The sequence below is a fragment of the Eucalyptus grandis genome, chromosome 6 (genome assembly GCF_016545825.1).
Source record: "Eucalyptus grandis isolate ANBG69807.140 chromosome 6, ASM1654582v1, whole genome shotgun sequence".
NCBI lineage: Eukaryota > Viridiplantae > Streptophyta > Magnoliopsida > Myrtales > Myrtaceae > Eucalyptus > Eucalyptus grandis.
The window spans coordinates 26,533,881-26,809,680 of NC_052617.1; the positions used below are offsets into that span (position 1 = coordinate 26,533,881).

The window sequence follows — 275,800 nt, forward strand, 5'->3', positions numbered from 1 at the left end:
CTCATCATTGGCAACATTGATGAAGGAGTTCGCACCAGATCCAAAAGGCATGAAAAGTCTAGTGCTTTATTACTTGTTTATGAGATTGAACCCAAAACTGTAGATGAAGCCTTGGCTGATGAAAGCTGGATTGAAGCTATGCAAGAAGAGCTCAGACAGTTCAGCATCAACGATGTTTGGGAGTTAATTCCTAAACCTAAAGGTAAGTCTATTATTGGAACTAAATAGGTTTTCAGGAACAAGATAGACGAGCAATGAAAAGTGATCAGGAACAAAGCAAGACTTATGGCCAAAGGATATACGCAAGAAGAAGGGATAGACTATGACGAGACCTATGCACTAATAGCGAGGTTAGAAGCAATTAGATTATTACTTGTTTTTGCTTGCTATAAAAATTTCAGGTTATTTCAAATGGACGTGAAAAGTGCATTCCTAAATGTATTTATCCAATAGGAAGTCTATGTGGAACAATCACATGGTTTTGAAGATCTAAGAAAGCCAGACTTAGTTTATAGACTGAAAAAGGCCATATATGGATTAAAGTAGGCACCTCGAGCTTGGTATGAAAGGTTAAGTAAATTTCTAATTCAAAATGGTTTTGTTAAAGAAAAAGTAGATACTATCTTGTTTATCAAAAGAGAAGGTAAAGATTTTCTACTTCTTCAGATTTATGTCGATGATATTATATTTGGTTCACCTAATGAAAATCTGTGCAAGAAGTTCTCCAGATGCATGCAGGATGAATTCGAAATGAGCATGATGGGTGAGTTAACTTTCTTTCTAGGATTACAAGTTAAACAATCCAAGGAAGGGATTTTCATTTACCAAGAAAAGTATGCAAAGGATTTCATCAATAAGTTCAAAATAGAGAATTGCAAAAAGATAGAGACGCCTATGTCAAGTTCTTCAAAGCTGGATAAGGATGAAGAAGGAAAGAGTGTAGATCAAAAGCTATACAGGAGTATTAATGGTTCACTTCTTTACCTTACTGCATCTAGACATGACATTTTGTTTAGTGTTTGTATCTGTGTTAGATTCCAATCAAATTCCAAAGAACCTCACTTCACTGCTACAAAGCACATCATTAAATACGTTGCAACAACTCCAAAGCTAGGTCTATGGTATTCCAAAGAATGAGACTTTACTCTCATTGTATATTCAGACGTAGATTTAGCAAGATGTAAAGTGGACAGAAAGAGTACTTCTGGTACATGTCAACTGCTTGGTAACAAGTTGGTATCATGGTTTTTGAGAAAACAGAGTACCGTAGCTCTTTCAATAGCCGAAGCAGAATATGTGGCTCTTGGAAGTTGCTGCTCTCAAATCTTGTGGATACAGCAACAACTAAACGACTTTGGAATTGAAGAATCATGCACCAAGATCAAATGTGACAACACCAGCGCCATTAATCTCACAAAGAATCCAATTCTTCATTCAAGGGCAAACCATATAGAAATTCGACATCATTTTATTAGAGATCATGTTTAGAATGGAGAAGTTATGATTCAATTCATTGACTCAAAGAATCAATTGGCAGACATATTTATAAAGCCACTGGAGAAAAGCCTTTTTGAGTCTATTCGCACCAGACTAAATATCATATCTTCTATCAGATAAAGTCTGAAAGTGTCCACACTCAGAGGTACAATCTAAAGGTGTTCAGACTCAGAATGACTAAGAGTTACGACTGTAAGTTAATTCTTTCAAAATGCATAAGTTTTTATTTTTAGATTTTTTTGATTTGGTATATTGATATGTCAAATTTAGAATTTATCTTTTCAAGATTTGAATTAATGACAGTTTTTCTTTTGCAAAAAGACAGTTTTTCATTTTTGAAAAAGGCAGTTTTTACTTTTTCCTTTGTGACGCTTCGTACACCCTGATTTACCTGCTATAAATACTATCTATTGTTGTCTTCTCCATTTCCACTCTCGAACCCTAGAATACAAAGCTCCCACTTGCTTTCACTTTCACTCTTGTTTAATCCAAAAGATTTCATCTTTTTTGAGCAAGTACAAGAATTTTTCCCTTAGAGCGACAATGTCTTCAAGAAAGTCTTCGAGAATCCCAAACAGGGGACCGCAATGCATGCTTGAGGGTCCTACTCATTCGATCTGACCGAGGAAGATGACTCTCCTCAACAGCAGCAATCGAGTCAGCAACAACAACATTCTCAATAGCGTCAGTCTCCTCCATCGCCTCAACTAGAAGAAGAAATAGTGGAGGATATTGAACCTGTAAGAACGCTGGCTCCTAAAGTTGCTTTCAAGCTTTTATCCTAAGTTGAAAGAAGGAGGCATTGCTGTGTCCTTGATCGATGAATATCTGAGAGAGAGAGAGGCTACAAGAATGAAACTTTATTCTTGCGCAATATGGAGAAATTGGGCATTGCAGAAAAAGGGTTGGCTGAAAAGACCTTTGCAATTTTTCCTAGTGATCTGCGTTTTGGCACGTTTAATCAACTAGAAGGGAAGGACGACGACGAATGAATGTTTACACATTTTCACCTAGGATGGGAGTGGCTGTCAATGCTGGTGGTGATGGAGCGAGCATTTTTCGCTCTAAGGAGCATAAGAAAGTTTATTCAAAATTGCTGAAAAGAGGGGTGATAAACCCTAGGAGTGTAGACTTTGATTTTCTCGATTCAGTAAAAGTAAATCTACGAGAGAAGTTTGCACTTCTTCAATTGGAGCATTTTTGTTCTGAATCTACAACTGCTTATCCGGAACACACAGCCTACTTTTATTCGAATCTATCCTTTTTGGATGCAAATAGATTCTCTTTCACAGTTAGGAATAAAAAGTTTTTGGTGGATGTAGACACTTTGGTTGACTTAATTGGGGTGAAAAGAACGAGTTTTCAACCAATCGGTGTGTCCATTGCTCACGCTACATTGGAGTTGGTAAAAGACAGATTTGTTGAAGGTAAGATCTCTTACACTAGGATGAATGCCTCCAATATCTTGCTACATAAAATCGTGATCAACTGCATCCGTCCAAAATCAACATCCAAGACTAATGTCTCTCATTCCGAAGCAAAGTTGATGTATGCCATCAATGCTGGCTACGAATTCTCTCTGCCTCACACCATCCTGTTTCACATGTATAGGACAGTGGTGAAAGATAAAGGACAACTCCCTTATTCTGCTCTTATCACGCGCTTTTTCAGACATTTCAAAATTCACATTATTGCACCTTTGTGTTTGAGAAGCATTGCTCCAATGGTGATTGGATTTAAAATAATCACCAAGATGCGTCTGAAAGATCTTAACAAGGTGTTAGAGCGCATGAAGGAGAAGTCTCCCGTCAAGGCGAAACAAGACTTGTAGCGGCCAAAAGAAAAGGCAAGGAACCCATTGATGCTCTAGTAAAAAAGAAGAGAACTCTCATCTTGCAGGATGAAGTAGATGAGGACGAGATGACTCTTTCAGCCTTAAGGAACTTGAACAGGTTCGTCAGCCTTCAAGAGACAAGAGAAGAGATAGAGGAAGAGGAAGAAAGAAGAGAAGAAGGAGAGAAAGAAAGAGAAGAAGAGGAAGAAAATGGTCGAGCCAACTTTGGCTGTTTTCTTGTTGAGCAACTCTGAGAAGACAGGGAATGGAACTTCTGGAGCCCAAGACAAAGAAAAACATCACTCTGAAGCTAAAGTTGAACAGGAAGAAGAATTCACCACTCCACCTGACGGCACACAAACAGGAGGGGCTGTTGAAAAACGAGATATTTCTTCACCTATCTTTACTAGTGATGTGAATCGATCTGCAGCAGATCTAGAGGATGTGTATGCCTCTCATTATCTAGAAGCGGACTTTGAGGCATCCACTCCTAGTCGCGGTGGACAAACTACTGAACATCCATCCATTTTCAAAACTCCTGGAACAGAATCGGCTAGACCCAGTGCTGCACCAAAACAAATAGCAAACTTTTTGAGACTACTGGACATCCATTTGGATTTAAGGAGACAACAATATGGTATGGAGTATGAGATGAAGGATCTCAAGAAAGCTTTCATGGCTACTTCGGTGTCATTGCAAGAACAGCTATTCGCCCTGACGACTCAAGTGCAGACTAATGTGAAGGGTGAAGATTTACAGCCACTGAAGGAGACTCTCGCAAAGCTTGAGAAGACAGTAAATTCTATGGGAGAATTCCAGTTTATTTGCTTGCCAAAATAGCCTTGACTTTGACCCAACTATTTTCAAACAGCTCTTTTTATTCGTTCTCCACTTTTTGCTATTGACAAAAAGGGGGAGAAGTTGATGCAGATTTGACTTTGAATTGCTTTACTTTTGGTTTGATTTATTTTTGGACTTATCTTTTGTTTGGTTGTGGATTGGACTTTTGACTTTGGACTGTTTGACTGTTAAGTAACCTAATTTGATCTTTTGATGCTTGCAATAACTTAGGCCATGATATTGATTATGAAAGGATAGTTATCTTGCAGGACTAACATGTTTTCTGTGGTTGCGAAAATGATATTATCCATGTCCTAATCAACTCATCTTTTATAAGATATCATGTTTTGCTTAAGTGTTGTTTTGCAGGACAAAAAGTTTTCAAATCTGCAAGAAAGTTTTGTCACCATCAAAAGGAGGTGATTGTTGGAGAAAACTTCTTTATTATTTTGAAGTTGACAAAATGTTTCCATCGGTCTAGTCCGAAGACTTCCGGACTCAAGTGTTAAAGTCTCAAGAACTCCATACTCTGTTATCAAAGTCTAAAGACCGCTAGACTCAAGACTTAAAGTCTATTATCATTGACAGTTCCAGACGAAGAAAGAAGACTTATCCAGATGACAGATTATCTTCAAGGATTCGATTCGTATGTTTTTGGAAGACCTTTTTGGCTGGATATATCATCTTCAAGATTGATTATTCTTATTGGAATCTAGTTCGATTTGAAGATCGTTTGAAAGGCGAAGCAAACTTAGAATGTTCTACTTATGGAAATCAAAGATCCTGATTGTATGGGCCAACATAATTGACGACTTGAGATTACCTTAATTGATTCTATCCAATGGGTCGATTGGAAGAATTCCTTTGGAAAGTGACAACGATCGTGAAGGCATGAAAGAGTATTTAAGGCGGACTCTCTAGTTGTTCGAGGTAGTGCGTGAAAGAAGAATTTCAAAGTCTGATTCTCTTAGTTCCTCATTCTTTCAATTCATTGAGTTCAAATTGTATACAAAAGAGAGAAGCTCATAGTGAGATTTTGTGAAGAGACTAGCTGAGACTCTCCATTGAGGAAGTCCAAAATCACAAGCTGTATAATCTCTTTTGATTTATAGTGGAATCCAGCCGGTGGGCTGTCAATGCGGGAGAGTGAACGTAGGCTTGGCTTAAGCCGAACCACTATAAACCTTGTGTTTAAATTCTCTTATCCTAACCTCCTTATCTAACTCGTTACTTTACTTAACTGCTTTATAGAATTGTTCAAAACTGTTTACATTATGAGTTTATTAGTATCATCCAAAGGCGATCTATTTTATTAAGACTTACAAAAAAGAAAATCATTATACACACCTATTCACCCCCCTCTAGGTGTGCGTACTAGCCCTTTCAATGGCTAGCGCCTAACTATCGCTAATATAAAGTATAGCTTTTAACTAAAAGCAAAATAAGTAGAAAAGACAAAGAAACCCTTAAAGATATTTTGCTTCACCTCCAACATGAACTTGGTCCTAATTAATATGGGAATATCTGTCTACAGCCAAATAAGGTGGGAATGTTCATTAAATGCCATTTTTCTTTCCCATGGATATACAAGACCACCCGCATCATTATACTAAATTCTCCAACATTAGGACTAGTCAATTGTGACTTATGGTTAATCTTATCACCAATAATTGCAGTACCACAAAATTTCAAATTAAATGATGGGCGTTGGGACACATTTCTATTGTTGATAAGAGATGCTGATTTTATAGCAAATGGATTAATTTGCAGATAAAAAAGAGGTGATCATGTCAAGCGGAGAATTGCATTCTGCATGATTCCACTTCCTAGCTTGACTTTTGATGCAGCCCAGCCCACATTGAAGACCGACTCTCTCGACCAAGAAGATCGGCCCACATTAAAGTTCAACGAAACCGAGAAGCCATAACGACATCTTGAGTCCATTTCGGAAGCTTGAAAGACACCTTGGGAGCTCACATGACTTTTACTAGCTTATAGTTTCCATGCTCTTTACTATTTCTCCTATTTTCAATGCTCCGTTTTTATTTCTCCTAGTTTTCAACGCTTTGTCTTTATTTCTCCTAGTTTCAACATTCTGTTTTTATTTCTTTGATGATATAAGCCAATCCCTTGTAGAAGACAGATGACTTTTGATAAATGAAAAAACTTTGCTTTGAAGCAAGTATCGTGAACCTTGTAGAGTTCATCTCCTTGAAAACCTAGAAGAGTTTTCACTCCGTCCTTGAAGAGTCGGAGCTTTTGAAATCTGCATCCTTGAAGAGTTGCAGTCATCGATCTAGAAGAATCGGTGTCCCTTTCAACTTCCTTGGAGGCCTAGAAGAGCAACCAACGAAGTTCCTATCTTTTCCTGTTCTGTTCGTTACTTCCAACCCAATTTCGACTATCTTACAGTGCTTATTTCAGAAAACCCAAAACAGAGAAATTGTAGATCCAGAAGTCTTTGTTCATTTGGCTTTGGAATCAGGTCGATCCGATCTGTATCGACAAAGATACGACTGTTCTCCTGAGCTTGCACAGTGCTGAAATTTCTGTTCATCCCGTTTCTTGTGCGCGAGTCACTCTCCCGATCCTATTGTTTGAGAAAGCCTCCCCTAGGCTTGCATCATTTGGTATCAGAGCTTTGGAGGAGAGGACAATGCCTCTAAGACAAGCTAGACGTCGTGGCGGCAGAACCATTCCCCTCAATGAATTGCACACACTCGCTGAGAATATGCAACAACAAATTGATGAATTGACGCAAGAAGTTCAGCGTTTGAGGGCTGAAGCAAATAATTCTCCACCCCGTTCCAGGACTGAAGATTCCCATGGTGACTCTTCCTCTTCGGAGAGTGTTCAATCTATTCACGGTCGGAGGCATGTTCGACATCGTTTACAACATATTCGTGAGCCAGATTGGGAAAAGGAAGTCAAGAAAGATGTTCCAGAATTTACAGGTAATGAGTCTCCTGATGAAATTGTTGATTGGATAACAGTTGTGAATGAGGTGTTTGAGCATCGAAATGTTCCGGAGAATCGTCGCGTTGGGATCATTGCTATGTGATTCCGAGGAAAGGCGATTGCTTGGTGGAGACGTGAAAAACAAACTCGCCAAGCCGTTGGCAAAGCACCAATCACTTTGTGGAGAAAGATGGAGGGTAAGATTCAAAAATATTTTCTTCCCAAAGGATATAAGAGAGAGCTCTACCAACAGTACCAAAATCTAAAACAAGGTACGCGAACGGTGGACCAATACACCAATGAATTCAATGAGTTGGTGATTCGTAACAATATCCAGGACCCAGAGGATGTGCTTGTGAACAAATACTTGAACGGTCTTCAATTTTACATTCAAGACGCCTTGGAAGTCCTCGACATTTGGGACTTAGGAGATGCACACCAACGGGCACTCAAAATGGAGCGCTCTCATTCTCGGAGACAGCAATCTGCTAGTAAGCCTTCTATTCAACCCCATGTTTCAAAGCAACCTGCTACATCCGAAATACGTTGCTATTCTTGTGGGGAGTTGGGTCATCGTGCTAGCAATTGGCGAATCAATAAGAATCGACCAGCTGGTAAAGCCTTTTTGGTGGATGATGATTCTGATGAGAATGCTGAGAATCCACTTGAAGAGGAGTTGAAAAATGATGAAGAAGCTGCGGATGATGAACAAATAGTGCATGCTGACATTGGCGAACTTCTTATGGTGAGGAAAATTTTTCTTGCTCCTCGAGACGACACTGGAGATAGGTGGTTGCGTACCAATATTTTTCATTCTGCTTGTACAATCATGGGAAAGGTGTGTCAATTAATTATTGACTCTGGTTGTTGTGAGAATATAATTTCTGAAGTATCGGCAAACAAGCTGAAGTTGGAATTAAAAACGCACCCTACGCCTTATAAAATGTCATGGTTGAAGAAAGGCGCTGAGATAACTATTTCAAAACGATGCCTTGTTAATTTGTCCATTGGTTCTGTTTATAGTGACAAAATATGGTGTGATGTTCTGCCGATGGATGCTAGTCACATTATTCTTGGTCGACCATGGCAATTCGATAAGAGGAATATGCATGATGGTTATCGAAATACATATTCTTTTGAATTTGGAGGCAAGAAGATTACGTTGGCACCTAGTAGGGTGGGAGATTCTTCTGATGATGATGGCAAGAATTCGAGGACGAATTCTTTTAAAGATGGGGAGGATGATGCAGCCCACATTGAAGACCGACTCTCTCGACCAAGAAGATCGGCCCACATTAAAGCTCAACGAAACCGAGAAGCCATAACGACATCTTGAGTCCATTCCGGAAGCTTGAAAGACACCTTGGGAGCTCACATGACTTTTACTAGCTTATAGTTTCCATGCTCTTTACTATTTCTCCTATTTTCAATGCTCCGTTTTTATTTCTCCTAGTTTTCAACGCTTTGTCTTTATTTCTCCTAGTTTCAACGTTCTGTTTTTATTTCTTTGATGATATAAGCCAATCCCTTGTAGAAGACAGATGACTTTTGATAAATGAAAAACTTTGCTTTGAAGCAAGTATCGTGAACCTTGTAGAGTTCATCTCCTTGAAAACCTAGAAGAGTTTTCACTCCATCCTTGAAGAGTCGGAGCTTTTGAAATCTGCATCCTTGAAGAGTTGCAGTCATCGATCTAGAAGAATCGGTGTCCCTTTCAACTTCCTTGGAGGCCTAGAAGAGCAACCAACGAAGTTCCTATCTTTTCCTGTTCTGTTCGTTACTTCCAACCCAATTTCGACTATCTTACAGTGCTTATTTCAGAAAACCCAAAACAGAGAAATTGTAGATCCAGAAGTCTTTGTTCATTTGGCTTTGGAATCAGGTCGATCCGATCTGTATCGACAAAGATACGACTGTTCTCCTGAGCTTGTGCAGTGCTGAAATTTCTGTTCATCCCGTTTCTTGTGCGCGAGTCACTCTCCCGATCCTATTGTTTGAGAAAGCCTCCCCTAGGCTTGCATCAACTTTACCACCCAACAACACCGCAAAAGATTAGCACAAAAAAAAATGCTATTCTTAAGAAACAATTCTTTAATACCGCAAATGATGATATTTTGAAATTGATAGGCAATCCTCAATTACATCACAAGCCAAGATTGGAAATCCTCAAATACAAATAATGGGAATACATTACAAAAATTGAAAACAAAATTTCAGGAATCTCTTGCATATTATGATCCCTCCCTATTTTATTGTGGCAGATTCCATTAAAAATGAAAAACGTCAAGCTTAGTTTAGTCCCAAATCTGCCCAAAACAATTTTATGTCTTGAAAAATCCCTCAACTTTTGCTTTAGTCTCAAATCTACCGTTCATGAAAAATTACCATTAAGACATGGCAATTCCACGTCGGCACAAAATCTGACATTGCAATTCCTGTCTGTGATTAATTCCTTCGAGTGTAATGACTCGAGTAGCTAATGCACGGAGAAGGGCTGATGGGCGAAGGATGGGGAAGCTCGTTGGCTCTGGCTTCATGTCATCGAGAGCGAATCTCTCTTTCAACGAGAATTGAAGAAGCAAAGGCAAGCCCTAATTTTCCTAATCTTCAGAGCACGAAGTGTCGCACGAATTGAGGAAGAAAAACTAAGCCCTAGCTTCTCTCAATATTTAGAAAAAGGAACAGGGACATTTTGTGGAGTATTTTCCACATCAGATTTCGTAGGTCGCGAGACCCGGGTGGCGTCGCCTGGGTCGCACTTCACAGCGGTCAGTCTCTTCCTATCCAGGCTTGCACTTGGTCGCTCACACGGAGGAGAGGGTGGCGGAAACTAGGAGCGGCCCTTCTGACAACCAATTATTTGTTCTTATATTTCTTTTGTTCTCTTTTTTTTTTTCCTCCCTAAATTGGGTCAATGAAATGAAAATCATTATACATATGTGTACATGCTGAGATGTCTTCTTCTAAATTTATGTTAATTTCCATGATGGTTTGAGTTGATTATTGTTGATTACAATCGTCCAGAATTGGATTAGTGCAATATTAGTATCAAATTTGAGCTTGTTAATGCATTGTTTCTCCTTTGTCAAGCGTATATGACTTGTTTGATGATATGTCCCCGAGATACTATCATGAATTAATTTATGGAATTGCTCAATTTGAAGAAGTTTTGATATAATCAATATATTATTAATCGATTTGTTAATTATTGGACAATATTCTAGATATAATTTTATAGTTGCTGAGTACGCTACTGAACTTTTGTTTCTTCTATATCTCTGTTCACCATGCCTTTGTGCTTAATTTGTTTCTACGACAATCAATGATGGTTGCCAGTGAGCGGCGGAGGGTGAAATTCTAGAATAGCATATGTTGAGGCGTCAATTGAACTCGTCGCTCATAAGATGAATGGTGGCTAAAAGTTGAAGGCAAAAGTTATAATGGTTCATAAGAGATCCTTAGATTCGTGGGATTTCTTAATTGATGCCTTGTGTATGTATAATAATTCCAAACAACTAAAGTCAAAATTTGTAATCCATTCATTAATGAGTGTTAATTCAGTGAAGAAGCTCATGAAACCATTTTTTCTTTATGTGGTTTTCTAAAGGATGGGAATAAGAATAAGAAGCTCATGAATTTTCAAGTGAGCGTTAGCAAATGGTTCTCTTTGCTGTATTTTAAGTGTACCTCCTTGTTTTGAAATCCTTTTACTTGAAAAAAAAAAAAAAACAACGAAAAGAACTTTTTAAGCATAGATTCAAGTGACTCCAGTTTCTATTGTTTCACTTGTAGAAAACACATTGAAGGCCTTGAAATGAAGGAAAAGGAGGAAAGGTGCTTGAGCCAAAGTCAGAGTCGACTGCAGTTGTAATATGAAAGGATGCAGAAGAACCTTTATTTATGTTTTGTGCTATGATAAAGCATTCTCATATCTATGGCACCTTTTAATAGGGGTTTGCTGATATGAAGTTGTGTCTTAGATGATGCAAAGCATCTTGTAGTTAATTTTTTTAGATCTCCAATTTTTTCTTTTCGATTTATTTGTTTCTAATGTTGGCGAAAGACCTATTGAGTTGTAATCCTTATTGATCTTGAATACAAAAGTTTCCGTATTAATTTCTTCTTTTTTGTCATCAACTTTACTAAAATTACATAATAGAATCGCATTATTTTCAATGCATGGAACACAGTCTTTGAATTTTCATAATCGATGCGGAATTTATCTAAATTATTTAAATGTCCTGCCAGTTTCTTCTCTCCTGTAAACTTGAGCAGCCAACTTAGACCGCAAAAACATTTGCAAACATGCAACTCAGCACACTGAATTGTACAATATAAAACCAAATGCAGCATCTCCATCACCTTCCATGACAAGACCTATTTATACAACTAAAACCACAAATAATGATCCAACTCAAAACCTTGAACAAATTCCAGTACCACAGGCACTAAACATTCACTAGCATTTCTTGCTTCCAAAACATTGTACGTAGCCAAACATAGTGGTGGAAAAGAGAGATGTCCCACTATAGGAAACACAACTCAACACAGTGAACATTATCAAAACTACCTAAACAAAAAGCTACATTACCTAATCACCAGACTAGACACAATACACAGTCAGACCCACTTATAAAAAACATAAAAACTAGCACTTTTCTATTTGCATTTTTTATCTCCTAAAAACCCCCCCAACTCCAAGTCCAGCCCCAATTATATCATAAATTTTTTTTTTTGTCTCATAAAAAACTACCAATTTTTAGTTAAGTCTCATAGTTGCCCATGTTAAGCCTTAGTACAAATTGCCCTTAGTGATCTTACGTGGCATTTCCGCATCATTGTTCTAGGCTTTTTTCCCAAATTACAAATCCAAGAAGATGTCTTTTAGAGATAAATTTCCAAGTCAGCCCAAACAACATATTATTGGATTTGAAATTAGGGTAAAAATTTAGAGTAATTAGAATTGGTTTTCTTCGGTCGCTCTTACTCTTGAGAGAGTCTTCCTTCCATCTCGGTGAAGGATCTTCCAATTTGCACTTAGTCTTCAATTTCTCATGCTTTGTAGTCTTCCATCTCTAGTGTTTGGATAGCTTGTGCTCAGCCGCTCGAATAGCTTGTACTTTGGAGTTTTCTGTCTAATTTTGGATGGAAGGTTAACGAGGGTAAATTTGGGACTCAAGTAATAGTTGATATTTTTATGGGACAAAGAAAATGTTTGATGTAGAATTAGAATTGGACCTAAAGTTTGGATTTTATGGGATAGAAAAAAATTATGGTAACATTGGGACTTGACCTCGAATTTGGGCTTTTTATGAAACTGAAAAAAAGATCTACAATCGAGGGAATGTGCATATTAGCAAGTTTTCAAGCGACATGTGCCACAAAATTATCTGCATTTCAATTCTTTTGTCAATTAGAGAAGATGGCATTGAAATTTTTGGAGTGATGGAATTCATAATCTTGTATTTGTTTAATGTATCTATATTCTAGATCAACTCTAAATTACAAAGGCATCAAGTTTTCTTCTAACCAAATCTGTTAGATCTGGGAAGAGCAGGATTAGAATTAAAGCAGAGTGCCATATATTTTTGGGGAGCAATAAGTGTAACAACCTCCTCTCTTGTCCCACATCGCCTAGGGAGGGAGATCTTGGTCAGCTTATAAGCTTGGGTTCCTCTAACCTGTGTAACGCGTTTTAAAGCCGTGAGGGAAGAGACCGTGGCTGGGATGGCGGTGCGTCCGCGCCAGGGCGGGTGACCCAAAGCGGACAATATTACACAGTGGGGCCCGGGATGTTACAAGTGGTATCAGAGCCGACTCCCGACCGCGTGTGGGACCACAGCTCAAATGCTGTTCTGACGCCCGTGGGGCCATAGCGAGGACGCTATTCTGTTAAGAGGACGCTATTCTGTTAAGAGGTGGAGAGTGTAACGCGTTTTAAAGCCGTGAGGGAAGAGACCGTGGCTGGGATGGCGGTGCGTCCGCGCCAGGGCGGGTGACCCAAAGCGGACAATATTACACAGTGGGGCCCGAGATGTTACAAGTGGTATCAGAGCCGACTCCCGACCGCGTGTGGGACCACAGCTCGAATGCTGTTCTGACGCCCGTGGGGCCATAGCGAGGACGCTATTCTGTTAAGAGGTGGAGAGTGTAACAACCTCCTCTCTTGTCCCACATCGCCTAGGGAGGGAGATCTTGGTCAGCTTATAAGCTTGGGTTCCTCTAAGCTGTGTAACGCGTTTTAAAGCCGTGAGGGAAGAGACCGTGGCTGGGATGGCGGTGCGTCCGCGCCAGAGCGGGTGACCCAAAGCGGACAATATTACACAGTGGGGCCCGGGATGTTACAATAATCATCACCACAATTCTAGATCTGGGGAAAAATCCATTGCTGGGATGAGCATGTCCTTCTGAAACAGTTAGCTATCCATTACAAGAGTATTTAGATGGCTGAAATGTGAATCCTCCAAGCACAGTTTTATTTCTAGCAGGCGTGGCGATGCCACTTTGTTTTGAGTGGCGGGAAAGTTCTACGAGCTGAAGTAATTTAACTTGGAAACCTTGCCAAGCTACTGGCCACGTACTTCGCACTTCGGTGTGGTTTCGCAGAATTCCGTTTGGGATTTTATCATTGTCATTGGTATGGGATTGGAAGATAGGTATATTATAAGTAGAACAATCTGGAGGGCGCTTGTCAAAGTGCAACTTCCCGTCCTTTGGATAAATGGGAGACCTTCCCCCATACTTTCCTTTTGGTAAAACCTATCACTTCAGCACCTATGGAAGGCCCATAATTCATGTCATCCCAACACAAAACATGTCCTAACAGCAGAAAATTTGTCAGCTTGTGTAGTCTTGTCTACTGGCAGAGAATTTTTGAAAAGTGAACCGAGTGCGGAACCCAAAAGGTCAGTTAGAATCTTCATGAAGTTGCATCTTCTAGATTAACACGATAATTTTCTGGCTAATATTCATCTTGAAGTGAAGAAGATTGCACCCTAGGTCGAGCAACAACCCTACATGCTTCTTTCAAAGAATTACTGCATCATTGGCAAAAAGATATGTGACCAGTTATCTAGTCCTCAGTCCCAACCACTTCTAACCTGTTTGTTATACTAGACATCCAAGCTTTTGATGATGTTTCCAAAATCTCAGATATCACAGAGAAGCTGGCTGGAATTCTTATTACCAAACGTAAGAGGTTGGATCATTGAATGATCTTGAATTGTATGGCATTGTATGGCACAGTGGCATAAGGCCCTTGAGCCAACCCACTGAACTTACAGAATCTTGAATGTTTTTGACCGAAGGATTTGTGACTACCGGCTTTTGTCAAAGTAAAGTCGTATGAACTTAGTCTGAGATTGCAACATGCCTGTCGTCAATTTAAAATATCCGTGAATGTGATCTTTAAATCACCTTTGGTCAATCTTGTAGACAGAGGTCCTGGTGGTTTAGGTTGCCTTCACTGTGAGCTAATCTTAGGTTCAGTTTCCAATTGAGTTGCTTCTTCTGTTGTGGTCTGAGCTACTCGTGAACTATAGCAGTCCAACATGAAGATTTTTTCATCGACTTGGTTTTTTTATCGGTGCTCTCCAATAAGAATGCTACTCTTTAGGCTCTTTTACTAAAGTGTGAACATGGACATTGCAATGAAGTTGGAAAAATAAGCACATGGAAGCTGCCCCTTGAAGCTTGTTTTTTCGGGTTCAGCTCCAATTTCGCACAATTGCAGCTTAACAATTTTCTTGGAAATCCTCATTCATATCCTATTTTCGTGTAACACGGTGGCCATTCTAGCTCTTTTTTACTTTGCTTTTGTCCATAAAAACTATATAGCCTCCTCTTTGTGCCTGCTAAACTCTTTTTTGGTCCCATCCATCTATATGTGCATGTGCAAATATATCATTGTAATGCCAATATGTGACCCTGGAAACAGAGAGTTGGCGGTTCTAGCTATTGCAAATTGTTTTTCCCTATTGCTCTCGACTCTTTTCTCTTGAAATCTTCTTCGACTTCTTTTTTTTAATCACTTTTCCACGTTGTTGTCATACTCAGGTTCCCCAATAAAGGGCGAGAAGAAATTTTCCTGCTGTCTAGACATTTGTTATGGAATAGGAAACAGTTATTCGTGAAATCCTCATGTTGAACTGCATCAATTTCTATGGCGGATTGTTTTTTATTCCTGGTCAGATGGATGGTTTATGCTTCTACATTTATAGATTCTTCATGTCCCATTCTTGTTGCTGTTTGTCTTGATTGATTTTTCTTTTTGGTAATGACCAATCTACTGAAACTATTTCACCGGCACAGCCCATAATCATTTTAAGTGCTTAGACATGAATGGATTTCTATAGTTTTCTTGATTGATATCTGCTTCCATGAAATTTGTTTACATGCTGCTGCTGCTGCTTTAATTGAGAGTATCTTCTCTCACTGAACATGCTAATATCAGTGGCGCAATGGAGATCCACTATGTGTATACATGGATATGGAGACTGGACGTAGGAGATCAGGCCGAGAAGATATCTTCATCAGTTACCATGCTAAAGACGATGTCCAGTCAACTTATGCTGGATCACTTTTCCAAGGTGGTCAAAATTACCACGGGTCTTCTTATAAGGACAATGTGAGCAATCATCTCGTCAGTCCCTCTCGATTCTCTCCCTGTTAACTTATGATCCCTTAAATGTAATAAGCCTTGGTTTTGCACCCCAGGAGACGCTGGTTTATTGGTCTTCCTCTCGTTGCCTTCCACAAAGGAACGAACTCACAAAGAAGATCCTTGAGTTTCTGCCTCACCACTCGTTTGGCAAGTGCTTAGATAATGTCGGCGGTCTTGACAAGGCACTCTTCCTATCCCGAGCGTGCCAACGATGCCAGTGTCGCTCCAAAAGGGTAGGACCATTTGCACTGCACCATGTCTCATTATAAGTTTATTCTCACAATTGAGAACACTTGGACGGACAATTACGTGACGGAGAAGCTATTTTATGCTCTGGATTCCAGGGCGGTCCCCATTTATTTCGGTGCCCCCAACGTCATGGACTTTGTCCCTCCGGATTCAATCATAGACAGGAACAAGTTTAGCTCCATGGAGGAATCGGCAACTTTCGTCTATGTCCCTCGTGAATGGTCCGGTGGCGTCCGCCGAATACCATGTGTGGAGAAGATGTGGTGTATTAGGTAATTATGGAAACACACGTGCGGCAAGCCTCGACACCTTGCCGTGCCGGTTATGTGAGTTCATTAGCAAAAAAGGTGGCAGGAACGCGAGAGCTCTATGAAGAGTTGATTCTTTTTGAACAACCGTTTTGTTTCCTTATCATCCGATTGATGCGCCGTGTTTTATAAGTTTAGTCCATGGCCAGTAACATATATAGAGAGACGGATGTGAGGAGATGGTAGATTAGACATTGATGTAAGCAGGCCATTAACAAGGTCATATTAATGAATACAAAGCCGTCGTGATCTTCGTGTTTGGACTACTCTCCGATCTTGTGAAGTGAAGCCATTTCGAGTTCCATCTATCCTTTCGGGTTGCTTGGAACTCGAACTCATATGATCGAGGATTGGAGAGGAGAGGTGGAAGAAAAGGCTCAGGATGGATTTAGGAGTCTTCATGCGAGCCGTATGTGATTGAAGTCGTATGGACGGTAACGAGGGGGGTGGGGTTTGTGACGTATGCAGTGAGAGTCGCACAGATGGTAATGAGGGGAGCTCTAGTCGCATGCAGTGAGAGTCGCGCGGATGATAATGAGGGGGGTTCACGTTTATGCGGAGATGCATTGTGTTCTCCTCAAAGGGTTTTACATTCATATCATGTAAACCTACTTTCATGGGTTGATGGTGCAAAATAATTGAGAGGATTCCATTTTTTTTTTTTTTTTTTTTTATCGGGCCCATGTTTTCCTCTGAACAGATATTAACAACTATTTTGAGAACATTTAGTGTATTTTTTATACTCCACTTAAGGTTTTTAAAGTTTACCTAGAAATTGAAAGGTTCAAAGAGGAACGTAGTTTATGTAACACTACCGAAGCTCATTGCTATTTCATTCTTTTTGACTTAGGCCTTATTTGTTTAGGATTAAGTAAAAAGTAAAAAATACTGCTTTTAATATTTCCGTCAGTTTTTAAATATTATCCTTTTTTAAAAGATATGAAACAAATTGTATGTGAATCTAGGTGATGACATATTACTTGTGAAAGTTTGAGACGTTTGGAGATAAAAACATTTAAATCGCAAAATTTAAATTATTCAAAAAGTTAAAAAGGTGAAGGGCCTATTCAGACACGTCTTTATGCGAGATCTTTCTTATAAGTGTTCTCATTTACTGGAATAGGATCTACAATAACAATTAGATGCTTAACGCATGCTACTACAAGTATTATTATCGAACCCTCATTAAAAGTCGTTAAGAAATAGGCAAAATAACTTTTCTAGGATTTCAGGACTTATACTCTGTTCTTTTGAAAAGTTATTACCTTGTCAGTAGACAATTCTCGCATGCGTCTAATTGTTATTAATACAAGATAATAGTACAAATAGTCTCTAAACTTTGGTCAATGAACTTTAATTTGTGCAATGTGGTCTCCGAATTTTGATCCAACATATGATGTCGTCTCTAAATTTTTAATTTGTTTAACATAATTTATGAACTATTGATGTATGTTAAGGGAACTCTTGATAACCATTCTATCTCGAGAATAATTTTTGATCAAAAATGGTTTTTCCTAATTCTATTTCCTAAACAAGTTTCTGAGCATTTGAAGACGTTTGATAACTATATAAATTTTTTAATCCCAAGAGTCAAAATTTCTAGTCTAAACAATTTTCTTTTTAATTTTTTAATAATTTTATTACACTTTTCTCTTTGTCTTTTGTTTTTCCTTTTCTTCTTCTTCTTCTTTTAGCCGGTCACCGGTCACGGCGATGGCCGTCGATCGGGCAAACGAGGTTGCCGGCGTCGGGTAGCCTCACCATGGCTGGGCGAGACCACATCGAGGGTTGACCTCGCCCAACCACCGTGAGGTTGGCCTCGCTCGGCCACAAGCAAAGCCCAACCTCATGGCAGCTGGGTGAGGTCAAGCCTCACCAAGGGCCATCACGGAACCTCACCTGATCAATCACCAACCCTTGCCTTGGCCGGTGACTAATTAAAGGAAGAAAAAGAAGAAGAGAGAGAGAGAGAGAGAGAGAGAGAGAGAGAGAGAGAGAGAGAGAGAGAGAGAGAGAACAATTGGCTTGATTCCAAAATTGTTCTGGAAATAAGAAGTAACTTTTTTTTACTTCTTGATTTTGTTCTAAATCTATTCCCAGGAATAAAATAAAATAAAAACAATTTTTTTGTTCTCAAGAACAAAATATTCACAAATAGAATTATGTTCTTTTTTTTTCGGGGAACAAAAGAATAAAATCATATACTTTTTGGAATGTTAAGGCTACGCATGATAAAATTTCTGGAATAGAAATTGATTTATGGCCAGGAATTGATTTCTCAATTTCTATTCCCCAGACAAGTTTCGAGCGAGAAACTCGTTTGATAACAACTCAAAATTTCTATTTTAAGAAATCCGTTTGATAACAGAATAAAGTTTCTATTTCTAGGAATAAAAATTGGATAGATAACAACATAGGAAATCCTCAAATACAAAATAATAGTTGAAATAATACTAATACATTACAAAAGTTGAAAATACAATTTCATGGAATTTCCGGCATATTATTATCCCTTGCCATTTTATTGGCAATGGTTTTCCTAAGCGTATTTATTTGGTTTCCCTCCTTGGTCAACTGAACATTTGCAAGCTCATCCTACATAGGTTCAGCCAAGTACATTGGATCTCTATATAGGGAAAAGTTATTATCCATCTTGTCTTGATCACGGATGTAATTATGGATGACACAACATGCAATTACGATATGTGCTTACTTTCGAATTACAAATGAGGGGATGTGTCTCAAAATGAAAAAGCAATTCTTAAATGCCCCAAATGATCTTTCAATGACATCCCTTAAAGAAGAATGCCTATAGTTGAACAATTCTCTTGCGGTTGTTGGCCGTCTCGCTCTACCCCTATACTCATTTAAATGATACCGGTCACCTTTAAAAGGAGTTAAAAATCCCGGAGTTGCTGCATAACCAGAATCCATGACATAGTATTTGCCCATAACAATGTATTCATACATTGGTCATAATTTGTAACTACAAATATAATCATAAAGAAAATTACTCATTAAAGGACAAACAAATACCTGGTGGCGGCCGAGGAAATTCCAAGTGAGGGGTCTCCAGTGCTGCTGCAAGCACTCGACAATCGTTGGCAGAGCCTTCCCAACCAGCATATACAAAAGTAAATTTCATATCAAATGAACAAACACACATCACATTCTGAGTGGTGGTGCCTTTCCTACCTGTAAATGGGATTTGCTTCGACACAGGTACAGAAGCATGAATGTGGGTGTCATCAATAGCGCCTATACAGCCCTGTCATTTTATCAAGACTAGTATTATACAAGATTATCAACAAAATAAAATTGATGGTGTAAAGGAATATATGAGAATTCTACCTTGAAGTAACGTTTATGCTTAGGATCCATAAGAATCTCTTGTGAGACAACATCAAAGGAAGGTGGTATGATAACTTCTTTTGCCAATTTGAGAACAAAAATTCTATTTATGAAGGATGGAGAAAAGGAAATAATTTCTGTTTCTATTTCAGAAACAGAGAAGCTACAATTTCTAGCTTCTGATTTCTCCTCCAAATCAATTTCTGGAGTAGAAATCTGTTTCAGAAATAGAGAAATCAAATTGTGTTACCAAACGGATTTCTGTTCCAAACCTGTTCCGGGGAACAGAGAAATAGAGAAATCAAGAAACAGAAATTTTATCATGCGCAGCCTAAGAGACAGCACTTAAATGTAACTTTAGACTACATGAAATTATCAAAAAATTTGGGAATAATATTGAATATTAGACTAAAAGTTCATGAATCATATTAAATAAATTAAAAAATTAGTTGAAGGATGTAATTGTGCATTAGACTAAAAGTTCTAGAATTATTCGTGTCATTTTCCTTTATGAATATCGTGAAATTATTACATATAAGATGACTACTATCACGAGAGATCATCCCAATTTTTATGACAAGAGATGAAACGATCCCGTAGGCATCCACCTGTTCATTTTATTTTACTTTTTAGTCTCTTCTCTTCTTTTTCAAAGCAAGATTTGATTTGCCATATGTCAAACTGCCAATCCGATAGCTCTTCCCTTTCTTAAGTAGAAGATCTTTCAAGACACATTATTCACATTTCATTTGATGGTCAGAGGGAATTGAAACCTGAGTAGTGGTCTTCCTTTGGGTTCACAACCGAGTCTTTCTCAAAGAGCAATTCACACGAGACAAAAGACTTGCAGTGGGCATCTACCTGTTATTTCTTCGCCTCTTCTCTTCTTTTTCAAAAGCAAGATTCAATTTGCCATATGTTAATCCCCCAAATCAATAGCTCTTATCTCTTGCTTTGTAGAGTCCCTCACCTCTCGAAATGAAGACAATTTCCTACCCTTTGATAGCCATGGTTACTAAAACCCTAACCCTAAATTATATCACCACCATCCTTCTTTCTATCTGAATTCTGTCTTTCCTTATCCATGGGTGTTGTCTTCTGTCATTACCAAATCTCATTAGTTCGAGTGATTGTTGTCTTCTTCGGAATTGACGATGGGCCTTGACTTCACGCACTAGCTTCGACTGTATTTGCATATCCAATTCTGCTTGTGATCTTCGTAATTGAAGGTGGGCCTTGACTTCAAGTAGTATCTTCAATGTTTTTCCGTCCCCACTTCTATCGGATTGCACTCGATAAGCTTCAATTCCTCTGTTCTTCACAATTCTGAGTGCATCGACTGTCTTAGCTTCTGCATGTGGGGCGTTGGAGAATCTAGCACATTAGATTAGGGGTGAGCGGTTCCCGGTTCATTACAGGTTCCGGCTGGAACCTGGAACCTACCCTCGGGTACAGGTTTCTCATTTTTTGGAACCTGGAATCTACCCGTCAGAACCAAAAACCTGGAACCTACCCTGTCACAGGTTCCAGGGTCGATTCCAAGTTCCAACAGGTTTTTTTTTTTTTTTCATTTTTAGATTTGAACTATAATGAAGAAGGAAAGAGACAAACCAAAGATTCTATGTCCATAAATTGCCAAAAATAGTTCCTTGGGAGCAAAAGCATCCAAAAAAAAAAAAAAAAAAGAATAATAGAATAATCAATGGGAAAAAGATGGGCATGGTCTTTTGAGAAGGCATGTACATGAACAAATTGATGAACAGACAACTGCAGAAGGAGAAAGGTAAATGGGACAAACCATTTCTGTAGTTTTTGACTATGTGGTGTTTTCTGATTTTCAGGATGACAATAAAACAATTAATCTTCCCCTTTCAGAGGAGGGCATGCCCAGATAAAGCAGCTTGCAAAACCTCGTTGCTTGCAGCATTCGAGATAACCAATCTGATAAAAGACGACAAAACACTAATATAGGGATACAATATAGATTACAGAGCATGCTGAAGCCAGAAGCCAGCAGAATAGCAAGGAAGCAAATTAATTACCAAAGCTTTGAGGTTCATCTCCTCTTTGTGTATAGGCACCCTGAAAATCCCATTCATCAAAGTCATCCTCTTTGAATGCTGAATCTGGTTCCGAATTTGTCCAGGTGGTATTCAGTGCACCCTCACTCAGCTTCTTAATGTCAGCTGCTGGAGTACTTAGCATGGATTCACTGTACAGACTTGATATGAGATCAGTAATGGATGTTCCTAAAGTTAGTTTAGTTCTATCTCTTGTATCAAGTGTAGGTTCTTTGATGAAACTGTCGCCTTGAACTATTGTATCTTCTTTCCCTAAATCTTCATCACCAAAAAGAGACAATGGCAGGGCTTCCTTTTTCCCATTCCCTTGATGTTTCTCATTTCTCTAGAAAGTAAATAATGAAAAGTCAACCAACAGAAGGGCTTTCGTTTGCATTTTGGGTTGCAATGCAAGGAATATGCCAAACCTCCTACATGCTAAATAAGGAACTTATGTGTGACAAAGCAGATATAGATAACTTCAGTATGACAAAGTAGATATGGATAATTCAGCCATACAATTGTCAGGCCTGCCAACTTACTTCAAAGCTTAATTTGCTATATGAAGGCATAAATTGGATAATTAAATGCCTTCGAAATTCTTATCACACATAGATTTGGCATTAAATTATGATAGCTGATTATGAATGGAGAGGAAGTTGACGAGATTGGAGAGATTCAAACAAGGAAGTTTCCCAAAAAGCAACTGGTAGTCCCACAAACTTCAAAAAAGGGAATAAACCCCATGCCTAACATGGTGTCAGAGCATATGAGTTCAGATCTTAACACTCGCTTTACTTATTTCGTCTATCACTCTTTTTGTTCCCGGGTTATATCGCCAAAGCAACTATGTCCATGACTCGTATTTCATGAACGTGATTCAGCTTACAAGGCTAGGGGAGTGCTAAAAAGGTGTCACCAAACAGCAATGATGAGCTCAAAATGAATGAGGAACAACTACAGGCAGCATCTCAAATAACATATCCAAACTTTGACAAACAAAACAAATGAACTGACGATAAGTAGATATGTCGATACATATAAATATGGAGGAGGTCAAACCTGGATCATTTGCTACGGGCCTTCAATTGGCTTCTGCAAAAATAATTTGACAGTCGCTGTCAATAATTGCGATTGGACTTGTGAAGGCTCTTCAGGGAAACTCTCCAGAAAGCTCTCTAGCAGCTCATCAGCATTGTCAATTCTTTCTACATATTCGCCAATAATCCAAATCATTGATGCCTGCCAAGTAAAAAAAGGAGAGGCACAAGGTGGTTAAAGTTTGAGTAGAATGAATCAAGGAAGCTTAAATGTACAGTGTCCATATAACATGGTTGTTACACTAAAAGAGTAATGATACTTTAAAGAGTACCTTGGCCTCTGGCTCATCGAGAGTGTCTAAGCTCTCACATAGGGTAGCAATAATGGACTCATAGCTGTAGAACATAAAAAAGTTGAAAACAGAATTAAGAGATGAATGGAACTGCTTTTCAGTCCACGTACTCAAAAAATTACAAATATCGAGACTAACGTGTTAGGATATCTTCTGAATATGTCTTTAATAACTATAATGGCTTCATGAACCACATAATTGACTTTAATCTTAATCAGCTCCAGCAAAACACTGATGCATCGCTCTGCTGCTCTCTCCAACTTGATTGCACAGCGACCAATAGCACGGACTGCCTTTCTAACAAAATCGACATCTACTTCTGTAGCATACTCCTTGAATTCCAGCATTTAGTTAATAAGACAGCATAAAATTAACCATTTTGAGTAAACAAGCAAATTCAACAGGTTAAATGCTCTTCAGTTTCCATGCCTGGTCAATATTTCTATCCGAAGCAAGCTTTATCATGATTTCTAACTACTCCATCTTCACATAAATTGGGTCACTGTACTTGCAGAAAAACACCTGGCAATGACGAGAGATCAATAAGCATGCCTTTCTTACTCATAGTGCACCCAATATGGGTCACTTAGAGTTGGCAAGACTAAACGGACCAACCTTAATTTCATGGGCGAGAATAGTAGGCCGCCTTTGGACAATGAGGTTGATATTTCTTAAGGCAACATAATGTATCTCTGGTTCTGCAGAGAGTAACGTAACAAGAGGAGGAGCCATCTTTTTGCACAGATTCTCTCTCTATCATATTCAAACTTATCTCGAATTTGGTGAACCCTTTCCCATTTATCAGCATGTCCATTCCTTACAAATCCTTGCTCCTGCATTCAGAAAAATCACGTCTTTTAGATACCTTGTAATATAATGGATGTGGATAGATTATTGACAAATCATTCAGAGACACAGCACTGTAAGTTGCAAGAAAGCAACCATACAAAGTTTATAGAAGTGATCATTAAACAAAAGAACATAGGCATAACTGATGAACTTGTTAGCTTGTTACTTATCATAACAACATTGCCCTTAGTTTCATTCACAATTAGCTTCTTTGCAGCTAATCAGTGCATTATGCTCAACAAAGTTCAAGCGTTGATTAAACAATAGGATGCTTTGTTAATATGTCTGCCTCAAAAATTGATGTCCTTGTCGTTAAACACAGACATCTTGGCTCCTCTCACATAATATATTTCTACTTATAAGCAACTTTAAGGGCACTTATTGCCTTTAAGATGGTTCCTAATATAAACGTTCCTCAACTCAAGATTAAAAAGAAAACAAAAACTTCCAGACAAGTCAGAATCGCATACATGACTCTTATGGAAAGAGAATGAGTAATTATGAAGTCATGGGGTAAAATCATCATGATGAGTAAAGCCAATCCCAGCGTCATAGAGAAATTACATGTTTGTCGCTCAATCACATTTCAACATGTTATGGGCAAAGCAAGTAAATTGTCATTTTCAGCTATCAATTTTTCAAAGACATTTTTCCACTGACCTCTTCTACTTGCTTATTCCTATAAAAGAGGATGCTGAGGTTATAAAGCGAGGCAAACAAAAATTTCAGCCACTGAGGTTGAACCCATTCGCTTGCAATGACATAATCTATCAAGTGCATATTCTCCTTATAAGAAAAAGAAAACGTGTCAATCCCATTGCCACATGTATAATGCCAATATGTTGGACCAAGAAGCATCATGAGTCACAAAGAAAATGGAATGGCAGCATTACATGGGAAAGGCATAACCTGCAAGTTGAGCTTCGTCACAAAAGAGAGAGTGAAAGCAGCCACCAATATTGCTGGTACTGCTTTACTGTATTCTTCATATCTATCCATGTCCTTCCCATATTTGCTACTGCACAAAAAAGCCTCAACTGTCAAAGGCCCCTTTTATGAAAGTATGATGTACTAGACTTGAAAGACAATACTAACAAAACAAAGATGAAGATCATAAATCATCTTCCACAGTTATCTGACCTACTACAAATCCACTATAGCATAAAAGCGAAAGGTGCATCAAACAACTGGCTTTAGTGGACGAGTTCTTGTCAACAAGTAACCCGTCATGACACAATGAAAGAAAAAAACCAGAGAAGATAAAAATGGATCCATGACTCCATAAGTCCTGCAGAGAAAAGTTCAACTTGTGCTGTAAATGCTATCTTCATAGGGTGCGTTTGGGAAGACTTTTGGGAAAAGTCCTTGAGAAAATGTAAAGGCCTTTGAGTTAAAGGTGTTTTTCAAAATGCAAAGTGTGTTTGGTAAATTTATTTGTGAAAGTCTATTGTGAAATATCTTTGTGCAAAATAGTGTTTGGGTAAATTAAATTTAAAAAAGACTTTTATTATTAAAAAAAAAAAAAGAAAAAAAAGGAATGTTGGCCGGCCAAGGCTTCGCCGGTTCCGCCGGCCAAAGGGCTTCACCGGTCACCGTCGGCCAAGGGCGGAGCAATCCGGCGGGTCGCAGCGACCCTCGCCGTGCCATTGCGTGACCCATCGCACCACGGAGGTCATCGGTGACCCATCGATCGCGCGCGAAGGTCGCAACCGGCGTGGTCGCGACCGGATCTGCGACCAAATAGGTCACGCGAAGGTCGCGACCTTAGCGGAGGTTGCTGCGGCATGGCGGCGACGCAGATCTGGTCGCTACCAGATCTGCGTCGCGACCTCCGCGAAGGTCGCGGTCGGCGACCCATCTAGTCGCGGCGCGAAGCTCGCAACCTCCGCGGAGGTTGCACTGGCACGGCCAGCAATGCAGATCTGGTCACTACCAAATCTGCGTCGCGACCTTCGCGAAGGTCGCTGAAGGTCGCGGTCGGCGACCCATCTGTCGCAACGAAGGTCGCTACCCGGCGACCAGATTTGCGACCTCCGCGGAGGTCGCCTGAAAGTCGCGACCTCTGCGGCAACCTCTCGGCGAGGTCACGCGACCCTCGCCGAAGGGTCGCGCAGCCGCGGTGGAGGTCATGGCGTGGTGGGTCGATGTGGCGGGCGCGACGGTCACCGGCGGCTGTGTGCCCTTCGTTGACAACCGCTCACGAAGAAGAAAGAAGAAGAAGATGAACAGTCGGGGTAAAAAGGGAAAAACGAAAAATCAACGAGGACAATTTGGGAAGAAATTTTTTTATTTAAGCTTAGCTCTCAGCATGCCGAAGGCTTGGCATTCCCCAAATGGGGTTTGAAAATTTTTACCAAACATCCACAAATTAGCCAAAGGAGTTTTGGGGGTTCAAAGTGGCTTCCAAATGCCACTCCTAAACGCACCCATAGCCAAAACTCATATATGGTACTACTGATTCTTTAGAAACTTAACAATCTACGATTTTGTGACACCATTAGCTTAGAAGAAACCAAGAAGCTAAGGCTAGAATAATCACCAAGGAATTCAACACCCATGTTTCAAATGATATAAGCAAGATTTACATACCTTTTAAAGAAAACAAAAACATCCAAGAAATGATTGCAAGCATCCTGCATGGCACAGAACTGGGGAGAAGCAGAATCAACATCACTTCCAGCAATTATGTGTTTCCTTTCTGAGTTTATCAATTCAGCAAGCAGCTGACACAAAAATTTCAATGCACTTAAGTAAGACACAAAATAAGTCTCATCGCCTCTCTCCTTAGAGGATATAGAAGTGCCAGAGTCAAGATCTATCCTTGAACATGTAAGGCTAAAAGAATCCTCGGATAGATCATTGGATGATGAATAAATTCTTTTGGACTCGATGTGGAAGTAACTTCTCAATAAACTGAATAAAGATGGTAAAGAGTTGAGTCTGTGCCCATTGCCCAAGAGTATTGACATTGTAGAGCCATCTTCCTCATCTTCGGAAGTTCTCGAACCACCGTCTTTTGGTTTAACCTTGCCATCAAGTATATACAGACCAAGAGCATAAAGCTTCAAAATCAAACTAATAGGCATTGAAACCTGCCATTTAAAATGAATATCCATTAGCAAGGCAGGAAACTTCTGAAAGCAATGGTGAATACAATGAAGCAAGGGCAACTGCTGGACGAGAAAAGCTATGTCAAGTAGATACCTTTTCAGTAGCTATGTCATTTATATATACAGAAAATTTACAACAGAAACCGGCAGTCACATCTCGACATCTATCAGCACAATAAGAAAAAAGTGCCATGATATCTGCTCCAGCGTCACCTTTCTCAATCTGCCAAAAGAGTATCTTGGTTAACAACCCAATCAATAAGTAGAGCTCAGTAAAAGAATATTACAAAATGGCAATGCTATATGAGATGATAGGCTACACTTAACACTCATGTAAGTATACTGCAGCACTTCAACATTTATACACTTTTGTCATGTAAAAGGGGACGTGATCAAACAATCTTAAGTAACCATACAGTATGGTCCATACTTGCCTTCATAATAATACAATCCCAAGGTGATTTCATCCGATAAAAAAGTAATTCTGTAAATAGGACAAGAAATCTAATTCCACACCAGCACCTTCACTTGGCCCGCATAAGACCTACTGCTCCTGAAACATAAAAAAGATATACAACACAGTTATATTTGGTTCATACTATCTCTTGAAAGCTGAAATAAAAGCTATGCTTTATTTTTCAATGCAAGGCATCCTCCTAGTGATAAACTCTATTTACCGGCGATAATCTCCGCATTAAGACCATCCATATCTATAAAAAAAGAAGAAGAAGAAGAAGAAGAAGCAGAAGAAGAAGAAGAAGAAGAAGAAGAAGAGGAGATTAAATAAATTATTCACTTATAGATATATAAAAAGAATTACAATATATAAAGATATAAACAATGTCACTTACCCAACTCAAATTTTTCTGCATTCTCGATGCACTCCTCAACATTAATCGGTACACGAACGGCTCTCAACCAATCTTGAGTGCAAATCAAAGCTTCCACTACTTTGGGAATTAAAGAACTTCGAAAGCCATCAAGCACACGACCCGATGTACTAAAAGTTGACTCAAAAGCAACGGTAGTTACGGGAATTGACAAAATATCTCGAGCCATCAAAGAAATGATCTTATATTTTGAGCCATTAGTCTTCCACCACATCAAAAGGTCAAGATCAAGATCCTTTTTCATTTTTTTCTTGAAGATACTGATTAAGCTCGGACTTGTTGTCAACACACCCTTGTTCATTCGAGTATAAAAACATTTTTTTCCAAGCTTGGGCGTCATACTTCTTTATTCCTTCACTACCACCCGAATCGACATTGGAAGCACTACTACTTGCACCCGAATTATGGCCACCAAAATTTCGATCACTTGAAATAAGAGAATATTGCTCATAAAATTCATATAAACGCCCCAATAGATCCTTCACCTTGTAATGCATCTCTTTAACTTTCAATTCATCATCATAAATTTGTCCATACAAGAAAGTCACATAATTCAACTTGGCTCTTGGATCTAACACAACCGCAATCAACACTATCATATTCACTTTATCCAAGCTTCCATAATATTTATCAAAGTTTTCTTTTATTTTCACACCCATATCTTGAAGCCTAGGATCCGAAGCATTGACCGCATTTTTTTATCTATACAAAAGAGCTATTCCTTCAAAATAATCATTTGAAGTAACATATGAACTCCCAAACATCCGATTGGTGGCATCATAGAATACTTTTAGAAAATCTGAAAGAATAATAGCATTTTTCCAATCATCATCACTAGGAGTTTAATGATTCAACTCACTTGCAAAAGATAAATTGTCATCTTCCATTCTTTGGAAAGCTTTTCTGAACTTTATGGCGGTGTCTAACATGAGATAAGCGGAATTCCATCTAGTGGCAACGTCAAGAACTACCGAACCTTTATAAGTGATCTTTTCACTCTTAATGCAAGACTGAAATGCATTGGCTCTCATGGGAGAACTCTTTACATACCTAACCACATTCCGGATACGTACAATAGAGTCACATACCGTAGTCAAGCCATCTCTCACAATCAAATTCAATATATGAGCTGTGTACCTCATGTGCAAAACACTACCATCCAATATCAACGACTTTTATTTGGAAAATTTATCCCTCAAATAGTTAATTGCAACATCATTCGAGCTAGCGTTATCCACAGTGATTGTGGACACCTTTTTTCAATTCCCCACTCTTGAATGCATTTCTTCACTATTTTCCCAATCTCCCTACCCCTGTGACTATGCATCACCACAAAGTTGATGATTCTTTTATGCAACTTCCAATTTTCATCAATAAAATGTGCAGTGAGACACAAATAATTTAGATTTTGAATGGAACTCTATGTATCAATCGTGAGTGCGATCCTAGAATTAATCTGTCGAAAATAATTCTTCAAAGAAGTTCTTTCATCTAAATACAACTTCATGCAATCTTTTGCCATTGTGAAACGTGATATATGTTTGAAGAGAGGTTGTAACTCACTGACAAATTCACGAAATCCAACACGCTCAACCAAGGAAAAAGGTTGCTCATCAATGATGATGAACTGAGCAAGCATTCACCTACAACGTTCTTGATTAAACGATCATGCCAATAAGATACTACCAATATTAGAATCACCTCCTGACTCGCTAGCCATGTCTACATTACGTGGTGCAAAGAATTTCTGTCTCTTATCTACATTATGGGGAAACCTCCTGCATGTGGTCAAGTGCTTCCTCATCGCAGAAATACTGTTAGCATCACGATACTTAAGCATGGTCTCACAATGAATGCACTTTACTTGATTTGGTTTTACATCCTTATCATTGATTCTTGTATAATGATTCCAGCATTCGGATGTATATTTCTTATCCTGAGGAAGATGAGAACCAGATACCTTACTCGTGGCACTCATGATAGGGGGTGCCTCTTCTTCATTTTCATGGCCAGAAAACTCCAATTCCGTGATCGGAGTCATCTCCTCATGTCCCTCCACCTCCATTGATGTGTTATCTTAATACATTAACTTCGCACTACACAACAATAACAGAATATAATTAATTTAGTTGATAATAATGTTAACACAGTATAATACAGCATACCAATGCTGTATAGAAATATAATACAACACTTTTATACATAAGCTAAGTCTATTATGTTGAAATACAACATACCAATGCTGTATAGAAACATAATATAGTACTTTTATACATAAGCTAAGTCTATTATGTTAAAATACAGCATACCAATGCTGTATAGAAACATAATATAGTACTTTTATACATAAGCTAAGTCTATTATGTTAAAATACAGCATACCGATGCTGTATAGAAACATAATACAGCACGAACCATGGGAAAGTAGACCAATTTCAGTCTGTTCATTTCATCACCTACCTTTAAACCAGAAAGATTGCAAAGCTGTCTCATTAAAATCTACATGTGATGTTGAAATTTGATGGTCAGATAGTGTCGAGAAAGCCCCCGACTGACAGCTCTGGGACTAATGTTGAAATTCGGTTCGGGTGTAAGCACAGGCTTACGAAGGGGCTCAGCAAGGTGAACCCGTGGAAAAGAAGGATCAAGAGAGAACTCGGGCTTCTTCAAGTACGCATCTCCTATAGATCTGGATACCTGACAAAGTTTCACAGAAAATAATAGATGTGAACTCCTATAACAAAGTGATGATCAGCACTTACTTAAGTACATATGCATAATGAGTATACTACAAGCAGAATTCCTTTTGTCAAAAGAAGAAAAAACAATTTGGGCGAGCTGCCACCGCAAGAAAGTTCACCCGTTATGCTTAGGAAGAGAGAGGTGCGGAAAAAACCAAAAGAGATGGTATGTCTATTGAACAAAACTAAACGAACAATCATGCTATTTCATTTATATAAATCTATTACATGCATAAAAGATTAAAAAAAAAGTATTAAGAAAACATATTTTAGAAGCAATGATGTTTCTACCTGATGAACCTTTTGATTGTCTCCATTATAAAAAGTTTAGCCCAAGACTCCATCATTACTAGAAGATAAAGAGGCAGCATGAGAACATCAACGAAAATTCATTTAACCAAGTGAAAGAAAGCCATTATTCATATTTCTAGTGTGTGTGTGTATTTTTTTTTTTTAAACAATATGCAGAACCCAAAACCACTTATTTCTAGCAAGAATGACACTTGATAGGTGAAAATAGTTATCATCATTGAAATACAATACGACAGCCAAGCAACACATATGGTGAGAACGAAGCTATTGAGCAATTTCTGCATCATTAAAGCTTTTCTTAAGCTGTTTTAGGCTGGTTACTCACCCAAAAGTTTGATCTAGTTTCAGACTCGAAACTTTTTTTAGGATTTCACTATTAATATATAACAAGATCAAAGTTGCCTTCATTTGCAAACCTCCGCTCGACCTTTGCCACCAAGTACAGCATAACACATTAAAAAAAGTGAATAAGTAAACTGAGGAGTGCAACCAAACTCTTTGTTTCTCTAGCCAAAGGGAGAAATCCTTAAGAGAAAATGTTCAATGTATAACCAGAAATTCCAAAGAGAAACTTGTCTTGCAGATGAACCTATCTACCTCAATCACCAACACATACTTCATCACATCTTGCCACCAAATATTTAATGCCACCAAGCAACGGTGAACATAAAATGCTACTCTCATGCCAATCACTCTTTTCAAATGAATCACGGTCAAGTTCATCCAATTGCACAATCTTTGTCTTGTACATTAGTTGCTATCCATTCCAAACCACAGCTAACATGCACTGTGAACCAATAATCGCAATCAACCACGACCATTTATGTCAATCTGCCAGACTACCACCACTCTAAAAAAAACATACCACAAGTTCCCCCATTATACTTCTCCATCACCGTACATCACATTAATCACATTTACAAAAGAAATGCCTCCTGGAGAGAATATCCACTATTTCAGTAGAAACATTCCAAGAATGTGTTTCTTTTTTCTGATAAGTAAGAAATACAAAACATCCTACCCTCGACAATACACCTGAAAGATTATCACCACAAGGACAGCAAAAGGACAATAACAGCAAGATTATTGTTGTGAGTTCTAAATTCCAAATCTATCGATCCTTAAAATTTTTGGGTTACCCTCTCATTCCTATAGACCATAGCAATCATCTCCCTGTGCTTTTCAAGTAGTTAGATTGCCCACTGTGATATTCAATTGAATGCTGCTACCTCAATTCAACCATTCAAGCCTTCTGAACAACATTTACGAACAATAGAGACACAATAGAAGAGAGGAAGAAAGGGGGGGACATCGACCAGTGAAACGGGACAAAAAAGAACAAAAGACGCTGCTCAGAAAAAAAAAATTAATTGAAAAAAAGTGCATGAGGGCCCACAATAACATGCATGCAGAATGATCCCATGTCAATCAAGAAGTGGCTCGCCGAGTAGAGGTCATCGGTGGCGTCAAGGGCGAGCGGCGGTGGCGTCAAGCATAGGTTGGCGAGTGATGGTGGCGTTGAGCAAAGGTCGGCGAGCGACGGTGGCGTCGAGGGCAAGCGGCAAGCCAGAGGTCAGCGGCGGTGCCGTCGAGGGCAAGCGACGGTGCCGTCGAGGGCAAGCGGTGAGCCAGAGGTCAACGGCGGTGCCGTCGAGGGCGAGAGGAGGTGGCCTCGAGCAGGGATCAGCGAGCGGTGGCGTCGAGGGCGAGCGACGGTGCCGTCGAGGGCAAACGGCCAGCCAGAGGTCAGCCGTAGTGTCGTCGAGGGCGAGCGGAGGTGGCCTCGACCCTCAAGCAGAGATTAGCGGCGGTGGCGTCGAGGGCGACCAGCGGTGGTGTCGAGGGCGAGCAGCGGTGGCGTCGAGCAGAGGTGGAGAACGGACAGGTGAAGAGAGAACTGTGAGTGAAAGCTAAAAGTGTCGTGTGGAAGAAGTGAGAGTGAATTTTTATTTTGGGGTTTTTTTAGCCCTAACCGGAACCAGGAAGCTGGAACCGATCCCTTTAGAACCGGGAACCACGCTCACCCCTACATTAGATGTATTGCATCGGTTGCCTCTTATCGCTTCTTACTCAATTTTCAGCTAGCCTACCGATAGTTCTTGTTTTGATCTTCTTACCGTGGGATGGAATCGAAAGAGCACAGCGACTCCATGCGACTGGCTGCCCTTTGCTCCAGATTGGGTAGACTTACTGCGAGAAGAAAATCAATGTTTGGGATGATGAACCACCTCCTGAAAAATTGGTAGAATGTAGCTTAACTTTAGTGGGAAGAATTCTGTCTAACCCATCCATAAACTTCCCCACATTACAGAGTACATTAAAAAAGCTTGGCGGACTGAGCAAGTTGACATTTCACAGCGAGAAGTTGGCTTATATGTAGTAAAATTTCATTCTGCTACTAACAAACAGCGTGTACTGGATGGCGGTCCTTGGCTTTTTTCGGGCCACCTCTTTATCCTCAAGCCATGGCAGCCCAATACCCCCTACATTGTTATGATTTTTCAAAATGTGCCTTCTGGGTACAAATCTTCGGATTGCCATTGGAATGGACTACTGACAAAATGATAACAAAGGCTGTGCAAGACATTGGTCGGGTAATAGATGTCCGAGTCGACACTAAAGAGGGAACCACTTCTAGGGCTGGTCGAGCAAGGGTCGAACTATAGCTGCAGGACCCTTTAAGAACAGGAAAGTTGATTCGTATTGATGGGAAACTACTCTGGCTTGATTTCCGCTATGAGAGCCTCTCACATTTTTGTTACTCTTGCGGGAAGTTGGGTCATTATGCAATGTACTGCAAGGCAATCTCCTATGACGCAACAAAATTTGAAGGACGTGATAGTATGGTTTATGGTCAGTGGCTTAAGGCTGAAGTCAAAGAAACTAGTCCTTATTGGCAATCTTTTTATACACCTCACTCTATAACAGATCAGTCTGAAGATACTATACCTGAGACACCTCCATCACAGCTTCTAAATGTGCCTCTCTTGCCTCCGACTAAGGGCGCGCATGACAACCATTCATTGTTCGAAATAGTTTGAAAAAGAAATAGATTTTTCTATTTTTATTTCTAGAAGAGTTTCTAAGCAAAAATAACCGTTTGATAACGACACAAAATTTCTACTCTAAAAATAGAAATTCATTTGATAACGATACAAAATTTCTTCCTTTCGGACGGCGGCGGCGATGACCGACGACCTTTAATATAAAAACTAAAAATAAAAATGATTTAGTAACAAAAAATAAAGAATAAAATAAAATAAAAATATCATTTTATTTAAAAAAAAAAATATCCTTAAAAATAAATTTATTTTATTTATTCTATTTTATTTTATTTTACGAATAAATTTATTTTAAAATGAATAAAAATTAAAAATAAAAATAAATTTATTTGGAAAAACACTCAAGGAAAATAAAAATAAATTTATTAAATTTATTTTTAATAAAAATAATTTAATTTTTAATAAAAATAATTTATTTTTATTTATCATAAATAAATTATTTTTAATAAATTTAATAAATTTATTTTTAATAAACTAAAATTAAAATGATAAATAAAAATAATTTATTTATTTTTAATAAATTTTTAATAAATTTATTTTAATTTTTAAATGAATAAAATGAATATATTTATTTTTATTTTTAATAAAATGAGGAGAGGCAGAGGAGGAGGAGGAGGAGGAGCCAAAGACGTAGAGGAGATGAGGGAGGACTCACCGAAATTAGGGTTTAGTGGGAGAAATTGTTTCTGATTTCTCTTCCGAGGAAATCGAAGTATAAAATTTCTACTTCGATTTCTCTTCCAAATCAATTTACGAAATAGAAATCTATTCCGGAAATAGAAAAGCGAGTAGATTTATCAAACGGGTTTCTATTCCGAAAGCAGTGCGGAGTAGAAAAATTATTTACGGAACAGAAATTTTGGTTATCATGCACCCCCTAACAATGCAGCAGCAACAACAGCTAGATCAGTTTCTCCAATACCTCAACACGCTACAGGATCTGACCAGCAGCATTCTCAGATGGAACTCATGGATGGGACTTCTATTCATACCGCGCTAATTCCTGCATCAGTCAAAATGGAGGGGGCTCAGTCACCTACCTTGGATAATCAGCAACATAGGAAGATGAAGACTTCACGACTGACACCTAAAATGGGTGTCGCTAAAAAACAGAAACGCTACACGCCATATGACACAAAGTGTTTACTTTTGAATGACCTGGATGAAACAAGTTTGATGGAAACACCTATGCTTGACATGGGGGAAGCTCGACCTTGGGCTATGGTGGCTGGCTCTCAATAGCCACCACCCCACAAATGAAAATCATATGTTGGAACTGTCAAGGTTTGGGCAATCCCCTAACAGTTCAAGCGCTAAAGGCCATGACGGCCAAGGAAAAGCCCAGTATAGTTTTCTTAATGGAAACAAAGAATAGTGAAGTGAAGCTTACAAGTATTCAACGCTGTTTACACTTCAATAACGCTCATGTTATCAATCATATTGGTCTGGCGGGAGGTCTGGCAGTCTTTTGGAACAATCAGGTATTCATCGAAGTGCTTCATTCAATGAAGGATTATATTGATATGACTTATAGGGAAGTGCAGGAAAACCGCACTATACGACTAACTTGCATTCATGCTCCATTTGATTTTCAACTTAAACAACTCTTGAGGGCTGAAATGAGAGGGATAAGTTCGACTAATGCACTACCCTGGATCTATGTGGGTGATTTTAACGAAGTACTTTATCCGTGGGAAAAGGTTGGGAAAAGGCCGGCTCATCATTTTCGCATGCTATCCTTTCGGCAGGTTCTGAATGATTGTGCCCTAATGGAGCTAGAAAGCAAAGGATGCCGGTTCACTTGGATGAATAACAGGGAGGGTGATGACATGGTGAAGGAAAGGTTGGACAGGGCAATGTGTACACTTGATTGGCGACTACTATTTCCTAATGCAGAGGTCTTTGCGTTACTTGCTGTGGGCTCCGATCATAGCCCTTTGCTTATCAACAGTTCAGCAACATATCGTAGAAGAGGGAAGACTTTTATTTTTGAATCTTATTGGAATGGAGATGAAGAATGCCGACGAATCATTTCAGAAGCCTGGAATTCAGTGCAAGCACAAGGTTCTAACCTAACTCCAAAGCTGAAAAAAGTCTCTTTTGCATTGACAAAGTGGAGTCGTTCCAAATTTACTAGGGGTGATCTTAAAGTCACAACTTTACAGCAACGTCTTCAGGATATCATAAACCACCAGCATAATAGTTTCAATGGCAATGAAGTAAATCAAATCAAAGAGGACCTAAGGCGGACTTGGCACCAAGAAGAGCAATATTGGGCTATGCGTTCGAGAATTCAATGGTTAAGGTGGGGTGATAAGAATACAAATTTGTTCATGCTGCTACTCTTTAGAGAAGGCAGAAAAACCGCATTATCATGTTGCAGGATGACAATCAGCGATGGATTCGTGATCTAGAGACTTTGAAAGCTATGGCGTCTACTTTCTTTTCTGGTGTATATACAACGGTGGGAAATAGAGATTATGGACCTATACTAGATCAATGCCCACAGGTTGTCACTACAGACATGAATGACAAGCTGCTGGAATTGATTTTGTTAGAGGAGGTTCAACATGCTACCTTTCAATTGGGCACTATTAAGGCTCCTGGCCCTGACGGTTTCAATGGATTATTTTATCAGACTCATTGGGAGGTTATTAAGGATGATCTCCTTCTCCTTGTACAAATTTTTTTTCAGTCAGGAAGGATGCCTACAAATCTGAACTAGACTATCATTGCTTTGATTCCCAAGATGCCTCACCCAGAGAGCCTAGATCAATACAGACTGATTAACCTCTGCAACTTTACTTATAAAGTCATATCTAAGGTACTTGTTAACCGCCTAAAACCTTGGTTACCTAATCTGATTTTCATGGAATAGTCGGCTTTTGTGAATGGACGACAGATTCAAGATAATATACTAATCGTTCAGGAAGTTCTTCATCAGTTTAGGACCCGAAGGAGAACGAGAAAATTTAATGTAATCCTCAAGACTAATATGAAAAAGGCTTATGATAGAGTAGAATGGGATTTCCTTAATGACTATCTCCTAGAAATGGGTTTCCATCCAAGGTGGGTACACTTGATACTCCAATGTATAACCACAACGTCTTATAGTGTTCGATTTAATGGCGAGCTACTTCCTTTTTTCTATCCAACTCGTGGCCTCAGACAAGGTGACCCTCTTTCTCCATACATCTTTATTCTATTAGCGAATGTTTTATCTACTCTGATTATTCAAGCAGTTGACATGGGTCACATAAAGGGCATTAAATTAAATAGATGGTGTCCAACCTTGTCCCATCTATTTTTCACGGACGATGCCATATTTTCCTTGATGCAAACATTCGGGAATGCCAGAATCTGGCTAATATCTTAAATCAGTATTGTATGGCAACGGGACAGGCTTTGAACTGAAACAAATCGGGACTTATTTTCAACAAGAATTGTCCTTTCAGTTTACAGGAAAATCTGTCGTCTGAGTTCAGAGTACCGGTGCTACAATGGTATGGAAAGTATTTGGGAATTCCGTCTGACTGGGGTCGCTCTAAAAAGGAAATGTTCTCTTGGCTTTTGGGGGAGAATACAAGCAAAGTTGGAAGAATGGAAAGAAAAGTTTATCTCTAAGGGCGGTAAGGAAATTCTCATTAAATCTGTCATCCAGGCAATTCCTCACTATGCTATGTCGATTTTCAAACTTCCTTTGTCTCTTTGCAAAACTATAGAACAAAGCATTGCTCGCTTCTGGTGGAAGAATGATCAGAATAGAGCAGGGATACATTGGAAGAAATGGGATATTCTGAAGAGTAAGGACAATGGCGGTCTAGGATTTCATGATCTCATTGAGTTCAACCGAGCCATGCTTGGTAAACAAGCATGGCGATTAATACAACAACCTCAAGCTTTATGGAGTTAGATCTTTAAGGGGCTATACTATCATTCTACAGATTTACAATCGGCGGATAGAGGACATCGACCATCTTGGGGATAGCAGAGTATTCTTGTGGGCAGGGATGCAAATTCACCTCATGTTAGATGGTCAGTGGGGAATGGAAGGAATATCAGCATTAGAGAGGATCGATGGTTACCAAGAGGAATTCTTTGTGGACCTGTGACTAGAGAGGAACCAAAACCGATGGCTGATCCCATTGATCCAATCCACAACAGTTGGAATACATCTCTGCTGAGTAGCTTTCTAGATGACCAGATCATAGCAGAGGTTCTAACCATTCTAGTTAGACCTACCTTTGCCATAGATAAACTAGTCTGGACAGCCACAAAGGATGGCTGACATATGATGAAGAGCAATTATCATGCTCTGGCTTTATCTCCATGGCCAACGTCTGGATTCAACATTAGCAGTGGAGACAGCCTTGACGCAGACACAACTTTATCAGGTTTCCGCCCATACCTCTTCGTCACGACCTACATCACAACGGCACCCATATTAGATCTGGAAACCACCGAACCCAGGCACTTTAAAATGCAACATCGATGCCTCTTTCCAACTAGGAAGCACACATGGATCTATGGCATCTATTTGTAAAGATCAGTATGGTCGACTTACCAATGTTTATACTTTGCATGATTCCCTGCTGCATCAGCTCTCATTACGGAGTTTCAGGCTCTCACCTTTGCGCTCCAACATCTGTTATGACAAGGGCTTCATCAGGCACACATCGCTCTAGAATCGGACTGTAGCATCGTCGTTGCTGCTGTTACAGGGGAGGATTCGCCGCCATGGGAGACTCTTGTTTTGCTTGCAGAGGCGACGGCTTCACTCTCTCTTTTCCTTACCCTGACTGTTCGATTCTGTAAGCGAGAGTCTAATTCTGTGGCTGACTAGGCCGCTAAGGCCCACCTTTCAAATACTTTGGCCCAAGATTGGAACATCTTCCCGCCTTACATTTTGCTAGACCTTGTATATGCCGACGCTTTAGTGTATGGATGTAAGCTTCAGAAGTTCTAATACATTTTCCACTTTCGACCAAAAAAAAAAAAATCAATAGCCCTTCCCTTTCCTGAGCAGTTCCTTTGGTTTCACAACTGACCCTTTCTCAAAAAACAATTCACGCCTATAATGTTGAAAACCGATGGTTTAGGACCCACAAAGTGACATAATCATATGAGAATTAAACCTTCTTGTAAAATTAATGAACATGAAAGCTAATCAGGATCTTGCAATTAAGTCAATGTGAAATCACCAAAGAAATAGATGAGCAACAATAAAGGACCCAAAAGATTTATATAGATTGAATGTCAAATCATCGGAGAAATAACAGTGAACATAAAGGAACCCGTAGATTTACGTGATTCAATTTGAGTTCGGTACCTACATCAATCGCCAGCCCTCACCTTGGCTGGTGACCAATTAGAGGAAGAAAAAGAGGAAGAGAGAGAGAGAGAGAGAGAGAGAGAGAGAAATGATTGGCTTGATCTACAATTGTTCTTGAAAATAAGAAGTAACTTTTTTACTTCCTGATTATGTTCCAAATCTATTCCTGGGAATAAAAAAAAAATACATTTTTTGCTCACGAGTTTCAAAAAATTCACAAACGGAAATATGTTCTTTTTTTTTTTTTTTTTCGGGGAACAAAAGAATAGAATCAGACAATTTTTGGAATGTTAAGAGACATCACCTAAATGTAACTCTAGACTACATGAAATTATCAAAAAGTTTGGAGATAATATTTAATATTAGACTAAAAGTTCATGAATCGTATTAAAAAAATTTAAAAAAAAAATCAGTTGAGGGATGTAATTGCGCATTAGACTAAAAGTTCTAGATTTATTCGTGTCATTTTCCTTTATGAATATCGTGAAATTATTACATATAAGATGGCTACTATCACGAGAGATCATCTCAATTTTTGTGACAAGAGATGAAACGACCCCGTAGGCATCCACTTGTTCATTTTATTTTATTTTTAGTCTCTTCTCATCTTTTTCAAAGCAAGATTCGATTTGCCATATGTCAAACTACCAATCCGATAGCTCTCCCTTTATTAAGCAGAAGATCTTTTAAGACACAATATTCACATTTCATTTGATGGTCAGAGGGAATTGAAACCTGAGTCGTGGTCTTCCTCTGGGTTCACAACTGGGTCTTTCTCAAAGAGCAATTCACACGAGACAGAAGACTTGCAGTGGGCATCCACCTGTTATTTCTTCGTCTCTTCTCTTCTTTTTCAAAAGCAAGATTCAATTTGCCATATGCTAATCCCCCAAATCAATAGCTCTTCCCTTTCCTGAGCAGTTCCTTTGGTTTCACAATTGACCCTTTCTCAAAAAACAATTCACACCTATAATGTTGAAAACCGATGGTTTAGGACCCACAAAGTGACATAATATCATATGAGAACTAAACCTTCTTGTAAAATTAATGAACATGAAAGCTAATCGGGATCTTGCAATTAAGTCAATGTGAAATCACCAAAGAAATAGACGAGCAACAATAAAGGACCTAAAAGATTTACATGGATTGAATGTCAAATCATCGGAGAAATAAACGGTGAACATAAAGGAACCCGTAGATTTACGTGATTCAATTCGAGTTCGGTACCTACATCAATCGCCAGCCCTCACCTTGGCTGGTGACCAATTAGAGGAAGAAAAAGAGGAAGAGAAGAAGAGAGAGAGAGAGAGAGAGAGAGAGAGAGAGAGAGAGAGAAATGATTGGCTTCATTCTACAATTGTTCCTGAAAATAAGAAGTAACATTTTTTTACTTCTTGATTCTGTTCCAAATCTATTCCCGGGAATAAAAGAAAAAAAACAGATTTTTTATTCGCAGGAACAAAAAATTCACAAACGGAATTATGTTCTTTTTTGTTTTTTGTTTGGGGAACAAAAGAATAGAAACAGACACTTTTTGGCATGTTAAGAGACAGCACCTAAATGTAACTCCAGACTACATGAAATTATCAAAAATTTTGGAAATAATATTGAATATTAGACTAAAAGTTCATGAATCGTATTAAACAAATTAAAAAATCAGTTGAGCGACGTAATTGTGCATTAGACTAAAAGTTCTAGATTTATTCGTGTCATTTTCCTTTATGAATATCGTGAAATTATTACATATAAGATGGCTACTATCACGAGAGATCATCCCAATTTTTATGACAAGAGATGAAATGACCCCGTAGGCATCCACCTGTTCATTTTATTTTGTTTTTAGTCTCTTCTCATCTTTTTCAAAGCAAGATTCGATTTGCCATATGTCAAACTGCCAATCCGATAGTTCTCCCTTTCTTAACCAGAAGATCTTTCAAGACACATTATTCACATTTCATTTAATGGTCAGAGGGAATTGAAACCTGAGTAGTGGTCTTCCTTTCGGTTCACAATTGGGTCTTTCTCAAAGAGCAATTCACACGAGACAGAAGACTTGCAGTGGGCATCCACCTGTTATTTCTTCCTCTCTTCTCTTCTTTTTCAAAAGCAAGATTCAATTTGTCATATGTTAATCCCCCAAATCAATAGCTCTTCCCTTTCTTGTGCAGTTCCTTTGGTTTCACAACTGACCCTTTCTCAAATAACAATTCACACCTATAATGTTGAAAACACATGGTTTAGGACCCACAAATTGACATAATATCATATGAGAACTAAACCTTCTTGTAAAATTAATGAACATGAAAGCTAATCAGAATCTTACAATTAAGTCAATGTGAAATCACCAAAGAAATAGACGAGCAACAATAAAGGACCCAAAAGATTTACATAGATTGAATGCCAAATCATCGGAGAAATAAACGGTGAACATAAAGGAACCCGTAGATTTACGTGATTCAATTCGAGTTCGGTACCTACATCAATCGCCAGCCCTCACCTTGGCTGGTGACCAATTAGAGGAAGAAAAAAGGAAGAGAAGAGAGAGAGAGAGAGATGATTGGCTTGATTCTACAATTGTTCCTGAAAATAAGAAGTAACATTTTTCTATTTCTTGATTCTGTTCCAAATCTATTCCAGGAATTAAAAAAAAAAAACAAATTTTTGTTCTCAGGAACAAAAATTCACAAACGGAATTATGTTCTTTTTTTGTTTCGGGGTACAAAAGAAATAGAATCAGACACTTTTTGGAATGTTAAGAGACAGCACCTAAATGTAACTCCAGACTACATGAAATTATCAAAAATTTTGGAAATAATATTGAATATTAGACTAAAAGTTCATGAATCGTATTAAACAAATTAAAAAATCAGTTGAGGGACGTAATTGTGCATTAGACTAAAAGTTCTAGATTTATTCGTGTCATTTTCCTTTATGAATATCGTGAAATTATTACATATAAGATGGCTACTATCACCAGAGATCATCCCAATATCCACCTGTTCATTTTATTTTATTTTTAGTCTCTTCTCATCTTTTTCAAGGCAAGATTCGATTTGCCATATGTCAAACTGCCAATCCGATAGCTCTCCCTTTCTTAAGCAGAAGATCTTTCAAGACACATTTTTCATATTTCATTTGATGGTCAGAGGGAATTTAAACCTAAGTAGTGGTCTTCCTTTGGGTTCACAACTGGGTCTTTCTCAAAGAGCAATTCATACGAGATAGAAGATTTGCAGTGGGCATCCACCTGTTATTTCTTCGTCTCTTCTCTTCTTTTTCAAAAGCAAGATTCAATTTGTCATATGTTAATCCCCCAAATCAATAGCTCTTCCTTTCCTGAGCAGTTCCTTTGGTTTCACAACTGACCCTTTCTCAAAAAACAATTCACACCTATAATGTTGAAAACCGATGGTTTAGGACCCACAAAGTGACATAATATCATATGAGAACTAAACCTTCTTGTAAAATTAATGAACATGAAAGCTAATCGGGATCTTACAATTAAGTCAATGTGAAATCACCAAAGAAATAGACGAGCAACAATAAAGGACCTAAAAGATTTACATGGATTGAATGTCAAATCATCGGAGAAATAAACGGTGAACATAAAAGGTGCGAATGGTAACGTTTCTTGTTCTTTTTTGTTCCTGGGAACAGAAACAAAAAAAAGTGTTTCTGTTCCGGGGAACAATTTTTGAACAAAAGAATGCGTTTGGTAACGTTTGGTCCGGGAATAAAAAATGAACAGAAACACGTTTGGTAAATTTATTCTTTTTTTGTTTCTTTTAATTTTTTAAACATTTTTATTTTATTTTTCATTTTTTCCTTTCTTTTTATTTTTTTTTTTTCGGCCGGTCACCGGCCTCCGCGACCGGCCGACGGGGCAGCCTCGCCTTGGCTGGGCGAGCTCGAGCTCGCCTAGCCATGGCGAGGCTCGGCTCGGCTCGCCCGGATCTGGGCGAGCCGAGCTCGCCCGGACCAAGGCGAGGCGGCGTCGCCGGCGCGGGCGAGGCCGAGCCTCGCCTTGGCTGGCGAGGCTGAGCCTCGACGGCCGGTCGCCGGCCATGGTCGAGGCTGGCGACCGGCGAAAGAGAAAAGAAGAAAAAGAAGAAAAGAAGAAGAAAGAGAGAGAAGAAGCTCGCGGAAATGTTTCTTCATTTTTGTTTCTGGAACAAGAAACAACAAATTGTTGTTTCTTTTTTCTGTTCTTATTTCATTCCAGAAACAAAAAAACAAAAAAACAAAAAAAGAACAGAAATGCAACCAAACGCGTTTCTGTTCCTTTTTTGTTCCCGGGAACACTTTCCGTACAGAAGTGTGCCGGAAACACTTTTTTGGAGTGTTTCCATGCACACCCAAAGGAACCCGTAGATTTACGTGATTCAATTCAAGTTCGGTACCTACATCAATCGCCAGCCCTCACCTTGGCTAGTGACCAATTAGAGGAAGAAAAAGAGGAAGAGAGAGAGAGAGAAATGATTGGCTTGATTCTACAATTGTTCCTGAAAATAAGAAGTAACATTTTTACTTCTTGACTCTGTTCAAATCTATTCCGGGAATAAAAAACGGATTTTTTGTTCGCGGGAAAAAAAATTCACAAACGGAATTATGTTCTTTTTTTTTTTTTTTTTCGGGAACAAAAGTATAGAATCATACACTTTTTGGGATGTTAGGAGATAGCACCTAAATGTAACTCTAGACTAGATGAAATTATCAAAAAATTTGGAAATAATATTGAATATTAGACTAAAAGTTCATGAATTGTATTAAACAAATTAAAAAAATCAGTTGAGGGACGTAATTGTGCATTAGACTAAAAGTTCTAGATTTATTAGTGTCATTTTCCTTTATGAATATCGTGAAATTATTACATATAAGATGGCTACTATCACCAGAGATCATCCCAATTTTTATGACAAGGGATGAAACGACCCCATAGGCATCCATCTATTCATTTTATTTTATTTTTAGTCTCTTCTCATCTTTTTCAAAGCAAGATTTGATTTGCCATATGTCAAACTGCCAATCCGATAGCTCTCCCTTTCTTAAGTAGAAGATCTTTCAAGGCACATTATTCACATTTCATTTGATGGTCAAAGGGAATTGAAACCTGAGTAGTGGTCTTCCTTTGGGTTCACAACTGGGTCTTTCTCAAAGAGCAATTCACACGAGACAGAAGACTTGCAGTGGGCATCCACCTGTTATTTCTTCCTCTCTTCTCTTCTTTTTCAAAAGCAAGATTCAATTTGTCATATGTTAATCCCCCAAATTAATAGCTCTTCCCTTTCTTGAGCAGTTCCTTTGATTTCACAACTGACCCTTTCTCAAAAAACAATTCACACCTATAATGTTGAAAATTAATGGTTTAGGGCCCACATAGTGACATAATATCATATGAGAACTAAACCTTCTTGTAAAATTAATGAACATGAAAGCTAATCAGGATCTTGCAATTAAGTCAATGTGAAATCACCAAAGAAATAGACAAACAACAATAAAGGACCCAAAAGATTTACATAGATTGAATGCCAAATCATCGGAGAAATAAACGGTGAACATAAAGGAACCCGTAGATTTACGTGATTCAATTCGAGTTGGGTACCTACATCAATCGCCAGCCCTCGCCTTGGCTGGTGACCAATTAGAGGAAGAAAAGAGGAAGAGGAGAGAGAGAGAGAGAGAGAGAGAGAGAGAGAGAGAGAGAGAGAGAGAGAGAGATGATTGGCTTTATTCTACAATTGTTCCTGAAACTAAGAAGTAACATTTTTTACTTCTTGATTCTGTTCCAAATCTATTCCCAGGAATTAAAAAAAAAAAAAAAAAACAGATTTTGTTCTCAGGAACAAAAAATTCACAAACGGAATTATGTTCTTTTTTTGTTCCGGGGAACAAAAGAATAGAATCAGACACTTTTTGGAATGTTAAGAGACAGCACCTAAATGTAACTCCATACTACATGAAATTATCAAAAATTTTGGAAATAATATTGAATATTAGACTAAAAGTTCATGAATCGTATTAAACAAATTAAAAAATCAGTTGAGGGACGTAATTGTGCATTAGACTAAAAGTTCTAGATTTATTCGTGTCATTTTCCTTTATGAATATCGTGAAATTATTACATATAAGATGGCTACTATCACCAGAGATCATCCCAATTTTTATGACAAGAGATGAAACGACCCCGTAGGCATCCACATGTTCATTTTATTTTATTTTTAGTCTCTTCTCATCTTTTTCAAAGCAAGATTCGATTTGCCATTAAGTCAAACAGCCAATCCGATAGCTCTCCCTTTCTTAAGCAGAAGATCTTTCAAGACACATTATTCACATTTCATTTGATGGTCATACGGAATTGAAACCTGAGTAGTGGTCTTCCTTTGGGTTCATAACTGGGTCTTTCTCAAAGAGCAATTCACATGAGATAGAATACCTGCAGTGGGCATCCACCTGTTATTTCTACGTCTCTTCTCTTCTTTTTCAAAAGCAAGATTCAATTTGCCATATGTTAATCCCCCAAATCAATAGCTCTTCCCTTTTTTGAGCAGTTCATTTGGTTTCACAACTGACCCTTTCTCAAAAAACAATTCACACCTATAATGTTGAAAACTGATGGTTTAGGACCCACAAAGTGACATAATATCATATGAGAACTAAACCTTCTTGTAAAATTAATGAACATGAAAGCTAATCAGGATCTTGCAATTATGTCAATGTGAAATCACCAAAGAAATAGACGAGCAATAATAAAGGACCCAAAAGATTTACATAGATTGAATGCCAAATCATCGGAGAAATAGACGGTGAACATAAAGGAACCCGTAGATTTACATGATTCAATTCGAGTTCAGTACCTACATCAATCGCCAGCCCTCGCCTTGGCTGGTGACCAATTAGAGGAAGAAAAAGAGGAAGAGAGAGAGAGAGAGAGAGAGAGAGGATTGGCTTGATTCTACAATTGTTCCTGAAAGTAAGAAGTAACATTTTTTTACTTCTTGATTCTGTTCCAAATCTATTCCCGGGAATTAAAAAAAAAAAACAGATTTTTTGTTCTCAGGAACAAAAATTCACAAACGGAATTATGTTCTTTTTTTGTTTCGGGGAACAAAATAATAGAATCAGACACTTTTTGGAATGTTAAGAGACAGCACCTAAATGTAACTCTAGACTACATGAAATTATCAAAAAATTTGGAAATATTATTGAATATTAGACTAAAAGTTCATGAATCGTATTAAACAAATTAAAAAATCAGTTGAGGGACGTAATTGTGCATTAGGCTAAAAGTTCTAGATTTATTCGTGTCATTTTCCTGTATGAATATCGTGAAATTATTACATATAAGATGGCTACTGTCACCAGAGATCATCCCAATTTTATGACAAGAGATGAAACGACCCCGTAGGCATCCACTTGTTCATTTTATTTTATTTTTAGTCTCTTCTCATCTTTTTCAAAGCAAGATTCGATTTGCCATATGTCAAACTACCAATCCGATAGCTCTCCCTTTCTTAAGCAGAAGATCTTTCGAGACACATTATTCACATTTCATTTGATGGTCAGAGGGAATTGAAACCTAAGTAGTGGTCTTCCTTTGGGTTCACAACTGGGTCTTTCTCAAAGAGCAATTCACATGAGATAGAAGACTTGCAGTGGGCATCCACCTGTTATTTCTTCGTCTCTTCTCTTCTTTTTCATAAGCAAGATTCAATTTGCCATATGTTAATCCCCCAAATCAATAGCTCTTCCCTTTCCTGAGCAGTTCATTTGGTTTCACAACTGACCCTTTCTCAAAAAACAATTCACACCTATAATGTTGAAAACTGATGGTTTAGGACCCACAAATTGACATAATATCATATGAGAACTAAACCTTCTTGTAAAATTAATGAACATGAAAGCTAATCAGGATCTTGCAATTAAGTCAATGTGAAATCACCAAAGAAATAGACAAGCAACAATAAAGGACCCAAAAGATTTACATAGATTGAATGTCAAATCATCGGAGAAATAAACGGTGAACATAAAGGAACCCGTAGATTTACGTGATTCAATTCGAGTTCGGTACCTACATCTACAGAGAATTGAAGTTACAGTTGCTCAATACACTCTAGCGTTTGCCATACCTAAATTAAACCCAAGCCCAAATTATTAATAAATAAATAACTCATTTTGGATGTAAAAAACTCAAAACACAAATTACACGCTTTGCTTTCGACCAAAAAGGAGCTCTTTTGAAACAGCCGAAAATCAAGGACCTTGTCCATTCTTGATCTCCTTTCTTCACGACACGACTTTCCAGGAAGTCACCATGCAGGGCAGCCATCAAATCCTCCATTTTGTTGTGAATATAAAATTAGACAATAATGTGTATGCCCCTCCTTTGGTTCAGCCAATCTGCAATACTTTTAAAGTCCAACTCTTGGTCTTGGTCTTGGTAAAACTGCATATTTATCCAACTGGGTCGGATTTCTCTATGTAAAGATGTGTCTTTTGATCCATGGAAACGCATATGCTTTTGAAGGTTTTCGTTCCTTATTTAATTCAATCTGGAAGAGACTTCGCTTGCAACTTGTTAGGACATAGAACTTAGTCACAATGGAAAAGCATATGGCAATTATGTTCCTGTTTTTTTTTATGCCGAACTCCCCCTATGGATAAGTCCAAAATAAAGATTTTTTCTTTTTTGGGTCGAGTGCTACTCGAGTACCATAGCAGTCCAACGTAAAGATTTTCTCATCAACTTGGTTTTTTATTGGTGCTCTTTTGATAAGAATGCTACTGGCTAGTCTCTTTTACTAGAGTGTAACACATGGACATTGCAATGAAGCTTGAAAAATAAGCACATGGAAGCTGTTGACCCTTGAAGCTTGTTTTTGTTCGGTTCAGCTCTTTGCACAATTGGAGCTTACCAATTTTCTTGGAAATCCTCGGTGGTATTATATTTTTTATGTAACGCAGTAACTGTTCTAACTCTTAAAAAGCACCGACACTCTCCATAAGCTTTTTTAAGTCATATCTGACACTCTGACACATGTCCAACATGTGTCTGACATGCTTCGACATCGGGTCAACAAGTATCAGAAAATCCGACATGTTGTCAACTCTCCCGACATGCTCCGACACATGAGTCTAGAATTTCAACGCACTATTCCGACACGCACAGAGTCAATTTCAATTTTTTTTAATAAATGGGGGATCGAAAGATAAATATATAAAAATAATAATAAATAGGGAAAAAGAAAACCTAGTATTCTCTTCTCTTTTAACTCTCACTTCCCGTGACTCACAATTTTTAGTATAAGTCCGTTCTTGGCTCTTTGATTTGTGAATTTGAATCAAATTATCATAAAAATGATCATTTATCACGTAAATATAAAATGTACCTTTAAAATACAATACGTCGCAATTCTCTATTTTTTTAGAAATGACATGTCGGTATATCATGTCGTGTCGTGTCGCGTATCATGTGTCAGTGTTAATACTAATTCTAGCTCATCTTACTTCGCTTTTGTCCATAAAAACTGTAGAGCCTCGTCTTTGTGCCTGCTAAAACTCTTTTTGGGTCCCATCCATCTATATGTGCATGTGCAAAATATGATTGAGATGCCGATATGTAACTTCGGAGACAGAGACCAGGCGGTTCTAGCTATTGCAAATTGTGTTTCACTATTGCCCTCGACTCCTTTCTCATGAAATCTTCGACTTTTTTTCCCCAGTTTGCCATGTTGTTGTTGTATTTAAGTCCCCCGATAAAAGGCGAGAAGATATTGCCCTGCTGTCTAGACATTTGTTATGGAATAGGCAACAGTTATTCGTCAAATCCTTGAGTTTAACTGCATCAATTTCCATGGCGGATTGTTTTTATTCCTGGTCGGATGGATGGTTCATGCTTCTCCACTTACAGATTCTTCATGTCCCTTTCTTGTTGCTCTTTGTCTTGATCGTTTTCGCTTTTTGGTAATAATCAATCTACTTAAATTATTTCACTGGCACAGCCCACAATCAGCTTAAAGTGCTTAGACATGAATTGATTTCTTTAATTTTCCCGATTGATATGTGCTTCCATGAAATTTGTTGTACATGCTGCTGCTGCTGCTATAATTGAGAGCGTCTTTTCTCGCTGAACATGCGAACATCAGAGTCGCAATGGGGATCCACTCCGTGTATACATGGATCTGGAGGCTGGCCGAAGGAGATCAGGCGGAGAAGATATCTTCATCAGTTACTATGCAAAAGATGATGTCCAGTCAACCTATGCTGGATCAATTACCGTGTGTCTTCTTAAATGTATTAAATCTTGTTTTTGCACCCCAGGAGACGCTGGTTTATCAGTCTTCCTCCCGTTGCCTTCTCAAAGGAACGAACTCTCAAAAAAGCTCCTCGATTTGCTGCCTCACCATTCATTTGGCAAGTGCTTAAATAATGTCGGCGGTCTCGCTAAGGCTCTTTCTTTCTATCCCGAGTGTGCCAACGATGTAGGGTCACTCCAAATTGGTGGGACCATTTGCACTGTGTCATGTCTCATTATAAGTTTGTTCTTGCAATCGAACACTTGGACGGAAAGTTACAGCCATTTTATGCTCTGGATTCCGGGGGGTCCCCATCTATTTCGGTGCTTCCAATATCATGGACTTCGTCCCTCCACATTCGATCATAGACGGGAACAAGTTTAGCTCCATGGAGGAATTGGCAACTTTCGTGAAGTCCCTCGCGAATAAGCCGGCGTCGTATGCCGAATACCACGTGTGGAGAAGATGTGGTGTATTAGGAAACACGTGCGGCAAGCCTCGACACCTTGCCGTGCCAGTTATGTGAGTCCATTAGCAAAAAAGATGGCTGGAACGCGAGAGCTTTATGAAGAGTGGATTCTTTTTTAATATTCATTTTGTTTCCTTATCATCTGATTGATGCGCGGTGTTTTTGTAAGTCTAGTCCATGGACATTAGCATATATAAAGAGGAAATGGATATATGAATAGATGGTAGATTAGACATTGATGTAAACAGAACACTGACAAAATCATCATATTAATAAATACAAAGTCGTCATGAACTTAGCGTTTGGACTCCGCTGCAATTTTGTGAAGCGAAGCCAGATTGGACTTCTCTCCGATCGATTATTGCCGTACTTGTTTTATCATTTTCAAGTTCAATCTATTAACATTTTCAAGTTCAATCTATCCTTCCAAGTCGCTTGGAACTCATACGATTGAGGATTGGAGAGGAAAGGTGGAAGAAAAGGCTTGGGATGGATTTAGGAGTCTTCATGATGTGAGTCGTGTGCGATGAGTGGTGAGAGTCACACGGAAAGTGATGAAGGGGTTCGCGTCTATGCGGAGATGCATTGTGTTCTCAAAGGATTGTACAATCATATCATGCACTTGTACTTTCATGGGTTGATGGTGCGGAACAACCGAGAGTATTTAATTTTTTACTTATTTTACTGGGCTCATGTTTTCCACTAAGTAGTGATCTTCCTTTGGGTTCACAACTGACCATTCTCAAAGAGCAATTCACATGACACAGAAGACCTGCGGTAGGCATCCACCCATTCTTTCTTCGTCTCCTCTTCTATTTCTAAAGCAACATTTGGCCATATGTTAAGCCGCCAAATCGATAGCTCTTCCCTTTCTCGAGCAGTTCCTTTAAGTTCACAATTGACTTTTTCTCATAGAGCAATTCACACCTATAATGTTGAAAATTGATGGTTTAGGACCCACCAAGTGACAATATATCATGAGAAGTGAGCTTCTGTTGTAAAATTAACGATGCGGAAGCTAATGAGGATTTTACAACAAAGTCAATGAGAAATTGCTGAATAAATAAATGAGGAACAATGAAGGGATCTACATAATTCAGTCTGAATATCAACACCTACATCTACAGGGAGTGCTGACAACAAAAATCTACTACAATCAAAGAATCGAAGTTATAATTGCTCAAAATGCTGGAGGGTTTCATATACCTAAATTAAACCCAAGCCGAAGGTATCAACAAATAAACAAGTCATTTTGGATGTAAACAACTCAGATGACAAATTACACACTTTGCCCATGACCAAATAGGAGCTCTCTTTGAAACAGCCGAAAATCAAGGACCTCATCCGTTCTTGATTTCATTTCTTCGCAGCACAGCTTTCCAGTTGATATGAATATAAAATTAGACAAGTATGTGCATGTCCCTTTGGTTTGACCAATATGCAGTACTTTCAAAGTCCAACTCTTGACCTTGGTCTTGGTCTTGGTCTCGGTCAAACTTGCATAGTTATCCAATCAGGTGGGGTTTCGCCGTGTAAGGTGCCTTGATCCATGGAAAAGCACTTGCTTTTGAAGGTTTCATTTCTTATTTAGTTCAATTTGGAAGAGACTTCGCTTGCAGCTTGTTAGGACACAGAACCTAATCAAAATGGAAAAGCATATGGCGATTATGTTCTTGTTTTTCTATGCCCAGCTCCCATTATGGACAAGTTCAGCGATGCAAACCAACTTGACGGATCGGCTCTCTTTATTCTACTTCAAAGACGGTGTGGATGAGGATCCGCTCAGAGTCCTAAGCTCATGGAATGACTCTTCTCATCATTGTGAGTGGCAAGGTGTTGTATGTGGTAAATGGGATCCCCGAAGGGTCGTGTCCCTCAATCTAAGGTCCAAAGGCTTGGGCGGTCTTCTATCACCTCATGTCGGAAATCTCTCTTTCCTAAAAAGACTCATTCTAGAGAACAACAGCTTTCATGGCGAAATTCCACAAAATATTGGTCACTTGTTTCGCCTTCGCCGTCTCCGTCTTAGTAACAACTCTTTCAGCGGACAAATACCCACCAATCTTTCTCAATGCTCAAACCTTGAGGGATTGAGTCTCATCAATAACCAACTTGTGGGCAAAATTCCCGATAATCTCGACTCTTTGTCAAAGCTTCAAGTTATAGGTTTGGGTAAAAATAGTCTTACGGGATCTATTCCTCATTCTATTGGAAATCTCTCTCAACTTCGTACTCTTTCCATCGTATTCAATGGGTTGCAAGGAGAGATTCCCCAAACATTATCCAAGCTTCATGGTTTGGAGTTTTTTGAAGTGGATTATAACCAACTCACTGGCGAGATCCCTCTAGCAATGTTCAACATCTCCAGCATTTCCTTTTTCACCACCAGTGTCAATCATTTGAGAGGGAGCATTCCCTCTTATATCGGCAATACTCTTCCTTCTCTCATTTTTCTAAGTCTTAGGAGCAATTTGTTCACTGGTGTTATACCTCCATCCTTATCGAATGCCTCCTACCTTCAGTACGTCTACTTTTATGGTAACACTTTTCATGGACCGGTGCCCGCAAATCTTGGAAGGTTAAAAGCTCTTGAAGCAATAGATCTTTCTTTTAACATGTTGCAAGATGACTTCAGCTTCATTACCTCATTGACTAACTGTTCAAGGCTGGAAGTTATTGAAGTGGACCTCAATTTTCTTGAAGGTCCATTGCCAGATTCAATTGGAAATCTTTCTAACAGCGTTAGATATATTTCCATGTCGTACAACCCAATGTCCGGAACCATTCCTCCAGGTATTGGCAATCTCATCAACTTGTCCTATCTTGAATTAGTAAACAATTCGCTCGGTGGCCACATTCCTTCTTCTATTGGAGCACTCCATAACTTGCACGAGTTGTACTTAGTGAATAACATGCTAATGGGAGAGATCCCATCATCGATTGGCAATTTGACGTTATTGAATCGCCTTCACCTAGAGTTCAATGACTTCTACGGAGAAATACCACAGAGTCTTGGTAACTGCATGCAGCTAATCGAGCTTGAGCTTTCGAACAATAATCTAAGTGGCTCAATCCCAGGGGAGGTTCTTAGTCTTTCTACCATTTCGATTATCTTCAGCTTGGCACATAACCAGTTGAGTGGATCTCTTCCACCTCAAGTTGGGTCCTTGGTCAATCTTGTCGAACTGGATCTATCTTACAATAAGTTGACAGGATCAATTCCTAGCTCCATAAGTAAGTGCTTGCTCTTGGGGCGACTCAGCTTAGCAGTCAATTCATTTCATGGCGAAATTCCTCAAGCATTAAGCACATTACGAGGCTTACAAGAGTTGGATGTTTCCCATAACGACTTCTTTGGTAAAATCCCGAGCTTTCTCGCTCAACTTACAGATCTAAAGTACTTGAATCTATCTTCAAACAAGCTCAAAGGAGAAGTTCCAAAGCAAGGAGTATTTCTCAATGCAAGTGCAATATCCATCTTTGAGAATAGGAATCTTTGTGGAGGTGTTGCAGAATTAAATCTTCCTTCTTGCGAATCATATACCTCTAAACCATTTTGGACCAAAAAAGTTATAGCAGTCACCATAGTGGCAACCATCTTGTCAAGCTTCATTATGTGTCTTTGCTTGTTTATCATTTGGTACAAGACAAAGACGTTGAAAAAGAATACCTCTTCAACTGAATTGTCATTTGAACACCAATTTTCGAGGGTCTCTTATGCGGAGCTCTTTAGAGCCACGGATGGATTCTCTAATAACAATGTGATTGGTAAAGGGAGATATGGTACTGTCTATAAAGGAACTACACAGAAAGGCAGTTGGGTGGCGATTAAGGTGCTAAACTTGGGCCACGGAGGTGCCTTGAAGAGCTTCATCTCAGAATGTCAAACCTTAGGGGCCATAAGACACCGAAATCTCATGAAGATACTGAACGTGTGCTCCAGCGTGGACTATCAAGGCAACGATTTCAAAGCTCTATTATACCAATACATGGCTAATGGGAGCTTAGAGAAATGGATACACCAAGGAAACAAAGAGGACATTGAGCATGAACATGACCATGTAAAGCCAGGACATTTGACACTAATGCAAAGGTTAGACATTGCCATTGACATCGCTTCCGCAATCGAATATCTTCACAAGGATTGTAGCCCAAAGGTTGTACATGGAGATTTGAAGCCGAGCAACATCCTTCTGGACAACGAGATGATGGGGCGAGTTGGAGACTTCGGGCTAGCAAAGATCAACTCCGCTGCGACAACAGAAGCCATGGACATTGACCATTGTAGCAGCTCGGTGGCGGTGAGGGGTTCCATAGGCTATGTCCCTCCAGGTAAGAAAATTTTCTCATTAATCGTCTAAGTTTTATCTGCATTAGCCTTGAGATGAAATTTGGATTTTGATTGCATGTTGCTTAATGTACACTATTTTAGAGTATGGCATGGGGGACATGGTATCGACACAAGGCGATATGTATAGCTATGGCATTCTTTTATTGGAAATGTTCACTGGGAGAAGACCCATAGAAGAGGCTTTCAAGGACCATTTGAATCTCCACACCTTTGTCAAGGTGGCTTTGCCAGACCAAGTGATGGAGGTTGTTGACTCAATCATTTTAAACGGAGAAAACAAGAATGACATTGAGAGGATGAGAGATTGTGTCGTCTCCATCCTAAGGATTGGAGTTGCGTGTTCGGTGGAGTCGCCACGAGATCGGATGGACATGGCTGAAGTACTCAAGGAACTGCATAACATCAAGGCTACGTATGGAGCTAAGTAGAGGCTTTGTAGAAGCAAGCTCAGCACGCAGGCACTTAAACTAGTTTGTCTTAAGATTAATTTAGCTTTGAATAAGAAAATTTTGGATGGTTCTATTGTTCGTCTTGGTTTTAACTCTTTTTCATTGGGGCCAAAGCCAAACTCATATATTAGTTCAATGTATGTACTCTATCTCCATCTCTTTCTTCAACCCCCACCCAAAAAAAAAATGTCACTATTTTCTTTATCTGAATTTTCTGTTTCTAATTTTTCCTTTGGAAAACCATTTATTACATTTTTACCAATTCAATCCCAAATACTTTAATTGTTTAATTGAGTCTTAAACACTTTCAAGTTTTACCAATTCAGTTTATTTGGCTAATTTTGGCCAGAAATCGTTGATGAGGATGCCACATGTCTTACGTGACACAGCCGACGCTGATGTGAATACTTTTTAATAATTATGAATTATAAATGTATCGATTTGAGAATTTTTACTGAATCAAAAAATTAATTTGACATAATTATCATATATATATATATATATAATAATTTGAGGTTGTTTGTGATGTTAACCTTAAATTTAATTATCGCTTTCTCGGCACGCATTATCGTCTAAAATGAGTCAGTTTCTCTTCATCTCTGCGCGTCCGTCCGTCCCTCCCGCCCTCACCGTCGCGCTTCTGCTCAGCCTGTCTATGCCGTGTCGCCTCCACCCGTCACTGTCTAACTCGTGCCTTCGCCTCCGAAGCCGCTGCCATATTCATGCTCAACGTCGGCCGTCGCCCTGGCCACCTTACAACAGCCGAGCCGAGCTAAACGACGCCTCCAGGTACTCCTCATCGCAACAGCCGAGCCGAGCTAAACGACGCCTCCAGGTACTCCTCATCGCATCCTCTCTCTCTCTCTCTCTCTCTCTCTCTGTTTCTCGACTTGGACATTGTCCGGCGGCTTTTCGTCTGCAAGGTGTCAGTCAGCTGTATTTTCTTTCAATTTTTCCTTGTCTGGAACTGTGAGTAGGAGGTTCGCGGGTCATACAGCGCACTCGTGAAAAATTGAAACTTTGTTTCGGCTTATTCGAGTTAGGATACTCGATTGGGAAGGGAAAAGGAATTCGGTTTTTCACCCTGCAGAAGCCAGACCCTCGCGAGTGCCGAATTCTCCTAACAGCGGAAGGGAAAAACCGAGTGAATTGAAGCGAGGACGTTTCCAGCATGAGCAAGGGGGCAAAATGGGAGCGTCGTTATTGAGCAGCAACAGTTCAGGTCTTTCTCTTAGAAGCTTCGTCGGTAGTTGCAATTCTCTTGCTTTAGGAGGCGTTTGGAGTCCTCTTAAGGCGCGAAACCAGACTAAAACAGTTCGGGTCCTTTTCTTTGTGCTTCTTTTAGATATCTTTCTCCAATTACATGTCTAGTTATATGCAATTCAAGTTCTTACTTTGGCCTCCCTATAATATGTGTATTTTCTTTGTTTGATTGGGGTTTTTGTTTCTTTGGTGTGTGAATCTAGGAAAATGCAGTACTTTTGTTTTTACTTATGAAGTTTTGTTTCTACAATCAATAGGAACATCAACTAATCAAGGTCTTTATCATTGTTGTTCTATTGTTTGTTGAGGTATTGGGATAGCGACTGCATTTTTTTTACTATTTAGTCATTGGGAGTTATTATTTGCAGGGGGGTTAACTTTTTATGGTGATGTAGGTAATAAATCTTTAAGTTTAAGAATGCCAATGGTTGGTTTGACAGTCTTTCTTAAATAGATTTAGTATTACAAATTTACAACAATAACGTGAACTTCATAATTTCAAAAGCTGGTTTTGGGAAAAATGGGTATCTGCTAGTTTTACTGGCAATTGCCTCGGCAGTCAGCACTCTTAGCCAGTGAAGTAAGATGCTTTCCTAATCCATGTGAAAAATACCTAGTTATAAAAGAAAAACAAGAAGATGTACTCTTTCAAAAAGTCCACAATAGCCTATTTTCCATGATTACTCGCCACTTTCAGTGGTTTATTACTCTCAGCCTCTGCCATTTTGAGCCAGTTGGGTGCCCTTAAGTGTCACATAATATTAGTGACGTCCACATTTATGAGTTACTCTCATATGTATATGCACACATTCACATTATATATGATTACTAACTTTGCATTCCAATATCTTCGCTGTAACCTGTCATTGGGTGGTGATGCCCCTTTGTCACAACCCTTAATAAACAGGAGCTTTCCCAAACTTTGACAAGGTGCCAAGGTAATTATTTGAGTAGAGACTGATTATGTGTTCCTAGGAAGCCCCCGGCATGATTTCAAACTGTTATAAATGATTTAATGTCTGTCATTTTTAGCAAAATTTTTTGCTCAGAATCATTTATCACGTTCAAGCTGGACTGATTTGAAGAGAAACAATACAATTGTTGTACTTGAATCGATGTAAATGACATTGTGAAAAAAAATGATGGATTTCTTGTGTTAAACCTATTCTTTGAAAAGGATGATGACCATTTCGACCAAAAAAAGATGGTGAACAAACTCACGTTATCTCATCTTTACAGCTTCTAGGGAAAGAGTGTTGTGATATTGATATTGCACTTGATGATATGTTGGGTAGTGTTGACACCTAAATTTTACTATTTTACTTAAAGTTTAATCGCATACAAAACTAGGAATTAGTTGTTAAAAAAAAATCCAAAAAAATTGTCATAAAAAAAAAACAAAACAAAAAAATGCTTAAGGGGTTGAGTTGGGCCTGATCTAGCCTAGGCCCGGCCTAGCTCCCTTTCCCCTCCAGCCCACGCCTGGCTGTCTTCCTCCTTTGCACGTAGACCTGCAAAAGAGAGGAAAAACAGGGAGCTAGGGGGAGACGAAGGAAAAAGGAAAAAAGGAGAGAAAACAGAGAGGAACCGGAGGGAGATCGGCAGAGAGAGGGAAGGGGGAGCTCGAGACCGAGAGAAGCCGAACCACCGCCTCGCCGCGCTTGCGCCTCCGACCCGGCGTCCCTTACTGCACGAGTCGCCGACCGCCGCTGCTCGGCCCTTCGCAACACCAGCAACCCGCGAAGCCGATGCCGTCGCTGCTCGAACAAGCCGAGATCTGGTGGAGGAGGGCGGCGGCGGCGCTGCGTCTGCCGTCCAAGCCGTTGCCCTCGAACGCCGTCCCAAAGAACCTGCCGCCTCGTCCGGTTGCGGCGCCCGCCGCCGCCACCGTCTCGCTCGAACCCGCGAGCCCCGCAGCCTGCTCGCCACCACGCCGGAGCGCTGCCCACCTTCGCCGCGACGACCCCCGCGCTCCGTCGCAGCCCGACACCGGCGGATCCGGGTCGGCAGCCGCGCCTCCGTCTCTCGCTCCACCGTGCCTCCACCGGAACCCGACGCCATCCGAGCCGCCGTTCTCTACACCTCGAGCGACGCCCACACCTTCGCGCCGTTCTTGCCGAAGCGCCGGACGTCCGCCAAAGCACCGCGTAATAACTCGAGCCACCGCCGCGCCTCCGCCCGCGACGACCTACCGCGCTCTGCTCGCGAACCGACAGCACCCGCCGCCGCTGCTCCCGACGCCGAACCAGCCGGAGACGAACCAGATCTGGGAGTTGATTGAACTCCGCTGCACCACCAGGCCGACCGCTGCCGCCGTCCCGCTCTAGTCGCCGTCCGAACCCCCTCGCTGCAGCCGGTGCCGTCGCTCACCCATCGCCGCCCTCAACCCGACGCCGTTCGAGCTGCCTCGCCAGTCACCGCCAAGCGAGCCCCACACCGGCCCTCGCCACGCGCTGCCACTCCTGGCCGCGTCTCCGCCAGTCACCGCCGTGCCGACGCCGCCGCCCGTCGTACCGCCGCTGTTGCCGTCCGAATCACCTTCGCCGCCGCCGCCAACGCCACCTAGAAACCCTAGGGTTTCGGCCAACGTAATCCCGGGTCGATCGTGGATCCCAATCGGGTAGGGTTTCGAATAATGTGGGCTGGTTTTAGGTTTTTGAACTTCGGGCTTATAGGTTTAGTTGGGCTTATGAGTTTTATTTTAAGAAAATTAGATTGGGCTTTTGGGCCTGTCATTTTTAAAAAGAGAGGAGAGGGGAATTCTTGAGCTCGGCCCAAGCTTGGAGCCCACTTGGGCTGTTGGACCGAACTCGGGTCCGGTCTCCGCCGGGACCCAATCCGCGCCGACGGGCCGAACCCGGATCGGCTTGGATCGGCCCGGACCCGGTCCGGTCCCAAAATTATTTTATTATTATTTTTAAAAAGAATCGAAAATCTTAAAAAAAAATTTAAAAAAATTTAAAAATTAATTTTGTTTAAAAATTTTTAAAAAAATTAATTTTTTAAAAAAAAAAAAATCAAAAAATCAAAAATTCTAAAATCCAAAAATGATGTGATTTGGTTAGGAATTGCTATATCTTGCTTTCTTAGTGTAATTAGACATCTATTTGCTTGCATATTGATTATTTCGTATGTTTAATTTACATATTTAATTATGTTTGATTGCATATGTTTAATCTTATTGCGATTAGGATCTTGGTAGTTTTGATTATTACTTTAATGATTGCGCGCCCGCATGATCACCTCACATGTTAGTGGATAAATATAAAATCAATCCAAATTGCCTGCCATAAAAATTCATTTTGTTAAAATGAACAAGATTAGGTACCGAAAGGGCACTAATTAGTCAATTAGTGTAATCAAGTCCCCGACCCTAGAATCTCTGGTTGCGTAGGAAGTGAGACACGCTCCCATGTCTCACTTGGTTTCTAGCCGACCCCAATAGGCTAGTGGCGACTCCTTTTATGCAAAATTTTTTAAGAATATTCCAACGTCACGCGGGGTATGGGCTTGGGAGAGCCCACGCCTAATCATGGGCCTTAGGCCCGTCCTTTAGGCAATACCCCTAAACATATTCCCTCCCCCTGATGGTAGGTTGCGACAACTTGGCGACTCCGTTGGGACTTGATTTTAAATCTTAGAGGACTTAAGCCAAAATTAATCTTGTTCAAAAGTATTTTTGTTTGGCAGCGAGGATTCCAGGTACGCCCCTAACATTGTAGGTGTTAAATGTTCTTACAGAATGGGAGGTATAAGGGGAAGTGTTTGCTCACCTTTGTCTTGCAGGGAAATGTAGGAATGTATGGTTTATTTTTATGTACGGAGTGTTGTTTGCCTATAAATTGTTGTGCATGTATTCTCTGCATTGCACTACACCATGGCACACACAACCTGCCGCCGGACCTGGGCCGCATAGGATCACTTAGGATGGTGTTGAGGTGGATACCACTCCGACTACAATCGCGTAGTACGAGTCGCCCACCTTAACCCCGAAATTTCTTTCTTCACGTCAAAGGTACCCACCCCGGTCTGCAACCGTGCGACATGGGTCGGTTCTTTAACGAAGCCGGAGTCATGGGTAACCCGACCCAACCACGACCTTGTTGGTTCAGTCCGGTGATCCCATGGCTCCATTTTGGGCCGTATAGAGTAGAAATCGAACCACATTCCATGTGCATGTCTATGTAATTTTGAAAAAAAAAAAGGCATGAGACAAAGGTCGGCACCCATTGTAAGTATCATTTCCCTTTTTATTTGCTCATTTTGTATTGCTTTTTCATCTTGAAATTTGCGGAAATCAATCGAATGCCCTCGGTGATGCAAGCTTATGATTGAAAAATTGACAATTACTTTTGACAAGTGAGTAGCTGAATGCAAGTTCTAAACATTTTGATTTGGCCCTGTTGAACACATGGTTCTGTTTAAATTTCTAGTTATGGGCTCAAAATCATTTCGAAAAAAAGAAAGAAAAAAAAAACTTTCAAGTTGTGATTATATTGGGACACAAAAATTGAAATTGCATTTTTATCAAATTTTCTCATTCTCACATTTTGGGACTATAATGCAAATCATTTTGTGTACAAATTCCTCAAAATAGAAATCACTCTAATTTTCTATGAGTAAAATCACAAATCAATTTTTCAAAAATCAATAACACTTTTGCATACGAAACTTTTGGAATAAAAGTGGACATTCGATTGATGGCCGTGGATTGATAATTTTAATGATGTTTTCTCTTATGATAAAATCTTGACGAAATACTAAAATCCCGTAATAAGGATTGTGGGGCATGTATCGTCGCCTCGATTTTATTATAAGAAGCGACGTCATTAAAATATCATTTCTCTTATTCACATATTGACATTGTCATCTTTTTGCAGGTTATGCGCGATGCTCTTTGACATTCTCATGGTGACCATTCAATGACGTGAATTCTAGAGCTAGGACAAGAGTTGTTTTTACTTTCATCTGTAAAAGAGTCTCTTGTATTTTATCACTCTTTATTCTTGTTAAGAAACATGTTTTCCGTTTTAGGTTTTGATTTGCAAATCCAATTTATGCTCTTGTAAATTGTGCGACTCACATTTTTAATGATGGAATTCGAAAATCACCATTTAAAAAAAAATACAAAAAAGAGAGCAAATTTAGAAGTGTTTTAAGTGAACCTATACACTTACCTTCCAAAATGAATCTCAAGAAAAAATTTGTTTAATGCCCTCTCTTCATATAGTCATTTTCTTGGGCTCATCGAACTCGAGGAGCAAGCATGCGTTGAGGTTTCGTTGGCGCCAATTTTCCGTAAAAGCGGAACGAAGTCAAATTCCATTCTGAGAAGTTTTGTTATTCGCAAATGCCTTATGTGCCAAAATAACCTGTTGACCTCGTTCACTTTGCATGATGAGACAAATGAAGGGAGTTGCCAAGTATCCAAAATGGTGAATTCAAAGGAAGAGTAAACTGTATCGATTCCAGTTATTCATTTCTAATACCGTTTTTGACATAATTTTATTTTCATTGTCAAGGAGATATCAAGAGTGCCAAGTTTTGTAACGTTCCCAACAAACGCAATGGAGCACTTTTAAGTATTGTTCATCTTAAACAAAAAGATTCAAATGAAAGAAAGTGGGCAATATTGTCTATTCCTCCATGAGAGATACATTGGGATGTTGATCGCTTGACTCGAAAAGGATGTATCTCGTTCCTAAACTTGATTTCTCTTCAGCATAAAAAATGACATGTCATTTTTCTTTGATACAGACGGGTTCGAACATAACAAAGGATTGTCGAATGAAGAGTGGCATAGCAACGTCTGATTTTAAAAAAATCTATCATCTCCCCACAAACAAAGGTGATATATAAAAAAGTTGCACCTTAACCATAGAAGCAGCGCCTTCCACCAAGGAATCAGGAAAACATCAAACACTTAAGGGCAAATGCAAGGGAAGGGTATTGTTGAGTTACCAAATATCCATGAAGGTGAATCCAAGAGATGTTAGCGCCAAAAGGATGAAAGCGAGTGAAGGGTAATAATGTATCGTTTCCAACATTTCAATCCATAAGGAGCTTTGCACTAACATATTCTTTTACATTCTTTACGGGATCATCGGGTCGCCATGTCTGCGGGTAAGTACCCTTCTTCTCGAGTCTTTTTTTTAAGTAAAAAAAAGGGAGAAAAAAAAAAGAGAATTTCCATTACAAAAGAGAACTTTTGGGCTTTCCTAGAGAAAAAAATGAATAATAATTGAAAAAAAATTACAAACCTTTTGAACATTCTTTCTATCTCAAAATTGTTTTCTTGTCTTGTGGATTATTCATTTTGAATCAAAATTCCCTATGGAGATTGATATACTCGAATGGTCTCGGCAGAGTGAAATGGAAATGTTAACCATGCCAAACAAGGAGTGCTTAGGATGAAGAAAGGCAAGCTCATTTCCAAACACGTCCTTTAAACACTTTTGAGAGTTGAGCATTATTCAAACACTTTTGAGAGTTGAGTGAAAAGAAACATTCTCTTAGGACAAATTATTCATTCGCATTGAGCGCAAAGATCGAAATGATAAAGGCGTTGCCTTCATCAATCCCAAGCATTGCACTGATCTCTTGTTACCCCTTTGGGCTGGAAAAAAAGATGATCCTTCAAAGTACCCCTATCGAGAACGACCCTACATTGGGGCAACATAGGAGGTTACGGTCGTGAACGACCCTACATTGGGGCAACATAGGAGGTTACGGTCGTGTTGTGAAACGAAAGGTTGAGAAAGATTCTATTACTTTCACTTACATCAATCTTCTTGTGGTAGCTTCAGAGGAATTCTCATCGGAGCTTGACTCATCCCAAGGTGAAGAAGAGCATTTCCTTCTCTACCCAAACACTGATACCCATTGCTATAACCAATTTGGGCCTAATTATTCATTTCTAAATCCCGAGCGGTGATCATCTCCCTTCACTGGGGCAAGGCATAAGTATTGACCAAATATAATTGACAATCACAAGAAAATGTGAAAAGCATCTCGAAAGTCATAAGCTACCAAAGTTCAAAGAGCAAAAAGCTCGACAAACTATGGGGCATGAAAAAGCAGTGTGCCTAGTAAAAGTAAGGCCAATGCCTGTCAAGAAAAAGAGCCAAAAGGCCGCATCTTATGTGAAAGAAAAATTATCAAAATCCAAGTGCCTGCGAGAAAAATCATCGCAAATGACAAAAGAAATTAGAGAAAAGAGCAAAGCTCTCATGCAGAAATGATCAGTGAATGAACTCTCGAGATGTGCTGTGTTTCAAGAGCCAAATGATTTCGAAAGGTCAAATGACCCGGTCACGATGCCATGATGATCACTGACTCTTAAAGACCCTCTTGAAAATTTTAAGCCTTTCAAGCCTTTCCCGAGCCAACATTATAACCCTTTTCCGAAGCCTCTTCGATTGGGATGATTTGAGTGAAAATGAGAATACCACAAAGAAGCTACTGCTTGAAGGAGTGGAAATAATTCTATCTTGTCTTATCTTCCAAGTTCTCGACTCGTAAACCCAATGAAGATAGCGACAAATGTTCCTTTATTGGCCTCAAAGTAATCATTCCTTTGTGTAAGCCCTAACCAAGCCTATATTGTGGTCCTTTCAAAAGACCTTTTTGATCGATCAGATTGTGCTCATTGTGAATGTTTCCGAAAGCCTTCGACATAGGCTATGTGAGATACTTTCAGCAATCAGTTACTTCTCACGTGAATGGATGGGATCAAGTAGCCATTTTATCGAGAGTATGTGAGAAGCCCTTTCTGACTAAGAAGCTCCAGCTTGGCATGCTTAATGAGTCTTTTCACGAATAGAAATCATTCTGGTAAGAACTTGACTCATAGCGAATTTGATGATTAACGATGCATCCACGAGCAAGATGACAATTTTGCGCCACACGATGCTGATTGAAATAAAATATTTTTCCAAAGCAGTCAAACTTAGCTTGATTAGCTTGTTCAATTAATGCTGCAATATTTCTAATACGACGTCTCTAATGACATTTGCCCAAGTTGAGTTTCACAGGATTCCTCAGTGAAGCCATGCAGTTTTCAGGGGATTAACGGGTGCTTCCCTAAAAATCAAAGGTTCATGGTCAGCCTTAAACCATGACATCTTCAAAAGGTTCATGGTCAACCTTAAACCATATTATCTACAAAGGTTCATTGGTTTTCCTCAAATCATGCGTTTTCAACCCGGTCAAAACCCATTGTTACATGGTGAGACCTCATTCCTCTCCTTCTTCCTATGACACGGTGAGCTTTGTAGCCCGGAGAGCTTTTGTAGCCCGGAGAGCTTTGTAGCCCGGAGTCTTTCTTCCTATGACACGGTGAGCTTTATAGCCCGGAGAGCTTTTATAGCCCGGAGAGCTTTTGTAGCCCGGAGAGCTTTGTAGCCCGGAGTCTTTCTTCCTATGACACGGTGAGCTTTGTAGCCCGGAGAGCTTTTGTAGCCCGGAGAGCTCAGAGCCCGGAGTTTTTCTTCCTATGACACGGTGAGCTTTGTAGCCCGGAGAGCTTTTGTAGCCCGGAGAGCTTTGTAGCTCGGAGTCTTTCTTCCTATGACACGGTGTGCTTTGTAGCCCGGAGAGCTTTTGTAGCCTAGAGTCTTTCTTCCTCCTATTGACAAGATGCTCTTCCAGAGTTATGAGTTCTTTCCATCGACCTAATACGTGCCTATGCACCTAGGTCTGTCGTCAAAATAATTTAGGTGTCTTTTGTCTTTGAAAGGAACCTCTTCGAGCTCCCATTCAAAGAGGGGCAGTTGTTGACACCTAAATTTTACTATTTTACTTAAAGTTTAATCGCATACAAAACTAGGAATTAGTTGTTAAAAAAAAATCCAAAAAAATTGTCATAAAAAAAAACAAAACAAAAAAATGCTTAAGGGGTTGAGTTGGGCTGATCTAGCCTAGGCCCGGCCTAGCTCCCTTTCCCCTCCAGCCCCACGCCCGGTCTGTCTTCCTCCTTGCACGTAGACCGCAAAAGAGAGGAAAAACAGGGAGCTGGGGGGAGACGAAGGAAAAAGGAAAAAGGAGAGAAAACAGAGAGGAACCGGAGGGAGATCGGCGAGAGAGAGGGAAGGGGAGCTCGAGACCGAGAGAAGCCGAACCACCGCCTCGCCGCGCTTGCGCCTCCGGCCGGCGTCCCTTCGCACGAGTCGCCGACCGCCGCTGCTCGGCCCTTCGCAACACCAGCAACCCGCGAAGCCGATGCCGTCGCTGCTCGAACAAGCCAGATCTGGTGGAGGAGGGCAGCGGCGGCGCTGCCGTCTGCCGTCCAAGCCGCTGCCCTCTGAACGCCGTCCCCCAAAGAACTCCTGCCTCTGTCCAGTTGCGACGCCGCCGCCGCCGCCACCGTCTCTGCTCGAACCCGCGAGCCCTGCAGCTGCTCGCCACCACGCCGGAGCGCTGCCCACCTTCGCCCGCGACGACCCGCCGCGCTCCGTCTGCAGCCCGACACCAGCGGATCCCGGGTCGGCAGCCGCGCCTCCGTCTCGCTCCGCCGTGCCTCCACCTGCGGTAACCCGACGCCATCCGAGCCGCCGTTCTCTACACCTCGAGCGACGCTCACACCTTCGCGCCGTTCTTTGCCGGGCGCCGGACGTCCGCGCACACCGTCGTAACAACTCGAGCCACCGCCGCGCCTCCGCCCGCGACGACCTACCGCGCCCGCTCGCGAACCGACAGCACCCGCCGCCGCTGCTCCGACGCCGAACCGGCGGAGACGAACAGATCCGGGAGTTGATTGAACTCCGCCGCACCACCAGCCGACCCCGCTAGCTGCCGTCCCGCTCTAGTCGCCGTCCGAACCCCCTCGCGCAGCCGGTGCCGTCGCTCACCCATCGCCGCCCTCAACCCGACGCCGTTCGAGCTGCCTCGCCAGTCACCGCCAAGCGAGCCCCACACCGGCCCTCGCCACGCGCTGCCACTCCGGCCGCATCTCCGCTGATCCGCCGTGCCGAGCCGCCGCCGCCCGTCGTACCGCCCGCCGCTGTTGCCGTCCGAATCACCTTCGCCGCCGCCGTTGTTGCCTCGCGATCACCGCCTAAGCGAGCCCCACACCGGCCCTCGCCACGCGCTGCCACTCCCGGCCGCGTCTCCGATCACCGCCACCGCCGTGCCGACGCCGCCGCCCGTCGTACCGCCGCGTTGCCGTCCGAATCACCTTTCGCCGCCGCCAACGCCACCTAGAAACCCTAGGGTTTCGGCCAACAGAACCGGGTCGATCGTGGATCCCAATCGGGTAGGGTTTCGAATAATGTGGGCTGGTTTTAGGTTTTTGAACTTCTGGGCTTATAGGTTTAGTTGGGCTTATGAGTTTTATTTTAAGAAAATTAGATTGGGCTTTTGGGCCTGTCTGTTTTAAAAAGAGAGGAGAGGGGAATTCTTGAGCTCGGCCCAAGCTTGGAGCCCACTTGGGCCTGTTGGACCGAACTCGGGTCCGGTCTCCGACCGGACCCAATCCCCGCGCCGACCGGGCCGAACCCGGATCGCTTGGATCGCCCGGACCCGGTCCGGTCCCAAAATTATTTTATTATTATTTTTAAAAAGAATCGAAAATCTTAAAAAAAAATTTAAAAAAATTTAAAAATTAATTTTGTTTAAAAATTTTAAAAAAAATTAATTTTTTTTAAAAAAAAAATCAAAAAATCAAAAATTCTAAAATCCAAAAATGATGTGATTTGGTTAGGAATTGCTATATCTTGCTTTCTTAGTGTAATTAGACATCTATTTGCTTGCATATTGATTATGTCGTATGTTTAATTTACATATTTAATTATGTTTGATTGCATATGTTTAATCTTATTGCGATTAGGATCTTGGTAGTTTTGATTATTACTTTAATGATTGCGCGCCCGCATGATCACCTCACATGTTAGTGGATAAATATAAAATCAATCCAAATTGCTGCCAAAAATTCATTTTGTTAAAATGAACAAAATTAGGTACGAAAGGGCACTAATTAGTCAATTAGTGTAATCAAGTCCCCGACCCTAGAATCTCTGGTTGCGTAGGAAGTGAGACACGCTCCCATGTCTCACTTGGTTTCTAGCCGACCCCAATAGGCTAGTGGCGACTCCTTTTATGCAAAATTTCTTAAGAATATCCCAACGTCACGCGGGGTATGGGCTTGGGAGAGCCCACGCCTAATCATGGGCCTTAGGCCCGTCCTTTAGGCAATACCCCTAAACCTGTTCCCTCCCCCCGAGGGTAGGTCGCGACAGGTAGTACATTCGTGGATAAGGTTACCCAATATTTGGCGTCAAAAGGGGAAGAGGCATGAGGTTTGGCTGGTATCCCAAGGTACATTGAGCTTTGTACTTGCCTTCTGCTGTCAAATATTGGCTTTCCATTTTTTTTAATTTGTGAATGTATGATTTGACTTGAAGTTTATGTGTCGGTGTTGGTCATATGTTTATTCTGCACCGGAAGTTTATAATGTGAGCGGTGGTTATTTGTTTACTGTGCACTCCATTTCTTACATATTGATTTCTTCCTCACTGAAAAAAAAAAGAAAAAAAAAAAAGAAAGACTTGAAAGGAGTGTTCACTAGAGTATAAAATAAAGAGGAATAGGTCCACAATACCTAGTATAATAACTTCGACCTCGTGATCAAGCAATGCTAGCTAAGTGCGCAGGAAGAGGATTTGAAGAGTGTTTTGAGGGCGTAGGGATTGCTGTTTTGAAGATGCAAGACTCTTGATTCTTCATGATTAACTGTTTCTTTTACTTAACGAAATTTGAAGTGCTAGACAATTCGTGTACAGTGGATTCTATATCTTGAATGTGACTACTTGAAGGTTGTGCCAGACCCTTGTAGCTTTTTGCAAGTTTCACTGGAAACAATCCATTTCTATCTGTGCGGTCACACTACTTTTCACTGACCTCAAAGCACTACCCAAAAACCATTAAGTAAATCAAATAAGTCAAAGAAGGTTTCCAAATGCCTATCTTGTGCATATCTTACGATCCCTATATCCCTCCAGAGAAAGACTGTCATCAGAAGTCCATCACCTCATGATTTGTAATACAGTCTCCCAAGAGATAAAGCCACTCTGAAGGGAATCAATACTTGCAAAATCTTTTTCATATTGACATTAATTGGTCCTTTTACGTTTATTTCTCCAAGGGCTTCAAGATATGATTAAGTGAAGAACCAATGGTTCACTTTAAGTGGAATAAGGAGTGTGTGCAAGATGAAGTATGTACTTTTGAGAATACCCCTTTACTGCTCCATTTTTTGCCCCTTGATTTTTCTTCTGGTCTTATTATCTGGTAGGTCTACTGTTTTCATGAGCTCTGTAGAAGGGTTTTTCTTTTTCGTCTCCTGCAATTCTCTCTTAACTTGTTTTTGTATGTTAGTCATGAAATATGGTTTTGTTGGCATAGTTGTTTGGAACTTCTTATTCATGAATATTTGCCCATATTTTCTGATTGAATTAGGTTGTGGTATATTATTGTTGCAGATGCTGACTCCATTCTGATTGGGTCTTTGAAGACATTTTTTATATTAATTTAGTTTTGCAGTAACCCAGACCAGTCAAAACATCTGGAAACAGCGAGGATGTGCCTCTATGATATATGGATAGATTTTGTGAACCTAAGGGCTGAAAAGTACAGTGAGAATAGTCGCATTTCCACCCAAATGGTATGTAGTAGTACAGCTGTTAATTGATCTGTCATATGTTTTCTTCCCGCCTGTATCTTATTATCTTGTTTAATCAGGGCTTACTAGATGGTGTCATTACCAGTAAATGGCAAAAATAGTTTTTGGCTCTTTTCTGAAATTTCTTTTTTAGGGAAGAAAGACAAGCAAATAAAGTTACTTAGGTGGTATCAATAGGGCAGCCGCTTGCATGCTTCATGGTGGTACTCATACTTGAGGAATGCAAGTGTACAATTGACAATTATGTAGCTCATAATCAACAGTAAAGTGACTTGAATTCTGACATTCACATGTCTATTCTTGAACAGTCTTGGTCCAGGAACTTTCTTCTAAACTATGTTTCTTTCTTTTGCTAATTCACTTGAGAGACTTGTTGAACAAACGCTATTTTCTTATAAGTGTTAAGTATGTCATCATGGATAGAGGGCCTAAGAATCATCATGAAAGCTAAATGCAATGAGCTCAAGGCCTTTTACATTTTGTTTCCATGGCCATTCATTTGTGACATTAGCACAGTGTTTTCTCTTAGATTGTCTATCCTTAGAGGAATTTTTTGCTTATTTACCGCTTTGTCCTTTCTCTCCATGCACTGGTGCTTCCAATGTGATTGCGCTTTTGTTCAACTATTTATGACCTGAAAATCTTGCTATTTCCTGGCTGTTACTTTTGTGAATGGTCATTCAATTTGACTTCTCTCACAGGATTTTGGCACTGCAGAAGAGGATGCTTGCGAAGGGATTTAACTATAAGCGGTATCTCTTCGCTTCATGTAATCGATAAATTGCTCCCAAATCAAAATGTTAATTGCATCAGAATCTGTTTATCTCAAAAAAATTCATTGCTTTGTTTTAGGTGGTATTTTTTATCTACACCTGTTAGTTAAATATATCGTGAATGTATCAAATCATTCCATTGCTCCATAATTGATGCATAATGAATTTTTCTTACTCTATCCAACCTTTTCTCCAGTTACCAATAGTGGACATGGTCTGCTCTTCCGCGAAGTATATGGAGCTCGAAACTTACTGCCTGTCGATCATTTAATGCCAATTAGCTAGATGATAATTACAGAGGAATTGCTGGTCGTTTTGATTTGCTGGTTAACGGCAAGAAGTCATGGAATGTACAGTCTTTCATGTCTTTATTTGGATATCTCTGTTTTTTTTTTTTAGTTAATAAAGTGGTTTAGCACCACATGCCTTTCATTAATTTGTGAAATTTGTATGTTAATGAACTAGGATTCTGAAGACTATAATCCACTCTCTATTTTAGATATGAATGGGCATCCAGATAACAGTTGCTTCTTTATATGTCCAAATTATGAAGTTTGTTTACTTCAATCAGCTTCTGTACTTCAAGCAGCTTGCTACTCTTGTTTGTATCATTCCTCTCTATATTGGTCTAGTCATTTTATAACCTAAATTTTTATCTGACAGCATGTCACGCCTCGAACCACCGAGCGCACGAACATCCCTTTATGGTCGTTTAGTTATGATGTCCCAAGATGTATCGCCTAAGTAGCACCAACAACGACATACGACATGACACGTTGATACGTCATTTCTCAAAAAATAAAGAATTCGACACGTTGAGACACGTTATATATTAAATATGTTTTTATATATACATAATAAATTATCATTTTTATGATTATTTTAATCAAATTAATTTGAATCAAAATCATAAATAAATAAATAATTAAAAAAGCCTAAAATGAATATGCACTAAAAACATTAATCCACCATTTATTAATATCATTTATTGTTTCAATTTGACAAATTCAACTCTATTTTGATAATTCATAAAATTTGGAGAAAAAACAAGCGATCCATATTATGGACTCACATATTAGATATGTTGGAATAGGAGAAAAAAAAAAAAAAAAAAAAAAAACTTAAGGGGTGAATTGCCTATCACGGAAAGTGGGAGTCGAAGAGGAGAAAAATAGGTTTTTCTTCTTTCTTCATTGATTATTTTTATTATTGTGTTTTATTTTTTCAGATATATATATTTTGACATATCATTTATTGAATTTTTAAAATTGACCTCGATATCGTAATCACATATCGGAAATTCATATGTTAGAATTTCGACTCGAGTGTTGAAGAGCGTTGAGAAAGTTGATCAAGTGTCGGATTTTCCGACACATGTTGACCGAGTATCTGAGAGTGTCGGACGACATAAAGGCTCTTGGAGAGTGTCGGCGCTTCATAGTGTATCGCTAACCCATTCTTTTTATCTTTCGATTAAACACAAGTGGAAGCATAATATAAACACTCAGTCAAACATAATAGCAAGAATAGTAAAAATACAATAGCAAATATTTCCAAAAGCACTATTTTATTTATTTACTGTTAACCCAATGTTGGCAACTTCCTACTGACCATCTCAAAAACATGCGGAGGTCAGGGTTAACCTAAATTTCACTAACGTCGAGGTCAACCGTGATATCCAAGTGGAGTCTCAAGGTCAAACTCTGCATCAAGATCGGTCTCCCGATCCTCGACGACACCATCAGGGATGTCAATGTCCATGGGATCCCATATTTGCTCCCCAGGACCCCCGCCACATGGTCCATCAAAACCCTATATTGGGCCAAAGCGTTCTTCACATCTCGGATGAACCACGCCTTCAATCTATGGGCTGTTCAATGGGCCAACTCTTTATCTACCCACACCGTCATAACAAAAAGCTTGTACACCTGGTCGAATCTCAAGATAAGGTGTGAAATCACGATCGTATTATGGTTCATTGGGATCCCAAATTGCACATGACAGTTTTCCATATTACGGGCTTGAAAACAACAAACAATGGAACCACCGCCCGCAGCGGTAGCGCTAGCTTTGGGCTGTCTCCCCTCATGAAGGGGAGAAGTTCGAACCCTAGCGTCGTCGATAGGGATTTTTAAGCGTGACGCCGTGGTGGTGGGTAATACGCTAACGTCACATGGGGTTTACGTCGCGACTGTCGGCTGGCGGCGGTTCCTCCAGTCTCAGAAAAAAAAAAAAAAAAAAAAAAAAAAAAAAAAAAACAACAACAACAACAACAACAACAAACAATGGATGAATAAAAATATCAACGAGTCAACGACCTATGCCACAATTAAAACACTAATTCATATCGAAAGCAGCCTGTACATGCAGCATTATATCCTTATATCGCCTTGGTATACATCTGCATATATTTAATTATCACATGACAAAAGCAATGCATCAAATACAACAAATAATTAGAACACTTCTCGTAAATGTATCCATGCACATCACATTCACGCGTGTTCTAATTATTACGACCATTTTGGTCATGGCCAACACAAGAGTTGGCGATCTTATCTTGGACCGAGCATCATCCCACCCCATCAGGCACGGCATTATCTTAGACCCTCGCTATAGATGGCATTTCTTAAAGAGTATTGATCCAACCTCAACCTTGGCTCGGCATTCGGACCCCCGCCTGGCATTCGATAAAATTGAGCATCATCCCTAAACTCCCATTAGATGACGAGTTCCTATAAGTGATCACACGAGCAAACCACTAACTTATGTCAATTCCATTTCTCATTAATTAGGCCAATGCAAACATGGTCCGTGCTTGTATAACGAATTACCGCAGCTTTCTCTCAAAATTTCGGTAAAATAGTCACACATGGTCACTTACATGTAATTAACCCTTCAAACTTTGCACACTTTTATTTTAAAATCTCATCGCCTCAATTGATACATAAAACATGGCATTTGAACATGACACCTTCTAAATTACTATTTATGTGTCAATAAAACCTTTCTTTAAGATAGCATACAAGGTTAAATTGGGCAATTATTTTCATGACATAACAAGCTTCAAATAACATGAATTATGCATAAATTCATCCACTAATTCAAGCATAAATTGCATATAAATTATATTTATCGCTTATCACGATAACTGATTGATTAAACCGTCATTAATTAAGATTAATTACAATTAGCCTTAATCTAAACCACCATTAAACGTGATTAATACTAAACCGACATTAATTAAGACTAACTACAATTATTATTAATCTAAACCACCCTCAAACACAATTAACAATAGACACAATTAATCAAGACTAATTATAATTAGCCTTAATCTAAATTACCTCTAAACACAATTATCACCCTAATCAAGGATTAGGAAGTTAACTCTTGGTTATCAGAGGCTTGCAAACAACGCACGGACGGATGGCGACGGTGGCTTGAGGCTCACAGCCAGGGAGCTCAGTGACTTGTGGACGGCGATGGTGACAAGTATGGACGGCAAACATGACGCAGACAGGTGATAGCAAGGGCGATGACGGTGGCGGTGAATGGCAATGATGATGGTGGTGAAGAGAAGGAAGAAAAAGGAAAAGAAAATGAGAGAGATGGAGTTGAGGGAAGGGTCAGCTGAAGGAGGGGAGTGAAGGGGTGAAGAGAGAGAGAGAGAGAGAGAGGGGTTTTGGATGAGATTTTCCACCTGAAAAATCTACCTCATCATGGTTTTCTATCTACTCTCCCATAAAACCCTCTCCTCCATGTCTTTTCCTTTTGTCTCATCTTCATCAATGCCAAGACGGGCATTTTGGTCTTTTCACAACTTCTAACAAAAATTCCAATTTTACCTTTGGGACCAATTGTTTGGAATGGGCTTGAATTGGGCTTGGCTTGGCTTGGCTTGGCTTAGTGAGCCTCATTGGGCCCACATGGTCAAACTTGAGATGGCGTGAAGCCCATTGGACCTTCACTTGGCCTGGCTCCTCTTTTCGTCTTAAATTCTCAGCCTACTAATCCTTACTTAAAAATTTAAAGCTTACCAATAAATTGACGGATAAATGAGGTGATGTCCAATAAATTAGTTTTGAAATCCTCGAAAGTTCAATATTCAAAACCGAATTAAATTTCATGGTTAAAATCGATCAAATGCGACTTTAGTACAATCTAAACTATCAAGTGGCTTTTAAGGGTTTTGTGCATTTAACCCGTGGTCGATAATTTTCAATCTACATTTATGACTCTTCGAATCGATGATAACCCTCGGTTATCAAATCATGATAAATCAATTACTCACTCTGAGTACAAGATTAATAGAAAATCAGTTTATTGTCGTTCGCGGCGAGCATCGTAATCGTGCGGAATCACCCACGAACCGACCACATATTCCTGTCGAATCGATTTATATCCATTCATTAATTAACTTATAACAACGAAGTATTGTCCTTTATTGATTCTTAGGTCGAGCGATCTATTCCTGATTGAATTCTCTAGTCATACGGGTTTTAATCCTTTATAGCCTCTCCCAATAAATTAGTTAACTAATAAGTAATCAGTTCAGAATAAATTTAACTATCAGTACGTTGATGAAATAATCATTTCATATATCTCAAGAATGGTCGAATTTCATGATATCACAACCCTTCCCCTCTTACAGAAATTTCGTCCTTAAAATTTGAATTATTACAGAGCTCCTCAAAAAGATGGGGATGCTAATGCCTCATTATCTCTTCGCTTTCCCACGTGGCTCCCTCTGTCCCATGATGTTACCAAATCACTTTGACTGAAGAGACCGTCTTGTTTCACAACACTTGCTCCTCTCGGTCCATTATCCGCACTAGTCTTTCCACGTACGATACTCTGTCATCCACGTCTATCTTCTTGAAATTCAGCACATGGGTCAGATCAGGTTCATACTTCCTTAGATCGATACATGAAAGATATCGTGTACTTGAGCAAGTCTCGGTAGCAATGCGAGATGACAGGCCAGAGTCCCAATTCTTTCCAAGATTTCGAAGGGGCCAACGTACCTTGAACTCAACTTTCCCTTCTTGCAAAATCACAAAATACCTCGCATCAGTGACACTTTAAGGAACACGTGTTCGCCCACTAGAAATGCCAATGGTCAACATCTTTTATCTACATAACTTTTCTAATGACTTTGGGCAAGCCTTTGTCAGATGACTTTGACAGCGTACACTGACTGACCATCCTTCTGTGGATGGTAGGCCATGCTATACTATAGTTTCATTCCTAAGGCAGTCTATAAACTTTTCCAAAATACTATCATAAACTTATGGTCTCGATTTGAGGTGATTGTCACTAGCACTCCATGAAGACGAACTATTTGTCACACGTACAAATCGGCATATCTATCCAATGCAAAGTCATTTCGTACGGCGATAAAGTACCCAGATGGAATCGTTACCTCTTTGACTCCTCGGTAATCCCATCACAAAATCCATCATAATATGTTCCCACTTCCACTCGAGAATCTCGAGAGATTATAGAAGTGCACCAGGCTTACAATGATGTGCTTTCACATGTTAGCATGTCAAGCACTTGGCAATGTGCTTGGCAAAATCTGATTTCATACTGTTCCACCAATAATACTGGTGCAAATTTTGATACATTTTTGTGCTGCTTGGATAAATACCATAGCTGCTACGATGGGCTTCTGACAATATTTCTTCCTTAAGTTCCACATAGTTGGGCATGCACAGTCGTCCACGAAATTTCAATATTCCCTCAATTACTTGAAAATCGACTTTCCTCTTTTCTACATCTTCTTGTAGAATCTTTTGGATTTCAAGATCCATCGATTGCAGTGTCTTAATCTTTTTCAATATTTCTAATTCAATTATGAGAATAGCCATAAGACTTGAAAGATGGCTTCCCTCACACGTGAAATCCAAATCTCAAACTCCTTCAAACAGAATCCATTCTTGAACCGTCATTTGCGCATTCGATGACTTTCAACTCAGCGCATTCGTTACTTTGTTGGCATTACCAGGGTGGTACAGAATATCGCAGTCATAATCCTTGAGAAGTTCCATCCAGCGGCATTACTTCATGTTCAACTCCTTTTGAGAAAACAAATACTTTAGACTTTGATGATCCGTAAAAATCTAAAACCTTTCTCCGCACATGTAATGCCTCCAAATTTTCAAGGCAAGGATGATTGCTGCTAGTTCCAAATCATGCGTCGGATAGTTCAACTGATGAAGTCTTAGCTAATGGGACACTATGCAACTACTTTCTCATGTTACATTAAAACGCACTCCAATCCTTTATACGACACATCGATGTAAATCTCCTAACTTTTAGAACTAGACGGTATCGTCAACATTGGTATGGTAGTCAACTTATGCTTAAGCTATTAAAAATTACGTTTGCACTTATTCGTTCATTCAAACTTTCCATCCTTCTTTAGCAGTCGCGTCAGAAGCATAGCTATTGCAGAAAATTTTCCACAAACCATTTATAATAGCCTACCAATCCAACTTCGAAGCTCAATTACTGTCATCGGTCTCGGCTAGTTCATAACCGTTTCAATCTTGGTCAAGTCCATAGAAATCCCTTCACTAGAAATCACATGACCAAGGAAAGTCACACAAGTCGGCCAAAACTTGTATTTACTAAACTTGGTATAAAGTGTGTTCTCAAAGTGAAGAAGATTGCATGTTAGGTTGAGCAACAACTCCATTTGCTTTTTGTGAAGAATTTTTGCATCATTGGCAAAATGATGTTGAACCAGTTACCTAGTCCTTGGTCCCAACTACTTCTGACTTGTTCGATACACTAGACATTATTGCTTTTGTCCATAAAAACTGTAGAACCTCCTCTCTGTGCCCACTAAACTCTAGTCCCATCCATCTACATGTGCATGTGCAAATATATGATTGAAATGCCAATATGTGACCCTAGAAACAGAGACTTGACGGTTCTAGCTACTACAACTTGTTTTTCCCTTTTGCCCTCAACTCTTTTCTCATGAAATCTTCGACTTTTTTTCTTTTTTTTCACTTTGTCATGTTGTTGTCATATTTAGGTCCCCCAATAAAAGGCGAGAGGAAATTGCCCTGTTGTCTAGACATTTGTTATGAAATAGGAAACAGTTATTCGTGAAATCCTCATGTTTGACTGCACCAATTTCTATGGCGGATTGTTCTTATTCCGGGTCAGATGTGTGGTTCATGCTTTCACACCTATAAATTCTTCATGTCCCATTCGTGTCACTGTCTGTCTTGATCGTTTTTAAATGCTTAGACATGAATGGATTTATTTAATTTTCCTGATTGATATCTGCTTCCATGAAATTTGTTTTCCATGCTGCTGCTTTAATTGAGAGCATCTTCTCTCCCTGAACATGCTATATCAGAGGCGCAATGGGGATCCGCTACGTGTATTTATGGATCTGGAGGCTGGAGGAAGGAGATCAGGCGGAGAAGATATCTTCATCGGTTACCATGCAAAGGACGATGTCCGGTCACCCTATGCTGGATCACTTTTCCACAATGGTCGAAATTACCACGTGTCCTCTTATAAGGACAATGTGAGCGATCATCTCGTCGGTCCCCCTTGAGTCTCATCTTGATTCTCTCCCTATTAACTTATGATCCCTTAAATGTATTAAATCTTGTTTTTGCAACCCAGGAGACGCTGGTTTACTGGTCTTCCTCAAGGAACGAACTCGCAAAAAAGCTCCTTAATTTGCTGCCTCGCCATTCATTTGGCAAGTGCCTAAATAATGTTGACGGTCTCGATAAGGCACACTTTCTTTCTATCCCGAGTGTGCCAACGATGCCAGCGTCGCTCCAAAATGGTGGGACCATTTGCATTGCGCCATGTCTCATTGTAAGTTTATTCTCGCAATCAAGAACACTTGGACGGAAAGTTACGTGACGGAGAAGCTATTTTATTATGCCCTTGAATCGGGGTAATTCATATGAGACAAAAAATCCGTGCTAGGCATCCACCCATTCTTTCTTCTTCTCTCTTCTTTTCCTAAAGCAAGACCCGTCTCTCCTCTTCTTTTCCTAAAGCAAGATTCGATTTGCCATATATTAATTCGCCAAATTGATAGCTCTTCCATTTTCCGAGCAATTCCTTTGGGTTCACAATTGATTCTTTCTCAAAGAGCAATTCACACCTATAACATTGAAAACCAATCATCTAGGACCAACGGAGTGATGACTATCAGATGAAAAGTAAATCTTTGTTGTGAAATTAACGAATGCGGAAGCTAATAAGGATCTTACAATTAATTCAATGCGAAATCACTGAACAAATAGATGGGGAACAATAAAGGGCCCCAAAGATTAATATAATTCAGTCCAAGTGTCAATACCTACATTCATGAGAAGTGCCAACAACAAAAATATACTATAATCAAAAAATCGAAGTTACAAATCACTCAACATGCTTTGGGTGTTTCCCATGCCTAAATCAAACCCAAACCCAAGTTATTAATAAATAAACAACTCATTTTGGATGTAAATAACTCAAAAGCACAAGTTACATGCTTTGACCGCAACCAAATAGAAACTCTCTTTGAAACGGCCAAAAATCAAGGACCTTGTCCGTTCTTGATTTCCTTTCTTTGCAACATGGCTTTCTAGTTGCTGTGAATATAAAATTAGAAAAGTATGTGTATGCCCCTTTCTTTGGTTCGGTCAATCTGTAGTTTTTTAAAGTCTAACTCCTGGTATGGACTAAACTTACATATTATCCAATTGGGGGCGTTTTGCCGTGTAAGAAGGTGTCTTGATCAATGGAAAAGTATATGCTTTTGAAGGTCCACAATACCTAGTTAAATAACTGAGACCTCAGGATCAAGTAATGCTAGCTAAGTGCGAAGGAAGAGGATTAAAAGGGTGTTTTGAAGGCGTAGAGGTTATTATTTTGAAGATACAAGACTCTTGATTCTTCATGATTAACTGTTTCTTTTACTTCACGTAATTTGAAGTGCTAGACATTTTATATACAGTTGATTCTATATCTTAATTGTGATCTATGTGTTAGGGTCGGCACGCATGTAGTTTTTGGGGTGGGTGGGGGCCAATCCCTTGTAGCTTTTGCAAGTTTCACTGGAAACAATCCATTTCTATCCGTGTGGTCACATTGCTTTTCACTGACCTCAAAGCACAACCCAAAAACTATGAAGTAAATCAAATAAGTTAAAGAAGGGTTCCAATTGCCTATCCCGTGCACGAACTCTACGTCCCTCCAAAGAAAGACTGTCATCAGAAGTTCATCACCTCATGATTAGTAAAGCAACCTCCCAAGAGATAAAGCCACTCCAGAGGGAATCGACACTTACAAATTCTTTTCCATATTGAGATTAATTGGCCCTCTTACGTTTATTTCTCCAAGGGCTTCGAAATATGATTAAGTGAAGAACAAATGGCTCACTTTAAGCAGAATAAGGAGTGTGCACAAGATGAAGTATGTACTTTTGAGAATACCTTTTTCTAACAATCTTGTTTAGTCAAGGCTTACTAGACGGTATCAGTAAATAGCAAAAATAGTTTTAAGTTCTTTCAAGAACTTTCATTTTGGGGAAAGAAAAGCAAATTATTTAGGTGATATCAATAGGGCAGCCGCTTGTATGCCCCATGGTGGTACTCATACTTAAGGAATGCAAGTGTACAAATGACAAGTATGTAGCTCACAATCAACAGTAAGTGACTAATGGGAAAGATAACGGGCCCAAAGCCTTCAGGCCAGGCTTATATTGCCAAAACTCGGCCCGCCCGGCCCATTATCGCATGTAATAAATATAACTATAGAAGACCTAGGGTTATTGCTCCGAAGTACTAGACTTTATTATGTAACAAACAAAAGGGGTTAATGCAAGCATGCATTGGCTAATGTCAAATGCAAAGCATACGTTTTCTTTAAGGAGTTGAAGATAGCTAAAAAGAGAGCTATAATTGGTTATCCCAGCAGCCTTTGGTGCAATGGAGCAAGTACCACTTTAGAACAAGCTCAAAATGTAACATGTCATTGGGTGACTAATATGAAAGCTTCAAAGAGCACTACTATTGATGCTGGAGACAAGCCTCTTAGCCTATCATCTGTAAGTTATAATGATGTGTGCAGCTAATGGGAAGGATTCATTAACAAAGAAATGCAAAAGCCAACTACGCTAAGGTGATGTGTCCAAAGATCCAAGAGAGATTGGATCTTCATTATCATACAAGCCTAGGATAGAAGCCGTCTGAAACTAGACTGGAAGGAACATCCAGAGGTGAAAAGACTTCTTACAAAACTAAGTTGCGTCTGGTTTAAAAGCAAAAATTCTCAAGTCAAAAATTGGTTAAGTAGAAGCGGTCTTGTAGGCTCTCGTGTTTCCAAATTACTATAAACCGAAACAAGTAAAAACTGTCGCTTTCATTTATTCCAGACCTGAATGAGGGGGGGGGGGAGGAACTCTCTTTTGCCTCCACCACCACACTATTTCCTATTCATCCATATACCTATCAGCCGTTCATTATGCCAGGATAAATTAGAAAAAACCAGCATAAACCATTTTACTAATAACAACTTCATACGTTACCAATGAACCATGCGTTGGAGTTAATAAGAAACAAATACTTGTCATCTCTTGGACATCCTAAAACAGGAAAGGGAAATAATGGATTCTCTCACTAATTTTGAAGGAGCATTTTCGATTTGACAAAGAAAGGGCACTTGGTGAAGCTAGATCTTCTCTTGTGCTCCTAAATGCGGATAGCAGAGGTGAACCCTGGCGCCAACTAGAGGACAAAGCCAATAGGGCATAATTGAAAGCCCAGAAATCCCAAATGGTGTCACTTGAACAGATCTGGATTCAGCCAGTCCCTACATCAAGAAAAGTTGCAATCACAAATTCCATCAAACATCAAAACTATGAAGTTTTCCTTTGGCCCCAAATATACTATCAAGTTGACATCGGTAGGGGAGAGAATATGAAAATGGGGCTTACTTGCTTATGTCATCAAGATGGTCATCAAAATCGACAACATTTTGCCATTTTCCAGATGTCATGTAATCCAACAGGACCACATTCGCAGTTGGTTCCTTGGTAATTAACCGGTTACTTCCGTCTGATGAGACTAACTTCCAGTTCTTAGACGAATCCCGTGTGTAAAGCTAATATGACAGGAGAAAATTTGATTTTAATATGCTAAGTTAAAGAAACAGAAGAGTTTGTGTTGATGTTATACCCATACTGACCAATCAATTTTCAGCATAAACAAAACCTCATTATATACGCAAGAAATGGGACAAACAGACAATGACCAAAAAGATAAAGAGATGAAAAGATTTGCGTTGGGCACCAGTCCAACAACTCCATTATCTCTTCTGTATGAGAGATTGGAACAATACTTTTCTGTTGGATGACATCAACATTGACACTGCTGAAGAACAAACTAATACAGAGAGCCACAAACAAATTCCATATAGATTGACTAAATGAAAACTACTGATGTTTCTGCACAAAAACAAAAGAAGATTCCCATCTCTAACAATTTCAAACATCCAATGGACTATGCAGTTTTATGTGAAGCATGAAGTGAGTAGCAGGGAGTAATAGGAAAAAGGCAGTGAAATACTGGAAGCCTGAAACTTGGGAAAGAAAGGTGTTATCTTTTGATGTTGGCTTTGAATAAAAGAGGAAGTGTCAAAAGAGCTGCAGTCAGAAACACGGGCAGTTTGGAGACAAGCTCTGAAGAATCCCAACCACACATATGATTAAGTCTGCCGTACAAATATAATGCACTATGAATTGATTCCAATCTCAAAAGAGTCAGAACTACCACCTCAATGATTGTTCCAATCAAGCTAAAAATAATTCAGTCTCTGAATCTTAACGTAGTGACTACACAAGGAATTCAAATTCTTTTATCACAAACAAACGAAACCTTCGAGAGAATAAACTCGAGTTAAACAAACACACCAGAAACCTTCTCTCATACATGCATAGTCCAGTGACGACTAGTCGATGACTGACAAGAAGGCCAGCAAAGATGGAGAGGGAAAGACAAATATTACGTCTTAATGAAGACTTGAAATCTCCACATGAATCTTCTACACAGAGGAAAATACCACCAACCTGCATGACAGGAGACCGATCCTTCCCATTCGACAAAGCCTCAAGCTTCTTATTATCTAACTGCACATATCAACCAAACACATTACAAACACCATGCAACAATACCATCATCAACCAAATGGACAGCGATGGTACCTACCAGAAGTACTGCGGCCTGCGGAAAGTAGCGAAAAATGTGGTCTCCAATATTTCTAGCAATACCACCAAGCTCGGTATCATCGTACCTCTCGTTCGCATGAAAGTACCCCACTATACTCATCCCCTTCGATCCATAATACTCCTCTATCTGGATATGTTCAAGCAATCGAATCAAACAACCACTTAATAATTCAACTCTCACTCGCAAAAAAGCAATTACACCATTAGAGCATTCTATTAAGGAAGAATGACACGTTATCTAATTAATTTCCAATCCCAATGATAAATTCCAAACGAGGAAACGCCGCAGATCCCGATTTAGGTTCACTACTTCCGAATGAATCAAACGCCCACAGAATTTGCGAGAGAACAATCTCGCTGGCGGACAACACAACCCACCATCGTACGATTCCAAGGACCAGTTCGTCATCACCCGATCGTTCCTCACGCAATCAAACCTAGACACGACAGGCCACTTCAAATCCGACCGGGCAGAAGCGAAAATTGCGTCGGGAAGAGGGAGAGAAAGAGCCTGACCAGGAGGAGGGAGATCTCGAGATTGGGGAGGAGGCCGAGGTGGGAGTGGAAGAGCGGGACGGCGTCGAGGACCTCGACGGCGTCGCCGCGATCGGAGAGGCGGCCGAGGAGGATGCCGTTGACGGCGGCGGTCTTGTGCTTCAGGGCATGGAGGACGAGCTTTATGTAGGCGTTCTGCGCGATCTCGTACCGCAATTCGCCGCTTCCCATGGCTCCGATCGGTCTCGCCGGCGAGAGAGAGAAAGAGAAAGCGGGAAGGACGGGGGACGATGGAAGCGACCCAGTGGAGAAGCCGAAGTCACGTCCTAACTAGCAAGCAGCGAGCAAGACAACTCGTTCCTTAATTTTATTTTATTTTTGGAAAATGACACAATGACCCTAAATTGTGACTTAAGACGCATTTGCTAACGTTTTTATTCCGAAAGATAATTTTTGAACAGAAATAATTTTTTCCGAAAACAATTTCTGAGTATAAGAATACATTTGATAAGCGCAAAAAAATTTCTACTATAAAATGAAAATGCATTTGGTAAACTTGTATAATTTTGTTGTTTTTAGTTTTCAATATTTTTTATTATATTTTTCCTTTTTTTTTCCCTTATTTTTTTTCCTTCTTTCTCTTTGTGGCTGGTTGCCCGCCACGGCGACGATCGGCAATCGGCTAGGCGAGCTCGTCGAGCCTCGCCAAGCCATCGTGAGGCTCAACCTCGCGAGATCTGGGGAGGCCGCCTCGCCGATGGCCTCAATGGCCAGGCGAGCCTCACGTCACTTGGGCGAGGTCGAGCCTCGCTAGTGGCCTCACGAGGCTCGCTCGGCTACCAGACGCCACTAGCGAGGCTCGACCTCACCCAAGCGCGCGAGGTCGGCCTCGCCCGGCCTAGTGAGGTCAAGCCTCGCGTCGGTCGACGAGGCTCGGCGTCTCTAGGGATCGGTAATGCTCCGGCGAGGTCATCGGCATCGACCATGGCTAAGGGGTGGACCGGCAAAAGGAAAAATAAGAAAAAAAGAAAGAGAAAAAAATTATTTTTCGGAATTATTCTCGGGAACAAGAAACAATTTTTTTCTACTTTGTTTCTGTTCCAAATCTGTTCCTAGAAAAAAAAAACAAAAATAGATTTTTTGTTCCCAAGAATAAAAGTTTTACTAAACATGTTTATGTTCTTTTTATGTTCTCCCGGAATAAAAGAACGAAAATTTTTGTTATAAGGAACAGAAACAAAAATAAACAAACAGGGCCTAAGCCAATTCAGTTTGGTTCGGGCTATGACCCAAAGTTTCACATTATCTTCTATCAACGTAATTTAGTTTTTAATCAATAAAATATCATTCTTATGTGAATTTGATGGTGTTGTTTATTTATGAATTGCCTATGTGGATGATTAATTTATCAAGCTGTGAGTTGCTTTGCAAAAATATAGATAGGGCTCAGAATAATATCCCCGCAATTAATTTGTGTATTTCTATTTTTTCAATAATGGAATTAGTTGACAAGACATCTTTTGAATTAGTTAATGAGAAAAGTTTGAAAGAAAAACCCTAATTGAGAAGGAGTCGAGAAATCAAGTTAAGTAGGAATTCCCATATATGTTACCAAAGCGCATTATGTTAAGGAAATTACTAAATCCAATGAGAACTGTACATAGAGAGAAAAAGCTAAAGCATTATGACATCGACAAAATTCATTCTAAACGAAGGAATATTATACGTTTAAGGAATTGTGACATCAATGATCAAGGATGTGTTATTTTCGCAAAAAAATAAACAGTTTGAAAAACATCTTTCCAAAATAATTACTTGTATTTTTTTATAAAAATTAATTAATAGAAAATATTTTTATCATCTACGAGAATTGTTTACATATAAATTGCTGTTGATAATGAAAATATTTTTGATTGACTAATCATTTCAAGCTATTTAAATGATTATTTTTAAAAGATATTTTTTAAATAATTCTTTTCGAGAATAAATGGACCTGATATTACTAAACTTAAATGAATAAAAATACAATGGTCCAGTTAAAATGGGTTCTTAAGTTGAATTCATATGGGCCGAAGATGGGTCACAATTCCAAAACCTAAAAAACACAAAACCTCCTCAGCCACCCTTCGTCAGTCGTCACCCACCTCACCCTTCGTCAGTCGTCACCCACCTCCGCTGCTCGCCTCCTCGCTCGCCTCCGAGCCGCCTCCGCCACCTGACTCGGCCACTCAGCCTCCGCCGCTCGCCTCTAAGTCGCCTCCGCCGCCCGCCGCCTCTGAGGCTCGCCTCCGCCACTCCCCCGCCGAAGCTCGACGACCTTTAGCCTCACCCCGTGAAAATCCAGCTGAGAATTCGATTCTCTCGGGCGGCCTCGCGGCGAGTCTTCTTCACCAATAAACCCTAAACCCCTCTGGCCGGCGAACATCAGAAACTCCAAATCCCTCTGCGTTGTCGTTTCTTCTCCTCCTCCTTCTAGCCGCCGCGCCGACTGCCCTGCTCATCAGGTATGTATTCTCGCCGTCCGTCCTCTCCAGTTCCGCACCGTCAATGGCGCTCGTCGTGTTCGTCGAACGGTGTTCAGTAGCTAACGAATATGATGATACCTTAATATAACACTTTTTGTCCTTGAATGAGATGCCAAATTTTTTGCAAGACAAATAACATTCTTGACTTAAATTTTGGCATGGTTCATTGTACAGTTCTACTTAAATCAAAGCTGTTGGTTTCTTAGTACCTGTGATATTTTTTGTCCGGAGTTGACGCTAGACTTGGTTTCATTTAGTTAAAAGTGGAAGAACGATTTTCGGTGAAAGAAAAATAAGGAATTGATCGGGCCTTCTTTCTCGGAATCGCTGATTGAGTTCTGTTCGATTATCTGGTCTGAAAAACGCGATTGCGGATGGCAAACGAACCATTTACGTTGTTTTGGCTGTCTCTTTTGTGCTTTTGCAATGCTCGGTAGTTCGAGGGAGTTGAGTTTGGAGCTTCTACCGAAATTGATGTCGAAAGATGCTTTTCTTTGTTTTTTTTTTGGTCCCCACATTGAGCTCCTGAGTTCGATCTTTGTCATCCCATTTAAGATGTACTTCCGGCATTGTTAGGTGTAAAGCGCTAGTGTTGATGCCTTTTGCAGATCGATGGGTGCCCCGGCTCTTAATAAGAAGAAGAAGGGTGCGAGGGCGGCGAAGCCCCCGCCTAAAAAGAAGCTGAAGAATGATTTGTTTGCTGAGAAGCGGTCGAAGAAAGATGACATCCTTGAAGAATCGGATGATCAGAGCGAAGACATCGAAGAGCACCAGGAATCTGAAGTGGAATCTGAAGTGGAGGAAGACGGAACTGGCGATTCTGGTTCTGAAGTATCCTCTGATGGAGATGATCCGCTGGCCGATGATTTTCCAAGGAAGTGGAGATGAAGGTTAATGTACTCCATGATTATAGTCTTTGGTCTTTCCTTGTGTTTACAGACGGGATGTTTTTCGAGTGTTCCAATTGCGTGCTGCTAAAACCATTTGTCTTGTCCAGATAAAGCTTCCAGTTTGGATGAGGATTCAGATTCTGGTTCAGATTCTGATTCTGATGAGTCGGATATTGAGCAGAAGTCTAGAGCTATCGATGAAGAAAGGGCTAGGATAGAGGAAGAAGCAGGAGCCGAAATGCAGCTTAACATCAAAGAGGAATCTGATGAGTTCAGATTGCCAACTAAGGAGGTACTTCTCTATTCTCTATGCGACTCCTGTGCAAAATTTGTGAGGTGCTATTAGCATTGCCGCTGTGCTGATATATGTTATGTTTTTGATATAGTGGTGACATTTCTTCTGCAGGAATGTGTAATCAACTTATTATTGTTATCTAATTCCTCCTCTATGCAAATTCTTGTAATTTAGGAACTTGAGGAAGAGGCTCTTAGGCCACCCGATCTTCCAAATATGCAGAGGAGGATAAGAGAAAGTCAGTAATGCGCTCATTATATATTTTTCATACTTTTTCTTATGATCAATCTTTTGAAGTCTTGTTCATGAAAATTTTCTGTCAGTTGTTCGAGTGTTGTCAAATCTTAAGGTGCTGAAGCAAGAGGGAACAACGAGGAAGGACTATGTTGAGCAACTTAAAAAGGATCTAGCTTCCTATTATGGTTACAATGACTTCCTTATTGGGGCTTTGATGGAGGTGATCAAACTGCTTTATCAATACAAACAATGGAGTCATGAATGATATTTCTATGTTAATACCATTTCCTCTCCTATCTGGTTTTTTCAGTTTTACATCTCAGTACTCCTTTTCTTTGTATAAAGGAAAAAACTACTTTGTGCTCTAAGTGTTCTGTGCTTTGATTTCTGTTACTCTGCAGATGTTCCCGCCAGTTGAGCTTATGGAACTTATTGAAGCATTTGAGAAACCTCGACCTATATGTCTACGTACAAATACTTTAAAGGTAAAACAAAAGAAGTACATTGCTTGTTTGATGTGGTCAGGATAGTCTTCCTCCTTTTTTGGTCTTCCTGCTGTTAGAAAATGCAATTTCTTTTCTTGAGTGTACTTGCTAGATGATATTTCTCTTCTTATTATCTGCATTCTAATGGAAAATTTGTTAGCATTTCTTGTAGACAAGGAGACGGGATCTGGCTGATGTTTTAATTAACAGAGGAGTAAACTTGGATCCATTAAGCAAGTGGTCGAAGGTAAACCATCACCTAGTCATCAAGATCTTTGTGTGTATGTGTGTACCTCTCATCACATGTCATTATGAATTTTTGACGGTATTTTCTGATGGATTCTCAGGTTGGTTTAGTTGTTTATGATTCACAAGTGCCTATCGGTGCAACTCCTGAATATATGGCAGGATTCTACATGGTAGATCATTTCCTAGTTTTTGCATTTGAGGTTTTCTCTGGCATTATCTTTTGTGATGCAATAAGGACCTTTTAAATTTTGCAGCTGCAAAGTGCAAGTTCGTTTTTGCCTGTGATGGCACTTGCTCCACAAGAAAAAGAACGAGTTGTTGACATGGCGTAAGATATTCTGAAGTACCTGATATAACTATGTCTAAGCTTCTAGCTTTTCACTTTAGTTTCCTCGATGAATTCAATTCTCATTGCACTTTAAGAACCCAAGTCTCGAAAGTTTTGAGAGAATGACTCTGTATTGGAGGCGTAGCTATGTACACTCGTTTGCCTAATTGGTGGAATTTTGAATTGGTGCCACGTGTTGGGTCACTTTAGTGTGTCCGTGCAGGCAAGATGAGGCACAGTAGATTGCTCAACTGATTGCAGTACAATAATATCATTATTTCTTTCTTTTGTCCATGGTTAATAACACTCCTTGCCTTGCAAGTCAATCTTGTTTACATGTGTTAATGTTTGAGTACAATCTTCACATGATGCAGAGCTGCACCTGGAGGTAAAACAACATATATTGCAGCTCTAATGAAAAATAGTGGTAAGTTTTGGCTTCTGTTTTAATTCAAACAATGTGAATAGACGACATGTGCTGGACATGAATGTTTTATGCACTTCACATTGATCACACATATTCTTTGGCAACATACATTTATCTTGTGACGAACTGTCCATTACATGGTGAAGTTCTGATTTGGTGCTTTCTGGCGAGTGCTATTGTAAGAAACTCCACATGGGTGCACCCAAATTCCTATTCGTTGGTTGTTTATGGGATATCAAATCAAAAAGTCAGCTAAATTACTCTGTATTCTTTATTTAAAGATTGATCCAAAAGTAGCAGTCCTGCTGTGTGAACTGCATGGTTATATAGCTTATTACAAATTAATTTTTCGTCTTTTTTGAGGACCTGGGACGTAGGAAAATCTGATTGGATAAGAATTAGATCTGGAGATAAAATCTGATTGGATAAGAATTAGATCTGGAGATACTTCTCCTGGACTATGAAGAGTACCCACATGAAAGTTGTGGATGGATTTGATGTAAGTTTGTAGACATGCTTTGACTGTAAAGATTGGGAAAGAAATTTTGGAAGAAAAGGTTAAAGTCTAGGCATGACACCGAAAGCTTCCTGAGCTTTTCTTAGGTTCATGCTAGAGAAGAATTGTATCTCGCTGTTCAATATCAATCAATTGCTATAATTAGACTTAATATACTAATCAATAAATATTGGAAACTCTTAGATAGGAAACACGATATGCTAATTCAAATAAAGCTGGAAAAAATTATATTCAAAACTGAATAAGAAATACGTCTTTCAACTCTTATAGAAAGATTCGTAATTTAATTAGGAAAATAACCTACTTGTTATTTAAGCAGTTGATTTTCATCTAGCATGTCCTTTGTAATCCTCAAAGGTCGTTGTCACAATCCTCCATCCTCTTGCTTCCAGGTTCACTTTTTGTTCTTTTTCCAATTATTATCCCTGCAATAGAGTCCTTAATGCCTGTTTAGGGTGTGTGACCTCCTTAGCAATATCCATGAACCTCCTTATAAATAGTTATGATTGGATATTTGGTTCTCTAGGAAACAAAGCTGGTATGTCCTCCATTGGCATTGGTGATTAGTTGACTTGATCTTGCATATTTTGGTAAATTTGGAGTATGTATACTTTCACATTCTGTGTTGTCTTGGTGGTAAGAAAATATGGCTTTTTCTGGTGAGTGATGATAGTGGAAGCCTAAATTTTTTCTTTTTTAGGGGATGAAAAAACTATTGGTCCCATAAGCATGCTCTATTTTTGTGAATCTGACAGCATTTATTGGCACCATTTTACTAGGTGTGGTTTTTGCAAATGAGATGAAGGCACCAAGGCTGAAGTCTCTCACTGCTAATTTGCATCGGATGGGTGTGACGAATACAATAGTATCCAATTATGATGGGAAGGAGGTCAGCTCTTCTTACTGGCCTCTTTACAATATATTTTTATGGATGTGGACTTTCAGAGCCTTGAGATTATGAAGCTTTAGAGCCGTGTTTTGGATGAGGACATGTTTCTTTCTTATGTATATAAGGAAAGAATCTGGTTACAAATTACTGTGTATGACTTTTTCCTGCAACTTATTTTAACTAAATAATCTTTTATTAATCCTCAGACCACTCTTTGCTGCTATAGATGTGACTTTTCTGTCAAAGAAAAAAAATTGCTGGTCCCCATTACTATAAAGGTGGACCAGATCTACAATTTGAACGTACATTGCAATGTGATATTGTTGATTTTGCTAATGGATGCACGATTGAGAACCCATAGATTTCTGCTGAATGCATTATATGCAATAGATATCTTTAGCATTGATCATTGATTCGGTATAATTTACGATCAATCAAGTCTCAAATGGCTTCTCATATCATTTTTGTGCGTCTTCTTTTGCAGCTACCTAAAATTATAGGTGTAAATTCAGTTGATAGAGTATTGTTAGATGCACCTTGCAGTGGGACTGGGGTAAGAAATCATACTTAGATTGCACTTCTTCTGTACACTTCATTGGTAATCACGGCTCTGTGAAGCTAATGTGTTATTTAACACTTTGAAGGTTATATCGAAAGATGAATCTGTCAAAACCTCCAAAAGCCTTGAAGATATACAAAAGTGTGCATTTCTGCAGAAGGTATGACTTCTTCTAGGCATATCTAATTAATGTTTGAGTTGATTTACATTTCGATTAGGACCTCCAAATATTTCACGAGTCAAAGTTGATCACAAAGTGCATACATCTGATTGTTTGTAGAACTTAATGAGAGAGCAGTAAAAATACCTGAAAACTTGCAACAAGCATGTCTTCTTTGTCCTAGATCAATATTTCTTGAAACCCCTCTCCCCGCTGCCCCCCAAAAAAAAAAAAAAAAAAAATCAATAGTAAGCTTTATGGTTATGAGTTCCTCACCTACATAAATTATCACTCATTAAGTTTTACATGGTTTTACTGGTTAAAGCTTCTTTCATGTGATTAATCTACTCATGTGCAGCAATTGTTACTTGCGGCAATTGACATGGTGGATGCCAATTCAAAATCTGGAGGTTATATAGTATATTCCACATGCTCTATCATGATTCCGGAGGTATTATTCTTAGATATATTCATGGTATTTTGCCTTCTTTCGGATGTTATATAGCTTCTATTTTGCAGAATGAAGCAGTAATTGACTATGCTTTGAAGAGAAGGGATGTTAAACTTGTACCTTGTGGATTGGACTTCGGGCGTCCTGGGTATGCTTTTGTGCTCTTGGTTTCAACTGATTCACTAAACAGAATCATTCATTATGCTCGCACTTGCAGGTTTATCCGGTTTAGGGAGCATCGATTTCACCCTTCTCTTGAGAAGACAAGGCGTTTCTACCCTCATGTTCATAATATGGACGGATTTTTTGTGGCAAAGGTGTGTGTTTCTACATTTCTTGTGGTTATCTTAGTTGAAACATCATTTGATTAGCTTTACTCAATTGGGATCTTGATAGGATGAGTAGATTGTTTGGTGTTCGGAGTATTTGACTGAAAGTTGGTCCACGTATAAGATGCTCTGTCATTTTGTATAATATCATGAGTTATTTGCATGTACCTCTCCTGTAACTGAACAGTACAATGTGGTTTTGTATTCTTCGTCTCTCTTCATGACAGCTGAAGAAAATGAGCAATTCAAAGACAACTTCAGTACCTACTGAACCATCAGAAACAGTGGAACAAGTTTCAGGGCCTGAGGAAGATAGCAGCGAAAAGGATACAGTTGAGGAACCTCAGAATCAGACAGAAGCTGCTGAAAATAATGTTGTTGTGGAGAATGGTGACGTGAAAAATAAAAAAAGAAAATCGCCATCCGACTCTAAGAAGATTAAAGGGAAATGGCCTTCCAGAGATGAAATGTCTGGAACAAGGTGAAAGCATTTTCTGTTTTTGTATGTTTGTATTCTTTTTATTGCAGAGGAGTTGGCCTTTACATCTACCATCAGCTTGTCTGTCATGTTTTCTCCACTGAACTCTCATAGACAGAGATGACTAGATTTAGTGGTTCACTTGTAGTCAATTTTAATCATGAATTTCTTGCTCATGTCAAGTCATCCGTAGACTCATATTGCTTGCTTTGGTCTCATGCAGAGAGAAGAGAACTAAAAGGAAATTCCCATCCCGAGCGGAAGTATCTAAAATGAGGTAAAAAGTCTCAAGCCTTTTCTCTATTCGAATTTATTCATGTGGAGAAGTCGAATTTTGCATATGCTATGAGCTTGATTGTGAAGTTTATAATAACCCACAGAATACATAGACAGTGATGATTGAATATAACAAAATTTTTTAGGTCCGTTGATCTTGATTGATCGTGTATATTCTTTTGTTTATGCCAAGTCTCCTACTACATAATTATATTGCATGCTTCGGTTTGCTGAAGGGAGGAGAAGAGAGATGCATTGAGGAGAAAGAATGCTGCAAACAAGAAAAGAGGAAAGTAGGAGTACAAGCAGTTGGTAGAGGCAAAGCACTCGTTGAAACCAGCTGATTTGCTGCTTGTAGTGCAGCTGTCCAACTTGGTTTGAGAGCGGAGGAAGCATAGCTGGTGGCTTTTTGCCATTTGATTGAAGAACGTGCTGAATGAAGCTTACTAAAGAATTATAATGTATACTACGGATCACTATGATACGGGTCATATTTTGGATTCCGGCGAAGAGTCAGAGTTGAAATGACTGCTTTTTTGGGCTGTTTAAATCCCCTAAAGTTTTGTTTGCTTTGTAGCGTTCATGTAATTTAAGATCAGCTGTCACACAATTCTATTGATAAAGTTTGGATGACCAGTGCATAATATTGCTCTGAAAATTTTGGGTCTGTGGACAGCTAGTACCTGCTCATGTTCCTCTTTGAAATTGATGAGTAAAGGTTCATGTTTAGATGTCTTGTCATGCTTAGCTTATTTTCAATAAATTGAAAGTTATGAACTTGCTGAACGCAATTAACAGACTAGATAAGAGCTCTTTAGTTTCTTAATAAACGCAATCTATATATTTGTGTTGACCAATACCAGTCGACGGGAATATTATGGAAGATTGAGGTAGATTGATCTCCTATTTTCAAGAATCTAAAAGAAGATGAAGAATCACTCTCGATTGAACCTACTAATTCATCTTTCTTGTGGTTATAGTTCAAGGAGATGCTACATCTTTATTCTCGGAGATAGCACCAACTGATGCCATGCTTATTAAATCACTTATATAATATATGTGAGGATTATACAACCAAACAATTTGATGCCTGTTGAGAATGCGAGATGAATCACATCAAATGTGAGAGGAAGTAACATATAATTTTATATTTTATTATTATCATTTTTTTGGGGGGTTGGTAAAGAGTTTCTCTCCTTTCATTAAGACAAAAATGAAGAACCCACAAAAAGAGTTTCTTTTGTTTCTATTTGAAAGTGAGGTACACAAGAAAGATGGTGCCCTCTCTCTTATTGCAAATTATTGCCTAAACTTGACTTTACACAAATCGAGTCTATAATATCTATTGATCATGTGATTTCATACGTCTCTTAAGTTATCGGTTATAATTTATAATATAATAGGTTCATGGATTCAAGTCAAGAAATGTTTCTTCTCTCTCACAAAGGAAAAGGTAGAATTCATTTTCAAGCCTATTGTCCCTAAAAAATGGCAAGAGCCAAGCAAAATGAGATCATTATCATGCAAAATACAAGTGGCTCATACATATGCATTGGCTTAATATGGCAGTCTATTATAACTCAAGTCATAGTTTTGAGATATGAAGTTGAAAACATGGTTCCAAAAATTAAAAGGAATATTTTAATTGACTTATAACTTATGAATTTAAGTTTTTGAGTGAATATGATTAAGTTCTCTTATTTAAAATCATTTCCATCTGTCCTTAGTACCTTACACAGCCAGAAGAAAAATTTTCCTTTTGGGCTTCCCTTCTAGTTGGCGTTCTGTTCTTGTCTTGCTGGTTCTCTGCCTCAATGTCCATTCTTGGTTAAATTTTAGCATTTGGGATTTTATGGCATTAGCGTTCTTGGCAAAAGGTATGTCTTTATTTGCGATTCTACTTTTTATTTTGTTTTATTTTTGCAGTTGGTTGGACTGCATAAAGTGCCATTTCTTTTCTTATGCTGTATCACGAATTTCGTCGACCTTCTGCGTGTAATGTTGCTTTATCTTTCCTGAAATTTGGAGCTGTGTTTTGTTTGTGATTCTCAGGAACCTGTTTTTTTTTTTTTTTTTTTTTTTCCTTTCCCTGTGTCTCCTCATTGGTGATCCTCTCATATGGTGTGTGCTATTTTGCGATCTTGTTCAATATCCTGTTTTATTATTCCATCGAAGGTGCTAAAATTGGCTTGTGCACTATTGTTAAGATGCATGATCATTTAATATTTTGTGGCTTCTCTTTTGGTTTGGTTACGTGTCATATTGGGACTAGCTTTGTACAACTTATCTTGTTCTTTGATCGCATTTTCGCTGGACTGGACCATCTGGAAGCATATTCAGTGTAAAACAGTCGTTCAAACGTGGCACGACTTTGAGTGGCGGTGGGAGTGTTGATCACCTAAGTCGAGAAGAGTGATCGCCTGCCTCGGAATGAATCTTGGCTGTCAGAGATGGGTTTGTGAGGCTCGATCAATCTACCAAGATTGCCTTTCTGAGCATGGCCTTCAACCCGGGTGCAAGCTCTTTCCTGGAAATGCAGAAAAAAGATGAGCTATAGTCAAAATGCAGGAATGAAAACTACGGAGGTCTTCACCTCTAAAAAACAACAAAGACAAGCAAATCAGTGCTACTTGCTCCCAGAACATGACCTGCAAGTGGGCAACAAGTTGGACTAAAGCATATCCTTTCAGAAAGTGCGGAAGAAAGCTCGTTGTGGAATTTGTCAAAGAAGAATATTGATTTAGACCCCATGTCAGATAATCCATTAAAGGAGCCACCTTTCTCAAGCCTTACAATAAAAGAAGCTTGTTCCGTAGCCGAAATTTAACCCAACTTCAGCGAAATCTGTGATGGTAAAAACTGACTTGTCAAGGCTAGTGGAAGTGCCCGAGCTAGTGCTAAAGCAATAGCTACTGCGAGTGGAAAAACCAGTACATATAGGGAAGTGTCAGCAGCAACGTGAGGGATTACCGCCTTTGTGGCAGCCTAAACGGCAGTGTCAACAAGCCTCACAGAGCAACGGTCTATGGTGGGAAGCAATCCGATCTATCTGGGCGGTATTGGGTCTTAGCCATTCTAGGCTGTTGAAGAGAATGGGTTGTGGAGATACTGGAAGTGTTTATCTTACAGAATTGGCAGGAATCAGGTGTTGCTTCGCCATGAAAGTTCTTGACAAAGCATCTTTGGTGAGTTGCAAGAAGCTACCACGGGAACAAACAGAATGAGAGACACCGCAGTGTCGGGTCGCGGACGCTCGGCTCGGGCCGAAAGGCATTAAGTTTAGTGAGTTTTGGGCTAAATTTTGTTGATTTCAGTCAATGGGCTTTGGGCTTGCATTGGTTTGAGGAATCTGAGCGTGTTTAATATGGAGAGTTTGAGCACTCAGCCATTGTTATTGGTGGGCTTAGTCTGGCCTGTTGAGTTTTGGTTTAATTTGGTTGAGTGGGCTTGAATTTGGTCCTGATTGTGGCCGAATCAGGCTTAGATTTATTTCCAAAATGCATGAAAAATGTTTCAAGAAATCAAACATTACAGTTTAAATGAGATTAGGTATCGGGAGGGTACTAATTGATTAATTAGTATAATCAAATCATCGATCCTAATTTCTTTGGTTACGTATTGATAAGTGTTTTTTCTAATATTTTACTTGGGTTTCTAATGAAACCATCACAAATTGATTAATGATGACTCTTAAATAAAAATTACTTGCAGATTAAAAACTAGAATTATAAATCACAAATTGGTGGGCTTGGAATAAGCCCGGACTAAGACTTAAACTTAGGGCTGTTTGGTTCAAAGATTGCAAATGCTCATTTGGACTCTAAAGTCTTTTGGCCAAACGCTAACGCGTTTGGTTCGTATTTTTGCGCGACTTTGGCAAGATGCAATTGCATCTCCAAATGAGTCTAAAGGCCTTTAGCCAATGGAGCTCTTGGGGTGCATTGGCAAGTTGCATCCTGGGAATGCAAGTAGCTCGATTCTTGTTCATCTTCTCCAACCTCTCCAAGCTGCTGATCGAAGGCCGATAACCATCGGCGAAGGGATGGCGCGCGTCGGTGATCGCCGCCTAAGGGTCGCCCGACCTCGGCGACCGTTGCCTGGGGTCGCCGGACCTCAGGCTACGCCGGATCTCGCGACCCGGGACCGCTTGAGGTCACGCGACCCCCAGCGACAATTGCCGGGTCGGGCGACCCCAAAGCGACGGCCGCCCGAGGTCACGCGACCCGGGCGACAGCCGTCGCTGGTCGCGCGCGACCGTCGCCGGTCGCCTAGGTCGCGCGACCCCGGCGACAGTCGCCGAGGTCGCGCGACCAGCGGCCGTGATCCGCCATCCGCCGCGCCGCAACCCCGGCGACCGTCACCGAGGTCGCGACCCAGCGGCGAGATCCAACCGCCGGATCCGACGGTCCGGCCGCTGGATTCGGCGATCCGGTGGCCGGACTTCAAAAAAAAATACAAATAGTTATTTTGTTTTTTCAATTTAATAAAAGTCTTTTACAAATGCAAATTTTACCAAACGGTATTTTAGCCAAAGTTGTTTCTCAATACAAATTTTACCAAATGATATTTGTATTTCGGAAAACTCCTTTCATCTAAAGGTATTTGCATTTTTGCAAATGCATTCCCTAAAATCCGAACCAAATGGGCCCTTAGTAAGTTAATAGTGCAACGTTGTGAAGGGTAGAGGTCACAACATCCACAATAGCTTGGCGACTTTGCTAGGGATGATTTTTTTGTGGACTTAGGCCTTTTTTTTTCCTTGTTTAAATATTCCCCTAACTTGGTTATCTTGCAAGATCGCAGAGTAGAAATAAATGTCAATTTCGTTATAATAATGTTTAATTGTAAATTGTTATACATGCTTTAATGTTTTAAACACTACACTATGTCACATGCAACCATGCCGCTGAACCTGGACCACCACAAGATATTTTAGGATGGTGTTAAAAAAAATACAACCTTGAACGCAAGATCGTGATGTAGAGATTGCTTTTCTTTTTTTCAAAATTTCTTAAAGTAAAGCCCAAATTAAGGGGACCTAACACAAACACCAGACTGTGACAGTCAAATCACCAATTATCATTACTGAATCTTCTTACTTAGAAGTTAGACGACACGTATCATACGCATGTCTATGTAGTTGCCATCATTTTTTAGTAAAATAAAATCTTTATCACTATTACTATTCAATTTATTCACGTTGACCCATGGCAATTTAGGCAGGTCAGTTGGTCCCAGTTTATATATGATGAGGAGAGTCGATGTCTAGTTCATTCCAACTCTCCAGAAAGAGCTCATGGAATGGTGGGGTTGGTTAGATCAATTTGACCAAGGACATGTCGAAGCAAGGATCGGTCACCTCCTCCTATTGCTTCAAATCAATGTCCACTCTAGTGTCATGCAGGCAATACCACACTTATGGTATCCAGAAACATCCACCTTTATTTTCGGTAAGATTGAACTAACTCCAACTCTAAAGAAGTATACCATCGCCATTGAGATGCCTTTTAAGGATGAACTCGTTAGGCCACTAATTGGTATTGACCCTGTGTTTGAACTCAAATAGTAAGGAGGATTGTCAAAGCGAACTACAATGCCTATCCAATATCTTTTTCAATTGAATGTTTTGAAAATCAACTAACGGGTCAATCATTTTTCCTCATAAAAAAAATGACATATGTCCTTCAATTGCATGAGTGATTGATCAAATTTGTACAAAGCTAGGTTATGTAAGCATGGTTTTGGCAAAAATAATCCCATCCCTTGATTGTTTAAAGCAAATGGGTAGAAAATCATGTGGGCCTCCTCGGAAATTTTCCAAGTGTGGTTCTTTTATCACATAAAAGGATTTGAACACCTCATGTAATTATTCAAAATAAACGATTTTAGCCACCCCTACAAAGATTTGAGGTCTTAGAAAAATAATCCCCTTATAGGGAATCGATAGGGAATATTCTCGTTGGATAAATTTCTAAAATGACCCCACTCTTAAGCATCAATGTTTAGGAAGTTTCATTTGTTTAGAGTGTTTCGTCTATTACCTGGTCCCAATGTCTAGGGACTTTCATTCAATGTTTAGTATTTTGTTTTGTTATTTTTGTTGGAAATTTCTTAAAATATGAGCTTATATTAGTTAATTAATTTTATATTTTAAATAATTGAATTAATAGATATTCTAATATTTGTTAAATCCTTAAGTGACCTTATTGAATTGGGTTTTGACATCTATTAATAACGAGCTTAGTTAAGCAGTAAAATATAGATAATTGTGTTTAACTGAAGCTTGTAATGGGAGGCCCAGTTGATACACTATTAATTAGGGTTTGGTAGCCCTCCCTCTAGCTTATAAAAGGGTAGGTTTTCCTAGATACATCTATTCAATTAAATTCTGGATTTATTCCGAATATATAAATTAAATTATGCTAAAGTTGAAATAAAAGCCCATTTCATCTTCTTCTTTTTTATAAAAGAAATTAAAGAAAAAAAAAAAAAAAGACGATTTCCAATTTATTCTTCGGTAAATGGGTTGCGAAATACTTTTTCTATTTCTAGACTGTCCAATATCTGTTTTACATCTTCCATGCGAAACTATTCCATTTTCATAAGGTCTTCTTGACTCTTATTCAAAAGGTCAAATAATGTATGTATATTGTACCTTTTGAGGCAATTATAGGTCCTGGGAGGCAATTCTAATTGGTCAATAAAAATGGATTTCAATGCTATTTCTTTTTTCGTTTTCCTTAGCTTAGCCAACCTATCATGAAAAGTAAAAAGGGGTAAAGTAACCTTAAAAGCTACTACACTAAAATATGTCATAGAGAGGAAGATCTAGCATTTCAATAAATCTCTAATTATTATGATCTATTTTTTCTTCGAGTAAAGTAATAACTCATTAGGATTTATTTTTCTTCGAGTAAAGTAATAACTCAAACATGTATGTTTTAATTTTGATGTGCTTATTGATTTTGGTGTTTTACAGTCATATATGAATCTGATTGTTCTTGATTAATTAGTTGTTTATGTGAATAATTTTCTATATATGGCATCAGAGCGGGTCATATATGATTGTAGAACCATTTTTTTTTATGAACAAATTCGAAATTTTCCTCTTTGAGCCAAATATTAGCATTATTTTTTTCATGTGGATTTTTTAATCAATTTATCCTGAAACCATAGGATTTTTGTTCTACATGTTGAGATTGTTCCAACCATATATAATTTGCATAATTTCATTGAAAATTGACTGAGAATTTTGAATTTGAAATTCTAGGTTTATATATTGAAAAAACTTCTAAAATTTTAAATTACATGCAATTGATTGATGTTTGTTATAAATTGTTGCATGGGCATTTATGTATATATATATTAGCATCTTTTTGTTGCATTAAGGTAATTTTTTTGGCTTAAACACGAGAAAACCGAATTTCGGCCATGGGGGTGTTAAATCCAAAATTTTAAATCTTGAATATGGTTCATTATTTCGTTTTTTCTTCGTTTAATTGATTATAGTCAATTATATTGATATTAGATGTAAGATCCAAGGAAAAAATTCATCAAAAATCAACTATTATATGTGTTTTTTTATGTTCGGGTCGACCTGGTTTGCAAGTTTCGTGACCCAGCTGGAGGTTGAAGAAGACGACCAGCCGGACCAAGCCAATAAATTGGGCTCACACCCATTAAAAAAAAAAAAAAAAAGTTCTGGGCGTGAGCTAGAACCAAGAATAAAATAAACGTTCTGGACTCACGCCCAAGAACCAAGGAAAAGAAAGGTTCTGGCCTTTCAAAATGGCATAAACCCAATATGGCATAAACCCAATCTCCTTTACCTTTTCTTTTTGGGCTGTTGAGTGCAGCTTGTTCATGGTTATCAGGTGGTGTCAATAGGGCATAAACCCAATCTCCTTTACCTTTTCTTTCGAAGACATTGAAGAAGTTCTACTTTGTTACCGAAAACGGAAAGCCGATGCATTGTGCAAATTATAGAACGAAAAGAGGCGATTTAAGCCTCAAGAGAAATAAGATGGAGTTAATACCAATCATTTTCAATCACCGTTTGCTTCATTGATTAGTAATGTAACACATAACTACTATGAGGTAACTACCTTGAATACAAGGCAGACATTGTTCCGTCCGTGAAGCTCCCTAGTATTATATTTCTCTTAAAAGTTTCCTCAAATTATTTCAAATTAAAAATGGAAATTGAAAAAAAAAATTCTTTTAGATTAATAATTTTTCCCCCTTTTTTCCATCGGCGAATATCCCTATTTATACAAAACGGCCCTCGGAAGCTACAAAATACATTATTGGGATATTCATGAAAAAACAAGAAAGCGATCACATGGATTGAGACATCCCATGTCTTGTAAATGTCCAAACAACACATGAAAAGATGCGGTTTGCTCGAGCGCAATTATCAATTCTTGAGGTGACATTGCTTTTGTATATTTATTTATTTATTTCCACAATTACCGGACATAAAGTATTGAAAAACCTAACTCAAAAAAAGAGCACCGCCAATGCTTTATTGAAAAGTTGAAGAGAGATTACTAAATTATGTTTCAATAAATAAAGAGAAATACATTAAAAGTGTTATAATTTTCGTATGATACTTCTTTTAATGCTAAAATTTTTCGATCAATCACTTCAGTCGATTAACTTTTTTAAGTAAAGGATGTTGCCGGGCCCAAAACTTATAAGAAAGTGGGTCGCTAGCTTTTTTTTTGGGGCTGGCAATGGTCCTTTGCACCTTCCTTTTCTGTCTTTACGCCAACTTTCTTTTCTGTCCAAGCAATCGGAGTTATGGTCCAAATTGCTCGACGTTTCTTTCTTTTCTTTTCTTAATGATCAAGGCTCTTAGTACCATAGAAAAAGCCAGAAATTATGCTCATGGCGATATTAATATCCTAAATCTTTTATCGTGTTGTCAAAAGCTGTGAATGATACCCACTACAATACCGACATCCCATCTTTTTCGTGTCACCAAATTTCCCGAAGTTGCACCAAAGTCTTTGTTGCATCAGTAGAAATTAAGTCCATTGGTCTGGGATAATTGTGTCACAACAAACATAGCCTTGATGTTATTTAAATGTTTATGGGTAGACATTGGCTACTTATGTCACGTTGGTACTAATTTGGCATTTTCACGATAAATAAATAAAAAAATTGAAAATCCGTTATGGTGGTGGGCATAATTTAAGAATTTTTTGAAGAAAATAATTAAAAAAAAGTTCCCTCCAAAGTGGATCCAAGGTGTTAAAAGGCGAGTCGTATTTTAAACTTCTTTTTTTGTCATTTTGTGTTTCTCTTGATCGTGGGTGAAATCACCTCTTTTTTCTTTTTTATCTTTTCCTTTTGCAGGTACACAAAAAAAGCGAGCGCGTTTCACGAGCAGAGTCGGGAGTCAATAAATTTAAAGGAAAATAAGAAAGGGAGAGGGAGGTGTTTCGGGGAAGCTTATGATCTGCGTGGGAGCGACTCCCAGTCTCGAATGAAATTTCGTCGGACGACCCGTTCCGAGTCTTTCTTTTCATCTTCTTCTTCTCAATTCATGGATACAGCTCAAACGAACCTTCACCTTCCCCTTTCGTCACGGAAACGCTCATTCCGCTGAATTATATATATATAATCTCGTGATACTGTCGTCTTGTCTGATTTAGAGATAATTAGTTTTGAAATGGATTGATATGAAAATTGAAACCTAAAATCTAATCTATAATTCACAGTTTCAAAAGATTCGAATCGATAACTTAACTGCTTATACTTTGAAATTGACCCGGAACCAAGATGGCTAAGGGTTTGTTTTGTGAAAATTATGAAATGATATCGTAATTTGTTTGTTTTAAGCCTATGCTAGTAAAATCTCTTTAGGATAGTGGCTAACTGTTGGAGGTCACGGGTTCTATTTTACCTAGTTGCTTTTTACTTTTTTTGTTAAATAAAAAAAAAAGGTGTATAAGATTGGTTCAACCTTGGAACCTCTCTACTAGGTTAGTTCCCAAGCCAAACTAACATAAGACCATCAACCAAACCAGTTAAAAGGCGATTTTAGAATACGGAATTGAGAATCGGACCTATTCTTGTTGGAACGGCCTAAAATTAGTAGAGCAACACCAATTTGATTCAATTTCAAGGTTAAATCGGCCCGACTAATCATCTTTAATTCTGTCGATTTTTCCTTCTTTATTCAATCATCATCACTTGAAATATCAAATTACTGAAAATCAACAACCCCTACCCCAAAATTCTGTTCCACCGGCAATTACGCAAAAGTACGACAGCTCAACGACGAATTAGGCGTCATGGATTTCTCTTTTTATGTTATCCTTCTTCCGGAAATTATTTAGTTTCATTAAATTTAAAATTTAAGTCGGTGATTTTGGGTTGTTGGATTTAGTCAGAATTGAAGGCCTGTATAACCTATACAGAAATTCATAATCGAGATTTGGTCAAACTGGTGTAAACGGTCTGCCCCTTTTGACTGTCCAAAAACATGAAAATAAATGGGGGTTCAATGTTGTCCTCCCATTGGGAAAGTCAAATGTTTACATGCTCCCTATAGGAGATCGTGGATCAGACTTTTATTAAAATACCCAATTACATTTTATTTTTAAATTTTCAAAATTATGTCATTATCCATAATTCCAACATTGCGTCTTCTTTTACCAAGCCATGCCTGCGTAGGCTACTTAAAGAAGATAGTGCATTAGACTTTTATTACAATACCAATTGCATTTTAATTTTTAAATTTTCAAAATTAAATAGTTTTCCATAATTCCAACATTGCGTCTTCTTTTACCAAGCCACGCTAATGTTCTCTCTCTCTATCTATATATATATATATATATATATATGTGTGTGTGTGTGTATCAACGTCAATAATTAATGCATGCCGTCTAGGCGTTTAAGGTATCACTTACCAACGAACCCCACACGAGCCGTCCCATTTTGACGAGCAACCGACCTTTCCTTATCACTCCCACCGCCAACCTTGCATTTATTATTTACTTAAGTATTTCTTTATTCTATTTAACTCTTGAGAATATATATATTTAAAAAAAAAAGATATATACATCTCTCCAAAACTGAAGAGAGAGGGAAAAAAGAGGAGGGGACAAAAAATGAGGAGGAAAAAAAAAAGCAGACTTGCCTTAATCTTGGGCCAATCTTTGTTGACATTTAGCAGATTCTTTTTGTGGGCAGCCAATTTCTGCATTCTAAAATATGAGGAGATGGGGATTAAATAAAAAAAAAAAAAGGGGGGAATAAAAAGTAAGTAATTAGCTTATTAAAATTGTTGGGGATATTATAAAAAATGGTTGTTGAAGGATGGCTATGCTTTTGGTGATTTCAACCGAATTTCCTTGTGATGGAAGGGTGGTATGGTGTGGTGTGATGTATTGAACAGTTGAGCCACACGGCCGATCATTCTTAGCAACTATTGAGTATTGGAATATACAGGAAAAATATAATAAGCTAAAAGAAAGTTAAAGAACAAAACAAAAAGGAGCTGGGCAAAAGAATTTATCATGTTCATTGTGGAGGCATCAAGACTTTTTGCTCTTGGAGTTGATGGATTCCTTTCTTCTCTTTGTTTTTCCTATGCTTTTTTTTTATCTCAATTCTCATTGGCTTTGGACCCGGCAAAAAAAGATACATATATATTTATTTATATATATAAATACTGCTTTCCACCTGAAAATACTCTCTTTTCATCATTTTCTCGAGTGGGTTAAAATTAAAGTCGCAGTGTGATTAACGTCTTTATTCACCTTATTGTGTGGGAATATATCTAGATATCGCTACCACGATTCGTCGAATGATTAGCTTTAAAAAGAAATTTCCCGCGTTTGCATCACTAGATTAAGTGTGGATACGCATCTTATCTTTCATTAATTAAGTATATCCGCTTGTTCTAAAGGTCTGAATAGATGATTGCATAACATTAATCTACTCGCGGAAAAAAGTAAAGAAAATAAAAAGAAGAAATAATTCGGCGATACTCTTTAATTTATCGTGAAAATAACTTGATTACAAAAAACTAAATAATAAATTATTATAAATTATTGCGGTCTCCATCATTTCAAAAATTCGTGACTCATAATAAATTATTACTTTCACATTGACCCAAAGGCCGTTAGCTAGCAAAGTCCAAAATAAAAACATGCTTTGAGATTTTCACATATGGTAGATATAAGTTTCTTATATCCTAAATTAATTTTCCCAGTATTTAATGGAAACAGGTAGGCGGTAGGAAGTCAGAAGGTAATTGGCTAGTCCACATCCTCTGGTCGGGTCTTTGGAAAACAGGTAGGCGCTAGGAAGCTAATACGCATAAAGGTGTGGGAAGTTTAATTGTTTCCATTTTCAGCCATTTCTTCCTCAGCGATGTGAGCCTCCGCCAAAGTTCCAAACTTTCTCTCCATTGCCGAACACCCATCTCCTCCCTCGCTCTCTGCATGTTCGTCTTCTCACTTTGAGAGCCTGGAGACGAACGGGGAGTGAATTCCAAGTGACACCCAAGTTGGATCTGGTTGAGACTTTTTGTCATTCTTTGGTTGTTTTGGGCTGCTGAGTTGGCGATTCTTGTGAAGAGGGGAAGAGGATCGGACATGGGTATGGCTGCTCAAGAAGCAATCAGGCAATTGCAGTCTTTGATGGAAGAAGGTGAGGTTTTTATTCAACCCAGTTCCAGTTCTTTGATCCTGGGGGTTTTGATCAGCTAGTGTCTCAAAGATCTTTTCTTTTCTTTCTTCTTTTTTTGGCAGTGGACGAGCCACTAAGGCGTACATATGAGGTTAGTCCCCGTTGATTTTTCCATCTTCATCTGCTTGATCCGATCGGTATTTGGAACTTTTATGTTCTCTGTTTCCTGCATTGACTTAAAGAGCACTGCAATCCTTTTCAGATGAGTTGGTAGACAAGTTTTCTTTTATAACTCTTTTCTTTAATTTCTCTTCTTCTTTTTTCTTGGAAGAGATTCCTAAATTTGTGACGCTAGTTCGAGGATTCTCTTTTTCCATATCAGTTGAATGGATGTTTTCTTCTGGGTGAAGTCTGATTCAGTAATTTGAAAAGTTATGATCTTGAATGAGAAGGATCGGGGATTTATATGGTTCGTTAAAATACCCTATAGGCATGTTTGATATGTAAATGGTTGTTCGTTCTGAGATCTTTACAAGCCAAAAGAACTTTCGAGTATTGAGGTGCGGAACGGTCATGATCCAAGGTGATCTGTGAGGTTCCACTCTCTGTTTATTCCAGATGATTAAAGTAGGTCGCAAGAATGCTCTTGATGCTAGATTGAAGAGAACTGCATTCCTTCTATTTAGGTGATGATGGCAGTTTTGTTTTAGCCAATAAGAGGACGTACGATAAATTGCTCTTAAATGTGAATGTAGACAACTACATAACAGCAGAAGACCTTGCAAAAGGGCCAAATGTAATATCGCTTTTTAGGTCATGTTCTCTTTCTTGAAGCATGTTGATTTGATTTAGTAGCCTTTCCGAAAGTATGTTTACTTGATATATTGAAACTTGTTCCCTGACATACAGAATATCCACCAAGGGTATCCTAATGAAACTTTGGTGCGGTTTTTGAAAGCAAGAGACTGGAATGTTCCAAAAACCTATGAAATGGTTAGTTTTACTTATTTAAGCTGGATAGTGATTGAGTTTTTATTTCTCCTTAGACTTATGACTTCTGTTAAATACAATTTTCACCACAAAACATATCTGTTGCTAATGATTTTAAAACTTTTCAGTTGGTAGACTGTCTAAAGTGGAGGATTGAAAATGAGATCGACAATATTTTGGCGGTGAGTTATAGAAGCATGACAGATTGTACCTTTATATTGAATGCTACTCCTGTTGCTTGGATCCCTGCTTCTATTGTTCTTTTTTGTTTGATCTTCAGGTCTGAATCCCATTCTTACATTTGGGTGCTTTTATATTTCATGCTTGCCTAGTCTACATATTCACCAATTAGTCACATTTCAAGTTGTAACAGTGCCTCTTGTAAGGGAGAAAACAGCGACCATTGGTCTTGCCATAGCGTAAAAGAACATAGACTAAAGGAAAAAGAAAGAAGTAGTAGTATGCTTTAAGCCTGTTTGATTTTGTCAATCATAAATTGATGCCTTCACTTTTTTCTGGTTGCAGAATCCAATTACTCCTATAGAATTGTATAGAGCAGTGCGAGATTCTCAGCTTCTTGGTTTGTCAGGTTATTCTAAAGAGGTAAGTTCACTGAAATCTAGCATTGGGTCTGATTCTGTTCCTGGATCTGTTGAGGAAAAATAGCTCGAGCTAAAAATAAGTATGTAGGGGCATCTATTCAAGCAGTTCATATTTGGTACCTATGATATATATCAAAAAGAGAGAGGAAAATGTTCCCGTAGAGCCCTACCAAATAGTTCTGGCTGCACTGCTTCTTTTGGATCCTAGTCTGGAGAATTGTTAATCACTTCCATATGAAAATATGTTGAGTAAAAGATTCAATGGATAAAAAAGCTAATCCTCCATATTCGCTGAATGTGCAGGGTCTTCCAGTTATTGCTATTGGTGTTGGGCTCAGTACATATGACAAAGCAAGTGTAAGTACTCCTGATCATCTTGTCTTTTCGGAAAATAGAGAGAAGACAGATTCATTAAGTGAAGGGCTGTCATTTATTTTAGATTTGCATTTTGGGGTAGCATCACTCTCCTGCTCAGTTTCATTCTGAAGGTGCTAGTTTTTAAGTGTCAATTCATCTGGCCAAAAACTTGGGATCTATGTCAATATATCAAAACTTAGTCAGTTGCTCATGGAATTCTGCATATAAAGATCAGATGTATCTTTGCTTGAGTTAACTGTCAATCTTTGTGGCACTTGCCACCACATGAACTTGTCCTCATTAATGACAGATGGGATGCACACCTATTTTCTGCTAAATGACTTAGCCATTGCTGTTATTTGCTTGTATTATTGTCCTTAGTGGCTGAAAATTATCCCATCTTCCGCTGCTGAAACTTATCCCATCTTCTGCTGTTTTAGGTCAATAAGTATGTGCAGTCCCACATCCAAATGAATGAATATAGAGATCGAGTAGTGCTGGTATGATCTCTGCATCTTTTATGTTGTTTCCGTTGTTTTTGCTGGCCAGTGTAGCTTGATTTTCTCTGTCTGTTTTAGCCCCAGGCCACAAAGAAGCATGGGCGATATATTGGCACATGCATTAAGGTTTTGGATATGACTGGCTTGAGGCTTTCAGCACTGAACCAAATCAAGGTAAATACAACAATCCTACCAATGTTTCCATTTGTATTAAATTCCTTGGTAATGCTTTCATTTTTGGCCCTTATAGTCTAACTTCATGGTCTGCAATGTGGTCATGATGTCCTTTTCCCTATCTCCGAGAGCAGACACAAGCCATCTTAGATGCGCAAGAGTTAGCAGATAACGTTGGAGTTGATATAAATATTTGGGCAACCCATAATGCAGCATCATTCTCATTCTTCATCATTCAAGCGGACCTTGATTTAGCCTTTTGCAGCAAGTTTGAGCACAATCTTGACTTTTATTCAAGCTTTTCTAAGAATGTCCTTGATCATTTTTGCTTTTCATTTTATTAATGGCAGCTTCTGAGTAATATATCCTCGGTTGATGACCTGAACTATCCAGAGAAGACGGAAACATACTATATTGTTAACCCACCTCGAATATTTTCAGCTTGTTGGAAGGTTAGGTTTGGTTTGCATCGTGATTGCTTTTATGCTTAGTTTTGGAGAATTTTGTTCCCCTATAAGCAAGAAGTTTACTATGCATTGAAATCTGATTTCCACTCTGAAGATTAAAGTTATTGGCAGGTTGTGAAGCCCCTTTTGCAAGAGAGAACAAGGAGGAAAATTCAAGTGCTGCATGGTAGTCCAAGAGATGAGTTATTGAAGGTTATTCTTCTGCAATGATACAGATAACGAGTGTTTTCTGTTCCGTCACAGTATCTCTTTTATGTTTCAAGTACCATAATCATTAATTTGGTAGTACCCTGCAGTTTCTTTTCTTGTCCATCATTTAGGCACATATGTGTAGAGGCGTAACTAACTACTGGCGCAGGGGAACTGCACTCACCAGGAATTGCTCTAAAAGATTAGTCTAGAACTAGCTTACCCGATGCTACCTCTAGAATTTGTTCCTTGCTGGCCTCCCCTCATACAAGTGGTTCCTCGTCTTGCTTCGTGATGCACGAACAGATTACGGCTGATTCCTATCAACATGATGTGCCTCCTCAATAGAGAGGCATGAAAATGCCATGGAGGCTTTGACTGGATGAATTGCTATAGTGATTCCTGGGAGAATTAAATATATAGTCTGGATATCTGCCATTGTGGTAGTCTCAGTCATGTAAAACTGCATGTGGAATGAGCTGATGGACATGGAGCTGATGGACATGGGTCTTAGGACTTTAGATAATGATCTAGATTAAATGTCGCTCCTACCGAAAAACAACCACAATTCCAAAAGCTACATAAGTCATGTCATGCCGTATCCTGTGTATAGATGAGTTCTACTTCTGAAAAGGAGTATCCTTATGATATGTTGCTTGTTACCAACAAAACCATTATGTTAACCCCCAGCTGAATTAAGTCACGATAATGACATTTATGATTAAAAATATGTTCATCCGTTCTGCACTGCTTTTATTTGGTATAGACTAATCTTCTTGTTTCCCCGTTTCAGATAATGGATTACTCGTCCCTCCCCCACTTTTGTAGAAAAGAAGGCTCTGGATCATCCCGGCATTCTGAGAACGGGGTAGTCGATAACTGTTTCTCCCTCGATCACCCCTTCCATCAACAGCTCTACAACTTCATGAAGGAGCAAGCCCTGCTCATGGAGTCGGTGGCCCCGATAAGGCAGGGTTCCTTCCAAGTTGCAATTCCTGCCCCGGACTCAGAAGACCTGAAGATTGCTCGGACCATAGAATCGACGTTCCACATGTTTGGGAATCAGAATGGCATTGTTCGTTCACTAAGTGGACTAAAAGTAAGTGGTAACTGAAGGCTGACTTATGCTGACTACAACCTCTGCAGAGAAGATGCAACGGTACTAAGAGAAATGCCCCTTTCTATTACAAGAGGGGATTTTCGTATTACGGCATTTAGTTGCATGCAAATGCAATCTGCTTGATGGAGGCTTTGTAGGGGAGAGACCCTGTGCACCACACTTTGATATCGTTAATTAGTAGTAGCCGACCACTTTGATTTAAATTCTAATGATGTAAAAGCTTGCATGCCGTATTAGCTGGTATGTGTCTGGAATCATTTAAGCCTTCCTGAAAGTGCCTTTCCTCCTAAAAAGTGAAGGATAAGAAATCATGTTGCTCGCGACTGGCGAGGCAATATTTGCATTTCCTTGGTCCTGGGTGGCTCATATCACATATGTTATGACAGTGTAAAGTCCTTTTCTGTATTCCCCAGCTGAAGTTATATGCAGTAAGAAGACACTTATTACTTACATGGGAGGGTGAGTTGAACACCTATGCATGCAGTTAATGGAGGAATCCATAAGACCAAAGACGATTAATGTTTTGGCCAAAATGACTAAGGAGGGTTCAAAAATGCCAACCTTCGGCAATGTCGACAGATGAATGGAAACTTTTGGTCGATACTGCCAAAATTGCTGTATGACAACGTGCAAATGAGAGAACTAGCTAATTGGTTTAGATGATAGACCTTATGCGCTCAATCAGGAAAATTTCAAATGAGGATTCAAAATGCTCTCAAATTTTCAAATTAAAGTATGAAGTGAATTTTATCTCAAGTAGCTTCCAAATAAGGACAAGTGGATCTTTCAAATAAAAACTTAAAATGATCATGTTAGTTTCAAAGAATGATCTAACCTTATTGATTAGTTAAAGGCATTTCATTCATTTGTGTTTTCTTATTTTCTCCCTTTTTTTCTTTCTTTTTTACCTTTCTCTATTTTTTTAAAAAAAAAAAAAAAGAAAAACTAAAAAAAAGGACTAAAACTTAACAAACAAAGGAAAAGAAAACACGAACTTAAAAAAAAAAAAATAGAGATCAGTCCTCCCACCAATATATATATTTTCTTTTTTGAGTTTATTTCTCAAAGAAAAAATAAAAAATGATATAAAACAAGAGGAAAAAAAAAACAAAGATCCCCTTAACAAGTCGATGAAGTCAAGTTCTTTCTTAAGACTAACATGTCACTTCATGCCCTATTTAAAAAAAGGATGATACTTCCAATTTTTATTTGAGATAAGATTCACTCCATGCTTTTAATTGAAAATTTGAAGGCACTTGAAATTTTTCCCACCTCAATATGTACACAAGTTGATCTGCAGTCTTTCTGCCACTCTTCAAGCTCTGAATCGTTTCTCCAACCACCTGCACTTACAGCAATGAATATAAAATGCACCATCTACCATTTGAAAACTAGGCTTCAGCTCATTTTTTATGCCCTAAGATCGAGAGGAGATTTAAGGCTTATCCAGAGTAAAGCGCATACAAAGCCATACTTAGAAAAAAAGGACCTGTGCGTAAATAAATCCGAGCCTGTGCAAAATATAACAGGCAGGACCTTTCTCATACCGACCAATTAACACACGATATCAATTATTCAAATTTGCAAGGTTAAATTACAAGCCAAAACCTACCGAGCCAAAACAAGCAAGACCTCTGCACACGAGGGGGATGGGAAAGCGCCTAAAAACATGGAGTAGACTATGTGCATTCGACATTTAGAACAACAGGTTAAAAGGACCATAGATAAATCCAAGGCCACTGGACATGAAGGATCAAGCCCGCCCTTCCTGATCCTGACATGTACAAATAAGCAATCCCACTAAACATTAGAGGGAAAAATCCACCGATGCACTTCATCATGAAACATGGAAGATCAAGTAGACACCCTATCATAATTGTTTATAGCAACTATATGCAACGCCAACGGACACCGCAGCAAAAACAACAGCGAGTGCTGCATATGTATCTTCCCGCTCCCAACTCTCTAACCAAGTTGGCATTGAACAGACTTTACGCACACCAACACCTTTACCACTCTTTGTGCGGGGCAGCTTTTTGTTAGTCTTCCTTCCAGAAGCCAATTTCACAACCTTCTCATCTGTCCTCTCTGATAAAAGAGGTTGTTGACAACAAGATGAGCTCCCATTTCCCTGACAACAAGGCATAACCTCAACAGGAGTTTCAAAAACATCAGTCCTCCTCCCATCCATCCATGTCCCTGTTGGTTCTTTGCCCTTATTCACAGTGATATCACCTTCTAATTGGAACCTTTGCTCGTGTAACTTCTTCTGTGCATCTTCTGACAAACCCATTTGGCCCCTGTAGGTATAAGTTAATCCTTTGTCAACTGTTTGATGATTCAAACATGTTCAAGAAATAGGCATGGATATATATGCTCAAGAGACGCTGCATTGGACCCCAACAATAGAGAAAAGGGTCCTACTGCTGCATATAGCATGTGAAGTTCTGGGAGTTGAAGAACCTAACGACCAATCATATAACAGAGAGGTAAGTGCAAGTTCTGCATCCTAACTTGTGCATAAACTTCCAGTCAGCAAGGATCCATCTTACAAATGTTTTAGAGTATTTCCTTCTCTTACAATCAAATTCCAACTCTGTAAGGATACTTTACGCAAAGCTCTTAGAAAAGAAATCGAGGAAGCAGACTGAAAACAGCACACCTCAAATTCTGGAGAACAAGAAAATCAGGGAAAGACACAAGGGCAGCCTAAAATTAGAAGGAATAGCAGCGTTACCTCCACAGCCAGTCTACAATTTTCCCTTGCTCAATATGTTGCTCCAACAATATGGGCACATCATCTGGAGATACATATCCATACCTATACCACAATTCAGCAAGGAAGGTGGCATGACATAAGTCCAAAAGTCCATGGTCGAATAAAAGAGCACAAGCATCAATCAACCTACCAATGCCCCGAAATGGCTCCACTAAAATTTGGTCCAAATATTATGACATTTCCGGCGTAATCATGGCCCCCAACATGTGAACAGGGGCTAACAGTAACTTTACCATGGAGACCATGCAACTCTATCTCCTCCCTGAACCTACTAACAAGAGCAGGTCCACAGACTCCACAACGACGATCCCGTGATCCATGGGAACACACAAAAACAAAAAAACCATTTAGGGATTCGGGTGCTCCAGGAAGCCATTCGCCATCTTTAACGAGAACTTCTTCAACAAATGTATCAACGTCAAAATGTGTTAATCTCCTACATTCTCAGCAAATGTCAGTTCAGGATGGAAATAAATATAGGTAGGCCAAAGGTAATTCAAAGAGTAGCTGAGAATGGCTCAAACCAGATAACCTAACCGACCTGTATCTAATCATGTCTGGAAATATCAAAACATCCCCATTTGATGTCTCTGTACCATCATGCCCCTCGCAGATAGTTAAGCGGGTCTTTGTTTTGCAGGGAGAAAAGAGAAAGGAGATAAATTGTATCAGCAACAGTAATCGAGGAAGAGTTAGAAAGCAAACAGCAAGTAGGCAATATTGAACAAGCAAACTATGTTAATTAGTGAACACAAACAACTCCATGGTTTGATAAAATATAAACCACCAGTGGTTAGCCTCATTTACTTGTTTGACATACAACTACACCGCAACCACAATTAGGATCAGCCACAACAAGTCTGAGAAAAGTCTACTTGACTTTTCAACTGCATCTCAAACCTCAATGTACAATTACTAAAGGAAGAAACCGAGCATCTACATACAGGGTGTCTTATGAAGCAAGCTTTGTGTTCACACACGTGAGAACCACACAAGAGCCATCCATTGCCCCAAACTTACAACTTTAGATTAGTTAAGCTCTAATATGCGAGTAGAGGGGTATGAAAAGTTTACGATTATAAAAAAAGAGTTATGAAAGTGAAAAAATTAGCAGGACACGGCCACCACTTGTAAGAGTTTCTTCCTCTAATAATAGTACGTCATCAGAAAGAAACCATTTATGGCCATCCTTGTAAATTATATACAAGATAAGCTTAAACCAAAAAGATGGTAATCACCCAGAAAACTTACTTCTATATTGATCACTTCTAGCAAATACTCTGTCAAAAGTGCTCTACATTGTCATATCGAATTATCATTGATTAGGCCTTCATTACATTAAATGACAGCATTAAATTTTGATGATCAAATCTAGACAGCAGTAATGTTGCTATCTTTTGCAACATTTAGTTGAATGCAACAGAAAAGCCTACATTAACAGAACAGCAGACCAAAGATTCCCCTTGTTATACCTTGACTGAGCACCTAAACTATTCAGAACGTTCTGCCCTAAAAAAAAAAAAAAAAAAAAAAAACGAAAAGAAAGAACCTCTTAATCTGCTCAACTTTTAATAAGTTATAACACAGTACCTCACGGATTTGCCAATGCAATAATCAAATAATATCGTTGCTAGTATTCTCAAACTACAAAGTGGTGATTCCAGGAAACTTGAAATGCAAGAGAAAAAGAAAAAAGTAGAGACAGGTCTTCATGTAAACAAATTGCCTTTCTCTATCAGCTGCTTCCTTCTAGGGTCAAGACCATCATCAATATCTGCAACCACACGATTTCCCCTCATCCTCAGGTTAACTCAAAATCTGACCTTGAGCTATCATAAAAGACTCGAGGAATGAAGCAGCTAAATCTCTTTCCTTGAATAGAATGCTTACTCCTGCCATTATTACCCATCATCCAAAACCCAAATCTTCCTTCCTTATTGCTATCAATTCATATTACTAGTTAACTTTAGGGAAGTATTTGATTAGCAGGGTGAATAAAACATAAGAGATTTAAGTGCACAAGCAGGCCTTAATTAAATTCACTTAAACGCCCGGGGATAATCCGAAACCGCTAACTACATTCAAAGAATTGGAGCTAAGTTCATTTGATCATACAAGACAATTAGACTTTCTTCGATTAAAATTTAATAAATAAATAAATAAATAAAGCAAAGAAGAGAAGACAACCGCCACGCCCACTTGATTTCCAAGCCAAAATTGCTAGTCAACTCCACAACACCAATGTCAAACTTCTCCATATCACTTGTCCAACCAATCTAAACATCCAACTCGAGACCAAAAAATCAAACACCGAACCAAATACAGTTCAACCACACGCCCCCTTCGTCTCCGTTAGATTTCAACAAGCACGAACACTTCAAAAAAACGCTCGGTACAATCCGAATCCCGCCTCTCTCTCACCTCGTTCCTCATATCATTCTTCCTGGTCACCACGGCGGCGGAGAGCAACCTCGGCAGGCGATCGAACTCGGCGGCCTCGATCCTGGGGGGCCAGACCTTAGGGTTCTTGTAGCACAGGAAGACGTGGCGCTTGTAGAACTGCACGGTGCCGGCGAGCTGGGCCTGCCGGAACTCGGCGCGGGAGAAGCCGAAGAACTCGGCGTCGCCCCCGCCGTCGCCCCCGCCGCCGCCGCCGAGGAGGAGGTCCTCGTTCTGGAAGCTGCCCGGGGCGCTCCCGGAGGGCTCGGAGTAGAGGGCGAGGGGGTCGGCGACGGTGATCGGAGAAGACGACTGCGAGTGGTTGTTGGCGGCGAACGAGGCGAGCGCGTCCTCTCGGTCTCTGCTACTCGCGCTGGCCATTAGAGAGAGAGAGTCGTGGAAGTGGCTTTGAGAGAGAAAGACGGACGATATCGGGGCGCGACGTTTTTCAGGACTTCGGTCACCGACGGACGGGGAGACTAGACTAGGGGGAGCTATTTGACCCGACCCGACCCGACCCGACCGGCGGAGTGGGTCGTTCCGATTCCATTTGTGGGGCGAAGAAAATGTTGGTGGGTTTCCGTGAGGGGAAAGTGCGGTTTGACGATTGTTATAATCCTCCTTCCGAATATATAACGATATTTGCCCTTTTATGGAATTTTAATAATTAAGGAATTGTTTTGTGTCCACGATATAATTGTCAGGATATATTTTCTTGGATATTTAGTCTAGATTTCAAGAATTTATTGCTTATAAAACCAATAGATATCTTAATACGAATGATATGATTTTCTCATCATAACTCGGGGTTATCGGAACCTTGGTAGGAGGTGAATAAAATTAACATGAAATCAATGTAACCTTAGGGTAATGTAAAATTGTGACAAACCCGGAGTCCTTACTTGATAGAGACGGACGTAAGAGATTTGAAAAATCTTAACCTAGGCGACTAAGATATTACGAATTTAAAAGCAAATTTTAAAGAACCAACGTCACTAGATTTTACATTCACCACCTAATGGTTAGGGGTGGCAACCGTGGGCATCGTCAGCCCGTAGGGGCGATCCCAGCTCAGGGTTTTCCTAGACTTTCATAGGCAAAAAATTCGTCGAAAATTTGGGAATTACTGTTTCTTTGCCAGAATTCTATATATCAAGAAGAATGGGTTCGTCGGAAAAAATAATATATATATATATATGAGTGGCGAATGAGGGGGAATGAGTCGTAAAATGGCGAGCGCCTCTCAGATGAATTTTCATGGTTTTAACCTCTCTTTCTTCCAGTTTATTACTTTATTCTTACTTTTGACCTAACCAAGAGCCACTATTTCATTGTTCATTAAAAGTAAACTTATACGTTAGATGTTTGCATAAGAAAAGAGTTGCTAACCAAATTATTAATATATATGCACAAATTATTATAAATAGATGTAAATATATATGTATATATAATGCAGATTGCCCTTTCATGTATGAGGTTTCTAACCAAAGTTGAAAAGTTGCTAAATGCTTATAAACTGAAAAGTTTCATTTGTTTACGGAAGCCTTCTAACACCACATTAGATAATAATTAGAAGTTGCGCTTATACATATAAATCTTTCACGTGGTATAATTTTTCATTTGGAAAAAGTAAAATTCCAAGTGAAAAAAGTATTTATATATGTATGCGATCTATACTTTTGCACCAAGAAAAAGTCACTTTTAAGTCGGACGTCTCCATATGAAAAAACAGCCATCAATATATGAGTAAAAAAACATTTAAGTAACTTCTCCAATATAAATCACTTCCCATGTCGGAAAAAATGCTACTAAATTCTCTAAATCACAACTTTACTAAGTTGAGTCAATGAAAATGAGCGACTGTGCATTCTGAAAAGACCATATCCTTAATCGGTGCCTAGATGATTCTCCATTTCTTGCATGAATTACTAGGGTTTTCATTCTTTTCCTTCCTCGTTGAGGAAAATTAAAGGTTTGCGTGCACAAATGCGTAGATATCATCATTATAGGCATATTTGTTTGCAGGAAAGCAAAAAATGCTATGCAACAATCGATGTCAATTGAGATCATGCATCCAATTCAGCTCCTGCACGTGCTAGAGGAGACCCCCGTTTGATTATACACTACGGCATGAGTGAGAGGGATTGCCTATGGTACAACCACGAAATCACAACATGACAACCAGCAAAAGCTATCACAAAATAAGCATTGTCAAGACAAATACACATGGAATTCTACCGCAGCAAATATGTACCTGACGAAAGTCAAGAGAGATACCACCCGAGACAAGGAAAAATCTTAGAGCTTTGTGCACGAAAGCACGGAAAGAACCAAGCTTGGACTTGTCACTGGGGTCATCACAAGGGCTTGCTTGAGCCTTGATTCGCCAAAAAGGTCTTTATGAAAAGTGAACTACCACAAGGTTGAAATGACTTTATAGCTTCTCCTTGAAGAGATGGTAGCAACTGACACATCTAATCCCATCTGCAGTTTGAAACAAGCGATTTCCACAAACTCCTACCCACACAAATCACAGTTTTTCATGTTTTCCTTCCAAGCCAAGTTTCTACCAACCACCAAATCACTCCAATATGCAAATCAGAATTCTGCGTTCACCAATCTCCAATGTACAAATGAAGAATAGCCAAATATCCAGTTATCCAAAAGCAAAATCAAACGGGCTTCTCCCCAGGCAAATAAGAAGGAGACCCACCCTCGACCTGGTTCTTTTTCCTTTGAAAGATGCCACTGAGATTAGGCATAAGCACCTTCTTTGAGACGGAAGTCTTCTCCTTCTCTAGTTTTTTTACCTCCATAACTTTCTCAGGAAGGTTCTGCTTTTGAATCCTAAAATGTTGAGGAGATTGCTCATATGACTTCTCCGTCTCGGCTAAAATTCGGGAAGCAGCTTCAGTAGCCTTTTTCTGTTCTCTTTCACGCCACCTCCTGAGCTCCCCCTCCACAGCTCGCTTAGCTGCTTCAGCCATCTCTGCCCTCTTTAAAGCTGCCTCAGTTTCACCCTTCATATCCTCAATCTCTTTATGAGTTGTTTCCAATCTCTTGAGCGACTCATATTCACTTGCCTTTACAGCTTCCACCTGGGCCAAGGCAGCATCAACCTTCATTTGTGCTAATGTATCAGATTCCTCAACTTTTCGGCTTAGAGATTCAAACTCATCTCTGGAGATTGTGATATTGGCACCAGATTCGGAAGTAGAAGCACGAGCAGCAGTTGTTCTTTCGGATAGATTCTTAATCTGATCAAGTGCCCCAGTTTCTGCAGCTTTTGCTGCTTCTGCTTCTTCGATGGCAATTCTCAGATTCATCTCTGCTTCCTTGAGCACATCTTTGGTGGCTTCAGCTTCCTTTTTTAATGCCTCAGCTTCATTTTTCATCTCCTCTGCTTCCTTACGTGCATTTTCTGTTTCCATCGATAGCTGGTGCAGGGTGGCAATCATTTCATCTGAAGCCCCCCTTGCCTTGGATTCTTCAGCGAGGCATGCTTCCAGTTCAGCTTTACTCTTTCGAAGCTTGACATGCAGACTACCAACAAGTGACTCTGTTTCTGCTTCCTTTTGCTTGAGCTCAGCTTGTTCTTTCTTTACATTTTCTATCTCCTGCTTAAGAGACTCCAAAAGACTCCTAAGAGAGGTTTCCTCTTCTGCAACCTTCTTCAGTGACCCTTTAGCATCATCAAGCTCTGATGTGACAGTTTTCACAGACTCTAAATCAGAAGCCTTTGCATTTTCCGTTTGCTCTTTCAGAGACCCAATCTGGTTCACTGTATCAGCCAACTGTTCTTCAAGGTCTTTGGCCAGTTGAGGATCAAATTCCTTTTTCAAAGTAAGCAACTTATTCGCTGACTCTTCCAAGGTAGCTTTGCAAGACTGCCTCTGGATGTCCTTCTCTGCAAAAATCTTGGCTTGCTCTTGCTGTGACTGAAGGGTAGCAAGCCTCACTTGCCCAATTGATTCTTGTATCATTGAAATTTCCTTGGAAAGCTCACCAACTCTCTCCACGTTTGCTTTGGCTGCATATTCAGCTTCTTGCACTTGCTTGGAGGAAGTAATTTTCATCTCCACGACCCCATCACAATCCTGACGAACTTTCCTCAGCTCTTGCTTTGCAGCATCAAGCTCTGTAACGAGGGTGCTGTAATGTTCTCTGGCACTTTCTAAGTCCTGCTTCCAAGCTCCATCAGTCACAGAAGGGCCACCATTATTTGATTCTTCAAATTGATTTGCTTGATTCTTTGCCATCTCTGTTTGTTTGATTGCTAGTGTTTTGGATTCATTCAATGCATTCAGCTTATGGGTAAGATCATCCAATGTTCCCTTAGACTTCTCAAGTTCCTCAAGCACCTGGGATTTTGTAGTTTCAGCATTCTTCAATTGTTCCTTCAACTTGTTGAGCTCCCTCTGGGCCAGGTGAAGTTGGGTCTCCTTGGCCAATACTCTCTAGAGTGAAACACAAATAGCAGTTAACATAATATTACCTAGAAAGGGAGTAAAAACAAGGAAATTGATGATCTACCACTTGATCTAATAGCAAGTGACTTATTGTATCCCAAAAACAGCGATTGGAGAAGAAATGTGAAAAAGATTCAATAAGCCTAAAGAAACAACCAATCACCATGAACAACTGTGCCTAATCTTAAAAATGTGTTCATGGTCTTCTGCTTTCATCTAAATCTAAAGGAAGTAAAGCCAATTAAAAACATTCAGCATGCATCACATTAACATTCTCTCCCCCTACTCAACCAGAAGAATCACTAATGCTACATGTTTTTTTTTTTTTTCTTTTCGGGTGACATAAAATGACCAGGCAATTAAGATCTTTGTCTGCAGTTGCCTACCAACAAGAATATCCAAGTATCGGGGCCATATCTAGAAATCTAGGGGAAGAACCAAACACAAGAAGAAAATTCTCTTCTTACTTGTTTTCATTCAGATGATGCAGGAGTAACGGCTATTGAAGAAATCCCATGTAGTGCCCTATGTTCTTAACAAGTGTCAAACCAAGTAGCAAAGTGCAATAAGAACAGAGGGCTTCACATCTCTCTGACGCTTTATTCTGGTTAAGCAAGCTTGAATTGATGCATAGATAATTTGCAAAGGGAATGTGAATTTGAGCACTACTTCTGGAGAAAGTCAAGGAATGTACAAAGACCAATGGACACCCATACCTAAAATAAAGATTCTGGAGAAAGCTACTGCCTACTTCCATAGTCTGCAGTCGATCTGGATAGAATCTTCATCATACCAGTGGTGAGACAAAAAATGTACAGAGGTGCAAAAAAATGGATATCCCTCTTCTGCTCGAAAGGGGAAAAAAGGGCATCTATCCCAAGACAAGGATTCAGCTAGACAACATTAGACACCTCCGAGAAAAGTTTCCACATGTATCTTAGTAATCTCAAAGGTAAAAACCTATAACTCCAAGATCTTTTTGAGGAAGTCATGACAGTGGGAGCATCAGCTGTGCACGACCTTATGACTACATTCATAGGAACTATTCCAATAACTAGAGCCCATACAACAAGGAAAATATAAAGCAAACCTCAAATTGATGCATGATAACAGTATTGTTCCCTAAAACATTTCCAAGAGCATGGTCATATCAATTTACCTCTGCAGAGAGAGCTTTAGGCTTCTTAATAGCTGGCTTTTCTCCTGAGAAAGCACCTTCACCGAACATAGTCACTGCATCTTTGACAGATTGAAATGGTGCTCTCGTGTCTATCTCCCCGACCTCCACTTTGGGAGAGCCTGTAGTTTTTTGACGATCTTTTGCTACCATTTCACTTCAATATTTCTTGGTTTCTATCTTTGTATCTTTGTAAACCACCTGTTTGGTCCAATCATAAAAGATAAATTAAAGAACCAATTTAGGTTAGGGATGTAGGACTTAAATGACAGGTAAGAAGAAACCCATGCGATGACTGGCCATAAATGACCTGGGCCGAGATATAAAATCAAGCCAAAATTTCCCATCAGGGAGAGGCACACTGATGTTAGTCTACCACTAAATAGCACATTTGAAGGTATGACACAAGATCAAAACTAACACACTAGGTCAAACTCAAAAAGAAGCAAACCATCTCAGACACACGAACCACATAAGGGCAAACAAAGTCAAATTGCAAATGTGATAGTGCAGACAATTTTATTTTACCCCCAAAAGAATCTCCCGTGTGCTCATCACTTTGCGTTCCATCACCACAACGAAACCTTGAATGTATCGCGGGTAGCAGCCAAACAACAGCCCAGGGGCCAAATGAAACAACATTTAGAATCAGCTACAGTGAGCATCAGAACCACTACAGCATAGACCAATAACAAATCATCACTTTCAGCCAATAAACACATGTACTATCTAACGTCACTTCAGAAAGAAACGGCAATGGTGCCAGGAAAGCTGACCCCCCAAAAAAAAAAAAAAAAAAAGGAAAAAGAAGAAGAAGAAGAATACATTTAAGGTTAACCTCGAAAATCAGTTAAGGATGAACAGTTGCAGCTAAATTACTCATCATCCCGTGAGATGTATTCCTAGCTAGTGCATGATGGGACCACAACCACCCTCTATAAACCATTACAGAAGAAAAGTATATGCTCTAACCTCCATTAAAAGAAAAAAAGTTGGAGGTCGTGTATCCCAAATCCCAAGTACAAACGACAGCGATGGACATCTCTCGGCAAGGACTCCTAATTATGCAGAAAAACATTCACCGGGCAAATTCTCGGGAAAAAGGAAAATCGAATAGTCAAAGTGGGAAAAGCGGTCATAGACTATCTATCTACACAGCACCAATCAGTCTCGGGACACCGGCCGGAGCATGTGGCGACCGAGGAGGTACAACCAAAAAAAAATAAAGAAAGAAAGAAAGAAAGAAATTAGTCGCTAACGAGAACTACCTGATGGAGAAGACGCCGTTTGTTCAATCAATGAATCCCAATACACCTGCAGAGATACAGTCAATCATCACAACCGAAAAATCTTCAATCGAGATCATAGCCCAGTCCCTACTTCCAAAGAAAGCAACTACGTAACGACACGATCAGAAATATGAAAAGAAATTGGAAAACCGAAAAAGAGAGAATGACGGCGGCGAAAAGAAAGAAAGCGATGCAGAGGTTCGAAGTTCAAGGCCACTACCTGACAAAACTCAAGCCCCGTCCGTCCCGAACAGAACAGCGAGACTCACGCCATAAACCCTAGAAACGATTCGAAGCCGAGACGAGAAAGCGACGACCCGACGAGGCGCCACCCCCAACGCGTCTCCAACGCGGAGCTCACGAGAAGCGGGGAGCCCGCGATCATTCCCCGGCGCCGCGCTGCCCGCGCCCGATCACGGCCGAGGACGACTCCCGGCGGACGAGAACCGGAGGCGGCGAGGTCGGAGGCCGGAGCTGGTGGAAAAGACAAACACAGGAAGGGAGGAGGAGGAGGAGGAGAAGCTTCCTTCCTTCGCAGCCTTCGCCGGAGAGAGAGAGACCGCCGGAGCTCGGGGGAGGAGACGACGGCGACAGCGACAGCGATGGCGAAGGCGGGAAGAGGCTTTACGGCGAGAACAGTGGAGCTTTGATTGATCGAATGATTGCGGGCTTCTTCCGGACTTTCAGAGGCGGAATTCAGGAGAGAGAGAGAGAGAGAGAGAGAGAGGAGAGAGAAGAGAGTTGGTTTTGAAAAATGAAAAGGCGTAAGAGGCGAAAAGGCTCAGTTCGAGACAAATTTTTTATCAGCGAGTCAGTAGAGAGAGAAAGAAAAGGAAAGGGTTTTAGAGCGGAAAGAAATTGGGGCCGGGATCGGGTGCGGCGACTCAGCCTGCACCTTCCCTTTCCGGTTACTTAATTTGAGGGAAAATTTTAAATATGAGTACAAAAATATCCTTTTTCTTTTTTTAATGAAATGACGTGATAATTTTAAATAAGGATATAATGTTGTCAGTCACCGGCTGGTGCCGGCTAGATGTTTCAGCCGATTAATGATATTTTCGTCAAAATATGATTTTATATTTAAATTATTTTTGCTTTTCATTTTTATTTTAAAATTTTTTTAATCAGGGAGTCAGTAGAGGGAGGGAAGGGTTTTAGGGCGGAAATAAATTGGAGCCGGGATCAGGTGCGGCGACCCCTAGCCTGCACATTTCCTTTGCGGTAATTTAATAGGACGGTAAATTTTGGGGAATGGTTTCATCTCGCGGCGAGGAATCTTCGAGTAGATCCTCTTTCTGAAGTAATTCCTTATCGATTGGCTGCTTCGCCAAAACGAAAAATAAAACATTGATGTTAACGTGCTTTTCTTTCACGGAGACGTAAGATATTAAAAACATTCCTAACAAACAATTATTTATATTACTTGAAATAATTAATCGATAAATAAATTTTCATCATAGATAGCTAATTATATTTTTAAAAAAAATTGTTAACGATAAAAATATTTTTCACTTGTTTGTTTTTATAAGCGATGTCAACAATTGTTTTTAAGTGGAACATTTTATAAGTCATTCATTTACTACAAAATGAATAGAACATAAGAATACTTCTCACCGCCGGTAAAATTGGTAATGGTGGCAAACAACGATCGGCGACAACGGTGTACAACAACCGACAATGGCGTCCGCCAGCAATAAATGATGGAATGACGGCGATCGAGTTTGGTTTTTGATAGCTTTGTGGTGTTAAGAAATGTACAATGACCGACAACAATAAATGATGGGATGAGGGCGATAGAGTTTGGTTTTTGATAGCTTTGTGTTGTTAAGAAATGCGACATTAGGATGATGGTCGTTCCATGTGAAATTCAAAGCCGCGGTTTTAATTTCTCTCTAGATATAAAAATCGTACGTATTAGAATCTCATTTCCCGAAGAATTCGATTCCACATTGAACCGAACAATGCCTAGAACCTCTATTCTTTCCCTCCTAGCGAAGACTGAATGAGATTTTCCAAGTTCCCATTCTTACCTAAGGATGGAATCACTCCCTCTCGACCCTACTTGATCTCTTAATAAAATCAGATAAAGGTTACACAATTTTGGCTAACTATATAAATCATCCGCTAGTTCAAGCCCGCCACATTTCCAACCGGTCGATCCTAAATCCATATCGACACGTCTAGAATTATTTTTACCTTTTAACTTTTGCCCAGCGGAACTTTTGCGGCACTCGCGATTGGAAATCCTTTATTTACAAAATCCATAACACTTTTATTTTCGGTCGGATAAATCCGAAACACTCGAGAACGCCAACGCGTCGACGAGAAAAGGACGTGCCACGTCAGCAGGCGGCACCGGCCAGAGACAGCTCTGGCGGGTCGCTTTAAATGAAAAAGAGGACGTGGCGGGTGTAGAGAGAGAGAGAGAGAGAGAGAGAGAGAGAGATTTGGCAGTGGATGGTGTCCGTCGCTTACGTGCTTTACATCCTCGCATGTCACGCAGACATCCTGCTCCGCCGCCCAATGAGATCCCGACACGCGTCCGGGGTTTGGTTGGCCGTTTCGTCCCGTTCGACGCTCGTCTAATTGGATTCGAACGGATTAGGGAGGAGATCCGATCGCCCCGAAAGTCTCGATTTTTCGTTAGGTAGACAAAAGCAGCCATTACGAACCGCGACGCCGTTGACTTTGACTCTTTTTCCTTGACAAAGTAGATGGATGGATGGATGGATGGACGCTTCTTCATCCGCCTTCGCTCGTCAATCGATTTGATACTGATCTAGATGCATCGATTTTGACACGCGAAGGCATTAATAGTTTCCCTTGGTTAACCTATTAGATCATGCCATATCTTGGTCAGACAATGATCACGTATACTAGATAAAATTTGTTGTTGAAAATAGATTATCGTATGCCATAACGAATGTCAATCTCGAACTTTTAAATTATAGTGAACTTACGATTAGAAATAAGCAAAAGAATCAGAACCTACCTGGACCATCCGAAACCGGATCGGAATCACTCGAAACCGGTGGTTCTTGAAGGAACCGGTCTAATTCCTAATTTCATGGGCTAATCTGTCCACTCACCAACTTGAACTGGATTTATTATATTATAATGATTTATTAATTTTTAATATTAAAAAATAGAAATTACTAATTAACAAACCCAAATTAAATAATTAACCCAAATCAAATAATTTAAAAAATTAAAGTGGGTAATCTAATATTATACTAGTCAAACTAGATGGAGAGGTCCTAATCCTAAAGCTAAAAAGTCCAAAGCGTGCACCTTGACTAAACGGCAAGCAGTTAGTGGGCAAAAGGTAAGCACACGAAAAAGCAAGAGGAGGAGAAGAAGAATAGGTCAGGCGAAAAACCAACAATTTCGATCAAAAATCAAAGTTGTTTCATGTCAAGATTGAAACTTTTAATAAACCCAAGAACCCCTTCGGGCTAGGGTTTGTGGGGAAACCCTCGACGACAGCAAGTCTGTCCGTCCGTCCCTTTCTCTATTCAGCCCTCCGGAAAATCGTTGTCGCCCTTGACAGCAGCAACTTGTGGCTTTTGACTTATAATTAATTTTATCTTCTTTTACTTTCAACATTATGTTTTGATTTATAGTTGTTGTAGCTTTTGGATTCTAGTATATTACTTTATATGAAGAGTACTCATGGCGGGATTTAGAAACTAATGGTATTATTGGTGAGACCAGTTCCATGGATCCACTCGAGAACCGGACCGAACCGGCGGTCCGATTTCTGGGTGGACCCTGGTTCAAATTTTTCAGAGCTGGTCCTTAGCGGGCAATTCCTGATTCTAGATCGATAATTGTCCGCCTGAACCATACACACCCCTACTTACGATAACACTCATAATAGTAATGGTGTATTTAGTAACAATTATGTTCCCTTAAACAATTTTTGCTTGGAGATAAAATTTTATTTTATTTTACTACCTCGACAAGTTTCTAAGCATTTGAAGGTGTTTGGTAATTATTCAAAATTTATATTATTGGAATATAAATACATTAGTTACTACCCTTAAATTCTTTTTTGGCTTAAAAATTCTTTTAATTATTTAATATATTTATTACATTTTTTTCTTTTTCTTTTTTATCATTTTCTTCTTCTTCTTCCTTAAGCCAATCGCTTGAATAAGAAGAAGAAAAAAAGAGAAAAAAAAAATTGAATTGATTATGGAATTGGAATTGTTCCTGAAAATAAATAAACTTTTTTTTTGTACTTTTTGATTATGTTCTAAATTTATTCCCTAGAGCAAATTTATTCTCGAAAACAAAAAAAGCTACCAAACAGATTTATGTTCATTTTTTTTTTTTTTAGTTTCAAGAAACAAAATAATATAATAAGACACTGTTTGGCCACTTTTAAATAAGGTCTAATTATACCGATTGCATACTCTCGCTTTTCTTATAAGAGAAGAAAGAAGAGCTAAGAAGAAAATCGGGATTGCACTAGCAATGTGACCACAAAAATTCACTAATACCACTATCGCGATAGGTGATGAACCGTGAGACCATTATTATGTACCTAGCGTAATTCACCCGTTTGACGGATCTAGCTTGGGAGCCTATTGATGCATAAGTCACAATAAGCTCTGGGTAATTTTAGAATGAAATTAAGCTTGGGAGAGACAACAAATTATTGAAATTCTCCAAATCTCAATTCTATAATCATTTTGGGCTTGGGGGGAGTTCACGTGACGAAGCACGCCGGGGGGGGCCACGCGATCACGTGCCGAATGGTCAGACCAGAAAAGAAACGACGAACCAAACCCCAGAGAGACAAAATAATAACAACAGCAAAAAGCCTGCGAGATCGAAATCCGCGAGCTCGAAGCGCGCCCCCGAGGAGGAAGGAAGGAAGGAAGAAGCTCCCTCGGCCTCCGCATCTTCTCCTCAGTCGCCTCTCGAGCTCCGTGCCCGGTCGCGGTCGCTGCGTCTTCGAGCCCGCTTCGCAGTGATCTCGCTCTGAACGAGTTCTAAGGTAGAACTGTCTCTCTCTCTCTCTCTCTATCTCTCTGTGTTTTGGGCATGTTTCAATCTGTCTGATGCTTCTTTATAGATCGTTCCTCGGTTTTCTTTGGTTCTCCCCGCTCGAAGCTTTTCGACCCATGTCCCCATCTGCGCCAATTACGAATGGGATCTGCGTGGACGGGTTGTATGCCTCCGCGTGTGAGATGGGTTGGACGCGCTCGGTTTCGATCGTGTCGTCTTCGTTTTGTTTTTGGTTCTTTGAATGAGTCGTCGATGTGCTAATGACTTGGGTTTTTTTTTTTTCCTTTTTTAAATTTGAGGGTTTGGGTTGTGTGCGTCATCGCGGATGTATTATGGGTTCCCTTTAGTTGCTTCCTATCTAGAGCTTGGTTGGATTGTTTTTGCCGTTTACTAATTGTCGCGAAGGTAGAATCTGTATAGAATCTTGCCTCTGGGTTTGTCTCTTCTCTCGTCTGGTTTCTGAATTGTGAAAACAACAGAAGACATTAAGATGTTTCGAGTGTTTTTCTGGGAATACATAAGGTCTTTCCAGCTCCATCCGTTTGGATTTCTGTTGTGCAAAATATGTGCCGCTGTAAATCCATGTTTGTGAGTACTACTGTCGCCAAATTTTGTAATTGCCACCCTCAATGGCTGAATTGGGTTTCACTGTAAAATAGTTTCTTCTTTAATTTAGGACTCTCTAGATTCTGTTGCCCCATGTGCTGTTTTCTTGATATGTTCCATATGTAATTGACAGATGGGTTGTCCATCGTTCCGGCATGTCCTTGTCACAATGCTGGCGCTGTTTTTGAGCCTCCAAGCTGTGTCCGGGATTAGATTTGTCATTGACAGGGAGGAGTGCTTCTCTCACAATGTTGAATATGAAGGGGATACAGTGCACATTTCTTTTGTCGTGATCAAGTCTGACTCGTCTTGGCATTATAGTCAAGATGGCGTCGATCTTCTGGTAACCTCCATATAAGTTCCTTGGTTTAGCTAAGTTTTTCATTAGATTAATTGCATGGTCATGTTCTGCAACCTTGATTGGCTGTGATGTTATCTCTCTCTCTATCCACCGTGCACATGTATTGATATGTGTTGCACCTTTGTCTAATGCTTTAGAGTGAATGGCTAATCTGACTGCTAAACTTGAGTGGTTGCATTATAGCAACTGGGCTTGCACTGGATAACATTGCAGGATGTAGATGCTCCAGCACTCTACTGAAATGCATTTTAGATTTGGTTGATAAAATATGCACAGAAACAGACATAATTTTTCCTGCTTATGACGCTCTAATCGATGATGGATATATAATCTTTTGGGTTCAGGCTTAATTAGTTGTGTGGGTGAAGTTTGTTTTGTGCTGATGCCTCTGGTCTTTGGATTTTAAGAGGTGGAAATTGAAAAGAGTGCACATTTGGTGTTTCTTGGCGGGTTGCCTGAGAAAGGGGTCTTGGAGTAGCTTTCAGTCCTTATGCTCGCGCCATATGGGACAAGGGCCCTCCCAATCATTCTTTCTCAAAGACTTCTGTATTGTTGGATGGCTTATTTGTTTGATTTTAACCTGACGTAATCTATTGGCATGAAGAACCAACAATGTGAATTGAGAAGGGTCTTTCGCAGCATTGATTGTTGGAAATCGATTTCCCATGGATGCTACATTTAGACTTTTGAGTAGTTTTTTCTCTTCATGAAGTGTTATATCACGCAGGATAGGATGTAGTATGTTCATATGAACAAAAACTACGTAAAATGATTGAGCTTGAAAGTTGACAATTTCTTCATGGGTTTTCCCTCTCATATTTTTCCTGAGTGGCTTCTTTCTGTGTGCTTCATTCATGTGGAAGTGCCATTGCCAATTGGTTATCTTTCAATTTTCTTGAAATTGCTAGGTGAAGGGACCTTCTGGTGATCAGATCCATGACTTTCGCGACAAGATAAGCGAGAAGTTTGAGTTCATCGCTCATCATAAAGGAGTCCACCGTTTCTGCTTCACTAACAAGTCTCCTTATCATGAAACCGTCGACTTCGACTTACATGTTGGGCATTTCACATACCATGATGAGCATGCAAAAGATGGTAACGCGTGCCTCCTGTTGCCATCACTGATCCTTCTTTTTATTCGCCTGGAGAATGTGAAGATATAACTTTAGTTTCTGTTTGTTTGTGCATGCAGAGCATTTCAACCCTTTAATGGAGCAGATCGGAAAATTAGAAGAAGCTCTTTACAACATTCAATTCGAGCAGCACTGGCTAGAGGCTCAGACTGAACGGCAAGCAATAGGTATATGATGAATTCTGTGTATCTTCTAAAAGATTAATCTTCAATCATGCCCGAGTATATTGGGGAACTTAGTACGCATTACTCAATGCTTTCGTTTGAACATGTCATGCTGTAGAGCTCTGCCCTAGTTGATAAGCAGACTAACAAGAGCTTTGCAATTTTAGCAGTTGATTCTGATTTATGTCGGTCCTTATTATGTCGGTGATGCAGTGAATGATTTGATGAGCCGGCGGGCAATTCATAAGGCCTTTTTCGAGTCAGCAGCACTCATTGGAGCAAGTGTTCTTCAAGTTTACCTGCTCCGTCGTCTATTTGAAAGGAAGCTTGGGATGTCAAGAGTATAGTTCTTGTCGTGTCGGATAAGCAGTTGAATTATTTGCCGGATATTGATGCTTCTCAACATGAGCGGACGCATCTTCCCACTCTTACTGGACATGTACAGATACCGATCTAGTGATAGATTTTTGTTTGCCTTTAGAACTAGCGATAGATTGATTCTCCAGATTAATCTATTACATGTTCAGGAAGTACCATGCGATTTTACGTTCTTGGATGATACAAAGCCAATTCCTTTGCCATTTCTCCCCTGATTTAAGGCCGTTGAGTCGTTGTCTGCACATCGCCTGGCGGGGCATCGACCCAGGAATTTCTTAATTCCCGCAACATCACGACACCATATATAAGGACGCAATCTATATCCAATGAAAATAGATCTTTCACCGGCCATTCCACGCAGCTACATTAGACAATTTGGTAGATCGTTGAGTGGAAAGAAAACCTTCACACGCTCGTCTATTGTCTCTTGCAACGAATTTCCTCTAAAAGAAGCCAACGACGTTGCATGTGTGAGCGTACTAAATTGTCTCGCAATGAGAAGAATGGTGTCCCTGATTTTAGCTTAAGGACCGAATAGGAGGTATCTTCACGACTAAAATTCGGATACAGCACTGGATGTAACTAATAAGCAAATCCCAGGAGAGAAGACAGTGGCAGGAACAAGGAAAGACCAAAAAGAATTTCTTATTTCACAAGCAAAAACCACTTCAACCCGTACAATGAGAAGTAAACAAATGTAACAACGAAATGCTGTAAACCCCAGAACATAAGAGAAGGCAGAGAGAGAGGAGAGGGGAAACAAATAATAACTCATCTCCTAATAATAACCAGCAAAATAGCAGACCGATTACAGCAGCGGACGTGGATGTCTCCATTTAATCGTAATCAATCCCCACAAACCGTGAGATTTACAGAACAAACAACAATCCCAGCAAGACACATCAGCCCCCAACACCTTCGGATCTCCTTGACAAACTGCGGGGCTAGCAAGAGATAGACTCACGTGTTCCTGAGGCTTTTACAGGAAGAGATCCTCGTCAAGATTCTGCAGGTGAGCTCTGGATGCAGCATAACCACTTCTTCTGAAAAATGTCCATATGCAGAACATCAGGGAGTTAGGTTTAGGGTAACCATAAGAAAGCCCAGAGAGATAAAGTCTATATTCGATAACCTATGATGACGCTGAATTTATCTGGGTAAGAACCTAATAGTGCAACACAACACCAAATCAGATCCAACGTATGGACTGTATTCCAGGTCTATCGTTAGTGGTACTCTAGATATGATAGCAATTAGCTCATTCAGCTTCACTGTGGAATGCCGATACCTTCCATCAGTAGATCATAAGAGAACTTTCCAGATAATGGCAAAAATACAATGATCCTTATTATTACCTCGATTTAGGTAAAACCTCTGTACTAATCCACCACCTACTAACCTTTCTAAGAGTATTACAATCTTCTATGTTGATTTGGTGCCACTTTGCCTAGATTTTCCCACTCATATGCAGTCTATCTTATGCACACAACCAACACTTTTTCTCCCAGATAGTGTATCTCAGATCATTCTAGTTTAATCTGACTTAAGAGAGTTCCATGGATGGAACAGTCTACAAAAGTTTCTTTATTGTATGTCTATAAAGTGGGCAAGTGATGCTGGCAGGCTTCTCATGCATTACTTTAGAGAAATATCAAGAAACTCTCACAGTTGGCGGCTTGCCGGGATCAACTGTATGCTTGGTCTGAGCATCAGCCTTTCCTGGAGATTCAGGCTTGCCACCGGTCTTTTTCTCATCTCTAGCCTTGTTGAAGATGACAGTAAATCCCTCAGCAGAAGCGGGGTCATTGACATCCCATTCGCCAAACTTTGGCAGTGGTTGACCCTTTTCCTGTCAAGGAAAATAAAGAAATCTAAATCAAAATTAAAATAGCTGAATCAAGTATACAATTAAGAGTCATATATGAGGTTATCGTGCATGGAACAAGCCATGAATAAGGACTGTGAAACATAAATGTCCACTGAGGTGTTAGCTTATCTAGAAAGAATCGGGATAACATGAACAAATCAAAGAATGCTCAATTGAAAGAGAATAAAACCAACTAAAAATGATTTTCACCCAAGAGAATGAGCACCATAAAGAAAATTCTGTGGTTTAGGTTATCTAAAAAAACTAATTACAACATGGAAAGTGGCATGGGACAACATGATTGCATAAATTGTTGACTAACCACCTATACTACCAATAATAATGCTACAAATACCAAGGGCGAGACTGATACCAACACTGTTGACTGACCACTGTATTTAAAATTTATTGCACACAACACTGTTTGACTGCACATGTAATACAATCGCAAACTTACGATATTCCTAACAGTCTCCACCTCCGCCTGTCACCATATCAATTGATCAGTCGATCATCAAATAACACCGCAAACTTAAAATTTATCGCACACAACACTGTTGACTGACCACATATAATACAGTCACAAACTTACGATATTCCAAACAGTCTCCACCTCCGCCTGTCACCATATCAATTGATCAGTCGACCATCAAATAACACCGCAAACTTAAAATTTATCGCACACAACACTGTTGACTGACCACATATAATACAGTCACAAACTTACGATATTCCAAACAGTCTCCTCCTCCGCCGGCCACCATATCAACTGATCAGTTGACCATCGAATAATACCACAAATTTAAAATTTATCACACGCAGCAGAAGTAACTAGACCAGATTGGATGGCCGGCTCCTAAGAATTTCCCCCCTTATCTCCAATTTCATCTGGACTTGCTTTGTAACAAATCCGACTAAAGTCCAATCCCATCCTAAGCTCTTTATTGATCTTAATATCTACTCGGGCACCACTGGAAATACGTCCAAATCCGGAGAAATCTTGAACACGCTTATTCAAGAGAAGCTCTCCGCAGAAAACCCATTTCTAAGTTCACGAATTCCGTCCCTCCCGCACTTTCTTTTTCGCAAAATTAAAGACTCCCAAGCTCGTTAACTCGCCAAACGGCACTGAAACTGGAATTCTCTAAAGGCAGCGAAAACCCGAAAACCCGAACCCCCGAAAAACCCGACCCGAACTGCAGAGTCACCAATAAGTCAGTCATTTTCACACCACAAGAAGCACAAAAGCCGAACACTCCAAACACTCCAATCGACGCGACTCGCACCGATCGGCGCAGGCGAAATCGCGAAGATCGTCGCGTCGCCGCCGCGGGCCGGGGGGAAGGGATCAAACTCAGCGACAGCGGAAATCGGGAAACGAGAGATTGCGACAATCTCTCCGAGAGAGCCGATGGAGCTTAAGAGAAACCACGCACCATCGGTCATCAACAACAACAACAACAACACCAGCAGCAGCAGCAGCAGAAACTGAAGCAGCGAAAGCTTCGAGGAAAGAGGGGCCCCACCCCCCGATTCCGATGGAAACCGCGAGGGGTCGCGACGATCGATCGGAATTTGCTTCGAGGAGAGAGAGAGAGAGAGAGAGAGAGAGAAGAAAGCGTACCGACATGAATTCCAGGAATTAGCGACCGGAATTTTCCCGAGAAAGTAGAATGACTAGGCACACGTCTGCGAAAATAGAGAGAGAGAGAGAGAGAGAAAGAAGAGAGAGAAGAGAAAGGAGGGGGCCGGAGGCTGGACCTCTCGCCATGTGAAATAGGCGATTTTCTTTCCCCCTTTTTTTTTTTTTGTTTTTTTGGGTGGGTGCGCCTCTCGCCATCCCTCTCGCCATCCCGCTAGGTTAACGGCGTTTCGCTCGACCTAACGGTGACGGAGAGAGGCCTGCCGACGCCGTTGATAAGGATGTTACTTTGGCCCGCAGCGGAGTGATTCCTCGGACTCCGTTTGTTTCACGAAAAACGTGTGGAGAAACATGTTTCTCCATTTGGCGCTTTGTTTGCTCGGAAAATTAAGTCAATGGAAAATGTTTTTTAAAAATATATATTTTAAATTCAAGAAAATAATTTGCTCTTTAAAATATCGTAAATCATATTCTAATACATGACAAGATATTGACATTTAGAACCAAAACTTTAGTGTAGTTCTCGGGTCCCTAATGTCTAAGACCAAGTCTTCGACACCTAGGCCCGAGTCCATTGGGGCCAAGCCCATGATCCCATGATCCCAGTGCCTAGGTCCTTGAACCTAAGTCGAGGTTGGACCTAAAGCCCCCGGCGTTAAAGCCCCGTGCCATGGCACCCAAGTTTGGGTCCACAAAAGTCGATTGCTGAATCCTGATACCCAAGCTTGAAATTCCTAACACCTGACCTTGGGTCCTTGACACTCAAGGTTTGGTCTCCACCACTCAAATCAGGTCCACAAATGTCATGCCAAGATCCTCGACACTTAGGCTTAGGTCCCCATTCCTGAGCTAAGTTTTATTGAGACTAATACCTTGGAAGCTGATGCCTATGTCCAAGTTCACTAAGGCCAAGCCTAGGACCTTGATGCTAGTGCTCAATTCCATTAAGGTTGGGATTGGTGCCTTTGAGCTCGTACTTCGGCCATCAAGGCCAAGCTCACATGCCAAGTGCCCATGCCCCAATCCTCAAGCGCATGGGCCAAGGTCCATCGAGACCGGGCTTGGGAATCTGGTGCACATATCCGGTTCCAAGCTACCCATATACAAATTACTAGTTTCTTAATAGCAAATGTCTATTTAGAAAATCAAATCGAATTTTCATACCAATAATCGAAAATATTTTTTATTTCATTTTCATTTTTAAGCCAAACAACAGAAAATTATTGTTATTTTTTTTGGAAATTGACTTTCTGAATTTTTATTTTTTTCAGACATGTCACATTTTTTGCGAAATAAACTTAGCCTTAATATTTTCGAATTAGAAGGGGCTGTTGCCGATTCAACTCAAGTGGATCATATTTCTTCGTGGTTCCACTTCTTCAAAATATATTTGTGGGCATTTCTTTTGGTCCATGAATTCGATTCTAAACTTGAGTAATTGAATTTGAAATTCGTTCGAAATCTCTTTACTTTTGAGGTGCACTTAGCAACGGCCATCAGACGGTGCCATATCGTTGCCTGTACTCCTCAAACATCGATGAAATTAGGTAAGCTCAAATTCTTGCGATTTTTGTGCAAGTAGCGCTCCGAACCCCGCCATCTTAATTCTTGAGTCTCGGACTAGAATGCGTAGATACCAAAAAAGAAGATTTCATGGAAGCACTTGAGCAGTATCTTCTTCTATGGTGGCTGATTGCTGCGAAATCAGGTAGAGACCTCTCCGGGCTCCCTTCCACATCTCATGCACGGCATCTCCATCTCTTGCACTCTCTAGGGGGGCCAGCGCTTGTTGAGGTGTGGTTCATTCTCCCCATTGACAAGAAAGCATGGGATCCCGCTCCTCAGTGAGTTGGCGGGGGTTAGGGGCCGCCCTAGCAGGCAGCGCTCCCGAGCCACCAAGGGTTCTTATAATTTTGAGCCCATATTTTATTGGTAGTTTGGATTTTGGGTCATGAATAACTACTAAGTATATATAATCTCTTTCTTTTGTAACTAAGGAATATAGCGGAGAAGTGTGATGTGCTAATTATAGTTGAATCTTTTGTTGGATGTAATCCTAGTTCGAAGGTGAATCATAATAAATCTCATGTATCAAATTTTCTTTCTTGCTTTTATACTCTATTTTCTTGTGATTGTGTGCCGAATCCTAACGGCTTATATAACGAACCCACCGGATTATACAATCAATAGATTCAAAAAGTTCTTTGAGGCCATCTTGCACACCAAGATTGGTAAAACGGCACGCGCAGCAGCGTAGATGGAAGAATCGACCATTGCAAAGGCGGCCTCATCCGTGCGACCATGTTCCTAGCAATTGGTGTGTTGAGTTGACGGGGGAAATATCCAAAGTAACGCGAAATACTTTTGTCCAAAAAGCCGAAGTCAGTCAGTCGCCATTCTCACGACTTTAGTAGAAAAAATTATTTAGTTCGTGCGGAAATGAGTGCTTTTTAAAATGACAAAAGTTCAGTGAAGTAACACCAGACCTGGCCGATAACGCAACAAAAGGCATGGTTTGTTTAGCTAGTCCATAAATCCCGAAGTCAACGAGACTCGAAAGTTACCTGTGGATAGCAGCCGCATCAATTTAGCTCTTTTCTCCTGGTACCAACACCTGAGAATGAGATCTTGGTGTTTGTGGTCCTTCGGAACGCTCGTGTAAGTCAGCTGGAACGTTCCTTGCACGAGCTTGACGAACCCCAGTTGTGGGCACTCAAATTGGAGGGTATACCTTGCAATTTAGGCGTTGAGATCAGGCCTCTTCGTACATGAATGGACTTCTGGTGTGGCCCATCGCATTAGAGCCAATGGAGACGAACCAACCCCCCACCCCCAACAAAAAAAAAAGAAGAAAAAAAGAAATTTTAATGAGATGTTTGTCTTGGTGCCTCTTCAAGTGGCTTGTCCCACCATAAGATATTATAGATAATTTCACAACACATATTGTTTAGATGGTCTTTTTGCCGCCATTGGGGAGGTACATGATGTTGAACATTGTTGGTGTGATTGGTGCTGGCCCTTCTATTTGGGAAGAAATTATTTAGATTTGGTTGGGAAGAAATTATGTAGATTCGTTTTGACTTTTGTAATTTTGGAATTGCCTTTTTTTTTTTTTCATTGTCTTCCTTTCTTGTACTTCATCGATAAAATGGCAGTCCCTCTCTCAAAGACGATATGACAAAGAAAACTTTGAGAGAGGATTACTCGAGGACGTAGGCACATTGCTGAACCTCGTTAAATCGTGTCTTCTTGCTTGATTTCTTCATGGTATCAAAGTAGGTACGTACCTGTTTATGCGTTTGATCCATCTGTGTCCTTCTTCTTGGTGTATACACGGTTGTTGTTCAAATCATGACTGATTCGAGTTCGGCCAATCTCAAACCTAGCTCCACCGCCACCGGTCAGCAACTCACCAACATATTGCTGAATGAGAAGAACTTTCTTCCATGGTCTCGTGCTATTACTATGGCCCTTGGGGGCAAATCGAAGCTTGGTCATATCAATGGCCAAATAAAAGCGCCTCCCGAGAGGGATGCGAAATTTGATGAATGGCAAGCCAACGACAATTTGGTTATGTCTTGGATTTTTAACTCTATGGAATCTCAAGTGTATGAGATTTTTGCATATTCCCCAACAGCTCTAATCTTGGGGGAATCGTTCAATAAAATGTATGGACAAGCTCAGAATGCATCTCGAGTATTCGAATTGTAGCAAGAGATTGCTAACTCTAAGCAAGAAACCTCTCAATCCTTCACCAACCATCTTAGAAATATGAAGAGAAAGTGGGATGAACTTCGTCTGTGTAGGCCAGCAACCCAAAATGTGGCTGATTATATTCGACGGGAGGAGCAAGATCGCGTCTTCAAGTTATTGGCTAGCATTGGGCCTGGGTACGAAGGCGTGAGAAGACAAATTCTTATGAGTCCAAAATTGCCTACATTTGATGAAGTCTGTGGCTTGATTCAAGGAGAAGAGACGAGACGTCGAGTGATGAGTGTCTCGTCTAGTCTTGATAAACCAATCTCTGAAAGTTCAACTCATAAGGCTGTGATGAACAACCAACGTGGTGAATCTGTGGCGAAATTGACAAAATGAAAAAATAAAAGGCCTGTTCAATTTCATTGTGACCATTGTAATTGAGATGGTCACTCCAAAGACGGGTGTTGGTTACTCCATCCTCATCTTCGTGCCAACAAAGACAAGGTTCAAGAAGCAAAACTTGTTGTTCTAGGAAACTCTACAGAGTTTCAATCGAAACTTGGCACAACAATTTCAACAACTGCTTCAAATGCAAGGGCAAGGGGTGATTGGTTCAGGATCTTCGAGTCCTTCATTACATTCGGTCAACATGGTTAAGACATCGGGTACCGCTCTTTTAACCCAATCTAGTACTCAATTCGTCATAGATTCGAGAGCTACCGATCACATGTGCAGCTCGATAGATTTACTTTTTAATGTCTCCTCAAGTGCCTCATATCCACCTATTACTGTGGCTAATGGAATGCAAGTTCCAACGCGAGGAGCATGACAACTTAAGTTGTTCTCACAAAAATCTGATGTTTTGGTTGTACCTGATTTGTCTTCTAATTTACTTTTTGTGAGCAAGTGCACAAAAGAATTAAATTGCAACGTTATCTTCTCTCCTTCAAAGGTGTTGTTTCAAGATTGTAGTATCAAGAAGATGATTGGTGAAGGACGGCTACAAAATGGCCTCTATGTCCTTGACTATCATACGAATGCCTTGGTGGCAAGGAAGAATGCGATGGAGGCTTCAATACTTTGACACATGCGCATGGGTCATCCTTCTAACCGTGTGTCGCAAGCTATTGATAAAACTTTATTTCATAATTGCAATACTTGTGACTCTTGTCATTACGCTAAACAACATAGATTACCTTTTCCTCAAGGCTCTAATTCAGCTTCTGAGGTGTTTGATCTAGTACATTCGGATGTTTGGAGTGCTCCAATTGACTCAAGAGATGGTTTTAAGTATTTTGTTTCTTTTATTGATGACAAATCGCGAGCTACTTGGCTAATACCTTCTCAAAGCTAAAAGTGATGTAGTCACTATTTTTCAGGAATTTTGTAGCATGATTTAGAATCAATTCAAAACATGCATAAAGGTCTTACGCACTGATAATGGTACAAAATATTCCAATCAGACCTTCCAATCTTATTTGAGCAGCTTGGGCATTATTAATCAAATGGGGTGGCCGAACAAAAGAATCAACACCTTCTTGAGGTGACTCGAGCTTTATTATTTTATGGAGGCATGCCAAAGACTTATTGGAGCAACGCTGTTTTAACTAGATGTTATCTTATTAATCAACTTCCTAGTCATGTTCTGGGTAACAAGACTCCTATGGAAATTCTTTATGGGCAAAAACTTAATATCTTGCATTTAAGAGTTTTTGGGTGTGTGTGTTATGTGCACTCTCGAAGTGGTGGTAAGTTTGACCCTTGTGCTAAGAAGTGTGTGTTCATGGGCTATTCATCAACAAAAAAAGGATACAAGTGCTTTGATCCAACCACTAGGCGGATGTCTATATAGCGTGATGTTACATTTGATGAATCTACTATGTATTTTAATTCCAAGAGTCCAATTCAGGGGGAGTACAATGAGTTGATAGTTGAAATAATGGTGAATGAGTTGAACAATGGCCCTAGAATTGAAAGTAACCCACGGAATGACCGCGAAAGAATAGATGAGACTGAAGAAATAATCAGCAATGATAGCCCTGAATCAATGCCCGCACCAAGGACAGCTTCGGATCAAACAGCTGCCGAATTGGGTCCCACTACTTCCGAACTTGCTCCTACAACTCTAGCTCTTGTTTGGAGATCTACCCATGTGTCTAGACCCTCAACACGACTTCGGGATTTCACCACTTATCATACGGTACAATATCCCATCCAGAATCACATTGGCTATGAGAAGTTATCTTCTAGTTTTGTTGGTTTTTTTTTTAATCTATTCTTGAGGAGACCATAGAACCTAATAGTTTTGAGGAAGCTAGCAAGCGGCCTATATGGGTTGAAGCCATGAAATATGAGCTACAGGCACTTGAGAGGAATAATACTTAGGATGTAGTTCGCTTGCCTGATGGAAAGCGCATTGTTGGGTGTCGTTGGATTTATAAAGTTAAATATAATAGTGATGGCTTGGTAAAGAGGTACAAAGCCAGGTTGGTTGCTAAGGGATACACCCAGACTTATGGTATTGATTACAAGGAAACTTTTGCTCCTGTTGTAAAAATGAATACTGTTAGGGTTCTTATGTTGGTTGCAGTCAATTGCGGGTGGCCTCTATTTCAAATGGACGTGAAGAATGCATTCCTTCATGGTGATCTCGAAGAGGAAGTTTACATGGATCTTCTGCCTAGGCACCACTTACAAAGAGAAGACAGGATGGTGTGTAGACTCAGGAAGTCTATATATGCACTCAAGCAGTCCCCCCCAAGCTTGGTATGGAAAACTTAGCACCTCTCTTCTTAAGTTTGGATATAATCGAGGAGCAACAGATTCCTCTATGTTTACCAGGCTGATGAAAACGGTCTTGTGGTACTACTTGTATATGTCAACAATATTGTCATCACTGGGAGTAATCAGTCAGGGATTGATGCGCTCAAAACTCAATTGCGCCAGGAGTTCGATATTAAAGATCTTGGACAGCTGAAATATTTCTTGAGTATTGAAGTGGCATATTCTAGCAAAGGCTTGTTCCTTTCATAGTGAAAATATGTTTTGGATCTATTGAAGGAGACTGGCAAGATAAGTGCAAAACCAGCTAGCGTTCCTATGGACTTTCCTTTGCAAGATGTGGGTCGATTTCAGCATCTTGTTAGCAAACTAATCTAGTTAACTATTACTAAACCCGATATTACTTATGCCCTTAGTTTCGTGAGTCAATTCATGCAAAATCCTACACGAGGACATATGTGTTTGGTTGATTATCTGCTGAGGTACTTAAAGGCCACATTAGGGAGAGGTTTATTGATGAAGAACAATGGTCATACATAAATAGTTGGATATACCAATGTAGACTAGGCTAGAAGCCCTCGTGACCAAAAGTCCACGTCTGGATTTTGTATGTTCATAGGAGGTAACGTTGTCACATGGAAAAGCAAGAAACAATCCATGGTTGCCTGGTCAAGTGCTGAAGCAGAGTATCGGGCAATGACATTTGCTACTAGTGAAATCGTTTGGCTATGATTGCTACTTCAAGAATTGGGTTGTAGGCCTTTAGATTCTCCTACAAAATTATTTTGTGACAACCAAGCTGCTACTCACATCGCCTCAAACCCTGTGTTTCATGAAAGGACTAAATACATTGAGGTGGACTGCCATTTCGTACGGGAAAAGGTTCAAGACAAAACCATTGAGACAACTTATATTCGGAGTGGAGAACAATTGGCGGATGTGTTCACCAATGCTCTTCCTTAGGGGCCATTTCAAGAGATAGTGAGCAAGTTGACCTCCGATGATATCTTCGGTCCAACTTGAGGAGGAGTGTTGGCGTGATTGGTGCTGGCCCTTCTATTTGTGAAGAAATTATTTAGATTTGTTTGATTTGGGAAGAAATTATGTAGATTCGTTTTGATTTCTGTAATTTTGGGAATTGCCTTATTTTTTCATTGTCTTCTTTTCCTGTACTTCATCAATAAAATGGCAGTCCCTCTCTCAAAGACAATATGACAAAAAGAAAACTTTGAGAGAGGATTACCGAGGACGTAGGCACATTGCTGAACCTAGGGCCACCCTCGCTTGCATCGTGCAAGGGTGGTCCTCGGTTGGGTTGGGCGAGGGCACCCCTCGCTCGAGTCCAGTGAGAGGTGCCCTCACAAGCCCTCGCTAGCTTCAAGCGAGGGCGGCCCTTGTCGGCGTCAGGTGAGGGCCTCCCTCGCCGCAGCCGCGAGGGCACCCCTCACTAGGCCTTCGCGGTGTCGGGTGAGGGGTGCCCTCGCCGGATCCGGCAGGGCCGTCCTCACCTAACGTAGGCAAGGGCGGCCCCCGTCGGTGTCAAGCAAGGACGACTCTCGCCAGATTGCCTGACACCGACAAGGGCCTGGCAAGGGCAGCCCTCGCCCGACCTAGCCGAGGGCCACCCTTGCCCACCGCCGGTGAGGGCAGCCCTCGCTAGACGCCAACTTCCCTCCACCGACTTTGCCATGGTCGGCAAGAGAGAAGAAGAAGAAGAAGAAAAGAAGGAAAAACAGAAAAAAAAAAAAAAAAAAAAAAGACGAAAATGTCATTGGTGGGGTAAATGTGTCACAATTTGCAAAGTTTGGAGTTTCTAATGTCACAAAAAAAAAAGTTTTTGGTAAATTTATCACTTTGGACAAAGTTTAGGGTTTTTTGTGGTCTTTTCCCTATTATTTCATATATTGTTGATCTATTACTCACATTCATAGAGTATTTTTATGTTTATAAGATTGTCTACACAAATGTAGACGTTTAGATTAATATAAATCTCAGATCAAAAAAAAAAAAGATTAATATAAATCACTTTTATAACCAATTATATAAATTTGTTATATCAACTTTAATTTTAAATCTCTTATTTATATAGATTCCCAGATTTTGAGGGCTGTGCGGTGTGTGCGTGTGCGTGTGTATGTTCAATAAATGATTAGTAAGTGCCCGAATACTGGTGGAACCCTTTTTTTTTTTTTTTTTTATATATGTCCATTCGTTTGTTTTCCAAATTGATTTTGGGTTGGGCTGTGATGTTGTCTCGCACGAAGGCAATTACTTGTGTTCAGGTGGAACCTGAACTTCTGTAATAATCAATTCTTAAAATGATTTGTTTTCTCCGGCATTATCAGGTTTGTATTTCCTTTTCTAATGAGAGGGTTAGCTCCCTCCGCGTTAAAAATTCCATAATCAACGGAAAGCTCTTACACAGAGGGGCAACCGCTAATCCCTTAAAAAGTCTGTGATTATCAACATCAGAAGAAGGCTGCTGATATTTTATACAAAAAACAAGAACATTGAATAAAACGTAAGAGTATGATGGCCCTAATGTTGATAATTTTGACAAAACCAGCAACGATTTTCATACTAGAATTGAGAACTAGGAATTTTTTTTAGACAAAGAAAATTCGAGGCAAAATTGAAATGAGGCCTGATATTGGTTTTTCTAACAAATTAAGCCAATGTATTTGGACTTTTCCGACATTTTAATCGCTTATAAATAGGAAAAAATTAGAGGAGGGATAGATTCCCGCAATGACCCGACGACAATAGGGTGGCCCAATTATTAACATCAATTTCAATTCCTGTCTAAACTTTTTGCTGGATTCTGTCTGCCACGCCTATAACATTGTCACGGGCCAATATCCAACCCCCCATCACCTCTACAAGACACAAGAACACAGCAAACACGGCCTCGGACCATCCTATAATTAAAGCTCTTCGTTCTCATCACCTTTTCCCTTCTTTACAGAGTTTTATGTAGTTTCCTCCTACATGCAGTCAACCCGTTGGACCCGATTGCAATAGCTCTTTCGGGGAAACCCTGACAGAAGATGGATAACGGCTAATCTCCGATCCTCGCCAAGCGGAGATGCACCTCAAGAGATGGGGCATTATACAGGCGAGCAATTAAGCATCATACCGACCCAAGTTTCCCTTTGCCACAAGCTTCAGGCAGGCTTCGAACAGTACGAATATGAAAGAGCATAATCTGCACCTTGGGCGGTTCATTGATTCCATCCGTTCCTATATATATTCATTGCCTTTATCAAAAGGTGGGTCTGTTTATGTACAGAAAGGGGGTGATAATTAAGCAGGGCTGGCTCTATCTGAGAGCTGTAAATGAAATTCATAATGCACAAAAAAGAAAGGCAGCACCCCTGTGCCGGGTTTACTTTGGTTCTCGGGCACAGCAAAACATACTATGTACCAGCCTACTTGCTAAGAGGCTACTTAACTAACTACATTTATGTAAACATCAAGCTTGTCTTCTTTGAACTCGAAACCGAAATTTATCCCGCTTATTTCTCAGCAAGGGTTGTTTGGAAGCCCAGATAAACAGTCATCCGATCACGCACCTTCAGCACTAGGGGTAAAAAGCTCTGCAGAATTTTGAATCGAGGAGAACACCTCCGCCTGCCAATAAATATGAGAGCAATCAATCAACCAACCTATAATTGTCTGAAAGTCATGCAAGTTAATATCAAAAGATTCAAAATATAAATCTAAAATAAGACGCCCAGCACGTCCCAGAGAACAAAACCCACTCTTCAGGGATTTTCAAGTACAGGCACTGTAATTATCAATTGTAATGCCGCTGAGACACAACAACGTTAGCCTAGGTATTACACACCCAAGTAAAGTGACTAAGTGAAGCAAAAGTTACTCAAAGATAACATATATCAATCGCCAACAGTCAGATAAAACGTGAGTTTACTATAATGTATATAAACGAATCTACTACCTGGACATGGAGGAGCTGAAAATGATGCAGCCTGTACCTTCAGATACACAACATATTTAAGCATCAGTAATCAATCCAGCCACAATCCTTGAATGTTCAGATATGTAACATTTGATTCTGCTCAAGTACAATCAACCGCCAATCATTGTTTTAAAAGGTGGGCCCAGATTCATGGGGCTGTATACACCACCATTATACCATGCTATGTGAAAGATCTAAACGCTAGATCCCCGGGTGAATCCAGTTAAGAATGTTACAAGTTCAGAAGAACAATAAATTTTAATCAGGTCAAATGTGAAGAAAATTCCATAATACAAATTGGAACAAGAAGCTACTTTAACCTGCAGTTTGAAAAGGATCTTCCTCATTTTCCATACAAATAAAATAAACGTTCTTCTCTGCTTTTTAATATATTTGTTTGACAGATAATACCACATAAAAAATAGTTCTCCTCACACATACGAAGTCCAATATTCAGTGACATTGGCAATGCTCCTCTCTACTATGTAAGTGGACCAGATGCACAGAATCAAACTGTACCTGAAGACACTTGTAATATCAATGACATCTGGCGTAAAAAAATTGCTCAACCGAACCCAAACCCTTCACTAGCCTCATGAATTGCAAGAAGCAGGCGTTCCTGAAGCTGTTCTTTGGAAATATATTCTGGCAGGTCCAGTTGATTAAAACTGAAAAAAAGAGATGCTCACATAAATAATAATAACATATGCAGCACATAAGTCATGAAAACTCCAGTGACCATATTTAGCATTGCAGTAAGTTTTTCCATCCACTGACCATGTATGAGCTGAAGGTAGCCGGTCAGGAGCTCCATATGCTTTGTGAATCTGGAATCTCTGAGGACCAGATATGCCTTGCAAAGCCTTGAACCCCTCTAACGGAACCTGAAAGACCCAAAGGATACAGTAAATTTTTACAAATAGAACATAATTCATTCAACATAAGTCATTTGCAACTCCAACAGCATGCATTTTAGTTAGATACTCAAATCCTATCTCAGCCATATAAAAAATGAAACAAATCGTCATCGAGAAGTTACTCAATGCACCAAAGAAAATCACCTTAGAGGTTCCAGTGACAAATTGAAGCAATCTTGCCATGTCTTCTTTGTTAAAAGATTTAACAACCTCCCAAAACCACTGAACAACACTAGATGCGGCCGAAAAACCAGTATACTCGGCGTTGGCTCTCAGATCATCCACTGCAAGAGTATTCAATTATAAATTTCACAGGCACTACAAGAAAAACTAATAGCTAATGGAAGAAGAGCCAACTCACAATCAATTTCTGGAAGTCCACTAATCAGTAGCTCAAGCTCTTTATCATTGAAGAGAGCTATGAGATCCCGAGGTATTAACTCATTGAAGCCTTCCATGAATGAATTGATTTGAGGCCTGATAGCATTAGTTAAAATATGGTCAGCAACAAGGTCCACATACTCGTGCTTTGTTTCTTCTGTAACCCTTATATTCCTTCCTCCAGGTTTAAGCTCATAGTCGGTGACCTAGTAGGAAAACCACAAGGATCAAAACAACTGAAGAAGCTAACTGAAACATAAGAAATATGGGACAGACTAAGTCAATGATAGTATTTAAAAAACACAAACCTCATTTTTCTCATAAAGAATGTGTTTCTCCTCATCTGCATCCATACTGAACGTGAGGTCAAGAATGTCGCTCACATCATTCTGCCAGGGAAATAAAAGTCTCGTCATGAATAAGAAATCCACAATATAGTACTCTTCAATATTAAAAGCCCGGGCACTCTAATAAAGCAGATTATTCATCAGCATATCCTACAAACCTCCAGCATCCACTTCAAATTTTTGTAGTAGTCAGGATCCACAGCTTCTATGTCATGATAAGTCACTTTAATTCCAAGAATATGCTTGTAAAAGGACCGGGTAAAATGAACATCCAATAGCTGTCCATCAAACAATGCCTTAGCAACCTGCATCAAACACAAACCAAAGATATTTTCACTGAAAGCAGAAATTAAAGAAGTAGGCTGTTAATGGAAGTTGTCCAACAAAATTTCTTACCACACGTCCAACAAACTTAAAATATGAAAGATGCTCAGTTTGGTAGACGGAATTAGGATTTGGCTGAAAAGTCGTGTTGTTTCCCACAGTTGTGAATAAGAGTGCACCTCTGTCAAATATAACCCTTGATAGCAATTGATACCACTCTCGAGTTAGGCCACCAGCATCAATCCCTTCTTCCCCCTGAAATTGCACATTCAATCGTCCTTTTAGCTCTTGAGTTGGGCGCATGCGCAACTGATTGTAAGAATCCTCCAACACATAGGCCCGTCTAACACTTATGCGCAAAGGGCCTGAGAGATGTTGCTCATGTTGTTGCCTAATTCTGGACCTGAAGTATGCCCTTTTATTGTCAAAATCAACAAGCCTTGGTGCCTTCAACATCATTGAAAGAGAATTCTCCAACAAGCCCGGATTCTGTCTTATAAAAGCATTCAAAAGCCGGCGATGCTTCTCAGCAAACTTAGCAAACGTGACAGTTCCATCAAGCCTTTTGTGAGAGTCTCCATCACCTTCTGCAATCACTGAAGTGGATCTTCCAGGAGATTTTTTAATTTCGTTAGTGGAATTACTAACATGATCCTGTTGCGTGACAGAATTACTGGCTTGCAGCTTCTCACACAGAACAAAGAAAGCCTCTATATAGGGAAGAAGACGTTGAGTCCCTGGAGGAAGCGGAGATCCAGGAGTAGTTCCCTGCACATGCTCCACAATATTCATGTGTGACAGTGAGTTCTGACACAGTTGTGTCTCTGTCATGCTTATACAGTCACTTAGTTCTTGCCACAACGACTCAAGAGCAAGATTTAACTTCCACATCATAGGTTGCTCCTCCTGTTCCACACTGACATCGACACTTGAGTTCCCATCAACACTGGATGAAGTGAGAGCGCTAAGTGCTTGAAGCACACGTAGGATAGCAGCCCCAGCTATGGAACCAGCACTAAAACCCAACATATGCGTAGTCCTCAGGGTAGATAGTTCGCGGACAGCAGAGCCGCTCAACTCATGAGCCAAATTGGAAAGCTCTGAGATAAATAATTTCCTGATGGGAGCAGCAACTAGCGCCAACTTCTTCAGCACCTCACCAGAAAGAACATAAACTTTATCTGAAAGCCTGCAAAATAGTTGAATGGTTGACTTCTTGCTAGAGCAGGGAGAAAGAGCAGAGAATCATAAACATATCTTGGAAGAAATGAAACATAGTCAAACTTAAAACTTCACGTCATTCAGTAGGAATTAGTAGAAAAGCATGGATACTGCAAACTTGGGTGATATCCAAAGATCAAATAAGAATCAAGATCAGTACCCCTCATGTCCCAGCAAACAGCACAAATTGCATAAATCGGAGTGTGGCAGCTGCAGGAAGACATCATATATACTGATGCTTCTCCTTCCATTTGAAGAGGATAAGTTCAGATTTGAATTTTCACACTCTTTATGAAGCTCTGGCTCTAATGAAGGTTTCTCATTTTGGCCTTGCTCCGATTGCTCTGCTGGCTGGGGCTCATTTATTGCTTGTTCAGACCCAGATTGACTTTCTAATTTGAGAGCCGGGTTATCAACAATTTCTTTAAGTAGACCTAATACCTGCGCCATGGATATTTATAAACTTATCTCAGAGCATATTCTGAGATCAATAAATTGAAAATAACTAAGTGATGCTTATAAATCTTAAGAAAAGTAAGGTCCTGTATTCATCACTTACCTGCTCGAAATGAGTAGTGCCCCGTGAAAACATGGACCTGTTCAAGAGCTTCAAGAATAGGACCAAAGGAACATCTCCATCCTGAATTTGAAATCCATCTGATGAAACTCCTCCTTCGACAATTTTCTCTTTACCTTTATGTGACTTTGCATCTGCGTGACTTGGGCTTGAAAGCTCCCGCAAGAGCGAGAAATCAAAGTAAAACAACATACTTGCTACAGCAGGATGATTTCTAGCCAAGAAAGTCAAAATCTCAAGAATCCGACGCAACACCAAAGGAGGAAGACCTGACGGAACATTTTAGAGACTAGGTTAGAAAGAAACAAGGGTAACTAAAGCCACCCGAAAAGAAGAAGACATACCATCCAACAACTGTGAACGGCCATAAACAATATTTGACTGACAGCCATAGAGCCTCTGGGAGTTGATTTTCGCCAATTCACTTTCTGAACCTTCAGCTTCTGGCTTAATAATATTGAGCAAAAGATGAACTAAACTTGACCTTGTAATGCTGTGTGCACACAAGTTAAGCAAGAGTCTCTGGAGCAGGCCCTTGCCAAGAGGCTATCCACATGAGAGGCAACAAAGCCTACGTTAGCCAAAACTCACTCCCAAGAAGCAAAAGAAGATAACACGCAGATATCGAGTTGTCAATTTTGAATATTCAGAGAGTCCAAGATTCTTTCCAAAGTTAGATATTGCAAAAGACTCAAGTCCTCCTACCATCTCTGAAATGCACCTCTTTCCTAGTGCAAAAAATAAAATCTATAGATGCTCAACTGCTGAGCCAGTTAAAACATATGCAAACCAGTCATCTACGTAAATGTACATAGACCCGCAGATGCTAGGGGATTCTTTCAAATATTTTAGTAACTTTAATAGGCCATGAAACAGCATTACCTGAGCTAACCTTAGGAGGCGAATTAATGCTTTTAGTGCATTTGTATCCAGAAGTGGTTCACCCTCATATTCCTTCATCTTCAAGCTATCAGATATGGTAGAAGATGCCCTTCGGCCAATTGTAACTCCAACACCCCTGTCCATTGATGGCCTATCAAAACCCAAACCATTCCTCCGGTTACTCAGTCTGTGGCTGCTTCCAAACAGGCTACGAGCTGAATAATGACTCATTGCTCGATCCCTCAGCATATGGGCTTCAGCCAGTAGTGGGGAAGGCAATGCTGACAACACTGCTTCTGACGAAGTCAAAAGCACCTAGACAAAAACACAAAGACAGCATTATGAGAAAGCATAGTGAAACCTAGGAGGATGGGCAAAAAATCCAAACCTCTTCACGTAAATCAGCCGGAAAAGTAGCAATTATTGAGGCGTTATCCATATCAACTGGCTGGGCCAGCTGTGCACTCCTTTGCGCTCTTTGTTGGGCCAGAACTTCTGCTTGAATATCTGGAGGAAGGGCAGCTAAGAACTCAGGATCAATTTCATCTGCTGATGGTGGCACATAAGTTGGAGGTTCAACAGACTGGGCTTGTTGAGAAGCTAGAACTTCTGCGCGCAATTCTTCAGGTAACGCCTCCAAGAATGTTGGATCAATAACGTTTCCCCCAGGGACATCACCATCTAAAGCAGTTTGATCAGTGTGACTGCCATTTTGAGCAACCACAGCGGCCTGCATTGCTGACGGTCCATTCTCACCAGGTTCAGGGACAGGCACAGATTGCTCGATTTGATTTTCTTCAGCATCCAAACTATTCATGTCAATGTCAGCATTGGGCAGCGCAGAAGAGGCATCAGCATCACTTGCCATATCGATATTAGGATGAACAATGACATGATTATTGGCCTGACCCACCACTGAAGATCCTCCAGTACTATGAGCAGCCATAGCACCTCCATCTGCAAGCACATTTGCACTCACTTGATCAACTGACTCAGTTGATGAGATGATCAACTCCTGTACCGTCTCTCCCTCCTGACCAGTGGCCCCGTTTCTATCCCCAATTTCCATGCTATCTTGTTGACTGGGAGTGTAGTTCAATGAAAGTGGTTGAATAGACATGGGTTCTTCGGCAACCAACTCAGAATTGACCTGCTCTTCCAGAGGAACACTCTCAACAGCCCGAATATTCTCTTGATTTTCAGCTTCATTACAACCTTCTTGCTGTTGATCTTCAACTGGTTGGCCAATGCTATTGTTGACCTCAAGTGCGGGTTGAATGCTACTTGAAGGTGGGGCATCCTGTTGTTCCTTCTCCTGGACCTCTGAATTCTCTAATTGCCTTTCAGCTGGACTGCTGGCAGGAATGCTTTGATGAAAGTGAGATAAGAACTGTTCTTCTATTGCCTGAGCTATTGCAGAAGCTTGAGAACCAATCTGGGGCTGACCATCATCAGTCCAACGTCCATCACCAGGTCCTCTGCGACCCGGTAGTTGTAACGAGTCCAAATTTATTGAGTAATCAGACAAAGGTGGAGGTGCCGAGCCTCCAAGACGGTTACTAAACAGACTACTTGGCAAATGATCATATGGAAGGACAGGCGCATCAAACATGTAAAAGTGAGATGCATCAAAGCTTTCAGATGTCAAAGATTCCAGATCCCTGGAGGAATTTCCTCCGGACCACATAGAGACCATGTCTCCTGCCTGATTTGGTCTTAATAGAAGGGGATGCTGAAAACCAGATGTTTCTGTGGTGGATCGTTCGAACGAAGACCTACCTGTTTGCCGACGCCGTTCAAAACCCAGTGATCTACGGAGACCAAAAAGGTCATCCACATTCACCCCTTCAAAAGGTTCAGCTGCAACATCAATAAGACCGCTTGTAGCTCCAGGTTGACCAAGCACCTGCAAATGATCATCTAACCCATCAAGAGCTTCCCGCCACCTTACTTCAATAACACGGTTTTCATGAAAGTCATCGTCTTCTTCATCAATCATCTCATCATTGTAGTCATCCCCTAGGCCAGCATCATCATGGTCTTCCACATCAGTATCAGCTAGAGACATCATACCAGTACCATCTTCAGCTTCATCCTCGTCCTCACCGTCGTCGTCGTCATCATCGTCCTCACCGTCATCACCCATGTCATCTTCATCACCCATATCATCATCTGCCCTGTTCTCAACACCGAATGTCACCTCAAGGTGGTTTGTGTTATGCGATGAACCACCTTCTTCCATCTCTTCCCGCATGAATTCCATCTCAAGGTTTGCAGCAGGACTAGAAGCCAATGTCTCTTCTGCTTCATCTACCCTATTTTGGCCCATCAACCGCTCGGGATTCACATCACGGCTTGCATCAATTTGGGAAGATCCTCGAAGCTGAGGTTCTTGTGTCTCAGCAGCATCTGCAACTTCCTCTTGATTGAACCTGCTCTGACTTTGCTCTGCTGTTTCCACAGCTGAAGTTGCATTTATATGCTCATTCACCCTATCAATTGACCCCACAAATTTTTTCTTATTTGAACCATCTGGCTTGATTACCGGCTCATTCATATTGGCAGCTCTTGTGAGGCTCTCCAGTGATTTTACTATAAGATTGACAGTTTTAGGAGCATCAGGATGGTCCAGATCGATAACTTGAAGAATTCCTGTCAGACACTGTACCATGCCTCCATCTATCATACTTTTTGCTATGTCAGGCGAGCATCCTGAACCGGGCAAGGTGCCAGGTGATGAATTTTTTGACAATACAGAATATGCTAACTCAACAAATGAGAAAACCTTTTTATCTGGCAATAAAACGGTTCTGGCAGAGTTGCTTTCCAGGTTTGAGAAAGACGACAATGTTTTCACTAATTCACAGATTACGCGCCTTCGCCCTTCTCCAGATCGACCACACAAAACAACCAGAAACCAGGATGCCTTCTCAGACAACTTGTCTCTCCATTCATCAGGTCCTAAAGATTTATTAGCTGATAATGGAAGGAGATGATGTAAAATATGGTGTAATATTCCAGAGCTGTATGGATTACTAGAAACTTGTAGCTGAGCCATCTCAAGATCCCGTTTCAGTATAACCCCCACAGCATGTGCATACATCAAAAGAATATCACTCATTAGTTTAAGGACAAAAGTCACTTTGGCCAATCCAGCAGATCTATCAAATTCCAACTCATTTTTTTTGTTATCGCCAACCTTGCTTTTTCCCTTTACCTTAGTTATAGGTTCATCAACCTCCATGGGTGATGAGCAATTACCACACTCCTCCTGGCCTTTGGTTGAAGGAAATTTCAGTACAATATCAATGAGTTGGTCGATGACCTGGGTGAGGTTGGCAGGAACTTTTTTGTGGACCTTAGAACATTTAGCTGATCCCTCAAGAACCTTACTTTCAGTAGCCCGACCAGTTTCAGTTAAATGTAGACTGTGTTCACTTGATGTTTTTGGCTTTTCCTTTTCCTTTGACAAAACAACAAAGTTCCTACCCCCTGATGACTCTACTTGACAAACAGCAGTTGCAGCTCTCATAAAGATAGCAGGATCTCTGGAGATGACAGGAGCCATAGATGTCAAAAATGTTCTCGGGGATAAACGCCCCGCATGCCTGTTTCCACTCACAGTCTGTCGAATTTCCAATTCCATAGCCGATTGCAGTGTCTGAGGATCTTCAAGCAGATGCCTTATTATGGCAGATGCAACAGTGTCATATCCAGGGAAGAAACAAGCTTTGGGGAGACTGAAAAGTGCTGGCAATGCTCCATTGTCTAGAAACTGCAAAGCCAGTGTGTGAGATTTCGTCAAACGAGCACATAATTGCAGAACGGCTTGCATGATCATGGCAGGGACATGATCCTTTATAAAGTCGCATGCGACTTCCAATAACTTATGACTCTCTTCAATAGTCAAATGACCAGTTGGGTTGCCAAATATCTTCTCCATGGCAGTACCAGATTCTTTGTCACAGACATCAGGAGCTTCTTTATTTTCCGTGATTGGGTTTGTCGTTGGTAATGAAGCCTGATCTGCAGATGAGTCAGGTAGAGATCTCATTGCAACCCCAGTATTCTCCGAAGAAACTTTGGGCCTGGACTGTAGCATGTTATCCAATATAAGTAGCAACGCACTTATGCACTTTTGGAACAACGTCTCATCCCCCCACTCACTTTTAGACTTGAAGTTCATCAGAATATCTATTGCAACAGACACAATACCCTCTTGAGCAGCGATTTCTCGTGCACTTCCATCTTCTAAAAGGAGCAGTGCCATCACACGGGATATGATACAAAGTGCATTTATATCCCTCAACATATGCCCAGAAAGCTTTAACTGCTGGATAAGATATACCACCACCTTTGAACGGTCTTCTCCTTTGTTTCGGTTGCATAGGGTAGAAAACAGATCTGTCAAGGTGAATGCCATAATGTCACCATTTTGAAACAATTTGACTGAAGCAGAAAGAATATCATCAACAGGGGGGGCCTTAGTCTGGCCTCCATCCGTTTCAACATCCATTGACTTGTCAGCAACGTCAATTTTACTGGTTTCAGATGAACTCCCCAGTGACAGAGCAAGTGCTCGTGCCAGTTCATCATCCTCCTGCACAGGATCCTCAGCATGACTGAACAACCACTCCATCGCCATTTCAACACTATTTGTTTCAACCCGTCTTAAGGCTTCCTCCGCTCTTGCCCTTGTAAAACCCATTTCAACAATGGTTGTAATAGTTGCCTCATCAGGCGGAGGAGGCACATATCGCTGGTTCGTGCTCCCAACAGCACCACTTCGGTTCCGTCTCAAATCTCCAGTGCCTGAATACACATGCATAACAAGGGAAACGATAGAAGCGATAAAACCAGGACTGCAATTGGGAAAGAGTTGGTGGTTCCAGATAGGAAGTATGACATCCAGAACTTGAGATTGCAACATCTTCACAAAGACTTCTGGATCCCTTGGTACTGGAAACAGTCCTATAGACAGACCAGTTGTAGCCGGCTGCACGAGTAACTGAGCCTGGGAGGCAGAAGGAGATAACAGAAAAGCAGGGTTAACAAAATACTCCAATTCACGACAGTAGCTTTGAAGCGTATCGAGAAATATTCTGCCTGATTGTTTAGTTTCTTCAACTAGCTTATCATGATCATCCCCTGATGTTCTCATAGAATATGGAAGTGTCCAGAGCAACTGACTCGTAGCTTCGAAAGTGGTAAGTAGCTCTTTGAATGTTTCATGAACATAAAAGCTGTTCACCATTGCTGCATAACATGTTCGGCGTTTACTGTCAAATGTGACAGCCGCCATATCATCCACAACCTTACCAAGGTACCGACATTTCACTGATGGCCCTTCAGAAGTTGAATGCCCAGAAAAATTAAGAGCCTCGTGAAAAACTTTGGCCAATGCAGATCCAAGGGTCTTTGAAGCCGTTCCCAATGCACCTGAGTCACCTCTGCGACGGTTTGATGAGGTGAAACCCTTGACAAGTGCTGTAAAAAAGGAACGTATTGTTGATGCCAATTTGCCCAAAATTTCTATCATGAGGACATCTGGACTCTTTTTTTTCAATTCTAAGGAAGATGTATCTGGTGCATTTGAGTAAGCTTCAGAGTCAATGTTCAGAGCCTCCAAGTGCCTCCCTGTCCTTCCTCCGCGTAAACGTGTGAAACCATGCCTAGTACGTCGGTGTAAACCTTCACTAGAACGCACAATTGAAAGAAATTCCCTCTCTCCGCCCCACAAAGAATGAGAACTGTTCCTCACTGAAACAGGGTTCATGTATCTCACCACCGGTATATTGGCATCGTCATCACTCTCTCTTCCAACCGCACTGGAAGAACCTGCATCAGAACTCTCAGGTTCTTGCTCAAGATTCCTCTTCTCTTCCCCCTTAGAATCACTAATCAAAGATATTTGCCAGATAATTTCCCTATATGCCCTTCCAATACCCTTCAATATATCAGCATCCGAAGTGCCCAGTTCAGAAAATAAAGTTGTAGTCCCTTTCAACAAGAAATTAGAAAGAGACAGAATACCTTCGAGAATAAAAAGATGTCGCAAAACAGTTGCTTGCCTTGTAGATTCAATTGCTGCGAATGGAGTATCTCCAACCGACATTAAGAGATCAATCGCTTCTTTTAGATGCTCCCTGATAAAGGCACATACTGCACGTGCGAGAGAAGCAGAGTGCTGTAATGAAAAGTTTTTGAAAGCAACAGACAAACTATGCCCAAGTGAAGCTGACATCGGCATTAAAGGCAAGGTTAGCAACCTTAAGACAGCTTCAATCCCCTTCTTCTCAACAAACAAACGACATGTTTCAGCATTCTGAAGCACCGTTTCAAGAAGACGAGCCGCATTACTTGCAAAATCTGGTAGAAAAGCCTCAGCATTCAAGCCAGAAGCATCAGGTGATGGCTCTAGGTTATGCTCCAAAACATCCATCTTGGCTGAGTCCTTATCATCTGGAGAAACAAAACTTCCCCCTTCAGCATCAGTTTCCATGGGAACAGCAGAGGATGAGCACGCTGACTCAATAGTGGAGTTGGATGACTCAACCCCTGAACCAATGTTTGAAATTACGTTCAAAATCTCAATGAGCATATCCACACCAGGTCCCCGCAATGAGGAAGCATGGCGCAGTAGTTCGTCCAGCCCACTAGACAAGTTACCAGGTGTATCGCCAGTAAGCCAGCGCAAATATCCTCTAGAGGTAAATATTTTCACAAAGCACCTCAATGCATTTCGATCTTTCACAGCCTGGAGACCGTTATTATTAAGGCACAAGGCATCCAGACACTGAGGTACGCAAGATATTGCCTCTGCAGAGCAGATAGCACCATCCAAGATAGCATCCAAGAAAGCAGAAGGAAGACCAGCTGCCTCTAAAATGGAAAAGCATGTAGGATCCTTATGAATCAAATCACTCATCACAGTTGCTGCAAGTGAGAAAACACCACCACCAAAATCTTTTGCCCTTTGGAAAATTACACACAGGCAATGAGGTAACAACCTCTCGGTGGAGCCATTAATACTAGTAGTATTTCCAGGAGCATAAGTTCCAAGGGATATTGCACGCAACAAAGCTTTCATTAGTAGTCGCCGGTGGTGTGAAACTAATGATTCAGAATACAGAGGCTGTATGTTATCCAAGTCACTGGAAGCGGCGGCCACTACATCTGCACTGGCACTGCACTCAGCCTTTTCACCTTGTTGCTTAGAACCATTTTCTACATAAGACACTTCCATCTCCAACCGTTTGATGGTATCATCCAGACCTCCCAGCTCCCTGAACAATGCAGCAGCTGGATTACTATAATCCATGAAAGCTTCGAGAATATGCACGGCCGTACAGACCAAGTGCAAGTGCTGTGGATCTGTATCATTGAGAAGGGGAAGCAAAGTAGCTATGAATCCCGCTTCCCGCATGGCTGAACACCCAGTTGATGACGAAACCAGAGTGGTGACAAGAGATAGTAGCGCCTCAGCAAATACAACAGACCACTTCGAGGAGCCGCTTGTAACAGATTCAATAGCCTTCTGCACAAGGCTGGAAAGGATACCTCGGTATCCACCTGATGTAACTGTAGTCAGGACCGTTGTCTGACGAGATCGATCCTGACAAAGAGCAACCAATGAAAGTAGACACAGTATGCGGATTTTTTCAGGAACTGCATCTTCATGGCTCAATAATGATAATAATTCATTGATGAATTCAGGTTCTGTATTGAAGAAAGAAGCTAAATCATCAGCATCACTGCTTGCTTTGACTAGAACTATGAAGGCGTATAGGCGAATGCACGTGTACTGCTGCCGAGCAGCTAAAGAGCCAAATGCCCTCGCAAACCGCAGTCTTGTTAGCAATGAAAATCTTAAACCACTTGGTACTTTGTACTCCACAACAAGCTTATTTAAAAGCTCTAGATCAGTTTCTAGACAAGCATTCGCATTAGGCAGATGAATGACCCGTAACCCCTGGATTTGCTGTTGCTCATTTCCCGAATCCGTAGGCAATTCTTCTGCCTCATAAAATTCAAAATGAAGGGTGCAGCCCAACTCATGGGCAATGGTGTCACACCCACTCTCCACAGCACATGCAACGAGTCCAAGGCCCTCTTCCTTTCCACCCCAACCTTGTGCAAGAGCATAAAGCTTGGATTTCAAAGATGCATCTCTGATAGAGCCCTTCCCTATAGTCTTTTTTAGGAAGGCAGCCAAAGTTTGCAAGCAAGCCTCAACAACATCCACATCAGTTGAAGCAAGCAAAGATGAGAGATGCTGCTGCATTCACACACCAGAAGCAAGAGTTTCAATAATAAAAAATATAGCAATGGTCATCTTATCCATTTCACTAGGAAAGTAAAGCTGTTCTCACTACTTAAGGGTAACTACCCATCTCAACTATGGCAACATGGGCTGAAAATGTTAAACTTACAACGGTGCAATCATATGACATGATACCTATATAGATATGTGTGTATATAGGTAGAATTCTGTTTCCCTAAAATTTCTTAAAGCAGTACTCCTTAATCCAAGTATGGTGACAATCAGAAGTATGCTGTGACACAACTAAAAAAAGGCAGGTGATATCCCAATGCTTTCAGTTAGGACCAGCCCGAAAAATTTCAGTGTTGCAAGGACAAATTAAGATTCATAAGGGAAAAAAAAAAGGATACGCACCTCATATGAGCTGTAGAAGTGTTTATTTGTGCAATTTTCCAAGATTATTCGTATGGCACGAAGAATTTGAAGAACTGCAGCCTTTGGGAAAGGAAGATCAGATTCCAAAAAATTATCCTCGAGCTGTAAATCTTTTCTCGACTTAATGTACTTCTCAAAAAATGAATCAAAATGATTGAAAAGATCAACCCAGTGATGAAAATCTCCCTGCATAGCCCAAAGATGATCCTAAAGTGATGAGTACCATTTGTGAAGCAATGTACATTCAATTAAAAGTAATAAACTCACCTTATCAAACTCCCAGACAAAACATTTAAGGGGTTCCTCTATATTCTCGAGCAGAACAGCAGTAACACTGTCAATGAAGGATCGAATCTTTGGAGGCTGCAGCAAAAAATGGAAAATAAAAAGTCCAACCAACTATGAGAATTCTTGATTCGTATACTTTTCTATGGCCATCTAAATGCAATTAAAACAGAGATGAGAGATTATTGGAATAAAAAATGACAAAATTTGCAAGTAAATGACTATTTCCTATCCTGCTCTAACCAATTCCTTCTCACTTCTCATTTGATGGTCAAAATTGTCTTGTGTCTACCAATAAAATTTGAGAAAATATAAACAAAAAGCCTCCATATTGCAAAACCGTGCTCAAATGTCATTGTAAGTTCCATCATAGAAAGTACCATTAACAAGGCACAAGCAAAGGACACTAAGCAGCATCATTCTAAAATGTCTTAAAGAATAGTCCGCACAAGAAAGATCCTAATAACTCATTGTCATAATATTCTCTATGAGGATAAAAGATCTAGTACTGCAATTCCAGATTCAGAGTCGTATCGTGATCGGAATACGCCATTTGCAAACTCTAAGTGTACATCTGAAAGCTCAAAAATAAGCTTTAAAAAATTTCTGGGCTATTAAAACAAGACCAAGTCAACAAAACTAAGCTCCTCATCTGTATTTCAATAATAAAGTTAATCTGAAAAAATTCTTACAAAGGTCATCATCATTCACTCTGTTAACCAGAAGCACTGAACCAGATACCATTTTCTTGTTCGAACTTTGTAAGTGTCTTAATCATTGGTCATTACTCAATCTTGATTGGAAAAGGTTGGACTTTAAGATGCAAAACTTTGCCCCTTTCCCTTTTTGCACTAGGTACCAAATTTACCTCGCTACTAGAGTACTTACTTTGAACTGTTTTAGGTTGGTCTGAGTGAATTAACATCACTCCAAGAACAGAGAAAATATAAAATATACAAGAAGCCAACTGAAATCTCACCATTCTACTGCAAAATTAGTGTCCCTAGTTTCGTCTCCAAGGTCCTTGTTTCAAAGGAGAAGAAGCCCAAAAAAAGAAAAAGAAAAAAGAAAAAACATCTTGTCTGACAATCCAGTCAGCCAAATAACCCAAAATGAATTACTGCCAACCCCTAACCATTGTCACAGACTTTATCCAGCTCCATAGAATTAAATCCTTAACACGCTGCATATATGTAATTTTCCAAAATAACATTGCTGTCTATATGCAGCATCCTGAATTAAGTAAAGACTAAGAACAGTATGCAGTAAAAGGATTACCTTTGAACCCAAAACCCAGTCAGTAGACACCATTGAGTCGAATCGGAGGTAAGAAGGGAAAAAAAATCACGAAGTTCAATATGATCCTTCGAAGGAAGCTAAGTCTTGCTGGTTTCTAATAAGACGCTACCTCGTATGATCCTCAGTTTATGACAAGACATTGCTTCATATCGGCGAGACTAAGTGGGGAAAAGACAAAAAAACCATGCAGTGATCGATGATGATATAAGCCCTGGCAGCAAGACCTCGCTCCGTACGATCCTCAATACACTCAACTCCCCGACAGAACAATCGGACCCAATTGGATTCCTCACCGCGGAGAACCGATTCACGAAACCACACACCACGCAAGCAATCGAGCGCCCAGATAAAAAAATAAAAAAGAGAGAAAGATCGACACTGACCACTTCCACGGCCCTCCGCTTCATCTTCATGTCGTAGCCGCACGCATTGCCTGAGGCCGATAGCGCTTCCGGGGACCGATCAATCCTCGGCGGCGGCGAGAATTGACCGATCGGTGACCCCACGGCGAGCGGAGGCGGGGGCGACGGCGGAGCTGCTGATCACTGCTCCCCCCCGGCGATCGGATGCTCTCCGGGGAACGCCGCCGATCGAGGGCTGGGGGAAAATCCCGAGCGAGCCGGGACGCGCGCGCGAAGGCCCGAGATTGGGGCTCGCTCGCGATGCAGAATTAGGGTTTTACGAACGATCAAAGCGAGAGATTTAGAACGAGAGAGAAGGAAAGAGAAAGAGAGAGAGAGAGAGAGAGAGAGAGAGAGATGAGTGGAGAAGAATTCTATTCTTAACTGGGAAGGAGTTGCGGAGTGCTGCTCTGTATTTATACCGGGAGGAAGGGAAGGGAGGATTTGGGAAAATCAGCACGGAAAAAAAAAAAAAAAAAAAAAAAAAAAAAAAAAAGGTGTAGAGAATATATCATGGAAAATCAGCCAGTGAAATTTTGTGATGAGGAAAGGAATTAATTGATAAAAAATAAAAGAGAAGGTCGGTTTAAGGGAAAATTCACTCTTACCAAATGATTTAGTTTTATATTGCTCGGCTTAGCTAATTTACCATAATCGCGTGATTTGGTTTTGCTAGGCTAATTCGGAATATTAGGTGTGGATCCAGAAAAATTAATTCGGAGAGTGCGATTGTCGCACGCGTCTTTCCAACCTTGACATGATTTCCCCACTTATTTATCAGACGATTGAGATTGAGATGGTGAGTATTTGAGCATCGCTTTAATGGACAGGAGTAATGTATTTTCAATTGTGGGATTTAAAGTACTTATTAGTAAGACTTAATTTTGTCACATATGAAAATTGGCTTGATTTCCTATATATGTAATTACCGATACAGTGTTGAAAGATCTTGTTTTAGCGAGGTCACTAAACTTGAGGTTTCTTTTAGGCTTTATTTATTTTGGAAAAAATGAATGATTAAAAAATCATTTTTAAAATTCCTAAAAATGATTTTTTTTTATATTGCTTGAAATAGTAAGCTTGTTAGAAATATTTTTCTGTCGTTCATTTTTATAAATTATATGAGTAATCAGTTTTTTTAATGAAACTAAACCATAATCGTGAACATAATTACCCATTACATTAAGACGAAGAGAGAACATAAAAAGAGATTTTTTTTTTTTGTTGGGGTGGGGGGGTCAAATCACAAAAAAGAGAAGTTCAAAACTTGCAAGAAAGAATCTGGCTTCCCCAATTATGAAAGTAGATGTAGATGAGCACCTCCTCATATTTATCCATCAACTTTTTTTGACATCCTCACTTGGTATTGATGGAGTATGTAATTGGACTTTTTGCACCATAAATCTTTAGGGTTTCCGATGATTAACAACTATCTATGGAACGTGATTCATTAGTATTTATGGAAAAGAAATCTAATGATTTTCGACAAATAATTGCGTTTTGATTTGAATAGTTAATCTCTTCTGATTTGAAAATCCAAAATATTAGACAAAGATAGAATATCTTCAAAATAGAATTATTGACGTGTGTATAGTGTGTAGTTAAAACTCGAGATATTATCTCCACATTTGTCATGCGGTAGTCTCTATAATTGCCATGTGGTTAAAAATGCAAAACACGTTACATAACTTAAATACATGGCTCATACCAATAGACTTTACTTAATCTAGTTTGTTCTCTTTCAACTACTATTTTTTATTGATTTTACACTTTAGAAAATTAGATAGAGATAGAGTATATCTAGATTTGATCTCCTTCCAAGTTTTAACTTGAAAACATTTGATAAATTAGACGAACCATTTATATGCTCTTAAGCGATGTAACATATTTTAACTATAGTTTCTTTTAATAAAGAAATATCTCTTTAACCAAGATAAGAGTAAGATAAGTACTATTAAGAGTTTTAAAGTAAGATAAGTACTATTAAGAGTTTTACATAAAAAATAAAATTGAATGCTCAATATAAGCTTAAATAGAACTAGAACAAACTATAGACATATGTTGATGATGGAGAAAACTATTGTTCATTCGAACTATGGCTTATTCTATACAAATAAATTGATTTATTGTAAATAAAGAATGATTTGATATTTCACAAATATGGATTTCGACCTTGCAGACTCTAATTTTATTATATAATTCATCTTTTTATTGCAACTTACTTAAAATATAGAGCATTTTCATGTTTTTAGTCCTATATTTTCCTTATGAACTGAAGTTAATTCCTATATATAGACACACGTGTATTCACCACTGTACTATGAAAAAATCATTTTTTAAATTAATTTTAGGCATCCTTTAAATTACGATTTTCTTTTAGAAAACATAGAATTGTAAAAATATGGTTATGGGCATGCCTATACAAAGCAAGAGGTACGTAATGCGTATAAAGTTATAACTCGAAACTAAAAGAATGCACGCTCTTGTATTTGTTATATGACAATTACCTTTGCCTTTGCACTTTGTAACTTGGCAAGGCACGTGGCTTGTATCCAACCAATCAAAATTACTTTAGTGATTTGTAATTTTGAAATGTATATTAGTTATTAGATTTGAATTTAAATTATAAAATGGATGAAAAGAAAGTATTTTCGGATTTATTCTTAAATGTATACGACCAATGGAATAGATAAAGCTAAAGAGAATATCTTGACTAAATTCTGATTACACTTCCCAAACATTCATAGTTTTCAATTTATCTCGTTCATTTTAAATCTGTAAAAACAATAAAGTCAGTTGAAAAGGAGGAATATCTCTTAGGAAAAATTCTCATGTCTAGACGTATAGTTTTGCTATAAATGCCTTGTTTATCATTCAACCTAAAATAAATTAAAAAGATTGAAAGAAGCCCAATTTTATTACTTATATAAACTCCACTTTATTTTCACTAGATATAGCCATTATAATAAACGAATAACAATGTGCAACTTATTTTTAACGTGCATGTTTACATTTTATTTAGCTTTATCACTTCCTTTCAAATGCCCTCATCCGAGAATCTTATAATGGAGCATATATTATTTTGAATATAAGTCAAGATCATACAAATATTCTTTTAGTATAAAGTTAGAATCATATGAGAAATATAAATTATTATGTCGATAACACTACTTTAAATATAATAAATGGAATTAAACGATATATAATTACTGAATAATGCAAATCAATCATATGTAAACGACTCCTAATTTGAAATGTCAATTATTTCATTACTTGATTTAACTTAATTTTTCTTCATTTCCTATTTTCATATTCTCGAAATGAAATTTAAATAATGAAAAATAGCATTTATAAAAAAAAAAAACCCTAATTTAAACAAGAACAAAAAGAAGAAGAAGAAGATGGTCCTGAGTTTTGATTCAATCAGCATAATTATCCGACGAAACTTTCATCCGAAGGAACCTTTTTTGATACCTTTTTTTTTATGCTTTGCCTATAAGAACTCTCCCTTTCTGTACGCTTAACTTTATGAAAATGTTAGGTGACATTTAACATTCGCTTTTCGAAAAGAAAGGGGTAGTTTCGGTAGAAAATGGATTCCTTCTGGGGAAGGCCTGTAGCTGTTTGAAGACGAGTCGTTTTACTTTTTTTTTTTTAACTGTTTTTTTTTTCCAATTTCAAAATTTAAAATTTTGTTCGGCGTCAAACCTAAAAAACCTTTAAAACCATACTAAATATACAGGGCAATCGATAGACTTCTCAAAAAAGGTTTATGACCAATTTCTTAACCTATATTTAATGGGCTGAGTAGTTACATTAATTACTTATATTCAATAATTGGATTCAAAACTTAAAATAATATATAGGTGTTTGAATGGGTTCAAATTTACCTCTACAGCTCTCTATTTTTTTGGGGGCTTTACTCAATTTTATGTTCGCTTTATCCGTGCTCTTACTTTCACTTGGGTATGAGTTTTTCTAAATTATGTTAAATATAGAAGTATTTATGAGTTGATCATGTATGTGTTAGGTCGACTATGAGTTATTAGATTTGTATTGCATTGAAATTTACAAATCCAATCCAAACGTAACCTACACTACTCACTTGACAATTGTGAGTTGAGTAAGTTATGGACAAAAAATCTAGAACTTACTTTATTAGAGTTGTTTCCCTATTTTTGGGATGGGGTCAATTTCCTTTAAAGAATGAGCATAAATCTATCTAATCGGTTGTAGGGTCGACTCAAGGAGTAGACTTCAAAATAATATAACCATTATAAAGCAATTTGTGGTATAGTGATTTGGTTACGACATTGATGGATTTTCTTGACTTTTGGTACACGAAAACGGATTCCATAACTTTTTTGGCGAGGAACTTTCCGGGTTTTGGAATTTTTATGAGCTTTACTACAATTTATTTCTTTTCTAAAAAGTGTCGGGAAAAAAACGAAAATTTTAAAGTAAATAGTGACTTTTTTCCCACGGGCTACGAGCCTGAAGGCCGTAAGCCTTCCTTCACTAATAAACGGGCTCAAAACCGAAACGACTCGACGTTTCGGACTGAACGACGTCTGCTGACGCAACTTCCTTCGTCGCCGTCGCCGTCGCGCGCGTCGTCATCATCATCATCGTCATCATCATCATCTTCCTCCTTCTTCTTCCTCCTGTAAAACCCTAGAGAGCGTCCTCGATCATGCTCCGACGATGAAGCGTCGGTGCCCCGTCGGGGCGCTCTCCCGTGCCCTATCACGAGCCCTGACTACGACGACGGCGACGGCGGGGTCGCAGGCGCCGACGCCCTCGGCTTTCCCCATCAAGAACGTGACGAGGTCCAACTTCGAGCCGGCGCTCGAGTCCCTGCGGGAGCATGTCAGGGCGGCGGATTACGTGGCGATCGACCTCGAGATGACCGGGGTCACCAGCGCCCCGTGGCGGGAGTCCTTCGAGTTCGCCGCTACGACGTCAGGTACCTGAAGGTCAAGGATTCGGCCGAGAAGTTCGCCGTCGTCCAGTTCGGCGTGTGTCCCTTCCGCTGGGATCCTCAGGAGCTCTGTTTCATAGCTCACCCGTGAGTTTCTCTGTTTTCGCATTTTTTGATTGAAGGGCTGATTAGAGTGATTGGATAGTTGAAATTTGTCGCCTCCTTTCGGTAAAATCAGGGCCGGCTTCTGGATTCCTTCTTTTTCTCTGGCTTTGGTTCTTAATTCCCTCGAGTGACTCTGTGGCAATCTCGCAGGCACAATTTCTATATTTTCCCTCGGCAAGAGTTGTCATTTGATGACCCGGCAGCTTATGAATTCCTCTGTCAGCCTGCCTCAGTCGACTTCTTGGCAAAATACCAGTTCGATTTCAACATGTGCACTTGGGAAGGTAATGAGCCTTTATTTTCTTCACAGCGGTTGCTTTGAATGCTTTGGAATACGTTCACCTTGATGTGATCGTAAGTTCATCTGATACAGTAGCTCTGAAGAGCATGTGGACATATTTTGGGTTTTTGGTAACTAGACCTGCACTTGCAGTTGAGTGTGCGGTGCTTCATCGTGGAAGTTTTTGTTTTTTGGTAATTTTTTTTTGAAAGTTTAATGGGTGATTGCCTAGTTGGGTATCTTCAAGGAGTTGTGATTGATGAACCAGAAGGAATTTGTGGCTTTTGGTTCTTGTTTGGGTAGCTATAAATAATTCAAGCAAATCAATTATCTTGAGTCTGACCTCCAATTTATTGTTGAACTTGATAAATAAGGACTTAGGATGTTGTTGTATTTTCATTGATAGATTTTGTCATGTTCTTGCCCAATCTAAAGCATTCACACGATATAGACATGTACAGTCTTAAATCTGGAAATTCACAATGTTAAATAATCGGAATATCTTATTTATCCAGAGAACAAGAAAATGAGCTGCTGAGACATCTGGAAGAGTCATCATGTTCCTGGAATAAGCATAAGGAATTCAGAGATGTACCTCTGATCAGCATAGCAGATGTTCTTTTCAGTGAGAGAATAAAGAACCGAATAAAGGAATGGTATGTTGAATTGTTACATGAGAGAAATTGTGAACGACAGTTCAATGAGAGCTCAAGTGACTCAAAACAGCAACTTCAGACCATCTTCTAGAGAACATGCCCTGCTCTTGCCCTTAGTGGGTTCACGGCTCATCAGCTCAGGTTGATTCAGCTGGTAATTCCATTCTCTGGTAATGTGATTTCCTTTTTCACTTTCTTGTTTGGAGATAGTGATTTTGCTTATGTCTTTTTTTGGTAAAGTGATTTTGCTTATGTTGTATATGTCTATTTGAAAGAAAGAGGTTGAGCTCTTTGCTTATTAGTTTCTCTGATCAGTGTTGTGGCACTCATTTAGAGGCCTTCTTTTCTTTGGGGCTTATGAGCCACCAAATAAGTTAATATAAATTTATCTTAAAATGAAAATAATATTTTAACTTTTTAAGTTTGATGAATTTAGGATAACTTGTCATGCTGATATTATGTGTTTGTAATAATTGGAATGTTTAACATCATATGAAAGTCCAATTTCAAATGTAAAAGTTGAGGGAGTATCCAATATCTGAAAGCAGAAGCCACACCAAAAACAATTGCCATATCGATATTTGGTACCGTTGTGAAAGAGCCCCACCATTCAACTGTCCACTTACATCCTTACTGGCTTGCAAGAAGTGGTTTAGGTCACCTTTGGCTCTTTTGTCTCACTGATGTTCCTGGAAGGAGAAAAGAGATTAGGAAGGATGGAGGGTCTTTTGCAAAAAGTATGCAATGAAGTCATGGTGACTTGGCTTGGCAAAAGACATAGAAAATTATCTCCAAGTGCAAGAATGTGCATGCAAGATTTACACTTTTTTTTTTCAGTTGAGAGGTGGACTGGAGGTATAGTTGTTTAGACTGTCATCTTCCTTAATTACGCTTGATATACTTCATATTGATGAGCTGAGCACTAATTGCTGATAAAGGTTGAAACTTGCAGGTTATGAGAAATCACTTTGAAGATATTGTATATGTTTGTGTGAATGTTCAAAACGCTTGTCCAACCGTTGCTTGTGTATACGGACGGCAACACTGACAAGGACCTTCTAATGGTAAGACAAATGCAAATGGCAAGATTGTGAGGAGAGTATTTTTCTTAAATCTTTAATGAGTAATTTTATTTCACTGAAGTGGGTAAAGAGGCACTTCTTCAATGTTCATATCTGTCAGTTCAATTTCCTTAATTTCTCTGATACCTTTGCATTTTTATTTGGAACAGTCAAGCTGAATTGAAATCTTATCTGATGGCTGGATTGAAATGATCAGTGACAATAAGAGCCAGACCATGAACTTTGAAGCACCTGTTGCTTCGCAATTTGTGCTGGATGTTCTGTAAAGGGCAAAGCAGCATTTTAGACGTGAGTTGCTAATTTTGTGCTTAGAGAGGAGATGAATACATGATAGCATCCCATGTAATTTAGATGTGTTTGGCTCGCTGCAATAACCTACAGATATATTTTTGTAGAAAGAGGTGGAGGATGAGAATCGCAGAGGAGAAGAGTTAAAGATTCATTTGGCTGTTGGATTTCTTCATGTTATAGACCTTTTTATCTTCTGAGCAGAAATTGATTGTTGGTCATAATTGCTTTCTAGGTATGATAATTGCCGAGAGCTTAGCTTTTCGTTGATTAGTTAAATTAAATATCATCTCAAGCTTTTTGTTTTTATAATGCAGATGTTGCCCATATATATAGGAAGTTCTTTGGTGAGCTTCCCTTCTCAGCTGAAGAGTTTGTTGCTTCTGCTAACAAACACCTCCCGTATATTATTGACACCGAAGTTCTTTTGAATTCAAGTGACATACTTAAGTACTGGATGAGGAAGTCCAAAACATCTGTCCTCTTCATTTATCAGATTGTGGCCTCAAATTTCTCTAGGTTCCACGAGTACGGATTTGGCTTCAAAAGCTTGCGTGAAAGTGGAGGTTCAAGTAGATGATTCGAGGTGGAATTCCCTGATCTCTTCATTCATGACTCGCACTTTCTTTTCGCTGTTTATCGTTTGTTTGGTTTTGTTCATTCCCCAACAGATTTCAGTAAATATGATACTTGATGGGGCATCTGATTAGATGAATGTTGTGCATGCTTACGGATAGATACATCTTTATATTGATGTTATAACATTTTAGTCGGACCTTATGTGTCAGTATTGATCCAGAAGAGATAATTCAGAAGCACTTACAATTCAGCTTCAATCCTCCTCAAAGATGGAGAAGAAAAACAAGAAAGAGGGGTGGCGGGAGAGAGTGAAAAAGCACTAATTAATGTGTATTTATACTACAAGTGTGGCAAGTGCTGGGTCATAAATGTCCTCTGGTTTGTGCTTCTCCTACAAGAGCAAGGCCTGGAGATGTTTATAAGAGTTAGACCAATTTTATGAATTTAGTTCTTTCATTTGGCCAGTGTAATCTATATGATCACGGGATTTTTTCTCTATTGCATGTATGCTGATTCACTAAATTCAGTGTATCTAGTGTTTTTCCCCTTCATATCCGGTTTTTTATGCTTTTATTTTTGCACATGTCCATTAGGTGTCAGGTCAAACCACATAGTTATGAGGATGATACAGTAGAGCCTTGTTGGGTGTCATTAGTTTTATGAGGATGATACGATAGAGCATTGTTTCTCTATTGCATAAATGCTGATTTACTAAATTCAGTGTTTCTAGCTTTTACCCCCTTCATATTTGGTTCTTTATGCTTTTATTTTGCACATGTCCATTAGATGTCAGGTGAAATCACAGTCACAAGGATGATACGATAGAGCATTATTGGGTGTCATTAGTTTTTTGTCGAGCTGCGATTAGTTACATTAAGCTGATATCAGAAATGGATGTAGTGGTGATATTCTTCTTATCTCAGATCCACAATTATGCGTATGGTTTTTGACTGCATATGGTTTTTACTGTCAATGCGTGCATTAATTCCCTTTTTTCCCAGCTAATTCTTTCTTAGATTATTCCTTTGATCTAGCGGATTTGTTTAACATAATTCTTTTATTTATAATCACGGGCCTCCAGCTGGAATGCCGGGGCCAAGCATGAGGTATGATGCTTTCATGACTGGTTGTGTCTTTGCACAGGCATGCTCTTATTTTCACCGGTCCTGATTATAGATTTGATATTTGCCTCTCCATGACAGAAATGAAACAAGAAGAAAGAATTTTCTTGTGGAGATGTGCTTTATTTTGATTGTGGTTTGGAGGTTCTATTTATAGGCAAACGAGAGTGAGGGTTGGTGATAAACAAATTAAATCATTGGCTGAGATATTTAAATATGTTCTTCGTCAATTCTTGCATTCACCAAGATTAAAAATCAGACCATTTTTTATTAAATTGATGTTTGTCAAAGCTGTTACAAAACAGTTGCAAAACAATTGATAGTCATCAAATTAATGGCTGTCAAAACCGTTACGGAATGATGACTTTCAAATTTTGTTGAAATACTCAACATTGTCGAGCTCGACCTAAGATCAAACTCCGTGTCGGGGTAAAGATAGATCCAGATTTGGGCCTCGAAATTGATGCCCATGGCAGAGCACGAGCTTTCCAGATTTGGGTTTTGATATCGACGCCACGATAGAGCTCAAAGCTGCTGTGTTTGGCTAAGACCTCGATGGCCATGGAGGGGCTGTCGAGCTCGGCGGTAGTTAGGACGTGATGGATGAACCCCCAACTGTGAGCGAATGGGGGTGGCTCTCCTAAGGGCAGCAACAGGGGTGCGGCGGGACCGCCGATGACTTTGGCAGCATCGGGGAGGAGAGGGCTTAGCGTTTTGCATGGGCTAGGGTTTTGTGAAAGTGGGTATTTATAGTGGGGGGATTGAAGATGGCAGGGGGCAAAATTTAAAGGATCATGGTAAATCTGCAAGTACAACGATATGTTAGATGCAAATTTAAATGGGATGGCAAAATTAGTACTGATTATAGGTTTTCAAAACTGGGGATACCGATTGTTATATGAATGCAAATGTTAGAATGATTTTTGAAAAATAATCACATAATTTAATAACAGTGATGGATTACGTACATTACTTAAAATCCACCAATGATAGCCGTGCTTCGTGAAAATTTCCCTTAACCTGAGATGGAGCATTAATTCATAGATGGAGTGTCAATCCAACCTGAGATGGTTGCGCTAGTATTTTTTTCCCCTTTTTGGTAAAAGGTAATGCTTGTGTTAGTTCACACTAAACAATTGGTGGCAAGGTCGACCTCGCCAGCCCTTAGCAAAGCTCATCCTTGCCGGCCATTAGCAAGGGCAAATCTTGCTCAGCCCTAGTGAAGCAAGACCTCGTCGTTGTTAGGTGAGGTTGGCCTTGCCATGGCTAGGTGAGGCTCGATCTCACTAGTGGCCGGTAGGGATGAAGTTGTTGAGAGGAAGAACGAAAGGGAAACAAAAGACAAAGAAAGATAAGAAAAAATTAAACAATCAAATACATATTAAAATATTATTAAAATTGTCCATGTTAGTGCCATCAACACCACATCGGACGATTAACATTTGTGTTAGCGATTTCAGACCAAAATTGATTAAAGACTAAATGGACACAAATACAAAAAAATTATGACTCAATCGGAAAAAAATGTTTAATACTGAATTAGTATAATTATAATAGGTTTAAGATTCTTTTTTGGTAACTTTTCCATTTTTTTTTTCAATCACGCGTGCTTCCCATCGATTCTCTATGTAGATAAAATGTATTGCATTGTTTTCCTTTTAGAGGCCCTTAGAAAAAGGCTCTCATCAGCCATGTCTTGGCTTGGGTGGGTTTCCTTATCCATAGTGTTGACAAATCTCTTCTCTAAGTTAGAGAATTTTTCCTTTTAATCCAATCAACGGAAAAATCTTCACTATCGACAATAATTTATATTTAAATTTTTCATAGATGATGAAATTATTATTCATTTACTCATTTTTATAAATGATACTTTTTATAAAAATATTTTTCAAATCATTCATTTTTGTGACAAACGGAAAATTGGGTGCATTTGTTTGGGGAGAAGGATTCCGGAAAATCAATTTTTAGGAAAGTGGATAGTTTTCCTTTATTTCATGATATGTGGTCGAAAATGTTATTTGATGTTTATATATCATTTGGAAAGTGATTTCAATCTTATGGCAAAAAAAATTGAATTGTCAAATAATTTTTTGTTTTATTTTTTTAAATTTTTTTCTTCCCTTTGTTGGTCACCAAGCCTTGGTGACGACCAATTACTAGCCATAGGCATAGGCTAGCAAGGTCGAGCCTCACTAGATTGACAAGCTTGCCTATGGTCGATCGTTGGCCTTTGTTGTGGTAAGCGACTAGCTAAAGGAGGAAAAAAAAAATAAAAATATATATAATGTATATATATAATATAATATAGTATAATATAATATAGTATAATTAAGATATTCTAGATGAACAATTTTGGAAAGTGCTTCCACCTCATTGTATTCAGGAATTCACTATTCTAAATTTATGCAGAAATATTTTCGTTGATTGGAAAGTGTTTTTAATTGGCTGGTCATTTTCTATAAACCAAATGAGTGAAGGTTTGGAAAATCAATTCCCCGAAAAGCTTTCCCCCAGACTAAAACACCCTAGATATAAGAAAACAGTTCGTGGTGTTTGATGTTATTGTCTAAGTTTTTTAGAAATAGGTTATAGCATCATCTATACTTTAATTAATAGCATTATATGCACTTGAGCAAGAGCTCTTTATGGAATGTTTTCACACCCTCGAATTTCTATATCAAAAAGAAAATTTGGCATTAGAGAACTATTCGATTGGCCTTCGAATTACAAGACTAGGGTATGGAAATTTTTCTAACTCATGCTCTACTCAATTCAATATTTCTTACTCTTAACACGTTATATACTACATCTAGCTTTTCAGTAACATTGATATTTTTCTAAAATAACACCAGCTGATGCTATATAATGCTGATGCATTACATTGTTGTTTATTTTTGTTTTGCAATAGTTCTAAAAAACTCATTCCATCACATGCCGTGAGATCGATATATTTGCGTCAATCAATCAACTATAAAAAGTAAGTGTTCACACACTATCAAGTGTAAACATTCACATGTTGGAGCCAACTCGACTTGAGCTTTGAATCATGTCTTACTTAGTTTACGAGGTCCATCGAGTAATGTATGCGCCATTGATTCCTACAAATAACCAAAGCTTTCTCATCCATAAGAAATAAATCATTGAAAAATTATATTTTATCTGATATCTATCACAATCATTAAATTTACTTATGAGAATTCATTTCGTCTTGTAAAATAATTTCTAGGTCCATCGATTGCGCATCCTATTTTTATGTAACCATGAGCAATACCACCTTTTAGAATTTACCTAATAACTAAAAAGAAAAGAAAGGAGAAGAAACACCCTTCCATTTTAAAAGTCTTTATAAAATACAATGATAAATGAATTTTGGCCCTTTCCTTCCTTTCATTGGCGACGTCACGCCGGCGCGAAGGTGCACTCGCTCACTCCGCGTACGAACCATTACGAGACCCGACCAGTTTTTGACTTTTCGGAGTCCGCGGCGCGGAAATTTCATCGTCCGTACGCATTTTCTTGTAAATTTTTTGAGCTTGACCCTGTCTGAGGAAAGCAGCTTTTCTCATGGCCCCCTGTCGTGTCCAAATCCAGTCGATTCAGTCATCAACCAGATTCCAGCAGTAGAGGAACTGTACTCTCTCTCTCTCTCTCTCTATCCCTCTGTGGATTTTCGCATCGAAAGTATGAAATCGCACGCCATGTTCTTGTTGAGGGACCGAAAGAAGACTGGAGAGAATGCGATGGTGGGGGTGATCGACACGTCTCTTACACGGATGGTACAGGGAGCGACTGCTTCTGGATGCAGCACAAGACGTGTAGAGGAAAGATAAATCATGCAGACGCATACTTAGAAAAAAGACCGATCAGAAGGTGCATTTCCCATAAAGGAGAGGTTCGTGACGATGGAGTGCAACTGACCGGAGAGGCTACAGGATACCCACGAATGCCTAGGATCCTTCTTATATCTAGGGTTAATTAACGTACTCTTGAACATTCTTGAATATAACTTTGGAATCATTCATACTTGTTTTCTAGAGTGCTCTTCAATAATTTTGTAATTGTGTATTTTCCTTGAGGCCCTCACTATAGCCAATGAGGGCGGTCCTCACTCAGATCCGACAAGGGCATTCCGGCCTTCAACCATGGCCAATGACCTCCCGCTAGCCATCAATGAGGGCCCAAGAGCCTACGGAGGAAAAAAAGAAAAGAAAAACGGTAGCAAAGGAAAAAAAAATTCTAAAATTTTAAAAGAATTGCAAAATTCAAGTCAATGCTATCCATACTACATAGGATGACCGATGTTTATATTAACAATTTTCTGCTAAAATTGATAGGAATAATGATATTGGAAAATCGTCAAAAAAGTTTAGAATTAAATTAATCAAATTGAAAAGTTACTCCAATTTCGGGAAATAGAATCGCTTCAGGGTATCATCTTCTTTTCTTAGTAAACTTTTTGCATGCCTTATGCACTATGGCTATCACAAGCAAGACTCTATAAATATTGATGTCCAGCGTAGGTATCTTATGCAACATGTCTAATTAATACTAAGAAAAGTGGGATGGAATGAAGCTCTATAATAACACAGTTATACTATTAAGCTCCATTCTATCTTGCTCTCTCTTTATTCATATATATGCAAAAATAACAGATACTAACCTCTTCAGCAATGCTCTTGATGCAAGCTTTCGTCATTTTTGTTCTCTCTATCTCTCTTTCTCTATGTGTCTATCTCTTTCTCTTTATGTGGATTAGAAGATATTAGTCCAATGGTTCTAAGGCTAGAAACTTCTCATGACACGCATTGCAAATTTAGCTGGAAGATAGAAATTCTCCTCAGCCAAACATGATAGGAAGATAAAGCACAAGGTCAATAATGCATATGGGACCCACCGAGGTTGGGTTCAGGGTCCGCAATTGGTTTGTCTAAAGACTTTTCGTGCTTCTAGTGTTTAATATTACTCCGGCCGTTTCAAGGCTAGATATGTAAGAAGTCCATGTCGATGCTCACTGCCTACCCACCATTGATAAATCAAAATCCCAACAAATTTAACTTCAACTTCTTCGATCAAGTTGAGCAACTGAAGATAAGAATCCTCATCATCTACACAAAAGCCTAAATCGATATTGCAGATGGGACGTTTTGTTCACAAAAGTATTTTTCGAGTGGGCCTAATGCTGGAGATCACAATTCAAGATGGACATTTTGTTGGTATGTGGTGAATCTAGAGTGGACTGCATGACATATAACACAAGCACGGTGAGGGTCCACCTGTATAAATTCGTATTGCTCAACATATTTCAAGGGGAAGCTAGCTCTGAGTTTAAATGGCATTTCATCCCTAACCACTTATGCACCTGACATCGCCATATGGTCTCCTATTTACATCGCTTTGGGCTTTCTTTTCAGTCTCCTTACTCCTCCATTGTATTTCAAAATTATAGAGTGACCAAGTGCTTTTGGAACTCTAGATATTAACAATGAAATATTAACAAGTCAATTGTAACCACTGGCCCAGTGGCCACTATTCTAACTTGGAAGAGGGAGGTGGGGGTTCGAATCCCCACCTTCTCAAGGGGGTTGGGGTGGGGACGATTTAGGGCGCGCATGATCAAAATTCTACTTCATACTATTAAGCTCCATTCTATCTTGCTCTCTCTTTATTCATATATATGCATATATAACAGATATTAACCTCTTCAGCAATGCTCCAGATGATAGCTTCCACCATTTTTGTTCTCTTTCTCTATGTGTCGGTTTCTTTCTCTTTATGTGGATTAGAATATATTAGTCCAGTGATTCTAAGGCTGGAAACTTCTCATGACATGCATTGCAAATTTACATGGAAGATAGAAATTCTCCTCAACCAAACATGATAGGGAGATAAAGCACAAGTCAATAATGCATAAGGGACCCACCGAAGTTGGGTTCGGGGTCCGCGATTGGTTTGTCTAAAGATTTTTCATGCTTCTAGTGTTTAATATTACTCTGGCCGTTTCAAGGCTAGATATATAAGGAGTCCATGTCGATGCCCACTGACCATTGACAAATCAAAATCCCAACAAATTTAATTTTCAACTTCTTCGATTGAACTGAGCAACTGAAGATAAGAATCCTTATCATCCACACAAAGCCTAAATTGATATTGCAGATGGGACCCACCAATGTTGGGTCCGAGGTCTGGGATTTGTTTGTTTCTTTTTGTGCTTCTAGTGTTTAATATTCTAAGCATGCGTGCAAAGGCAAATGAAAGTGATGGGTTATCATCTTCTTTTCTCAGTAAACTTTTTGCATGCCTTATGCAGTACGGCTATCACAAGCAAGACTCTATATATATTCATGTCCAGCGCAGGTATCTTATCATCCACTTCTGAGTATTCCACTGAGAAACACACTCACACTTCCAATTGTGCAATGGCATTTTCTCTCAAGAGTGGATACATCGTCGCCTTTGTTCTAATTCTTAACACTTGGGCATGGCATGCCGCTTCAGTCCGCACATTGCACGAATCCAACATTGCTGAGCAGCACGAGCAATGGATGGCCCAATATGGTCGGACATATAAGGACCAAGAGGAGAAGGAGAAACGCCGGGCGATCTTCAAGAAAAACTTGCAGTTCATTGAGGACTTCAATGCATCCGGGAATCGGACTTTCAAGTTAGGCATCAATCAATTCTCGGATTTGACCGATGAGGAGTTTGCTCGGAGCCACACGGGATACTTGCCGCCTAAGCACTCGAAGTCCCACAGAAATGCATCAATGAGGCAACAATATTCGGCTGGGGATGTTCCTGAGAGCATCGATTGGGTGGAGAAAGGCGCCGTAAATCCGATCAAGGATCAAGGCCAATGTGGTAAGAATCTAAAAAGTCCTGTATGCATCCAATTGTGATATCGAGTTTGACTTCTCTCACGTCGACAAATTTTACGAACGCAGCATCCTGTTGGGCATTCTCAGCAGTCGCGGCAGTAGAAGGAATCACGCAGATCAAAAGTGGTGAACTGCCGGTACTGTCCGAGCAACAACTAATCGACTGCGATACCGAAAACAACGGATGCGAGGGCGGTCTTCCCGACAATGCTTTCCAGTACATCATCCAAAACCAAGGAATCACCTCTGAGGATGCATACACCTACCGAGAGATGGACGGGACTTGTGACTCAACGAAAGAGGCCCAACACGCGGCGCGGATCACGGATTTTGCAGACGTGCAGCCCGGTGAGGACGAGCTCCTGAAGGCAGTTGCGCAGCAGCCAGTCTCGGTCGGAATCGCCGGAAATGGGCTGGAGTTCCGGAGCTACGGCGGCGGAGTGTTCGATGGGGATTGCGGCGAGACGCTGGACCATGCAGTCGTGGTGGTGGGGTACGGGACGAGTGAGGAAGGGAAGTTTTGGAAGATCCGGAACTCCTGGGGCGAGACTTGGGGTGAAGAAGGTTACATGAGGATTCAAAGAGGCGGCGAAAGTTCTAACGGGTTATGCGGGCTCGCATCGCAAGCTTCTTATCCGAATGCATGAGAATAATCAAAGATATATATACATGCACAAAGTACGGACATCGTGAGATTACGAGTTGCTCCTGATCTCCTAATTATATAGTGTTGAATCAATTTCTCGTTTTACCTACAATTTCTCTGTCTTAGATGCACACCAACCTGTGTATCTCTCTCTGCATCTATGGATTTATCTATTAATAAAAGCGGCTAAACCTCGCGTCACACGTGGCTCGACAATATACGAGGTTTGCCTCCTAATTGACTTTGTTGACCATTTTTGCTTATTTTTCAGTTCTGAGTTGAGGATTACTTTTGAAAAAATCTCATAATGAAAAGATAATCAATTTGGTAATATTGTTCACACATTAAATGACTAAAACTCCCGTATTTTTAACTCATTTAAGTTCTAAAACTTTTTCTTTAGTCGAAATGGTTCCTTCATTCATTCATAAAAAGAGCTCTATAAGAGATAGACAAGTGGATTTCTGAGCATAAAATATTCTAAAGGGGTTGTACGCCCACCGACAATCGGCGAATCAAAATCTTGACAAATTTAATTCTCAAACTTCTTTGACCGGCTTGAGCAAGTGTGGATAATAATCCCCATCATCCACACAAAGCCTAAATCAATAATGCAGATGGGATCCACCGAGGCTGGGTCTGAATAATGCAAATCAATCATATGTAAACTACTCCTAATTTGAAATGTAGATTATTTCATTACGTGATTTGACTTCGTGTTTTTTTCTTTTTTCCATTTCCTATTTTCATATTCTCGAAATGAAATTGAAATAATGAACAATAGCATTTATAAATTAAAAAAAAAACCTAATTTAAACTAGAACAAAAATTAAAAATAAAATAAAATGATAGTCCTCAGTTTTGATACAATCAGCATAACTATCTAACGAAACTTTCATCCGAAGAAACCTTTTTGATACCTTTTTGCGTGCTTTGCCTATAATAACTCTCCTTTTTATGTGTTCTTAACTTTATGAAAATGTTAGGTGACATTTGACATTCGCTTTTCGAAAAGAAAAGAGGTGGTTTCGGTAGAAAATGGATTCCTTTTGGGGAAGGCCTGTAGCTGTATGAAGACGAGTAGTTTTACTTTATTTTGAACTGTTTTTTTTTCTTTTTCCTGATTTCGAAATTTGAATTTTTGTTTGGAGTCAAACCTGAAAAACCTTTAAAACCATACTAAATATAGATGGAATCAATGGACTTCTCAAAATAGGTTTATGATTGAATTTTTAAACTATATTTGATGAGTCGAGTAGTTACATTGATTACTTATATTCAGTAATTGGATTCAAAACTTAAAATAATATACGGGTGTTTGAACGGGTTAAAATCTACCTCTATAACCCTCTATTATTTTTTGCATTTACTCAATTTTATGTTTGCTTTATCCATGTTCTTACTTTCACTTGGATATGAGTTTTTCTAAATTATGTTAAATATAAAAGTATTTAAGTAATATGAGTCCATTGTGTATGTATTAGGTCGAGTATGAAATATTACATTTCTATCACACTATAATTTTCAAATCCAATCCAAACGTATGCCCTACTCACTTGACAAATTTAACTATTGATTGTGAGGTGAGTAAGTTCTGGACAAAAAATCTAAAACTTACTCTATTAGAGTCATTTCCCTATTTTTGGGATGGGATTGATTTCCTTTAAAGAACGAGCATAAATCTTCGATCGGTTGTAGGGTTTACTCAAAGAACAGATCTCAAGATAATATAACTATTATCAAGCAATTTGTGGTATAGTGATTTGGTTACGACATTGATGGATTTTCTTGACTTTTGGTACACGAAAACGGATTCCATAACTTTTTTGGCGAGGAACTTTCCGGGTTTTGGAATTTTTATGAGCTTTTCTACAATTTATTTCTTTGCTAAAAAGTGTCGGGAAAAAAACGAAAATTTTAAAGTAAATAGAGACTTTTTTCCCACGGGCCGCGAGCCAGAAGGCCGTAAGTCTTCCTTCACAAAACGGGCTCAAAACCGAAAACGACTCGACGTTTCGGATTGAACGACGTCTGCTGACGCAACTTCCTTCGTCGCCGTCGCCGTCGCGCTCGTCGTCGTCGTCGTCGTCATCATCTTCTTCTTTCTTCTTCTTCTTCCTCCTGTAAAACCCTAGAGAGCGTCCTCGATCATGCTCCGACGATGAAGCGTCGGTGCCCCGTCGGGGCGCTCTCCCGTGCCCTATCACGAGCCCTGACTACGACGGCGGCGGCGGCGGCGGCGGCGCAGGCGCAGGCGCCGACGCCCTCGACTTTCCCCATCAAGAACGTGACGAGGTCCAACTTCGAACCGGCGCTCGAGTCCCTGCGGGAGCATGTCAGGGCCGCGGATTACGTGGCGGTCGACCTCGAGATGACCGGGGTCACCAGCGCCCCGTGGCGGGAGTCCTTCGAGTTCGACCGCTACGACGTGAGGTACCTGAAGGTCAAGGATTCGGCCGAGAAGTTCGCCGTCGTCCAGTTCGGCGTGTGTCCCTTCCGCTGGGATCCTCAGGAGCTCTGCTTCGTCGCTCACCCGTGAGTTTCTCTGTTTTCGCATTTTTTGATTGAAGGGCTGCGACTGGTTTTTGATTGAGCTGATTCGAGTGATTGGATAGTTGAAATTGGTCGCCTCCTTTCGGTAAAATCAGGGCTGGCTTCTGGATTCATTCTTTTTCTCATGCGAAATCTGGCTTCGTTCTTAATTCCCTCGAGTGACTCAGTGGCAATCTTGCAGGCACAATTTCTATATTTTCCCTCGGCAAGAGTTGTCATTTGATGACCCATCAGCTTATGAATTCCTCTGCCAGACCGCCTCAGTCGACTTCTTGGCAAAATACCAGTTCGATTTCAACATGTGCATTCGGGAAGGTAACGTGTCTTTATTTTCTTCACAGAGGTTGCTCTGAATGCTTTGGATTACGTTTGCCTTGATATGATCGTAAGGTCATGTGATACGGTAGCTCTGAGGAACATGTAGACATATTTTGGGTTTTTAGTAACTAGACCTGCACTTGCAGTCGAGTGTGCGGTGCCTTAATCATGGAAGTTTTTGTTTTTGGTAAAAAATTATTGAAAGTTTTAATGGGTGATTGCCTAGTTGGGTATCTTCAAGGAGTTGTGATTGATGAACCGGAAGGAATTTGTGGATTTTGATACTTGTTTGGGTAGCTATAATAATTCAAGCAAGTCAATTATCTTGAGTCTGACCTCCAATTTATTGTTGAACTTGATAAATAAGGACTTAGGATGTTATTGTATTTTCATTGATACATTTTGTCATGTTCTTGCCCAATATAAAGCATTCACACGGTATAGGCATGTACAGTCTTAAATCTGGAAATTCACAATGTTAAATAATCTCAGGAATATCTTATTTATCCAGAGAACAAGAAAATGAGCTGCTGAGACATCTGGAGGAGTCATCATGTTCCCAGATTAAGCATAAGGAATTCAGAGATGTACCTCTGATCAGCATAGCGGATGTTCTTTTCAGTGAGAGAATAAAGAACCGAATAAAGGAATGGCATGATGAGTTGTTACGTGACAGAAATTGTGAACTACAGTTCAATGAGAGCTCGAATGACTCAAAACAGCTACTTCAGACCATCTTCTATAGAACACGCCCTGCTCTTGCCCTTAGTGGGTTCACGGCTCATCAGCTTAGGTTTATTCAGCAGGTAATTCCATTCTCTGGTAATGTAATTTCCTTTTTCAGTTTCTCATTTGGAGATAGTGATTTTGCTTATGTTGTATATGTATATTTGAAAGAAAGAGGTTGATTTCCTTGCTTATTAGTTTCTCTGATCAGTGTTGTGGCAGTCATTTAGAGGCCTTTTTTTTTTTTAGGTTGGGGGGGGGGGGCTCATGAGCCACCAAATAAGTTAATATAAATTTTCCTTAAAATGAAAATAATATTTATAACTTTTAAGTTTCATGAATTTAGGATAACTTATCATGCTGATATTATGTATTTGTAATAATTGGAGTGTTTAACATCATATGAAAGTGCAATTTCAAATGTAAAAGTTGAGGGAGTATCCAATATCTAAAAGCAGAAGCCACATCAAAAAGAATTGCCTTATCGATATTTGGTACCGTTGTGAAAGAGCCTTGCTGTTCAATTGTCCGCTTATATCCTTACTGGCTTGCAAGAAGCGGTTTAAATCACCTTTGGCTCTTTTGTCTCACTGATGTTCCTGGAAGGAGAAAAGAGATTAGGAAGGATGGTGGGTCTTTTGCAAAAAGTGTGCAATGAAGTCATGGTGACTTGGCTTGGCAAAAAACATAGAAAATTATCTCCAAGTGCAAGAATGTGATTGCAAGATTTACACTTTTCATTTTATATTTTTTTTAGTTGAGAGGTGGACTGGAGGTATAGTTGTTTGGACTCTCATCTTCCTTAAGTACGCTTGATATACTTCATATCGATGAGCTTAGTACTAATTGCTGATAAAGGTTGAAACTTGCAGGTTACGAGAAATCACTTTGAAGATATTGTATATGTTTGCATGAATGTTCAAAACGCTTGTGTCCAACCATTGCTTGTGTATACGGACGGCAACACTGACAAGGACCTTCTAATGGTAAGACAAATGCAAATGGCAAGATTGTGAGGAGAGTATTTTTCTTAAATCTTTAATGAGTAATTTTATTTCACTGAAGTGGGTAAAGTAGCACTTGTTCAATGTCCATATCTGTCAGTTCAATTTTCTTCATTTCTCTGATATCTTTGCATTTTTATTCCCAACAGTCAAGCTGAATTGAAATCTTATCCGATGGCTGGATTGAAATGATCAATGACAATAATAGCCAGACCATGAACTTTGAAGCACCTGTTGCTTCACATTTTGTGCTGGATGTTCTGTAAAGGGCAAAGCAGCATTTTAGATATGAGTTACTAATTTTGTGCTTAGAGAGGAGATAAATACATAATAGCATCCCATGTAATTTAGATGTGTTTTGCTCTCCGCAATAACCTACAGATATCTTTTTGTAGAAAGAGGTGGAGGATGAGAATCGCAGAGGAGAAGAGTTAAAGATTCATTCGGCTGTTGGATTTCGTCATGTTATAGACCTTTTATCTTCTGAGCAGAAATTGATTGTTGGTCATAATTGCTTTCTTGGTATGATAATTGCCGAGAGCTTAGCTTTTCATTGATTAGTTAAATTAAATATCATCTCAAGCTTTTTGTTTTTATAATGCAGATGTTGCCCATATATATAGGAAGTTCTTTGGTGAGCTTCCCTTCACAGCCGAAGAGTTTGTCTCTTCTGCTAACAAGCACCTCCCATATATTGTTGACACCAAAGTTCTTTTGAATTCAAGTGACATACTTAAGTACTGGATGAGGAGGTCCAAAACATCTTTGTCCTCGTCATTTGTCAGATTGTGCCCTCAAATTGCTCTAGGTTACACGAGTATGGATTTGGCTTCAAAAGCTTGTGTGAAAGTGGAGGTTCAAGTAGATGATTTGAGGTTGACTTCCTGATCTCTTCATTCATGACTCGCACTTTCTTTTCACTTTTTATTGTTTGTTTGGTTTTGGTCTTTCCCCAACAGATGTCAGTAACTATGAGACTTGATGGGCATCTGATTATATGAATGTTGTGCATACTTACAAATAGATACATCTTTATAGTGATGATAGAACATTTTAGTCAGACCTTATGCATCAGTGTTGATCCTGAAGAGATAATTCAGACACACTTACAATTAAGCTTCAATCATTTCTCAAAGATGGAGAATAAAGACAAGAAAGAGGGTGGGTGGGAGAGAGTGAAAAATCACTAATATGTATTTATACTAAAAGTGTGGCAAGTGCTGGGTCATAAATGTCCCCTGGCTTGTGCTCTTCCTACAAGAGCAAGGCCTGGAGATGTTTATAAGAGTTAGACCAATTTTATGAATTTAATTCTTTCATTTAGCTAGTGTAATCTATATGATCACGGGATTGTATGTGCTGATTCACTAAATTCAGCGTATCTAGTGTTTTCCCCCTTCATATCCGATTCTTTATGCATTTATTTTGCACATGTCCATTAGGTGTCAGGTCAAACCACATAGTTATGAGGATGATACGGTAGAGCCTTGTTGGGTGTCATTAGTTTTATGAGGATGATACGATAGATCATTGTTTCTCTATTGCATATATGCTGATTTACTAAATTCAGCATTTCTAGCCTTTTCCCCCTTCATATCTGATTCTTTATGCTTTTATTTTGCATATGTCCATTAGGTGTCAGGTCAAACCACATTTACAAGGATGATACGATAAAGCATCATTGGGTGTCATTAGTTTTTTGTCGAGCTGCGATTTATTACATTAAGCTGATATCAGAAATGGATGTGGTGGTAATATACATCTTAGCTCAGATCCACAATTATGCATATGGTTTTTACTGTCAATGCGTGCATTAATTCCCTTTTTCCCAGCTAATTCTTTCTTAGATTATTCCTTTGATCTAGCGGATTTGTTTAACATAATTCTTTTATTTATAATCACAGGGCCTCCAGCTGGAATGCCGGGGCCAAGCATGAGGCAGGGTATGATGCTTTCATGACTGGTTGTGTCTTTGCACAGGCATGCTCTCATCTCGGCATTAAGTTCCATCCTCATTCTTCTTCCGAAATTTTGGCGCGAGATGAAATTCTTGAGAAGTATGTCAATCGTCTGTATCTCAGTTGGAACAACCGAGACATTATTGACTTTAGCACCGGCAGTGTGACTGGGAATTCTGTTGGATCAACTTACTTGAACCAATACTCGAAGTTTTTGTTTGAGAAGATTATATTGATTTGGGGATTCCCACCCAAACTCAAGGCAAGGGAAATAAAGGAGTGCATCTGCAAAGTTTTTGGCCCAACCTCTGTTACTTCTGTCTACTCTTTGGATAAAACTACAGTCTTCGTTCAATTCAAGGAGGCAGAGTTGGTTTCTGATTTTCTGGTTATGAAAGAAACTTTAGAGAGAAATGATGATGCAATCTCCATTCTGAATCCTTTATGGAGAGTGTTGGAGGGAGGAAACACCTGTGCGGCTGATTATGAGACCTATAAGGAAATTTGCAGCTCCCCTGTATCTAAAGTCTACTTTTCAGATCAGGCGCGGGCAGCTGGAATTAAATGGAAGACCAAATTGCTCAAGTCTGAAGTGCCAGGGGAGGAGGGGATACGAAAACAAGGTGATGCGAATTCAAGCCTAGAAAATGCAGTGGATTCTATTATGGATAAAACCAACTTGAAGAGCAAAAAGAGCGCATCAGACGATACGAATCATCGGAGTTCGTCATGTGGGGCAATCCTAGATTCTCTTTGCGCCCACGAAGTCGAGCGGGTTAGGACTTACTAATACCTGATCAAGTAGAGAGTTGTGAAAACTCGGAAGTCTCAATTCATTACCGCTTCAACTCGAAATTTTGCCTATCCATAGTAATGATCTTTTGTTGTAACACAGATCCGAGCCCTTCCATTCATGGTCGAGGCCATTAGTTCTTCTGTTTTGATCATTATTGTCGTGCTGCGATCACCTTTGAGAATGTAGGGAAGAAAATCGAGGCCCCGATTATCAAAGGGAGGATCAAGAACTCCTCACTTCTTAGTCATACCTCTTAAACTCAGAATTCCGCTCAGGCTCAGTGAGTCCTGTAATTCCATTTCCCAATATCACATCTTCAAGTGGACCTTCAGCTAAAAATTGGGTAGAAAAATTCGCGTGGAAAGAGCGAAAGTTTTTGTCGACCTAAAGCAAAGTCGTATGTCATGGCAAGATATTCTTAGGGAAATTCCTAGGTCGTCATGTGTCGTAATAGGCAGAAATTACGATGGATTCGACCGGATATGAGATTCATGCAATGTATCTGAAGAAATTCCTATTTCTTAATAGTTGTGTACCATAATCAAATCCCAGGGAAATCCACGGATTCCATTCTCTATATTTGAAGGAGGGGACCATCTGCTTCTGATGATGATGTAGTTCCCCAAAATGAAAGGGAGAAGCAGCAGAATCGCAACCATAAGAACTTCAGCATTAGGATCAGCCAACGACTCAGGAGTGACCTCAGCTTTGACCGCTCCAATATCGTCCCCCTATCTTCGCTCCCTGCGCGCCACGTGTCGCGATGGACGGCGGAGGGGGGCGAGGTCCTTGCCACGCGTGAGGCAAATGGCCAGCGACACGCATCATCAGGTGTACCGTCCGGGGGCCCACCGGCAGTAGCCGGTCGCACACACACCCAACCCCGAACCCCGACCCCACATGCGCGTCATCCCACCATGCACGTATCTGGTTCCGCCATTTATGACCCTGCCTAGCCCGAGCGGAGGTCGTCGTCGCTCGGCCATGCACGTTCCTGTGCGGGGCCATAAAAGGAAAACCCAGTAATTGGGACAGCGAAACGGTTCGGCCATGTTTGGCAGACTCTCTCTCTCTCTCTCTCTCTCTTTCTCTATCTCAGCCGGTCAGGAACCTCCGAGGAGAGAGGGGTGGGGGGCAGTTCTTCTTCCCACTCCCTGCAGCCGGTCGCCCGTCCCCACCGTCCACCGGCTGCAGCCGGTGGGCGAGCGTCTTATTTAAGAAGGCGGATGTCCTGCGTACTGTTCCATCAGGCGCTTGGCGAGTCTCTATCTCAGTGGGAGTTGAATTGTCCTCGCATGCCGTTTCTTCGATCCGCCCTCGTTTTCTTTTTCTCTCTTCGAGTCCGTTCCTACCCTTTTGAGCAATTCGCCTCGAAATGGAGAAAAGAGTTTGCTTTTTTTGCCTTCTCTCTCTCTCTCTGCGCTTCAAACCCAGTGAAAAGGTCTTCGAGTTCTGCAAGAGTTCTGAGGATGAGGGCTTTAGGAAGTTACCAAAGCGCAGGCAAGCATGGCACGTACGATCTCTTTCTCTTCTGGAGGAACGGAAAGGAGCTGGTCTGCCTTTCTTCGCGGGCTTGGTCTTTGCATGATATGTTTGCAACAGTATGCATGCTTTTTGTGTGCTCCTCCTATGTATGCGAGCCAATTCGTGTTTGGCCTGGCTCTTGATTTGATGATATCCGTTTTGTTGTGACTAGATACTGCGGGCTCGCGCATGCATGGGTCGATCTAGTTCTCTTTTTCTTATTTACATGTCTGCCGGCGAAAAGGGAGGATCTTTTGGCTACTAGAAGTTGAATCGTGACATTTTTCAACTCTGTAGATGCTTAGCATCGTCTTATATATTGCACTCTTCCTCTTTTAGAGTAAATAATCTTCTCACTGATCAGATAGGGTTGGCTTTTTTAGAGCCGTATAGGGAAGAAAATTTATAGTCTTTAAATCTTTCATCCGTTGCTTGATCCTGCATGCTTTTGCATCTAACGTGTGCTAATGGGTGTTTGCTGCCCTTGAAATGCAGATCCGCCAATGGGTTGGACTTAGAAGGTGAAAAGGTGTTGTGCAAGTGTTGACAGAAGAGAGAGAGCACAACCCCCCATTGGCTAAAAGGTCTTAGCTCTTGCTGGGAGTGTGCTCTCTCTTCTTCCGTCACCATCACCATCTCCATCTCCATCTCCATCGCAACCGTCATGATCGTCACGATATGTAAAATCTGGTGATGTAGGAAACTTCTGGAAAAGTCTTGTGGACTTAAAAGTAAACGACTTTCCCTACCATCTTTAGCTACTTAACCCTAAGGTTGCTTTTCAGCCCCAAAGAAGAAAATCAAGGAAAAAGAAAGAAGCTTGGTGATTCTTACTTTCTGGTACATTCCTTATTCTTTGGGGGCAATGGCTTAAGTTGGAGGTACAAAAAGGAGGAATTATTTCAGGAGATGTGCTTTTATCTCATCTATCTTGTTTATATGCTTGCTTATGATGATTCAATTCTGATCCATAGCTCTAGCAGTACGTACAACGATATGTTCTGAGGGTTATAGTAGGTATGATAGCATCTCAATTACTTCGTACATGTTCTGTGCGTGTTCATTAACATTCTTGAGTTTGCAGATGAGTCCGAACACTAGTGTGCTCTTGCCCTAAACACAGATGCATTCCTGGACAGGTACAGCTGGAATCCCGATTTTGGTTAAAGATGACACCATCCTTCATTATGTCTTACGTAGGTGGAGGAGGTGCAAAGCGAGGGCGCAGATTAATTCACAAGAACAGAGAAAAGATTGGAAACTCAACAGGTCCAAGTGAAGCCACGCTTTAGTGTTTTTTTAACTGATGCACAGGAAGATTGTATCAGATGAAGGAGATATCCCAGACCTCCAGCTTCAGTGATGATAGGGTCAAAGACAATTCATTAATTGCATTCTTCTCATTGCATGGAATAAGGACAAGTTGTGAAACTTTAGATATTGAAACGGACGGTTGCGCTAACTTTTCGCAAAATAAGTCTTCATACTTCTTCCTGTATATAATTGTGAACTAAGAAGCATCATTTGATGAACACTTCTGAAGATGAGGGTTGACGGGTTTAGAATTTCCCGACTTTTTTGGGTTATCACTTATTGAGGATAAAATGTGATTTACTTTTTCGTCAAGTTTGGTGAAAGAAAAATAATCTGGATAATACACCAAATTATATCCAGCCACATCTACTCCAGTATGATGGACTGTTACTTCTAATGTGTTATTAATTACTACGAGTCCTCGACCGTTCTTTTTGAAAGACACAAGATGAAGATGGGCGTTCGAGCTGAGTTGTAGTCAAAGGTGCTGAAATATGATTAGTGGATCATATGAAGCAATTGATATGCTCCATTAACTGAAAGGACTATTACCTAATTCCGTTTGTAGAATCTACTTTCCTGTTCTGGTATTGTAGCATTCTTAAGATATAGGTTAATCAAAATTGGGGAAGATCTACAATGATTCATTATCTTCTAATGTTGTGATTACTGTGTAAGTGCCATCATATTGTGCTATGTAGATGTTCTGGAACTCAATATCGCTATTCATAGCCCCATGGCAAGGGCAACCTCAAACTTACCAATTCCAGAATGGGTCTTCTTGGCGTGCCTGCAAGGAATCTGACAGGACTCTAATGCTTTGAGTGCCAAATTGCTCGCCTTGGATTCAAAGAGCCGATATACCTCCATACAGCCCAAAGTAGTATCAGTTCTAAATCAACCTTTGGTTCGCTAGCTAACTAATGAAACATGATACCTGTTACGTCACAATTTGCGATCTCATAGCTGAAGAACATATGTTTTCTAATGGAGATCTCATAATTAGGTCGCAATTGCAAGTAGCAGAGAGAAACTTAAATTTTCTATTAGTGATGTAGGGGTGCTGCAAATCACTATATAGTTCAACAGAGCAGTTTCTCAGGATGTTGAACTCGAAACATCCCTAATATCACGGGATTAACATCAACAACACTATTATACAAGCAAAAATGTAAAGAATGAGACAATCAAACTGCTTTTGCATGTGAGAGAGCGTGAGATTAACACGTCAATCGACTCTAATTTGGGACAATGCGGAGTAGGACAACTTGATATCCTCGCTGTCCGAGACGAGGTCCTCAAGGCTTAGCGGTAAGCTGCCGGAGAAGGAGAGGCTTGGTTTCATCCTCGGCACGAGAACCGGTTCCGCCTCACTGATGAGGATCTGAAGGACCCTCCTCATGGAAGGCCTCTCGGCACTGTCGGGGTTTGCGCAGCTCAACCCTAGGAGCAGCAGCTTCCTCATTTCTTCCTCCTTAAAGGTCCCACTCAACCTTTTGTCAGCTGCTTCAATGATCTTCCCTTGAGAGTGCAGTCCCCAGACCCAATCCACCAAATTCACCATTTTCTGATCAGCTGGGTCTTTCTCTATCGGCCTCCTCCCGCAAGCCACTTCAAGTATGACCACTCCATAGCTGAAGACATCTGTTTTCTCAGTTGCTTTTCCATACTGAAGATACTCGGGCGCTAAGTAACCCATTGTTCCCGCTGTCAAAGTGGAAACAGGGCTCTTATCGTGATCCATCAGCCTTGCCAGCCCGAAATCGCCGAGCCTTGCGTTGAAATTCCCATCGAGCATTATGTTGCTGGTCTTGATGTCCCTATGAATCACTTGCTGCTCACATTCCTGATGGAGATAAGTAAGAACAGAAGCCAATCCAACTACAATGTTGAGCCTATGGGGCCATTTTAACAAGGACCCTTGTTCAACTTCCTGGTATAGCAGCTTGTCAAGGCTCCCATTGGGCATGAAATCGTAAACTAGCAGCAATTCACCCTTTTCGACACACCAACCTTGGAGCTGCACCAAATTCTTGTGCCTCAGCCGAGCAATGATCGACAACTCGGCTAAAAATTCGGTTTTTCCCTCGTGGGAATGCTTTGATCTCTTCACAGCAGCAATGGTACCGGACGAAATAAAGAAGGCCTTATACACGGTTCCGAAAGCTCCGTGGCCTAGGATCCTGCTGGCATGAAACCCTTTGGTAGCCGTCTTCAGTTCCTTATAACCGAACTCTCTAGGACCAGCAAAAACCTCAGCTTTGAAACTCTTCTCTGTCTTAACGTCCCTCCATTTCTTTACAGTAATATAGCCAAACACCGCAAGCGCCACGCAGAAGAAGGCCGGGCCGGCAATCCCAAGGCCTAACCCGAGCCTCTTATGATGCTTACTTTCTGATTCAGGCACAGAAATCGGCGGCTTATTCGTCACGGAGCTATCCGATACATTATGAGGATGTGAATTCGGCCTCGCAGGCAAGAAGCCAAACGTCTGGAAGCTCCAGCTCTGAATCAAATGGAGCTCGGTGCTTCCCTCCGTCGACGCAGAGAAGCCCGCGTATCGCATTTCTTTAAGATACTCAGAGAGATCGATATCCACCGTCAACAGAGGATCTTGCGGCTTGAAGCTGTCGTAACTCAAGAAAACCATCAGCTTCTTCTGGTCATTCTTGTAATCAATCCAGGCAGTTATCAGCTTCCCACTTTTGAGATCAATCCCCTGCACCATCGGGTCCTCGGTCTTGACAGAAACCAAGCTATCGATGTCCAACCCGACGTGGTTCTCGCTCGGGTCGTCGAAGTGCGAGTCGACCCTCGTGTCGAACTCGACGGCGACGAACGCGTTCTTGGTCAACTGCGAAGAGTTCACGAGGCCCAAGTACCCGCCGGGGCTGCCCAAGGTCTCGTTCCCGGGCGAGAGGAAGAACGTCAGGCCGTCCCCGAACGAGGCCGGGTTGACGTTGTCGATCAAGAAGGCGAAGCTGGTCGAGAAAGACGCGGTGGTGTTGGATTCTTGGTCGAAGAACTCGATGGGGCGGCCGTAGATCACGGAGCCGGAGCAGGAGGAGGGCACGTCGGCGTCGCGGGTGAGGCCCACCACGCCGCTCCGGAGGTAGGAGTCGCCGAGGAGGGTGAGGTTCTGGAGGGACGGGGAGGCGAAGGAGGGGAAGTGGAAGCTCGTGTTTGCGGAGGACGCAAGGTGGGCACAAGAGAGCAAGGCGGAGAGGGTGAAGGAGAGGGCGAGAAGGTGGAGAATTCCTGGAGCCATTTGGTCATGTGATCGGGCGGGAGGATTGAGGGACGGGAAACGGGTATGTCATCAAGCAATACGGCGGCGGCGGGGGCGGCGGCGGCGGCGGCGGCGGCGGAGATGGTGATGATTGATGTGTGAAGAATGTTACTGTGACTTGAATTCAGAGGGAGGGAGGGAGGGAGGAGGAGAGGAACAGGGGGTTTGAACGGTTGGAATGGGCGCGGCTTTGGCTTAAAGATAAAAAGGGAGAAGGAGTGGAATAAAGAAACAAGAGAAGCAAGTGGGCTTTCTTTATTTCTTTCTTTCTTTTCTCTTCTTTTAACGGCTACCGAGGAATACGACTCCAGCTCCGCCAAACGGCGTCGTGCCGAAGGGAGACTTTTGGCAGTCGAGATTTTAAAATGCTTTGATCCGTCCAATGTGCAAGATGATACTTTTGATTGTGGAACAATTATAACACGGTTTGGACGGACGTTGGATAATGACATTTACGAGAATACTTGTCAAGTACTCGAATGAAAAGAATTTACAGTTTTTTTCGTGTGATAATATATTTAGGAAAAACCGACATATATTTCTTTTGTCAAGTATGCCTAGTAAACATTTTAAAAGAGATGTAAAAGCTTAAAATACATTGCTTATGCATTACACAATTTATAAAAGTAAAAATCGAAAATCACTTTAAATGCGTAGATCTATTTCCTTTCACATGGAATTTTGTGTTAACTTTTACATCGTGTTAAGGCTTATGTGTTCACAATGAATTGAGGGCTAATACCATAAAATTCAAATTCGATAATGTCACATTTACCCAAAATCAATTTTTATGTCACGAAAACCCTCGGATCAATATTCCTTTACCACATTTGTCCAAAATCCATTTTCGTATTACAAAAAAACCATCAACTAATATATCCATATTACATTTATTGAATTCTAATTATAAGATTTTGATAAATTTATTATGAATATACCAGTTTAAAATTTTTGACGACACTTTAATTAATTTGAAGGTAAACATCACACAAGTTTCTCGGTTTGTAACTTTTACCGGTAATGGTGATTAACCAATGAATATAATCAGTTTTTCCAAAGCAAGTGGTTTGCTTTTCACGTGGGGGTGCACCCTCCAATGATAAACTGCTCAGAATGATGACGAAGTGTGGGTCCTTTCGTTATAATAACAACAATCATTTTTCTTTTCTTTTGGGGGAGAATCTAATGAAAAGGATTTCCATCACGCTCGCGTACCCCACCACCTGAGTAGGCGGTCGGACGGATGAGGAATCTCAACGGCACTATACGAATAGGAAGAGTGTCTGGGAGCGTCGTCATCTGACCACCGACTTCCGGGAGAGACGGAGGTGGTGGTGGTGGTGGTGGTGGTGGTGGACCTGGTGGTGGATCCCACGTCAGGTGACCGATTCAGCCCCACGTGATTGATTGCCGTACGGTCCATAGAGCCGTTGCAAGCCAAGACCCATTCAGAATAACTATAATAAAATGAAAAAGGAATTCCTGAACCGAAACTTTGACCGAGTGTCAGAATCATTTTAGACCCCAAAAATTTCAGAAAGAGAGAGAGAGAGAGAGATTGTCAGACCCCCTTTAAGGTAAAGAGAATTTACTCAATATGGTGAAGCAGTTATTGTACTAAAGTAGGCCATGGATGACGTTTTATGTACATACATACTTGCCATATGCCAAGAACTGTCTTCAGTTACTCCCTCACCTACTCCTGAGAAATCTCGAGTCCTCGTCTTGGAATCTCGCGAAAGTAATTATTATTCCCACCACCATTTCTTCTGCACAAAAGGAACGCAAAATGGCCATCAGCACATTAATTGGAATCCAAGGGACTTGTTTACTCTGCATCACGTCATCGGTCATCACGGTGCTCATGCTGCACAGAGAGACATTCCTAGAAAGGTCTAGTTCACGTGGCGAGAAAGTAATTAAAGGGAGCACTACGGACGGTAACAAGACAGTCATTCGATTTTCCGGATTCACTATGTAAAGATAGTCATGGTGTGCACAAAATCTCAGCAGCTGAAGGAAGGACCGAAGGGCCGGCCGACTCTCGAGGAGGGAAGGCAGTCGAATCGTTGAGTTCAGCAATGAGTTCATACGAGAAGAGATTGGAAACTTAAGATTGACCACGAAAGAATGGGTAACTACTAAAGATGACCTGCTAGTTGAGATAATGTTACCCTTTGTCTCGCGACGAAAATGTACAAAGTGCGACTAGATCCCATTGCAGAGTCATCTGGCAAGTCGCATGCTCCCTAATTTAGCTGAAACTTCCCGAGGCATGACAACTGCATGGTCATTCAAAGTTAGTCAGTGAAGTACCAGTTACCGTTTGATAGATTAGAGTCAGTAGTCCAACTAACCTTCAGATATACTACAAAAACTATCTGGAGGGAAAATTACGTCTGGATCCACTATTTGCTGTAATGAAAGTGCCTGCGCCATGCGACTTTTACTGCAAAAGAGCAGCATAAGTATAGAGATAATTTCCAGCTTGCAGAAAGACATAAAAGCTGTTTACGCCTACGAGTGGCCTCTGCCCATCCCTTGATTTCAGATGATATATGGGTAATAGGTGACAACAGGGATCGAGAAGAAAAATAGTTCAGCACCTATTCCATGCCACCTGCTTTTTGTGCTCTCAAAAGAGTATTCAACTAGTACAACATAATGAGTCAACTAACCTCGCCCAAGAAGGTACAAATTTGTCATTGGGTGTATCGTCTTCGTCTTCGTCTTCGTCTTCGTCGTCCGAACATTTGTAGGGCGAAATCTCATATGATTGTTCTTGATTGCCATTGCTGACGCTGTCCTCAATATCTGTTGCTTTTTGCAAAATGCTTATTGCCTGGATGATAGGCAACTCTTAGCATGAAAGAGTACAGGCAACTGGCAAGCAAGTTCCTTCAGCAGATCTAACAAACCTTCATCTCTCTAAAAGTTGCTTATACAACTGAGTACAAGCTGTTTACTGAAAAATGCTTTGGGCACAAGCTATTGATAATGAAGAAGAGAAAACTTATAACACTTGCAGCTGGCATTACTGACAATTTCAGTAAAACAACAGTACAACAAGGCAAGGATGAAGGTCACTTGGTCATGGAATAGCCACTTAGTTTGTTGGACAAAATCATTGCCAACTCCAGTTTCTGAAGTTTAGCTATTCCAATACCATGGTAGAAAGCATAATTAAACAGATTAAGGAGACAATAAGAATATTATTCTATAATCAATTAAAGTCATTCTATACATCATAAGAGACAACTGCCCATACAGGAATTCAGATGATGCGGAAGTTTAACCTACTCCCTCAATTTCTGCTGTCATACAAGTATAAATTTTCTTTTCCAGTCTATCAAAAAGGACTGCAAAGCTGCATTGAGTGCTGGATTTTTCTATTACTTGCATATTAAATATTGCAGGTATAAGGAGTAGAGATGATATTTCTCATACAGTTGTTCTGATGAAAATAAAAATCACACAGGGCAAGCAAAGTCCCACATATTTCCAAATTATATCCACGTTCAAGTCCCCCCCTCTCTTGGCTCTTCGTTTCAACTTATGTTCCCCTTTCCATTTAAACAATGCATTGACGATTGAACTTAGCTTATTTATTCAAAGATGAATCAGAAATTGTACCTTATTTGTTCCATCTGCACAAATTCTTTCAGTCGTGCAGGGTTTAGAGCCTAAGCCCTGGTCAGGTTCAGCTTCACTCTCCATTATCTTCTCTGGAAAAGCACCTCTTTTTTCTGTCCCTAACGTTTCATTCTTTCTGAGTTTATTTCCCGATTCTCCCCTTTCCTGAAACATTTTATCCCCAAACACAAATGAGGTCAATGCTACCATGAGGACTAACAAAAAAAAAAAAAAAATATATATATATAGAAAAAGCAAGATAGCACTGGATGGATCATACTGCAGCATGATATTTTTGTCCTTGCTGCTCCTTTTTGGTAGGCATGTCTTCTTGGTTCTCTTGATTCCTCCGAGCACCTTCAACACGTTTTCTTTTTCTTTCCTTCTCCTTCCTCTCTTCTTCTTCTCTCTGCCTTTTCTTCAAGGCAATATCAGCCAATTTTTTCTTCTGCTCTTCTTCTTTCCTTTTCCTTTGAAGCTCCAATTGTCTCATGTTTTCCTTCTCAAGTCTTGCCCGTTCAAGTTTCAATGCCTCCTTCTTCAATTTACGTTCAATCTCTTTCTTTTCAGCTTGACGTTTTGCAGCTTCAGCAGCCCCAAGAGCTCTCACTTTAACGTCCCTCTTCCCTATTAAAGATAATAAGTCTTAAACTAAATGACCGGCAACAAAATTCAGTATAGTCTTGTCTTGTGTACATAAACATAATAAAGCCACAAGAAACTGATTGCTTATTCTAATGAAAGCCCTCACTCATCCAAAGTTTCTTCATGAAACAAACAGCAATCAGTTCAAAAAAAAAAGAAGAACAAATTCCATTTTCATCCCCGTTAGAAAGTCCAACCCAAAAGCTTAAGTTAATAGGTGGAGGAGACCACATGAATATAAAAAGTATTTAAAATCCGTTGTCAATCAATGTGAATAATACTCAACAGCCTATCTCACATGCAAGTCGGATTACAAATTGCAAGTGGAATTTTTGACTATGCACACTCACATGGAATTTTTAACACACCTTTGTGTTAAGGGTAACCTGACACTGATACTATGTCAGAAAGTCCAATCCAAAAGCTTAAGATAACAGGAAGAGGGAGACTACATGAATTTAAAGAGCACTTAAGACCCATTGTCAATCGATGTGGGATAATACTTCAACAATCCCACTATCAGTGAAACTGATTTCAAACATCAAATTTAGCTAATCTAATTTGAACTGGAAAAATTCAGAGAACGAGATGTAAATTTACTAACAATTTGAGTCCAGCAACAGTATGTGAGAGAACTCTAGCACCATTAAAACAGCATCGCAAATTTCCAAGAAGGAATCCAGGAAAAACAATAGACCCTTTTGAACTGGAAAATGGCAGTATGACATAATTTACCCAAAGCAGTCTTATCTCATGTCTCAGTAGGAACTCGAGATCAGAATTTGTAGCCAAAGATGTGGTCGGTACCTGTGAAAGGTGCAACTGTTTGTTTTTGTTGAACTAGTGGTAAGAATGAAGTCATATGAGACACAATGTTGTTGTCACATTTAGAGTCCATTTCTGAGATGCCAGGGCGACCTTTCCTGAGGCTGCTTTTCGGCTTACTGAACCTGTTATTAGGCACTTCCACGGCTCTCTTCACTCCGCTCAGCCCTTTCGGCATGGTTGTGCTATCCTTTGCCCTATGCCTCTTGCAGCTTTCCTGCTTCCCAGGCTTCTGTTTAGCCTTTCTATGAGTTCCAGCAAAACTAATTTCTGTTCTGATGGAATCTATACTACATCTTGTCATCTCATTTTCTGTATCAGAAACTGAAGCAGGGCAATTAGGATCTTCTGTAATATCAGCAAGTGGTTTTCTATTTGCCGCACTTGTTCTAACATCTAAATCAATGCCCTCTTTTGATGTATCAGCTGCCTCATCTACATTCTCATTTTCTTCGCTAATGCAGGGAAGCTCAGGATTTAAGCTTCTTTTCTCCTTTGAACTTCCAGACTTGGAGGCAATTATATCCCACAACTTCCCAACGGGAGATGTGTAGGTTTTCTGCTGACATCCAGCAGATTCGGCATATGAAAGAGGAAGGCAATCAGAGTGGGACCTTCCATAAGGAGCCTGCTCTACTTCCGTGTGCGAGAAGCTGTTCACCCCATTACACTCATTCATATAGAAAGCGCTCCCCACGTCCATATATTCAAGAAGGCCGTTTGGAACTGACTTGTATAAGTTCGGTGCCTTACGCAGCTTGTATGCAGTGGAGAAATGTGACAACGGTGTATGCACAGAAGCAGATTTGGAAAGCAGCTGTTGCGCGCTGGCATGTTCAGTAATACCATCTTGAACATCCAGCTTCTCAAAGCTAAATCCATCATCAGAGATTGGCTTTTCATCATCAGTTGGCATGATGAATCCCTCAAAAACAGGCATTATTTGATCCTTTCCAACTTGTTCCATGGATTCGTAACCGGGTGAGTGGTGAGGGAACTCATATTTCCTGTGGTCATGGGCTTCTCTATTCTGTTCAGGTCTTTCAGAACTAGCTAAATGTTCTTCATCCATCTGATTGAAAATATCCTTAGTCTGGCATTGACCTTCCTCATTGATGGTGCCTTCAATTCTTGCTACAAATGCAATGTCAGATAGACCAGAAATATTTGAGTGAGGTTGTCCTTGGTTTTCACACACCAAATGGGAACCTGTATTTTCATGTTGCCCTTCCAAGGTAATACCCTGTGAGACAAAATGATAAAAAAATTTACAGCAACATTTTGCATCATACAAGCATAGAGCAGCAAATGCAGTGATAGATCTGCTCCATAGTATATGCATTTAGCGTGGATGCAAATTGTGAACTAAATTATTGATGCAGAGACTGCTCTGCAAAGCAGGTTTAAGTGATTTATATATTAAGAAATTGCTGATATGAGGTGAAAGAAGTATTTTTCTTGTGCTGGCATCAGTTAACTAACTCCAATTATTCTGGTATTCTACAATACTAATTATCCAACTTAGAATGGAACTTTAGATCTGCAATCCCCAAAAACTATCGATGTTTTTAAGGAAAACCTCTTGTAACACAACAACGTTAGTCCTGAGCTTTGTCTGGAGCTATCCTAACTCGACAGTTTCACTCTCAGAAATTGCGGTATGGAGGTTGAAACGCTAATAGTACACAATACGGAGCTGTCTACCGAAAATACTTATTGGTCCCCATACAAGTATAACAGAAGGAACTATTAAATCTAGGACCTTGTCCTCTTTTGAAACTGATTTATCATCGCTAATAGCACACCATGTGAAAATGATGATTTAAGAAGGCCAGCCATTTTGATCATAAAGATAGTCAATAGATGATTGTAATCAACCTTTTCCACAACCTTTTAATTTTTTTACAGGGTACATGTACTATATATGTTCACCAATCTTCTCCAAATAGTATAGGACAAAAATAAAAAGTTTCCAACTGGAAATAAAGAATTGAGTACCTCTGGAATTTGCTGCATCTGCAGAGTTTCAAATGCTTCTGTCACACCATGCTTAGCATTATGCTGCATCAGATTATTTAGGCTGCTATCAACTTCAGACCGTTTCTTAGAACTAATATGAGTCTTTTCATCGTCCTCTGCCTCTATCGCCTTTCTTTTTCCACAATTTCCGTAAGTACTGTGCAATGGATCCTTCTGCAAGCTCAATGAAGCAGGTGAAAGCTCAGTTGATTTATGAAACTGAGGTGATGAATTTGCAAAGCCATTGCCTTTGAACTGTACCAGTAAGCTCTTCACACTTTGATGGTTGGAAGATTTGAAACAAGCTACATTCTCCAAAAGTGGAACAAAATGAGGAGTGCCAGTAGTCACGGAACTAATTAGTTCCGTTGGCATTACTTGACCACCACAAGAATCGGGGTCTACTTTATGATGAGCAAGGTCCACTTCAGTTGATTCTGCTGCATCAAACTCTCTAGTATCCTTTCCATAGGAAGTATTCATTACCCTGTTTGATTTCAGACTGGATAATGAAGAATACTGTCCATCATTTAATACACATGGAAAACTTTTACAGGCAGCAGACAAATCAATTGAATGATCAATGAAAGACATCCTGCTTTTGGATATCTTCCCTTGTAGGAGAAAATTAGGAATGACATCTTTGTCATCTCCACATGTTTCCCTCACCACTGTCTCATCATCCTGTCTAAGGGATGTGCTTGTCTGACCTATCTTGTCAACGGGGTTTCCCGATAAATGTCCAGCAGATCCAAGTTCTTCAGAGCTCTTTTCCTGCTTGCACGAGGTGACCAGCCCTTTACATAGCCCTGTGTCCTCGACACTTTCTTCTAACACAGCTCCAGGAACATTATTCAGGCAGCTCCTGTTCTCCCCGAGATCATCAAAGTCAAGTTGCTTGGGCTCTAAAAGAATGTTAGAATCAAAGCAAAGGCTTGAGGCTAATGCTTCTGGCACGTTTTCCAAATCAGCAGGATCATTGTTAGATGGAATGCCAAAAGAAGATCCTTCAGGTCGCTTTTCAAACACAGCTGAAGATTGAGCAGCATTTCTAGTACATCTTTCTGGATCAATATTATCGCTCAAGTTGGAAAGCACTTTTGATGTAGTACCATGTGCTTTTGGCAGGTTATCGGTACTGCCTATGATATGCTGGTCAGAATGAGTATAACCCAACTGGTTGACAGAACAACCTGAAACCAAGAAGTTTTCATTTACTAATGCAATGCCATTACCACCATCATCATCTTGAGGAGATTGGGCTGGTTTTCCTGAAGAGCCAGCCCTCTTCACATCACCTGGATCAGAAGATATCTCCAATCCTGGAAGTTCCTCACAATTAGGTTGATGGGAAGAACATCTCAACTGTGTGATTTCACTGGAACCAACAGTAGTTTGATGTCCATTGATTTGGCAATCTCTGATTTCCAGTCCAGGCATGGTGCCACTTCCATTCAACTCCATAGAGTTGTCAGCCTGGCTCATTGGTTGCATTAACTTATCCATGCCACTGTTCTTTCCAACAGGGAAGGGACTATTGGACTTCAAAGCCTCATTCATTTGACAATTTTCAATTGACTTATGAGGTCTTGTTATTCCCCTACACTGACTGTTGCTTTCCTTTTCCTTTTCCTTTCCCAAAGAATCTCCTCTATCCCCTTCACTCTGCCTTTGAACTTCAAGATCGACACTGCAAGGAGCATCCATTTCCAATAATCCATTTGAACGGCTTCCCGATATCAAGGATCTCATGGCTCCACTGCTGCTGGTTTTGCTGCCCTTTTCCTTGCTCTTGAAGTTGACCATCTGTGTTTCTTCTGTTGAATGGATATGAGAACTGGTGTGAGAAGGCTTGACCAGCTCTGCCGAAAATACATTCTCAGACAGTGGAGGAGCAACCCTAGAGGCAGCAGATCTGCTAGGGTCAACGATAGGATCTTTTTTAGACAAACGACTTCCAGATGCCTTTGCACTGTTCCGGAGCTCAAGAGCCTTTTGCCTCGCCTTGGATCTCTGGACCCTTGCCAGTGACTGATCTAGATCACAATAATCTTCTGAGATTATCACATCCATTTGATGTTGAGGGGACTTAATGTTAGGATCCGCCTCAGAAACACCATTTAGGACAAAAGTAGTGTCATCTTTAGGAATTTCATGCAACGAAGACGACTTACTGCTTGCTTCACCTACTTCTTGCAAAGTGCAAAAATCTGCGCATAAATCAGCTGGAAACCCTCTTGTGTCAGCTGTAAGCGTGGGTTTATCATAAATGGGACGGTGACCAATGGAACAAGGAACTGAAAATTGTGGTTGTGGTTGCAAAAGTTCTGTAATGAGCTCTTCTCTCTGAAATTCTGCAATGACACGACAGTAAATGTAAATTCAAGCAAACGCATTGTACAAAGAACAACCAAGTGCTGTATCTAAAGCATAGCGCATCGTTACACGTAAGTTACATCCATCAGCATTAACCATTGCCCAATTACAAAGACAACCAATTACAGAACAAAAGCATCACAATAATGCAGCAACATTAGAGTATAAAGTAATCATAGAAGCATCAAAATTCAGTTGGAATGACTTGAAACAATCCAGTTCACTAATGGACTTCAGCAATCGCCGCTCGAGCTTGGCTCGTCGTTCATGCACTGTTCCAAAGCAATCGACAAGCAACGCATTTCCGTACGAACAAAACCGCATCGGCATTCGAAATCGGAACCCGAGGAATTGCAAAACTCCGTTTTTTCCGCACGCCGCCGCGCAGATTACGAGCATTTCACGCTCTCACAAACGGTAGGGCGCGGGCGAATCCGTCGCCGGCTCAGCAAACTCGCGACGAAATCGCCGACGACGGCTAACCGAGCGAGACGGTGGCATCATAAAAAAAAAAAAAAAAAAAAAAAAAAAAACAGTGCGCGCCTCGCCGAGTACCTGCGGGTAGCGAGGACGGGTGCGGCGAGGGGAGGAGCCAGGGAGGAGGGGCGAGGCCGTCGATGAGGAGGGTGGAGGCGAGGTGTTGGTCGAAGAGGCGGGTCTGGTGCTCGACCTGGCCGACGATCCAGTTCTTCCGCTCGAAGATCTGTGCGAACAGCCTCTCCATCGCCGACGTCCTTCTCGCGTCACGATTCCGCCATGGGACTCGAGAACCGACGGCGGCGAGTTCGGAGAGGGGAGGGAGAGAGGTGGGGCGATGCAGGGGTCGTGTCTTCGGTGGGGATTTCCCGAGCGGACGACGCAGGATGGATTCTCCGAGCGGGTGTCGATGGGCGCGAGCGCAGATTTGAATTTTTCGGGGAGGACGGTACGACCCAGGCTTCACAACCGGGTCGGGTTGGGTCGGGTCGGTTCGCGGTTATGCTAATGGGCCCACACGATCCAGTTTGATGTTTTGCCTTGGGCTTTTTGAGTCTCAAAGCCCATTGAAAATTTTCACCGGGCGCTCTCATTTTCGCTCGCTGTCTTTTTTTTTTTGCTTTTTTTAATTTCTTTTTATTTGAAGCACCCGATCAAACTTTGGTCAAAGATTTAGTAGGATTTGATTGCATAGAACGAGCTCAAATATTTTGTTACTTGCTCTTCTATGAAATAGGATTTCCTCTAATGAACATATAATGACCAATCGTGAACCTCCTATGCAAAGTGAATTAGCTTAATTAATGTCAGCATATCCATCTATCTAAGTGCGACATCTATTCTGCTACAACAATCCTTTACTAGATGCACTTATTATTTAAATACTTAGGTCTCATGAAATTTCACTTGAATTGATATTTCAAAAGAGAACTCCTCGACCACTACCTAAGAAGCAAGACATACTTCAAATTGGGAACCGATGCATCTTAATGTGCTTTGGTCAGCATGCTTAATAATTGACTCACAACACTAACGGTAAAAGATATGTCTAGTTCGGTAACTGTGAGATAGTTTAGCTTATGAACTAGTCTCCCATATCCCTAGAGGTCGAAAAAAAAAAGAGCTTCCTCTCACCTAGTAAATTAGTAATAACCTGACATAATGAATCCATTGGTGTAGCAATAGGTCTTGCATTAAGGTTTCATTTACTTTGCGGAAAATAAACAATTTGATAGAAACGATTACTTGTATCACTTGAGATAGTTATCGATAAAAAAAAAAATTATTATCAAAAACAATTAATATCTAAATATTTTCGGGTATGATGATATTTTTTTCAATCATTCGTTTATGTAAGCGATATAAATGATTGCTTATTATTTATTTTCTGTCAAGCAAGTGCACCCTGAGGAATAGTTCCTTGTAAGATATCTAACACGTACTTCCTGTTAGAAATACAAGTACCATGCTGGGACTGAAGGACCTCAATTCCAATAAAGTACTTCAAAAGCCTCAAAACGTTGGTGCTAATCCACGAACGGAGATGAGCCTTCAGTTGAGTAACGCTGACAATGCCATCTCCCCCCCCATAGTACCGGTGGAATGCAGAATGATCTGAACGACGACGTTTGAGACCAAATCCCGAAACTGCAGAGTTGAATCGATCGAACATACAAATCTACACACCTTACCGGATCACTGCCCCTAAGCAACGAATCTAGGTGGTCGCTCTATGTAGATTTCTCCCCCCAAATCAAGATGTAAGACAACACTTCTGATGTCAAGTCCCTATATTTTCAATTTGACGAATCAAGTCCTTCTACTTATGTAAATTTTCTAATTGAGTATCTCTGGTACCCAATCCAGCATTAAAAAATTTCGTGTAGGTAGAAGGACTCGATTAGATAAATTAAAGATACAAAGACTTGATTCGAAGAAAGCATCAAAAGGAGAGGAATAGATGGTAGAAATTTCCATTTCGCAATTGCAATTGTAACGTTACTGGCTATGATTAGAGCACAAACAACCTTCGAGCTTGTAGCCTTTGACGACATCAAACATTTCTGGATCGAACGAAGCTCCTTCAAATCAATAGCTGATACAAAGACCACAGATAAACAGATTCCTTTTTTTTTTTTCTTTTTTTTCGGGAAAGAAACTTCTCCGTAGAGAAGGACTTAGGGACCAACTCTTGCTCAATTTGTTAAAGTATCCAATATCACCTGTGGAGGCTTTTTATAAACATGTGATTTGCTCCAGTTTAATGCACATGCGGCTCCCCCAGGCTTACATGACACGAGTGTTAAAAGTATTCTGCATCGATTGTAAGACGAGTTTCAAAGGGACTTAATTCCCTAAAAACCCAACTTTAGTCCAATCCCAATTTTGCCCCAGATTTTTGGTCTTACAAAAATCTCAATTTTTTATTTTATTTTTATTTTAGCCTCAAATTTGCACATGAGCCCAAAAATCGCCCCTTGCTTTTGCGATTAGAAATTCATTATCAAAACACGTGTTTACAACACTCACATTCCTATCAAACAACCACTTCTTGATATTGATAATATTGAAGAAACCAATGGTGATTTTTGGACATGTGACAGATTTGGGAGTAGAGTGAAATCAAACAAAAAAATTCGGAGGATAATTGAGATTGGACCTAACGTTAGGATTTTTTTCTTTTAACTTTTTGAAATTTTGAAACAGTGCTCAACTTTGACTGTGAGGGGGGCTTGCTGGTGTTGATGACAAAGATTTAGAGGTGCTTGGCTACGGGAGTGTCTAATTTTCATATTTTGATGACTTGAACTTCACCATTGGATGGCTTCACTTTCGAATTTGGACGACTTGGGTATCATTGGGTACGGATGACAACCATTTTAACTAGAAATTAATTTCTAGAAAAGAAATGGATTTTTTCTATTTCTATTTCTAGATGAGTTTTTGAGTAAAAATACATGTTTAATAATGACGCCAAATTTATGTTTTCATAACATAATTTTACAAAATTTCTCTCTCTTAGGCTATGGTGGATGGCAACGAGTAGCAACGATGGGTGGGTGGCCAACTAGTAGAGAGGACGAGTGACGTGAAAAGTTTTTATTTTTCAATTCTATTCCAGAAATAGAGAAGCAAAAAATTTATACTTCTAATTTCTATTTCAAAACTATTTTTGAACTAAAAATGCATTCCACAAATAGAAAAATGAAATTGTATCGCCAAATGGATTTTTGTTTTAGAAACAAGACTAAAACAAAAAAATAGTTTTAGAATAGAAATAAAATGGTTTTTATGCGCACTTTCAATGACTAAGTGATATTGACAGAGGCTAATCGACAATAAGACTAGGGGTGAGCATAATTTTAAGATAGAATCAGGAATTGGAGAATTAGAATGATAGAAACCTGGTCCGATTTTAGATTTCGATGTACCCTGATTCGATTCTCGGTTCCATTTTTTAGGAACCAAAAAATCGAATTGGGGGAACCAAGAATAAAGAGATTATATTTTTATATTTTAATTCCTTTTATATCTAATGTTTGAATGTTTTATTTAACCTCTTCTTTTTCTTAGATATAATTGTTTTAATGAGAATATTATCATCAGTAAATAGGGTTTACGAGTTGAAGTGGAATGAATATATGTGGTGAGGCTTTCTAATATTTATTTTATATTAATTAATTGTAATCTTAATTTAAAACTATCATTAAGTGATCAATTATGTTGTTGTTTCATTTTATTTCAGGTGGTAAAATTTTAAGCAATTTTTCATGAATGATTGATAACTAAAATTTTATAATGTAGGTTTTATTATACGTGTTTGAATTTTTTATTTTATTTCATGTATTCATCTTTTATGGATTAATTCTAATAACAAATGAGAAACTTCCATTTTATGCTTGACTAAAAAAGAAACATAAAAAAGGAACTTATTAGACCTTGAAATCTGTGAGATGACAGAATGGGTTCCAAATTTCAAGATATACATAGTAAGTTCTAAGTTCCATAAAAATGTGGGTTTGTTCCGATGGATACGTTTCATGTTTTAGGTAAAATTTTGAACCGCTCAACCCTAAATGAAACTCCAAGTAAAAGCTAGATAGAATTCAATGACCAACAGACGATGGGTCCAACTATAGTAGAGACTGCTGCGAAGAAGCTTGAGTACTTAGCTTAGCGAAGGTTACAAGTTTTGTGAGGTGCATAAAGTTTATCATCTCTCTTTGATTCGAAAGTTACCCCAAAAAAGTCATAGACCTATTATATTAGTGTCAATTCAATTCTAAACTTTTTAATTTGGTCGAATTAATTATAAACCTTTTGATGATTATTACCAAAAAAACGTTGATGTGAACATTTACTATTCTACGTGATACGGTTAGATCCAATTCAAGTGAGGACATTGCGACCCTCGCCTATGGCCACTGACCTCCACTAGCCATCACCGAAGCCATGGACCGATAGAGGGAAGTAAGAAAAAGTAAAAGGGAAAAAAGAATTATTAAATATTATAAAGATTATCCTTGTCAGCTAGTCGTGTCATGAAAAACGACCATTGTCCACGTTAGTAAGCTAATATTGACCAGAAGGACTAGATTAATAAATAGTTCAAAAACTTAAAACTAAATTGTCAAATCAAAACTTTATAACCTTATTGACATTCGTACAATAAATTTAAGATCTTTTTGGTAATTTTCTGCTCTATATCTAGAAGTATATCTAGAAAGAACCTGGCTCGGGATCTAACTCCAATCTATTTTTCCAAGACCATCTCATCGCAAACTACATGGCAACGCACACGTACTCCATTTCCACGCAACCATTAATTCTTTGAAATATTATTATATCAACACCATATGTCGTAGCCCGTCGAAATTGAGGTCCGAATTCAGTCACTCGAGATGTCCTTCCTAACAATTCAAGGAGGAGAGTGTGGCTATGTCCAACTCGATCTAACGGATCCATACTTCGTTAAAACCAGCACATAATCATGTCATTCACGCAGCACATGCATTTGCTAGTCTTTCTTGCGCCTGCCATCAATAATCCCGTCTCTCATTTGTCCACGCGAAGCTGGATTAGATCGACAGAAACTCCATAACATCATGGATGATACAGCAAAATCAGGAATAATTAGCTAACTGCATATTCAAAAACACCACCACAATGATCCGGAACGTTATCAGTTTACCATTTGAATCGTGTATGGTGCTTAACAGAACGAATCATAAGTCCTCCTTCGCTATATTGTAGAAGATGGGATTGGTGTAAATCAGTTGTAAGCCAAAAAGTTAATTTGGCCATGCCCAAAAGGACCATTTACAGAGCAAGCAAGGCTGAGTGCAGTATTCTAACAAAATTCACTCAGTCCTATCACAGAGACTTACATGGTCAGTTCCAAAGAAAGCCGTATCTACAAATCCCACGAGACAGTTTCTATCTGTTCCACCAAAAAATGGCTAATGTTAGTTCGATCCTTTCGTCTTAGATCGCTTCCGGGAGGATCCATTGCTTCTCGCGCTTCTTTTACGCCTCTTGATGTTGTCCCTGTTGCTTATCGCCTCAATTTCAAACGCCTTGGAGGCTTTATTGTGCATGATGATGTTGGTGACGATGGCAAATGTGGAGGTCTCCCCATTGGGGGCTGACTTGATTTTCTTTTCGATGATGGCATTCTGACCGCAGCACAGGCCTTGAATTGCTGTATCTCTGAGCTTCTGAAGTACTGCGTCCTTATCGGGAGTAGAACAATCAGTTGTAACCTGCGAGTGATAAGTCGTTACTACAGCACCATTAACAAGAGAGTGAGGACAGGCATCATATTTTCTGTGTGACTGAAACATTATGTCCTTCCTTAGGTTGCTGATCCTGATAAGATGGTGCACTACTAGACAAAGAACTTGCAAGAAAAGAGCTCGCTGTTTCTTTTTCCACTTTGATACGAGCGAGAGAGATACTTCCTTTTTTCTTCTTTTTGGCCAACGAGCAAGCAAGATTTCATTGGAATCGGAATTTTAAATCGAGCAATTCAAGAAGGAAAACTTATAGGATTGTAACACGAGGATGTTGACTTCTAACGTGTGGCCAAAAAGAATCACTTTGGAACCTGATCGACGACCTAAGGGGAAAAAAGATGGCAGCCTACTTCAAAGACATTTCAAGCCTCACGGAAGGGGTTGCATGCCCATAAATATACCAGAACTTATTTTCACAGGCACAACCTTTAAATTGACAATGATGACAGGTATAGCTAATAAAGGAATGTCAGCGAAGCTGCTCAAGATTCTTACCTTAGGATCAAAAGGGATATTAATCTGGCTGCACAGACAGCCGCAGCCATTAGAGAGATTAATTTTCAAGACCATCTCAAATACTTTTGTCCTCTCTGTTCTCCTGTACATATGTAAAGAATAATGTCAAGGGAATCAAAGAACAAGAAGCTATGTCAAGACATCTTGCATTCTTGTGATTAAAGAGAAATTTCCTCACTTAGCACTACTCGGTCCCGTCGCCATGGAAATATTGTGATTTCAGGTAAAGTATCTCAAGGAACTCATGACTTGTTCGTGCTCTATCACAATGCTCATTAAATCTCAGGAACACCAATCACAGTGATCACATGAAATTTTCATATTCTATTATAATTCAGGTAATATTTTCCAAATCAAGAGCAAATCTCTTCGCTTGTTTGATGAGTTTGGCAATTGCCACTCTGATTTAAAATGTACATAAGCATTAGAAGAGGATAATTATATGAACTCAGGCTAACAGAGTGAACCATGTATCTGGATAGTCTATTGGTCAGAAAAAGAACACCTCAGGTCCCTCTTTCATGAATAACTCACATCGCTGTTGCATTGTTGCCTCTCAAAGAAAAGCAACCTTGAAGCCTTTCTTTTCTTAACTCAAATTTTTGCACTTACGAAGGCTACCCCCCCAAATAAATAAATAAATAAATAAAAGAGTGACCAAGCAATCGACATACTGCTCTAACAGAGTAGAGTAAGTACAAGATCTCTTTTAATTTGCAAATGAAAATGGCCCTCTACCACGTTAGCCATCACCATGAAACGTCATCAATGAAGGTTCTCTCATTTTTCATGGGAGGCAGAAAAAAGTCATTAATAGTTCCATAAACTTACCTTTTCAGTTGAAATGGTTGCTCATGAAGAACAGCTGCTTTGTATTTTTCCTCATCCAAAAAAGTAATCTGGAATGTTAAAAGAACATCCATCAGTCAAGCTGTGATGAGCCTTCAGAAGGGCATGCAAACAGTCCAATTTCACAGAGTCCCAACTTGATAGAAAACCCACTCCAGGTACTCAGCTTCAATAACTAATTAAGAGTATTGAAGACATCAATAGTTTGAGAACAAAGCAAAAGAAATTGTGAAGGTTGAAAATATCATCAATATAGACCCCCCACAGAAAGAAGCAAGTGGAAGCAGTGCAGTCACCATCTCAAGCTAAGCAATTGCAGGCATAGAAGATTTTTGCGATTCAACTCCACATTTGCTTATTTCAACTACAATAGATCATACACATAGAAGATTTTTTCTAAAAAATAATAAATAAAAAAAATCAACACAAGCAAGTATAAATAAATGGGTAGTCTGAGAACCAATTTTTCAAAGTGTACAATTTTCTCTGACTTCGCCAGAAATCAGAAAATATTTGTAGAGGTAAATGTTTAACTCAAATTTTTTTAATGAAATTTCACCTCAACTGATTTGATGAATGGCAATGGAGCTTTCTGCCCATGAACGCTAGACAATCTGAGCATCCAGTTGACATATTTTTCATCTGTTATGCAACCAACAAATCAACATTACAGAATAATAGACCCTTTAATAATGTCACCATATGAAGACGTATATAATGTATCGACAATCCATCAAATTCATCACAAAGCTATGCTAGGCTCAGCTGAGGGTGACTCCCTAATAGTGTATGAAATTCCAGACCTAGCTAAGTTAAGAGGGAAAATGATGCAACAGATACATATACAGATAGAAGAAAAGAAGTTCTATCTTGCTGTTAAATGAAAACAGATCCCACACTTGAATTTAGTAGTACTGCCAACCTAAGAGTGAATAATGAGCCGTAAAGGGAGCGTATAATACCACTCATCACTGTCACTAGGATTCATAAAATGAATAGCTACCTGCACTTAAAGCTTTAGTTAAAATAATCTGGACGTAGTCAATCCTCACAAATGGAGGAACCTGCATATTCAGCAAGTTCATGGCACCTGCAATAACCTGCGCCCTTTCAAATTAAAAGAAAATTATGGTGTAGATAGCAAGTCAAGCCACTCTGAGGCCTAAAAGATGCAACAAAGTTTCAGATGCTTGGTATCATGTAACCATAAGGCACACAAAACTCATAAGCACTTTTTCTCCCGATGCAGTAGGAAGCACAAGACATGTACACCAGGACGTGTCGCATTAGGCTCGCAATGTTGAGAGAAAATGAACTTAATGTGGGTACACTAACAGAATATCTAAATGACAGCTCCAACAAATCATCCAGATTGGATTAGCACAGGTGATGGCTGCATGAGGATAGAAGATGATCACACAGAGATCTCTGTGAGCCCAAGAGCGAAAATTTAGTACCTTATCTACAAATCCGCGGATCACCAAACTTGCTTTCTTGTCCTTTGGAGTTTTCTGCCAATGTGTTTAATACAGAAATAAGCTCACTAAAGAGTTGATATACGAAAAATGCTAGAACTTTATCAACTAACGGTATGTTTGATCTTGTCCATCTCCTTTCATCGAGTCTGTTCCATGTTTAATTTTATATCTTGATGGAATGCTTCTATAAGTCAGCAAGGTCAGAGTCTAATAATATAGAGCCAAGATCCCACGATATATAGAAAATGGCCTTTGTTGTGCCCAGTAACACAAACAAGTTAACACGCAGAATTCAGTAGATTAGTCAAGATATAGTTACAACCCATAGATCAATTTCCATGAGAAAGGAATAGAGACGAACATTTCTTTCATTGATTCACTCTTCTCACATGCCAACCCATAAGATTTACAGATATGGCAACGCCAAAGTTCTCCTTCAATGACATCAAAACTTGTGGCTATGCTCAGTCTAGTCCTGATTCATCTGCTTCTTACAGTTGGGAGGGAAAAAGCGCAATAATTTGGTAAAAGCATCATCATCAAGAAATGATCTGAAGTCCTTGCCTATGTTACAATATTGACCAGACTATTAATGATTTTATTTGAATCCTGACAATTTAATCCCTGCCACATATAGGATGAGAAACTAGATATACAAGTAGGCATCCTGCTTCATTGGCTATTAGATTAACACTCTGGGCCTATTCACTAGCTTCTGGCATCTATAAGTATAAAAAATCATTTATAAATTCTAACATCTTTTGCATGTCATCTAGCTCTTTATCTTGTCTTTGATTGGAAAGAAGAAGCACCTGAAGATTTACAATCACAATCTCCCCTCCACCACGTAGACATTTCAAAGGCAAGTTACAAGCAGGAGTGATCTGCAGACTGCATAGGTCATAGAGCAACCATAATTGAGACAAGTTAAGAGGAAAACCAACAAAACAAAGACACACCGATGAAGTAGATTTTTAATGGAAAGAAAAAATATTGGATAAAATATACTTCTGATTGAAGACAACCCATGTTGATGCAAACAACCAACAACAACTGAACCTCCCCCCACAAATAAGATCAAATACATGAATACATATTTTTTCTAATGTGCTGTCTCCTGATGTCAACTATATACTACCTACTAAGCTGATAGATCATGGTCATGCTATAGACGAAAGACCAGCATACAATTATAAATACAAATCTCATCAATCTGCCATGATTTTAAGAGATAAATTCCTAATTAAATTTAACAAGTAACCAAAACTAGATAAACAGTTCCCATGACCAGGCAACCTCAATATTACCTTGTTCCTAAGCACAAAACAACATCAGCCACTCGACAATGCTTCTCTGCACAGCTCATCTCCTTTGAGGGCAAAGCATCCTAATACAGAAACTGGGTTTCAGCACCATAAGTATAATAAGAAAAAATACAGGTGTCGAAACTCCCTGTTTCCTTTTGACTACTCTAAACCACATCAAGAGAACTGACAGGTAAGATCAAATATTTATCGTGCGTGGTGGCATGAAATGGTTACAACGCTTTCCATAGACAACATATTGCTAAAACTACTTATGAAATGAGGTATCCACTTCAAAGGAGGGTAAAGAAAGAAAGAAGAACCAAGTCAATGCCAATATAGGATGGCCATTTGAACTATCCTAATTGTCCCTGTCCAAAGATGAGTATTGGCTATTTTCAACGGTACTAAGCACATTTCTTTAGTATCACTGTCCTTCAACACAAAAACATGCCTTCGGATGGACTCTTAAACAATCAGACCGCGTCTAAATTTGGTTCAACTTCTTTTTCAATGAAACTATCAACTTCAACGAGCACTAAGTTCAAAGAACATTAAACAGCGAAAAGGGACACAGGTAAGCAGCTATATTCATTAACTCTGCTGTTCCTGTTATTCTTAATTGAAGAATAATATTCAACTAGTAGGTGAAGTAAAATAATGCAAGTTAAAAAAGTCATATGGGTACCTCCCAATCAAGGACTGTGTCTCTAAGCTTTGCTCCACAATTTGCATCAGAACAATGACGTGAAGTCTCCTTCAGTCCTATTGACTCCACTTCAAAGTCTCGAAAGTACCTTCATATGTGAACTAATGCTTCTTAATTGACAAGTACGTGCAAAAAAGAACAGATGATACAAAGTTTGCATCTTCAATGTAATAACTAATGCAGACTGCAAAAAGCCTACACAGGATGAAAATTTATGTTAAGTGAAAAGTCACTAAATTTGCAGTGGCCATTAATGCTAATTCAACTGATGTAAGCTTCTAAACTTAACTCATGTCAGGAAAATTTAGCCCTCCACAGATGGATGGACCAACTCATGTGACATGCAGTCTTATAGTTTCCATACTTTCCTAATTCTCTGATGCCTTTACCGATAGACTTCAATTTGTTGAGCTTCTGCAGAATTTATCATATTGAAAGTAAATACTCGTCTCCACTAAGTTGTTATTTACAAGCTTTTCACAGCAAACAGAGCCCTGACTCACACATAAAGGTTTCCTTATCTTCATGGCTACATTTTTTCGGGGCAATATCATACTTGATGTGCCGAATAACTACAGTTCCACACTCACAAAAGTAGATATGCTGCAAGTTTTAACAAAAGGCAATGTGCATAGATTCATAGGCAAAACAGCTCACTGTGAGGACCCAACGGAACTGGAAAACAACTACTTGCAACCACAACTGTAATATCACTCACTCAGCTCCACAGGAAGGACAAGTCTCCATGAATGAATTTCCATGTAATTCAGCAAGCTTCTCCCTTGGGATTCCAGACCGGAGGTGGAGACCATCGACATTCTAGAATTTGCGATATCCAAGATAAGATTGAATTAGAAATTAAAGCTCAGAATGCCCACAAACTAACAACAGGTATCAATTAATGAGAAATTTCTACTGACTATGTGATGAATCCAGTATTTCTAATAAAACTCCACGACATGAAATGACCATCTTAAGGCACCAGTTATTCTTAAGAACATTGAAAGTAGCTAAGGAAAAGCAAAAACTCAAACTAAACGATCTCTCATTGCCACAGCTTATTGAAAAGTATACACTAGTGAAAATATGAAAAACCTAGCCTTACCTGACTAATGACAAATTTCAAAATGCCAGCCCTCTCAAGTTCAACCAAAGCCATGTGTGTCATGCTTGGTACAGCTCGATGAAATGGAAGTGAAGCTTGAGGCAATGGCCTGCCTTCACGCTGCACTCAACAAATGGAGACTTTTCAACAAAATAACTAAACTGCTAAGTAACTTTTACAAGGAGCATCTTACTACTGATTGCCATATCAGACCATGTGCAGAAATATCAGATGCTTGAGATCTGGCAACTTGGATAGTAGGATTAGATGAGATTCGTTGACTAAAACTGCTATAATATTAAGCTTGTTCTTCACAAATGTTTTAAAAGTTCTTGGCGCCATAGGTGGAAGTTGACATTCTTTTCCTAGTTCCTGTCTCTTTCCTCCCTTTTGCTGAAATCCCTAGTTACTGTCTTGCTAAGAGAATGAACTGCCATTTTAAATATCCACTTGGATACTAAGCTTTTAAAAACACCTTCAAAGGTGAGTATCCATAGAAAGCACTCACGACAAAAAAAATGAAGTGCTTTTAGTCCCAAGTAATGCTTCTTCCCTCTTGTCGCCATTTTGAGATTGTAATGAAGTGTGTTTCTATCCTCCTTAGAAAAGAAGGAAGAATTGAACTGTCACCCATAAATGCAAAATTTAATTGTTATGACAACTAATTTTCACCTGGAGTGTCCAAATTCCTTTGGGACCTCGAAAATCAGGGATGCCACAAGATGTTGATATTCCTGCACCTGTAAACACCACTAGATGCTTACTCTGCAAGAACAAGAGAATTGAAAAGGATTACTCAACTTGCTAACAAATATGGTTATCGCCGTCTTATTGAGTAAAATTGCAGAATTCGAACCTCTTTTATTGTCATTGCAAGTTTTTCAATCTGCCAAAACAAAAACAGCCAAGAATTAGACTAAAGAAGATTCATGAGGATCTAAAGTTGAATTCTGGACGTGCAAAACTCTAAATCAGCAAATTAGTCAGACCTCTGTTCTCTAATGGCAGGAAGTGCAGAAATGGAAAGCACATTTCCAATTGCTAGACTAAGTTGAACTATTATCACAAGCACTAGACACAATGGCATATCTCTCATACGAAAAGAAAACACGAGCTCATGAATGGCCATTTCATTAATCAAAGTCAGCATAAGGACGTAATATCAACAAGAAATAAAGAGAGTCCTCACTGTTGTCTACTCAAGTTTCTTCACACCCAAAAAGCCTTAAAGATTCTAAAGCAGAAGCATTTTGATAGTGCCGCAGCTCTGACACATAAAGACAAAGGATATGGCAACAAGGGCTCTGTATGCCTTGGGCCGTTTTACTCAGGCGGAGACTCCTGAGTAAGGCAATACTTTTGTGATCTGGAATCGCGAAGGCAATAGTACAGATCGTGACACAATCATCGCATACAGAATAAAGTTCCAGTAGCACAACAATTGCGGCAGTTTAATTGTCAACTTCACCATGTACATTTGCCATCTAAGACCTATACCGCCATTCAAAGATAACCAATTCTACGCATGCATAGTCATTAGGTCTGACGAGTCAGGAACAACACTCAATCCTTCCACAAAAACCCTCGCATTGAAACATCAGAGGCGGCGAACCCGAAAGACCACTAGGAAACAGAGAGCAACACCAACCGCATGCGCACATGCCACCGTCGACGGTCGAGCCAATCAAGAACTGCACAAAGCAGCACATGCGATTGACCAAAAGTTCGCCACATTCATTGCACGAGGAGGATCGTCCGCAACGCGGGCACGGATCGTTTTACATAACGGGGCGAAAAAATATAAACGACCCAGAAGAAGGATTCAGGAGATTATTCATCTAAACGAAAAAGAACAGAAACCCAGAAGAGAAAAATCAGAGATTTAGCGAGAAAAAACTTCATTCTCTACTTTTTCTTGCAAAACGTCGGGTAGGTCGAAGAACTCCCGCATTCCAACTTCGCCGACATCTTCTATGTAGGAGAGCTTCTCGGCGTAGCCCAGAGACATGGTACTCTCTCGCTATCACCAGCACACGGCCGGTGATCTCTCTCTGTTTATGCTCTGCGTATGTGCCTGAGACTAGGAAGAGAGAGAGAGAGAGAATCGTTGGCGAGGAAGTTGAGGAGGCCTCCTTTATACGCAACAGAGTTTGTCAAAAGCCCGTTGCAGTACTCTCTTCGTTTGCGGGGTCGAGCTGGACGACCGGGCAAAGCCGATGCACCGTCCTGCTTACAATTTCCATGGACGATGTACGATGCACGATACGTGCGCCGTCCGTGTCATGATCATAGGGTCGGAGGCCTCGGACAAAATCCGGCACCAAACAAGTTCATGAAATTGTGAATCCGACTCGATCGAACCAAATTACCCTATGATAAAAAAGAAAGAAAGAGCACTCTTAAATTATATATGCGAAATTAAAGATAAAACAAGAGTATTTGGAAGGTTGGCTTAGGCCGTGTTTGTTTAATTGTGTTTCTATTTTCTGGAATAAAAATTTCTATTTTTTTTGTTCTGGAGAAAAAAAAAAGAACAGAAACACATTTATTTACACTTTTGTTTTTGAGAATAAAAATTTTATTATTTTGTTTACGGAAACTGAGATTTAGAACATAAATAAAAAGTAGAAAAACTTGTTTTTTTGTTTCGAGGAACAATTCCAAAAAACACTTCTTCTTCTTTTTTTTTCTCATTTTCTTCTTCTATTTTCTTTGGCCGGTCGCCGACCTCAGCCATGGCTGACAACCGGCCGTCAAGGGTCGGTGACCTCGCGAAGCGTTGCTAGCCCCGACGAGGCTCGGCCTCACCTTAGCCCAGGTGAGCTCGAGCTCGCCCAGATCCGGCGAGGTCATCGACCCTCGTCGGCCGGTTGCCTGCCATGGCCGAGGCCGCTGGCCAAAAGGAAGAAAGAAAAAAAAAAGGAAAAAAAAATAAAAATATTAAAAAATTAAAAGAAACAAAAAAATTATACAAGTTTACCATGTGTTTCTATTCTTTTTTTTTATTTCAGAACAAAAATTTTGTGCGATTACGAAACGTGTTCTTATGTTAAAAAATTGTTGACTCGGAATAGAAATAGTTTATTTTATTTATGTTCCCAAAAATAGTTTTTGAATAGAAACGTTACCAAACGCAGTCTTAGTTTAGTATTGCAGTTTCAACCTTAGGTATTATTAAAATAAATGATCTCAAAAAAGAAAAGGGTATTTGTAGAATGGTAAACAAAACGGTGAAATTTAGTGTGAAATGAGTCGAAATAGAAAGAAGAGACTTGTTATCTTTCCATGATCTAACCGTTGAGTCACTTATAATGATTGTTGGGTCAAACCTATTATATTATGTTCACTCACTTCATTACATTCCAACAGTTAAAGAGAATGATATAACGATACCCGACATCATTGAGAATCTCAACAGGACTATACCTTAAGGGCATGTATGGCAATTTGGATGCGAGATTTAATTAAGATGATAATTACCTTCTCGAACAATTGGTGATGTGATTTGGATGAGATATGAGGGTAAGTCTAAATCTAGGCCTAGATAACTAATCTCAGCCTCAGGGTGTGATGGTTTTGCCCCCACCTATTATAGATTAGGACCTAATGAGAAATAGAAGAAGGAAAATCGACTTGATCTGCAACGAAACGCCCCCTCTATCAATAATTGCCCCGTGACCACCGACGTACAAATTTGCCGTCAAATTTGACCTCAGGAGGACTCTTTACCCTAGCAGATCCAACTTCGTGCGAGCACCACGCGATGTCACCGTCCTCAAGCTGTCGCGCTCCACGGTTGATGGGGAGCTTTCACTCCTCTCATGCCCCCTCCCTTTTTTTCCCTCCGTGCTTAACTTCTTTTCCTTTGGCGTTGTGCGCTTTGGCACGGATCGATCATCGCGAAAAAAGCAACCACCGCCACAGTGGTGCTTCAACAATGGTGACCCCTACGATAGCAGCCAGCGGCGGCTGCCCGTAGTATTGTTTTTCTTTATCTTATGTTCTTTTTCCTGATTTCATTTTTAAGGTTTTTTTTTATACATTTTTTTAATCTTTTCTAATTTCATCAATTATTTTATCCTACCAAATAAGAGATTGGGTACGAGAAATCTAAGGGTGCTTGTTATTCTATCCTATCCGACTTGATATCCTAATGACCATAAAACAAGTGTACTTGCTCGTTGAGCAAAAATATTTCTTTTGTAACTTATTCCTAGGACTGGTCACTACTCACCAGCAATTGAAATAATCGCAACACACTCATTTCAGAGGCACCGATCTATGTATGTCTAAGCTTTTATATATCACTCAATTTACTTAAATGAAACTAATATTTAAAGAACAAAAAGGTCAAAAAAGTATATAAAAAAAAGACACTGTATGAGGATGATTCTCTTTTAATTTTCTTTGTGCATTTTGTTTTATTAATAGCCATAGAACATTATATTGATGTGATATTGATATCAAAGTCTATGCGCTTGAACTAGTACACCAATTGATATGACTCATTTAATACTCAATTAGTTAAGGTTAAATGGCTTCCCAAAAAGAGGTTTGTATGGCAAAGTGGACTGAGTCGAGCTTGTAAGTTTGTTGGTAATAGAGGTAAAAAAAGGAAATCGCACCACCTCTACCTACAACAAAGCGGGATGGAATAACATACATACCAACTTCAATAAATAGACGGGACTCTACTTTAGTATAGTTCAGTTAAAGAACATGGTCAACAAACTGCAGTATAGTAATTTCAAGAAAATTTTGTCATAATCTGGATTTGGATGGGATAATATAAAAATACGGTTGCTGTGGAGGATCAAAGTGTGTGGATGTCTCATGTCAAGGTATTAATTTACCTGGGTCATTTTGTTTATATTGTATTGCAAGCTTTAATCATGTTGTTGACATCTATCATTATTGTATAAATTCAAGGATAATAACGAATGGGTTAAATTCAGAAAGGATGGGTTTCCTCAGTATCCTAATTTGTGTATCGTGTTTAGTGATATATATGCTACTGGGGAGTATACAGCAGGAAATGTATAAGAAGTGGTAGTGTCCTTAAAGAAAGATGACAATGGTGGTGATAGTGGTAATGGTCATGTAGTAGGTGATTTAGAGGAATTTGATGAATACCATATTGATGAGAAAGTCTTCACACCTAATACGACTACTACCTCAGATCATAATAAACACAAGCAGGATAGCACTCCAAATTCTAAGAGGAGGAGGAAAAGTAACACATATGATGTTAGTGACACCTGCAAAGCCATTCAAAAAATGATTAAATTCAAAACTAGTCAATCAACAAGTGGCTTTGTGACCTCTCATATGCTCCATCACCTATAGACCCCTACTCTATAAGAGTCGTGGTTGCCATCTTAAATGGCATGTTTGATTTGGAGCAGAATCTTTATAACAAAACTATGAACCAATCAATGCCTTAATACCACTTGGAGAGAGGCTTTCATCATATCGCTACTTGAAAGAAGACATGGATTTATTGAATCTCTTTAAGCATATGTTGAGTACTATGCTATGGATTTATATATTTAGTTTAATTTCACTTTGTAACTTATGTATTTAAGATACTTTGGTCTTTTTCATGATGCAATTATGAAAAATTTATGGCTATTGTTGGTTATTGTTAGATTCCTTACTTATATATTGTGTTTATCTTCCTTTTTCATGTGATGGCATAGGTAATATTGAGGGGGATGAAAGTAGCATGTATAGTGATCAAGTAACAACAGGTAAATCGATTGAACTAGACTTTGATGATTTTAATATTGATATACTGATAACATGGTTATGCATTGTTGCGGTGGATATGTCTATGCACACGAGAGAACCTATTAGGGATAGCATAATGTCAGGACTTGAATGGATGAGAGAGGTTCTTCAAGAACATTCATATAGAATATATGAAACTTTTAGAATTGAAAGACATGTTTTTCTCAACCTTTGTGATTTGATGAAGGCAAGAGGCTGGCTGGAATAATAGTCGATATATAAAGGTAGATGAACAAATTGGGATCTTCTTATTTATGATTTGTCACAAAAATTCGAATAGAAATTTATGCGAAAGATTTCAACGTTTGGAAAAAACTATTAGTAGATACTACACTATAATGTTGAAAACAATTCTCAAACTTGCAAAAGAGATTATCATACCACATTCATTTGATGTTGTCCCAAATGAGATTCTTATGGATCCTAATCATAAACTTTACTTCAAGGTAGGGATTTTTCATACATTCACTTACAACATCAGTGTCATTTTGTTGCTAATCTTAAATAACATTAGTCTTTGATAAAACGACAAGTTTGTGTGGGCACTATTGATGGTACTCATGTTCATGCTTCTATACATGTGTCGAAGTAAATCCCATTTAGAGGCAGAAAATGAATTACCACTCAAAATATGATGTGTGTATATTCATTTGATATGAAATTTACTTTTGGGTATGCTAGTTGGGAATGATCTACCAACGATTGCCGAGTGCTATCAGCAGCACTCGAGACTCCTCGTTTGGAATTTCCTCAACCACCGCTAGGTATTTACTTGTTCTAAAAGTATCAATTTTCTTTAAGATTGTATTGTATTTACAAATCACGACTAATATATGAATACCTTGTTATAGACAAATACTGTGTTGTAGATTCTGGTTATGCATCAACTCCAAAATTCTTAACTCCTTTTAAAGGTGAATGGTATCATCTAAATGATTATAGAGGTAAAGCAAGATGACCAAGAACAGCAAGAGATAGGGGTGTGCATGGTCCGGGCGGGCGATTCCCGACCTAGAACCGGGAACCGCCCGCTAAGGACCGGTTCCGAAAAATCGGAACCGGGATCCACCCGTTTGTTGGGTAGATCCACCCGGGAACCGGACCTCCGGTCCGGTCCGGTTCCGGTGGATCCATGGAACCAATTTTGACGCCAAAAATTCTGGTTTTCAAGAGCGAAACAATTTTGGTTTCCCGGACCGCCGGTCCGGAAGTTTTGAGCTCTAAAATCGGTTCCATGGAGCAGCGGCTGTGGCGAGTGGCGACCGGCGCGAGGGGGCGGACAGTGGCGGAGGAGGAGCGGCGGCGGTGGCGTGAATGCTTGGTGAGGAATCGAAGACGAGGAGAAGAGATTGAGGAAGAAACAGAGAGATAATTAAAAGCGAGGAAGAAATCGGAAGAGAATCAAGAGATGAGAAGCAAATTAGGGCTTCTTACCTTGTTGAGTGACGGAAAAGGGGCTCGCCGGCTCGGTCAAGAGTTCTTGCGGGCGGAGGAGCAGCGGTTGGCCGCCGGTGAGTGGTGACCGGCGCGAGGGGGCGGACGGTGGCGGAGGAGGAGCGGCGGCGGCGGCGTGGATACTCGGGGTGGACCGTGGAACCGTGGAATCGAAGACGAAGAGAAGGAAAGGAACAGAGAGAGTCGGAGGTTGAAGAAGAAGAAACGCGATTAGGGCTTCGCCAATTAGGGGCGGGGGCTTCGTTCGCGACTTTGTTTTTTTTTTTTTTTTAATTATAAATAGTACCGGTCCGGTCCGGGTGGGCGGGCGGGCGGATCCGCCCACGGAACCGGGAACCGGACCGGTTCCCACCAGTTCTCAACAATTGGACCGGGAACCGGACCGGTTCCCTCAAGAACCGCCGGTTCCGGGCTGTTCCGGTCCGGTTCCGGGCGGTCCGGGCGGTTCCCGGGTCCAATGCACACCCCTAGCAAGAGAGTTGTTCAACTATAGGCATTCTTTACTAAGGAATGTCATTGAGAGATCATTTGTGGCATTAAAAAATCGCATCTTTATTTTGAGATACATGCCTGCATTTACAATTCGAAAACAAACACATATTGTAATTGCATGTTGTACTATCTATAATTACATCTGTGATCAAGACATGAGGGATAAAAACTTTTCTTTATATGAAAATCCAGAGTATCCATTTGGACCTACACAAGATGGGGTTATATGCGATATATCGACCGAGGAGAAAATTGATATGAACATGCTTAGAAAAAGTATTGCCAATAAAATGGCAATGGATCATAATATGTCGAGATTCCACGAAATCGTGTTTTCAACTTTTGTAATATATTTCTATTATTTTATACTTGGAGATTTCCAATCTTTGCTTTTGTAATGTGATGCTGTATTTAATGATTCATATCTCAATTCTTGTAATGTGATGTTGTACTTGAGGATTTACTTGAGAATTTCCCTTATTTGTAGTGATCTTTTATGACAAGCTCCATCACACTTCGTAAAATTTGCCGATTTTATAAAATTTGCCGCAAATTGCCCAATACACTTCTTTGTGTTTCTTTCTAAAACGATTATCCGATATCGTAAATCGTGGCGGTGATCGACATGACACACTAGCATTAAGGTGATTGGAATATTTGCATGAGAAGGTTCAACCTTCTATAATCCAAGGGATTTTAGGTTTACCAGTGTGCTTATTTTTTTTTTTTTAAATTCAAAGCCAAAATTTAGACACCTGACATGGTTGCCCGCCTTCATTTTACTAGAATTTTGGAAACCTTTGGCTATCATGCTTAAGAGTAATGCATATGGATCTCTTTTTTTTCTATTGTATGGAGAATATTGATAAGTATATTGTTTGAATGTAATTGTCTATCTAGGTGGATGCTAAAAAAATTTGTGTGAAAATTTAGAAAATTCAATATAACAACTCTTACTTTATATTTGGGTTCATAAATATATAAAATTTATAAGAATGTATATCTCACTTGCTTCAAAAGGAAAAATTTATGTAGAAATACAGTTCAAGTGCCAAAACTTGGCATGAGGGGACACTTAAGTGTCAAAAGTTAGGAAAATGGCACTTTCTTTGAAAAGTGGGACACTTAAGTGCCACCTTCGGCGAACCTTGTCGAAAATCCTACATGACAATATTTTATTATTTTTGCTTACTTACGTGGCTCGCCGGAGAGCTGACTCAGCTATAACTCACCCAAAATGACGCTATTTCCATAGTTGGCCAAAATAAAAGCCTCGAATTTGCCAAAACGACGTTGTCTCTCAATTGCCCCAAATCTAAAACCCTAAATCAGCCAAAATCCCTATTGAAGTGCTCAAATCCAAGTCTCAAACCCTAATTTTGATTTACCCAAAATTTCATCGTCGAATATTGGAAATGGAGAGTAGGACTCTCAGCATCGCCTCAAATTCCTCTCACTGAAGTGAAGGAGAATGCCAGAGTTTCTATTTTTATGGGTAACTGAGTCCAAGAAGAACATCATGGACTCGAATCAATCTTGGGTGAAGATTTTATGGATGCACCCCGATATAAATAAGGGTTGAAGTGCAAATATTTCAAATGGGTCGATGCGAAATTCTCTGATCAAGCCACAGAAGTAATATTGGATCTACTTCATAAAAGACATCAATCTCCATCTATGTCCGTGGACAATTTGGATGATGTTGACTCAATGCAAGTTCAAGCATCTTCAGCTAAACTTTTCAAGAATGAAGTTTCAAGGATGAAAATTGAACAAAAGTGTTACCGAACGTTTATTATGGTGTTGTTTTGTTGTCTATTATACTTTATGATGAAATGTAAAGCACTTAAAGATGAGAAAAAATTTCTCCGACTGCCATAATTAAAAATGAGTTGACAAATATAATTGTTTGGATTAAATGTAGGCTTTTTTCTATTTGAAAAATGAGAAGAAGTTTGTGTTGTTCCACAAGATCATTGTGGCTTTGTTGTTGTATGTGCTGTCATATGTATTGTGAATTACTTCTTATATTTGTGGGGAGGTTAAGGAAAGGGAATGAGTGAATTATATGCTGGTTGTACTATATTTTTACTTGTTCTTGAATATAAACCAATAATGATAGATGTGTATTGGGTCAATGTGTTGTGATGTCTTTTTTACTTGAACAAAATATAAACATAAACCAGCAACAAATATTGGAATTGAATGGAGTTGACATAAGTTAAATTACCATCACCTTCTCTGTTTTGTTGCAAACCAGCATATACACAAGATAAACATGAGTGATTACCCGAGTGCCATATGTTATATTTAGTAATCACTTAAGTGCTAGTCGTGATGAAAAAATGATCACTTAAGTGTCAAGTTATTATTAAAGTGATCACTTAAGTGTCACTCATAGTTAAAAGTGAACACTTAAGTGCCAAGTTTTTTAGAAAGTGATCGGTTAAGTGCCAATTTTTTGTAAGTTTTCTCTAAAAATTACGCCAACCACCACCATTGGTTGCCCCACCAGCCATCACCACTAGCCATACTAGGCGCTCTAGCCATGTGGCATCCCAAAATTCAATGTCAAGTCATAAGGTGTGTTAAAGTCTTTAATTAGATGATAAAATTTCCTATGGCTTATGCTTTAGCCATTAGTCTTTTTGAGATTAGATGATTTGTGCATGTGCTTGTGAGAATTTAAATTTGATAGATTAATGATAATAATCTATGCTTGGCCATGCACTTTATAAATTAAATTTCAATAAACAAAATGTCACAAGACTTTGGCCATATTGAATATTAAAAAAAATTAAAAATATTTATAGAAGAAATTCAAAAAAAAGAGAGGGAAAAGTCAATTTTTTTGGATTGGGCCTTAGGCCCATTGACCTAAGCTTTTAATGGGCCAAGTTGGCCAGCCCAATGGAGGCCCAAGCCCAAGCCCAAATTCAAGGCCCATTATGCATGCAATAGGACAAGTGGCACAAAGGAGAATGCCATGCATTGGCTAGTTTAAAGGCATGTGATGATTGCTAATGATGGGAATTAGGGGGGATAAAAGGGAAGAGAGAGAGAGGGGTGGCCGGTTTTTCCCCATTCGGCCGAGAGAGAGAGTGAGAGAGAGAGAGAGGTTTCGAGAGAGAGGGAGAGTGGCCGAGAGAGAGAGGAGGAGGAACCGCCGTCCGTCCGCCGTGTGCCGCCGTGCTCGCCGCCTTACGCCGTCGACCGACCGGTCTAGAGGCAAGTGGGAGTCCTCTAGCTGCTCTTGCATGTGTGTATGTTACTTGCAAGTTGAATTTTTGGGTGTTTAGGTGAGAAAAACCGAAGTATGGATGGTTTGTGTTTGAATGGTTTGGCTGTTTTCGCTCGAACAGTGTGAGTCAGGATGTTGTGTGAGCTTGCATGCATGTTTAGAGTCCGATTTTGGCTTCAATTTCTTCATGAAAGTTGTATCTAACATATTGAACTATAACATACTAAAATTTCGTGGAAAATTATGGATATTTGAGGGGTTAAAGTCTCATCCTACGGAGACCTCAGATCTGGAAAGATTTTACTGACCTTTTGTTGGATTTGTGGTTGCATGTTGGTTTTTGTTAAGAATCTCTCTTCAATTTCTTCATGAAAGTTGTAGGGGACATCTTAAAATATAACATACTCAAATTTGAAGTGAAATGAACAAGTATAGCCTAGTAAATCGACTAGATCTTGAAGACGGTAATTCTGGAGATGTATTTTGGGACACCCGAGACTTCATGGACCTAAATGACGACCATACTCTGGTTATTTGACTTATATCTCTTCATAAAAATTGTATAGGACATCTTGATGTATAACATATCCAAATTTCAGAGGAAACGAAAGAGAATAGGTAGGTTAAAACTCAATATTTCGGAGAAGTTTGCACTGGACGATGCGGTAATGGATCCAGAAGCTTCGTGAGACTGTATAAAATAATATAAAAATAATCTGGCTTGGAAGTCTTCATGAAAGTTGTACGAAAATGTCTTGGCTATGACTCAGTAAAATTTCGTAATTTTTGGAGGCTGTATGGATATTTTAATCGAATTTCTTCGGAAACCGTGCATTCTGGTTTCATCCGAAAATCATATGATGTTTTGTGAAAATTGTGAGATTGTGTAAAATTCTATTTGGCCATGTATTTTGCATGTAATTATCATCCCGTTGGCTTGTTTGATAATTGCTTTAATTTTTATAATTTTGGGAATTTATAGATATTAAATTTAATATTTATGAAAATGGCAAAAGTTGGATTAATAAATAATTATACATTGTTGCATGTATGATAAGGTCTTGGTGTGTGCATGACATTGAATTGAGATGCATGTGTGAATTCTATGCCAAGAATGACTTGTTTGATGTCATGTCATATGCCATGCTAAATTAAGATTGAAATTGGTAAATGTGGATAATGATAAGTGAGGAGGTGGTTGTGGTGGAGGATGATGCCCGGAATGTATAGAGATGCATTGCCGGATGGCCCTGGGAGATTCAGGATGCCTGGAATGTGGGGGTGCCGGAAGCCCTGTCAGAGGTTTCTGCCCGAAGGGAATACCTCGCGATGCCAGGATTGGGGTGCGGGATGCCCGGCCAGGGAGTGTAAATGCTGGAAGCCCTGTCAAAGGTTTCTGCCCGAGGGGAATGCCTCGTGATGCCAGTTGGGATGCAAGATGCCCGGAATGTGGGGGGGCCGGATGCCCGGTGGCCTGGAATGGCTGAATGCCGGAAACCTCGGAGGTCTTTGCCCGAGGGGATGAAAAAATTGATGATTTGAGAAATGGGTGATGTGGTGATCAAATGGGAGGTTAAAAGTGGAAATTAAACTATGACATGATGATATGCATGATGATATGCATAACGAAGATGATGATGATGATGATATATGATATGGCATGATGATATGCATGATGATATGCATGACGATGATGATGACATGTATGATATGATGATGCCATGATGATGATGACATGTGTGGTGTGGTGATGTCATAATGATGATGACATGTATGACATGATGATGATACACATGTATGTGTTATATTGTGATGATGATGCATGATAATATGCGTATGGCTTCGAGGTAAGTAACGCCTGCAATGCATGTATGACTTGTATGATGCATTGAGTGGTTGTTGGATTCCTTATCTACTGAATGGTTGTACTCACCCCTTTGGGAACCAACATTTCAGATTAGCAGTATGCTGCTTCCTACCGTCGCGCGAGGTGCATTTTACGGGTTACCGTCCGACGTCGAGGTAGAGTGTGAGGAGTACAGCTGTCCTTTTGTGCCTGGACTGACATACATACGTGTGCGTTGTTTTGTCTCGTACGACATAGGCCTGGCTGGGGGCCCGATTGTCTAAGAGTTTGTCTCTGTCCACGTTTGCCGCGATGGGGTGATGAGAGGGATGCTGCCACCGCCGCCGCCTGATGCACCGGACTGGGTGTGAGGCATGTGCGTGACGAGTAGGGGCTGTTTCTTTTTGGATAGTTAGCCGACACTTATGATGGGGGTTGTGCACATGTGATATAGAGGGTCGAGGGTTCTTTTTGAGGTTTTAGGCTAGACATGGCTAAGTCCTAGCTTTTCCTTTTTGATGTACCGACCCAAAAGAAGTCCCATCTTGAAAATATATGTAAATAAAGTGTCGTGGCTCATCTATAAAAATTATGGTGATTAGTGGTGTGTATTGGTATCATGGTTGGTAGGGGGAGAGATGGTGATGCTTTATTTAGCTTCCGCTAGTAAGTATTATTTACTGGGACCGCTTTTAAAAAAAAAAAAAAAAAATGCTTGTGAATAACGACGCTTCTTCTAAGGGTAGAACAAAAGGGTAATAAGATGTAACATTGGTGCTTGTGGCGACCTTCGAAGGGTTCAGGGTGCTACAAGCCACCACCGTGTTGGTGGTGTTGCTACACAAGGTATTGGTGTAAAAGTGTAGCACAACCTTCCTTTGTCAATTGAAGTAGTCATTCTTTGGCTATCCTAAAGTCAACCATATTCGTACTCTTTACTCATTGCCAAAATTGCAACTGCAGCTTATCCTCTTTATAGGTCTTTACCCAATTTCCGTATATGTGCCGGCACACATTCGATGTTTAGTATAGGGTAACAACTTGGCTATTGCCGGTAGGGGTGATCGGGTCCAGGGTGGGTAGGGTTTAGACCTGGACCCTGTTCCCGACCCTATTATAACCGGTTCTCTTTTTTTGAACCCTATACCCGACCCTGTTTACATTGGACTCTATTCCCGACCCACCCTATTTTTCCGGTCCGGGAACAGGGTTAACCCTGTTTATATTAGAAACCGTTTTGCATAAAAATTGTTGTACAACACTCGTATGTAAGATAAAGCATTTACAATCACGATCAGCATAAGTTTCATTAGAACTCTTAAAAAGTCAAGTGAATACAAGTTTCAAGCCTTGGCAAAATCCACTACATGTTCCCTCCCTGCAACCAAAAATGCATAAGCTCATGCAGCATCATAGAAGTTCAGCCTCCCAATTTTGTGCTGGGAGCTATTTTTCCCACTTGATTTTGCACCATGCAAAGAAAGCATTAAGTGACACAGACACATAATCTCCAAGTAGGCTTTGGATTGGCACGGTCAAGGCAGGAAGAGAATAAAACTCAAAGTGTGACATCCCGATTTTCCAATACTATTTTCAACAAATTGAGACGGGCATTTCGTTGGCACGCATATAGTTCTTTTCCTTGAGTCGGCCACTCATGTGAAAACTATCTATCAGGTGAAATCGTTAAGAAATTCTAATGCATCAAACTCAAGAATTTGACTAGGAAGCGATCTTTCGACCGAGCTAATCTGCAAGGGTCATTACGGCACAATTAAAAATCGATTAGAGATCGGAGATAGGTCGATTCGACAGAGGCATGTGATCAGGTGTGGGTGATTCCACTAGATTGCACAATTCTTGTTGATCGGCACTGGACCGACTTTTTTGTCGATTGGGTACCCTATGTTCGTATTTGAAACCTTGAGATTACCCCGACAACCGAAAGTCGTCAATGTTTCAAATATGTACATTGTGGCTTGAGATGATCAGCCACAGGTCAAATGCATGAAAATTTCTAAAGATGCCCGGTAGATCAAGACGCGTTAGTATCGTGTCAAAGTGAAATTAACCGTGAAATTGAGATCGAATTCAGAAATTGGAAGTCAGGGTGTGTCACAAATCATTTTAGGAATATTAACTCATCTTTAGAAGATTTTTCATGTAATCAGAATTTTTCAACAATTAAATCAGAGAATGGCTAATTCGGCTCGAGAAATTAGTAGGCCCACTTTTGGTCGTGCCTTTGGGACTCAAAAAGGTTCTATGGACAAGTGAAGATGTGAATTGAAGTGTGGTGACATTTGATTAATTTTATGGACTTTAATTTGATTCAATTAGAAGAGAATTGAAGGATGTGATGTACAAAGTTTAAAAATTGGTATGCCACGGCGGAAATTGAAATTGAACCCATTGAAAATTGTTGTGAGAGGTTTGGAGATAGTGGAGTATGACATCATCAAGTGATGTCATGGTGGGCCATTTTGTTGGATTAAAGAAAGAGAAAAAGAAAAGAAATGGTTCCCTCATTCCTTCTCTCTCCTCCCTCTCTCCTTCCTCTCTCCCGTCGGCACCCCTTCTCCATCTTCTTCTTCTTCTTCTTTGGACAACAAAAGAGATCCGGTTGCAACAGCCTTCGCCCAACCAGGCACCCGTCCACTTGTCGTCACCGTCGTCGCCACCGCCGCCCGCGCCGGCTTGCCGATAAGCTCGCCTCTTCGCTCTGCCTCAGCCCGCGTCCCCAGCAGATCTGAGAACAACGAACCTGTAAAAGCTAGTATGAGCACCTAGAGGGGGTGAATAGGCATAGAAACAATTTTGTGAGATATGTGCAGTGCAAATCAACAATAGATTATGAAAAGGAAATTCTCAAAACGAATTACGATCAAAGTAAAAGAGTGTAGAGAAGAGAATATGAACACAGAGATTATAGTGGTTCGGCTTAATCCAAGCCTACGTCCACTCTTCCGCACTGACGGCCCATTGGCTGGATTTCACTATGAACAAAGGAGTTGTTACAGTTAGGCTCTTCCTTGAATCCACAGTGTAGAGACTCTACTACACTTCCTCAAGGTCTCTCAATGATATAGACTCTCTTTTGCGTACAAGATTTCGCTCAGTAGTTTAATTGACTAAGAACAAGGAGCTTCAGACTTTGGAATTCTTCTATCGCGCATACACTTGAACAACTGGAACGTCTTCCTTATATACTCCTTTATGTCATCATACCCATTGGCACTTACCAAAGGAATTCTTCCAATCTACCGTTGGACATAATCAATTAGGAAGATCTTCGAGCTATTTAAGGAACATAACGATAGCCTATCAATCCTGCTCGCCCATACAATCAGGATCTTGGTTTTCATAAGTAGAACCTTCCAAGTATACTTCGTCAATCAACGAATCCACGATTCCCAAATCAATCTTGATCAAAACAAAGGATTCCGACATGCTATATCCAACCAGAAGATCTACTCCAGTCGATAAAGTCAAATCCTTGACGAAACATCTAGTTCTGGATAAGTCTTCTTCGACGGTCTAGAAACTGTCAATGAGGATAGACTTTGAGTCTTGAGTCTAGCAGTCCGGAGGTCTTCAAACTTTGACGGAAGAGTCTGCAAGTCTTCAGACTAGACTGATGGAAACGTTTTGTCAGCTTCAAAACACTCAAGGAAGTTTTCTCCAACAATCTCCCCATTTTTTATAGTGACAAAACTTTCTCGTAGATTTGGATAACTTTGACCTGCAAAACATTACTCAAGCAAATATGGATATCTCATAAAGATAAACGGCTTAGTAATAACACTAGAATCTGCATCCACAAAAAGTAGGTTAGTCTTATGAACAAGACCATGAGATATCAATAATACTTAAGATAAACAGATGTTCAAACAGTAAAAAACAAATCCAGTCCAAATCCAAACAGCCAAACACAAGCATCAAGTCAAAAAAATTTAAATCCAAACAGTAAAAAAACAGTCAAATCTGCACATCTCTCCCCCTTTTTGTCATCATTAAAAATGTAGAGATGAAAAGAGAATGAAATTAAGATGGCTTGGGAACACAAACAAGCTGGAAATCTCCCATTGACTGAACAATGCCTTCCAGCCTTTTTAAGTCCTCCTTCAGTTGCACTACTTCTTCACCCTTAGCATTTGTCTGAACTTGAAGAGCAAGGGCTTGGAGTTGATCAATCAAAGAAACTGAGGAAGCTCGTCCTACATTCTGCATATTCTAAAGTTTGCATCCCGGAGCATAGATTTGACCTTTCATCTCCAAAAGAACATCAAGAATTCTGCGAAAGTCTGCTGAATTATCAGTCTGAGTACTTGCTTCTGCACGATCAGACGGTGTATCAGCATTGTCACGCAGATTGGGCGATGAAACATCGTGTCCCTCCTCAGGAAATTGTGAGGCATAGATGTCCTCTAGATCTGCTGAAGAGCAACTTACTCCTTCATTGGTGGCAGGAATTGAGGATGTTCCTCTTTTTTCAGGATCTCCCCTTGTTTCCATGCCTTCAGGTGGAGAAGAGTGTTCTTCATGTTCTTTTTCTACTCTCTCCTCCTCTTCTTCTTCTTCTTCTTCTTCAATTCTTTCCACCTCTGCATCTCTCTCCTTCGCTTCTTTCTCAAAATCTTCACTTTCTCCAGTCCTCTGTTCTGTTTTAGCCGAATCTTTTTCCTGTCTCTCCGTTGATTATGGTACAGAACGACTCAGGTTCTTCAAAGCCATTGCAGAAATGGTAATGTCATCCTCATCCTCTTCATCCTCAACAATGAGAGTGCTTCTTTTCTTGGATGGAGCAACCATGGGCTCCTTCCTTTTCCTTTTTGCAGCCGAAGATATTTGATGAGTCTTGATAGGGGTTTTCTCCTTGAACTTCTCCAACTCCTTGTTAAGTTCCTTCAGACGCATTTTAGAGACCATTTTCAGTCCCACCACCATTTGATCGCACGCTCGACCACAAAGAATTCGTGGAGACTGAATATTCAAGTGTCTAAATAACTTGGTCACAAGAGCTGGATAAGGAAGTTGTCCCTTGTCCTTCACCACTGCCCTGTACATGCGGAACATAATAGTGTGTGGAAGAGAGAATTTTTTCCTAGCATTGATGGCATACATCAACTTTGCGTCCGAGTTTGAAACATCGGTTTTTGAAGTAGATTTTGGTCTGAAGTAGTTAATCACAATCTTGTGAAGCAGAATGTTGGTTGCATTCATCCTCGAATAGGAAATCTTGTCTTCCGTTCTTCGATCCTTAACAAGTTCCAACGTTGCACGAGCAATAAACACACTGATAGGTTGATATTTCCCTCTTTCAACCCCAATCACATCAACCAATGTATTCATGTCAACCACATGGTCCTGATCTCGAACACTAAAAGAGAATCTATTTGCATCCAAGAAACTAAGATTCGAATAGAAATAAGCAGTAAGTTCAGCATAGGCTTATGTAGATTCAAAACAAAACTGTTCAAGTTGAAGAAGACTGAATTTCTCCCGCAGATTGACATTCACAGAGTCAAGAAAATCAAAATCCACACTTTTAGGGTTTATCACCCCACGCTTCAGCAACTTAGAGTACAGTTGCTTGTGGTCATCTGATCTAAACAAGTCTGTCCTTTTGCTTCGAATTTTTGCTGCAACACCCATTCTCGGTTTAAACTTATTGTACATCCTATCATCATCATTCCCATCTGGCTGACTCAGCCCTCCAACACGTGGATCAATTGGGATATTTGCAAATGCCTCTTCCGCCGATCCAGCAGGGGCAATTCCCAAACGTTCCATCGTGCGTAGAAAATAGGTTTCATTTCGATACCATTTTTCTTTCAAAATTCGTCAATGTAGTTCAAAGGAGTACCACCCCTCTTCAAAGCACGGTAAAGCTTATAAGTAAAGCCAGGCTTAAGAGTTCTTACGGGTTACGTGTCTTCGACGATTTCTTCCTCTTCTTGATGTGCAACATTCTGAGGTCTAGATGGAGGAGATGGACGCTGCTGAGAATGTTGTGGGCTCTGTTGCTAATTAGGAGATTCCTCTTCCTCGGTGAGATAAAAGTGCGTAGGCCCTTCACGCATCTGATGTGGTCTCTTGTTCGCGATCCTCGAAGACTTTCTTTGAGAAGACATTTTTCACAGTATTGGAGGGATTCCAAGCTTGTTTTCCCAAGAAAGATGACAACTTTTCGAAGATTAAACAAGAGAAGAAGACAGAAATGGAAGATTTGTGCTCTCTTAGGGTTTTTGTGAGTAAAATGAAGAAGAACCGACAATATATAAGACAGTCGAAGAGATGCATACGGAACGTCGTAAAAAGGAAATATAAAGATACCTTTTTTAAAAAATAACTGCCTTTTAGATAACTGTCATTTTAAAAATTTAACTTCTTTTTCCAAAAAAAATGCAATAATCACGGAAATTGAAAATAGTAACAATCAATTACGGATAGATGATCGTACCTTTTCGAGATTTGATCTAAGAGAAAATAAAATATCTTACAATAAAAAATCTTGATCATCTGAGTCTGAGAGTCTTTAGACTTTCAGTCCTAAGTCTGAACTTCCTTAGACTTTAAGATATTGAGTCTGGAATGAATAGCTTCAAATTGATTTTTCTCCAAAGGCTTTGTAAATATATCCGCCAGTTGATTCTTTGAGTCAATAAACTAAATTGAAACTTCTCCCTTTTGAACATGATCTCTAATGAAGTGATGTCGAATCTCTATATATTTTGCTCTTGAGTGAAGAATCGGATTCTTGGTGAGATTGATTGCGCTGGTGTTCTCACATTTGATTTTAGTGCATGAATCTTCAATTCCAAAGTCTCTTAACTGTTGTTTTATCCACAGAATTTGTGAACAACAACTTCCAAGAGCTACATATTCTGCTTTTTTTGTAGAAAGAGCTACTGTACTTTGCTTCCTTGAAAACCAAGACACTATCCTGTTTCCAAGTAGTTTACAGGTGCCCGAGGTGCTCTTTCTATTAACTCTGCATCCGGCTAGGTCTGCGTCTAAGTATCCAAGAAGAGTAAAGTCTCATTCTTTAGGATACCAGAGACCCAAAGTTGAAGATGAGACAATGTATTTGATAATATGTTTTGCAACACTTAAATGAGATTCTCTTGGGTCTGATTGAAACCTGGCACAAATGCAAACACTAAACAAAATATCAAGTCTAGAAGCAGTAAGGTAAAGAAGTGAACTAATGATGCTTCTGTATAGCTTCTGGTCGACTTTCTTTCCTCCTTCATCTTTGTCCAGCTTCAAGGAACTTGACATTGGTACATCAGTCTTTTGCAATTCTCCAGTCCAAACTTTTTGACAAGATCTTTAGCATACTTTTCTTGATGAATAAAGGTTCCTTCCTTCAGTTGTTTTACTTGGAGCCCAAGAAAGAAGGTTAGTTCACCCATCATGCTCATTTCAAATTCATCCTGCATAGATTTAGAGAATTTCTTGCACAGACTTTCATTAGAAGATCCAAAAATAATATCATCAACGTAAATTTGAACAAGTAAAAAACTTTTGCTTTCTCTTTTGATAAACAATGTAGTATCTACATTACCTTTGACAAAGCCATTTTAGATTAAAAACTTACTTAGTTTATCGTACCAAGCTCGAGGTGCTTGCTTTAGACCATATAGAGCTTTTTTCAGTCTGAAAACAGAGTTTGGTTTCCTTGGGTCTTCAAAAACCGGGTGGTTATTTCACATAGATTTCCTCTTGGATAAATCCATTTAGGAAAGCACTTTTGATGTCCATTTGGAATAACCTGAAATTTTTATGACAAGCAAAAGCAAGTAATAATCTAATTGCTTCTAACCTTGCTACTTGGTGCGTAAGTCTCATCATAGTCTATCCCTTCTTCTTGCGTATATCCCTTGGCCACGAGTCTTACTTTGTTTCTTACAACCTTTCATTTCTCGTTCATCTTGTTTCTGAAAACCCATTTAGCTCCAATGATGGATTTACCTTTAGGTTTAGGAGTCAATTCCCAGACATCATTGATACTGAATTGCCTGAGTTCTTCTTGCATGGCTTCAATCCACCTTTCATCAGTTAGAGCTTCTTCTATACTTTTGGGTTCTATTTCAGAAATAAGAGCCATAGCACTAGACTCTTCGCGCCTTTTGGATCTTGTGCGAATTCCTTCATTAATATCGCCGATAATGAGATCTGTGGGATGACTGGACTTATGCTTCCAGTTGCCGGTTGATTTTTCAGACTGTTGATCTTTTTCTTCATTTGAATCTTCGACAATTATTTGTTGCTAGTCTTCTGAAGTCTGAGCTGCTTCTAGAGATTTAGACTTTGTAGAGTCTAGACCAGGTTCAGATTCTTCAAGTTGAGTCTGAATCGATTCATTTTGTATATAGTCTTGAAATTTGACATTCATTGATTTCTCCACAGATTGAGTCTTTTTGTTGTATACTCTATAGGCTTTGCTTGTGGTCGAATATCCAAGGAAGATCCCTTCATCTTATTTTTCTTCAAACTTCCCAACTCGATCATTTGCATTTTTCAAAATAAAACATTTACATCCAAACACGTGAAAATATGAAACAATGGGCTTCTTACCTTTGAATAACTCGTAGGGAGTTTTTTTTTTCAAAATAGGCCTTAGAAAAGCTCTATTAATAATATAACATGCTGTAAAAACTGCTTCAGCCCAAAAAGGTGAAGAGATGTTTCTTTCAATTAAAAGAGTTCTAGCCATCTCTTGAAGCAATCTATTTTTTTATTTCCACGACTCCATTTTGCTCTGGAGTGTATGGAGAAGAGAACACATGCTGAAAACTAGATTCATCACAAAATCTTGTAAAGTCTTGATTTTCAAATTCGCCTCCATGGTCAGTTCGTATACTTGAAATAACATACCATTTTTTTTCATTTTGAACCTTTTTAGTAAACTTTTTGAAGTAAGAAAAGGTTTCAGACTTACTTACCAGGAAATATACCCGAGTTGATCGTGAGTAGTCATCCACAATTACTAGGCAATATTTCTTACCTCCAATACTTTGAGTTCTGGTTGGTCCAAAAAGATCCATATGTAGAAGCTGCAGTACACGATTAGTGGCAACTTGATTTATTGGTTTGAATGAGTTTCTTACCTGTTTTCCCAACACGCATGGTGTACATAGATCAGTCTTTTGAAATGACAGATTGGGTAGACCACGAACAAGCTTCTTTGCTGAAATTTTGGCTATTTGCTTCATGTTAATGTGCCCAAGTTTTCTGTGCCATAAGTTTGCTTCTTCTTGAATTGAGATTAGACATTGGGCTTCATCTAGTTTGACATCCAAGAGGTAGATATTTCCATGTCTTTGACCCGTGAAAGACTGAGAGGAATCTTTATTGGTTCCTGAACATATTCCCTCTTGAAAGTTGATTTTAAAGCTAGTGTCGCACAGCTGACTGATACTAAGCAAATTGTAATTGAGTCCTTCCACTAAAGAAACATTATTGATCGTGAAACTTCCAATCTTTACAGTTCCGAATCCCACAATTCTTCCTTTGCTGTTTCCTTCAAATGAAACTTTTCCACCATTAACTTGAACAAGTTTTATGAAGTAATTTGAATTTCCTGTCATGTGCCTTGAGCATCCACTATCCAAGTACCATTTAATCTTTCTCTTGATAGTGACCTGCATTTAGAAAAGAGACTCAAGCTTTCTTTGGTACCCATATTTTCTGGGGTCCATTGGTATACTGTCTTTGCCCATACTTTCTTAATAGGTTTCCAAACCATAGAACATTCTTTTTCAAAATGATCTGAACTATTGCACTTAGAACATTTAAGAGCACTGCAACCTACTAGTTTTACAAACATTTTTTGGAAATGATTTTTATAAGCATTTCTCGTAGGTCTTTGCTTAATTCTTTCTTTTATTTTAGGAAAAATCAATTAGAGGAATGGTTTCAGTAGTCATTCCTAAACCTAATTTATTGAAGTAAGGTCTTTGTGCTGAAAGAATTTTCTCAAGTTTCTCAGATCCTATAAAAAATCTTTTAGAAATATTTGAGATGTCATTTTTCAAGAATGCATTTTCTTTTGAAAGATTGTCTTAATTTTCTTTCAAGGTAAAAACACTTTTGTCTAAACTTTTGACATTTTCTTTTAGAACAATTTCCTGTTGTTTTAGTGCAAAGTTTTCTCTTTTGAGTTCAGAAATCTTTTTAAGAGAAGTCTTGAGACTAAGACACAGTTCATTAATGTAATTAGAGACTTTAGTAGGGATTTTCAAGTTACTTACCTCGATTTCACTTTGTCGAATCGAGTCTATTTCGGAGTCCGAGTCGATTGTGCCATGAGACAAATGTTGGCATAATCATCATCACTTTCTTCACATTCTGTATCACTCCAAGTTTCTGCTTTGAGTGCCTTTCGATACTTCTTAGTTTTTCCTTTCTTTTTCCTCAGAAGAGGACAGTTGGGTCTGATGTGTCCTTTTTTCTTACATTCAAAACAAACTATATCTCTATTGGATTCATCATCCTCAACAGACTTACTCTATTGCTTTTGAAAGCTCTGTTTCTTTGGATTGAATCTTCTTCCCTTTCTGTTTAGCTTTCTGAATCTTCTTATCATATGAGAGCAAGCTCTTCATCATCCATATTGTCTTCAAAATTTGTGACATCAGAATCATCATTAGATTTTAATGCAATGGATTTCTTACCTTTAGGATCTTCATCTTCGTTGATTCGCTCCACTTCATAAGACTGAAGAGTCCCAACCAACTCATCAACAGAGAGTGGCATGATTCTTTGTGTCTCCCTTATTGAAGTCTTTATGTGATTCCAATCCTTGGAGAGTCCACACAGTAGCTTTTTTACTTTCATGGGATCAGACATTGGTTGACCTTGATTTTGAAGACCATTCACTATCTCTGTAAAACGACTAAACATGTCAGTGATAGATTCTCCTGTTTTCATTTTGAATGCTTCGTATTGTCTGAGCAGAATGTTGATTCTGGTTTCTTTCACTCGATCAGTTCCTTCATAGGTGATGTGTAATCTATCCCAGACTTCTTTAGCTGCAACATAAGAAGTATTCTGTTATATTCAGTAGGTGATAATGCACAATATAAAGAATAAATCGCTTTTGCATCAAGAGCTTGTCTCTTGGTTATCTCTTCTTGAGTCATTTCTCTAGACTCAACAGCTTCTTTTCCTCTTTCTGAGACAGGTGCAGCTTTAGGAATGATTCCTTTGTCTACCACGTCCCATTCCAAAGAATCTTTTGATCTTAGGAATGCCTTCATCTTGTTTTTCCATATGTTGTAATCCTTTCCATCAAAGTAAAGCGGTATGGTATTGCTTTGCCCTTTAACCAGTCCTGGAGCCAACATACTAGTCATGGATCTTTCATTGAAGTAAAACACTTCAATTCAAGTGAGTACACAGGCTCTGATACCAATTGTAAGAGCTAGTATGAGCACCTAGAGGGGGTGAATAGGTGTAGAAATAATTTTGCGAGATATGTGCAGTGCAAATCAACAATAGATTATGAAAAGGAAATTCTCAAAACGAATTACGATCAAAATAAAAGAGTGTAGAGAAGAGAATATGAACATAGAGATTATAGTGGTTCGGCTTAATCCAAACCTACGTCCACTCTTCCGCACTGACGGCCCATTGGCTGGATTTCACTATGAACAAAGGAGTTGTTACAGTTAGGCTCTTCCTTGAATCTACAGTGTAGAGACTCTACTACACTTCCTCAAGGTCTCTCAATGATATAGACTCTCTTTTGCGTTCAAGATTTCGCTCAGTAGTTTAATTGACTAAGAACAAGGAGCTTCAGACTTTGGAATTCTTCTATCGCGCATACACTTGAACAACTGGAACGTCTTCCTTATATACTCCTTTATCCTTTATGCCATCATACCCATTGGCACTTACCAAAGGAATTCTTCCAATCTATCCGTTGGACAGAATCAATTAGGAAGATCTTCGAGCTATTTAAGGAACATGACGATAGCGCATCAATCCTACTCGCCCATACAATCAGGATCTTGGTTTCCATAAGTAGAACCTTCCAAGTATACTTCGCCAATCAACGAATCCACGATTCTCAAATCAATCTTGATCATAACAAAGGATTCCGACATGCTATATCCAACCAGAAGATCTACTCTAGTCGATAAAGTCAAATCCTTAACGAAACATCCAGTTCTGGATAAGTCTTCTTCGACGGTCTAAAAACTGTCAATGAGGATAGACTTTGAGTCTTAAGTCTGGTAGTTCGGAGGTCTTCAGACTTAGATGGAAGAGTCTGCAAGTCTTCAGACTAGACTGATGGAAACGTTTTGTCAGCTTCAAAACACTCAAGGAAGTTTTCTCCAACAGAACCAGTAGCCATTGCAGCCACAACCGGAGTCATCAGCCCCTCTCACCGTCGCACTCCCTTGTCGTCGCGCCGGACCGCCTTCGCCGTTCGTCGCCGTGCGGTTGTCCTCGCACGCCTTTACCTCCAGTCGCGTCGTCCCTGGTTTGGCCGACGCCCAGAGTTGCTGTCCAGCGCTGTGGGCCATCGCCAGAGCACCCTCCGTCACCTCTGGCCACCGTGAAGCCCCGCTTAGGTCCAGTTCAGCTCCTCTGCCCATTCCCAACTCTAACCGGCCCTGGATCGGCCCTTTTCCGGCCTCATCCAGCAGCGAGTAGAGAGGAGAAAAAAATGGGTATGGCAGCGGACGTTTGGCCCGTTTTGGCCGGCTCCGGATGCTCAGCCCGCCTTGAGAAAAGTTGATCCCCTCGACGTCCCCGTCGTTTTGGTCCGCTCGGCTCGTTAATCCAGTGAGTGTAACTCACTAAATCTTGATTATACGGTTAATGATGCCCTAAGTGTGCTTAGTCTAAGTTAAGTAAGCTTAGGTGGTTAGTTTAGTTTATTTAATTGTGATTTGGATTAAGAAGTTTGTTTAATTTAAAGTGTGTTTAATTAAGGCTAATAGAGTTATTTAATAATAAGCCTTGATGGGACATAATAGGGTTTTATTTTTGAATTATTTAATTGTTTCAAAATTCTGGAATTTACAATATTATATTATATTCTGAAATTATTAAAATATTATTATTTAAAAAAAACAGAAAAAATTGTTTTTGACCCCAGTTGCTTAGAATTTCGTGTCAATCACTCTTTGTGCATTTAGAATTTGAAATTGATGATTGGTTGTGGCAAATTGAGTGTGATTGCGATAAATAGGGATTTCTTTCATAAAATCCAAAGTGTCAGAATTTGATGGAAAGATAACCGTGATGTGGTTATGAGTGAACTTAGAAAGTCACCAAAGTATGATTGTGCCAGTTGAGCCGAGATTTGCCACTAAATTGGATTTGGTTGCGCCCAATAGGGCGGTGATTGGCCACCTGATAAAGGTTGCGCCCAATAGGGCCGTGATTCGCCACCTGATAAAGGTCGCACCCAATTGGGCCATGATTAACCACCTATCAAAGGTCATGCCCATTGGGCCGCGATCTACCACCTTTTAAAGGTTGTGCCGAGTGGGGCCGTGATGCTACTAATTCTAATTTGCCGAGTGGGGCCGTGATTACCACTAAATGTTAGACTTACCTGTAGAGTCGCGAGTGAAGGCAGTGATTGAATAATTAGAATGACCGTATGATGATCTTACTTACATGTAATCGGCCGAGTCGATTAATTGCTGAAATGATCCAAGTGGTTGAATTGTTCTGATAATGTGATTGTGCTATAGTTGTTTGGTTATCATAATTGCACGTGGTTGAATTATATAAACTATGCTAACTTGCAGATGAAGACTAATGCGAGGTAAGTCTTCTTGATGTTGTGGCTAGGCCACCCGAGCGTATTTTCTTTCTAATAGGGGTTTAGGGGGTTGAACTTGCTGAGACATTGTCTCATCTCGATTGTGGGATTAAAATTTCAAGTCCCTGGTGGACGGAGTGGCCAGATAGCTTTGGTTGGCCTTGAGGAGTTGCGGAGGTGAAGTCATAAGAATTGGAGAACGTGTCCGACTTATAGGTCGTAGGACAGTTGCTTTTTAAGAGCCAATCTTTTGTAGACTTTTGGTCATAGACCTTTGTTTGTAATTCTGTTGAATTATGAAAGTGTTATGTTATGGATTTGTTTCTGCTTGTCTATCCCATATTTCATTGTTAGGGGTTTTATATTACGTTCCGCTTTCACAATAATAAATGAATGGGGTCGGCGACACTACCTGAGAATGTCGCATTTGCATGACCATAGTGGGATGTTGGCGCGCTCGAGGTTCGGGGCGTGACACAAAAGTTCCATGAAAAACAATAGAGTCCTCTATCCAGATTCACAACTAGTCGAAAAGCCTCAAATGATTAATATGAAAATGAAGTGTAAGGTGTGGAGTGTAATCATTTCTGCAAAGATGAAAGCATATATACCTTTATATTCCTTCGACTGTACCCGTTTGCATCCTTTCCACAGCCATAGCTGATAGATCAATGCATGTTATATCCGTAACCCCGTCTTCATAGAGATTTTCACATAGCTACGAGTTTCCACAACCAAGCTCTAGAACCTTTATTACAAAGTTCCCTCATCAGAAAGACCCGCAATTAAATAAAATCCTCGAACCAATAACAGTGACAATTGGAATCCAAGAAAATCTAAAAAGAGGGTAAACATGCCCACAACAAAAATGGAAACAAGATCACTAGACAATTCAACATTCACCCATCTACTTCCACATAAAATTTAGGACCAACACCAAAACTTAAGTAATTCTTATAAGATGGCCAAAATACAAACAAGCCCGCAACGCCAAACTAGTCACATCAGCATATCTATCAATGCCAGCAAGCGAAATAAACCATAGAAGACCACAACGCCAATTTCTTGAACTGAGCTTAGACAACACCAGGTCTGAAGACCAGATACAGAGCATCAGGGAATCGAAAAGGCATTGAAAGGACGCGGTGCTCACGGAAGAACCGGACTTGACATTCTGCTGCATCAAGTGGCGGAAATGAGAGTAGTCCTTGAACCACTCGTAGTGCTCCTCACGAGAGAACCTCTCGTCCCTAAAGCAATATCGACGACAACAACATGAGAACTGCAATGGACTGTAATCGGGTGCCCCCTTCGGCAAGTGGAGATGGCGAAACGCGATTCTAGCGAGCGCACGTACTAGTAGGATGGATCGAGGTAATCCAGGGCCGTGAAGGGAGCAACATCTCTCTTCTTCGCCTAGTTCGATCCCTCCGACGCCGGGCGTCAACAAGGGGGCTAGGCTAGATCGCGAGCATAGCAGGGGGCGTCGTTCGGGCGGCGGTAGATCGGCAATAGGGGAGCTCGAGATCGGCGGAGGGCTACTGTGGGTTGCTCGAACTCGAAGATGCGACAAGGTGGAATAGCGAGATTGAACGGAGGCGACGTCGGCGCTCGGGTGCGAGCTCGACGGGGGTGGTGCGAGCGCGAGGGGTGTGACGAGAGCGGTGTCGGCTTTGCGATTTCGGGAGGTAAAGATAGAAAGAAGTATAAAGGAGAAACAAATTAGGTTTTGCATTTTGGGGGTGGCTTCAAACCGGTTCCCAAACCAGTTCGATCGATCCAGTTCCCCGGTGAGTAATCTCTCGGAACTGGTTCCCGAACCGGTTCAAACAGGTCTGATTTTTGGGAACCGGTTTCAACCGGAACCGGTTCCCGACCTTGTTTTCCGGGTGGGCCAATCCGGGAACCGGGTTGACCCAGACGGTTGCACACCCCTAATTGCCGGAACCAATCCCTACAATAATTCAAAGTAAGAAATGTAAGCAAATAACATGTTAATATTACAAAGCAAATTATTGACTAAATTTTTCAAAAAGCAAGCATTATATTTTGTTGATCGCTCATGAACGCTCACTCTTCCCTATTTGTTATCTCTAAGTCAGCCATCAAATTTTTCAAAAACCAGGACCAGTTGTCCTTGTTCTCAATCTTTACAACCGCCTAAGCTAGTGGGAACATTTGGTTATTCGCATCTCTTCAAATCGCCACCAACAATTCTCCCTTGCACAAGCCCTTCAAGAAACAGCTATCAAATCCTATAATATGTCTACAACTAGTTACAAATCCCCGTCTACATACATCAAAGCATCCATAGAACTTATCAACTTGGTCCCACTATCAGGAAGCGGCCTCTCCACCACCTCTACATACACTCTACTTGAAGGGTTTTGCAGCTTACACTCCCAAGCATACTTCCACACCTGCCCATATTCCTTGTCATACTGACCAATAAATATCTTTATCACATTTTGCTTTTCTTTTTTGCACTAATTCCTAGATATATTGATGCCAACATGCTCCTTCACCAGCATCCTAACATCAATACTTTTCATCTCGGGCATCAGTTTGATCAGATCGAAGAAGTACTTGGACAACTATACACTTGTTATCCTTTTGTTTTGAAAATTAATGGAATAAGTATGTTCCTTTTGGTAGGCTTTAATCTGGAAAGACCCACTCCTCTTAACAAACGTGCCGTATATCTTCCATGAACAATTTTCCTGCAAACACCTAACTTTTACAAAGTTCTTAGTGTTTCTAATGAAGTCAATATTTCTTTGTGCAACAATGAAGTTCTTCGGTATAGCTTCTCTAAATTGTTTCGTATCTTGGAATTTCATAACTATTAACAAAGTATGAGAGGCAACGGATGGATCATGGAAAGGAAACTTACTTTTCCTTTTACACACAACTCATTGATCTTCTTCAAGCTCGTCCAGGGAAAGCATTGTCGATGCTTTCTTCATAATCTGTCTCCTAGCCAGCAACACTAGCATCTGCAAGGCTTTCATCTTTATTTGGAACTTCATTAGCTACCTGCAAAGTTGCAAATCTATTTGACAAAAAGCCTATTTTTTTTTCCTTGACTGTGTAAGCTCCTCGTTGTTATCATCACTTAAGATAAAGAAATTTTCAGCAAGCAACCCTTCATCGTCATCATCACCATCACTGGATTCAGCTACTTCCCAATCTAATTTAGTGACGGTGACATCACCTATGTCATCATCACTCTGGTGAACGGCATCTGCGCCCCTCTCCTCCCCATCCTATCCAGCATGCCCTCCTTCATTCCTAACCTCAATATTAGCTTGAATACCATATCCTCTTTCTCCTACTTAAGTGGTATGTTTGTCATCATCTCCATCCTCACTATCACTATTGTATTCAACATATACTTTCCCATCTTCGCCATGAAGATAATGATATAAGACATTCATAAAACCATTATCATCTTCTAAATTTCTTAAACCATCTCTCAAGCATTTCCTAGGAACACAGTACAGCAACTTTTGTACTTTACAAGGCAAATATATCACTATATCCCTAACAAATCTAATATAAGATGCATTCTTTATATTTACGAAAATAATACCCCAATTCCCCCCCTCATACTCCCACTCATCCTCCTCAATTACAAAATCCCCACCGTAACAAACAATAACATCAATATAGTCCTTATCATGAGCCATTTTTGCAACCAAAGAGGAGAAAAATATAATTAACTTTTGGAACCACATTCACAAAGGATAACAGACAATTACATGTGGAGGTCCTTATACTTTCATAAACTTTATTAAAGAAAAGAAGAAAGAGGGAAAAGATGCACAAGTCAAACGAGATTTATTGGAAAGATGCCATATGGACAAATAGAGGTCCCCACACGATAGCTACTTTGATTATGTCGCATTCCCTTAAAATATTGAGAGATCTCCCAAAAAAGCATGGGTCCTCATGACACCCATTTCAACACTGCAATTTAGAAAAAATGCCCATAAGTACCCACGACAATTACTCCGAATACTAACAATTACCATCGCACATCACATTTCACATCGACACCTAAAAATTACTTTCACACATCACAGTATCTAGCACCACATTTGAGCCATAATTTTCCCCCTGTCGAGCCTTACGCCGAGCCCTACATTTTGAGGCCGACCCTAAATTGTCGATCCGAACCCCCAATAGGGTTCTAGCACCACATCTAAGCCTTAAATCTAATATCAATACCATCCAAGCTTAACATTTCCCAACCGACCCCCAAATTTCAAGTTGGAGCCCTAATAAACGAGTCGGAGCCCTAATTTCACCACAGGAGAGAGGAAGAAGAGAATAAACTGAGCGAGGGACAACAGCGAGCGACGATCGCAAGCGACAATGGTGAGCGACGACAATGAGCGATGACCTGCGAACATCGACCTATGAACAGCGACCTATGAACGGCGATGGAGAGGATGTCAAATCTTGTGTGAATGCGAGCGATTATTGGTTACCCTAAATAAGCTAAACGACGTTGTTTAACATTAAGGAAATACGACGTCGTTTAGCTTGGCCAAGGTAGAGTGGATGGAGTGACGTCATTTTCCTTCTCCATGTGTGCTTTTTTTTTATAAAAAAAAAATTGCCACGTTGATTAAGCATGTCGCCGGAAAATGCCACGTTAGCATTTTGGCTGGATTTTGGCCGGATTGGCACTTAAGTGATCAATTTTGGCACTTAAGTGTCACTTTCCAAACTTTTAGCACTTAAGTGTCCCTCCATGTCAATTTTTGACACTCCAGGTGTCCGTACCTCTTTTTCTATTGTATGGAGACTATTGATAAGTATATTGTTTGAACGTAATTGCCTATCTAGGTGGATGCTAAAAAATTGTGTGAAAATTTAGAAAATTCTATATAACAACTCTTACTTTATATTTGGGTAATTAAGCATATAAAATTTATAAGAATGTACCTCTCACTTGCTCCAAAAGGAAAATTTTGTTTTGAGAAATAGAAATTTTGTATTGTTATTAAACGGATTTCTATTTTTGAAACAGAAATTTTGTATCGTTACCAAATACATTTTTTTGCTCAGAAACTCGTCCAAAAATAGAAATAGAAATTTTTTTTTCTATTCTAGAAATCAATTTTTTGCTAGAATGGTTATCATTCGCGCCTTAACCCTACTAGACAACATGTTTGAGATGGTCGACCAACTAATAAAATTGGGTCATGGGAGGAAGGGGAGAATCATATCAACTTAAGCTAAGGGATTTTTGAAGCACGTTGTCTTATCTTACTCCGAGCACTATTTATGGTGAAAGTTTAGAAGAATCATTCTAGACAGTTCTATCAGTATACTCTCTTGGTATATATAATGACATGTAAAGCAGATTGAATTTGGACGAAATCGTCAAATCTAGTAGCAGGCCAATCCCATCATCTGTCTACTATAAACAATTGCTTAAGCAATGATAAGGATGCTAATATGTAACTCTTTTGAAAAAAAAAAAAAACATTGATCAAAGTTTGAATAGGATACCGAGGATCTAGCCATAAGAAGTTTGGTTGTTCGTTTCTAGTGATATGGTTGATCATAAGTTTAAGAGGTATTTAAGAAGCTTCCTCCAAATAACAAATGAAGAATTAGAAAAATAGATCTATCAATTTGCTATTTTAAGAGGTATTCTTTTGTTTAAGCAATCTAGAAAGAACCCAAGTCGATAAAGATTAACCAAAGTAGCTTTATAGACAGCAGCATTGTTCCCCTGATAAACCTGTTGTAAACCATCTTTTCTTCTCAGGCAAACTTTAGTCTACCTAACCCCCCAATTAATCCCTTTCTCCTTTGAACCAGTCCATGAGAAAGAATTACACAACGGCTTTCAATTTATCTAATAGCCTTCTTTAATAAGATAACAAACATTACACCAACAAGAGAACATCATAGAGGACAAAACTAATTAATTGAAGTTTTCTAGCAAAAGAGAGCCTTCTGGTACTCCAATTATTTATCATGCTCAAGATTCTACTTGTTGACGGTCTTATAGTCATTTTTTTAGAAAGTTTCCTTGATATAAGTGGAACTCCGAGATATTTTACAAGTAATGAACCACTATAAAACTACTCCATTAAGTCAAATCTTCTAATGCCTTAATAAGATACTTGAAGCATATTCTAAAACCACCCAGTTAAGATAGATCGACTTTGAAATCACTTAGAATTCAATTTCAATGTCGACATTTTATAAAAGCTGTGGCAAATAATCAAAACTTCTTTCTTTGAGGCAACATTATCCTCAATTAGAATTAGTACATCATCAACAAAACATAAGTGAGTTAGCTTGATCCTGGAGCACAATGAATTATTTTTCAATTAACTCTACTCAAGTGCTTTAGACATTCTTGATAAGACTTAGATGATTAGCACGAAAATGTATGGAAAGATAGGATGCCCATCTCAAGCCCTTCACTCCTGCGAAATATCCTTCCAGTCCTCCATCTATAGTAATAAAGAAAGGAGAAGTTGTCATGCAAATCCCAACCCGTTCATTTAGCTTACTTGGGATCCCAACAACAACATAATATTGAAAATGAAAGGCTATAAAACATAGAGCCAAAGGCTTTAATGAGATCAACTTCTATAGTACATTAAGGGGACTTTTTCTTGTGATAATGATTTATAATCTCGTGTAAAAGTAGCATGTTGTCAATAATTATACTTTCTTTAATAAAGACATGTTGATTCAAACTAACAAAAGCATGCAAGATAGTTTTCAATCGATTGTCAAATATTTTAGTAGCACACTTATAGACCATATTGCAGCAAGAAGATGGGCTTACATTCTACCATTTTTTAAGCGTTGGATATTTTTGAAGTCGGAGTAATTTCTATTAAGTTAGGTACCTTAAGCGACTGAGAATCCTAATAGAAAACTAAGAACAGCTTGTGAAGTCGTTACCAATGATGTGTCAAGATTCCTTAAAAAAGTGGGACGGGTAGGACCAAAATTCTTATCTCCACCAATGAACCATAGAGCTGCCTTAATATCCTCAACAATTGCTGATGAACCAAGAATAATCTTCATCCAAAAATATGAGAATCCAACATCTGGGAAAATTCTAGGATAGAATTAATAGTACTGAAAAGATTTGAAGTGCAAAGTAAGGTTTTGTCAAAACTCAATGCAACCTCTACAATCTCTTCAAGCTTTTGTAGAACTATACCATCCCATGATGTTAGGGATCAAATAGCAATCGTAGAAGTTCTTACCTTCACAACCTTATGAAAAAAATTTATGTTTTAGTCCTCAAGCTTGAGTTAATTTTATGGAAAGACAACGTTTGCTCCTCCACAGCTAAGGCCTTAGAAGGACACTACCGCAATATTTGCCAAACATTGAAGACCTCTCACTGCTTCATAATAACCCTATCAAAAATTACACCAAAATCTTTCTTATTAAATTTCTTCAACTTAACATTAAAGCAAATGAAAGCATAAGAATGATCAAAGTTTAGCGCATGACTAACATGACTAACACACTCTACATTAGAAGTTGGAAATATATCATACCACTCATCAAGGATCAATAACCTGTACAGTTTTCTAGCTATTGAGCCCTAAGTCATCTTTAAAGCTTATTTTCCATTTGATTGTATTTATGAAAAATAGTTCTCTTACTTTACCTTACCTTCTCATCCATTCCATTTTTCACCATATTCTAGCTAATTGCATAGGACATCATAAGAGGATGGGTTTATGTCAGGGCTTACATTGGTGAATGTATTATCGTATCAAAGCATATCTAATAGATAGATTAGACTCATGTATAAGGTTTGTGTCCCATAAGATCAACTGCAAATTTTTTATCTTTGTACACCAACTTGAACTTTGTCATGATTCTTACCTGATCTAGGAAGTTAATGGGGTATATGTATTGCATGTATCTAGGGTTCATCTAACCAAGACAAACTTTAAAAAAAAAAGAAAAAAAAAAGAAAGGAAAAGCATTCAGGCCCATGAGTTTGATAAGCAAGAATTGGCTGATTTCCCTTTCATATAACTTAGTTAGAATACAATTATTTGGGAAGCCTCTTTGTGTAGTTAAATGCTAAATTTAACCCCTATGTTTCTTAAATAGTAAGCTAAGTATGTTAGTCATTCTTGTTGCAAGGTTGGATTTGAATCACCATATTTATATTTTCTCTTAAATTGACCTCTAAAGCACGTACCTATATGTCTCCAGTAATTATTTTGTGTTTGTAGAATAGGGGAGTCGCCACATCTAATGGGAATTAATCGGGTGTTGTCTCAAAATTCAAATATCCCATTGATATACTAGAAAAATAGACTAAATTAGATTTATGAATCACCTTAATGACATCTTAGACTGAAAGATGAGATGATAGTCAAACCCTAAGTATTGTGAGCCTTATATCGCATTACTCAATATTTGATAATGCTAGGAATTAAACTAATATTGTGGACCCAAATTAGACAAATCAATCAACGAGAGGGGACCCAACACCAAGGTAGGCCATAAGCTCTTGGGCTTGCTAGTTTGGCCTAACTTACATAATGGAAAAATTATACAAAACTTCTCCAAACTTTAAAGATGGTGCATGATTGCCTCTAAACTTTCAATTGTTATATAATATCCTCATAAACCTTCATTATTTTTTTAGCCATTGACCCACTATTCCGTTGGCATGTGGATGCATGAATTTCAAGGGGTAAATGTCTATTTTCATCTCATTTTTTTGTGGGAATTTATCTTTTACCCCTTTTTGTTTGTATATTATACTCTAACTCTCAACTCACTCTTAAACTTTTGCCCACCTTTTTACAAAGTGTGGAAGTCGAATCCCATACATAAAACTAAATGTCTTTATCCCTAGCCCCCTAAGAAGGTGGAGAATCAAAAAAGGTGGCCACTGGGGCAACCCCAATAATTCTTTTACCCTCGATTCCCATAAAAAAAAAAAAGGGAGAGTTATTATCATAAAAAACTCTAAATCAGTACACTTAAGATAAATTTACCCCAAAGTGGTATACATGTGATAAATTTATCTCAAACTAATTTTTTTACTACCAAAAACCCTAAACTAGTATATTTATGACAAATTTACCCTATGTTAGTTTCTGTTAAATTATATTAATATTACAAACAACCACAAAATTGTATATCTATGATAAACGGAGGGTCAAACCTCAAATTTGTATACCTGCTAACTATCACATGTCACCAAATTTAGCAATTTGACAATAAAATTTAATGAAAAAACTAATGGAGGGTAAATTTGTTACAAGTGTACCAGGTTTGGAGTTTTTTGTGGTATTAACCCTAAAAAATGAAAAAAAAAAAACAAAGAAAATGGAGCAAAACATTAATATAAAAAACAAATATAGAAAATGGGGATTAAAAAAATAACTATAAGAAATTGATGAAATCATTAATATAACTAATAAAATATTTCAAGAAAAAAAAAAGCACAAAGAAAGTAAAAGGAAAAAAAAAAAGCCTCAAAAACAAGAACTTCGTATATAAAAATTTGGATGCCCACTACATAATTTAAAATGGTCAATTAATAATGCAAAAAAAAAAAATGATGGACAAATTAAAGTCCAATTAAAAATCAGTTGGATCACGATTAGTTATTTTCTTTTATGAGATGAGGACATCATTTCCTTTTGTAACTTTTTAAATGTTTTTGTAAATCAATCACTTTTTGCATAAAATTAACCCTCTAAATATACATAATGCGGGCAAATTCAAAGACTCCGAGGCACAAAGTACAAGGATTAGCAAAAGTTCTGGAGTCCGTCTCTCGAGATGAAGAGCTCTCTCTACTGAACTGGTAGTTTTGGCTTTCCTTCCCACCGAACCCTCATTCCATTATCTTCTTTCTGAGCTTCGGTTTGTCCGCATAATTCTGGTTCCCTCTTCCGTTTTTTCTTTCTTCTATAGCAATCCTTTGGGCAGTTTTCAAATTTCCATTTATCCTCTTAACGCGATGCCCATATCTCTTAGCACTTTCGCTCCTCTTACTACAATTCTGTTTTCCCTCTTTTCTTCGCTGGTCCTGGATGGTACTTGCATGTTTTGTCACTAGATTTCCCTTTTGATTCTTCTGAATTCTGCATGCAACACCGTCCTAATCTATCTACTCTAGATTCTTCTTGAAACTGTGGTCTGATGGAACATGCGGAGTCGGCTGAGGAAGCTCGGCTGTCTGCCTTATGTTAGATTGGGCCATCTTTGGTCTCCCCAGCAACTTGACGAGTGGGATGAAGCCCCATCTGAAGACACAGTCGTCGAATGTAAGTTGATGCTAGTTGGCAAATTTCTTGCTAATACTTCTATCAATTTCCCAGCTTTTCAACAAACGATGAAAAAAGTTTGGCACAATGATAATGTGGATATATCTCAGTGAGAAGAAGGCATGTATGTATTCAAATTTACTTCCGAGGAGGCGAAATATCGTGTTCTTCAGCATGGACCATGGTCTTTTTCTAATAATCTGATTATGCTCAAACCCTGGGTTCCTAATACACCTCTGCATTGCTATAGTTTTACTACGTCTGTGTTTTGGATGCAAATTTTCGGATTACCTCTGGAACGGAGCACTGAGCAGTTCATAAGACAGGTTGTTAGGGATGTCGATCCGATTTTGGAAGTCAGTATTGATAAGAAGGAGGGATCATCTATTAAAGCAGTGAGAGCAAAGGTTGAACTAAGTATATCAGAACCTCTAAAGCCGGGTAAACTCATTCAAGTGGAAGGGAAATATATCTGGCTCGACTTCCGTTATGAACGTTTGCCCCATTTTTGCTATTCATGTGGTGTTTTGGGCCACTATGCATCCTATTGTAAATATATCCCTTATGAGGAGGTAAAGTTTGAAGGGCGGGATACAATGTATCATGGACAGTGGCTAAGAGCTGAGGTAAAAGAACATAGCCCGTTTTGGCAGGCCTTTTATGAATTTGATAGTAAGAACGTCGCCACAGAAGAATATGTACCTGAAACACCCCAACCTGGTTTGTTGCTACTCCCTGCTGCTCCACTTGAAGTTCCAACAAAGCCAACTATCCTGAATAATACAACAGGGCCGCATCAAAAAATTTCAAAAGACAAATCCCCGATCACTTACCCTGTGACAGACATTCCCAAGGAACCACGGTACACCAAATGGAAGTGCTTCCTTCCCCTGCACCAGACACAATCACAGAGGTAAATGTCAATCCTATTGAAGCATCGTCATCCAAAAAACTCAAAAACCCTCGGTTACAGCCTAAAACGACTCCTTTGAAAAAAGTAAAGAGACGTTCTATTCAGCCTAACTTGTTGGATGAAATTGCGTTGATGGAGAATCCTGTGCTCAGCTGACAATGCCTATGAAGGGGCTATGGTGGCTTGCCCAAATAAGCCACCAAGTGCAAAATGAGGATATTAAGCTGGAACTGTCAGGGACTAGGCAATCCCATGACAGTTCGAGCTCTTAGAGCCATAGTGGCTCAAGATAAGCCCGACCTACTTTTTTTTATGGAGACTCGAAACCAGGAACCGATTATTCAGCAAGTACGACGAAGGCTAAAGTATAACAATAGTTTTGTGGTTAATCCTCAGGGCTTGGCTGGAGGAATGGTACTCTTTTGGACTGATCAGATTTCACTCATTGTCACTGCTTCTACTCCCCATTTTATCAACACTATTTGTTCTGAAAATAGTGGTATCATTTCAATGTGTCTTACTGCTTTACATGCTCCGGCGACTTTTAATCAAAGGCAACTATTATGGGCAGAATTGAGACAACTTAGTCACTCTAATAATCAACCATGGGTGTGTCTGGGAGATTTCAATGAAGTTTTATATAGCTGGGAGAAAATTAGTAAGCGACCTGCTGAGTCTTATCGTATGCAAACTTTTAGAGATGTATTACATGACTGTGCCTTGATGGACTTGGAAACTAAGGGGTGTGCCTACACTTGGGCCAACAATAGAAGTGGGCAGGACTTGGTTAGGGAGAGATTGGACAGAGCAATGTGTAATATTGAATGGCGTCTAGCTTATCCAGAAGCTGAAGTGGTAGCATTACCAGCGATAGCGTCGGATCATAGTTCGATTCTATTAACTGCGCATCTTACCACAAGGAAAGGCAAACGAAATTTTACCTTTGAAGCCTTTTGGATTGAACATGAAGAGTGTAGACAAGTGGTGGAGGATGCTTGGTCTGCATCATATGTCAGCAACTCCTCAATCTCTCGGAAGATCCAGGTAACAAAAACAGCTCTGACGAGGTGGAGCAACTCAACCTTCAAAGACAATCATCAAAAACTTCATCTTTTACAGCAGTAACCTCAGTTCTATACAAATCAGCCTGCTTGTAATTATGATGAACAGCAGGTTAGTTACTTGAAAAAACAAATAAAGCAGAGTTGGTCACAAGAGGAACAATATTGGGGGATGTGTTCCAGAATTAGATGGATGCGATGGGGGGACAGAAATACGAGATTCTTTCATGCCACTACCGTACAAAGAAGAAAAAGGAATAGAATCAGTATGTTAAAGACTGAGAATGAGGAATGGACTCGAGACCCAGATCAATTAAAACATATGACTGTTTCTTTCTTCACAAAGCTTTATACTTCCTGTGGTCCGAGAGCTTTTGAGCCGATCTTATTGCAATGTCCTAAGGTGGTAACAGAAACGATGAATATGACTCTAACAGCTGCCATTACTCCAAAGGAAGTCAAGAATGCAACTTTTCAATTAGGAGCTACTAAAGCCCCTGGACCCGATGGTTTGAATGGTTTGTTCTATCATACTTATTGGGATCTAATTCAGGATGATGTTTTCCATACAATTCAGAATTTCTTCATCACAGGGAAAATGCCAGCAGACTTAAACAGAACAGCCTTATCTCTTATTCCGAAGGTCCCAAACCCTGAGAGCTTAGATCAATTTCGCCCTATCAGCTTATGCAATTTTATCTATAAGATCATTTCCAAAGTTTTGGCAAACCGCTTAAAGCCTTAGTTGCCAGGATTAATTTGTAAAGAACAAAGTGCCTTTGTATCTGGGAGGCAAATACAGGACAATGTCCTGCTAGTTCAGGAAGTTATCCATCAGTTAAAGGTACGAAAAAGAAAGAAAATATTTCAGGGGATCCTTAAAGTGGACATGCAGAAAGCATACGATAGGGTGGAGTGGGATTTTTTATAGGCTTATCTTCATCAAATAGGTTTTAATGAGTGCTGGATTAATTGGCTGATGCAGTGCATTACTACAACTTCTCTCTACATTAAGTTTAATGGCGAATTTCTTCCCTATTTCCAACCATCAAGAGGACTTCGACAAGGTGATCCCCTATCTCCTCATTTGTTTATTCTACTGGCTAATCTATTGTCCAACCTTATCCATCAAGGGGTCGATATGGGTAACCCTCGAGGGATTAAACTTAATCGTTGGTGTCCTACATTATCCCATTTATTCTTTGCCGACGATGCTATCTTTTTCGTTGATGGAACGATTCGAGAATGTCAAAATCTAGCAAGTATTATGAATCGGTATTGCCTAGCCACGGGTCAAGCTATTAATAGGAATAAATCAAGTTTGTTTCTTACCAAGTTTTGCCCTCCTACTCTAAAGACTAACCTAGCCAGCGAACTCCGGGTACCTTTCTTTGGATAAAGCGGTAAATATCTAGGTACGCTTCGATTGGGGGTCCTCAAAACGGGATATGTTTGCCTGGATTTTGGCTAGAGTAAGCTTGAGGGATGGAAAGAGAGCCTAATTTCTAAAGGAGGCAAAGAAGTTCTGTTGAAATCTATTGTGCAGGCATTATCTCAGTATGCTATGATGACTTTTAAAGTTCCTGTTTCTATATGTAAAGCTGTTGAGAAAAAGATAGCTCGTTTTTGGTGGAGAAACAATAGTAACAGAGCTGGAATTCACTGGAAAAATTGGGATTTTCTGAAAGAAAGAAAGGAGAAGGGAGGGATGGGCTTTAGAGACTTAATATCTTTCAATAAGCGTTATTAGGGAAACAAGCCTGGCGACTCTATCATGATCCTTAATCGTTATGGGCTAGTGTTTTTAAAGCTCTATATTTTCAATCTACAATGCTATGGAAAGCGAATACAGGAACTAGACCTTCTTGGGGTTGGAGAAGTATCCTTATGGGAAGAGATTCTATTCTAGATGGACTCCAATGGTCTGTTGGCAATGGGAAATCGATCAGTGCTAGAGAGGATAAATGGCTTCGTATGGGTATTCTCGGAGGACCGGTTAACAGGGAGGAACCTAAGCTGGTAGCAGGTTACATTATCCCTGAACAGAATGTATGGAATACAGAGCTTCTTAATCAGACTTTTCAGCCACAGATAGTTGAGGAAATTCTAGCTATAAATTATGGACAACATCATACAAACTCTGCTGGACAGCAACACAAGACGGCAACTACACTGTTAAGAGTGGATATTATCATATTAAACAATCAGCACCCAGTAAAGTACATTTACAGCCATCCTCTTCTTATACCCCCCCCAACAAAGCTTTGGAAACAAATCTGGAACACCAAGACAACTCCATAGATTCGCAATTTCCTATGGGCATTATGCCAAAATGCCTTACCTACTAAAGCCAACCTATTCCAAAGAAGGATTATCCAAGATCCTTTTTGCAAGCTCTGCTCATCCAATATCCCAGAAACACCAAAACATTTATTTCTTCTATGCCCTTCAACACATCTTATATGGCAGCACTCTAAAGTTAACATTGCAATTTCTAGTCACACAACACATCGAATTGAGATCTGGCTTACACACATTATAGAGCAAAAGGGAAACTTACCAGATTTTGAGGTAATTGCTGCACTACTATGGCAGCTGTGGAAGGCTCGGAATCTTTTTCTATTTCGCCAGCAACGAACCCATCCGGATATCCTCATCGACTCAGCACTCAATCTTGCTAAACTGTCTATCCAATCTCATCAGCAGCAGACACCCACGGAGCTCAGTCCACAGAACCCTAACACCATATGGCAACCACCAGCGAAAGGAGTTATAAAAGTGAATCTGGATGGAGCTTTTCGCAGTCCAACTCAACTAGGGGCGATTGCAAGCATCACACGCGATCATACCGTGCGAATGATAGATGGTTTCACGCGAAGTGTTCATGCTTCAACAGCGCTCGAAACGGAAATCCAGGCGCTATTACAGACACTAAGGGATTTTGTGCAAAAAGGAAACACAGATACCTACCTCCAAATCGAATCTGACTGCTTTATCCTCGTTGAGACCATCAATCGAAATCGTCTGCCACCATGGGAGTGTCGTGCGTTGCTCGCGGAATGTGAAGCCCTAATCCCCTGTTTTCTCCATCTCTCTGTGCAGTACGTTCGACGCGAGGCAAATGCTCTTGCCAATTGGGCCGCAAAAGCCCATGAAAAAGGTCTTCTTCAGTCCAACTGGGTTTTATTTCCTCCTCAAACGATGATGGATATACTTTGTATCGATGCCCTTGGAAAGGGTTGTACGTTTTTTCCTCCCTGATGTTAATATATTACCTCTTTCGACCAAAATATATATAATGCTAACCGAATAGTCATTTGACCATTTTATTATTAACGCCCTTTCCCTTTCATTTAATTTGTATGTATTCTTTTTCTTAAAATATATTATTTAGTTATGTTAGAGTGATTATATTTGTCAAATTTGTTTAATCATGTCTTAGTTGACATTCGTTTTTTCTTCTATTAGTATCTAGCTAACTTAGCTCTCTCCCATCTTCCATATTTCTTTTTCTTTTTTCATAGCAATTAAGGTTACATTTGGCAATTAAGATAAAATTTAGGATATGAGAAAATTTATCTTATTTTGTATTTGGTGTTTGCTCGAGACATAATAAGTTGGATATAAAAAAAAATATAGCCCAAATAAAATTCTCATTGGGGAAGTGAGACAAAGTTGGATTGTATTCCTAGTATTCATTATATGAAAGTTCTTTTCTTGAATAAAAAATTTCTTAAATTAATAAACTTAAAATATTATTTGAATTATATTATAAAAATAAAAATAAAAATAAAAAACAATTCCATTTTTTGTGTTCATAATGTTATTTATATATTCAAATTTATTTCTATCTTCTAATGTAAATCCAAGGTATATATATATATCTATTACATATTTTAGGAATATTAGTATAGTTTACTATTTAATAAAATTTCATTAGAGAATAATGGAAGGGGAAAAAAGGAAATAGAAAATAAAATTATTTTAAAAAGAGAGGAAAAAATAATAAAAAATAAGCAAATAAAAATGAAGTCGAGAAGAGTATCACGAGAGACTCTTAACATTTCCATTTATGTAATTTTTAGGTTCATTTACATTGATATGTCGTTTATACTAAACAATTAACATGATAAGATGAAAATATATCCGCATTTATCGCTGCGATTCACCAAACACTAGATAAGATATAGCAAAATTCTTGAATTTTATTCTATTCTATCCCATCTAGTTCTACTAAAAATTTAGATAACCAAACATAATCGAAGGGATAAAAGAGAATTTACTTTCGGAAAACGAGATGAAAATATAGTTTTACCACTTAAAAGCCTCGTGCATTACACTTGACAACAGAACAACTAACGTGGAATTATAAGTCCCAGGGCATTATGCAATGGTTAAAAGTTTGAGGGCAAAGGTGTGCTAATCCTAGAAATTTCATGAGTAATTTCCCCTAAATAAAATATATGTTTTGCCTAAAACGTAAAAGAAAAGGGTCCTTGAATTGAATGCCTTGGATCAACGGTCATCGTCCATTCCATTCCAGTCGCCGTGGAGTTGGACTTGGGCTTTTTCCTCTTTCCTTTTGGCGTCTGTTTTGAAGTTTCCAGCTTGGCCCTGGCTCTTCTTTCTTTGGCACGCCACGAATATTCTATTGCTTTCTCTGCAATCTTCACATTTGATAAGTGAATACTATATGGCAAAGCTGCGAAAAAGCACGAGCATGGAGAAAAAGAGATTGTGCACGCACCAATAGACACGAACTCTTTGTCCATCATCATGAGAGAGAAGAAGAAAGATACTAATTCTTTAGCCCTTGAATACAATGGAAACGTGGATCTTGCATTGAGTGGTGAAAATGGAAAGGAGCACGACAAACTCTTTAGTGGGGATTAGTCACGATTCATAAATTTGTCGAAGAAATTTGATCTGAGAGATCAGAACCTCTAATCCAATTGCATAGAAGAATCTTAGATAGAAATGACGTGCTTTGTTAGGCTGATCTATATTTTATTTAGGTTAATGTGAGCTGCTCTTTTTATTTAAGTTTATCAAGTTTGGTTTGGTTTGGTTTGGTTTTATTGCCTCTCGATGAGCCGGCTTCCAATCGACCAAATGATAACAAAAACAACCTCTGGCCTAAACCAAGTATGTGATTCGTATATGCTTTTACTTGCTAAATCAGTAATTCACCGTACTTCGAACTATTCCATTCTCCAAAGATCAGTGTTGCTAAATTCCATGGACTCATATGTGATCTAAAAAATATTATTTTATTTTTATTCTTGCAAATCTCAACCTGTTCCTTTTCTTTATCTTTTATTGGAATTGTAATTTTTCAAAATCACCCCTAGCTCGTTTCATTTGTTTAATTTTGAATTCAAGCCTATGATGGACAATTGCAACAAGGTTAAAAAAAGATATTATCTTCGGCGAGAGACACGACCAAAAGTAGAGCAGGCAACGCTAATCGATTAGCCATATGAATTGCTCAAGATTTTCCTTTGAAGCTAGGACATATTTTCCACGGATGTGTTGCTTTCTCACCACTCATCTTCTCGATTAGTCCCCCATCCACCGTGACTCCCCTTGGCGAAAATGCAATCCTCAGTGGTCGCAAAACTTCCTGTAGTCCACAACGAGACAGTTTTGACTTTTGACCACCACTGTTTTCTCCTTACGTAATATTTTCTCTAGTCAAAGTTGTCATCGATGACACCAGGAAGACCAAGATGCCGCACTCCCCCCACGGAAGGGTCGACCAAGAAACGACAGAAGAATCAAAAGCAAAGCCAAAACCCTTGAATACTCGTTCTGTAAACTCTATTGGTTGACACGTAATACAGCACAAGTTTAGGGCAACGCAAGAATCAAACTAATGAACCAGAAGCGTGTTTCAAGCTGAAGACTTTTGAGTTCGAGCTCCAACACGAAAGAAATTATCTCTCGCACACGTGCTTCATCACATGTCATTCGACAAGCAATTTGACAGATGAACAATTTTACCTTTCCTAAATTTAAAGATACCAAAAGAGTCGCCTCCAAATTTGATCCATGGTGATAGAAATCATCTCGAGCGTATGCGCTTCGTTGTGTGCCGTTCAATAAGCGATTCGACATACAAACAATTTTGCCTTTCCTAAATTAAAAATACCAAATGGGTCGCCTTCAAGCTGAAGACTTTTGAATTCGAGCTCCATCACAAAAGAAATTATCTCACGCATACATGCTTCATCACATGTCATTCGACAAGCAATTCGACAGACGAACAATTTTGCCTTTCCTAAATTTAAAGATACCAAAAGAGTTGCCTCCAAATTTGATCCATGGTGATAGAAATTATCTCGAGAATATACGCTACGTCGTGTGTCGTTCAATAAGCGATTCGACATACGAACGATTTTGCCTTTCCTAAATTAAAAATACTAAATTGCTTGCCTCCAAATCTGATTCCCTCCCCCCCACCACAAAAAAGCAGTATCTGCTTGCAAGATGGCATTATCAATGTGATAATCTAAGTTCTTGAATTACCTTTTAATCCCACCATCTTGTGCTCACATGCTCACGACATCTAAATCGATCTACCCACGAACTGTCTTGGAGGATCGCATGATGATACTCATGTAACGGCCACCATTGGCAAAAGAAGGGTTACCTGTGATTTCCCTACAATGCAATCATTAAACATTTTGTCCTCATACAGTGAATATGTTTTTGAGCCTTAATCGAAAAATCTTTTCCCACCCATAAAAGTTGAATCATCTCTTATCCATATATTCAGTCAAAAGTCAGTCTTTAAGTCAGGTGTTCATACACCCAAAAAAATGGAAGCCCTTCATAAAACTTTATTCTAGGTGGATTTCTATCCTTTCTGATTTTTTAAAGGGATCTCTCCATCCCGAAAAGCCTGAGCATGATCGCTATTATTTTGCTTTAGGTAGACCCCATAAAACTTTAGCAACAAAAATCCACTTGAATAATCAACCCTTCATTCGTTTGCTTGCTTCAGATAATGTTCACATTGTATGTGCATTATTACTGTTATTGTCCTAAGCATTTCGCGCAAATAGGATGTGTGAATGCTCATTTGCTTCACGTCCATATCTGCAAAAGTGAATTATTGACCGGGGGACCATCATTTACATTCCCCATCATTTATTTTATTGTATTATTGTTCTTTTCCTTTCAGAATAGGGTTTGGGTTATGGTCAATTATTGCAGTCAAAAATCAAGAAAATCCCTTCTGGATGTCGATTGCTTTTTACAAAGGAGCAAGAGGGTTGGGGCGAATCACAGCGCACATCAAGATATGGAATGGTTTGACTCCATACCCAATTGTTTATTGAAGTGATCTCGTATCTGATACACTTACATCCAATTTACTTTTGTTTAATGAATCTTGGGCCCTTGGTGATGGAAACGTCGCTTGGTCACGTGTATAGTATATAATAAGAGATAATTTCACGACAGATTCTAGAATTATCTTCGTGGAACACGAATGCATCGATCTTCTTTTTTCGTCTCACAAGTACTCAAAGTCCGATGTGGTACCGTCCACACATGCCATTGTGCCGGGTTTTTCAATGGCCATTATGGATGAAATTGAGACATAAGGTGTATTTTGAGTCACCTGTATAAGCTCGGGATATCGGTGAGGCAAAAAAAAAAAAAGGGGGGATATTAGTGTTTCACGGGGGAAAGTTGAGAAACAGTTGTGATGTAATGAGGGTGATGTAATGGGGTGGATTATACGCATAGGACTTACTAGAATGAAAGCATTACATGATTCTGCCCAATTATGAAAGTCACATATTTCCTGGCGAAAAAGAGAGAGGAGCCACTTACTTTTACCAATGTAAAATGTACCCTTTCTGGAATTTAACAAATCTTCAATTAGTTTTTTAAAAAGTGTGATTATTACATGACAAGCGCGGAGTCTCTTCACAACATCATCTTCAAGTTTGAATATGAAGATCCTGCAAATCACCAGTCATGGATGGCATCTTGAACTTGGATTTCGCTTTGGGGTCAAAGGAGGGGTTCCCATCAATGACTTGGGTCAAACATCTTGACCAGAGAAAATAGAAAGAAATAGAAGTGCAGAGAATTTAGAATTTAGGTCCACTGTGCAAATTCGTGTAAACTGCACTTGTCTTGCTTAACCCGCCCAGAAAAGAAGAAAAATCAACAACCGCCATCATCTACATTTGACACGATTTATTAGCGATCCTTCGGACATGGACAAGACCTGGTTCAACTCATGCTTTTGAGACTGAGTATCCCATTCCACTCTTGTTGAATAGACTTGACCAAGGGAAAGTTTTCTGCGCGTATGGAGCAGTGAGCCGTTGCTCGGGGTCCGGATGGGGGTAAACAGAAATGCCCCAGGAATTTTCACAAACCATCATCGTAGATATGCTCACCGGAACAGAAGGGCCGAGAAGTTAGCCGTCGCTTGGGCTCCGGCGGGGGTGAAACACACGCGAAACGCCCCTAGAATTTTCACAAACCATCGTATGTGCTGGCCGGAAAAAAAACAGAGAGAGAGGAGGGTTTAGCTTTCCGAAGCTAATCCTAGTGCAAGCTCCACTAGACTTTGCCCCAGGTCGCGATTACGTACGGAGAGAAACGCCGGATGTATAAAGCCGAAAAAAGAGACTTCCATTTTGTTGGAAGTGTGCGAAAGGGAGATGGACATGGGGCGGTGGATTGCGTCAATGATAGCTCAGAAATGTGTCGCATTCGGTCCCACACTTTTCCGTCAGCCCCAAAAAGAGAGGGCGGCTTTTCGGGAAGGGCCATGACGCCACGGGCATGCGTCACGGGCTCCATAAATCACATGTGCGGTATTTTAGGCCTCGATACGACTTATTTTGCCTAAGTTTTGATCGTTCTTTCCCTCTATGGGGATTTCGAGAGAGAGAAATTGTTTGGAGGGAGAAGGTCTGAAGATGCTTGTATTGCTCAAATAGTTAGATGATTCCAAACGAGGGAGGGGGTATCTTGTAAATGTTACATGAGCCTATTTCTTTACAATCCTAATCCAAGATTAATGGAAAACCTTTGGAATACAAACATGTAAATTTTCATGTTGCCTCTATTCTTGTCTCTGGGAAAAATTTACAAACAGTAAGGCCCACTTATTACACGGTTCACTTGACCAACTTATTGTTATTTTTGGCCAATTTCTTTGGTCGAATGAGCCTAGTGACATTTTGTTGGTAACACAGAGCCTCGGTGATGCAAGCGGTTCCTCTTGCTTTTGTGTGAAACACAAATCTACGAAATTAATTTTGGGGTGACGTGACAAACCGTTAATTATTCACGTCAACACATTACATGTTAAGCACCCATCCCGGCGGATGTGATGCGATGCGACTTCCATGTTTCGCGAGTTTCTTTCCTCGAATATCGCGAGTCGCAGCCCCGGGTGAGAAGTCTTCAGTTCACAAATCAGACCCGACTTGAATATTGAATCAAAAGCTCAATACGACCACGGTACGTCAAGCCAAGATAAATGGTGCGTGGAAAGGTCACCTTCCCTTTCCGGGTCATGCAAAGTCCGAAAATACCAAGACGGATGCTCAGCGATGTTCCCTAAAGTGATCGGTGTCGGAAAACCACTCAAGAAATTACTTCGTAAGATCAAACATTCGCGGTTGTCCGAAACGGGTAGGTGGGATGGCGTCATCAACGCACCTGGTTGGCACGCATGGGAGTTTTCCCGCATTCACAACGCCTATATATACTCTGCCCCACTCCGCATATTCTGCGCCACCACCTGCATCTCACAGACATCTCTTTTTCTTTCTCTATCTCGTACGAACGTATCCCGGCACGAGCTGCTCGCACTGTCCGGTTTGACGACCCGCCGCCCCCCTCCCTACATGTATTTTCCGTCTCGGCGATCTCTCCTTTCAAACTAGTCTAAACTTTGATGATTTTCTTGTTTTTTCTTTGCGAAAGATCGGGTCTTTTGGCGATTTTCCGTTGCGTGTCTTATGGACGGGGCGTTTTCATGTCTGTCCTGCAAGATTTGGAGCCGACCCATCTTGCGGTCTTGTTCCTCGGATAGGGTCCTTCGTACGCTACCGTGTCATCATCTGTTTTCTCTGTTAAAGTTCCAACCTTTTTGTTTTGCTAAAAATGGATGAGCCCCACTTCTTCCCTTCTGGCAAACTGGATTGGAATGGTTGGGTTCTCGGCTTTTTGAAAACGACTCATCATAAGCCACTTCGAAGCAGTCGAATGTTCGCACATCAATTATGGGTCGCGGAGACTCTGCTCACCGTGATCTCTTCCGCATGTTTTTGGCAGTTAGTGACCAGCTCGCGTCGAAGTTGCGAGGGAGCTTGAAGAGCTTTGACCCAAATGTCTTTTTCTAATGTGTTCGAGAATGGGTTCGCTCATGACCTGCTCCCTTCAACAGACGACCAACATGAAGGGGTCATCGTGGATAATCTGGAGTTCACTGCCCCTATGGGGCCTGAGGTCTTTGGTGCCAGGCTTAGAGCCTCAATCTCAGAATGGAAGAGAAAGGTACACGTGAACTCTTCGTTTGATACCTCTTCGTGTTCCTGATTCCTATTGCTCCGTGGGGTGTCAATTTGATTGCTGCAATTGGACTTGGAGTCTGCGTGGATTGCTCTCCGGGTTCGTCATTGCCCCGGCGAGCAATTAAAGCTCATTTGGGAATTGCCCAAACGATCATTTAGCGATGCTGGAATGCCCGGTCGTTCTTCCGTGAACCCCTGAAATCTTGGCCTCCCTCAGTTTTGATTAATTGCCCGAATTCATGCTTGTGAGAAGTGACCATTGTTTTGTCCACAGTTAGATTCGTGCAGTTCATGCTCTGTTATTAGTTAGCTATGATATTCAGTTTGCTAAATCTGGCTTCAGCAATTTAAATTTCTGATGAAACGCATTGATATTCTTCATCTTGCAGGGAAAGAAGGGTGTGTGGATTAAATTTCCCCTTGGACTCGTGAATCTTGTAGAAAGTGCCATAAAGGTTACAAATTTTCTAATCCTTCTGAGTATTGGTTTCCACAAAGTCTCTTGACAGTTGATGATTACATGGTCTTAATATAGGATTGCTGAAATTATGATAAGTTTGTAGCTGGCAATGTAGTGGAAAAAGCTGCAGATTAATCATGCTTTCGAAAGAATTCGTGATTTCATCTATTTCGATAGTGAATTTTTGTCCTGCTCTCCTTTTTCACCACTTAGCAGTTTGGCACATTCAGAATAACAAAACGATTGAGGATATTGTAGCATTGATTTTGGACTACGTAATGCCTTCTTCTTAAAGGGATTCTGGTGTTTTGCTGTGTTGTTTTAATCTACTATACTGCTTCACCCATGACATATTATTTATTTCCTTTACATATGGTGTATTAGGAGGGCTTTGTATACCACCATGCTGAGCCAAGTTACCTCATGATGACATACTGGATTCCTGAAAGTCCTTGCACGCTGCCTGCAAATGCTTCACACCGAGTACGTATTGGGGCGATCATCTTTAACGACAAAGGAGAGGTATGGTAGCATTGGTTTTTTTTTTATTTGGTTGAATAGTAGCATTGGGGTTCATGTCTCGTATTTTAAACGTTCTTAATTTTGCAGAGGATGAAACCTAGAAACCTCTAGGAAATAGAGAATACCCTCATTGATGCTGCATCTCTTTAGCTTAGGCATCATTGACATGTCAGTGGACTTATTTTTTGGCCATACATATCAAGGAAATTTGGTAGTCATGCTCTAAAGGTTAAATATTGGCATATTTGAGACCAACTTGCAGATAGGTGTCGCCGCAAAATTATAGAACCCTTGGCGATATCTCACTAATAATGCTAGTCAAACATCTGCTGTATGAATCATATGTTGGAAATGTTTGCTCTCTTTTGTTTTGGTGCGAAAATCTCTGACACACATTCTTATTGTTAGTCATTTAACGCAAACTTTATGCCTTATCTCATGTAAGAATTGAGTTAATATACAGCATGTCTGTTCATTCAATTATTGCATGCTCGGATATCTCGGCTTTGTCAAACTGGTGTTTGATGTCATGGATATTTGGTTGGCAGCTACTTGTAGTTCAGGAAAAGAGCGGCATTCTACGAGGAACAGGGCTGTGGAAAATCCCCACTGGAATGGTTGATGAGGTGAATCCTAATACTACAGCACAAAGAGTCGTCCTAAAGATTTGTCCACTGATATCAAATGACATTCATTATGACAGGACGAAGACATAGAAGCAGCAGCTATTAGAGAAGTGAAGGAAGAGACCGGAGTAAGTACATATTGGTACCTGTCCATAGTTCTCATGATAATTGGCCATTAATGCACCTCTTGATTTACATGATTTTCGTCTGTCCAGATTGATACGGAGTTCAAAGAGATTCTATTGTTCAGGTGAGTTATTTCTTTATTCAGTTTATTCAAGTTAGCTCTACACGTAATTATGTGAGATTCAACTGTATTAAAGTCATTTCAACAAGAAAAAAAAGAGAAAGAAAAAAACTATATCAATGTCATGAATGACAGTCAGATGAACTTATGCAGATGCAGGGCGGGGTTTGGATATAGTTTGTTAGGGAATCGTTTCTTGCTGATTACTGCACGCTAGTACCTTCAGAGAACCATTATTCTGTAGCTAACTCTAGATTAACTAGTAAGGAATACAAATTTGGTATATAATAAATCAAAAGGAGGTAAGGAAGTAGTAGGTAAAAGAGTAGGTCTTTACTTCTAAAGTTCTCATCTTAGCCGCCACAAGAGCATTCACAACAGGGCGCTCTAAGTTCCCTTTGAACCTCATTATATGTCCATCGTGGGACTTGATAACACAGTTCTGATACGTGAGTGACTTGCTCATGTCTCGCTCAGGCAATCACACAAAGCATTCTTTGACAAGTCGGAGTTATTTTTCTTATGCATTTTGCGGCCGCTGTCCTTTGATGTTCAGAAACAAGAACTGGAGATTGAGGCCGCTCAGGTAACTTTTCACTTCAAAGTCGTTAGACAACTGTTCCATTCCATCACACATGCATGTTTCATGTTGCCGTAAATGGCCTGATTCTGCTTCTCATTGCCTTTTCTTTTTCCCCTTCCAGTGGTTGTCATTGGAAGAATTTGCTGCTCAGCCTTATGCCCAACATAATGACCTAGGCGAGTGCATTACCAATTTGTGCTTGGCGAGAGCAAACCACGATTATTCCCAATTCATCCCCGTGGTTGCACCTACAAGGTCGATTTCCGACAGGGGATTACAATACGTCTATCTGAATGCCGAGACCTTACTGAGCGGACAGAGCTTTTAGATATTGTCCAAGTGCCCGTTTACTCTAATACATATGTAATTTAGTCTGCTAAAGTTTTTTTCTTCCCCTGGTTCATCGGAACTGGCATGCCAGTACCGAGTTGTAATTGCAGCAAATGCTAGAAAGAGTTCATAGTACAGAGGACAATAAATCAGGAGTCATTAGCTTGAATAACCAATCTGAGATGAAAAAAAAAGCGGCGTTGTTTCTTGCTAGTACTTTGTTAAATTTGAGATGAACCCCTCAACATCACACGGTTCACAAATTATTCTTTTGTTCCCAACACAAAAACCACGATCTTATTTTTCCATCAGTAACAGAACGATCTAAACCAAAGCTTATACCCATCAAAACAATTCATGGCTCACAGAAACGCCTCAAACACCACTCATTAAAAAAAAAAACAAAGAATAATTGAAGAAAAGAACAAAAGAAGAAGTTAGCTTCCCCAGTTAACACCAAAAAGTCACACTCTTACCTGGAAATGAAAAACACAGAAAAGGGGTTACAATGCCAAAACCACAAGCAACAAACTCAGTGCCATGAAGCCAAATCTCCCACAGCAAATCCTAGCATTTGCATTACTCTTCTGGTCGGCCACAGTACCGTCTGGTGAATCAGCCGGCGCATCTGATGCTGCCGACGTTGGTGGGGCCGGTGGGGACTTGTGCTTCGCCGCAGCCTTTGGCGACTCAGCCGCCTTCTCCGGTGTCGGAGCCGGTGCTGGTGCAGGCGATACTGCCGCCTTGAACAGCTCCTGGGGGAGCAGGACCTTGTCGAGGGTGTAGATCACCAATGGCTGCTCATCAAGCAATGTGCCTGTGATCTTCGCTGTGTTGACCTTGGTCTTCAGGGTCACATCTTGACCGTCGTTCTGCACCGTGAAGTCGAACTTCCTCGACCCATCGGTCGCCAGCGTGTTCATCAACCCATTGTTCGACCTGAGCATGGACATCGACATGTACACAGGGGTCGCAAAGAACTCCAGGAATGAGGCCCTGTCGGCTGCGGAGAGGTTGTCGAATTTCAGTCGGAATGCTTTGAAGGGGTCGTCGAGCGGGCAAAATGCCGTTAATCCTCCGACGACATTGTCCTGGAAGTCATGATCAGCAATCAAAAATGCAACCATGAGTTCTTCTTCATCGTTTGATCTTACTCAATCAAGAAGTTAAGGTATTCGATTTTTGCTCTCAATTAGATACCCCTAGTGCTTAGAACATAAGAAATTGCTGTTTTCTGTGATTAATGGCATCTGTGAATAAGATGAATCAACAGGCCTCATCAACCACGAAGTTCTGCATCACCAGAAATGAAACTGGATTTTTTTGGGCCTGTTGACTGACCTTCAACTCCAAATTTGCTTTGTTCCTAGATTGGCTCATTTGAAAAATCCATTTTTTCAAGCGTTTTACATTTCTTTCTTTCTTTTACCCGAATATTTCACATAAGCTGGTCTAGCAAAAGACAAAAATAAACATTTGAAAGGACTGGTAGATCAATTTATTCCTTTTCTTTAATTTGGCTTTAAAAGGAAAACTAAAGATATCAAATTAGAAAAAAAAAATGTCCCTTATATTTAGAAAAAGACCCAAGAAAATTATATAAATCATTTCTTCATGCAAGAAAATAACCCTTGCAGCAGCTATCTGTACTGCTTTTTACTCCACTAGCAAAAATTCTCATTTATAACTTTTCCAACTAAGTACTCTTATGCGGAGGGGCTGATACGTACGATACCATTACCTCATAAGTCTTCAAGGCGTCAGAGCTATTCAACAGCGCGTCGGCGAACTCCTTGCAGCCGTGCGCCGCCATCACGTCCGTCACATTCACCTGGCTCGGCTCCGGAGCCGGCGCCGCCGCGATGGCCGAGGGCAGCACCTTGCTGATCTCGATCACCGATATGTTGTAGGCCAGCTCCTCCAGGGACTTCACGAAGTAGGCCCCGGCGTCGCTGCTGCCGCCCTCCTCCGGGGCGAATCCCACCTTCCCGCCCTTGAGGTCGGTGATGTTGACGAAGCCGGAGGATCCCGGAGCGGAGCCGGTGGACTGGAAGAGGGTGGCGGCGAGGGCGGAGCCGTCGGTGAGCTGGTGGAGCTTCTTGGAGCCGAAGTAGTCGAGGAGGACGTGGAGGGAGAGGATGTTCTTGAGGGTGGTGGTGGTGGGGTGCTCCGCGAGGAGGTCATTCATGGCGGCGTTGGAGACGGCGAGGACGGTGATGGTGGTGCGGCTGTTGATCTCGGCCGCGAGGTGGGTGGCGCTGAGGTAGTGGTTGAAGGTGGAGAAGTCCGGGTGGCCAGCGAGGAGGCTCGTGATGTTGTGGGCACGCGCCAGGGACGTGGCGGCGGCTACCAGGAGGAGGAGGAGCGCCGCCAGGAGGTGCGGCGGAGTACGGCGGACCTGCATTGTAGCGAGAGAGAGAGAGAGAGAGAGAGAGAAGGGGCGGTGGAAACTCGAGAGGTGGTGAACTGGTTGGGGAGCTGAGTGAGATTTGATGGAAGAGAGAGAGCTCTCGAGGTGGTTAAAGATATAATATCGAATTACGTTTTAACATTAAGACAAAAAAAAAAAAAAAACCTTTTTTTTTAACCTCCAAGGCCATTGGCTCACATCTCAAATAAATCTAGAAATATTAGACATGATGAAAATTTTATATCCACTTTTTAAAAAATTTGATTACTTAATTCTCCAGTCCCCACCGTTGATTTCGGAGTCTATTCTTTCCGACTTTTATTTTTACTAGGATTGTGAGGGTTAGTACTAGTTTAATCACTTAATTAATTGGATCAAAAGATGAAAATCTGTCACTTTTACGAGATCTTCGCAAGCATGTTACCAAGGTCAACAGAAAACGACAAGTTATTGATCTGGTCCTCTCTTCTTGTATAACATCACGAAAGTCTTGTCGATCAAATACAATTATATTTTCATAAGGCTTATTGTTTAAGAGTGATCTTAGTTTACTAACCAATAATGTCGAATAAAGAGTGTGTTTATTTCACAAAAAATTCAAAATTTGAAAAAAATTCCAAAAAATGTTTATTTCATCACTCATGAAAATAATTAAGCATAAATTATTGTTGATAACAAAAATTTCTCCATCAATTAATTTTTTTAAGTGATATAACTAATCATTGTAAAAAAATTCAGTTTTCTGTAAAATAAACGCACCGTTAATATATGAAATTCTTAATGTCCAAATCTTTCGTGAAAGACAAAGCATCGGAAACCCATTACGGGAGAGCGTAAAAATGGTAATATATACATATAGACCAAAAAAGTCACAAATAAATGAATTTAAAAAAAAATGTTGGAAATCAAGGAAGAGGGTCTGATTATGCAGAGACAGCTTCCGGATGGGGCGGCTGAAAAAACTGATATTAAAGAAAGGGTTAATCGGAAAAGGCTTGTGTGGATTGTACTGAACTTTAAGGCCGATAAGTAATATATTCTTAATCTAGATTTAGAAAAATGAATAAATGAAGACTTCCTCGGGAACACCTCACGTGATTGAGCATCACTTCCCCATAAATCCATGTGACAAAGTACCAATTTTATATTCCATCTTTTTTTCTTTTTAAATGCAAGCGAGGATGGCGAATTTTAAAAGGAAAAAATTGGTCCGAAAACCACTGCGCAAGCATAGGACATATTCGGAAATCTTTATTACTCTTTCTTGAGCTTGCGTGATCGCTAATCATGTCATGGCACGACCGAAAAGTTCCCTTCGTCGAGACCTCGTAGGGCCCCAACGGGCGGGACCCACTTTTGCAAAAAAAAAAGGGGGAAAAAAAGGAAAAGGGAAAGAAATTGTGGGCTTCCATAGGAGAAAAAAAAAAGCATTGGTCCACAAAGGGTGCGAATGGTAACGTTTCTGTTCTTTTTTTGTTTCAGGGAACAGAAACAAAAAAAAGTATTTCTGTTCCAGGGAATAATTTTTTAACAAAAGAACGCGTTTGGTAACGTTTGTTCCGGGAATAAAAAATTAATAGAAACACGTTTGGTAAATTTTATTCTTTTTTTATTTCTTTTAATTTTTTAAACATTTTTATTTTATTTTTCATTTTTTCCTTTCTTTCTTTTCTTTTTTTTTTTTCGGCCGGTCCCGGCCTCCGGCGGCGACCGGCCGACGGGCGCAGCCTCGCCCAACCACAAAGTCTAATTTTGTTTACTTTGGCCACTCATAGACCATATCAGCATGAAACCTATAGGTTGGTCTGCACACCATCTAACCCCAAAACGAAGATTACGAAGATCCTAATCCTCTCTTCTCCAACTTTGACAATACGCAATATTGTCATTTTCTTTGAAGTTTTAGTATGCTGCGACCATTTTCATACATCTACTTTAGCAGTACCGGCTTGCACGTTAAAGTTCGATTTTGAAGATCAGTTTACACCTTAAAATTAATATTCCATTTACAAAATTGTCATTTATTTTGTAACTAAATTACAAATTCCTCATCCACCCATACCAACCCAAACATTACCTAATAAAACTTTAAACTCAGTCGGTCGCTCATTTTCTGACAAACGGCTGGTGCACGACCTCTTTTGTCTAGAGCACTCCACTTCTATGCCTATCTATCCCTATCGAGGCTAAGTTGTCTAGTGGCAACCTAAGTTGCAATGAAGAGGCACAAATCTCTCTCTCTCTCTCTCTCTCTCTCTCTCTCTCTCTCTCTCTCTCTCTCTTAGTGTTATGCCCTAACAATGCCAACCTCGTGCTGGCATGGATGACCTATACCTCCATAGCAGAGTTCACCAAGAGGAAACCCATATCCAAGCCAATCAATATAATTAGTTTAATCTTGCATTCACTAAATATTAGTTGTTTCAACACCATATAGAGACTTTTCTAATACAATCATATGCACAACTCAACAATCTCTCCCCTTATGTATAAGTTCAATGTTAGGTTTGCTTCCTTTTAATTCAAGTATTTTTCTACATTGATATCTCTCAATTGGAATCTTAAACACCCACTTTCATCCCTTATCTCTTTCTCCAAACCGAACCATGAAGGCCATTGAGACCATTGCTAATCCCCAACACCTACTTGCCCAAAAATCCTTTCTTGAGATATTCACAAAACGAGCAGATTAGGTGATGCCTCTAATACCATCTATTCAAGAGGATACAGTAAAAGCCCGATACCTCCATCACCATTTGTTAAAAGGGTACATCAAAAACCCAATACCTCTATCAAGGAGATCGCCAAGAGGAAACTCAAGTTTGCGTCCATCAACAACTTCACTTAAAAATTTAAACCAATAATGATATATTAGTTATTTCACACTATACCAATTATTCGATGTGGGACTTTCATGGAGGTCATGACCTCAATGACAGCTCGCAACCTCAATCAATGTATTGACCTATACCCGCTAACATAGAGATCTTTGCAAGAAACGTCGCACAAAGCGAGAGAGATTGTAGAGGGAGGAGACAGGGTGAGCAGAGAGATGCGTGAGGACAGGGATGGTGGGGGGATCAACAGCACCGGCGGACGATTATAGGTACTGGTGGAGAGATTGCAGTTTATGGGGGGATTGAGGTTGGAGTTTGTGGATGAATTTGTGGGCTAGTAAAGACGCATCATTGTCGGGAGGCACTTATTAACAAATTAATGATGAAAAATTCGAATTTTTCGATGTGCAAGTCACCTAAATCATATTATGTGTACCTAATGATTTGAAAATTGAAACATTTCATTTTTTTTTTTTTGTTGTGTACTATGTAAAGTATGTTGATTGAGTATATTAGGAGCATTTATTAACAACAATCTTTTTTTTCAAATGTGAGAGAGGGGAGAGAGAGAGAGATTTGTTCTTATTTAAGGGTATCTCAACAATGCCCGTTAGTAGTTTTTTTTTTGTTGGGGGGGGGGGGTCAAGTTAACAATTAAGTTCATTGAAAAGTTAAAAAAATAAAACATACCAAATTAGTCCATAAATTTAAAATGGGTGTTTTTTTTTCATTAAAATTAATACTCGCTTCAAATAAAATTACTCATGTTTCCAAAACAAAATTAATTTCCCTGAGAAAATATGAAAAGGGAAAAGAATATTAAGGTGAGAGAGCTTGAATATGTCTTATTCAAAATAAGGCCTACTTAAAAAACATTCTGACCGAAAAGAAATTGAATTAACATGAGAGAATTGCCACTATTAAATTTCTAAGTTTTGGACTGTGGCCTAAAGTTAAAACGAGGATGGCTGGCGAGTGACTGTCGAGCAATTAATGAAAAAGAAAATTCATGAAATAAGGAAGGGAGAAAAATGAATAAATAAATGGACCGGGGCGGCTCTTCAGTTCAGTGAATAGCGAAAGAAAAATGGGAAACTTTTGTCAGTCAGAGTCAACGGCGCTGACGCCGAGGAGATCTCCAGTTTTTAACGTATCCGATGAGCGAAGCCGAAGGTTCCGGTTAGAGAGATGTTGCCACGTGGACGGTCAACGGGTGGGAACTGAAACTTCCACCGACCGACAGCAGAAACACCGGGACGGTTTACACTCGCTGACAACTTGACACTTTGATATTTATGGTTGTTATAATTAGAGTTAATATATTAAAAAACTCCAAACTGGTCTTGTGACAAATTTACTCCAAACTATTTTTTTTACCATGAAAAACCCCAAACTGGTAAACTTGTAACAAATTTACCCCAACTAACTATAAAAAACCCTAAACTGGTATATTTATGACAAATTTAACCCAAACTAATTTATTCAACTGCAAAAAACCCTAAACTGGTAAATTTGTAATAAATATACCATATGCTAAATTGGATTAATACCACAAAAAAATCATAAAAATTGTAAACTGTTAAAATCTTATATTGGTATACTGGTTAACTGTCACGTGTTATTTAACTTAATAATTTGATAATAAAATTTAACGAAAACTAACATAAGGTAAATTTGTCACAAGTGTACCAGTTTAGGGTAAATTTGTCAAAAGTATACCAGTTTGGGATTTTTGGTGGTCAAAAATATAGTTTGGGGTAAATTTGTCACAAGTGTACCAGTTTGGGGTTTTTTAGGGTATTATCCCTTGTTATAATAAGGTTTTTTTTTGGTAAAAATTGTTATAATAAGGTTAGTCTAATTATATAACCTTTTTTTTCCCTAGATTATCAAACATGCACGTTGATTTTCTTTTTTTTGGTAAACATAAAAATGTACGAGTTCTCGACATTAATTACTATTTTTTACTAAAAGTTCCGTTGTGTTTAAGTAAGGCCTTGTACCCTAAAAAACTATCAACTTTAGTTGTTATCCAATTCTACTTTTTGTCTCATAAAAAACCTCCAATTTTAGGTTATGTCCCAATTTCTACACTTTGTTTGGTCTCATGGAAAACCTCAACTTTAAGTCCGATCTCAAATCTGTTCTAAACTTCTTCTTTTTTGTTTCGTATAAAAAACCATCAACTTTAAGTCCAGCGTTAGTTCTACCATAAAACATTTTTTTGTCTCATAAAAACGTTTAAATTTAGGTTCAGTTTCAATTTCATTCTAATTTTTTGATCTTATAAAAGATCATCAACTTTTATTTGAACCACAAATTTGCTCTCCATTAACCCTTCGTCAAAATCACCCTTAGTGATTTTGTGTTCAGTTTTTGATCTTTCGACTTTGATATCATATAAAGTTTTGTGGAATTACTATTAATCTTTTTAATATAAAAATGTGAGTTAATATTATAATATTCTAAAATGGGGAACGCAGTGAGGATTTGGTGGAGGTGTGACCAATACTGTTTTTGTATACATGTCTACAAAAAATATTTATTAATTTTTTTCTTATATATGTTACGTGGTTACAATTTAAAACTCAATGCAACCTATATTATTATACAATTTATAATTGAAAGCCGGAAATACATCAAGCATTGAGCTCAATAAAAATAGAAGTGTCTCTTGTCTTTAAAAAGATAAAGCAACTGAAAATTCTTATTACTCAATTAATGTGGGACAGAGCTATTTGGATATTCTCACTCGCAAGTCACAGGTGTTGCTTTTATAGGAGATAAAATTGGGCAAGCTTCTTAGGTAAATAATGTGGGACAATTGTTTTACACGGACTCATCTTCACTTTGTCCCTCATTAAGTAGTTTGTGAAGGCTGGAGCATACTGGTTAGGCATGCCAGTTTTAGACACTGTGGGGAGTATGTGTTTAACCAACATGAAGCAAACTTCCGACATGAGCTTCCAACGATAGTCCGGTAATCCGGCTCCCAGCATGGATGAGTTTGTTATTTTAATGTGCCGGTGCCCGCACACCCCCTAACCCCCCAAAAAATTTTGAAGAGGTTACATGTAGATGGTGTTGGTTTTACTCGAAACTTAGAAGATCTACAGAACACAAGTGCCTTTAACACTATAAACACTTTATGTTCACATGTTACAACACACACAGCCTTTTCAAAGAAAACAAATCAGTACTCAAGCAATATTTCACAATTGAGAGCTCGTGAATATTTGAAGACATAGGTTAGAAGTTTTCAATTTCCCTCGTGATTCTCGGTAATCCTGGAACCTGTAGATAATCCTCCAGGCTTCATCCTGGTCATTGGAAATCCTGAGTCAAAGGATCCACTGGACAGACTACTGCTGAAGAGACATCAACCGCACATTCGGGTTGCTTTGCCAAAGCATAAAGGAGATTTCCAGAAGTAGAGGATTCTGCTTTTGCTTTCGTCGGACGTCTGTCTGGATTTTCGCACGAAAGAAGAAATATTACTCTTTAACTTTTCTCCAAGCTGGCTCCTGCGAGCCTAGGCCTTGAAACCGGTTGTTAAACTCTAATGACTTCAATCAATTAGAATAACATGTTGATCTTCCTGTCTTTACACGTTTCACTTCAAATTGATTATTCAATTTCTACTCTCAGGTTCTTCTAAGCATATTGACTTATCTTGACTCAGTTATTCACGTGCCATTAATCCATTCAAACATTCACATACTTCTCATTTTACATCTATTTACCTTCATTCATATCAATCCAACTTTTAGTCACATTTTACAACTTATAACTTGTTCACTCTCCGTAATGACAGAGAACTCCTAAAGTTTAAATGATCTCATCAGGACCCTATTCACATATTGACTAGTGCATAAATTATATGATTTACACTATTAATGCATGCATTAATAGTCTTTTAATATATTAAAAACAGTATGGGGAATTTCCCCAACGCAATCCTAATCACTGCCTCGCCCCTTGTCCAGGCCTACACACACACAACCATGTGAGGCTGGCTTGCACCAAGCAAGGCCACTAACCCTCACCATTTAACAAGTGAGGCCTCCGACCTTTATCCCAGATTCAAATTACATATACTTAATATATATTCAATTAACAGTTTTAAAGTTGAGTGGGGTCAATTGACTTTACTTAACGCAATGTAGCACTGCCCACTCCAAGCAGAGCAAGTCGAAACAGGTTGAAGCCACTACAAAGTTAAAGATAGATTTGGCTTCCTTGTGCATTGTGAGAGAGAGAGAGAACAGTTAGGGTATTCTTTTCATGATTGTTAAATTTAATGTCTTTAGGGAACACAAATGTACATCACAACAACATAGTCATACTCCTTTACAAAAGCAATGTACCATAGTCACACTCCTTTACAAAAGCAATGTACCTAACCTTGACCTTGCATGTTAATTAAATTGTTAAAATGAACCAAGACTTCGTGCATAGAAAATATGTTTGCTCCAACCCAAATACAACTTCTTATGGAGAAATAGTTTTGCCTCGATCCCATAGGTCTAAATGTCGATGCTATACCCTTTCTCTCCTCCAATTTTTCTGACTTCAAATGAAAATTGGATTTAGTCTGATGCGACGAAAGTCGAATTCTCAAATTTACTTATCTCAATGGTAAGAACAGGAAATTGAAAAGAAAAATAAGGGGGAAGGCATGCACGTGACCTCAAAACGACAGCATTTCGCTCGGTAGGTTAAATATTTGACGTGCCTTGTAAGAAACTTTACCTAATTTTGAGGATCCACGTGACGGTTAATTACAATATTAGCTGCCAAAACTATTTATATATGAACGAGACCCTCACACTCCCATAAAATAATATTTGTGGCCCTAGAGAGTTGCGAAGATTCTCAATTGCATCCCTAGGTGGCCCCATGTGAAGCGCCTAATTTCTCTTATAATTAATTCGAAACTGAGATCATTTTTTTTTCGTAAAGTACGTGTACTTAGCCTGTGGCTAGTCACCCGAGAAGAAGGAAAGGATCATGTTGACCCGTTGTTCTCTCTCTCTCTCTCTCTCTCTCTCTATTTAATTTCTAAGTACACTGCATTGATATTTTTTAAAAATAAATAAATGCGGAAGCTGCTTTTTTTTATAACTTCTAATATAATGGTAAGGTATGTTAAAATATCCCCAGATGGTTGTTATAGTTATGCAGTTTTCCTCCATCTATCCAAGCCCATCTTTTCATATTTCGGCGCTGCAGTCTAGAGCAAATGCCGGGGCCTAGGCTTGAGGTGGAGTTAGAAGCGTACACATTCGTCTGACGGCCAGACAAGTTAGATCCTTTGTACGACAAATTACGAACAATTTCATCGTTTGGCCACAATACCATGCTTCTAACTTAGGTTTCTCTGATCCATGATGTTACTTGGGAATGCAATTTGCCAAAAAGCGATAAAAGCATGCATAAGAATCGAGTTACGACTTATTGGTTGTTAGGCCTAAATAAGCAACCAAGAGGCGGGTGAAACTTGTCGAATAAACCCAAGTGGAATTCTGCTTCTGCTTCTCTCGATTTAACTGAGGTTTGACTTGAAATGCCCACGTCCTTTCTTGGAAGCGCTAGGGCCTGCAAGTCCAACACTCAAAAGGCTACTTACTCAAATTACAAAAGAGATGGACTCGAAAATCTCAAGACAAATCACAATTCTCTTGCTTCTTGCACTCGCCGAAGCCTAGCCTTTAGTTCAAGTTGTTGAGGAAACTTGCTTGGTGAAAAAGATGGAGAAATAGTAGTAGATTCTTGATACTTTAATACATGATGACGATTATTGTCTTTAAGGTATTATTTACCTCCACTATTGTTGTTGTTCGGGTTTAGAACAAATATATTTTCATCATATACACTATAGCCATAGAGAAACGAGTTCAGCAATTACTTGAATCTCTCTTGAAATTTTTCCTTAAATGTGTTAAGATTGCATGTTTGAAAAGAGAAGCGAGAGTTTTGAAGAAGAAGTGCATTCTGAACAGTTGTGGTTATTATAAACAATATGTAAATTAATGTCTATTCAAAGAAACCCAATCAACACATCTCTTGGGAATAGGTATCTTATCCTTAATCATTACCACTCTTCATGTCAAAAGTCACTTCCTTTCATAACTATTGATAACTTTCTTTTAAGATGAAAAGTCACGCCTTTTCATAATCAAGAATCACGTCTTCTTTATTAAGAGTCACGTATTATCTTAATCAAGAGTTGCTTATTCTCTTAATCAAGAAACACATCTTTCATAATAACAAATTATTTCGACACAAGTTTTCGCCTATTTATAAGCCTCCGTATATGAATGTCACGCTTTCATATTATAGCCGTTAATAAAATAAAGAAAAAACCTCGGTGAAATTCTTTGCAGAACACGTGCAGAACCTTTCGAGTTTTTCAAATCGGACTTCTGCTAATGATAGGCCTTACCACGCGATGTCAGCAACATCTCGTGCAATTCCGTGCATGATGTTTGGCTTGACCGGAATCATCAATTTAAATGGGACGAGCTGGGTCTCCGATCTTGAAACTCCAACGTCCAAGAAATCCCCACTCGGAAATTCCAGCCATGAACAATCTGACCAATCTTAGAGCCTTGCTCCTGCATTTTTTTTTATCGTCAACAATCACTTGCTCAACATAAAATAACATTGTTAAGACCGATTTACAAAATGATTTACTAAACGACATGTCAAATTGCTATTGGTTGTTGATGCTAAGAGCATGCAACAGAAATCCAATAGCTAGGAGAGCCCAAACTTGAATCCATCAACATATCCAACTAAACTTTACTTATATTCAACTTCAATCAATTACAGGTCGGTTATAATATATTAACTGACGTTTTTTTTACAGAACTCATACATGGATCCAACAGTTGAATACTATCCACTTTTTTGAATAGCCACTTGCAATCTGATGCATTGCTTGGTAAAGACAGATTACCGATTGACAAGGACTCTACACTTGGAGACGAATTGGATCGTTTGCTTTGACTTGGGTCTTGCTTATATTTACTTCTTTTTTTAATTCTATTAGGTAGGAAATAAGACTCAATCTTTTCACTGCTGATTGTTTTCTTTCACTTGCAGGCTGAGTTTTGCAGAACAGCCTCACTAAATACTGAAATTGCTCGTTTTCTGAACGTGAAACCTTCGATGCACGCGGTGAAAAGGCCAGTCACTGGTCTGGCTGGGCTCATATTGGGTAGTTGGGCCTTCGGGCTCTGTTAGTGGGCTTTCAGCAAAGAGAAATCTGGATGCCTGTGGCTTTATTCCGAACCGAGATGAGTTTTTTTTTTACTTTTGGGCCATGGCGTTTGAGGTTCTCTGTCCAAAAAAAGGAAAAAGAAAAATCAGATCAACAAGTCTGGCAAAGGAATAATAATAAAAAAAAATCATTTTCGAACTCAGTCATGGTGAAAAATATTATAGTTCTTAAAAGTGTTATGCAAAATCATATTCGAATCCATGTTCTCCCTACAATGTCTACCTTTTTAATTATACTACTCAAATAATAGGCCCATTTTTTTGCTAAGGGTGAAGCCCCTTTAATTCTTGGGAAGATGACACAAATAATCTTTAAAATTTTGATCAAATGTACAATATAGTTCTTAAATTTTTAATTTATTCAGTATGTTCCTTGTACCATCACCCATTGTGCAATATAGTCCTTGAACTTTTAATACGTTCTATGTGGTCCTAGACTTTTAGTATATGTTCAATTAGTCTTTGAATTATATAAAAATATTTGGTGTTGTCTCTAAACTTGAATTAATGGAATAACGATATTGAACATTTTCATATAATTCAGGAACTAAATTAAACATGTACAAAAAAAATTCAGGAATCATATCAAATAAATTAAAAGTTCATGAATTATATTGCGCATCTGAAAAAGTTCAAAAATCACATTAAACAAATTAAAAGTTCATGAATCACTTGCACATTGGGCCAAAGTTCATGGACCATTTGTATCATTATCCCTCAATTCTTCGATTATTCTAAGAGACTTTTGGCATTGGCAGTTTTGCCATGACTATGAATTTCAGCTTCACTTCTCATGCTCATTTAAGAGTGAGATATCAGTTCTTTGATTGCATCATTCTCTTCTTCTCTTTCGCTTGGCCTCTCCGCATCATCTCATCTACTGGTCAAAGGTTTTGTGCTTTCAACTGAGACAAAATATCCACGACATTGTCAATTTGATAGTCTTACCTTTTGTATAAGGGCTCTAAATTATGTATTCTTCTCCATCACCATCCTCAGAAGCTTTCGCTAGAATCGTTATTCTCGAGTATGAAGGAATAGACAGAAGCATCACACGCTACGGGAGGAGAAGATCGGTTTGAATGCCGAAGATCACGACAATCGTCTTCAAAAAATCTTGTCCTCGGCCCCATTGAAGATTCTGAGACCCACTGGGTATTGATGTTACTTCCTTTCTAATTGATAAGAGAAGGAACTACACTTGGAACTGGGAAAGGCTGAAATGGCCACTTCTCTCAAGTTCCAGTCACTGGCTTCCCAATTCTGAGTGTTAGGACCTGTCGATAACAATGGGCTTCAGTGTATCATAAGGTCAACTATAAATGCTAAAGCTTATATCTAACTCTCGAGTACGGAGGAACGGATAGAAGTATAACGAGCACGTGTGATGCCAGGGATTCAACTACTCAAGATCACGACTCGTGTCCTCGAAAAGCATCATCCTCGGCCCCATGGGAAAGTCAGACGCAGTGATAAGTCGATTCTTTTTCCAACTGTAAAACAGTGCTAG

The 275,800-nt window shown here is 39.7% G+C and overlaps 18 protein-coding genes, 2 long non-coding RNA genes and 2 pseudogenes across 25 annotated transcripts; 10 read left to right on the forward strand and 12 right to left on the reverse strand.

The window, feature by feature from the left end:
• Positions 1 to 6,996: 6,996 nt before the first annotated feature.
• LOC120294408 lies at positions 6,997 to 16,413 on the forward strand (annotated as a pseudogene).
• A 5,114-nt stretch (positions 16,414 to 21,527) lies between these two features.
• LOC120294409 (beta-adaptin-like protein C) lies at positions 21,528 to 23,499 on the reverse strand. The gene is made up of 4 exons (XM_039314474.1): positions 23,291 to 23,499; positions 23,132 to 23,195; positions 22,822 to 23,001; positions 21,528 to 21,640 (listed from the first exon to the last, which is right to left on the reverse strand). The coding sequence occupies exons 1-3, from the start codon at positions 23,497 to 23,499 to the stop codon at positions 22,834 to 22,836; spliced, it is 441 nt and encodes a 146-aa protein (XP_039170408.1). The 3' UTR covers positions 21,528 to 21,640; positions 22,822 to 22,833.
• A 103-nt stretch (positions 23,500 to 23,602) lies between these two features.
• LOC120294239 lies at positions 23,603 to 25,052 on the reverse strand. The gene is made up of 4 exons (XR_005551737.1): positions 24,911 to 25,052; positions 24,662 to 24,787; positions 23,768 to 23,985; positions 23,603 to 23,674 (listed from the first exon to the last, which is right to left on the reverse strand). It is a non-coding gene; the product is annotated as an uncharacterized LOC120294239 (long non-coding RNA).
• A 757-nt stretch (positions 25,053 to 25,809) lies between these two features.
• Positions 25,810 to 27,539, reverse strand: LOC120294410. The gene is made up of 4 exons (XM_039314475.1): positions 27,528 to 27,539; positions 27,206 to 27,334; positions 26,591 to 27,093; positions 25,810 to 25,900 (listed from the first exon to the last, which is right to left on the reverse strand). The coding sequence occupies exons 1-4, from the start codon at positions 27,537 to 27,539 to the stop codon at positions 25,810 to 25,812; spliced, it is 735 nt and encodes a 244-aa protein (XP_039170409.1).
• A 21,790-nt stretch (positions 27,540 to 49,329) lies between these two features.
• LOC120294411 lies at positions 49,330 to 50,308 on the forward strand (annotated as a pseudogene).
• A 1,615-nt stretch (positions 50,309 to 51,923) lies between these two features.
• LOC104439289 (putative receptor-like protein kinase At3g47110) lies at positions 51,924 to 54,987 on the forward strand. The gene is made up of 2 exons (XM_039314476.1): positions 51,924 to 54,540; positions 54,641 to 54,987. Exons 1-2 carry the CDS (start codon positions 51,924 to 51,926, stop codon positions 54,985 to 54,987), a joined length of 2,964 nt encoding a protein of 987 aa, XP_039170410.1.
• Positions 54,988 to 65,490: 10,503 nt separating this feature from the next.
• LOC120294412 (serine/arginine repetitive matrix protein 1-like) lies at positions 65,491 to 66,060 on the forward strand. The gene has a single exon (XM_039314477.1). It carries the CDS (start codon positions 65,491 to 65,493, stop codon positions 66,058 to 66,060), a length of 570 nt encoding a protein of 189 aa, XP_039170411.1.
• A 14,167-nt stretch (positions 66,061 to 80,227) lies between these two features.
• LOC120294763 (ER membrane protein complex subunit 8/9 homolog) lies at positions 80,228 to 82,815 on the reverse strand. Its single transcript, XM_039315255.1, has 5 exons — positions 82,493 to 82,815; positions 81,957 to 82,103; positions 81,818 to 81,877; positions 80,687 to 80,853; positions 80,228 to 80,562 (listed from the first exon to the last, which is right to left on the reverse strand). The coding sequence occupies exons 1-5, from the start codon at positions 82,700 to 82,702 to the stop codon at positions 80,532 to 80,534; spliced, it is 615 nt and encodes a 204-aa protein (XP_039171189.1). The 5' UTR covers positions 82,703 to 82,815; the 3' UTR covers positions 80,228 to 80,531.
• Positions 82,816 to 84,870: 2,055 nt separating this feature from the next.
• On the forward strand, positions 84,871 to 92,307 carry LOC104449109 (probable 28S rRNA (cytosine(4447)-C(5))-methyltransferase). Its single transcript, XM_010063133.3, is given in 20 exon segments — positions 84,871 to 84,975; positions 85,605 to 85,865; positions 85,867 to 85,886; positions 85,994 to 86,178; positions 86,356 to 86,419; positions 86,505 to 86,638; positions 86,820 to 86,903; positions 87,076 to 87,150; positions 87,251 to 87,322; positions 87,407 to 87,480; positions 87,855 to 87,907; positions 89,204 to 89,313; positions 89,798 to 89,866; positions 89,958 to 90,032; positions 90,391 to 90,483; positions 90,552 to 90,631; positions 90,701 to 90,800; positions 91,040 to 91,293; positions 91,514 to 91,567; positions 91,803 to 92,307. Coding segments are annotated over 19 exon segments (1,914 nt in total). The 5' UTR covers positions 84,871 to 84,975; positions 85,605 to 85,608; the 3' UTR covers positions 91,864 to 92,307.
• An 11,525-nt stretch (positions 92,308 to 103,832) lies between these two features.
• Positions 103,833 to 109,060, forward strand: LOC104449111 (phosphatidylinositol/phosphatidylcholine transfer protein SFH9). Its single transcript, XM_010063134.3, has 11 exons — positions 103,833 to 104,232; positions 104,334 to 104,362; positions 105,121 to 105,204; positions 105,330 to 105,383; positions 105,727 to 105,804; positions 106,107 to 106,160; positions 106,601 to 106,660; positions 106,739 to 106,834; positions 107,185 to 107,286; positions 107,413 to 107,493; positions 108,284 to 109,060. The coding sequence occupies exons 1-11, from the start codon at positions 104,178 to 104,180 to the stop codon at positions 108,602 to 108,604; spliced, it is 1,014 nt and encodes a 337-aa protein (XP_010061436.1). The 5' UTR covers positions 103,833 to 104,177; the 3' UTR covers positions 108,605 to 109,060.
• A 1,071-nt stretch (positions 109,061 to 110,131) lies between these two features.
• LOC104449112 lies at positions 110,132 to 114,367 on the reverse strand. The gene is made up of 5 exons (XM_010063135.3): positions 113,811 to 114,367; positions 111,931 to 112,016; positions 111,520 to 111,825; positions 111,348 to 111,431; positions 110,132 to 110,910 (listed from the first exon to the last, which is right to left on the reverse strand). The coding sequence occupies exons 1-5, from the start codon at positions 114,207 to 114,209 to the stop codon at positions 110,481 to 110,483; spliced, it is 1,305 nt and encodes a 434-aa protein (XP_010061437.2). The 5' UTR covers positions 114,210 to 114,367; the 3' UTR covers positions 110,132 to 110,480.
• Positions 114,368 to 115,870: 1,503 nt separating this feature from the next.
• LOC104449113 (WEB family protein At5g55860) lies at positions 115,871 to 121,564 on the reverse strand. Its single transcript, XM_010063136.3, has 4 exons — positions 120,984 to 121,564; positions 120,743 to 120,788; positions 119,457 to 119,675; positions 115,871 to 118,285 (listed from the first exon to the last, which is right to left on the reverse strand). The coding sequence occupies exons 3-4, from the start codon at positions 119,625 to 119,627 to the stop codon at positions 116,501 to 116,503; spliced, it is 1,956 nt and encodes a 651-aa protein (XP_010061438.1). The 5' UTR covers positions 119,628 to 119,675; positions 120,743 to 120,788; positions 120,984 to 121,564; the 3' UTR covers positions 115,871 to 116,500.
• Positions 121,565 to 125,547: 3,983 nt separating this feature from the next.
• On the forward strand, positions 125,548 to 128,624 carry LOC104449114 (transmembrane emp24 domain-containing protein p24beta2). The gene is made up of 5 exons (XM_010063138.3): positions 125,548 to 125,768; positions 126,519 to 126,728; positions 127,655 to 127,841; positions 127,939 to 128,046; positions 128,257 to 128,624. Exons 2-5 carry the CDS (start codon positions 126,519 to 126,521, stop codon positions 128,388 to 128,390), a joined length of 639 nt encoding a protein of 212 aa, XP_010061440.1. The 5' UTR covers positions 125,548 to 125,768; the 3' UTR covers positions 128,391 to 128,624.
• Positions 128,625 to 129,046: 422 nt separating this feature from the next.
• On the reverse strand, positions 129,047 to 132,065 carry LOC104449115 (protein NOI4-like). 2 transcript variants are annotated; one of them, XM_010063140.2, is made up of 3 exons: positions 131,913 to 132,065; positions 130,088 to 130,270; positions 129,047 to 129,464 (listed from the first exon to the last, which is right to left on the reverse strand). In XM_010063140.2, exons 1-3 carry the CDS (start codon positions 131,916 to 131,918, stop codon positions 129,420 to 129,422), a joined length of 234 nt encoding a protein of 77 aa, XP_010061442.1. In that variant the 5' UTR covers positions 131,919 to 132,065; the 3' UTR covers positions 129,047 to 129,419. The 2 variants fall into 2 exon arrangements, with proteins under 2 accessions (XP_010061442.1, XP_039171374.1); XM_039315440.1 differs by lacking the exon at positions 131,913 to 132,065 and adding an exon at positions 131,725 to 131,898.
• Positions 132,066 to 141,606: 9,541 nt separating this feature from the next.
• Positions 141,607 to 158,085, reverse strand: LOC104449116 (E3 ubiquitin-protein ligase UPL1). 4 transcript variants are annotated; one of them, XR_726498.3, is made up of 17 exons: positions 157,704 to 158,085; positions 156,004 to 156,099; positions 155,716 to 155,922; positions 147,427 to 155,313; positions 147,039 to 147,353; positions 146,501 to 146,702; positions 146,139 to 146,425; positions 145,740 to 146,020; positions 144,431 to 145,547; positions 144,193 to 144,339; positions 143,996 to 144,076; positions 143,668 to 143,893; positions 143,451 to 143,590; positions 143,167 to 143,273; positions 142,909 to 143,057; positions 142,369 to 142,405; positions 141,607 to 142,040 (listed from the first exon to the last, which is right to left on the reverse strand). XR_726498.3 is itself a non-coding variant. In XM_010063142.3 (16 exons), the coding sequence occupies exons 1-15, from the start codon at positions 157,731 to 157,733 to the stop codon at positions 142,955 to 142,957; spliced, it is 11,229 nt and encodes a 3,742-aa protein (XP_010061444.2). In that variant the 5' UTR covers positions 157,734 to 158,085; the 3' UTR covers positions 141,607 to 142,040; positions 142,909 to 142,954. The 4 variants fall into 4 exon arrangements, 1 of the variants encoding a protein (XP_010061444.2); XR_726497.3 differs by having other exon boundaries at positions 142,369 to 142,399; positions 147,427 to 155,316; XR_726496.3 differs by having other exon boundaries at positions 147,427 to 155,316.
• A 4,240-nt stretch (positions 158,086 to 162,325) lies between these two features.
• On the forward strand, positions 162,326 to 181,934 carry LOC104449117 (poly(A)-specific ribonuclease PARN). Its single transcript, XM_010063143.3, has 8 exons — positions 162,326 to 162,498; positions 176,557 to 176,869; positions 177,069 to 177,202; positions 177,698 to 178,011; positions 178,804 to 178,917; positions 179,331 to 179,457; positions 179,540 to 179,810; positions 180,840 to 181,934. The coding sequence occupies exons 1-8, from the start codon at positions 162,426 to 162,428 to the stop codon at positions 181,681 to 181,683; spliced, it is 2,190 nt and encodes a 729-aa protein (XP_010061445.2). The 5' UTR covers positions 162,326 to 162,425; the 3' UTR covers positions 181,684 to 181,934.
• On the forward strand, positions 163,637 to 166,243 carry LOC104449120. Of its 2 annotated transcripts, XR_005551942.1 has the most exons (6): positions 163,637 to 163,897; positions 164,696 to 164,807; positions 164,975 to 165,113; positions 165,221 to 165,348; positions 165,431 to 165,699; positions 165,902 to 166,243. It is a non-coding gene; the product is annotated as an uncharacterized LOC104449120 (long non-coding RNA). The 2 variants fall into 2 exon arrangements; XR_005551943.1 differs by lacking the exon at positions 165,902 to 166,243 and having other exon boundaries at positions 165,207 to 165,348; positions 165,431 to 165,631.
• A 3,613-nt stretch (positions 181,935 to 185,547) lies between the features above and the next one.
• On the reverse strand, positions 185,548 to 188,050 carry LOC104449121 (probable L-type lectin-domain containing receptor kinase S.7). The gene has a single exon (XM_039315026.1). The coding sequence runs from the start codon at positions 187,793 to 187,795 to the stop codon at positions 185,756 to 185,758; it is 2,040 nt and encodes a 679-aa protein (XP_039170960.1). The 5' UTR covers positions 187,796 to 188,050; the 3' UTR covers positions 185,548 to 185,755.
• A 1,940-nt stretch (positions 188,051 to 189,990) lies between these two features.
• Positions 189,991 to 198,197, reverse strand: LOC104449122. Its single transcript, XM_010063150.3, has 8 exons — positions 197,870 to 198,197; positions 194,918 to 197,292; positions 192,902 to 194,162; positions 191,730 to 192,076; positions 191,450 to 191,614; positions 190,495 to 190,658; positions 190,174 to 190,265; positions 189,991 to 190,098 (listed from the first exon to the last, which is right to left on the reverse strand). The coding sequence occupies exons 1-8, from the start codon at positions 198,036 to 198,038 to the stop codon at positions 190,043 to 190,045; spliced, it is 4,629 nt and encodes a 1,542-aa protein (XP_010061452.2). The 5' UTR covers positions 198,039 to 198,197; the 3' UTR covers positions 189,991 to 190,042.
• A 4,761-nt stretch (positions 198,198 to 202,958) lies between these two features.
• On the reverse strand, positions 202,959 to 211,741 carry LOC104449123 (NAD-dependent protein deacetylase SRT1). The gene is made up of 14 exons (XM_010063151.3): positions 211,457 to 211,741; positions 210,404 to 210,433; positions 210,220 to 210,312; positions 209,548 to 209,667; positions 209,161 to 209,261; positions 208,422 to 208,530; positions 207,737 to 207,816; positions 207,242 to 207,320; positions 206,409 to 206,462; positions 205,955 to 206,051; positions 205,511 to 205,593; positions 204,934 to 205,001; positions 204,082 to 204,184; positions 202,959 to 203,553 (listed from the first exon to the last, which is right to left on the reverse strand). Exons 1-14 carry the CDS (start codon positions 211,553 to 211,555, stop codon positions 203,257 to 203,259), a joined length of 1,413 nt encoding a protein of 470 aa, XP_010061453.1. The 5' UTR covers positions 211,556 to 211,741; the 3' UTR covers positions 202,959 to 203,256.
• A 46,481-nt stretch (positions 211,742 to 258,222) lies between these two features.
• LOC104449124 (nudix hydrolase 10) lies at positions 258,223 to 261,948 on the forward strand. Its single transcript, XM_010063154.3, has 9 exons — positions 258,223 to 258,324; positions 258,753 to 258,974; positions 259,381 to 259,446; positions 259,836 to 259,973; positions 260,522 to 260,599; positions 260,677 to 260,727; positions 260,815 to 260,849; positions 261,324 to 261,432; positions 261,551 to 261,948. The coding sequence occupies exons 2-9, from the start codon at positions 258,807 to 258,809 to the stop codon at positions 261,755 to 261,757; spliced, it is 852 nt and encodes a 283-aa protein (XP_010061456.2). The 5' UTR covers positions 258,223 to 258,324; positions 258,753 to 258,806; the 3' UTR covers positions 261,758 to 261,948.
• Positions 261,949 to 262,084: 136 nt separating this feature from the next.
• Positions 262,085 to 264,261, reverse strand: LOC104449125 (fasciclin-like arabinogalactan protein 1). The gene is made up of 2 exons (XM_010063156.3): positions 263,501 to 264,261; positions 262,085 to 262,850 (listed from the first exon to the last, which is right to left on the reverse strand). The coding sequence occupies exons 1-2, from the start codon at positions 264,161 to 264,163 to the stop codon at positions 262,263 to 262,265; spliced, it is 1,251 nt and encodes a 416-aa protein (XP_010061458.2). The 5' UTR covers positions 264,164 to 264,261; the 3' UTR covers positions 262,085 to 262,262.
• Positions 264,262 to 275,800: the final 11,539 nt, after the last annotated feature.

What these genes read in the sequence shown, in the direction of transcription:
- LOC120294409 (XM_039314474.1), bottom strand. Translation starts at nt 23,499, where the DNA reads ATGCTGGAATTCAAGGAGTATGCTACAGAAGTAGATGTCGATTTTGTT. An exon ending in TTCAGAAGATATCCTAACAC is followed by an intron (nt 23,196 to 23,290) that starts GTTAGTCTCGAT and finishes TATGTTCTACAG; the next exon opens with CTATGAGTCCATTATTGCTA. An exon ending in TCGATGAGCCAGAGGCCAAG is followed by an intron (nt 23,002 to 23,131) that starts GTACTCTTTAAA and finishes TTTACTTGGCAG; the next exon opens with GCATCAATGATTTGGATTAT.
- LOC120294410 (XM_039314475.1), bottom strand. An exon ending in ATGACATAGCTACTGAAAAG is followed by an intron (nt 27,094 to 27,205) that starts GTATCTACTTGA and finishes TTTAAATGGCAG; the next exon opens with GTTTCAATGCCTATTAGTTT. An exon ending in GTTTTTGTTTTCTTTAAAAG is followed by an intron (nt 25,901 to 26,590) that starts GTATGTAAATCT and finishes TGGCCGTGCCAG; the next exon opens with TGCAACCTCCGCGGAGGTTG.
- LOC104439289 (XM_039314476.1), top strand. Translation starts at nt 51,924, where the DNA reads ATGCAAACCAACTTGACGGATCGGCTCTCTTTATTCTACTTCAAAGAC. An exon ending in CATAGGCTATGTCCCTCCAG is followed by an intron (nt 54,541 to 54,640) that starts GTAAGAAAATTT and finishes ACACTATTTTAG; the next exon opens with AGTATGGCATGGGGGACATG.
- LOC120294412 (XM_039314477.1), top strand. Translation starts at nt 65,491, where the DNA reads ATGCCGTCGCTGCTCGAACAAGCCAGATCTGGTGGAGGAGGGCAGCGG.
- LOC120294763 (XM_039315255.1), bottom strand. Translation starts at nt 82,702, where the DNA reads ATGGGAAGCGGCGAATTGCGGTACGAGATCGCGCAGAACGCCTACATA. An exon ending in ATCGGTCTCCTGTCATGCAG is followed by an intron (nt 80,854 to 81,817) that starts GTTGGTGGTATT and finishes CTGTCATATTAG; the next exon opens with CTTTACACACGGGATTCGTC. An exon ending in CATCTTGATGACATAAGCAA is followed by an intron (nt 80,563 to 80,686) that starts GTAAGCCCCATT and finishes TTCTTGATGTAG; the next exon opens with GGACTGGCTGAATCCAGATC.
- LOC104449111 (XM_010063134.3), top strand. Translation starts at nt 104,178, where the DNA reads ATGGGTATGGCTGCTCAAGAAGCAATCAGGCAATTGCAGTCTTTGATG. An exon ending in AGATCGACAATATTTTGGCG is followed by an intron (nt 105,384 to 105,726) that starts GTGAGTTATAGA and finishes TTCTGGTTGCAG; the next exon opens with AATCCAATTACTCCTATAGA. An exon ending in CAGCACTGAACCAAATCAAG is followed by an intron (nt 106,835 to 107,184) that starts GTAAATACAACA and finishes TATTAATGGCAG; the next exon opens with CTTCTGAGTAATATATCCTC.
- LOC104449112 (XM_010063135.3), bottom strand. Translation starts at nt 114,209, where the DNA reads ATGGCCAGCGCGAGTAGCAGAGACCGAGAGGACGCGCTCGCCTCGTTC. An exon ending in CCAGACATGATTAGATACAG is followed by an intron (nt 111,826 to 111,930) that starts GTCGGTTAGGTT and finishes CTGAGAATGTAG; the next exon opens with GAGATTAACACATTTTGACG. An exon ending in GGAGCCATTTCGGGGCATTG is followed by an intron (nt 111,432 to 111,519) that starts GTAGGTTGATTG and finishes ATTGTGGTATAG; the next exon opens with GTATGGATATGTATCTCCAG.
- LOC104449113 (XM_010063136.3), bottom strand. Translation starts at nt 119,627, where the DNA reads ATGGTAGCAAAAGATCGTCAAAAAACTACAGGCTCTCCCAAAGTGGAG. An exon ending in CTAAAGCTCTCTCTGCAGAG is followed by an intron (nt 118,286 to 119,456) that starts GTAAATTGATAT and finishes GTTTCACTCTAG; the next exon opens with AGAGTATTGGCCAAGGAGAC.
- LOC104449114 (XM_010063138.3), top strand. Translation starts at nt 126,519, where the DNA reads ATGGGTTGTCCATCGTTCCGGCATGTCCTTGTCACAATGCTGGCGCTG. An exon ending in AAGATGGCGTCGATCTTCTG is followed by an intron (nt 126,729 to 127,654) that starts GTAACCTCCATA and finishes TGAAATTGCTAG; the next exon opens with GTGAAGGGACCTTCTGGTGA. An exon ending in GACTGAACGGCAAGCAATAG is followed by an intron (nt 128,047 to 128,256) that starts GTATATGATGAA and finishes TCGGTGATGCAG; the next exon opens with TGAATGATTTGATGAGCCGG.
- LOC104449115 (XM_010063140.2), bottom strand. An exon ending in ATCCCGGCAAGCCGCCAACT is followed by an intron (nt 129,465 to 130,087) that starts GTGAGAGTTTCT and finishes GACATTTTTCAG; the next exon opens with AAGAAGTGGTTATGCTGCAT.
- LOC104449116 (XM_010063142.3), bottom strand. Translation starts at nt 157,733, where the DNA reads ATGAAGATGAAGCGGAGGGCCGTGGAAGTG. An exon ending in ACTTCTACAGCTCATATGAG is followed by an intron (nt 155,317 to 155,715) that starts GTGCGTATCCTT and finishes GTGTGAATGCAG; the next exon opens with CAGCATCTCTCATCTTTGCT. An exon ending in GCCTCCTAAGGTTAGCTCAG is followed by an intron (nt 146,703 to 147,038) that starts GTAATGCTGTTT and finishes TCATGTGGATAG; the next exon opens with CCTCTTGGCAAGGGCCTGCT.
- LOC104449117 (XM_010063143.3), top strand. Translation starts at nt 162,426, where the DNA reads ATGAAGCGTCGGTGCCCCGTCGGGGCGCTCTCCCGTGCCCTATCACGA. An exon ending in GACTACGACGACGGCGACGG is followed by an intron (nt 162,499 to 176,556) that starts CGGGGTCGCAGG and finishes CCCTGACTACGA; the next exon opens with CGGCGGCGGCGGCGGCGGCG. An exon ending in CTCTGCTTCGTCGCTCACCC is followed by an intron (nt 176,870 to 177,068) that starts GTGAGTTTCTCT and finishes GCAATCTTGCAG; the next exon opens with GCACAATTTCTATATTTTCC.
- LOC104449121 (XM_039315026.1), bottom strand. Translation starts at nt 187,795, where the DNA reads ATGGCTCCAGGAATTCTCCACCTTCTCGCCCTCTCCTTCACCCTCTCC.
- LOC104449122 (XM_010063150.3), bottom strand. Translation starts at nt 198,038, where the DNA reads ATGGAGAGGCTGTTCGCACAGATCTTCGAGCGGAAGAACTGGATCGTC. An exon ending in TTTGTACCTTCTTGGGCGAG is followed by an intron (nt 190,266 to 190,494) that starts GTTAGTTGACTC and finishes GCTCTTTTGCAG; the next exon opens with TAAAAGTCGCATGGCGCAGG. An exon ending in TTTTTGTAGTATATCTGAAG is followed by an intron (nt 190,099 to 190,173) that starts GTTAGTTGGACT and finishes ATGACCATGCAG; the next exon opens with TTGTCATGCCTCGGGAAGTT.
- LOC104449123 (XM_010063151.3), bottom strand. Translation starts at nt 211,555, where the DNA reads ATGTCTCTGGGCTACGCCGAGAAGCTCTCCTACATAGAAGATGTCGGC. An exon ending in TTGCAATGACAATAAAAGAG is followed by an intron (nt 210,313 to 210,403) that starts GTTCGAATTCTG and finishes TTGTTCTTGCAG; the next exon opens with AGTAAGCATCTAGTGGTGTT. An exon ending in CATTCATCAAATCAGTTGAG is followed by an intron (nt 205,002 to 205,510) that starts GTGAAATTTCAT and finishes TTAACATTCCAG; the next exon opens with ATTACTTTTTTGGATGAGGA.
- LOC104449124 (XM_010063154.3), top strand. Translation starts at nt 258,807, where the DNA reads ATGTCTTTTTCTAATGTGTTCGAGAATGGGTTCGCTCATGACCTGCTC. An exon ending in AAAGAGATTCTATTGTTCAG is followed by an intron (nt 260,850 to 261,323) that starts GTGAGTTATTTC and finishes TGTCTCGCTCAG; the next exon opens with GCAATCACACAAAGCATTCT. An exon ending in TGGAGATTGAGGCCGCTCAG is followed by an intron (nt 261,433 to 261,550) that starts GTAACTTTTCAC and finishes TTCCCCTTCCAG; the next exon opens with TGGTTGTCATTGGAAGAATT.
- LOC104449125 (XM_010063156.3), bottom strand. Translation starts at nt 264,163, where the DNA reads ATGCAGGTCCGCCGTACTCCGCCGCACCTCCTGGCGGCGCTCCTCCTC. An exon ending in ACGCCTTGAAGACTTATGAG is followed by an intron (nt 262,851 to 263,500) that starts GTAATGGTATCG and finishes CATGACTTCCAG; the next exon opens with GACAATGTCGTCGGAGGATT.